This window comes from Capra hircus, chromosome 18 (genome assembly GCF_001704415.2).
Source record: "Capra hircus breed San Clemente chromosome 18, ASM170441v1, whole genome shotgun sequence".
In the NCBI taxonomy this organism is placed as follows: Eukaryota; Metazoa; Chordata; class Mammalia; order Artiodactyla; family Bovidae; genus Capra; species Capra hircus.
This window is the reverse complement of record NC_030825.1, coordinates 792,040-1,080,397: the sequence shown is the minus strand read 5'-3', so window position 1 is coordinate 1,080,397 and position 288,358 is coordinate 792,040.

Sequence of the window (288,358 nt, the reverse complement as noted above, 5' to 3'; positions counted from 1 at the left end):
TACTAGCAGACATACTCTTCAAGGGCACACCTGGGAATGCTGATCATTTTTTTGAACACATGCTGTAACTTCTCCTTTTCTCTCCCACTCATAACGGATGTGAATAAGAACTATGCTAGGGAGATAACCCTAAATTATCTCTAATTAAATAATTTCCTAATAAGCTTCAACACATTAGTAACAAATACTTTTGAAAATTCATACCAGCATTCCAGGCTCTCTGAGTAGATTGGAGCACAACTAAGGCAGATTTAAATATTTTAAAGGATAGGCAACTTTATTGGGCATGGCTGTAGACTATACCCTACACCCTGCCCAACTCTCTTACCTATTTCAATTTCTAGCAATGAGATAATTTTGAATTAATTCATCACTAATCTCGTAAGTCAAAGCTTATGCCTTGTTTCTGACTGAAGTACAGTATGGATAATGTTGATTTACTTTACAGACATTGTACTAGTTATCTATTATTGTGTAATAAATTACATGAAGACATAAACATTTAAATCAATTTTTTTTCAATTGTCTTGCTAAGTTTCTGTGTATCAGGAGGAATACATCCAGAAACAGTTCAGGGTTTTAGCTAAGATGAGTTTTAGTTCAGCTGTCACCTGGGGCTGTGGTCACCTAAAGGGTTGACAGGTGCTGAAAGTGTGCTTCCAAGTGGCTCACTCACTCCCAGGACTGATGAGTTGGTGCTTGTCAGTAGTAAGAGGTCTCAGTTCCTCACATTCTGGATCTCCCCTATCAGATGGCTGGAGTTCCTAAGGTGAGTGGTCCATGACAGAAAGGCAGAAGCCTCAATGTTTTTTTTTACATTTAGCCTGAGGTCACATCTCATCGCTTCTGCAATATCTTATTAGTTACCCAGACTGGCCTCACTTGGTGTGGAAAAGGATTCCACAAAGCATCAATACCAGGACCTGAAAATTGTTGGAGTTCCTCTTGACCATGAGGAAAATTCAGAGTTTTATAGCATTGATATAAGAGAGAATATATAAATAGAGGTATCCCTTTCAGTATTTTTAGACTAAGTGTTCATTTATCTACTTTTCTTACTGGGATTTCCCTCTTAATAAAGATGTCTTGCTTTTTAAACTGTTTCACTTTCATAATACTTACCTTAGTGCATTTCAATTCAGTTCAGTCACTCAGTCATGTCTGATTCTTTGTGACTCCATGAACCACAGCACATCAGGCCTCCCTGTCCATCACCAACTCCCCGAGTCCACCCAAACTCATGTCCATTGACGTTAGTGCATTTACTATAATTAAACTCAGTAAAGACTTACTGATAATAAGAAAACTATATGTACTGGAGTGGGTAGCCTATCCCTTTTCCAGGGGATCTTCTCAACCCAGGAATTGAACTGGGGTCTCCTGCACTGAAGGCAGATTCTTTACCAGCTGAGCTACCAGGAGGCCACATATATGTATCTATATCTATCTACTGTATATGTATGTATATATATATATATACATATATATATATATATATATATATATATATATATATATATATAGAGAGAGAGAGAGAGAGAGAGAGAGATACACTTATTTTTTTAGGTTTAATTTTAAGTATTTCAGAGAGTGCTCAACATCCAGATTGGTTTTCGTTTCAGCCAAGTCAGTAGGCTGTATTTATTCAAATGCCCATGCATGACTTCAAGGGCATAATGGATATTGCAGAGACTTTTAGTCCTCCTCCAAAACCCCTGCTGGGATGAGGAGAGCAGATGTGTAGTTCTGACATGAGGGACCGTGTGGTATTTCTGGATTAGATGTTCATTAAGGGAAAGTGGTGTAGATGAGCTGTATCCTCAGGAGTTACCACTAATGTTTTCCAGACCCACAGGAATCTCCTCCACTTGTTTTTTTCCACTAACCTTAAGAAACTTCAAAACAGTCCTGGGAAGTCTGAGATAGTTCTGAATCTCACTGATGGAGAGATTTTGGTCATCTAATTTTCTAAGTGACTTGAAGCAGGAGAATGGCCTCACAAAACCTTGTTCAAACAGCAAAACCTTGTTCGAGCAGCAAAACCTTGTCCTCACACCTTGCTATGTGTGTTCATGTGCCCTGAAAACAGACAAGTAATCCAGAAGAATGGCTGCAAGCACACCGGAGCTGAGGTCAGCATTACCCCAAGGACTTGGAGTCAAGGGGAAAGTGATTTAATGCATCCATGTCTCTGTTGCCTCTTTACCTTATAAAAGTAGAAAGATGATGGCTCACGTGTCTTGCAGAACTCTGGGGACAAATGGCTAATAAAAATCCAAGCATAAGCACTCTAAATACAAAACAGTTCTGTATGAAACATGCTGTGACATAATGATACAGTCTAAGGAACTTAAATGTTTTCAAGACAATTAGTAGATTTTGGCAATGACCTTGATAGCATTAAGACCTGAGTAACCATGTCTTCAAGAAATATATTACATAGTTGACTCAGGTGCAAGACTCTTCCAACATATCAGGATCCACCTTATCACTTTTTCTATGGCAGGAAAAATGTTGTTTGATTGAGTTGGGTTGCATGGCACCAATGCCAAGGAAACATGGTGAGTCAGGTGAAAAAAACAAAACAAACAAACAAAAAACAGACCAGTGTAAGACTTCAGTTCAATATCAGTGTACTCTGTCCACTTGATTTCTTCTAAATTCTGTTTTGTGAAATTGGATTTACCTAGTAGAGAAGACTACTGGCTCTCCACTAGAATGTTTTCTAAAGTCTTCTGTACACAAGGTGACTGTTGGGTGACTTACTCATGCACCTTTATCTTCCAGGGAGATTTATTGAGTGAAGCTATCAAAACAATTTCTATTGAGGAAGTAGGATAGGAGTGGGAGTCTATAATCATATTTGATTTTGTTACCTTGTATCCCTTTCCTATAAATACAGTTTTTGACAAAACATTTTTACCAAATTGAAATTTATTTCATTCTGAAAGGTTGGAAGAAGATTAGGAAAATGGGAAAGAATTGTGTTAAATCTTCTACAATAGAAGGAAATTGTTTGAGAAGTAGCCCAGTAACATAGAAGGACATCAGAACTGGAATCCCTATTTTATTAACTATTAACTGTATAAAATGGACAAGTGGCTTATCATTTTATTTCTATCAATAAGAAAAATGAGACATGAATATTAACACCTACCTGGGTAACAGGATCAAGTGAGATAACTCTGAGTCTCTGTTTTGAGTATTTTGAGGTCAGCAGTGGATTAGAGCTATTTTAAAAATACATGGCCCTATCTAAATGTGGTATTGAAATTTCTCAGAGTTATATTGTGTGGTATTTATAGCTAGATAAGAATAGATAAGAATGTATTTTAAATTGATCCTTGATCATATTTTCATTCTTTTAGACTTGTTCTACCTCATTGTCTCTGTGATAATAACTATAATTATATTCATTCCTCATTATAAAGCTGCTCCTTTTTCTTTCCTGACATTCTGGCCTCATTGACTAATAACAGTGAAACTATCCTCGAGGTTATTTATAAAATTCAGGAGAGTGCAAAGGAATGTCATATGCAGTCTGCATTACATGCATTATTCTAGTTTTCTTATCTAGAAAATAAATTTGCAAAATTTAAGAGTTGTAACACAAGCTAAGTCCCTGTTTCTACGTGTTCACTTCTAAGGCTCAAGTCAAAACTCTTCTCATTTTAACCAATGCCTCATCATCCTCTGTCTTTAAAACATCCAGGGAAATTTTACCATTCCTCTTCTCTCTTCCCTCCCCTTAATATTTTCAGCTCTTACTGGAATAGAGTTTTAATCCCTTCCTCGTCATTTTCTTCTCATGCCTGGAGTCCTTAGTAGAGGTTTTAGATGGAAAACATTCCATTCACAGTCTAACTTTGCATAGTTAAAATTACATTTTTCTTTAAAGGGAGAAGTGTTGAATATTATTCAGACTTTTAGGGCTTTGGGGAGTGAACTTCTAGAAAAAGCGATTTTTCATATTTGCTTATAGATAAATAACCATGTGTCAATAGTGATCCTCTATATGTCATTTATCTTTTTCTAACGCATTGTCTGTGAAAGATGATTTTATGTTTCTTGACACATTTTCAAGTGAATGATTTTATAAGAATCCTCCTGTATTCCTCCATTATTTTACCAAATTGCACTTCAGTTTGGCATTTTCTCTCTTATAATCCTAACCTTTCCTTTATTTGAAGTAATTTTCCAGCTCAGGTAAAACTATTAACTTTGGTTATTTTAATTACTTCAAAAGGAAAGAAATTCTAATGCACCATAGTTTTTTTCTATATCTCTTACAGACTTTGCTTAGCTAACACCACCTCCCCACTCCTACTCCATGGTCCCTAGCTTGTCGAATGTACTTATAGCATTCCTTCTTAGTCAGTATTGCAATTTTCAGTCTGTATTGTATTCTTTTTCTAATCTGTTTTCCATAGCAACCATGAATTCTTCGAGGAACTGAACTGTTATCTTATTCAACTCTATTTCTACATGCAACACTGTGAGTGGCTCTATTTAGTGCAATAGTTCCCCATATTTGGCTAAAACCAGTCCCATGGGGCAGCCAGACCTTACCCTATGAACTCATCCATTCAAGTCAAATCACACATAAACACATTATATTCCTGTGTACACAGCAGTTTGAGTTCTCTCCAAGGAGCCAACACAAATACCATCCAGTCTCTTCATCCAATTCAAAGAGAGGGGCTTCTATGTAGCATAGGGAACTCTACTTAATGCACTGTGGTGACCTTGAATGGGAAGAAAGCCCCAAATGGAGGGGACATATGTATATGTCTGGCTGATTCATTTTCCTATAAAGCAGGGCTTCCCAGATGGCTCAGTGATAAAGAAACTGCCTGACAATGCAGGAGATGCAGGTTCAATCCCTGGGCTGGGAAGTTCCCCTGGAGAAGGAAATGGCAACCCACTCCAGTAATCTTGCTTGGGAAATTCCATGGACAGAGGAACCTGGAATGCTACAAAGAGTCAAACTGCAAAGAGTTGAACATGACTTAGCAACACACAGCAGCAAGAGCATGCAAAAACCATTACAACACTGTAAAACACCTATACTCAAAAATTAATTTAAAAAAAGAGCAGGGTCACTAATTGTGCCCAGTAAGGAGAAAAGGGCCAGAAATTGGAATTCACTGGTAGTCTTTACTATAGACTGCTTTGATCAAGTATGCTACATTGAAAGCCTTTCATGATCAAAACACTATACTAGCTGCTGAATCAAAATGTATGTATGGCAATTCAATTATCTATAGTGACTAGGAACAAGTAAACAAACACAACTAATCATGGCATTGCTTTGTAAATCAGTTCTCAAAAGAAATGCCAGGATTATTGGTCTTTATCCTCAGAAGAACTAGATATAGTCAATCAAGTTTCAATTATCTATTGAGTTAGGATGATTGGCTTGCTCAATTGTTTTATTTTTAATTTTTTTTCAATAAAAAATAAGTGTGAATTTTTATGAAGTAAAAAAATGGGTAAGGTCATTTCACTAACCATGAAATGATCACTGCATCACCCATTGAACTGCTGCTGTCTAAATATAGGAATTAAAGAAACATCATTAAAATTAATACCTTTCTATGAAGACTTTGGAATAACACAATTATACGAAGTAGCCTAAAGATAATTTGCTATGTGGGTGGTTTTTGCTTCCCTTATCTTTCCACTGGCTCCTCATAATATCTGTATAAAAACCAAAGTTTGCAAAATGTAGCAAAATATGGTCCTCAGCAGTGAATATTTTAAGGTTTATCTTCTCTGAGCTCTTTGAGGCTAAGTAAACATGGTTAGCAATGGAACAGTTCTAAACTTACATTTGACTCAAACCTAGGCTTAAACCAAATAGCAAAATCAGCTAAACAATAGCAGGGTCAGAAAAAATGATTATAGAGTCATTTGACACCTCTCTAGGAAAGCAATGTCTATTAGCCCAAATCCATCACTTAAGACTTTTCTAAGGATAACATGAAACTCCAAACAGCTCAATCTGAATTTTCAGTCTGTTTCTCATTTAAGACAAAGTGTAAAAAGGACTCCAGTACTGACTCAAAGCTATGGTTTTTCCAGTAGTCATATACAGATGTGAGAGTTGGACCATAAAAAAGGCTGAGTGCCGAAGAACTGATGTTTTTGAACTGTGGTACTGGAGAATACTCTTGACAGTCCCTTGGACAGCAAGGAAATCAACCAGTTAATCCTGAAAGAAATCAACTCTGAATATTCATTGTAAGGACTGATGCTGAAACTGAAGCTCCAATACTTTGGCCACCTGATGTGAAGAACTGATTCGAAGAGACCCTGGTGCTGGGAAAGACTGAGGGCAACAGAAGGGGGTAGTAAAGGATAAGATGGTTAGATAGGATCACTGACTCAGTGGACATGAATTTGAGCAAATCCCGGGAGATAGTGAAGGACAGAGGAGCCTGGCATGCTGCAGTTCCTGGAGTCACAAAGAGTCAAACACAGTTTAGTGACTGAACAACAACAATTGACTCGAGAAGCTGCTTAGTTAATTTGGATGATGCTATTGGCCTTTTATCCAAACCAAAAAAAAAAAAAAAATTGTCACTGCCTTTTTTTACTTCAGTTCAGTCGCTCAGTCATGTCCGACTCTTTGTGACCCCCTTGTGTCAGGGCAGAAATTAGACACTGAAGAGACTTGCAAACAGAGGAAGCCAAAATAAACAAAGAGAGAACTGCTTTGGAAGTGAGAGGTGCAACAGATTAAAACCTTGTAGTTAGCATTGACTAAGCATTGGAAAAGGCCTATAAACCTTGAAAAGAAGTATAATCTGGAACAAGGAACTATCTGAAACTGAACTGAACCCACACTGCCCTCAACAGCTCCAGAGAAATTCTTAGATATATTTTACTATTATCATTTTTTACTTTAAAATTTTTTAAAGTTCTTTATTACTCCTTTAATTTTCATTTTTATAACATACTATTACCTTGCCAAAAAAAAAAAACACTCTATTTTAAAGCAAATTTCATATATATATTTTTAAATAATTTTTGTGATTTTGTTTTGTATTTTTAATACTGTATTTTTGAGAGTCTAACCTCTACTCTAGATTATTAATCTTTGCTTTTTGGTATTTGCTATGAATTTTGTACCTTTAAGAATCTAATCTTCAGTACCCATTTCCAGTTAGGGGTGTGATTACTGGCTGGATTGTTCGCTCCCCTTTTGACTCTCCTTTTTCTCCCCTAGGTCACCTCTATCTCCTCCCTCCCCCTTATCTTCTCTACTTAATTCTGTGAATCTCTTTGGGTGTTCCAGGCTGTGGAGAACACTTAGGGAACTGATTACTGGATAGATTGGTTTTTCTCCTTTTGACTCCCCCTCCTCTCCTAGTCACCTCTATCTCCTTCCTCCCTCTTCTCTTCTCTATGTAACTTCATGAAACTTTCTGCATGTTCCAGACTGTGGAGAGCACATAGGGAATAGATTACTGGCTAGATTGCTTTCTCCCCTTTCGACTCCCCCTCTTCTCCTTCTGGTCACCTCTATCTACCTCCTCCCTTTTCTCTTCTCCATTAACTCTGTGAACCTCTCTGGGTGTACCTCAATGTGGAGAAACTTTTCACCATTAACCTAGATGTTTTATCATTAGTGCTGTATGGATGGAGAAGTCTTGAGGCTATTGTATAAGACTGAAAGCCAGAGGCAGGAAGCTTAAATCCAAAACTTGAGAACACCAGAAAACTCCTGACTCCAGGGAATATTAATTGACAAGAGCTCATCCAAAAACCTCCATACCTACAAAAAAACTAAGCTCCACCCAACAGCCAACAAGTTTCAGAGCAAAACATACCATGCTAATTCTCCAGCAATGCAGGAACATAACCCTGAGAGTCAAACCAAACCCATAGACACCTCAAAACTCACGACTGGACACTTCATTGCACTCCAGAAAGAAGAGATCCAGCTCCACCCAACAGAACACCGATGCAAGCTTCCCTACCTGGGAAACCCTGACAAGCCACTAGTCAAACCCCACCCAAGGGAGAAACCTCCACAATAAAGAGGAGCTACACACTTTCAGCATACAGAAAGGCCACCTCAAACACAGCAATCTAAACAAAATGAAAAGACAGAGAAATATTTAGCAGGTAAAGGAACATGATAAATGCCCACCAAACCAAACAAAAGAGGAGGAGATAGGGAGTTGACCTGAAAAAGAATTCAGAATAATGGTAGTAAATATGATCCAAAGTCTTGAAAACAAAATGGAGTTATAGATAACAGAGACAAGGATTGAGAATATGCAAGAAATGTTTAACAAGGACCTAGAAGAAGTAAAAAAGAGTCAGTCAATAATGAATAATGCAATAACTGAGGTCAAAAGCACTCTGGAGGAAACCAACAGTAGAATAACTGAGGCAGAAGATAAGATAAGTGAAGTGGAAGATAGAATGGTGGAAATAAATGAAGCAGAGAGGAAAAAAGAGTTAAAAGAAATGAGGACAACCTCAGAGACCTCTAGTGAAAGTGAAGTTGCTCAGTCGTGTCCGACTCTTTGCGACCCCATGGACTCTAGCCTATCAGGCTCCTCACTCCATGGGATTCTCCAGGCAAGAGTACTGGAGTGGGTTGCCATTTCCTTCTCCAGGGGATCTTCGTGACCTAGGGATCAAACCCAGGTTTCCTGCATTCCAGGCAGATGCTTTAACCTCTGACAACATTAAATGCCCCAACTTTCAAATCATGAGTCCCAGAAGAAGAAGACAAAAAGAAAGGCCATGAAAAAATACTTTAGGAGATAATAGTTGAAAACTTCCATAAAATGGGGAAGGAAATAGCCACCCAAGTCCAAGAAACCCAGAGAGTCCCAAACAGGATAAACCCAAGGAGAAACACACCAAGACACATATTAATCAAATTAATGAAGATCAAACACAAAGAGCAAATATTAAAAGCAGCAAAGGAAAAGCAACAAATAACATACAAAGGGATTCCCATAAGGATAACAGCTGATCTTTCAATAGAAACTCTTTAGGCCAGAAGGGAATAGCATTACATACTGAAAGAGATGAAAGAGAAAAACCTACAACCCAGATTACCATACCCAGCAAGGATCTCATTCAAATAGGAAGGAGAAATCAAAAGCTTTATAGATAAGCAAAAGCTGAGAGAACTCAGCACCACCAAACCAGTTCTTCAACAAATGCTAAAGGATCCAATTCTAGACAGGAAACAGAGAAAAGGTTTATAAACTCAACCCAAAACAACAAAGTAAATGGCAACGGGATCATACTTATCAATAATTACCTTAAATGTAAATGGGTTGAATGTCCCAAACAAAAGACAAAGACTGGCTAAATGGATAAAAAAAACAAGACCCTTATATATGTCATCTAGAAGAGACCCACCTGAATGCAAGGAGCACATACAGACTGAAAGTGAAGGGCTGGAAAAAGATATTTCATGCAAATGAAGACCAAAAGACAGCAGGAGTAGCAACACTCATATCAGATAAAAAGACTTTGAAACAAAGGCTGTGAAAAGAGACAAATGACACTACATAATGATCAAAGGATCAATCCAAGAAGAAGATTTAACAATTATAAATAAATATGCACCCAACATAGGAGCATTTCAATATGTAAGGCAAATTCTAACCAGTATTAAGGGGAAATTAACAGTAACACAATAATAGTGGGAGATTTTAATACCCCACTCACACTTATGAATAGATCAATTAAACAGAAAATTAGCAAGGAAGCACAAGCTCTAATCATACAATGGGCCAGTTAGACCTAATTGATATCTGCAAGACATTTCACCCCAAAACAATGAATTTCACTTTTTTCTCAAGTGCACATAGAATCTTCTCCAGGATATACACATTCTTGGCCATAAATCTAGCCTTGGTAAATTCAAAAAAATTGAAATCATTTCAAGCATCTATTCTGATTATGATATGGTAAGATTAGATGTCAATTACAGGGAAAAAAAACTATTAAAAATTCAAACATATGGAGGCCAAACAACATGCTTCTGAAAAACCAAAAAATCACAGAAGAAATCAAAAGAGCATGTAATGAATGAAAATGAAAATACAAAAACCCAAAACCTATGGGATTCAATAAAAGCAGTGCTAAGGTGCAGCCATGAAATTAAAAGATGCTTACTCCTTGCAAGGAAAGTTATGACCAACCTAGATAGTATAGTCAAAAGCAGAGATATTACTTTGCCAACAAAGGTCCATCTAGTCAAGGCTATGGTTTTTCCTGTGGTCATGTATGGATGTGAGAGTTGGACTGTGAAGAAAGCTGAGCAGAAGAATTGATGCTTTTGAGCTGTGGTGTTGGAGAAGACTCTTGAGAGTCCCTTGGACTGCAAGGAGATCCAACCAGTCCATTCTGAAGGAGATCAGCCCTGGGATTTCTTTGGAAGGAATGATGCTAAAGCTGAAACTCCAATACTTTGGCCATCTCGTATGAAGAGTTGACTCATTGGAAAAGACTCTGATGCTGGGAGGGATTGGGGGCAGGAGGAGAAGGGGAAGACCGAGGATGAGATGGCTGGATGGCATCACCGACTCGATGGACATAAGTCTGAGTGAACTCTGGGAGATGGTATTGGACAGGGAGGCCTGGCGTGCTGCAATTCATGGGGTTGCAAAGAGTCAGACACGACTGAACTGAACTGAAGGTAAAGGTTCATAGCAGTACAAGCATACCTAAAGAAACAAGAGAAAATCAAATAAATAACCTGACTTTACACCTAAAGCAACTAGAAAAAGAAGAAGTGAAAAACCCCAGGGTTAGTAGAAGGAAAGAAATCATAAAAATCAGGGCAGAAATAAATAAAAAAGAAACAAAGGGGACTATAGTAAAAATAAACTAAACCAAAAGCTAGTTCTTTGAGAAGATAAATAAAATAAACAAACCATTAGCCAGACTTATCAAGAAAAAAAGGGAGAAGAATCAAATCTACAAAATTAGAAATGAAAATGGAGAAATCATGACAACACAGAAATACAAAATATCATAAGAGACTACTATCAACAACTATTGACAATAAAATGGAGAACTTGGAAGAAACTGAGGAATTCTTAGAAAAGTATAATCTTCCAAAACTGAACCAGGAAGAAATAGAAAATCTTAACAGACCCATCACAAGGGCAGAAATAATACTGTAATAAAAAATCTTCCAACAAACAAAAGCCCAGGACCAGATGGCTTCACAGCTGAATTCTACCAAAAATTCAAAGAACAGCTAACACCTATCCTACTCAAACTTTTCCAGAAAATGTCAGAGGAAGGTAAACTTCCAAACTCATTCTATGAGGCCACCATCACCCTAATACCAAAACCAGACAAAGATGCCACAACAAAAGAAAACTACAGGCCAATATCACTGATGAACATAGATGCAAAAATCCTTAACAAAATTCTAGGAAACAGAATTCAACAACATATTAAGAAGATTATACATCATGACCAAGTGGGCTTTATCCCAGGGATGTAAGGATTCTTCAATATTCACAAATCAATCACTGTGATACACTATATTAACAAATTGAAAGATAAAATCTATATGATTATCTCATTAGATGCAGAGAAAGCCTTTGACAAAATTCAACATCCATTTATGACAAAAACCCTCCAGCAAGCATAGAAGGAACATACCTCAACATGATAAAAGCCATATTTGATAAATCCACAGTAAACATTATCTTCAATGGTGAAAAATTGAAAGCATTTCCCCTAAAGTCAGAAACAAGACAAGGGTGCCCACTCTCACTACTACTATTCAACATAGTTTTGGAATTTTTAGCCACAGAAATCAGAGAAGAAAAAGAAACAAAAGAAATCCAGACTGGAAAAGAAGAAGTAAAACTCTCACTGTTTGCAGATGACGTGATTCTATACATAGAAAACCCTAAAGACACCATCAGAAAATTACTAGAGCTAATCAATGAATATAAAAAAGTTGCAGGATATAAAATTAACACAGAGAAATCCCTTGTATTCCTATCCACCAACAATGAGAAAACAGAAAGAGAAATTAAGGAAACAATTCCATTCACCATTGCAAAGAAAAGAATAAAATACTTAGGAATAAATCTGTGAAATAGATGGGGAAACAGTGAAAACAGTGTCAGACTTTGTTTTTTGGAGCTCCAAAATCACTGTAGATGGTGATTGCAGCCATGAAATTAAAAGACACTTACTCCTTGGAAGGAAAGTTATGACCAACCTAGACAGCACATTAAAAAGCAGAGACATTACTTTGCCAATAAAGGTCCATTTAGTCAAGGCTATGGTTTTTCCAGTGGTCATGTATGGATGTGATAGTTGGACTGTGAAGAAAGCTGAGCACTGAAGAATTGATGCTTTTGAATTGTGGTGTTGGAGAGTCCCTTGGACTGCAAGGAGATCCAACCAATCCATCCTAAAGATCAGTCCTGGGTGTTTGTTGGAAGGACTGATGCTGAAGCTGAAACTTCAATACCCTGGCCACCTCATGTGAAGAGTTGACTCATTGGAAAAGACCCTGATGTTGGGAGGGATTGGGGGCAGGAGGAGAAGGGGATGATAGAGGATGAGATGGCATCACAAACTCGATGGACATGAGTTTGCGTAAACTCTGGGAGTTGGTGATGGACAGGGAGTTCTGGTGTGCTGCAATTCATGGACGACTGACTGAGCGACTGGACTGAACTGAACTGAAAGAAATAAAAGACCTATATACAGACAACTATAAAACACTGATGAAAGAAATCAAAGATGACACAAATAGATGGAGAATCATACCATGTTCCTGGATCAGAAGAATCACTATAGCAAAAATGAGTATACTACCCAAAGCAATCTATAGATTCAATGCAATCTTTATCAAGCTACCAATGGTATTTTTCAGAGAACTAGAACAAATAATTTCACAATTTGTATGGAGATACAAAAAACTTCGAATAGCCAAAGCAATCTTGAGAAAGAAGAATGGAACAGGAGGAATAAACCTGCCTGACTTCAGACTATACTACAAAGCTACAGTCATCAAGAGAGTATGGTACTGGCACAAAGAAAGAAATATAGATCAATGGAACAAAATAGAAAGCCCAGAGATAAATCCATGCATCTATGGACACTATTTTTGACAAAGGAGGCAAGAATATACAATGGAGAAAAGAAAAACTCTTTAACAAGTGGTGCTGGGAAAACTGGTCAACCACTTGTAAAAGAATGAAACTAGAACACTTTCTAACAGCATACACAAAAATAAACTCGAAATGGATTAAAGATCTAAATGTAAGACCAGAAACTATAAAACTCCTAGAGGAGAACATAGGCAAAACACTCTCTGACATACATCACAACAGGATCCTCTATAACCCACCTCCCAGAGTAATGGAAATAAAAGCTAAAATAAACAAATGGGACCTAATTAAACATAAAAGCTTTTTCACAATGAAGGAAACTCTAAGCAAGATGAAAGGACAGCCTTCAGAATGGGAGAAAATAATAGTAAATGAAGCAACTGACAAATAACCAGTCTCAAAAATATACAAGCAACTCCTGCAGCTCAATTCCAGAAAAATAAATGACCCAATTAAAAATTGGACCAAAGAACTAAACAGACATTTCTCCAAAGAAGACATACAGATGGCTAACAAACACATGAAAAGATGCTCAACATCACTCATTATTAGAGAAATGCAAATTAAAAACAACAATGAGGTACCATCTCACTCCAGTCAGATGGCTGCTATCAAAAAGTCTACAAACAATAAATGTTGGAGAGGGTGCAGAAAAAAGGGATCCTTCTTATACTGCTGGTGGGAATGCAAACTAGTACAGCCACTATGGAGAACAGTGTGGAGATTCCTTAAAAAACTGGAAATAGAACTAACATACAATCCAGCATTCCCACTGCAGGGCATACACACCGTGGAAACCAGAATTGAAAGAGACACATGTACCCCAATGTTCATCGCAGCACTGTTTACAATAACGTGGACATGGAAGCAACCTAGATGTTCATCAGCAGACAAATGGATAAGAAAAAAGTGGTACATATACACAATGGAATATTACTCAGCTATTAAAAAGAATACATTTGCATCTGTTCTAATGAGGTGTATGAAACTGGAGCCTATTATACAGAGTGAAGTAAGTCAGAAAGAAAAACACCAATACAGTATATTAATGCATATATATGGAATTTAGAAAGATTGTAATGATGACCCTATATGTGAGACAACAAAAGAGACACACATGTAAATAACAGACTTTTAGACTCTGTGGGAGAAGGCAAGTGTGGGATGATTAGAGAGAATAGCATTGAAACATGTGTATTATCATATGTGAAATAAATCACCAATCCAGGCTCGATGCATGAGACAGGGTGCTCAGGGCTGGTGCACTGGGATGACCCTGAGGGATGGGGAACACATGTATACCCATGGCTGATTCATGTCAATGTATGGCAAAAACCACTACAATATTGTAAAGTAATTAGCTTCCAATTAAAATAAATTAATTAATTTTAAAAAATTCTAAAAAAAAATGGAGATAAAAGTAAAATATGATATACCCAGGAATTCTGTTCATGAAACATCACAGCATCAAAATTGGGTCTGCACTTTGCAGCAGCCAGTGAAAAGAAAAAAAAAAATGTATTCAGTTGGTGCACGTAATTGAATTATTTTATTCAAAATGAAAGAAAGAAAAAAAATCAGTTTTTTCAGTCCTAAAGTATGTGGATTCTTTACCACAAGGGAAGCCCAGGAATACTGGAGTGGGTAGCCTATCTTCCCAACCCAGAAATCGAACGGAGTCTCCTGCATTGCAGTTGGATTCTTTACCAACTGAGCTATCAGGGAAGCCCACTCTGGAACTGACAACTGGAAGAAATTACTCCCGTGGATGCATATGTAGGAGGGTTGGAGTTGGTCTTTTGAAACTTCTTTTGAACATGCCATCTTAAGTTTTCCATGACCTTTCCTTTTAATGTTTCATGGTTATGTTTATAATGTCTATAATGTCCTGTGCAGTGCTGTGCTTAGTCACTCAGTCATGTCCAAGTTTTTGTGACCCCATGGACTGTAGCCCATGAGGCTCTTCTGTCCATGGGGATTCTCCAGGTAAAAAACTGGAATGAGTAGCCTATCCTTCTTCCAGAGGATCTTCCCAACCCATGTCTTGCACATTGCAGGTAGATTCTTTACCATCTGAGTCACCAGGAAAGCCCTTACAGTGCCCTATAATCTATTTATTTAACAACCAGTAGTTACATATATAATAAATGCTCAGTGTCAAGGGAGAAAGAGTGAATGACACACTGTCCCTGCCCTCATGGTGCTCATAGACTAGTGAAGACGTGGAAATACAGGCAGTTAAGTCTGATGAGGAGAGAAGTCAATCAAAGAGGGCAAAGCAAGAAAGTGAGTGATAGGAAGCATCTTCTAAGCCACTAATCAAAACCTACAAAGGGCCTGAGAGGACAAAGTCGTGGCCATTCCAGGAACTGCAAGTTTGCAGAGGTGGGCATGGAGAATAGATAGTGAGAAGACTACAGACGTGAGCAGGTAATATGATTATGAAAGACCTTGTAAACTATGTTTAGGAATCTGGCTTTAGTCATGAGGACAGTAGGCCAAAGTGAAATTCAGTGAAAGTGAATGTGATTTATGAAAACATTAAAACAAAAAACCAATCAAGCAAAACTGAAACATCACCACAACAACACTGAACTCCAAGCATGCCATTATGACTTTTAATAAAAACAAAAATGCTTCTAAAGTGCTGAGGGACAGGGGAATGTAAAGTCTATTCCATGCAATAAGATATCCTATCATCAACCTTAACTGAGCCATTGGTTCCTACTCCAGAAGAGACTGAATTGCAAGGGACACTGCCAGTTCCCTTGTAGTCTTGAGTGCCTCACAACAGATACAAACTCTAACAACCTAGCAAAGGTCACACGTCTGGCATGGCTGCTTATATCAGCAACAGCGGTAAAAATACCCCATGAGCCAAGAGCATCTGTTTGTCTTCAGGACTTGTGTTGAAGTCACATGCTTCATGTTCTCTGCCTGCTATCAACACTAAAACAACAGCTTTACAAACACTCTGCAAGTTCCTTGTCACAGCTATGCTCTCAACGAACTGAAGAGAGAGCTTTGCTTACCTCAAAAGATGTGAACTGAGAAACCACTCTGTGTGTCAGTAGAAATTGAAATGCATGTCTTCTAAATGTAAACCCTCACCTTTTCCAACCAGGCATCCAGGTCTCCTTGACATGGCAGTCCCACCCCAGCCCAGATACATCCACCCATGAGAGAAAATTCTTTCTTGGAGAGCTGGAATTTAATTTCTTTACCCTTTGAAAAATTAAAATAAGGAATAACCCTCAATAACATTGTCAGAAATGGCAATTAAGCTTTGCCTTGAGTGGCTGATGAGGCCACTTCCAATATCAGGCATGAACTAGTAATATCCTTGCCTGTATCTAAGTGCATTGTTATAATTATTAACCATAAAGCAAATGGGGTTTTTAAGGGAAAAACAGTTTTAATTATTTAATATGGTAGAACAACACAGCCTTGCTGATGCCATTTCTGCAAATACACATCTAGCATCAAATAGGCTGTACATACATAACTTGCTACCTCTCTGCACGGATTGTAATTTTAAAGTCTGGAAAACCATATAATTATCATTTCAAGTGAAGAGGGCTTCAGAGTGTAACTGCTACCAAGGACGTGTTCAAATGAAAGTAAACACATACTTAGGGACCACAGATAGGACTGTGAAGTGTCAGGCAATGGAACTACATCAGGGATTTCAACACTTGAATCATGCACTGATGATCTATTTTGGTATCTTTCTTTTCTTTTATAGACACTGTTTCAGAAGAGTCTTAATTTCTCTTTTGGCTGATAGAGTTTGGGGAAAGAGTCATCTTTAATAAGATGGCTTTATGTACTAAAGAGAACAGTGCATAGAACAGAAACACTGAACTTTGAAACCAGAAGGCATGATTCAAATCCAACCACAGTCTTCTTGATTACCACATACGTCACCAAGCTTGAGAATCTCTCTCCAGGTCAGTGGACTTACAAAATACAGTCTGTCCCACAGACACGTGACATTAAACCATTTGGCTCATGTAAAAGAACTGCAAATAACGAAGCTATGCATATTCATCTTAGAAAAGGCAAACCTAGAGGATGTCATTGTCCTCCATCGTCTGCCAGGTATGTCAAAAAGAAATTAGGATTTGATTTATTGGTCTTCATTACTCCAGTGGGCAAACCATCTCCAAGATGTAAAAGATGCTGAGAAGCAAAATTTGCCTCAAAATAAGATTGTTTTTATGTTTTAATTTGAGTCTGGGATAACCATTTGTCATAAATGTTTTCTAGAGAACTTTTCTGTGGGAAGTTGCACAGAATACCTGGAAGACCCCTTCCGAAAATGGTTAGAACGGAGAGCGGACAAAGAGAAGGGCTTAGTGTTCAAAGTCTATTAGTAGGTTGCAGTTTGTTTCATTGCAAAGGGTCTTTGAAGGATAATAGCCTGACTTTCACCCTTTGTACCTCTGCTCCATCCTCCCACTACACACCCTGCTAATGGTTTCCAGTGGCAGAAATCCAAGATACAGTAATCCTGTTTGTTTGATGACTAAACATCCTTTTATGCCTGGAGGATCAACTCTAAGAGTCAAACAAACTAAATTAGTGCCTAATGCTGAAACCAGAGCACTCTCTGGACTTTAAAGAGTGGTCCAGATCACCATTATTCCCAGCTTGATTGGTATCTTCCTGGAGGAAAAAAATAACTTTGTTTCATTTTAGTTCATTATGACAAACTTTGGGGGCTGTAACTGACCAAAAGGGCACTGAATTTAAAATGCATGTTGAGGTTCTTGGGTAGCATGAATCCACAATGAGTGTCCATAGAGGCCATGAACTGACATATGTTTCTGGCTTCCTGAAAGCAAATATTTTGATTTGACTTGCTTTACATTTGGAGTAAGTGAAGTTGAAACAAAGATGAAAGTGTAAGCTGTTTGGAAAGAAGGAACTAAGTCAGATCTAATTTTGCCTAATGTAAATTAGCTCTCTAGGGGGAACAGTTCAGTGTTATTTATTTATCCTGCTCATGGCCTAGAGAGAACTTGTGCTAGCCAAGACAACATTATTGCATGAGCTCTCCTTTATACTATATGAAAATCTTTGATTGATTCAGATTGCTGTCCCTCCAGACCTAGATGAGAGAACCTTCTCTCTAGAAAAGTATCTTTGCAGGGAAAGACTGACCTTAAAAGATATTCCATTGCTGCTATTTATTAAGGAAATAATACCAGACTCATTGGTTGTCTGTGGGTCTAGTAGATGAAAAACAAAATGTACGCTAGAATCAAAGAAGAGAGGATGAAAAGAAGCCAAAGACAGATAATTTCTGCTTCAGTTTTTGTATGTCAGGTATCAGACTTTAATTGTTATTCTTGTTAATATGGAATCACCAGTATTTAGAAAGGTATCCTAGATCATTTCTTGCTACATTCTCAGAACTTCATCACTATTAAACATGGGGACTCCAACTGAACCAACGGCTCTAAATTGATTGAAATTTGTATTGAAATGGTGCTTAATAATCAACTTCTGAATCTCTTCCCAAGAATAAAGCATGACCAGGAAGTCCCTTTTTTTTATCACAGATAGCCCCAAATATCACATCCTGCCAACATTATGTCATATATTATGCATGGAATATATTTTCTTTCAATAACCTGAACTCTCACTCTGCTATGAACCATCTTTACCACTCTAGGAATTCACATAGCATCCAAAACAAAGAAGGTCTGTTCTGTTTGTCTCTTTTTATGCTGGTCTGAATAACTCATTCATTTTATAAAAGAGAGGAGAGGTAAAAATTGAATCAGAATAACTTATCTAGCATCATATTCACCCACAATATATGGCTTCTCAATTTACAACCCAATATTTGTCTGTTATTGAGAAGAAAGAATACATATGTCATATTACCAGATCCAGTTACTCATTCTGTTGTTTTCTATATCCCCATCCATTTTAGAAAAAAAATGCTATTCTCTACTTATTCTAATATTAGATTAATTGGATAAATGTGAAAAACTTACTAAAAAGTCTGCTCTGACTTGGGAGATTGAGACAGGGATGTTATAGAAGGATGGATTGCAAAAGAGAAGAACTGAAATTCTGAAGAATGTTTTTCTCTGTAAACTGTAGCAAATATTTATTCTAAGTATGTAAGATCATTAAATAATTATGAATGTCATTTGACTATCTCCACTTGCAATAGAAGCCAAACTCTGAATTACATCAGTCTCTTTCTCTGTTTAGGTATCTTCTCTACTATCTTACAGGCAGCTTGGGCAAATATGGGTATGTCTGGTTGAAAAAGACCACATATCCATTCAAATTCAGAAGTTAGTGGAATCATAAACTACTATTTTCCTTTATTTTAAAAACACTTTTTAAAATAACTTATTTTTAAAAAGTAATGTTTCTCCTAGTGTAGCCTTCTTGATTCTCCTTCTTAAGAAATAATATAAAAATTTGAACCTGTTAAGTACATGTTAGTTAATTTTAACCAGCAGTTGGGATTCAGATATCAAGTTTCCAATAAGTGATTCCTTATGTTCATATGAAACCTGCAATGCTGTTTCAATTTTTGTTATTGCACAACCCTGTTATTGTGTATTTGGATAGCTGAAAATTCCAAAAATCTTTTAAATGATCAACCAAATTAGGAGAGGGTTTTTAAACTATGACCTGACATTTCAAACTATAATGTAGGAGCACAATAATCAGAACTAGTCAAATTATCATCAATAATGAATACTGAATATAAACAGAGAATTTTAGAAATTCAAGAACATGTATCACAGAGACATGATGCCTAAAAAACAATCTATTCATTTTTAGAGACAAAAGAATAAAATCATATTTCTTCCTTACCTAAGATGGCTAAATGCAGTTGAAGTAAAAAGATATTCAGAGTTGTTCATCATATTAAAAACAAAGCAAAACAAAAAACCCTCACTCTGAAATGTGACCAGTCTCCCATGCTTTATTTGGAGAAGGTTTCTGACAAAGTAAGTCACTCAGGCCAATAAGTCAAACTGTTGCCCGGCCTCTAAAGAAATATTGATATGCCGTAGTAAAGAGATGATGGCCTGATTTATTTCTTTTCCTTAATCAGCTTGATTAATCTGAAGACAGATGGTGTTGCCAATAGGGAATTGCTTAAAACAGGTGCTCAAAAAAAGATCTTTTTTTTTTTTTTGTCGTGGCTTGTGGCATGTGGGATCTTAGTTCACCAACCAGGGACTGAACTGCACCTGCTCATGGAAGTGAGGAGTCTTAGCCACTGGACCACCAGAGAATTCCCTGTTTTGTTTTTTAAAAGAAGGACACCCAGCAAGGGCAGATATTTTTGCTGGATTCCTATTCATGTGCTATGCTATTGAGCCCCATTACCCTTCCTGTCTCCTTTCCAGGCCAGACATTTCCTGACCCTATGAGAGGAGGAAAGAGGAGAGGAGTAGAGGTGGAAAGAAAGAGTCATTTGCATAGACAGACAATGCTTTTGAGAAAAGGCAGAAGAAAAGTGCATGAATTTCACTTTCCAGGGCAGGTCCTGAGAGATGGCATGTACTTCTAGCTGGTAAATAAATGACTGATGGTAAAAAACCACATGGCAGTTGTCATTTGTAAGGGAAACAGAAGAAAAGGGGAAAGAAACTTTCAATATTCTCATGGTCTGAACATTCAAGAATTTCAAAAACTTCTTTATTTTGAAATTATCTTTTAAACTGTTGAGCTGTGTTTCTTGAATGTGGTACAGAGATTAAAATAACTGAATATCATTTATTAGCATTACAATTGTAAAAGAAGACCCTGATAATGTCTATATTTTAGTAAATTCAAAGTTCATTTGTTACATGACACAGCACTTATTTTTAGAAGAATGCTCTGTATTGTGCATTATATAATTGCTTGATTTTCTTTCAAAATTTTGTGTTTTGTTTTTTAATACCTTGAACAACACCTTGTACATTATGTTCAATAATTATATATAATGCTACATATTTTAACATTTTTTATAAGAAAGGTAAAAAATAGTATAGACCTTAGCAAGTCTTCTTTATTTATACGAAAAACTACCAAAAATAAGTTAAATCAGCTTCATCCATTTATATAAAATAAAAAATAAAGACATTTCTTATTTTGTTATTTTTTTGTTCCTCATCCAAGGATTCGTATTTTGTCAGGACAATTTTAAGAAAAACACACACATGCACAATAATGTATCTTTCATCATTTTACAAAATATATATCAGTTCAAATTAAATTTAATAAGCAGGCATATATTGTATATATCAAATACATATGCAACAATGTTCTGGATATTGTTATGGTTATAGGAAATATGCACTTTCAGCAAATCTTATATTTTTTAAAAAGAAGACAACTTAAAAGGAGAAGTTATATGATATCTTATATATTTTATATAAGCTCTATTATTTGTGGTTTGTTAAAAGTGTCAAGACTATAAACTGAATGAGTATGAATACATATATATAAACAGACACATTCACTTATGTATATTTATTACATATGTGCAAGATACATAGTCTTGTGTATATATATATCTTATGTATAAAACATTTTTATATAAGATAAATATATGATTTTAACATAATATTTAAAAATAATACTTTCAAAAAGACTTTAAATAAAATATTTGTAAAAATCTGCACTGCAAAACTGTTATTAGTTTACCAGGTGCTCATCTACATAAATTAGGATAAAACAAATGTCTTGATCTGACATGTTTATTTCATTCAAGCAGGTCTAATAATTGAGCTGTGAAAACTTAAAAGCTTAAAACCATTTGGTTTATTTTCTGTTCTTTAAAATTTGACACTGTCCTTCATCTGAATGAAAGTCTTTAAAAAGGTCCTGGCATCTTAGAAGGGTGTTTCACAAGAAAGTTTTTGATTGCTGTACTTTTCTAGTATTGGCAACTATATAAACAGTACTCTCTGTGATTGAAATGAATTAAGTCATAACTGTCCTTCAGTTTTCATGTTTTGGTAAAATCACAGGAAAAAATACCTTGGAGATTTCTTTAGACATGCGTTTGTGTTTCTCACCATTTTAAGTATCTGAAGTTAAAAGAACAAAACACAAAGGAAATCAAGGGTGACTGCAGAAGTAGACTAAAAAAGCAATAAAAAGTAAGTTTAAAGGATACTTGATTTTGCTGAGAAATAGTGAAAATATCAATCATCTATATTTTTGTGTGATGCTGCATATTGGTAAGTCTTTTTCAAAGTAGAGTGACAGTCATTATTAGAGAAATGCAGATCAAAACCACAATGAGGTACCATTTCATGCCAGTCAGAATGGCTGTGATCCAAAAATCTACAAGCAATAAATGGGGAGAGGGTGTGGAGAAAAGGAAACCCTCTTACACTGTTGGTGGGAATGCAAACTAGTGCAGCCACTATGGAGAACAGTGTGGAGATTCCTTAAAAAAAATGGAAACAGAACTGCCATATGACCCAGCAATCCCACTGCTGGGCATACACACCGAGGAAACCAGAAATGAAAGAGATACCTGTACCCCAATGTTCATCGCAGCACTGTTTACAATAGCCAGGGCATGGAAGCAACCTAGATGTCCATCAGCAGATGAATGGATAAGAAAGCTGTGGTATATACACACAATGGAGTATTATTCAGCCATTAAAAAGAATACATTTGAATCAGTTCTCATGAGGTGTATGAAACTGGAGCCTATTATACAGAGTGAAGTAAGCCAGAAAGAAAAACACGAATACAGTATACTAACGCATATATATGGAATTTAGAAAGATGGTAACAATAACCCTGTATGTGAGACAGCAAAGAGACATAGATGTATAGAACAGTCTTTTGGACTCTGTGGGAGAGGGTGAGGGTGGGATGATTTGGGAGAATGGTATTGAAACATGTATAATATCATGTGTGAAACAAATTGCCAGTCCAGGTTCGATGCATGATACAGGATGCCCGGGGCTGGTGCACTGGGATGACCCAGAGTGACGGTATAAGGAGGGAGGTGGGAGGGGGGTTCAGTATGGGGAACACGTGTACACCCATGGTGGATTCATGTTGACATATGGCAAAATCAGTACAATATTGTAAAGTAATTAACCTCCAATTAAAATAAATTTATATTAAAAAAAAACAAAGTAGAGTGACAATTAAATTATTAAGCATTAATTAAGTGATCACTGGATCTTCTTAAATATGGGGATATTTGATTTTATATGAACATGTGCTTTCCACCTGAATAGGTCAGAGTTTAGCAATTATTCATCTTATTGTTACACTTTCTACTTATTTCACTGCATTAAATGCAAAGTGCTTTAGTGCTATTTCTCTAAGAGGGCCTCAGTTAAAAACTAGACTTATAAATTAATTTGAGAGGACTTGAAAAGTCATTTTTCAAACTGCATGTCTAAACATCTTACCTCTTGGTCCCTCTCATTACTACACCCTGCCACCTTGGTTAAACTTGCAGATTTATAATACTCAGAAACATAAGACTCTGAAAAGAAGTCATTACTCCAGTTTTTTTTTTCCTTTCTTTTTTAGTATTCTATGAACATATCAACTAATATAAAGGAATTATGATTTCAATATACCATTTAATTATGACCTCTGTTGTTCAATGCTAAATAATAATTTTGAACAAATTTTGTATACTTTACTCCATTGTTTTTGTATCTGGTAAATAATTTTAAGAGGGATGAAAATTTATTTATGCAGCATGAAGATTACTTTATAAACTAAATAATGATAAGAGAATACTTGGAATAGATAGCATATTGACTGAATTAGTAAAGATTAAACACTATTTTTAATAATAGCACAAATGTCAAGGATGTATGTTCATAATGTCCATTCATATAGCTCTAGATGTTGAAAGGAGGATGTGTGTGAGACAGGAGGTGAATGGAAAGAGGGTCAAACCATTTGTATATCACAAAATGGGAAAAGTTTAAAACTAAAGTTTTCCTTTATTCACCAGGGTTTTGATACATATTATTATAATAAGTATGCATTTCTATTTTCTATATGTTTACCTTTCATCAGGGCAGGTCCAAAAGGTGAATCTGAAATTCATCTGAAATTGTGGCTTCCTAGCAAAATGTCTCTGTGATCCCTTCCGGGCCATATAGAATGCTCTTTAAGGAACATTGTGTCTGTTATGGGTTGAACTGCATGCCCGGCCCCAAATTCATACGTTGAAGTTTGAACCCCCAGTATCTCAGTAAGTGACTCAATTTGGAGATAGGTATTTGCAGTGGTAATTAAATTAAATGAGTTCTCCAGGGTGAGACCCAGGACTGCCTTGGTGGCTCAGTGGTAAAGAATCTGCCTGCAATGCAGGAGATGCGGCTTTGACTCCTGGTACAGGAAGATCCCTTGGAGAAGGAAATGGCAACCCACTTCAGTATTCTTGCCTAGGAAATCCCGTGGACAGAGGAGCCTAGCCAGCTACAGTCAATGGGGTTGCAAAGAGTCGGATATGACTGAGCAACTAAACAACAAGGACACTAAAAGGGTGGGACCCAATTTAATATGACTCGTGCCTTTATAAGAAGAGGATTTTAGGAGACAGATACACAGAGGGGAGACCTTGTAAAGACACAGGAAGGGGAAAATGGCTGCCTGTAAGTCTAGGAGAAAGGGCTCTGGAGAAACCAACCCTGGTTACACTTTGCTTTTTGGACTTCTAATCTCCAAAACCATAAGAAAGCAAGTTTCTGTTGTTTAAACCACTCAATCTGGTACCTAGAAGGTAACACAGTACCAATTCTGAATCTGAACCAAAGCAGGCAGATTAACGCAGAAAAAGAAGAATAGAATCTTACTAAAAATCATCCCTAAGACCTACGTTTTTCTGAGAGTTATGAATAATTATCTTTCTTCTTGGTTTTTGCTATGTCTTCTTTATGCTCTTATACTGAAATCATAAGCCTCACCAAGGCTCTCTGATTATTGCTTCTAATTTATTCTTCTACTTGAATATTTAGGTTTTAGTATTTTTTGTAGAGTTAGAAATGACCTGGTATTGATTACTTTGCATCACTATAGCTTCAAAGCCTAGAATGATGTTTAATATAATGATTTTTTTCCTGACTCTACTGTAATGCAAAAGAAATAGGAATACCTGCCATGAAATCAAAGGAAGACATTGATTTATGCTCTGGGAAGAATGAATTGAAAATTGAATAAAGACAAGAGAAAATAAAATTTCCTAGACCAAGAACAAATGGAAATTGATTTAATTTACTGAAAAGAAATCACCTCTTTGAGTAGTCAAGCAAAGCATTAGGATCTTGCTGACTACCAGGAAAGGACAAATTAGAATTAGAAGAACCTATGAGTATGTAGCCTCCAAATTACCATAGTACTTTTCTGGTAAATTTCCTTGTTTTACACAAAACATTATGCAACATTTCAGGGAACTGTGATTTGTCCATCAGTAAACTATAATGATATTAAAATATTTTCTTTGCCTTGCGTTTTGAAGAGAGATTAAATTATATTCTATCTTGCAGGAATGTATTCCAAGCATTTTTTATAGTGGTGTTTGAAACATACAGACATTTCAACTGTCTATGGTTTTCCTCATATCTTTTGACTTCCCTTAAATAAACTTCATTCCTACAGCCATGGAGTGAAATCTTTAGACAGTAAGAACAGGAAATAGTCACTGGTAGGGGATAGATTTCTTACTAGTAGAGGACTGACACCATGCAACTTTTAGACTGACAAGAAAGGGTCAGAACAACCTGGCAATCTGCCAACTGTAAGAAAGTGACAGCACTGGAGGCCAAAGAAGAAATTTACATTTAAGTACTCTCTGTTCAGAAGAATTAGGTGGCAGAATTGGGAGGAACAACGTGTTGTAGGTAAAATCCTGATGACTTGAACTTTTTAAATCTCATCTTGCAGAAAAACTGCAAAATGAAATTCTTTGGGACTTAGCATTGCATGAAATGTACTGAAGGGTTAGCAGCAGATGTGTGGTGTAATTTCAAACAGAATAGGGCAGACATTTGAAAATATCCATATGTTTCTATTTGAAAGCCACCTCCCAACTCCTTGTTTTGGGGTAATTCCCCTCGAGGGGACTAGCTGTCTCACATTTATCATTTTAGGTAAGACAGGAGGGAAGGAGGTTTGAATTGGTGGCTAGGAGGATTGCCTCCTCACCTAGCTAGACCCAGAAGACACATGCCAACAGTTGAAGTCACTCTCTATATTTTACTTTTGTTATTCTCCAGCCATCTTTAAAGTGGTCTTATAAATAGCTTCAGTTCAGTTCAGTTCAGTCGCTCAGTTGTGTCCGACTCTTTGTGACCCCATGAATAGCTTAGTGGAAGCTATTTGGGGAATTAAGGGACTAGTTATGTTCATACCTGGGGTAAAGCAATTTCTGTCAGAGCAAGTGAAAGAAATATAGAAAAGTTAATGTGCAAGGTTTAAAATTAAATGCTTTTGCATGTTAGAAGACTAAAGTGACAAGTGACCATCATCATAGACTTTGAGACTTTGACCATCATAGTAGTCACTTCTCAAGAGGTGTCATTAGAAGAATGGGCTTCAAAATCTGTGGGACAGAAGCTTGTTTCATTACCCTTTGGATATTGCAGGGACAACCTCTTAAAGACCTCAGAGAGACCAAAGCATAAACTTTTTGTCCATACCTAAAGATCATCCAGTTCCCCAAGAACTTAGAAAACAGAAAACAATTTACCCTCCATTAAAATGTAAAAGCAAAGCACAATCATTTTGAGCCAAATGTCTTGGAACAATGAGACATCATAATAGCTTTAGTAGGCTATTGTCTGTAAATGAAGAAACTGTTAATCAAAACAGGGATTGTTAGCCTGATGTAAGCATGGAAAAGATGCTGGAAATGAATAGATGATAGTGCCCATCTGAGGACTATCTCAGTTACAGAAAATCTAAGTCAAGATTAATCTTATTCTGGTGTCACTGACAAGATTATTTCTATTGTGAAATGGACATGTGAATATATGGTTATGTTAGCCTGATCTACTCAGGCTGCATATTAGATATTTAATACACTCAGATTTCTTAGTTTCAAATCTCTGCCCACCAAGCAATGTTTTTATTATATTTTGGCTTCTTATACACACCCACTTCAGCAGCAGCTTCAAAATTTCTTTATATGGTGAGATATCAGTGCTAGTGAAGCAGTTGAAAGTATGGAATTGAGAGAAGAATCAGGCTGAGCTTAAATAATGGGCACATCTGTAAGGAATTTATCCTATTTCTAATTGGGGACGTATGCAGAAGGACTAATAGAAACTCTGTTGGCTAAAGCTGTCCTCCCAGCTTTTTTTGGCACTGAAATTATTTACAAGAACAGAATAGTTGGTCCTATCCCCTGACACTGCATATCCCAGTTCTTTTTACTTTTCCTCCTCAGTTCTTATACTCTCCAGCATTCAATTCACTTTACTTAATTATCTGGCATTGTTGGTCTCTTGTATTAAAACATTGGCTCTATTAAGTCAAGACTTTCGTCTATGTTTTCACTATTTTCCCAAGTACCCAGAAAAATGTCATGGACATAGTAAGTATTTATAAATATCATTTTCAGTTAATTGTGTAATCATATACCTATTACCAATAGAGGTCATCTTTGATAGGGCTTTCCAGGTAACCTGCTAATGTAGGAGACACAGGAGACAAGGGTTCAATCCCTGAGTCAGGAAGATCCCCTGGAGAAGAGAATGGCAACCCATTCCAGTACTCTTGCCTAGGAAATGCCAAGGACAGAGGAGCCTGGCGGGCTATAGTCCAGGGTGTGGCAAAGAGTTGGACAAGACCGAGTGATTGAGCACACATGCACATCATCTTTGATAGGGGAACCTGTCGTCCAGAATTAGCTTAAAGCCTTTACTATCCAATGACCTTAACACCCTGAGCTATTACAACCCATATTCTGGTTATCATAGACATGTGTTTAATTTTATAACTCCAAATACCACATTTTTTTATTGATATGTCTTAATTTCTCTGAGCCAAAGATCTTTCCTACTTTCTCTCTTTGTTTTGTTCTTCTTACTCTTATTTCCTTTAGATTGAAGGTATTATGATTCCATGTTATATTTGGAAGAATATCTCTAGTCAATCAAATCTCATTTTTTCTAATAATTTTGAGGGGATAATGTTTCTGTTATAATTTCTCAGACATTCTTATTCTTTTTGCCTTATGATTATTTGTTTGTTCTTCTAAATACCTGAGCATTTACTTTGTTTAATCTCATTGGAGGTTCTCAGAATCTGTATATCTCAATCTTAATCTATAATGGCTAATTGAGTATTTAAAGAATAAGAAATTCTGATGGAAATATATATGAATATAAACATAATTCCTAAGTCTTCTCTAGTTCACATAAAGTGGATGTTTCTTCAAAGAATTCAGATATTAAAAATAGCATCCCCTTTCTCACCTCCCCACAGGAGCTTAAAAATACATGTTAGAACAGACTTGAAAACCAAAAATCTCCTTGAACATTTCAGGTGATTGGAAAAACATCATCTCCTAAATCATTCATTTCATTGTCAGTTCTGAAAAATAGGAAGTTCTCAATATCGAACCCAACTTTGTCTCTTCATTTTTCAAGCAACTCTGGTCTGGCTCTTGTCCTCACCATTCCTCCAAACTGGCCAACTATGACTTTTACAACAGTAAACCCAGTGGCTCTATGCCAGGATTATCTTATTCTCTCAGCATCATTTGACCCACTTGGCATTCTTGACTTTTGGAAGGCTCTCTCTATTTTTCACTCTTATTATGCCACTTTCTCCTGAATGTTTGCCTATGTCTCTGAGCATTGCTTCTCGGTCTTCTTTGCTAATGTAGCCACCTTAATTCTCCCAAAAGCAACTTTCAGAAATGCTTTATACTGCCCCAAATATGTACCTAAATGTTAGAGCTTTCTTTTGGATTGGATGCAATTTACTTAATGAAGCACCTAGTATAGAGCCTAGGACATACAAAGCAATCAATGAATTGAAATGATTCACTTTCCCACTTTAAGGGTAACATTAGTTAGGATGCATATTCTTTTTTAATAAAAATGATATGTAAGCAAAAAAAAAATCAACTGATGATTTTGCTTTCTATGTTTGCTTTTGGACTTGATTGAATTATATTTAATATCTGCAAAATTCTGAAGTATCTTTCTGGCTAACTGATGCTTAAAGAAGGATATCATTGATGGTTAATGATTGAAACAGATTCAAGATACACATACTTAATATCTTTCTCAATTTTCAATTATACACATACTTTAATCTAAAGTATAATAATTAAGAAGAAAACAAATCCTTTTGTAATGAAGAAAAACTATGCAAGCTTTGTAATCCACAATTGTAACCAGATTTGCTTTAATGGGTACTATGTTTGGTGGTTTAATCACTAGCTCATGTCCACCTATTGCAACTCCACAGACTGTCGCCCACCAGGCTCCTCTGTCCATGGGATTCTCCAGGCAAGACTACTGGAGTGGGTTGCCTTTTCTTTCTCCAGGGGGATCTTCCGAATCCAGGGATTGAACCCGGCTCTCCTGCATTGCAGGCAGATTCTTTATTGACTGAGCTACAAGAGAAGCCTTTCAACCTAAGTATAACAACTAAAAAGAAAACAAATCCTTTTGTAATAAAGAAAAACTATGCAAGCTTTGTAACCCACAATTGTAACCAAATTTGCTTTAATGAGTAATACATCTTGAGAAGATGCCTTAATGCAAAGTATGTGAAAGATTTAAAGGTGAAGCAAATTCCCTTTTCCTTTTCTTTCATAAACACCATCACAACTGACCTTTAACACTGATAAAGCCATAAGGAAAGACAAGAGTAGATGCAATATTCTGCCAGACCTGTTTGAATATACTTAGCAGACAGACACGGCAATGACTCTTTATCCAAAGAAATTTCAAGTTGATTTCAATTTCTATGTCAGTATTTTGTATATCAAAATTTTTTATAAAATAAATTGAAACAGGGAATGAACTGGAAAATAAAAGAACCATTTCTTTTGCTGGTATCAGAGAGAGTTTGAGGTGAAGAGGACGGGCACTTCCTGGAACATAAAGAGGTGAAATATACAAGTTAGCATCCATTTTGCTGGTTCTATGTCATGCCTGAGAAATGATCTCAACACCACTCACAAAGCGTGGGAATTAGGGTTGCCTTTTATTTGACCTCAACGTTTTTGATTTGTTATATTGTCATTTAGTCTGTGAAACGTTCAAGCTAATCTTTCCAGATCCTTATAATCAACTAGAGTGGTATTGATCTTCCTATCATTCCCCTTCCTTTGGAAATCGCAGGTACGAATACGCACTCTCTTATCGATGATCTAATGCTATTCAATACGTTCTTAATTATAAATAGCTCTTTCTAAATTTACTACAGCTATAAACATCATATACTGATATATACATATATATTTTCTCTCTTATCCACCCATGCACATTTATATTCATAGTTTTATAGTCACATATGCCACAAATTTCACTCCCAGATGTCTCACTGCTATATCCATTCAGTGCTTACCCTCTAAACAATCTGAAGCCATTAATAGACACCTGGCTATGAATGAATTGCACATACAGCTCCCTGAGAAACCCTGAAAGGACATAAGTGTCCCTAAGCTGGCTTTAGCTCATCTGTTTTCAAATCTTTCAGCTATGTGGAGGAAATATCACCCAGTATCTACTAAATGCAAAGTTGAAATACAGCACAATGAACATTCATCTGCCCTTTACTATTTTCACTACTGCAGTTGTTGCTTTCTTTCTATCTACATGCTTTAATACCTTGCTGTTAATCGCGGTAGGCAACCATTTGGAAGTAATTTGCAGTCATGATGATAATTCACCTCTAAATACTTTATCATGCATTTCTTGAGAATAAGAACATTTTCCTACAAGCCCATAATACAAAGAAAACACCATTAAAATTAATTTAATTATACACATGCTATTCTACTGTTTTGAGACATGAGATTAATTTTTTTGAATATTTCAGGGCAATTTTCACGCAGATTTTCCCTTACTCTGGCTCCCTTTGTTTTCTCATGACTGACTACATTTATACCAACATTTCCTTTGGACAAAAACATCACATAGGGGATATTGCTTGGTTTCGTTTTTTGTATTGCCTACAGCAAATTGCACTTTTCAAGTTTTATTTCCCTATTGGTGAAGATAAATTTGATCACTTGGTTAAGGTAGCACTACAAGGTCCGTCCTTTATAAAGGTATCCATTCAATTTATAATAAACCTCCTATTAATTGGTTTTATTTGATGTGCCTAAGTCTAAAGTTTCTCAATAAAGAAAAAGATCTCCATAAAAAACTGTGTTATATTTTTAAGCCCAGTGAATACACAGTAGTCTAACATCATTTAGTCAATAGTTTTAGCATCAATTGATTGTCTTCATCAAAAGAGAGTCCCCCAAAAGCTTAGGCAGTAAAGAATTCGCCTGCAATGCAGAAGACCCAGGTTCAATCCCTGGGTTGAAAAGATCTCCTGGAGAAGGGAATGACAACCCACTTCAGTATTCTTGTCTGGAGAACTCCATGGACATAGCAGCCTGGAAAGCTACAGTCCATGGGGTTGCAAAGAGGCAGACATGACTAAACAACTAACACTCTCACAAATTAATTCATTTGCTACAGTTTAGCAACAACTGTATAAATGTATATATATATATATATATATATACACACACATATATGTATATACAGATATAGATAGATAGGTCTATATATATATATCAATAATATATCTATATATATATAGAGAGAGAGAGAGGCTTTCCAGGTGGTACTAATGGTGAAGAATCCATCTGCCAATGCAGGAGATGCAAGAGACTCAGGTTCAATCCCTGGATTGGAAAGATTCCTTGGAGTAGGAAATGGCATCCCACACAAGTACTCACTCTTATCTGAAAAATTCCATAAACAGAGGAGCCTGGCAGGCTATGGTCCATGGGACTGCAAAGAGCTGTATATGACTAAGCACGCATCTGTGTGTGTGTGTGTGTGTGTTTGTGTGTGTGTGTGTGTATGTATATATAGAGAGATAGATAGATAGATATCAAGTAAAATTATCCACTCCAGGATAAGTTAAATATTGAGGCCAAGGAACACATTTAGGTATTTTGATCATAGAGACTACAGTGAGTTGGGTAAAGCTTTCAAGACCAGAGCTACGTTATTTATGGACCAGTGCTAATTAGAAATTGAGCATCTGCAATAAAAATCTTATCAAAGGGAAGTTACTGTTAACATTTTGAAACTGCTCAAAAATTACCTCAGCTTAATAAAAAAGTAACACCAGGGAGCAATATAAAAAACATTATAGTTCTATATTTTAGACCATGTAATTTTTTATTTTTGAGATCCATATTATTTATACTTTCAAAACTCCACAATAAAGAAAAACCTCAATTGTCCTTTTGTGTGTTGATTTCCAAATTATTAAATTTTTTTCTAATTATAAAAAGAATACACATTCATTTTGAGAGTAATAATAAAGAGAATCAATGCATTATCTCAACAACTAAGAGATAACTACTATGATTTTTTTCCATTTTATTTTTTTAATTATTTACTTTTATATTTGGTTCACACTGTATTTGTAGTTGTATACCTTATCTTATACATTGATTTTTTTTTTAATTTATGAAGTTGGACTCTGTAAGAGGAACATCTGTCTGTATCATATATCTGGGCTCAACAGTAAAATAAAACAATGAAACAAAAACTTTGCTAGGCCAGTAAAACAGGTATCCTGGCAAGGTGATCTTTCAAAATCCTGCAAGTGCTTCTCTATTAGGCATCATAGATAAAAGATCATCTGTGTGTAAAATATTTTTTGACTCTTTCTAAACCTCCTGAATGATCTTTTTTAATTAATGCAAATCTGGAAGCTGTCCTTTGCCCTCACAAAAATTTTCTGTAGCTTAGCCAATGTTATGATCCCTAACTCTCCTCAGTGGGCATAACTCTTGGCAAGTACATGGTAATTTATTTTTGGATTCAGGGGACCTTCTGAGAAGGAAGTTTCAAAGCTGACTCTGAGGTTTGGTGACTGGGTTGGGGTGGCCATGACTGAAATAAGGGGGCAGGAAAGAACAGTGAAGCTCCCAGGGAAGAATTCACTGTGAGGCAAGCAGAGCCATCTAGGATTTCCAGGCTCTGGAGTTTCATGGAGAAGCCTTGAAAAAAGGGTGTGTCTGAAGCTGGTTCCAACTCAGGAGTCAGTTGGTACTAACTGCAGTACCGTGTTTGGGAGATACCAGCCAAGACTGAGTGTGACCCAAAAGACCTAGTTCTCCCACACTCAATTCTGCAGCACCCCTGGGGCCTGTGTAGAGATCTGGGTCACCATGGGCATCGTAATACATGCTGCCTCACACAGAGCACCAGGATGGAGCTGTGTGGGCAAGACCATCATCACTGATTATAATTTCATTTTTTCCTTCTCATTTTTGAAAATAGGCCTTTAAACTGAATATGATTCCATGAGTCTTTGGACATTTCAGATGAGTGACATGAGAGGGGCATATGGGACAGTCTGTTATCAATGTAAATTATTAACGGTAGAAAAATAAAAGCCAACACTTCAAACAATTTCACTGGAATAGCCAACGATGCAGACATGAAGAAGGGTCAAGAAGGCCAACAGCCCTAAAGAGATGCCTTTGTTGCAATTACTGTTGTTCCCAACATGGAGGAAGCTAACAGGATAGAACCACCTGACCTCATGAAAGATGAATCCATTCTGCAGCTGATATTTACCAGATTTAAATTTTGATTTTTTTAACAATAGCTAAATGCACAGAAAATAAAGCTGCCCTTTAATCTTGTTTTGTTAACATAGTTAACTATGAGGAGGAAGGTTTATATTTTCATTTTTAAGGACATAAGCAATTATTGCTACTGTGCTCTTTTCAACACTCTTATGCTCTTCAGATCTGCTTTCTGCTTGAATGAGAATACATATTTGCCAAAATCTGTACACTGTTAGTTTTGAATCTTCGTTTACCTTATTCACACGCTTCTTGGTCACAACTTGACCACTGATCTGTTTATTTTTATTTATTGGTAATATTCCAACCCACTAAATAGCTCATTTTAAGCTTTGTTTACTGAATGATTTCCTTGGTAAGCACAACCCTCACTTTTCAGACAATTAAGCAAAGATTTTCAGAAATAGAGAACTTCCTCAGTCAATAAGGCTTTAAACGTTAACTACAATTTAACTGTGACAAGTAAAAGACTAATATCTTCCCAGACCCACCTCCCTGCTAGTCTATATGAATAATTATCTTTTAAGGAAAAAGAAAAGAAACTCCCTATGCACTTAATCAGGCTGGACTAGCCTATTTGGAAGCTGTCACTTGAAACAGATGTGGTGTCAGCTCTCTCAAATGGATGAAAATGTACCCCCTAAATAAATGATAAAAAGGAACCAGCAGCCACAGACTGTAAAGAAGAGGGTGACGGGGTGGGATAGGCATAAGATAAAGAAATTAATTAATAAATTTCAAAGGGGTTTTCTTAATACCAAGTGCAATGATAAATCTCTCTGAACTATTGTTGTGTTTATTTGGAAGACAGGAGACACCCTCTGGGTGTTCCTTGAACCATGTTATCTTTACCTCGACCAAGTTTGGCAATTGCCTTTTTACTTCAGGGACAGGAAAAAGGATGGAAAAAAGTTGAAACTAAAGAGGACAAGATAAAAAAGAGACAGTGCTCACAATCTTGAGTTACTGCTACCACCATAACAACATCCTTTTCAGCTAATCTTTTCACCAGGCTAGGGTCCAAGAACTGAGAATCTTGTGGGAATTTGAATCCATTGCTTCTTCAACTTATAAAGTCAGGCTGAGTTACTACCTAGATAGAAAGGGAAGTGAAATATTTAGAATTGCGGAAAATGGTAAAGCTAATAAATTACATTATATGCTTGTCAGCTCTTACTAGAAACTCTAGGATTGAAGTAGATGTGTTTAAAGGCGAAGTGAACAAAAAAGACTTTAAATGGATGAAAATATTTATTGGAAATGTGGTAGAATCACACATGGGGAGAGATCTCTTTACATTTGTGAAAACATCCAAAAGACATGTTCATTTTTTCCAAAATAAGGATTAGTTTAGAGCACTAATACCATTTTTCCTGTCTTTGTTGAACATTATAACTCAGTACCAAAACAGAAAACAGCAGATGGAAAGTATATTCAAGTGGGAACTCAGCACTAATGCTGTCAGTGAGAAAGCTATGGTCCCAGTAACCATTATATAATGTCTGAACTTCCATTTTCCTGTCTCCCATGTAATCAGGAAGCATTTCAAGACATGATCACAATCAGGACTTTTGTGAGTTCTTGGTTACTTTTCTGAGATGTGAGTTGGAAAAGACAGGGCAGACTCTTTTTAAGGGCCTTCCAACTCTGGGACTCCACTTGGTTCCCAAACCAACTGGCCATATTTTTTGGTTTTGCAAAGTCAGGCCTACTGGTATTTGCATATGCCACAATCTCTTCCATTTCTTATGCTTATGGATTGTGAGGTTCAGGAGGTCAGACAAGATGCATCAGAGATAACTTCCTCTTCCTCTGTGTACTGGGGCCTCAGTGGAAGATCCAGGGCTGGAATTAAAATCATCAGAGGACTTGGGAATTCCCTGGCAATGTCCAGAGGTTAGGACTCATGGCTTTCACTGTGGTGGCCCAGGTTCAGTCTCTGGTTGTGGAACTTAAGATCCTGCAAACCGCGCAATGCCGCAAAAAATTAAAAGAAAAAAAAATCATCAGAAGCTTCATTCACTCCATGTCTGGCTGTGAGTGCTGACTGAGGGCCAGGAGCCTGGCTTCTTCTCCCTGTGGGCTTGTCCATTTTAATATCTCTAAGTGAACTAGTCTGGGCTTCCTACTGAGTTCAGAGAGAAAAGTAGGTGCTACTTCAAGTATTTGGTGGTTTAATTGCTAAGTCATGTCTGACTCTTATGACTCCATGGACTGTAACCTGCCAGGCTCCTCTGTCCATGGGATTCTCCAGGCAAGAATACTGGACTGGGTTGCCATTTTCTTCCTCCAGGGGCATCTTCCCAACCTAAGGATTGAACCCCGGTCTCCTCCATTACAGGCAGATTCTTTACCAACTGAGATATGAGGGAAGCCCAAAGAATGTTTGGAGGGATGCAACATACCTGATTCTGAAGAGAGGAAGGGCTATGAGTCAGGGAATGTGAGGAGCCTCTAGAAGCTGGAACAGCAAAGAAAAGGATTCTTTCCTGGAGCCTGCAGAATGGAACAGGTAACATACAAGTTCCAGAAATTAGGATGTGGATATCTTCCAAGGAATTCATTATTCTCCCTACCATAAGTCACTAGTTTTCTTATTATTGGCCTGTAGGAGGTTTTTTGTTTTGTTTTTTTTTTTCTGGATACAAACACACACAATTTTTCCTCATCTGTAGTCTCTTTTGGTAACTAGACAATTTTGATTCCGATGAAGTCTAATTTACCAACTTTCCTTCTATGTCCTTTTCATATTTTTACTAGTTTCATCTTTAAAAAAATATTTACTTACTGCAATATTGTAAGGATATTCTCTTAAGTTTCCATCTAGGAGTTTTATTATTCCAGCTTTTAGGTTTATGATCCTCCTTGAATTAGTGTTTGAAGTGGTATAGTGGTCATAGTTCTTGTCTTTAATAAAAATATCTAGTTGTTCCAGTACTGTTTGTTAAAAGATATCCCTCTAAATTGAACTGGTGCTGTGGCCATAATTTAGTTTTGTAGGTCTATTTGTGGTCTGTAGGCCTATTACAGCTGTCTCTTTGTCTAGGCTATTCCAGCACCACACTGTCAGATTATTGTAGCATCACAGTAAGCTTTGAAATCAGGTATGAAAAGCCCTCAGTATTGCTCTTCTCTTAAAAATTATTCTAGTTATTCTAAGTTGTTTACATTTTGTTGTAAGTTTTAGAATTAGCCTGTCCATTTCTACCAAAATCACACTGAAATTTTGATTAGGCTTGCATGGTTCTCTAAGGAAATGTGGAGAGAAAGAATATATTGAAAATACTGACTCTACAAATCCATCAGTTCAATTCAGTTCAGTCGCTCAGTCATGTCCAACTCTTTGTGACCCCATGGACAGCAGCACACCGGGCTTCCCTGTCCATCACCAGCTCCCGGAGCTTGCTTAAACTCATGTGTCTCAAGTCAGTGATGCCATCCAACCATCTCATCCTCTGTCGTCCCCTTTTTCTCCTGCCTTTAATCTTTCCCAGCTTCAGGGTCTTTTCCAATTAGTTAGTGTTCACATCAGGTGGCCAAAGTATTGGAGTTTCAGCTTCAGCATCAGTCCTTTCAATGAATACTCAGGACTGATCTCCTTGCAGTCCAGGGGACTCTCAAGAGTCTTCTCCAACACCGCAGTTCAAAAGCATCAATTCTTCAGTGCTCAGCTTTCTCTAGAGTCCAACTCTCATATCCATACATAACTACTGGAAAAACCATAGCTCTGATTAGACAGACCTTTGTCGGCAAAGTAATATCTCTGCTTTTTAATATGCTCTCTAGATTGGTCATAGCTTTTCTTCCAAGGAGCAAGCATCTTTTAATTTCATGGCTGCAGTCACCATCTGCAGTGTTTTGGATCCCAAAAAATTAAAGTCTGTCACTGTTTCCACTGTTTCCCCATCTATTTGCCATGAAGTGATGGGACCGGATCCCATGATCTTCATTTTTTGAACATTGAATTTTAAGCCGACTTTTTCACTCTCCTCTTTCACTTTCATCAAGAGGCTCTTTTGTTCCTCCTCACTTTATGACATAAGGATGGTGTCATCTGCATATCTGAGGTTATTGATATTTCTCCCGGTAATCTTAATTCTAGCTTGTGGTTCATCAAGCCTGGCATTTCACATGATGTACTCTACATATAAGTTAAATAATCAGGGTGACAATATATAGCCTTGACATACCTCTTTCCCAATTTGGAACCAGTCTGTTGTTCCATGTCCAGTCTAACTATTGCTTCTTAACCTGCATACAGATTTCCCAAGAGGCAGGTAAAGTTGTCTGGTATTCCCATCTCTTGAAATTTTCCATAGTTTGCTGTGATCGACACAGTCAAAGGCTTTGTTGCAATCAATAAAGCAGAAGCAGATGTTTTCTGAAAGATTTAGTATTTCTCCCCATGATATAAGTCTAAGAGCAAACATCAATTCTTTTTACCAAATTTGGGAAAGCACTTTTAATATTTCACTATAATAAAGTTAGCTGTAGGTTTTTCATAGATGTCCTTCCTATAAAGTTTTCCTAATTTTTTAATCTGCTGAGAGGTTGGGCTTTTTGAAGCACTGATTGAGATAATAATAGGTTTTTCTGTCTTCTGTGTCTGCACAGGGTGAATATATCTATTTTTCTAATGTTAAACAAACTATGCATTTCTAGGGTAGACTCCCTTGGTAATGATACAGTGTCCTTTTCTTCTGCATTGGCAGATTTGATTTGCTATTATTTCCTACAGTATTTTGAATCTATCTCTTGAGAGTTTCTGATCTGAATGTCTGAACTTCTTTTCTTTGCCTGAATTGTCATTATCAGGCTTTATTTTACAGTCACACAAACATCATAAATATGAGTTGGGAAGTTCTTCTATCTCCTAAAAGTGGTATCATTTTTCATTTCTTAAAGTAGAAACTGAGATAGTTGCTTTTATATTTTTCTTCTTTTTTAGTAGATATACTTCTAGCTATAAATTTCCTTCAAAGAACTGCTTTAATATCATCCTAAAAATTTTGATATGTTGTTTTCTAGTATTCATTTCATTTGAAATAGTTATTTAATATCTCTTGTGATTTTTTTCTTGACCATAAATTATTTAAACTAATTATGCTTAAATCCTAAATATTTGGAAATTATCTGAATCAGTATTTATACAGTGGAAATATATTGTGCTCCATAGTTATAACTTCAAATTTTCAAATATTCATATAGAAAATTTTAAACAAAACAAATATTAATATAATTAAACTTCAGTTCAGTTCAGTCCAGTCACTCAGTTGTGTCCGACTCTTTGCAGCCCCATGGACTGCAGCACACTAGGCCTCCCTGTGCATCACCAACTCCCGGCATCCAATCATCTCAACTTCTGTCATCTCCTTTTCTTCCTGCCTTCACTCTTTCCCAGCATCAGGGTCTTTCCCAATGAGTCAGTTCTTTGCATCAGGTGGCCAAAGTATTGGAGTTTCAGCTTCAGCATCAGTCCTTCCAATGAATATTCAGGACTGATTTACTTTAGGATGAACAGGTTGGATCTCCTTGCAGTCCAGAGGAATTTCAAGAGTCTTCTTGAGATTCCAACACCACAGTTCAAAAGCATCAATTCTTCAGTGCTCAGCTTTCTTTAGAGTCCAACTCTCATATCCATACATGACTACTGGAAAAACTGTAGCTCTGATTAGACAGACCTTTGTCGGCAAAGTAATGTCTCTGCTTTTGGATATGCTATCCATGTTGGTCATAAATTTTCTTCCAAGAAGCAAGCATCTTTTAATTTCATGGCTGCAGTTACCATCTGCAGTGATTTTGGAGCCCCTCAAAATAAAGTCTGACACTGTTTCCCCATTTATTTGCCATGAAGTGATGGGACCAGATGCCATTATCTTAGTTTTCTCAATGTTGAGTACTAAGCCAACTTTTTCACTTTCCTCTTTCACTTTCATCAAGAGGTTCTTTAGTTCTTCACTTTCTGTCATAAGGGTGTCATCTGCATATCTGAGGCTATTGGTATTTCTCCTGGCAATCTTGATTTCAGCTTGTGCTTCATCCAGCCTGGCATTTAGCATAATGTATTCTGCATTAAGATAAATAAGCAGGGTGACAATATACAGCCTTGACATACTCTTTTCCCTTTTTGGAAACAGTCTATTGTTCCATGTCCGGTTCTAACTGTTGCTTCTTGACCTGCATACAGATTTCTCAGGAGGCAGGTCAGGTGGTCTGGTAGTCCCGTCTCTTGCAAAATTTTCCACAGCTTGTTGTGATCCACACAGTCAAAGGCTTTGGCATAGTCCATAAAGCAGAAATAGATGTTTTTCTGGAACTCTCTTGCTTTTTTGATGGTCCAGCAGATGTTGGCAATTTGATCTCTGGTTCCTCTGCCTTTTCTAAATCCAGCTTGAACATCTGGAAGTTCGTGGTTCACGAACTATTGAAGGCTGGCTTGGAGAATTTTGAGCATTACTTTACTAGCGAGTGAGATGAGTGCCATTGTGTGGTAGTTTGAGTATTCTTTGGCATTGCCTTTCTTTGAAATGGCAACCCACTCTAGTATTCCTGCCTGGGAAATCCCATGGATGGTGAAACCTGGTAGGCTACAGTCCATGTGGTCGCAAAGAGAAGGACACAACTAAGCAACTTCACTTTCACCTTTCACTTTCTTTGGTATTGAAATGAAAACAGTTAAATTTAATGATATGTGTTAAGTCAATAGGTATAACAAATCATTTCAATGTTTAATGAATGTTAAATTATTAAAAATATATTTTACATGATTTTTGTACAAAGTCTTTGATATTTAATATTCATTTTACTCTTATAACAGATCTGAATTGAGTTTAGCCACATTTTAAGTGCTTAAGAGGCACATGTGGCCACAGGCTATCATATCAGGAAGTACCACTCTAGTAAGGTAGAATTCTGTTTTTTCCTAAGAGTCCCTGTCTTAGGTCTCTATCTCTGTTAACATAGTTGACTTAGAAATATTAGAAGAGAAACTTAGGTCTGCATAGATCCAATTTCCCATTACAATATCTGCACAGAACACAGTTTAATAGTCTTAGTCTAGAGTTCTAGTTGTGACTGTGACTAATTGAGCAGTAAGTTCAAGTGGTCATGCGACTTTTTATGTTCTGTTCTTTTTAGCCACCTTATTATGTTTCAAGGCATTATTGGACAGATTAAATAGAACAGCAGATGTGAAATCAAATTCTAAATGTATATCTTATATTCCACAACATGCATTATTAATCTATTTTCAAGTTCTTAGAAGATGAATGTTTGATGTACAAAAACATCACTCTCCCATGCAAATGCTCTTTGGATAAAGTCTGCATCAGTGTATGGGTAGTAGAGTGAGAAAGCACTGACATAACATGTATACCACATTTCAGGGATAAAGGACATTTTGTGGTTTTGTTTTCTTTTTGCAACTGAGCTCAATATTCAGTATGCATTTCTATTTGATCTTCTTGCCTCTATCTATCTATATGTATGTATATATAATACATGTTCTCAAGAAATACCCACAATTTGAAACAACTGACTCTTGGTTTATAATTTCTTTGAGGAGATTCCTAAATGAATATTTGAAATGAGCTACTTTCTGGCTGTATGAGGGGAAAAGAAATGGGGAGCTTCGTATACATTGTTTGCACACAATTAAAACAAATTATTCTTTTCTTAGGCTTCATGACTTTCAACCCATCACTCTTCTCTCCCCTGAATTCCATTTTTATGTGTCTTTATATTAGAAAAAGAAAGAGTTAGTGATTCCAGTAGTTTAATATCACTTTCTGCCTTTTTCATCTTGGTAGAGGGCAAAAGCATTTGCAGGACTTGTCTACTGAGTTATCCTACATAAGATATTAGAGGCTCACGCAAGTCATATTTGCAAGTAACATGTATATAGTTTGGGGGCAGCATTCATTGTTTCAACCCCCTCAATCTTCCACTCTCAGTCCTCACCACATGCATACAGCCCTTGGCATCTATTGAGTTTAATGAATGTTCCTAAATGTTATGGGAAAGAGAGCAGAGTCAGGAAAAAATAGGTGCCATAAAAAATGTGCAAGCGAAGAGTGTTGTCACGGGTACTGCTGGAGTGCAGATCACAGCGCGATGGCCTCAGTGTAAGCCGTTCTCGCGCCCAGTAAAAAAATGAAACAACATTGTAATAAATTAGCTGGAACTGCACTTCCCTAGGGTTCAGTGACAGCGTGATAAATAACCCTACGCACACACGATCTGGCTCTCCCTCTGCCAAGGCTTTCTACCACAATATTTTCAGGCCTTAAGTCATGGTCATCAACACTTGATTAATACAAGGAGAAAATGTTAAGATAACACTAGGATGTATTTCCTTGAACAATACAAGATATTAACAGTATAATATTATATCTGGCTTAAGTTTTTATTGATGATTATAAGGATAATTATTTTTATATATAATTAGTAGTTGAAAGGTTCCACTCCTTTTCATAAAGCAAATACTTTGAATAATCCCATAGGCACCTCTTAGGTTTATCTTTGACTTTTGAGGTAGATTTCCTGATCCTTATTTTGCAGTGTTGTGAAGAAGGTGCTTAAACCTTGCAGCATGATTTGTGTGCAAAATTTATTCCTCAGCTCATTTTCCGTTATATATATATATGGAATATATATATGTGTATAAATACATAAATTATGTATATAATACAATTGTGTTTTATAAATATGTATATCACATTCACTTAACCTGAATCTATCAAACAAATTCAGTTATATTTATATAACTTTCACAGTAAAGGAATAACTTAACATATAACTTTACTAGCTAAACTACTGTTGTCAGAAATAAATCTGTATTTACTCTTTCTAGTCCAGTCATCTTTTTTCTCTGATAAATAAAAGGTAAGCCATAAACATTTCTTTGCCATTAATTATTGCACTAGAGAAAATGAATGCTCAAGTAAATAACAATCAAACCAATGTTTACTGAATGCAAAGCTGGATAAAGGAAGAATACAAATTTTGTTTTCATTTTTTGAGAGATGGCTTGAATAATTAACTCCAAGATACTGAACACAGAATTACAAATTTAATTACTATATGTATGTATAATTTTTGTCATATTTTGTCTCCTCTTTTAGGCCATAAAGAATATAATGAAATCAGAGTCTCATGATTGTTTATGCACAACTGTGCTGTGTGTTTCTGTTTAAAGAGAGTAACAAAGGCATCTATTATGTTTTCAATACCCAATATATAGAATATATAGCAGGTACTGTTTTAAGATTTATGTTTTTCTTTTTAAATCTTATTTAATTTTCAAAATGATTATGTGGGTAGATACTATTACATCCTCTTTTTTAAAATGAGGAAATAGAAGTGAGTAATAGATTACCTCAAGCCATTCAGCTAGCTGGAGAAAATGCTAAGACCAGAATTCAAAACCTATAAGTCTATCTCAGGAGCTTCAGCTCCAACCCAGTGTGTTATCCTTCAAAAAAGAAAGCAAAGGAAGAGAAAACAGCATAATTGCATCAAATGGCTTTTCTCTCCAAATACATTTTCTTTATTTCTCAAAGCTAAGTATAACTGGATTTCATGGAACTCTTATATATCATCCTTAAGGAGAAATCCCTATGATTAAATTCACCACATTTCCGTCACTCCTTTACAATGCCCATTCCACTGTATTTAAATGAAAATATCAAAATAAAGTTGGACAGATCTGAATGATCATAAAAATTGCTGCAGTACACCCAAGCTTTATTAACAAGGAAACACACTGCATACTGAAAGCTTATTCAGTATATGAAATGATAAGTACAAGGAAGTTTCTTTTGTCTCATCCAAAGCAAGGTCTGTATTTATTCATCAAGAAAAAAAAAAAAATACTTCACTGGATAGGAACTGCATCTTATTCATCTTTATAGCTCCAGGACCCAGTTCTAAGTATGACTTTTAACAGGCAGTCATTAGATATTTGTTACACACCTAATTGGCTCCAACATATTTGTAAAAATATTTTATTTCATAATTTGGATAATAAGCTGTATCACATGGAATAAGTAGTCTTTGAAAGACTTTGGACTGCAAATAAAGAAAAAAAAATTCTTGCTCCATCTCAAATAGGAATTTATTAGAAAGGACACATAGAACTCAAGCTCAAAATATTCTGGGCCTTACCAGGCACCAGAGAGGCCAGAGGAGCCAGGCAGGTTACAGTACATGGGGTTGCAAAAGAGTCAGACATGACTTAGCAACTAAACAACAATATTCTTCATATGGCATTCTTATTTCATTTATTAATAGGAATATTTTTACTTTATTATTTTTAACAGTAGCTTTTTAGGAAAATTAAAAAAAAAAAAAAACCATAGTAGGAAGAAAGGGACTTGGTTCATAGATGAGAATATTTAGGAGCAAATAGTTGACATATTGGCTTCCCTGATAGCTCATTTGGTAAAGAAGCTGCCTGCAATGCAGGAGACTCCCATCCAATTCCTGGGTTGGGAAGATCTGCTGGAGAAGGGATAGGCTACCCACTCCAGTATTCTTGGGCTTCCCTTGTGGCTCCGTTGGTAAAGAATTCACCTGCAATGTGGGAGGCCTGAGTTTAATCCCTGGGTTGGGAAGATCCCCTGGAGCTAGGAAAGGTGCTACCCACTCCAGTACCCTGGCCTGGAGAATTCCACGGGGATGAAATCTACAGTCCATGGGGTTGCAAAGATTCAGATGTGACTGAGTGACTTTCACTTTCACTTTTCACTTTTCAGTTGACATATCTCTAACTATTTTTTTTAAAAAAAGGAAAAAAGAAAACTACATAGTGAAATACCATTCATTTGTTATAATAAAAGTAACCAAAAAATCATGGAAGCACTATACTCTCCATCAGGATCATGATTTGGCATCTGGATGGTGACTTGCTTAATTTGAATTCCATGGAATATCAATTACAAAGAACACATTTACAAAATGGCTTCAAAATGAAGCATACTCAGATTTGTATCAGCCAGTGCCACTAAATACATGTGACACTCAGATGCAGGAAGTGTAAATACCTCAGTCTAAGAGACTGAACTGACAGAACTACAACTTTCTATTTTAAAAAAATTTAAATGCAGGCAGCCCCCACTTTGCACATGAGTGCAGAATTGTATAAATGGCTGCAATGCTGGAAACATGTGGTATACAATGGGGAAAAATACAGTTGTCCTGTTCGCTCTAAAAACTGTCAAAACGCTAAAAACTCAATGTCCATTATAAATAGAGGCATAAAAAACAGTAAAAACTCACATTTACTTACTACATCATAATTTCACTGCAAACACTGAAAATTAGTGTTTTGGTTCTTTGTAAAAAGTTTAACAAGATTACAGTAAGGAATAAGGAGGGAGCAATTTTTTTTATGCTTTAGCAGATTATCATACTCATTTCTATGTTTTCATCAACTTTCAACATTCTATCTTTTGCTCTTACAGTAACATGAAATAGCTCTGAGTTCCTTTTATGTGAAGTTTTATGTTGGTGTCATTTGCTCTAGGGCATTCCCTTTTCATCATAGTCACTTTTCTTATTTTATCAGTGAGTTTGCCTTCATGGAGTTTTTCTGGTTGCATATCTAGAGTCTAGGCAGCTTATCCACAGTGTAGAGTCTTAAGGCAGCAAGGTCAACCTTCCTTGCATCTTCTGTGTCTTCAAGTACTTCATGTGTATTCAATTAAATTTTCACTCCCAATGCTATCATGTTTTGTTTCTTTACCAAATTTTCATTTTTGCTGACTAATTTCCAACTTCAAGGATCGATTTCTGTGCAATGTATCTTCGTTTTAGCACTGAGTGATAAGAAAGAAACACAACTACAGGCTTTGCTGTCTGTGTTCGAACCGAACAGCTGTGCAGGGACCAATTGTCAACCAACTTTGAGAGAAGTAATGTAATCAGTCATTACTAATGATGCTCATCTCTTGTTTATGTAAATGATCTGTGGGCTGAAGAGCTATCAGCAAAGCTGGTACTTCATGCGATTGCTTACAGTTAATATACAGTGGCAGTTGATATTTGAATATGTCATTCGAGTACTGGTGTTATTTTACTAAACCTAGATGGCTGAAATCCATGCATATCACAACCAGGCAAAACAAAGAGTTTTTGTATTGGGATGTGAGGACACAAAGAAGCTGAACAATGAAAACTGTCGGTTTTAAAAAGATGTTAGGAAGAGAGATTTAACAAAAAAAAGAAAAGAAGTTAAAAAGATATTTCGAAAAGTAAACTAATTATTGAACTCACATAGACAATTTCATTTAATATGAGATTAAGAAGTACTAGAAAAAAGGAGGTAATGTAAAAGAAACATTTCTTTCTTGACAAAAGTAAAAAAAAGGAGATCCTCAAAGAGATTAATACAGCAGGATGCAAAGAAAGGGATTGGGGGAAAATCCAGCCAACAGAGGCACAAAGAACATAAAGATAGTCTTATAAAGACAAAACATGCTAGAATTTTTTTTTTCATAAAGCCCTAGAATTAAGATAAATGTGAGTGCAATGTATGTATATTTGGAAAACCAACTGTGCCTTCTGCTTTAGTTGCCTTTTTTGCACCAATAATTTCTTAAACAACATTCTATTTCTATAGCATAGCTCTGTCACTGTAGTGTAGCCGAGCTTTTCTTTGACAAATCAAGTAGTAAATAATTCATTGGTGCTCTGAGGGAAAAAATATCCCCAGCACACTGCTGCTGAAAGTTGTCCCTCCTCATAAGCAGAAGAGCTTAAGACACATATGGAGAAGCACGTCCTCTCCCTGTTCAAGCACCTTCAGAATGAACCAGGACAGGGTGTTACAGCAGGGAGGAGCTGGGCCTACCAGGCAGCAGTCTGCCCATCTTATTAAAATATTTGGCAGCTGTTGTTCTTTAACTGAGGTTAATGGTATATCATTGGCTTAATCGGCCAAAGTAAAAAGTAACGGTTTTAAGAACCAATAGTAATTCATAGGGCTTATTTGATATATTTCCAACCCTTTTATTTCAGATGTGTGCTGATAAGTTGCTTCAGTCCTGTCTGACTCCTTGTGACTCTGTGTACTGTAGCCCACCAGGCTCTTCTGTCCATGGGATTCTCCAGGCAAGAACACTGGAGAGTGTTGCCATGCACTCCTCTGGGGCATCTTCTTGACCCAGGGATCTAATCTACATCTCTGGCATCTCCTGCATTGGTAGGCAGATTCTTTTCCACTACCTCCACCTGTTTTCTTATATATATATATATATATTTTTTTTTTTCCCTAATTCAAGTATGGTTAATTTATGTTGTGTTAGTTTCAGGTGTACAGCACATTATTCAGTTTAACATATATATATACATATACATGCATTTTTTTCAGATTCTTTTCCCTTACAGGTTATTAGTAAATATTGAGTATAGTTCCTTGTGCGATGTAGTAGGTCTTTGTTGGTTATCTATTTTATTTATAGCAGTGTGTACATGTTAATCCCAATCTCCTTTTTTTTTTTTTTTTTTTTGCCATGTTGAGTGACATGCAGGATCTTAGTTTCCAGACCAGGGACTAAACTCCAATTATCTGTAGTAGAAATGCAGAGTCCTAACCACTGCACCACCAGAGAAGTCCCCCAAACTCCCAGTTTATCTCTCCCTTCTCTTTCCCCTTTGGTAACCACAAGTTTGCTTTCTATGTCTGTGAGTCTATCTCTGTTTTATATATAAGTTCATTTGTATCATTATTATATGTTCTTAAAAGAGAAGGAAGACTACAGGATGGCAGGGAGACTACATGTGCTTGAATCAAAGAATAAGGTTGAGACAGAATGGTTGTGATGGCTCCTTCTAAGGATGAAATACATTAGCTACAGGAATAGATAGTAAAAACACAGATATCTTACAAAGCACTGATGAGGACATGAAAAAAGTAAAAGCCTCTTTTTAAAAAAATATATATATAATCTTTTCTCAAAATCTGAAGAGTGGAGTCAATAAAATCTGATTTTATTTTAAAGGAAATATCAATGTGTGCTAGACAAATGCATCTATCTTCCTCTTCCATACCAGGTACAAAACAAGTGGAAGGAATAATAGAAACAATAAGATATTTATGTTGCATATCTCTAGGGACCCTGGCATGCTTGCCAAAATTCTTACCATTAATTTCTCCTCTATCCCTATGAGATAGGAAGCAGGCAGATATTATTAGACAGTAACGCAGCTAACATGCATATGTAGAAGCTGGAAAGGTGGTGAGTCTTGAGAGGAGCCTGGACTGGCTGGTTTTCTGCCTTTAGGGGGAAGAGAATGGCTGTAGGGGAGCTGCTCTTTCTGGAACCCAGGAGCCCCTTCCACTGCACTGGGACTTCTTTTGCCTCCAGTTCTTCAAGAACTAAATTTATCTGACTAACTCCCTAATGAATACAAAGTCTTCAAGTAAATAAACTTTCTGGTTCTTTTCTGCTCACTTTCTTCCACTTCCTAATATCAGTTTGCCCTGCAGTTTTGAATCCCTTTATTTGTAACCAATTTCCAAGCTTTGTTGTTCTTCACCTGCTAAGTAGTATCCAACTCTTTGTGACCCCCATGGACTGCAGCACTGCAGCATGCCAGGCTTCCCTGTCCTCCACTACCTCCGAGTTTGCTCAAACTCACGCCCATTGAGTTAGTGATGCTATCTATCCATCTCATCCTCTGCCACCCTCTTTTCCTTTTGCCTTCAATCTTTCCCAGCATCAGGGTCATTTCCAATGAATCGGCTCCTTGTATCAGGTGGCCAAAGTATTCAGCTTCAGCATCAGTCCTTCCAATGAACATTCAGGGTTGATTTCCTTTAGGATTGACTGGTTTGATCTCCTTGCTCTCCAAGGGACTCCCAAGAGTCTTCTCCAGTACCACAGTTTGAAAGCATCGATTCTGTAGTTCTCAGCCTTCTTTATGGCTCAACTCTCACATCTGTACATTAAACTGTTACTAAATTGCACATCTCAAACTCTGTCTCCACAGGCTCAGAAGGAAATCCAGACCCTTTTAATTTTATTGATGTCTACATATTTGTGCAAACCCACAGCAGTTGTCCCTCTCTTATTGATTCCTTGAAAATTCCAGTCTTTTTGATATGTTATTGAAGAACTTTTTAAAGTCTCTATACATGCATATTGTTACTCCCTTACCAATGGACCGCGGAAATTTGGCCATAACGAAGGAAGGAACATCTATGTATACAACATGATGTTATATTCAGAATCATCTCTGCCTTGACTTTGGCCTTGAAAGAATGGTGGCATTAATTATCTTAACAGCTGAATCTCTCTGGTAATAATATGTAATCTAGAGCTCACATTACATTTACCACATGTTTTGCAATGTACTAAACATTTACATTCACTGCCATATGAAATACTTATGAGGTCGGTATTTTTATTGCATGCATTTCCAGCTTAAGGAGAGTTCGAGTTCAGATTGCAAATTGTCCACAGTCCCACAAAAGCAGGTGCGGAATAGAACTCAAACCCATCATTCTTTCACTGTGAGTCATGTGTTCTGAACCACTAAATTTTAATGCTACTAAAATTGTGGGCTAAGTAATACTAAGCTATATAGTTTTATTACTAATAAACAATCTCAAGGGGACAAGAGAAAGAGATTCAAAAAGTTAAGGTGTTGGGATTAGCTGAGTTATATGCCAAATTTCTCATATTTTTCTTCGTTCATATTCATGGAAATATTATATTTTCACATATTTTCACACTTTAGCAGAATGAACTTAAGTTTCACAGTTTATGTAGCTGCTTGCATATATTTTTGATAGCCCTATCATATTTCCAACATTTGCTCCCTACCCCATCTTCAACTTGAAACCTTGAAATATGAGAAATAGGTTTCACATCATTGCAATGTGTATGAGATGATGGAAGGACAGAGGGCACTTAAAAATTAAGTATAAAATGTAGAAATATGACCTCAGGCTCCTGTCATCTTGAAGAGGACACCATAAGTTCCTAATACTCTCCTATCAAGAAATCCCAGGGCAGTAGAAAATCCTATGGCAGTAGGTGTTGGTTTGCTCTTTCCTTCAATATTGAAGTTGAAACTTTAGGTAAAATATGAGAATACTATTATCATTATGTCAAGAAAAAGACTGTAGTTTATATCAAGGCTTCTCTCACCACTCAAATAATGAAGAAAATATAAGTCAAGTGAATTTTGACGGTGCACCATAATATACTTAAATATACTTTCACTCTTCAGGAAGTTTTAGGGGTTTATTTGCAGAATTACTGTTTTGTAACATACAGGAAAGGTTGGGGTATTAGGAGCTCTTTGTTCAGAGCTTTACACCAGTTTAATTTTATATAACAAAAAGATGAAGGCTCAAAGACCTGCTGGGTCCCAGCTTTCAGGTGTCCATTACAATAAATCAAACCAAGGATGAGTAGAGTAGAGCTGCAGGATGTTTGTCAAAATACCCATGGCCATTTCTCAAACACTATGAGTCTAACCAAACAGAAAGTTGTTGGCCAATTTCCCTTTTGCTCTAACTTTTATGTTCTTTTGAACTTTATTGAAAAATGAGTCTGTGTGTCTCTGGTTCTTTTTTACTTTATTCATCTTAATTCTATTGATTTATTTATAATTTTTAAGAATTCAGTTTTGTCTGGAGTAATAGCAAGTTATCGTGTATCTCAAAGCACAGTTTTACGTATTCGAATCCATAATTTTCATGGTGTTTCCTTTAACAAGATTTTCAGGTTGCAGGATCCTCTTTTTTTAAGGCTAAATAGGATCTCATTATATATATAGACCCCATTTTATGTTCATTCATCTATTGATGGACATTTAGGTTGTCCTCACAATTTGGCTTTGTGAATAGTGCTGGAATCAACATGGAAATGTTAGTACGTATTTGAGATCTTGTTTCAGAAAAAAAGTAAATCTTGCAATATGCCACAACATGGGTGAATTAGAAGGACATTATGTTAAATGAAATAAGCCTATAACCAAAGGACAAATACTGCATGATTCTACTAATGTGAGGAATCTAAAATAATCAAACTCATGGAATAAAAGAACATTGTATATCCAGGAGCTGAGAGGAGGGGGACATAGGGAACTGCAAACTGATGGGTATAAAATTTCAGTTCTAAAATGAATAAGTTTTAGCAGTCTTCTGTACAATATCATACCTATATATAATAATACTGAGAGGTAGGCTTCATGTTAACTGTTCTTAATCAAATTAAATGTTTTTAGAAGTTTTATAACACGATAAAGATGAACAGGTCAAGGAAGTCAAACTAACCTATTAATTATTAATTAATATTAATTACTAATGAGGAATCATACATGAAAATAATAATTAGACACAATTGATACTATAATATAAATTATTTTAAATTTATTCAAATAACATTTATTTTTCATTTGCTATGTGTCCTTTGTAAGAGTAGAAATATGAAGATGAAAAATTACAGTCATTGGTTTTAAGAAGTTTAAGGTGATACACAAATCACAGAAGATCCTCAAGGAATGAAACCATTTATTATGCTTGGCTTGGAGTCAGGGAAAGATAACAGGGAAAGAGTTGTTGACAGTTGAGTCTTAAAAACCAAAGATTAGCTTATCAGATGAAAGAGGGGTTGGCAAGTAAAGAGATTTCTAAGCTAACTAAAAATACTTTTAGAGGAATAAAGATAAGAGATAAGTAGGGGTACCAAATGTATGATTAGAACTGGTGCAACTGAGACAGCAGGAAGTGAGGTTGAGGGAATGAAAAGCCCTGATTTCTAAGAGAATGTGCTAAATCTTAATTTTCAAGGCAAGACAAGTAATTTAATATTTATTCTGTGTGATAAAAAGGCACTAAAAGATTATAACAGGAGCATATTATATCTTTTTGTATCAGTAATAAAATTATAGCAGCAATATGAAGGGTAGATTGATGTCAAAAAGACAGATCTAGGGGTACCCCTCAACCTTTGTAATAGTATAGGCCAGGGATCATATAGGCTTGCATGAAAGTAGCAGGAGTCCAAACAGAGAGAAAAAGTAAGAAATCAAAATTATTTTTTAGTATAATTTAAGAGGAATTAATAACCATTTATATATAGATTATGAAAAAGAGAGAAAGACTGATAATGGCTGAATTAACTGCTTTAGGACACAGTATTGCTAGTAAGAATCATTGAAAAGGGACATGACATTTTAGAATGTAAACAGATTCCAGGGAAAACAACAAATTAAGCTTTGGAAAATTTATAATATGTGATTCATAATTTAGAAGTAAAGCAAGTCATCAGAGTTGGATTTATAAGTCATTAGCATTTCTGTGACAACCAACTTACTGAAATAAATAAGACTGTCAAGTGGTCATATAGAGAAAGCAATAAAGAACCAAGGACAAACACTAGAAAGCACTATCATCTTAAAAAACATATAAAAGAGGATGAATAATGATCAGAAAGACAAAGGTAGAGCCAGAGAGACAAGAATCATGAAAGAAAATGTGTTTAAAAATCCAGGAAAAAGTAAATAAAATTCTGAGAATTAAAAAAACTAAATAAGATTAGAATTGGAAAGTGTTCACTGGCTTTAGCAATTAAGAGATCATCAATTTGACAGCATTGGTGAGGACAGAAACCAGATAAAATAAAGGGAGATTTACATGAGATTTAAACCTGTGGACAGTGTAAGGATAAAGGTAGGAGAATCTTACTGTGGAGAAGGAAAGTGAAGCTGATACCAGAAGGAGAAATATAATTTAAACTTTATCATGTCCAGCTCTTGAGAAAAAAGCCAGAAGAAAGATAATAGATTAAGATAACGAGATAGAATGCATTATGAGAAAAAGTCCAGGAGAAGCTGGATAAGAATGAAATAGAGTGTAGTTGGAAGTATCAGCCTTGAACAGGATGAGGGAGAGAATAAAGGTCAGGTTGCAGTGCTCTTTTGATGTGTGGAGGCAAGAAGGTGAAAGAGCGCCTGCCTAAAGGCTCTGTCCTCTGTGAAGGTACTTTCCAGGTTATCAACTGGAAGGAGGTAGAGGAGGAAGATGATTTCCTTCTCCAGGAGATCTTCCCAACCCAGGGATTGAACCCATGTCTTCTACATCACAGTCAGATTCTTTACTGATCAGAATGGTTGGGTTTAGAGCAACCACTGAGAGAGAAAGCACGGAAAATTAAAGAAGGAAGCATTGGAGGCCTGACAGAGATTTGGTTTAATGAAAGTTTAGTAATATTTGTTTATTCATGTATATATTAACTCAATATGCGAGCAAATCTGCACTCAATATGCCAGCAAATCAGGAAAACTCAGCAGTGGCCACAGGACTGGAAAAGGTCAGTTTTCATTCCAATCCCAAAGAAAGGCAATGCCAAAGAATGCTCAAACTACCACGCAATTGCACTCATCTGACAAGCTAGCAAAGTAATGCTCAAAATTCTCCAAGCCAGGCTTCAATAGTACATGAACCATGAACTTCCAGATGTTCAAGCTGGATTTAGAAAAGGCAGAGGAACCAGATATCAAATTGCCAACATCTGCTGGATCATTGCAAAACTGAGAGAGTTCCAAAAAAACATCTACTTTTGCTTTATTGACTAGGCCAAAGCCTTTGACTGTGTGGATCACAACAAACTGGAAAATTCTTAAAGAGATGGGAATACCAGACCATCTGACCTGCCTCCTGAGAAATCTGTATACAGGTCAAGAAGCAACAGTTAGAACCAGACATGAAACAACAGACTGTTTCTAAATAGGAAAAGGAGTACGTCAAGGCTGTATATTGTCATCTTGATTATTTAACTTATATGCAGAGTACATCATGCTAAATGCCAGGCTGGATAAAGCACAAGCTGGAATCAAGATTGCCAGGAGAAATATCAATAGCCCCAGATATGCAGATGACACCACCCTTATGGCAGAAAGTGAAGAACTAAAGCGCCTCTTGATGAAAGGGAAAGAGGAGAGTGAAAATTTGGCTTAAAACTCAACATTCGGGAAACTAAGATCATCATCTGGTCCCATCACTTCATGGCAAATAAATGGGGAAACATTGCAAACAGTGAGAGACTTTGTTTTTTTTTTTGGACACTAAAATCACTGCAGATGGTGACTGTAGCCATGAAATTAAAAGACGCTTGCTTCTTGGAAGAAAAGCCATGACCAACCTAGAAAGCATGTTAAAAAGCAGAGACATTTGCCAACAAAGGTCTGTCTAAAAGCTATGGTTTTTCCAGTAGTCCTATATGGATGTGAGAGCTGGACTCTAAAGAAAGCTGAGCACTGAAAAATTGATGCTTTTGAACTGTGAGGTTGGAGAAGACTCTTGAGAGTCCCTTGGACTGAAAGGAGATCAAACCAGTCAATCCTAAAGGAAATCAGTCCTGAATAGTCATTGAAAGAACTGATGATGAAGCTGAAGCTGCAATACTTTGGCCACCCAATGCGAAGAACTGACTTGGAAAAGACCATGATGCTGGGAAAGATTGAAGGCAGGAGGAGAAGGGAATGACAGAGGATGAGATGGTTGGATGGTATCACCGATGCGATGGACTTGAGTTTGAGTAGGCTCTGGAAGTTGGTGATGGAAAGCAAAGCCTGGCGTGCTACAGTCCATGGGGTCACAAAGAGTCAGACAGGACTGAGCAACTGAACGGAATTGGACTGATATTAACATATTCAATAAAAATTGATTGAGCATCTACTATGCCCAAGGATTATGTGGCTGTTAAAAAATTAGCAATGTATAAAAACAGAAATTTTCTATATCATGGAATTGGAAAGGTAAATGAGAAAGACAATATAGAAGTAAACTATATACTATATTTTGGGTTTTACTTAATGAGGATCACAGTTTTTGTCTTTACAGGTTGATGTCAGCTCTAAGTGAATGCAGTAAGTGAATGCTAATGTATTGTGAATGCTCATTTTAAATGATAAAGGGTTCCATAAATGATGACCCCATGACCCAGATCTTGAAAACAAGTTCTCTGGTTGATGAGTGGGACATATGGAAGAAAAACAACAGAAGAGAAAAAAGAATGCATTTTCATCACAGGATAAAAATATATGAAATTATGAAAGTGAAAGTGTTAGTTGCTCAGTCATGTCCGACTCTTTGCCACCCCATGGACTGGCACACGAGGCTCCTCTGTCCATAGAATTCTCCAGGCAAGAATACTGGAGTGGGTTACCATTTCCTTCTCCAGGGGATCTTCCCAACCCAGGGATTGAACCCATGTCTTCTGCATCACAGTCAAATTCTTTACCATTTGAGCTACCTGGGAAACCCATTAAATTAGGAATATGTATTAATATCAATGGGCTTCCCTGGTTACTCAGCTTTAAAGAATCAGACTGCCAATGTGGGAGAAGTGGGTTCTATCCCTGGGTCAGGAAGATCCCCTGGAAAAGAATATGACCACCCACTCCAGTATTCTTGCCTAGGAATTCCCATGAATCGAGGAGCCTGGACGGCTACAGTCCATATGGTCGCAAGAGTCAGATACAACTTAGAGACTAAACAACAACAATTAATGTCAACACAGTGCTTTTTTGTATGTACTAAGCTTTGTATGTGTCTGAAAGAGATATGACTCTGGTTCAGCTATCATCAAATAGGCAGACCAAGGTCTAGTCATGGATACAAGCACTTGAACAGATAATTCGAACACAGTGTGGTGTTATGGGCCACAAAGAGGTGACCTGTTCTCCCTGCTATAGCCAGTGAAGGCCTTCTATCCAATAATACAAAGACTGAAGCACGAATAATGAAAGGAGTTTCACAGAGAAGTAAGCAAAGAGATACAGGAATAACAATTCATATTTCCACGATAATATTATGCAAAGATACGACATTAAGCCCTTGGTGATAAAACTGACATTTCTTGTATCAGTCTTGGCCCCAAAGAAAATGCAATTCAGTGGTGAATGTCAGTTTCATCAACATGCCTCGGGCCCTGTGGGTGTTAGTCTCCTAGTCAACTACATAAAAGGGAGGGGGCCGAATAAAACAGTACGAACATCCATCCATCAAAAACACAGTTCTGTTAGGAGACAAATTTTGATTGAATTTCCTCAGTAGAGTATTCAGGTCTCCATGTTCATCAAAGGATTTCATTTAAGTTACCATTAAAGTAAAATTAAGTTGGCATTAACCTTGTCTATTCAAAGGATGCCACTGGAAGGTAAACACACCATTCTGATGTGAATGAAAATGAAATGATAAATTGATTCACCTACAGCTTAGAATGGATGCAGTCCTTCTAATGAGTGATTACCTGTGGTATAACTATATTGATTGTGTTTGTACATGTCAAATGAGGCTGGCAAGGATGAACTTGAGGAAATCAATCTTGGAACCTGCTAGGATAGCAGCCTCCAACTTTCACAGGTACTAAATCATGAACTTTAAAAAAAACAAGGTAAAAAAAGTGCAAAAGTTTGTAAGGTACCAATCTCTTCCCAAAGCTATTTGAATTGTTGAGGGATTCCTTATGAACATAAAAGACAAACACCCACTCAAATAATGACTTACAGAGGGCAAATACTAACGAGTTCATTTGGAGACTGTTCCAATTCCTGTCTGCTTGATACTATGAGGAGGAATTATTTATTTCTATTTCTGTTTATTTTCTTAAAACCACAGAAATACATTTGGAGACCCACCTTCATCAGTCCTCTCTTCTCCCAGTATAATGACAAATTATTTCCATGCTTCTTTCTATATGTTTATAGAAAAGAAATGTGTGAAAGCCAAGGCAGCAAAGTGTATGTTTTTCTATTTTATTGGAAACCACTCTGGGGTAGGTGAGGCTGGTGTGCATGTGTACACCTGAGTCTCCACACATACACACACAAACCAGATCCACACACACACATTCACATGTGATAAAGTGTGTCACTCAGTAATAGTCCCCTGGTGGAATAAAGTGTCACTCCCCTCCAGCACCCGTGTACAAAGGTGGGATTCACATTAAGAGGGTCTGTGGATCTCTGGAATTCCCATCCGTGTGAAGTACTGTTGGTATCTATTCTGAAGGAGCACTTCCTAAGGGCGATGCGGAGGAAGGATTTGCCATCATAGCAGATACAAGAACACAAGGCCCCACTTCTGAACACACTCCACCGCTACTGAAATGCGCCACCCTCCTGGTTTCTGAAGAAAGGTGTATGAAACTGGGGCTACAGTGCCCAGACAGGAACTTATTGACCCAAATCTCTCCCCTATGCTAAGGAAAGAGGTTTTTTTGTTTCCTTAAAAAGGAAAGACACGCATAATGTCTAGATCATCCTGACACAGCACCGGACAGAGCAATTCATTTTCAAGCTTGCCTGGTGATTTGTCTTCCCCACGGTAGAAAAACAATGGGCCAGTTCAGGGACTAGAAGGACTTCACAGTAGCAACAGAATTTCACCTATTGGCATGTCACTTTCATTGCTTTTAATTCACATTTTTAGATACCTCAAAAAATTAAAATAAAATAAAAAGAACCTCATCTTGTGAATCTCTGGTTAAAAAAAGACTTTACACCTTTTATCCTCCTTTACCAATTATTAGTATAACTGCAGCAATAGTTATAAAAAAATGTAGAGAAGAATAGGATGTTTTATATAACGAATTTGCCAGTGATTCCTGTTTGTCAACGTCCTGTCATCTTATGCAACGTTAGCTTAAAAAGTGAAATCATAGAATAGTCACTCCTCTGCGAACCATCCAGTGAGAAAGTTAACACACAAAGATTTTGTTGGTGGCTACTTGGACCACCTGCCCTAAGTGCGCAACAGATGTTAGGGGCTGTACTATGAATATAGGAGATTGGTAGGTTCATCTCCTTAGCTATATATCTTAATTCCTACCAGGATTTTATAATCATCTCTTTCTCAACCTTAGGAGTTTTAAACGTTAAAATGTCTACTCATGGTGGGAGTAGACATTTTTCTTAGCAGTAGCACAGTCTGAGATATGTGTATTCTGATTCTTAACACAGAGCTTTTAGCCAAGGACATCCTAAAGGAAAATTACATGAGGTGAATCTCCTCATTAATCACTGAAATACTGTATGTATGAAATTCAGCTGAAATGAAATTTGAGAGCTTCCCTAAACAGGAAAATTTAACAAAAAGACAGTGCTTCATGTGTGAGGACAGAGGGAAGATGAAGCTTTCACCTTGATAATGTCTTGCAACATTCTCTCTTAACTTAGAAAAAAAAGAAAGAAACAGATGTATATTACTTGATTTTACCAACTTGCAGGCCTATTTGTTGTTGTTGTTTAGTCACTAAGTTGTGTCCGACTCTTTGCAACCCTATGGACTGTAGCCTGCAAGGCTCCTCTGGCCATCGGATTTCCCAGGCAAGAATACTGGAGTGTGTTGCCATTTCCTTCTCCCGGGGGATCTTCCTGATCCAGGGATTGAACCTGTGTCTCTTGCATTGGCAGGCAGTTTCTTTACCACTGAGCCATGGGGGAATTTCACAAGCCTACTAATTAATCCTAAAACAATTGTTTGAACTCTTGGATGCTTTAAAAACTTTTCTCTCTCTTCTTTTCCTGTTCATCTTCATGAATATTATAAGTACTTTAAAAGATGACAGATTTCTAAATGAGGCAATGTTCATACAGGCTAGATATCAGGCATGTTTTTATCATTTTAAAATTCAGCTGAATCATAATTTTCCATTTTCAATTTCTGAATCAATTAGGATGTGACACTTATTTTTATTTTTTAGGAAGAAATATATGTAAGGAAATTATTGTAACTATGGATTTTTAATTTGGTCCAGTTGGTATACTTAAAATGGGGTTGGTTTATTTTTAAAAGTACAGTAGAATGGTAGTTTTAAGAGAATAGTAGGTGTGTCTGAATTTGTAAACATTTTGTAAGTGAAGTTAGTACTGAAGCCTAACCTTCTTGAAGGCTATTAGAGAGTACTGATCAGTCTTGGAGGCATTGATGATTCATCTCTAGGACAAAGTCTTGGGCTGAGCAATAACAAAATAAAATAAAAATTGAGAACCTACATGGAGCAAAGGGTCAAAGAGCCCTAAGAAGTAGTCACTGTGGCATGAAATGCAGGTTTCGCTTTCATTTCCACTTGGGTAAGAAAAACAACACCAGCACTATATTCTCATTAAATAATGACATAAACACAATTTCCAAATTGTGGAAAATTTGCAAAATGCGTAGAAGCATTAAGAAAAAAAATGAAAATCACCGCTAATCCACTGTTTACTAGATGAGCAATGTGAATACTATGCATTCTACGTCTGTTTCCAGTGTTTCTCTATGCTTAATTTCCACAGAATTGTAAAAACTATGGAGGGTCATACTCTGCTCTTTCACTAAAATTATTATGGAAACATTTCTCATGCCGTTGAAAATTATATAATTGAACTTTTAATCTCAAAAATAAAGATAGAGATAATTAAGGGTACAGCTTTATTAAGTAATTAATTTTGTGTATGTGTGTGTGTCTGTATGATGTTTAGGAAAGTGTCATATTTAAGGCAGTCGTGTGAATTGTCTATTTCATTTTAGTAGAATCTCAGAATTAACTTGCTGACTTTCAGCCGGCGGAAAAACTTCAGCCTACCACCATGAAATTAGGGTTAGGGTTAGGGTTAGGGTTAGAGTTAGAGGTCAGTATTTTGGGGAATAAGATATTTTTTTTATAAACAGAGATCCTATAATAATACATTTCACTATTATACTGCATGTAAATTAGAAATAGTATACCAAACACTCTTTGTTTGGTATACTATTGTTACATCTATTAAATTGTTACATTTATTAAATTCTTTCTGCACATGAGTACGTCTTTTTCCCCACTTGGCCATCCCCACCTCCTTGTTCTGTATTCCCTCATGTCACATTTTAACATATAGAAAATAAATTCTGGATTTTCCTTATACACTGATGTTCAAATTGTTTATCCTCAAACTCAAAATTGACCATTAATATTAATTTCATAGCCATATCTTTCCCAATAATCACATATATTTTTATGACTAACTGAAAAACTAATTTTACTTTTGAAGGCTTGAATTCCACAACTCAGTGTCACTATAGTTGAATCTGCCAGAGGTTCAATGACTTCCATAGAAAACCTGCTGCTTCGACCCTCTTAATTTTCCTCTGGATCACTTCCTCATGTTTTTTCTGCCATCATTATTCCTTCTACCTTTTCATTCCTGCTGATTTTCTTTTTAATTTTTTTTTTTTGCTTATTCCTATTCTTCACATTTTTTGCACTATTTTTTTGCCTAATCCTTTCTCTTTCCATTTTTTGCACTATTTTTCTTGCTTAATCCTTTTCTCTTTCCATTTTTCACACTATTTTTCTTGCTTATTCTTTTTCTCTTTCCTTTTTTTTTTTTTTTTTTTTTGGAACCATTAGTCCACTAACTTATTTGCACTTCTGAATTTATTGAGATGGGTTGAATGCTGACTCTACCTGCACAGCTGTGTCTGCCTCTGCCACCTGGAGGCAGACACTTATTTCACCAGAGTTATAGACATGACTGCCATACCAGGAATAAGTAGATCAGTGTACCAGTTTCTATTACAAACTCAACTGCTCTTATCCGGACAGAACAGCAAATGAACTGAAAACTCCACCAACCTTGGAGAGCCCTCAAGGTGCTAATGTTTGATAGCAATAAAAGCTTTAAATGGTTTGGGGACCATTGGTCCCTGCTTTGTAAAGTATTCATGAAGTGGAATTACAATGACCTTCTACCTTGATATAATTTCCAGTCGCCTCAAGCTCTCTGCATTTGGTTTGACCTCCTTTGCTACCATTGCCATTGATCTGTTCTTGAGATTGTAGCTATAGGCTTTATGTTTGAACCTGAGATTAAAGGTAAAGAGAAAACTCACCATAATGTTGCTGCCTATAAGTTTAGGGCCAGTATTGCAGTCCTTGGTAATGATCAGGGAAGCCACTGAAGAGTCCATATGGAAAACAGAATTTTCAGGGACTAGAGTTGCGGTGAAATTACTGTAGATGGTTGCAGGGAGAGAAGGCAGAAAAAGAATAGTTGTGACACTAAGACTGCTGCTGAATTTTAGAAGGAAATCGGAGGGAGATGCTAAAGAGTGGCCGCAAGCACTTTGTATTTAATATTGGCTTATCTAATACGTTCAGCTCGAAATGATCAGATTCATTTTTTTCCCCTTCTCTTTTTGGGATTTGCTAAGATATTTCTGAGTGTCATTTCCACAGCTCTGTCCAGTCTACCTCTTTTGTTTTCTGTTTCCCTCTTTGCCCCATGCACACTATAGTCTGGAGTACTTTTCTCTCTCTGTGCTTCATCATAATTTACTACAATCTCTTGTGCCATCTGTATGTGTTTTTTTTTTTACTATGATTAGCAGTTTGCAAAAGGTAATAAGTTTTTCTTTTTCTTCTCTTGCTTTCTCCATCTTTCACCTTTTCCTCCTCTTCCTCTTTTTCTGAGACTACCCTTCAGTTTCTCAGAATAAAGGGAAAACAGCATAATTTAAACATAATACAAATAGGAAAACACAATTGTACCTTCCAGATACTGAAACGAGGAGCAGGAGGAGAGAAGAAGGCAGAACAGTGAGTCTGATAGATAACATGTGAGCCCTGCGCTGTGCTAAGTCGCCGAAGTAGCTCCTTTCTCTAGCTAATTTCTACTTAGAAACAAAAGGTTTTTCAGAGAATGGAGAGAAAGAGGCAACTGAATGATGCTCCAATTTGCATTTCTGTTCGCACAGTATTCTTGTTCAATTGACTAGAGAAAGGTTCTTTTTTTCTTTTTACAAATGGAAGTACCTGTTTAAAAATAGTTGAATCAAATTTTATTCACAATTACTATTTTTTTTTCTCCCTTTCCAAATCTGCACTAAATAGCTTGAGGTACTGTAGCATGGTAAGAAAGACCATACTTTCCAATGTCAGAAGATGGAGGATATAATCTAAATTCTGTCATGAACTGTGTGATTTTAAGTAAATTGCTTAAACGTCTAAGTCTCCTTTTCTTTTCTTACAAAATTCAGAGTTTGTATTAGATAATCTGTAATATCACTTTCAGTTTAAAAAAATGTTGGTCTTTTTCACATTAACAATTCAAAAACCTTATCTCAGAAAGTGACTGGACTCTACCTGTCATAGGAAAGCCATCCCCACCCCCTCTGCAACTACAGTGCCTACAGAAGCTTCATCACAAGGATTTTTTTTGTTATGTTCTTGCTGATCTGAACAAATTGAAACAGAGACACTCTGATTTTGCCACAGAAATTGTAAGGGATTTCTATAACTTATCCATAGCCCTTGTAAGCACCATTATCTAAGAACTACATTTTCAAAGACATATTTCTCACAGTCTTTGGCTTGCCATCTGTAGTGGCTGAGGCAAGCCACATCACTGCTGCTAAGTCACTTCAGTTGTGTCCGACTCTGTGTGACCCCACAGACGGCAGCCCACCAGGGTCCCCCCATCCCTGGGATTCTCCAGGCAAGAACACTGGAGTGGGTTGCCACTTCCTTCTCCAATGGATGAAAGTGAAAAGTGAAAATTGAAAGTGAAGTCACTCAGTCCTGTCCGACCCTCAGCAACCCCATGGACTGCAGCCTACCAGGTTCCTCTGTCCATGGGATTTTCCAGGCAAGAGTACTGGAGCGAGGTGCCATTGCCTTCTCCGAGAACATCACTGATGCTTTGAAAATATTCTGGATCTTTACTGGTGAATTCTGTTTGCATCATCCTGTAAGGTGTCGCCAGTAAGGCAAGGGACTGGAAAGAAGGATTATGCTAGGAATTATTTAAAAACAGGAAGTATTTTGTTTTGTTTCAGTTCAGTTCAGTTCAGTTCAGTTCAGTCGCTCAGTCATGTCCGACTCTTTGTGACCCCATGAATTGCAGCACGCCAGGCCTCCCTGTCCATCACCAACTCCTGGAATTCACTCAGATTCACATCCATCGAGTTATCCATTTAAAGTAGTGATTCCTCATGAAACTAGACAACAGGCTCCTTGAAGGCATGAAAATAATTTTGCTATCTGTACCTCCTGATGGGTAAATTCAGTATCTGCCTGAATTTCAGAGTCAGAAGTCATCATATTGATGACTCAAAAATGCTCACCATTGCTGATACTTTAAAAAGTAATTTCAAAGTAATGGTGTCCTGAAAGTGGTATTCTTTTGTCTTGAAATATTCAATAGATCATTCCTTCTATGGAAAGGACATATAGTCTACTAGTAAAAGTGAAAGTCGCTCAGTTGTGTTCGACTCTTTGCCACCCCATGGCCTATACAGTCTACTGAATTCTTCAGGCCAGAATACTGGAGTAGGTAGCCTTTCCCTTCTCCAGGGATCTTCCCAACCCAGGGATCAAACCCAGGTCTCCCACATTGCAGGCTGTTTCTTTACCAGCTGAGCCGCAAGTAAAGCCTATTAAGTCCACTAAGCATTTGTTTATTACTTTGAACTTCTTTTCTTCTTTCCTTTCTATTTCCCTTTACCCTTTCTACTTGTTCCATCTTTCTCCTTCATGATGAAAGGATTCAGGACAGACCTAAGTGAAATGGTCTGTGCTGAAATTTCCTCTCTTTGAGGCTTCTACTTACTGCCCACTGCTTGCTCTTCGTTCGTCCTCTTACCCCTCCTCCCCATTCCAGTTTTTTCTATTACTCAGTTCTGGTTTTGCCTCTTCCTGGAAGCCTTCTTTGACAGCCCCAGCCTCCTAAGATGCCTTTCTGTGTGTAAACACAGCATCCCAAGCTTACCTTTTCCAGTAGCACTAGTCAGACTCACAAATAATATAATGACATCATTTGTAAAAATTAGAGAACTGTATGCCCATATAAAAATGGCTTCTGCAATCTGCTTAATGACAATATTGAAAGCATTCCAGTAGAGAGTGTTCTAGAGAAGGCAATGGCAACCGTCTCCAGTACTCTTGCCTGGAAAATCCCATGGACAGAGGAGCCTGGTAGGCTGCAGTCCACGGGGTCACTAGGAGTCAGACACAGCTGAGCGGCTTCACCTTCACTTTTCACTTTTGTGCATTGGAGAAGGAAATGGCAACCCACTCCAGTGTTCTTGCCTGGAGAATCCCAGGCACCGGGGAGCCTGGTGGGCTCCCATCTATGGGGTTGCACAGAGTAAGAAACAACTGGAGCCACTTAGCAGTAGCAGCAGAGAGTCTTCATCATTTTCCCCAATTTTCACTTCTATTGAGAACACCGTTTTCCATTCTCCACAGTGTGTTTGTAAATGCTTAATCTTGCTAGTATTCAAAAATTATTATAGCAGAACAGAACTTTCACATTTCCACCCCCACCCCAACTCTTGTATTCAATTCGCCTTTGCCATCTGACTAATAGAAGATAGTAATATGCTGCAGAGCTGTCTGCCCTTTTAACCTTTATGCAAGAAACTGTTGTGGCCGCTAATTGTCCTGAAGATGAAATACAAATTCCTACACATGGAGTTTTGAGGGTGCATTATTTAAGGCCATCCTACTGACTTATCCTGCTATAAATGACTGCTCTTTCTTTCTGAGGTATACAAGCATTCAAGATTTTCTCTCCCATGTCAAGATGATTACATTTTGTTTCTTATCATCCTTTACAGTTCAAGTCCTAGGTCATTCTTTTTAGTGGAGAGTAATATTCCATTGTGTATATGTACCACATCGCTATCCATTCATCTGTGGCTGGCCATTTAGGTTCTTTCATGTTCTGACTAGTGTAAATAGTGCTGCAGTGCAACTGGCTACATATGTGCTTTTGAATTAGGATTCTCTCAAGGTATATGCCCCGTAGTGGGATTGCTGGGTCAGAAACTAACACAATATTGTAAAGCAATTATATTCCAATAAGAAAATGAAACCAAAAAAAAAAAAAAAAAAAAAAACTTAAGTCCAGAGAAACTCTCAGCAGTCTATTCAAGAAAGTAATTGTATAGAAACACACACTCACACCAAAGACTCTCTGATGGCTTTGGCTTCTGATATACTGGAAAACAGCATTGAAGACTTACTGAAGCCTGTTCAGAAGAAAATAAAATAACAATACCCAAAAGGAAATTATCTGGTCGGGATGGTGTAGGCATATACCTATCCAAAGGACGAGATAGAACAAGTTTTTAAAAATTTTTCTTTTACATTTACTTTTGTACTCTAATGTGGCTCATATATTCCTTTTGAATTCACTGATAATTGTGAAATATATTCTCACCTCGAAGCCTGCCATGGTAAAAAACACAGCTGGGAGAAAACATTTAAACAAGCTACTAGAAGGAGCCTGCTAATTCAAGTCATGTGGGATTGCCTAATGAATTCATTTATAAGTATTCTAATATTGCATAATAAAATGCACCTGTGATATAAATGAAAAGATTTTATAATAAGATATACATCGCAAAAAGCCCTTGACATTTCAAGTAAACAAAAGATACATATTTGTCACATTTTTAACAAATGGATGTTCAAACTGTATATTTTCACACCTATGCTAATTATTGTATTCTGAATAGCCAATAATTGATTAAAAGGTACTTTGCAGATGTTAAATCTGTGCAAATACATGATCATTCGAAGAATTTAAAAAACTCAATAGCCAAAGGCAGAGAGAGGAAAAAAATCACACTCTTAATTACTTTAATAAATAAAGATACATATTTTCTATGAAACACTAAAACAAATGTGTTTTTTATTACATCTCACGAGCCTATGACTGATATTATTGCATCTAATGTAGGCAAACTGCCTTTAATTTACAAATACGTGGGTCCTTCTATTTACTGAAATGCTGTCCAAAAAGATAAGTAGGTGAACGTATGTGGTACCAAAAGTGAGATAGTCTTAAAATTGACAAAGTAGCTATAAAATATGAAGCAGTGTTAAAAACGAGCATCTGTATCATCCATGGAAAAATGTTACTGAGTCCTTTTTTCTTTTATAGGTTGAAGTATTTTATGTTAACTCAGTTGTAGGATTAGGTGAAGGAGAGAAGAAACACTTCTTTATGGAGCACTCACAATGCCAAATGTTATCACAAAGAAGATCTATTTATCTATCAGCCACCTATTTATCATCTACCTAGTAATCTAACTCACTCATCCATACATTTATCTACTATCTGCCCATTCGCTCCTACTATAAGATTGGTGTTATTTCCCCCGTATTACAGATGAAGACAAGCAGAGAAAGTCCATCATACCTGCCCCAATGCCACCATAGCAGATGGGAACTTGAACCTACATCATCTGGTCCTATGGCTAATACATCCTACATCATCATCCTATGGCTAATACCATCTAAGAGAACTTCTTCAGTGATAATGGCTTTATTTGCAGCGATGAGCCACATAGCATTACAACGGGACTCCTGGGTACTGCCGTCACCAACGGTCTCTAGGCTCTTCATTGCAGGGATTGTAACATTTTTATTAAATTTATATTCACTAGAAATATGCCTGGCACATAGAAAGTGAAAGTGAATTCGCTCAGTCGTGTCCGACTCTTTGCAACCCAGTGGACTGTAGCCCACCATGCTCCTCTGTCCATGGGATTTTCCAGGCAAGAGTATTAGAGTGGGTTGCCAGTTCCTTCTCCAGAGGATCTTCCTGACCCAGGGATAGAACCCAGGTCTCCCGCATTGTAAGCAAAGCACTTTACCGTCTGAGCCAGCAGGGAAGTCCTATATGTGTTGAGCGTTGAAAACATGCCACCTGGGCTGATTTAAGCACATTATAATACCAGATATTCCAACAGTCTCCATCTTGTGTAAAACAGTCAAATGGAAAACTGACCTAACACTATTTGGCCAGTTCTTTTCCAATGTCCTTATCATTGAACTAAACATCACCTGATGTTAACTCAATTCACATGAGAACAAAGGGAACTTTTACCTCGTGACTTTCATCCTTGGCAAATGCAATTTCCATATCCCTTTTTTCCACCCCAACATTTATTTCCCAAACACTCAGGAAAATTTCGCTTCTCCTAATTTCAAAACAATGGCAGTCACTGGTTTGGCTTGTAACAATTTTATATCTTCATTGTGTGCTAGTGTGCCTGAAATTCAACACAAAGTAAATAAATTCTATTAGCACGAGGTTGTTATTTTTATCATCCTAGTCATACATGTAGGGAAATGTTACAATTCACAGTGAATGTTGCTGGCATGAATACAGACACCATGAGTAAAGAGATAGATATTTAAAGTGACAGGTGCTTTATGCCATAAGCTTTATCAGGATATACTGGGGAAAGTCCCCTTTTAATTGAGTTCATTGTCCTGACTTGCACAATAATTATTTTCCCTACAGCTACCCCTGCAGGCCATTAAAGTAAAATTTTATTTCAAGTGAAAAAGATCACCAAGGGCTGCCGTGTGTGCGTGCTAAGTTGGTTCAGTCGTGTCCAACTCTTTATGACCCTATGGACCATAGTATACCAGGCTCCTCTGTCTATGGGATTCTCCAGGCAAGAATGCTGGAGTGGGTTGCCATACCCTTCTCCAGGGGATCTTTCTGATCCAGGAATTGAACCTGTGTCTCTTACATCTCCTGCTTTGGCAGGCAGGTTCTTTACCACTAGTGCCACTAGTGGTAAAGTAAAGTTCCTGGGGACCTTCAAATACTACAGTGCTTGGGTCCCATGAGTCGCTGGCCTACAGCTGGACAGCGCAGCAGTCAGAAATAGAGAATAAATACCTTTCTCCTCTTCCTCTTAACTAACAAACCCCTCTCTTTTAATACAGGTGATGATATTAGATGGTTTTCACACTTGCTGATTAAAAAAATCATTCACTATGTTGCAACTGAAGTCTAGAAAATGACTTCATCTCCAAAGTGAGTGAATAGCCAAGAAAAGGCATCAGCAAACTATGGTTTGGGGCCAAATCCATTCCTCCATCTCCTTAGGTATGGCTCACAGACTAGGATTTTTTTCTTTTTATTATTAAAGGCATTAGTAAAGAACAAACAAAAAAATACAACTTTAAATTTTCAGTTGTTTACACTTAATTTGGCTCTAATCTATGGCTTGGACCCTTGACTAGGCATGATTACATTTTACTTTTTTATATAAAAGGCTAGCTGTTGTATATTTTAGGTTTTATAGGCCATGTACCTTTATGTATTTTTTTTTTTTTTTACCCACAACCCCTTAAAATGTAAAACTAACAGAAAGTTTTACTAGGAGACCACACTAAAGTAGAAACTACATTTGTGGACCAGATTTGGCCACCAGGCAGGCCGTGGCCCTCGTAGATGTTTGACCCAAAAAACAGGATGGAAACTGAATGACTACATGGAGAAAAGTACTCCTTCAACCAAGAATTCTTACCACCAGGATCATCTGCCTTGGACAATTGAAAGAAATAAATATCTACTATCATTGAGTAAGGATACATGCTTAGGTCTATGTATGACAGTAGCTATCTTACCCTAACTGATTCAGAAAGGACAGCTGAGGCAACACTTCCTAAAAGGTGGCAGTTAACATAGATCTGAAGGAGAAAGCACAATGGAGATATTTTGGAGAAGACTTGCAGGACACTTTCACCTCTCCAAAATGTCCATAAGACATGTGATTCATGCCAAAAAGTTCTTGATAGTTGCTCCTGTGAAAAACCATTTTGCATGGACCAGACATGCCCATGAACATTTTGGATCATACCAAATGACCTTTTGTGTGATCCAAGTGTCTTATAGACATTTTGGACAGGCCCAAATGTCTGCTAATCAGAAGTGCACCCAAAGCAGAGGCCTTGAGTTGAGAACACAACTTATAGTTTGAGAAGCAGAAAGGGGGTGAGTAAGTTTGCATTCAAATGACCAGAAGGGAAAATATTGATATGAGGTCACAGAAAAAAGGGGCAACTAGATTTCATAGGTCCTCATATATCAGTTTGGCTTTAACTCAGAGAAAAATGGGAACCCACTGGAGAGTGTCAAGTTGAACAGTGACATTAAAAGTCCCTCATTTTAACAGCTTCACTCTGGCTGCTGTACTAAAAACACATAAAGGGGATCAATGGTGGAAATGAGAGACTAGTTAGGAGACTGCTGCAATCATTCACGTGAAAGATGATGAAGAGTTGGAATAAAATTGTAGCAGCGGATAAAGTAGAACTCATAGGACTTGCTGAAGGATTGATGGGGTACATGAGAGAAAGAGAGAAGTTTAAGATGACTTCATATATTTTGTACTGGGTGAAGTTGATACTTACTGAACTGAAGAAGACAGGAGGAGTAGGTTTGAAAAATATTAGGGGCTGAGTTTTCTGCATGTTGAGTGAGATGTCTGTTGGACATCCAATGGAGATGTCACATTAGCAGCTGTATATAAAACTCTGGAGCTCAGAGGAGACATTAATGGGATCCCTCTCTAATCTAGGGACTTCCCTGGTGGCTCATCGGTAAAGAAATCTGCCTGCAATGCAGGAGCCACAGGAGACGTGGGTTCAATTCCTGGGTCTGGAAGATCCCCTGGAGGAGGGCATGCAACCCACTCCAGTATTATTGCCTGGAGAACCCCACAGACAGAGGAGCCTCGTGGTCTACACCCCTTTGAGTCACAAATAGTCAGACATGACTGCAGCGACTTAGCACGTACAAACGTGCTAATCTATAACTTGTCCTCCAGTATTCCTATGACAGTTTTTATTGCAGAGGAATATGGCATTTTGTTTGCATTATTTTTCTCTCCTTCTAGTTTGTTTACTCTTTGATGAAAAGTCTGATTTACTTTTAAATAAAGTGCAGGTATGGCTATATCTCAGCTTGTCTTGCCTGGGCAGCAAGTGGAGAGTTTGCTCCAGGTAACTCTTCACTTTCTGAACAGGCTTTTCTGAACTCTGGATATGATACAACTCTATTTTCTATAAGCATCAAGGTGATAGATGTGGACCCAAAATTCACTTATATTAAAGCACACGGTATATTTAAATGTATGAATGAAGGCTTTAGCTAATAATCATTTTTCTTCATTCATATTACAAATTGATCCAGAGATTTAGAAAATTGTCTTTTAATCCATTCTCTTCTAGAATACAAGGGCTAGGAAAAAGGAGACACAAATTGGTTACATGATCAAGACTGAACCACAATTATTTTGGTCCTGATTCTTAGCTTTTTAAAAAAAATACTGTCATTCAATCTGAAAGTAATTTTAAAAGCCATGTCTAGAACAATTGAAAATTGCCAAGGTAAATCAGTGGCCGGAAAACTAGAAATTGTTTTCAGCTCAGTTCATCAAAGTGTATAAAAGTATTTATCAAACAGTAATCAACAAAAAGTGACTTTGATTCACAAAAGACATGAAAAGTGTAAAATATAATCAACACAGACCATGAATAACATAGGGCTTTCTCCTTTCTTTTCATAATTAATTATACAATGATTTAATTTTATAGCAATCTACGTCATAGCACTTGGCTCAATCTGACTATTTCACAATGCAGATAATTCACATGCCCTAAAGCACTCTGCAACATTTTCCATGTCCTTGGTCAACCCATGGATCTAAGAAAGACAATATCATCCCAAAGGATGTGATCCTGATGGAAATGCTTCTCTGCAGCTGAAGCAGTCAGCATACATTGCCAGCCAATGCAGCAGAACCTCGTGTCCTTCCTTGAAGGGAATCTGCATGTCATAGCTCCATGCCTTTCACTAGCAATTTATTATTTCATCACCGGCTCAATGGACATGAGTTTGAGCAAACTCTGGGAGATGGTTAAGGACAGGGAAGCCTGGCATGCTGCAGTCCATGGTGTCATAAAGAGTCGGACACAACTTAGCAATGGAACAACAACCATTATTTCATTATTCAAAAAAAATATTGAATGCCAATAATGAGCTAGATACTCTAATATGTGTTCTAAATGCATTATCTCATTTAAAAACTCTTATAAAAATTCTATGCTCTACAAAAGCTTTTTATGCTCCACTTTACAGATAAGGAAACTGGAACACAACGTTAGATTTCTAAAGGACACATGAATGGAATTTGGGCCTAGGGGCCCTGGCTGCAGTTGGGGGACTTTTTAACCCTCCCATACAACTGCTTTCCAAAAAGAATGTAAAACAGCATGTAAGGCAATATATCATCTCAAATGTCCCAAATTTATTTTGGTTCAGTGTACTTCTTTCCATTTAGAACTTATTAAGGTGAGCTGCATTTGTATGAAAAAGAAAAATTTCCCTAATTGTGCTATTTAACACAAGAGGGTGACCCTTGTAGTGATTAATGTTTGATGTCAAAGATAGGACAAATAAAAATAAATACATAGAAACTCATGTGAAAAAAAGAAGGCAATATCTCCATCCAAAAGTGCTATACATGTAATGAGAAATTAAGAAGGCAGAATGATGGAGGGTTTCTGAAGTAATCTTTCATATTTTACCTCACCAGGTGATAGGAGATATGATACTCTGATTTTAAAAAAGCAAAACAAAAAAACACAAATATATACTAATAAAATTGAGCTTTAAGGATCTAATTCTCAATGAGACATCATCTTAATGTAATAATTTAAAGCATATTGCCATGGATTTTGCAGGCACTCAGAAATAGCTTACAAATTCCAAAATATACTGTACATCCATTCCCATAGAGAATATTTTGTACAAACTTCAGCCAATGTTTTTTTGTTATAAATATTAAGGGCTAATTTTTAATGTTATTAGAAAACAAATTATCTAGACACTGAGAGCAAACACTCTGAGGACCCCTTTCCCACAAAATATGATAAACACTAAAGCTATTGAAATGAAGAATGGACAAAGCATATGTATTGGGTATGGAGAAAGCAGACAGGTTACCCTAATGGTTCATTTCTATTTCTGAATTTCTAGAATGCATGGTTAAAAATTATATTAACTAGACAAAACATGAAATAGATACAGCTTATTAAATCACTGCCACCCATCAAATACTAAAATGCAGTTATTTAATTATAAATGGTTTTACAAATTTCCCTAAAGAATTGAATATAACAGGCAGTCTTTAAAAATAAAGTAAATGCATTTAAAAATAAAGTGAATGCATTTGAAAAGACTTGATATGTTATAACTACCATATGCCCAAAGAAATTATTTCCAAGATTTTTACATACAGCTCTGTTCACACTATTCTTATATATTATTACATCTTCATTACTCAATTCATATACAACAATAAAATAAGTAACACAACTACTCCAAAGAAAATTAAAAATAGAAGTTGACAGAGGCATAGACTTAAATGAACGCTAAATGAACTCCTAGACTTTAGATTGCATATTTGTGTGTGTATCACGTGCACTTCCTTGGATGCCCAGAAATAGTGCTCTTCTGGAAAGATTTGTGATGTTGTAATGTTCTAATGCTAAGTGTATTGAGAAATCAAAAGCATCCAAGAGGTAACAATGGATGTACTTTTCAAAACGTACTTTTCCTCCCAAGTGCTTTTAATGAAAGCATGAAAGTTTTACTTGTAACCTTTGCATTAGGACTTGTTCCTAAACATTATAGCATGCATGCAACTATGACCACCTTGTACTTCACCTTAGAACATTTATTGAACATATAATATGAAGATTATTTTAAGAGAGAGAGTGAAGAAGACTAGATATTTTTGTTTTTTTATGTGCACATCCATTCTCTTCCCGTTACTCATTTTCCAGTCCTTGAAATACATCTTCCAAGCTTATTTTCTTTTTTACCATCATCCTGCCATGCCTCATTCTCCTCTGTGCATTAAATTCCTATCCTCGTACATCTAGGTATCACTTGAATTACTTCAAAATCAAATCTTATCAAAGGGATATTTGGCAATTTCTCAGGAACCTTTCAGTCTAAACACATTATTGCATCTTGCTGTTTTCTCGAGTATCTACCTAACAAGTGACATCCTATCCTCTGCACTTCTTTCTGCATCAGTGTCCTTCATAATAAGTTATCAAAGGAGAGAGGCTTTTTTATTTAATTCATTTTGCATTACATTTAATCCAATGGTGCTAATTTTTACTGTGAATAATAGAAAGTCTACTGAAATTCTGTTTCCTAAGGGATCTGAATTTGGGTCTGTCTCCCCAGTTACATTTTCAAAAATAATAATTGAATAGTGAGCCAAAGAATTCTTTTGAGATCAGAAACATCCTATTTGTCAATTTAGAGTGAAATACCTAAGCTCCTTTCTCCCCATGAGCTCATATTTTCTGCTGCATGGTAAGCCTCCAGTTTGCAGCCTGGCCTATGAAAATGCCACATTCATATTTCTAAACACACCCAAAGATTAGAATAGAAGAGATTTGTGGATGACAAAACACTGCTGTCTGGATTAAGCTCTGTGGGCATGACTCCATGGAAGCCTGCACAGCTGATAAGGGTGGAAATTTAATTTCTGCCTAAATGGAGCCTTCATGGGAGAGTATCTCTCTGAAAACTTCAGAAGTAAAAAGCTGGTGATTATAATTTTACCAAGATGGCCTTTTTATTTTGTATTTCAACTAATGTAGAGTAAAATGTCTTTAAATGGGTTATTTTAATTGCAGGTATTCTACCCAGAAAGTATCGCGCTTCTCCAATAGTGATCAGCATTGTTGAACAAAACTCCGAACTTTCTCAGGAATACTCTGTTTGTAATTTGGCAACAGGATAACACAGTAGAGTAGGTTGTAAACAGAGGATGAAAGTCAGTTAAATTTTCCTTCTCAGAGTATGATCTATCCCATCACCACCAGGACTATTTCATTCCTTTAATACTGGGTGGCCTTTTTCTTATTCTTTATATCAAGAATAAGACATAGAAATATATAAGAATATGAAACAGGTAAAGATAGAGTGAGGATGCTATATTTTCTTTTCTCCCTTTTTAATAAGAATTCTCCTCTAGCTTAAATGTAAGCAATTTCACGCAATAAAAACAATTTTATCTCTAACATGCACTGGTTCATGTACCAAAAAGGTGGTCGTATAAGCGGTTCCAACATCACAGTAAATGAAGCTAAAAGAATAGGTAAATGGGCAGGTTTGAAAGACTTATAAAGTCTGCCCTGAGCTTAGGTACTTATTTATATGAGCACAGTGTGAAATTAATGAAGATACATTTGATGGCCAAGATTCCTATTACTTTGAAATACTGTAATGTAGGTAAGTACACAAGAGTGTTTTAAAACACTATTACTGGAATCCATATCTTGTCTTTTCAGGAAATAAATTCAGATTTATTTGCTTCATTAATGAGAAACCTAATTCCATTTAAGATTGTGCAAAGCATACTCCAATGATAAGGCGAATACAGCAGTTTTGCTCCAAGCAGTTTAATTCCACTCCTTAAATGGAACAATACTTAAAATGCAATTGTTCCAGAATTTCTTGGCAAATGGTCTTCCTAAGCATTGGCCCAATTTCTTCATCACTGCATTTAAATAAGTTCCCAACTTTATTAAGACTTCAGGCTCTTTGTTGCCAAGAGGAAAACCCACTGAAATGGCAAACAATGAGTGTTGGTTTTAAAATAAATTTCGGTTTGCTTAGGCAATTTAAAATTTTGTTTGGAAAAAATCAAACATTATTCAAGCATTAAGAATTTGTCAGAGGATCCCTTTTTATGAGCTTTTCAATTGAATTATTGCCTTTGGATTGGAAAATTTTATTTTCATAATCATTGCATTAACTATTCCTTTTATTTTGACAAGTATTTAAGAAGAAAAAAAAGTGAAATTTAGCCCAATTACTTCTAAAAAAAAAAAAAACTTTTTAGAGACACTAAATGTAGAGTAAGTTGTTATCCCGGAAGAAGTAATTTTTATTGCCAGTCTGGTTTCATATGCCAGAAGACCGTACATCATCTACCAGTGAACTGTGAAATACTTCCTAAGGAAAACAAACAGTGCATTCCTTTGTGATAGTTTGGTGTGCCTCACTGTGAGTGAATACAAAGTACCAAGCGCTTAAAATTTCACTCTGTAGAGATAATTAGTGCTATATAAAAATTTAAGATGAGAGGAAAAAGCGCAGGATTTTCTGTTCAAAATTGTCGCTAAACCTATTGCTCATTTCAGTTCAGTTCAGTCACTCAGTCGTGTCCAACTCTTTGGGACCCCATGAATCGCAGCATTCCAGGCCTCCCTGTCCATCACCAACTCCCAGAGTTCACTCAGACTCATGTCCATCGAGTCCGTGATGCCATCCAGCCATCTCATCCTCGGGCGTCCCCTTCACCTCCTGCTCCCAATCCCTCCCAGCATCAGAGTCTTTTCCAATGAGTCAACTCTTCGCATGAGGTAGCTAAAGTACTGGAGTTTCATCTTTAGCATCATTCCTTCCAAAGAAATCCCAGGGCTGATCTTCAGAATGGACTGGTTGGATCTTCTTGCAGTCCAAGGGACACTCAAGAGTCTTCTCCAACACCACAGTTCAAAAGCATCAATTCTTCAGTGCTCAGCTTTGTAAAACTGAGCAAATGCTGATAAAGTCCAAGGGTCATATACCTGTAAGATGTTTTGAGAAGTCATCCAGTGTTATAGCCTTTAAAAATAACTCACTTTCATTCTCTGCCTTTGCATGCTAGCTATATGAATCTCTTCTCTATTTTGAAATATTAAATAAACCAAAAAGAAGTAATAGTATCATACTGTGACTATCCATACTGTCTTTAAGTCTTTAAAACCTCCTCCTTTACTCTATGTTTAACCCATATCTCAGGCGGTGTATTTTGTCCATTTCTTATCATGCTGGAGAATAGTCACACCATCATCGGTTAGCTAGCATTGTGTGTTATTTAAAGCTATTATGAAATCACTTGCTAAATAAACTTGTTTCCAAACTAAACAATCCCAATTCTTTCAACCTATCCTCAAAGGTCCCATTTTCAGTCTTTAATCATCTCTGTGGCTCTTCTCTGAATTCCCTGCTAGTTCCCAATGTCCCTAAGAGGCTTTGGAACTCAAAACTCAGTAATAATTTGTCTCTCTTTCATCTGTTGTCATGTGGTGGGAGCTGTGGATTTGGTTTCTCCTATGACCTAGATTATAGGCAACTTAAGGGTAAACATTGCGTTTCTTTGTTTAAGAAGCATTTTTGCTGATAGTATTTCCTACAGAATTAGGTATATCACAAATGGTAGCACATTTGTTTTTTGCTTTGTCTTATTTTGTTTACTGTAGTAGCCTCATTATCATTAATAAGAGAAGAATTATGGCTGTTATATAAACTTATTCAGGTACTCTGAGCTCTTTTCTTATTTTGATCTGCCCTATAAAAGTCAAAGTCTCTCCTGTCTGTTTATAAGCCTCTAGAAACAAGTTCTTTATAACAAATGTCAGTTTTGACCTTAAGTTTTATATTTATCTTTGAATGTATTAAAAAGAAAATAGGTATTTGAGTAAATATTTGGTAACTTCTTTTTAAGAATTGAAATGCATGCTCTTGTCAATCCAGGCTACACAAAAGAGATATGAATGGGAAAAAAATCCAAAACATTGATTTCTCCTTGAATTATGTATGCTTGTCTTAAAACTGGCTACTTGGAACACATGGCCAAAGCCAGCACACACAAGTAGCATTTAATAAATTGAAAAAAGACTTAAGAAAGAAATAGATGGCCTATTGAACATGGAATCTAGGCTCAAGTGTAATAATGATAAGTTGTAGAAGATATAATGATGACCAGTGCCTCATGGAGTTTCATACAGAATTCACTCTAGAAAGAACTTTGGAGGGATGGACAGATAATATTGGCTTGTGTTGAAAGGAATAAAAGGAATAATCATAGCAATACTTTATGCAGCCTTGGAGAAGACTCTTGAGAGTCCCTTGGACTGCAAGGAGATCCAATCAGTCCATTCTGAAGAAGATCAGCCCTGGGATTTCTTTGGAAGGAATGATGCTAAAGCTGAAGCTCCAGTACTTTGGCCACCTCATGCAAAGAGCTGACTCATTGGAAAAGACTCTGATGCTTGGAGGGATTGGGGGCAGGAGGAGAAGGGGACGCCCGAGGATGAGATGGCTGGATGGCATCACGGACTCGATGGATGTGAGTCTGAGTGAGCTCCGGGAGATGGTGATGGACAGGGAGGCCTGGCATGCTGCAATTCATGGGGTCACAAAGAGTCGGACACGACTGAGTGACTGAACTGAACTGAAATGAACTGAACTGAACTGACCTGAATGCAGCTTAAATTATTTATTAAAAATACTTTCAAAAGTTATATTCACAGAAATCAGAGCTTCATTGCTTATTGAGTATATTTATAGATTCTGAGTTATACATCAAGGCTATACAGTTTATTCATTAAACATTTATATATTGAGTACTCATAATATGGTGGTGGCTGTATTAGATTTTGGAGACATAGCAATAAACAAAACAGACAAAATCTCTGCCATTGTTCAATCTAAGTTCTATTTATAGAATAATTTAATAAAGTAGAAAATACAGAATTCATTAGTAGATTGTATGTAGCAAAAAGAAAGGAAAAGATAAAGCACGTAGAAGCCAGGAATGCCAGGGATGGGCAGGTTCACTTTTTTATATAAGGTGGTTAGGAAAGTTCTGTCTTCTAAGATACCGTATCAGCAGAAACCTAGAGAGTTGGACTGTGAAGAAAGCTGAACACCGATGAGTTGATGCTTTTGAACTATGGTGTTGGAAAAGATTCTTGAGAGTCCCTTGGACTGCAAGGAGATCCAATCAGTCAATTCTGAAGAAGATCAGCCCTGGGATTTCTTTGGAAGGAATGATGCTAAAGCTGAAACTCCAATACTTGGGCCACCTCATGCGAAGAGTTGACTCATTGGAAAAGACTCTGATGTTGGGAGGGATTGGGGGCAGGAGGAGAAGGGGATGACCGAGGATGAGATGACTGGATGGCATCACTGACTCAATGGACATGAGTCTGAGTGAACTCTGGGAGTTGGTGATGGACAGGGAGGCCTGGCGTGCTGTGATTCATGGGCTCGCAAAGAGTCGGACACGACTGAGTGACTGAACTGAACTGAATTGAAAGGAAGTCAGGGAATAATTATTTTTTTGAACTCTAGGAAAAGACAGTTTTTAGCACCAGAAACAGCAAGTGCAAAAACTGTGAGGCTAGAATATAGTTGGTGTGTTCAAAAAACATCAAAAAACACAGTGGGACTGGAGAAGAGTCAATGAAAGAGAAAGAAAGGGAGGATTTGACAGCAGAGAATGGAGGCCAGATCAGATCATGCAGGATCTTTTAACCTCATGGTAATAATTTTGGCTTACAGTCTTACTGAGATGATAAGTAAAACTTTGAAAACTTTGAGTCAAGGATTTATACAATGTCTTAATTGTCAAAATAACTCCTTTGGCAACTTTATAGATTATAGACTATAGAGCAAGAAAGAATGCCTTAATTAGGGTGTGAGGTTGGGAAGTCTGGGGTATCTCAAGGTCACTCCTTAAGAGTTAATTTGAAGCATAAGAGAATGAATTAGGGTGTGAGAAAGTGGAGGTAGGGTCACTCGATACCCAGCATTTTAGGACACCCAGCATTTTCTGAAAGAAGAACTTGATGGGTGGGGGCAGTCTAGTCCCTTATTTCATTGTTTTATTAGTAGCTGTGTCATACAGATGGTAATATGTTTATTCAAGATGGACATCTTTTGGAATGGGTGCCTTGATAATCAAAAACTTAATATCGAGCTCTTATACTATGATCAGTTTAAGGGACAAAGATTCAATGCACTGTCATAGGGATGACTGAGTAAAGATCAGTCCTTCCTTGTTGAAAATCAACTGAGGCTATTTGCATTAATCTGTTCTGCTCCATTGATCTATGTGTCTAACTTTCTGCTAGTTTCGGTTAGTATAGCCATACAATGTCTTAACATTGTGTTTTGTGATTTTGGCAACATTATTTTCCTTTTCCAACATTGTTTTGGCTTCTCTATTTCCTTTGCCTTTCCATATTTGTCTTAGAATCAGTTTATACACGTCTTCAAAAAGATTCTGTTGGCATTTCTGTTAACAATTGTATTAAACCTACAGACCCATTTGAGAAGTATTATCATCTATATCATATTGAGTCTTCCAATCCCTGACTATATTACATTTCTCAATTTAAGTTTTTTATTTTCTTTCATCATTGTTCTGTAGTTTTTACTAAACAGATCCTACAAATATTTTATTAGATTTATACCTACATGTTTCACTTTCTTAAAAACTACTCTGAATAATATTTTAATATCAGTTTACAACTGTGAATTGCTAGAATATGTAAATAAAATTGTCATTTTCAAATAGTGACAGAAAACATTTCATTTCTGAGCCATATGCATTTCATTTTATTTTAGCTTATTGCCATGTTGTATTGGCTATGATTCCAGTAATATGATCAATATGAATGAGGAAAATAGACATCCTTAGGTTGTTACCTATCTAAGGGAGAAAGCATTCAGTCTTCCACCATTAAGTATGGTGTTACCTGTATGGTTTTTGTAGATGCTTTTTACTGGGTTGAAGATGCTCTCTTTGAGCCCAAATTTACTAAAAGATTATATAATGATGAGTGTTAAGTTCTGTAAAATGTTATTTCTGCCTTAACTGACATGATCATGCATTTTTGCTTCTTTTGAGTCTTAATTTGTAGATTATTCTGTATAATTTAAAAAATACTGATATATCTTTGCATTCTCAGAATAAGTTCCACTTTATATTAGTGCATTATTCTTGTTATATATTACTAAATTTAATTTGCTAATATTTTGTTGATAATATTTATGTCTGTGCTGATGAGGGATATTGTTCTGTAGTTTTCCTATGTTTACTGTCTTTGTCTGATTTTGATATCAGAATAATGTGGATCTTATAACATGAATTTGGCACAGACCCCTTCCCTCTTCTGTCTTCTGGAAGAGATTGTATAGAATTAGTGTTATTCTTTCTTTAAACATCTGGCTAAAAATCACTTCAATAACCTTGTCCTTGATTCACTTTGCCTGTACACCTCCTCAATTCACTCTGACAGAATGATTTTATATGTTCAACATTAGTAGAAAAAAAATCTTGTTTGACTATGTTTTTAAAAACCATTTTGGCAGAATGAATTGAGGTATACAAGCACAGCGGAATTAGAGACAAGGATATTGAAGTTATTTTCCTAAGAGATAAAACTCTCTTGAACAAGTCGCTAATAATAGGGTTGGACATAGTTAACTGTGTGTATATACAATGCTTAGGACATATTCTGGTACGTAATAATCAATGTTAGTTTCTTCTACATGTCCCCTTAGTTTAATGTTACTGGAAGAAATATAAAAGAATCAGACTAGCCCTCTATATTGCATATTAGCAAACTATAGCCTGTGCACTGCTTGTCTGCTTTTATAAATAAAGTTTTATTAGGACACAGCCACTCTCGTTTTATAAGCATTGTCTATGGCTGCCGTTTGTTTTACTACAATAGCAGAGTTGAGTTGCAACAGATGCCATATGGCCCATGAAGCCAAAATATTTATTATCTAGCTCTTTATGAAAAGAAGTATCATTTCTGCTGCAGGTCTAAGTCTAAGGATATGAATAATATAATATTGGTAACATTGCAGCAGCTTTTAGCAGAACATTTCCTTGAAAATAAAAGTCAACATCCTTGCAATTTCCTACAATGACATATCCCAGCCACCATGTCATTCCCACCCATGCTATAATAGCTCTTTGACCTCTTTACAGCTCTTTGACCTCTTCACTTATTGCTCAAGCATCATTTCTCTATGTCAGCTTCCTCGTCCATCTTCAAACATCTAGACATAGTCCTTTCGGGGGACTTTTCATTGGGGATATCCTCTGGCTGGAATTTTCTTCCCTCAAATGTTCCCATGACTCATTCCTCATTTCCCTCAATTCTCTGCTCAAATTTCCATCATCATTTCTTCTTGAGGTTCATCCAGACCACCCTATTTTCATTAGATTGAGGAAACTCTAGCCTAATTCCTAACACTTTGAAAATCCTCAGATCTCCAGAACACTTAAGTTTTCATAAACCCATTAACAAATTACAATAAAAAGCTATGTATGTGGCTTCCCAGATTTTATTATATTCCAGAAAAATCTAGCCACTTCAAATTGTTTAAATTTTCCCCCTTTGCTGCACGAAACACAAATTCTGCAAGAAGTATGATACTGTTCAAATACAAATTGATACTAAAGAGAGAACAAATAAGAAGTGGTCTTGAATTTTCCATAGCTGTACTTTCTAACTCTTCTATTGGTTGTTCTAAAATACGAATTGGACTTTTAGTGAAGGAAAAATCTAGGATAAAAAGGCTATAGGTATCTGTGATATATTTTCTATACCAAGAACTATTCTTTCACGTGACATCTGACACATAGGTGGCTCATTATAACAATTAGCTTTCTTCCTCAAAAATCACCACATTAGGAAAAAACATCATTCTCACCCCTACGTCATCCCTGACTTCTAAGCATGTACTGTCTTCTTCAGTTAAATGTCAGTCTCATTCTGTAAATGGTAGCAATGACCATGATGTTCCTATCTGAGAATGTCAGCTGAGGAATAACAAAAGAGAATGGAAGATTTGAAAAAAAAAAATCATGATTTCATTGTCTCAGTTTGGATTTAAAATTCAGGAGTGCATTGTTAATATTTCTTGATTTCACCAAACCACCTATTTCAATCTCAGCCTCAAAAAAATGATACAGTGAAATTCTTTTTCTTTTAGGAGGACATTGCTTTACCTACAACTTAGTCTATTTTGTTCAAATGGTGACTTAAAACAGGGTAACCTTGTCTTGATTGGAAAAGAGACAGTCATAGAGTTTGATATCATTGAAGCAAGTTAGTCTCTAACTGGATTTTCTCTTTCCTTTGCTTGAAAACAAGAGGAAGACAACATGGAAGAAGGGCTGGAAGGATATTATTTAAGGTGGATTGTATAGCAGACGATAATGCGTACCAGGAAGTCAAGTATGCTTTTTGAATAATTGCACAGATGGGTAAAACAATAAAATAAGATCTCACAAAAAAAACCACATTGCAGTTTTCAAACATTTCATTATTTCTCTTATTCATATAGCTTCCCAAGTTATTAAATTTACAAACATCTTCCAGTGTGTCTTCTCTAATATCCCTTCTACCTGGTGGTCTCTTTCAAAGCAATGCCATGTCTCCTTTTCTGATATTTTTCCTTCTTCCTTTCCTTTCCTACTTCTATTTACCATACTCCAGAACTTCATCAAGTCAAATTTGGATTTTAGTGACAGATTGTTTCCTGGCTTCCTTGATCCCAGTCTCCTTTCCATCCTGACTATAAACTCTCTTTTCCATTTCCATTAGATTTAAATTAATTCAAGTAAAATACATGAAGTGTTAAGCACAGTGCTTGAACTTAATAAATGCTAGTAATTTTTATCATTCACTTTAGCAAACAAATAGCTATAATAGGATCAGTCACTTGCTTTGACTCTATGGATATGTGTATATATATGTATTGTATCCATATGTTTATGTTTATATATACACATATACACGTAAATCACATGCCAACAAAGGTCCACATAGTCAAAGCTATGGTTTTTCCAGTAGTCATGCACAGATGTGAGAGTTGGACCATAAAGAAGGCTGAGCATCAAAGAATTGATACTTTTGAACTATGGTGCTAAAGAAGACTCTTGAGAGTCGCTTGTACAGCAAGGAGATAAATCAATCCTAAAGGAAATCAACCTGAATATTCATTGGAAGGACTGATGCTGAAGCTGAAGTTTCAATACTTTGGCCACCTGATGCGAAGCGCCAACTCCTTGGAAAAGACCCTGATGCTGGGAAAGACTGAGGGCAGGAGGAGAAGGGGACAACAGAGGTTGAGATGGTTGGATGGCATCACTAACTCAATGGACATGAATTTGAGCAAACTCCAGGAGATAGGATGCCTGGTGTGCTGTAGTCCATAGGGCTGTAAAGAGTCAGAGTTAGTGACTTAACAACTCATAAATACACACACACACACACATACACACACATGCACACAGCAGGGGTGGGGGCTCTTAATCAAAAATCCACTGATTAGCTTCAAGGGCTTTGTGTCCTCTGAAATGTACACATCCATCCACATACATATTTCCACTTTGATGCATGAGTGGCCCTCAAACTTAATCCCAGCCACAGCTGCAGTTGCAAACCCCAACTAAAACTTTTAACTCCAGTTCTAGTCTCAGCTCCCACCTTGCATCTCAGCTCCAACTGTGAATCTCAAATCCCAAACTGTTTCCTGCTTTAAGTCCATAGAGTTCTGTCCAGCATTAAAGGGTCTGTGTGATATGCCTTGCCTCTCTATCCACCTTGATTTACTCATGACATGTCTCCCCACACCAAGAATGTTTGTTCCCTCCTCATTAGGTACATAAGCTCTCCCTCCCTCCATTCTTTTGTGCATATTCTTCCTCCAACCATGAGTAGGACCATCTTTCTACTCCCCTCTCTTCAAACCCAAACTATTATGTGAGACTGACCTCTGGGTGCTCCCCTCTCATAGAAACTTCTCTTACTTTAGTCCATGCTGATCTTTTTTTCTGGCGAAAATTCACCACCTATGTTAGGAGTATAATACTAACATGGGGAGGACTTCCCTCATGGCTCAGTGGTAAAGAATCCGCTTGCAATGAAGGAGACACAGGTTCAATCCCTGGGTCAGGAAGATCCCCTGGAGAAGGAAATGGCAACTCACTCCCGTATTCTTGCCTAAGAAATCCCATGGACAGAGGAGCCTGGTGGGCTACAGTCTATGGAATCACAAAGAGTAGGGCATGGCTTAGTGACAAAACAACAAACATGAGCTACCTTCTAAATAACCAGAGATGGACTGAATAATTGGGACTGATGTATGGGAAAGTAAGTAAATATAGAAAGATAAGACGAGGAGCTAGAGTGTTCATTTGCTTAAAGCCTTATGAACCCATTAATGACTTTATTGGTAGCTAGTCTAGGCCAAGGGCTTCCTTGGTGGCTCAGTGGGTAAAGATTCTGCCTGAAATCCAGGAGACACAGGAGATATGGGTTTGATCTCTGGATTGGGAGGATGTCCTAGAGGTGGAAAATGACGACCCACTCCTGGCAGGCTACAGTCCAAAGGGTCGCAAAGAATCAGACACTATTGAGTGACTAAGCATAGCAGTCTAGAAACATTATTCTATTACCCACTATGCATGCAAAACTCTATATGGAATCAAATAGCTGAGATGAGCAGAAAGTTTTCTCTGTGCCAGGAATGAAGGTAAGCATTTGATTTATATCATACCATTTAAACTTAATGACAGAGTAATGAAAGTGCAAGTCTCTCAGTCATGTCTTACTCTTTGCAACCCCCATGGACTAAACAGTCCATGGAATTCTCCAGGCCAGAATACTAGAATACAGAATACTGGAGTGAGTAGCCGTTCCCTTCTTCAGGGGATCTTCTCAACCCAGGGATCGAACCCAGGTCTCCCACATTACAGGTGCATTCTTTAGCAGATGAGCCGCCAGGGAAGCAACCCCATAGGATATTATCATTATACTATTTCATATCAATTTATCAGATGAGAAAATCAAGTCTTAAGGAGAAACATAAGCAATGTCATACATTTAGTAAGTGGCAGGGCCACGACTAAAGCTAGATTTTCTGACTTCAAAATCGATGCTTCTAATTGTGGATCCCCTCCATACACTTTTCCAAAATGTAGAAATGATTGCAACACTGCTTTCCTTTCATACATTAGTCTCACTATAAATTCAATCATTGATCTTTTTAATTGGCCTGGCTCTCAGTGTAGAGGTGTTTAATCAGAACAGAAATGTCCTGAGATGCTTGCTTAGAATCATCCTGATTCACTTGGGCTTTGGTGATAAGTTCTTGCCAGTTGCCCTTGCACAAGAGGCTCTTTGCCACCGCCTTCTATTATCCTGAGTTATATTTCCTGTTAAACAGGGACACTTTCTCCTGAATGTTTCGATTGTATAGCATTTTGTTAATATAGAGGATTTCTGTTATTTTGACTGATTTTTGATCTACTGCTCCTGCATATAGGGAAAGAGAATGAAGTGAAGGTTTCAAGGAAAGCTCAGATCAATCGAAAAATGTTCAGTATTCATGGCAAGCAAGCATTGCCACAAAATCCTCATTTTCACAAGAATAATTAACATGTAAAATGTTCAAGTCAAAATTGAAAGAAATAGAGGAGACTAGAACAGGGAAACATTATTAGAAAGAAGAATAGAGAATATTTTTGCTTTGGTTTTGTTTTACATTTATGCTTTAGTAGAAAATACAGCCCCTTTGAGCTTACATGATGGAATCAAGACATTTTTCTTTTTCAGCATCCTTCAAGAGGAGATGGGGAGAAGGAAGGATCTGCTTGACATGAAGGACTATTGTATTCCTGACATTGTTTAGAACTGCTGGTGCATGATGATAGTAAAAACAGACCTGTTTTTAGTAAGGTTTCCTATTGTATTTAAATTCTCTACAGACAATGTTACCCCCTTATTGCAGGAGTGGCTCACTCCCCGTAATCTTTCCACCATATGCCACTGCCTGTTTAATGCTAGAAGAGGTCAGGACCTCAATATCATGTCCTAAGATTACTTGAACAAGCAGTTCTACATCTTCTGTACAATACAGGAGAACCCAAGGGAGACACATAACAAAAATGTCCAGTATAGGCAAGCACTTAATGGTATGGAATTCTCCAATATTTATTATATATCCTCCAATATTATATATATATATAATATACTTATTTATTTCTAATATCTGTAAATGCTTTTCAAGATTATATATAATACATTTAATATATATAAATTATATTTATTATATAATATGTTATATATATTATATTATATATAAATGCATATGTATATATATTAAATGTATAATATAAAAATATAATATGATTTAGAGATATTCAGAAATAATTTTCCATTGGAAATCTTAAAGTAAATGCCCCAGGATTCCAGTATTTTCTTATAAGTCACTTTATCATTGAGTCTGCTTTACTCCAGATGCTAGAATAAATGGAAACATCTTTGGCAAAGTGTAGAAGGCAAGGTTAATTGCATATTTCTTTTAATAGAAAGATTCGGAGAATTTAGGGAGAGAGAATGTGAACATAGCAACACCCCCCATCCCAACCCCACACACTGTTTCTGATCAAAATTAATGAGTTGTGATCAAGTTGGATAAATGAGTAGCTAGCTAATTAAAAAAAAAAAAAGTTTTCACTGTTCCTTTCAAGTTGGAAAATACGTTCTACTTAAAGTTCACTAACTCTATCCAAGAAACTGTCAGCCAGGATTATCAGAATGGCCTCTCAAGACTTGACCCATTGCCCGGGAGTCCAAAGCATGACCTTGATCTCTGTGGTAAAACAACATCTATAAATAATGCATTAAGCATTTTCACATGCAGCCTGAGTAAGATTCTTCATATTTGCTCATGGATTCATGCTGCTTTTTATGGTGTTGTGTAGCTTTCTGTGTAGTAATCTTTAAGAGTGATTGCATGATTTTTTAAAAATGAGAGCATAGCATATATGCATTCCACAGCCTGGGGCTGTACCCTGTGAGAAGGAAGAAATAACATTTAACATTCCTGAACATCAAATTAAATGTGACAAGTTTGTTTTGATAAAAGCATTTTACCTTTTCACGACTTTATGTGCAAAATGAATTAGTGAAATCAGAATTAATGGAATCTCACATACTTTTCCTCAGATGGCTCCTACTCAGTAGGGCAGTCTGGGGCTCTGGATTAGCTGACCAAGAATATTTTACAAAAATTGAATGTGTCTCCCTCCAGAGCCTCAGCACATCTCCAGATTTATACAAGTACAACGAAAAGAGGTCCTTACTGTATTAGGAGCTTTTGCTTTGGTGTCTTTTCTCTTCCAATCATTCTACTCATTGTTAATGGGCAATACACAGAGGACTCTGAGCTGCATCTGATGGTCTCTGTCTAGAAAATCCAGGTTAATGTTGCATAAAAGCATAGCCAATCTGCTGGAAGAACCATAGGGTTTGAGAAAATATAAGCAACTGGCATGGCTGAATTCTTTTCTTTTCTCAAAAATACACTTTTACCTTTTCACATAAGCTTAGATTTTTGGCCCAATAAATTCCTTTTTGTAATTAAACTAGATCTGAAAACAGTAACAAAGAAACAAATCAGAGGATCCCCACCCCCCACCCCCCACCCCCACAGCACGTGGGTTTTCAATACCGTTTAACATGTTTTTTTTTTTTTTCCCTTACCAGTTCTAATTGTATACCAGCTTTTCTGAATGAACCTTGTACAAAATGAACGGATTTTACTTGCATGTTTTATTCCATATTATTTTGGACAAGAGAAGGTTGTGCGTGGGGGGAGGGGAGATGTAGAATGGACTCCCAAACTGAGGTATGACTGCCATCTAGTGTGGTGTGCTGTAACCCAGAAGGCAGGAGAAAGGGTGTCTGAGACAATTCCGTGTGAAATTGCAGAGGCTGGAGGAGGGACAAGACCACTACTTGAAAGAAATATCCCCCACACCAGTACATTCATCATATAATGAATTCCTTTGCTACAAAAGCTTTACTATGTGGTCAAACAATACAAAATAGTCTATTTTCTCCTAGCAAAATGGAAAAAACTCTGGTCAAATTTTAAAATCAAGACCTTTATGAGAAGGCACGTCCCAACTGTAAAGGTTGTTAAGCAGCAGGAATGATTTATTCAAGGGAGAAACAGCCCTATGCTTTGAAAACAGTCCAGCCACTCATATGTCCACAGCTTTCTGAAAGGATGGTCACGTTTGCATACAGCGAGGCAGATGGTTTTGAAGGCACCTGAGTTTCCCTCCAAGCCCTCTGATTATATGGAAACAAAATAATGTTTGTCACTCATGCCCAGAAGGAATTCATAACATATCTGTTGCTGACAGATGTATGACACTGCTGAAGGCTCGCTGTACAGGATTCCAAAAGTTACACCTAACCACAAAACACAGGACATGATACATGAAAATCTGGCTCAATATTTTTATTTATTTTTGCTTCACATGGCTCAAGAATATATATAAAAAGAGAGATGAGAGAACAAACATTATTCCCCTATAACCTGTTTATAATTCTCCTCTCTTTTCAAAAATCTGTCCTGTTCTGATAGATTCAATCAGGTATTAGCTGGTGCTTTTGTAGCTGATACTCAGCACCATTTCTTCTCACGACAGGACAATTCTTCAAGTCTTTGTTTCATGAACTGTAACTCTCCCAATACCACTACCATACACACACACACACACACACAAACACACACACACACACACACACACACACACACACACCCTATCCCACCCTATCCTACGGCAGTTTGTGACCTTATAAACTAAAGACTTGGGTGTCCTGGCTATATCAGAAACTCATGACTCTTAAAGCTCAAAAGGCAGAAACCTGCAGGGACACAAGAGCTAATTTGGAGAAGAATAAGTATAAAATCTAAGCTCAGAGGATCTTTAAGTCATTACCTATGTCGAAGTAACCAGAATTGCAGGGTATTTTTTCTGGTTAAAAAAGTGACCTGTAGTTCTGTGTATCTTGAGCTAAAAATACTGCTATCCTATACTGGGCCCAGAAAGGCTGAAGGAAGAAATAATATTGCCATCCATGTTCTTGGCAAATTAAATGTATCCAGGAGGACATGCTGACATCATAGCCTAAGACTGGCAGAATCTCCAATTTCTCAGGCCGTTTTTTAGAGAGAAAAATGTAGAGGGAATTGTGCTTACGACGTTCTCAAGTTTTTGTAGCTACCTGTGTGTGAGAGGGGAATTAAGGTTAATTTCCTATTGGTGTTCTCCTGCCTATGAAACAGGAAACCAGTAGAGGGATGGGGAAAAATCTAAGGAAAGGGGACATGGTTCCTGGGGAGTGAGTTTAATACATATCTGATAACATGCATAAACATCAGGGAGCAGATTTAACTGGTCTGAATATTATTTATAGAAGTAGTATAAAGGTTAAGCTCATTTTTATTGGGCAAGTAGAGAGAAGCACAAATAGAGCCGTGTGACTTGGGTCCCTATAACCTAATGACCTGTCCCTTCCTTAGATTCAACATAGTATTTGTTAGTTTATCATTAATCATAGATCAGAAAAAAATTAACATTGTAATCCTACCTACCACAGGGTTAAAATCTGCCTGTTTCCTCAGAGACCCTCAAGTTGAAAGTTGAACTCCCCTGCAAAAAAATCTACCCCTTGCTTTCTAGCACCAAAGCTCAGGCTCCCTGTTTCCTTGCCTCATTTTTTCCTGCCACTCTATTTGTCTATTTGCATCTGACATGAATAATGCTACAACCTGGAGAATACACAGCCCCCTGGTAAGGCACTCACCCAGCTTTTCTAGAATTAATCACAGGCTAAAGCCCTAAATAACATTCTGATATATTAACTCCATTAAAATCTAATTCAGTGGCAATAACTTTTAGAAAACCAACAATGAGCTTATGAAGAACAAAGTGAGAAAAGACTAAGAAAAGGTAAATCAATGCTCTAACTGGAAGTAAATCAGAATTAGAGACAAGAGTATGAATTAAAAGAAATCAGGCTAGTCTCAACCCTTGCTACAAACTCATATATTCTCACAAGGTTTACCTTTGAATTTATCTATCTATAGCAAGAAACGCTGATGAGTTCTTAGACGATGACAGGCTTTCAAATGTTCGTGCTCACGCTCAGTTGCTCAGTTGCGTTCGAACTCTTTTGTGACACCATGGACTATACCCCACCAAGCTCTTCTGTCCATGAAATTTTCCAGGCAAGAATACTGGAGTGGTTTGCCATTTCCTACTCCAAGGGATTTTCCCCACCCAGGGATTGAACTTGAGTCTCCTGTGTCTCCTGCATTGGCAGGCGGATTCTTTATCACTGAGCCACCTGGGAAAGACAAATGTTAGCATGTCCAGTTCAATATTGAGGAGCTGCCAAAACACCAAAGAGTTTCCATTTGAACTTCCAATTCATTCTAGATATTCACTAGTCCATTCTTTTGAACCCTTCTCCATAGAGGGCACTCTTCTAGATTGGGACAGGAAAACAATGAAGAAAATATGGGGAGGGAGGTGGGAGGGGGGTTCATGTTTGGGAACGCATGTAAGAATTAAAGATTTTAAAATTTAAAAAAAAAAATAAATAAAAAATAAAACATTAAAAAAAAAAAAGAAAATAGACTATCTCCCAGCTTTCATAAAAGTTGCAGGGATAAAGAATCCATGGAATAGCACTGGAAAAACAAACTGGGGTAGCAGAGACGAAGGCATTTCTTTGAGAAGGTACAAAGGGAAGATGATGTGAAAACACAGGGAGAAGACAGCCATCTCCTAGGCAAGAAGAGAGGCCTGGAGAAGATTCTTCCCTTGCAGCTCTCAGAAGGGATCAACACTGCTGCTATCCTGATCTCGAACCCCTAGCCTCCAGACCTGTGAGACAATAAATTTATGTCTGAGTCACTCATTTTGTAGAACTCCATGACAGCAACCCTAGATCGGATCTGGCATCTAATACATAAAATACAGACCAACACTCTACCACTAACCCAGGGAAAGACATTCCAGAAGGCTGAGATAAGATGAGCCAGGGCACTGGAAAGGACTTGTGAGGGCTGACTTGAGAAGGCCAGAAATGCTGCTCCCATCATCCCCATGTCCCCAGGATTCCCATTCCTCTGGCTTCAGTCTTGATTTTACACATGATAGAAAATCTTCAATCCTAAACTCTTTCCTACTGGAAACCGACTCCCCCACACACACGTGTGCGCTGTGCTTAGTCACTCATACATGTCCAACTCTTTGCAACCCCATGGACTGCAGCCCACCAGGCTCCTCTGTCCTTGGGATTCTCCAGGCAAGAAAACAGGAGTGGGTTGCCATGCCTTCCTCCAGGGCATCTTCCCAACCCAGGGATTGAATCCAGGTCTCCCACATTGCAGGCAGATTTTCTACCAATTGAACCACTAGGGAAGCCCACATTTGGTATTTAAAAGAGTTTTTGACATGGGCAAAAATGAACATGAAAAAAATGGAGTGAGATATATATTTTTGAAAAGCGTTTTTTTCCCCCCACTTTATATGACATTTAGTGGGATATAGCTAATGCCAATGGGGGCTTCCTTGATAGTTCAAAAGAACCCACCTGCCAATGCAGGGGATGCAGGAGATGTGGGTTTGATTCCTGGGTCAGGAAGATCCTCTGGAATAGGAAATGGCAACCCACTCAGTATTTTTGCCTGGGAAATCCCATGCACAGAGGAGCCTGGTGGGCTACAGTCCATGGGGTCATAATGAATCAGACACAACTTAGCGACTAAACAACAACAGTTAATGCCAATGGTCTAGATTTAAAAATGAGAAATGTAAAATAGGTAGCATTTGCTTTAATTTAGCTGTTGCCTCTGTCTTGGCATTTCATCAGGAAACAAAAATTAACCTAAGTAGTTAATGTAGTAAAATTGAAAAACTGGAAGAAGAATATTGCACTTTCCTGGTCCTGCTAATTGTCTATGTGTGTGCACACATCTCTGTATGTGTGTACATAAAACTGCACTTTTCCTGGTCTGATTTAGTTTGTGATACTACCAATCACAAGTGTACAAATTTGCTGCACAGACATTGAAATAGCATTTGTGTAAGGCTCACACATGTTCAAGTTCCTACTGCACCATCCACTGATATTGTGACTTTGGGCCACCACTCTCTCTGAGCCTCAGTTACTTCATCTGTACAAGTATGAATTTAAAATACCCATCCTGCTTATCTCAAAAGTTGATTATGAGATCCAGATGGTATTCTGTAATTGAAAGTGTTTGGTAATAGCAATAATGTGATATTGATAGCAAGTCACTGGGTCACTATCCTTTTGAAGCATATTAAAAAGTGCTGTCAGTTTCAATTTTCAAGGAGCAGTGCATTTCAATATCCTTCACATTGATGGTATCAGAACCATTGTTTATGCTGAGCTCTGCATTCTTCAAGAAATGTTATGATGTAAAATTAAAAAAAAAAAAAAAAACCTATCACCATGCATAGTGTTCCATGCTTTTCCAGAGTGGATCAGTAGCTTTTGGTAAGTATCAGAAAGCTCTATAGTCATCAAGAAAACAAAACAAAACCAACCCACAAGTGTTTTGTACATTAAGAGCACCATTACTTGACATTGCATCTCCCCCAGGAGAGATATGAGTGAAGAGCAGAGAGGTGATAGTACCAGCCTGCCTGGAAGTCCCTCCACAAGGAAACAGGAAAGTTGAGGTGTTTCCCCTCCTCCCAGATAGAAATTATAATATGTATTTGAAATGGATACAATGTAAAGAAAATGACCAAAAACAAATTGTTCATTAACACTCAAACCTGCTCCTCTTCTAGCTCTCCCCATCTCAGTCATTGTCAGCTCTACGTAGTCAACTACTCAAGCCAGAGCTCTGGAAGTGGTTCTCAGCACGCTTTCCTCCTTGACCTGATGGGCTCAATCTATCTCCCCAAACTGTTGACTTAATCTCAAAATCATATCTGATCTGTCTTCCTTTGTTCATCTCCACGCCACTGTTACAGTTCACTGTGATGGGGCTCCCATCATGTTTGAACTACTGAAGGAGCCCTAACTGCCCTTGTAAGTAAGGTTCCTACTCTTACTTCTCTACAATCGATCCATCACACAACAGCAAAGATGAGTTTTAAAAATATAAATTGGATTATGTTATCTCCTGATTAAAATCCTCCAAAGGCATCATCCAAATCCTAACCATAGCTCACCAAGCCCTCAGTCACTCATGACAAAGCCTTACATATCTGTATTTTTGTCTCCTACCTGTTATTCATAGTGACACAGCTACACTGGTCTCCTTCTCTTCTTGGAGCCAAGCTTCTCCTGGCCTTCTGGGTCTGCCACTTCCTGCTTCCTTTAAGTGCTTTTCACTCATGCATCTTTATGAGATGAAATCTTTTTGGTAATTTCTAGTTTCAGTTCAAATTCCATTTTCCCAAAAAGACGTCCTCATGATCTCAAGCAGTCCCCTCCCCACCTGTCATTCACTCTTCTATCACCTGATTTTATTGTCTTTAAAGGACTTACAATGTGAAAGTTTCTTGTTTATGAACAGGCTAATTATTGGTCATTCTCCCCTGGAATCCCTCCCCTCCCCTTGCAGCATACTGGAAATTAAATTGCACCAGAGCAAAGGTCTTTGCTGTCTTGTGCCGTGTCTGGTGCCTGAACATAAATTAAAAGAATAATGTAAGATGGAACAATCCTTACCCAGGTAGAGCTACCTGGGTAAAGGTATGGCCCTGGGGCCGGAGGGGAGGCATCCTGTGCAGAAGAGCATAGTAGAGGTGCATTGCTGGTTGGGGCTTCATACATTTAAGGAGGTAAAGGACTGAATAGGAGTCAAGATTTATCCTAAGAAGACAAGATCCAGCTCTTCCTTTCAGCAGAGACATGGCCTTAGAAATCCACTTTCCGTAAGAAGAAGTGATCAAATTTTGCTACGTTTGAAAATAACTGTAACCAAAAGGAAGTTTTTTATTGATTGGGATGTTTGATGTCCCTGGGATCAGGATGTCCCTGATGTTGGCCCATGTGGTTAAGAATGAATCACAGCAGAGAAGATAACTTTACCTTTTTTGATGACATCTTTAAACAGGATCCATGCACAGAGAACAGCTGGATCAGGGGTGAGCTCACTAGCATGGTCCAGCTGTTAAGACCAGGGATGTGCATTCATTAAGAGAATTACAGGATTTTTCTTTTAAAGAAGGAACTTTAACAATCATACAGGCCAACCACTACCCATATTACAAATAAATCAACCAACCCATAATTCAAAATGAGCAACAAAAGTCCAAGAAGTTTGATTAAAAATCTCTTTCTGCTTCCTAATTTAAGACTGTTCCCATACTTCATTCCATGAAGAAAAAGCCAAAAACCTTGCTCATCTTCCTTCTCCACCTAAGATGGTCCCAAAGTGTGACATAAGCTGGCATATGACATGGTGGAAGTCATTTCTGTGGAGGTCTGCCAAATGACTTGAGTGTTTCACACTAAATTCAGCCAAACCCAGGGAAATTCTTAGTCAAGTTTTTCAGGCCCCAGCCCCTATTTTGCTGCACTGAGTCATACCCTTTCCGAGGCTGCTCAGAATTCATCCCCCAGTGAAGGCACACAAGACCGGCAGGATGGCAAAGCCAATCTTTCCATACATAAAGTGCAGTAATAACTCTCTCTGTTTCATTTTTTGTGCTTAATCCAGCTTTGAGGCTTTTCAGATACAACAATTTCTCTTTGTTCTCCGCAGTAGAGGTTGTGCATATGATAGATCCAACATTAAAAAATATCACTCAGACATTTCCTGTGTCACCTGCACAGACTCTTTGGGAGATCAAGGCTTCTGCCTGAGCCCTGGGGAGTATCTCTTCTCTCCAAGAAAACACATCAAAGAGAAAAGCCCCCTCCTCCACAAATAATCAAAGCAATCCAAACATAAGCAGAAAGTGAAATGGGAAAGTGAGATGCTGCTAAATGCATCAGTCACATGTGTGCTTTCAGAGCATCCCATCTCCTGCTTTGTCTTCTCTCCCTGGCTGCTGCCCACAAGGTTACTAATACCAAATAGTGACACTGGCGTATGACGTACTGGGCTGTCCTATTTGTCAGCTTTCAACTGCCTGGTGGAAAAACTGAGTCGTTCATCCCTTCCACCATCCTCCTCCCTCTTTCACTTTCCAGTCTTCTCAGAATACAAGAATTTCTTATTATCTTAAGGGTCCTTGCTGCCTCTTTCTCATGGTGTTTTGTCCACTAGAATCTGCTTGAAAAGTACTCTGTTCCTCCCTTCATTGGAACCCCCAGAAAACTGGCAGTCTCAACACTTTCCTGACATGTCTAAACAAGTCAGGCTCTTCCTGCCAACTCCCAGTTGCTCTCTGAACCTTTTTAATCCTGTAGAATGCAAACTAATCTACAGACAGAAAGGTGCCAGGCCTGGTCTGGCAGCTGGAGCTAGGGATGTCAGAGCGGGGAATATGATAAATACACCTGCCACAGAGAAAGGGAGAGATGTAGCCAGACTCAGCACCACAATGAGGTTATTTAATGTACAGAGATAGGCAGGACAGTCTCCAGTACCTTCAACTGCAAACTGCATGGAGGTGATTTGTTCAGAAAGAAAAATGACAGCTATTAATAATGTGCAGTCTGGAGGTGGCTGTGTTTGGGAAGATGGGGAGATAAGGAGCAGAAATCCTGTGTCCCCTGAGATCACTCTTAGCTTTTCTCTGTTTGATCCAAGACTACAGAAACTATGAGTGCCTCATGAGCTATACCTCCACACTGTGGAAGAAGAGGCATGGTTGCCTCCTACACAGAAGCAACTGGATTCAGTTAATATCGGGCTGGTCCAGAAGCAAAAAATTAACATTGGGGAAGAAGGTGTCTTTTTGTGTTCTCAGCTTCACTCTGGGTCTGTAGTGGTATGCTGGGCAAAGCCTTGAGTTTAGTTAGATTTGAATAGAAAAATTGTGGAATTGTTTCTACCATCTTTTTTCTTAAGGCAATCAAGCTGTCAGGTCTATGGACTAATAAAATATTTCCCTTTAATTAAGATATGAATCCAACACTTTATGTACATGTGTGTGTGTGCGTGCACGCGCATGCACTAACTTTCTGCTGTTTCAATTAAAGGCAAATCTGGAGATAGAGACTTAGAAAAGTTCTTAAAAAATCACAATTGAACGTCTGAAATTTGCCTTAACCTTTTCTAAGATTATAATCTCCTAGAGGGCAAACACTATATCATTTTACTTAATATCAACCCCCCAAATATGGAACCATATACAGTTAAGTAGTTGGAAACTTATTTGGATGACCGTGACACTAGTGAAAAGATAGCTTACACTGTTAAATTCAAAGGAAATTATGACATAGGCAACTTAATCAGTTTCTTAGAGCAAAGTGAGATTGGTTGACATATAAATAGATAATGACAAACGGAATATTGGGAGACTCTTAGGCACCACAGAAATATTGAACTTGAACAAAAAAATCAGTGTTTCCTTTCCATCAATACAGACAAACCAACTAGCAGCATCTTCCTAAGGAATCAGATCCTAGATCTTTTTCCTTCATTTCTTATAAAGGACTATAGCCTCAACGCTATTTACCTAGGTTGACAAAAATGTAGCCTGATGAATAATATGCATCCATTTTATTTCAAAATGTTGGCCTTGTAAGAAGCTACTTTAAAAAGTCACCTGATTTGCTATAATATTTCTGTTCATGGAAAAGTCACAAGTATTTCCTAAGGTACAAAAAGCATAATTGCAAGTTATTCTGAAGCTTACACTATACTCTTAAAGTAGTAGATTTTATAGAACATATTGTAACAATGTAAATAGTTGGACACTGATAAAATTTTCATTTAATATTATTTTTTTTGACACTGAGGTCAATATTTGTCATTATTACAGCCGCAAACCTCAAAGGAATTATGTGTTATATTTTATATTTCTCAGCTAAGCAGTCAGTGGAACAGGCAACTGGCCACTGAGTTCAACAGTCTAACTCAATTTAGAGTTTATTAAACACCCAAATTAAGTACCCAGAACACCTACTTTAAGCCTTGAAAATAAAATTACACCAAAATGCTTTAAATCCTCTTGATACCTCAGATAAATGTCTGGTGAGTCAGTATTTAAATATCCAAGCAATATATACTAACCTTCCAAAATCTATATCAATAATATTATTTGGAAATTAACTAGAAAAAATGCACTTTAGGGTATCTAAATAGCTCAGTGGCCTTCTGTCTACTGAGACAAAATTTTTAAAGTCATTAATGAAACTTTTTATCCAAGTGAGAGATACATGACTTTTACTGCGGAAATGATGGTGGTCTAGGAACTCAGACAATTAGCAGAATCAAATACTTAGTTTTGATTTATGAGTTCAGTTCAGTCGCTCAGTCATGTCCGACTCTTTGTAACCCTATGAACTGCAGCACTCCAGGCCTCCCTGTCCATCACCAACTCCCGGAGTCCACCCAAACCCATGTCCATCAAGTCCGTGGTGCCATCCAACAATCTCATCCTCTGTCGTCCCCTTCTCCTCCTGCCCTCAATCTTTCCCAGCATCAGGGTCTTTTCCAATGAGTCAGCTCTTCGTTTCAGGTGGCCAAAATATTGGAGTTTCAGCTTCAACATCAGTCCTTCCAATGAATATTCAGGACTGATTTCCTTTAGGATGGACTGGCTGGATCTCCTTGCAGTCCAAGGGACTCTCAAGAGTCTTCTCCAACACCACAGTTCAAAAGCATCAATTCTTCGGTGCTCAGCTTTCTTCACAGTCCAACTCTCACATCCATATATGACCACTAGAAAAACCATAGCCTTGACTAGACAGACCTTTGTTGGCAAAGTAATGTCTCTACTTTTTAGTATGCTGTCTAGGTTAGGCATAACTTTCCTTCCAAGGAGTAAGTGTCTTTTAATTTCATGGCTGCAATCACCATCTGCAGTGATTTTGGAGCCCCCAAAAATAAAGTCTGACACTGTTTCCACTGTTTTCCCATCTATTTGCCATGAATACCATCTCTACCTGTTTCTTTAGTTTTATATCTCCTTCAGACTCCATAAATTTCCATTGTACTTTTATTGAAGTGATTCTGATTAGTGAAATCTTATGAAAAAAGCAGATCAAATAATCATAAGACAAAGTAGTACTTTAATTGAGTCAATGCTTCTTTCTAACCACACATGAATTTGAGTATAAATTTATTCATATTAAAAATATATCATCCCTTGTGTAAGAAACAAAAGTTTAAGTAGAGGCAATAACAATCCATGTAAACTGTTTGAAACTTAGCAGTAAGTATTACATGGTTTTATTTGAAATTCAGTTACATTCATAAAATACAGTTCTATGAAACCTGAGATTATACTGAAATAGCCTCTTCAATTCACCCTAACACAGTCATTAAGAAAACATATTATCCTTAGTAACAAAGGAAGCAACAATAACCATCTGTATGAAATTCATAATTTTATAAGACCAGGAACATAATTATAATCATTTTCTATTAAAGGCACAGGTCAATAATTCAAAGACATTTTCCATATCTAGATAATAGTACAATAGCAGCAACTATTTACCTTGCCCCAAACATCAGAACCAAATGGTAAAAATGAAAATATCTAAATATGTTCCTGAAACCAAAGGGCAAGGTGATAAAGAAAGATCAACATCTCTATAGAATCATCAGACCTTGAGAGAGACAGTCCACTTTGTCATAGAAACAACTGCAGAATAAATAAGCAATCAGAGCAGCATTATGGAGAGTCAGTTCTGCATTTTAAAATCATGGTGTGATAATGCTAATTCAATATGAAAATCTTCCCAATTAGCCATTTCAGTAAAATAGCAAATTAACCAATCTCTTATTATAGAAAGTGCCATTTTCACAATTTAATAAAATACAAATCTATTATGGCAAATAAGGTTAATGTGGGAAAATGCCATAGACATTTTAAAAATGAGACTTTGTAATGTGCTAATGAGCCCTTCTTAAAAAGTAGGTCATTTTGGCTCTGTTGTGCCATTGTTCTGAAACTAGTCTAGGAAGTAATATAGAGTAATAGCATTGAAAACATAGAAATAAACTCTAATTTATGAATTCAGTTAGACTCACAAACCTCTCTGCATATTCTTATAAAATATTTCTTTCAAGAACAAAAAATGTTGCTCCAGCCTGGGACTTGGAGAGAGAATGGAAAGAGTGTCTTGTCACCTCTGTATTGAGGACTTCTTATCAACCTATATGAGAATTATCTCTCTGTCTTAAAATCCACCCATATTCTATGCCCTAACAAAGTCTAGTCTCCAAAGTGAAGGGATCCACCAGAAGTCAAAGTCAAAGCCCAGGCCAGACAAGGGAATACTGGGACTTCCGTGGTAGTCCAGCCATTGAGAATTTGTCTTGCAATGCAGGAGACATGGGTTTGATCTCTGGTGGGAGAATTCAGAGATCTCACATGCCACAGATCAACTAAGCCCATGCACCACAATGAAAGATCCCACACGATAATTAAGACCTGACACAGTCAAATAAATAAATAAATAAAAATATTTTAAAAAAGAAAAGAGAATCCTGCCCCAATTCCATCTGTCTCACTTAGGGGAAAATATGTCAACAAGGTACCGTGTGTCAAGTAAGATTAGCTACATTGCAATCAGAGAAAGGAGTAGGAGAATGGGATGGGACTACATTCCTGGAAGAGAATTGGAAACAATTGTGAAGGCTTCACCTCTGAGACACAGGCTCACAAAAAGGCTGAAACTTGGTAAGATTATAGAATGCCCCGTCCCCTCCACATTTTACAATATCAAAAGTTTCCAATAGAATAACAGTGGATTATGGCTAGAAAACACATAGTTATAGTTGGAGCTTTCGACATCCCTCTGTCAGTAATTGAAAGATCAAGCAGGCAGAAAATCAGTAAGATTATTGATAATCTGAAAAACACTATCAATCAACTTGATCTAATTGACATTTATGAAATATGCTAAGCAACAACAGAATACACATTCTTCTCAAGTTCATATGGCATATTCATCAAGATAGACCACATTCTGGTCCATAAAATGCAACTTCATATAGAACATGTTTCAGACCAAAACAGAGATGAAGCAGAAAGGCTTCAAGGACCTACAGTAGTTTCTTCTAGTTCTTTTGTTCTTTTGAAAGACAATAAAATTGAAGGATTCACATTGCCCAATTTCAAAGCTACCAGAAACAAGATAGCATGGTCCTGGCAAAATAAAAGGAATATTGGTAATTGGGACAGAATGTAGAGCCCAGAGATAGACCCAAACAAATATAGTGAACAGATTTTCAACAGAGATGCAAAGTCAATGCAAAGAAGAAAGGAGAGTCTTTTCAACAAATCTCCCATACAGAAAAATTTCAAACAATTTTGGTTAAGTGCTGACCCCTCTAAGTGTTGGCACATAACAAACTCTCCATCCCTTAGTTTGGTCTGCAATATGGCACCTTCCTTCCAAAGAGTACATTATGGAAGGGGGTCAAGAGGGACTTTATTTATTTATATATATTTATTTTAATTGGAGGCTAATTACTTTACAATATTGTGGTGGGTTTTGCCATACATTCACATGAATCAGCCATGGGTGTACAAGTGTTCCCCATCCTGAACTCCCCTCCCACATCCCTCCCCATTCCATCCCTCAGGGTCATCCCAGTACACCAGCCCTGAGCACCCTGTCTCATGCATCAAACCTGGACTGGTGATTCACCTAAGATGCGGAGGAATAGGACAGGGAGACCACTTTCTCCCTCACAAATTCATCAAGAGAACATTTCAACACTGAGCAAACTCCACAAAACAACTTCTGTAGGCTGGCAGAGGACATCAGGCACCCAGAAAAGCAGATCATTGTCTTCAAAAACAGGTAGGAAAAAATATAAAAGATGGAAAAAGAGACAAAGGAGGTGGGGAGGGAGCTCTGTCCTGGGAAGAGAATCCCATCCCGGGAAGGGAATCTTAAGAAGAGAGGTTTCCAAACACCAGGAAACACTCTCCCTGCTGAGTCTGTAGTGAGCCTTGGAAGCACAGAGGGCAACATAACAGGAAGGAAAAACAAATTAATAATTAAAATCAACAGATTACAACCCCAACAGTAACACCCCCAGTGAAAAAGCAGCGCAGGCGCCTGCACCTGCCACTAGCAAGTGGGGGCAGGGCAGGGAGGCGTGGGAGGCGTGGGCTGCACTACTTTTTAAGAATCGGGCAAGAACACCCAATGCGTAACCAGAATGAACTAACTTGGGCTAGCAAACCAGACTGTGGGATAGCTACCACGTGAAAAGCTCGAACATACGACACCGACAGGACCACACACAGAACAAAGAATGGAACGGAAATAGCCGGCTGCAGACCATCCCCACCAGGGACAGGCAGCCAGAGCCGTAAGGGCTGGAAGGGGACAATCGCAGCCCCAGAGAGACTTTACCTACCAAACTGCAAGCAGGCTTCTTTGTTAAGACTTCTGGGGGTTCTGGACAGTCACCGTCTGCCTCACAAGGGGCGCCAGCGGTCCACCCAGAAAACTGAGCAGCAGAGACGGGAAAGGCAATAAGTCGCAGTGACCGCGCTCGCCAAACACCTGAGCTACATGGACCTGGGAAGGGCACAAAACGCAGTCCCAACCGAATCTGTGCCTCTGAGGGCTACCTGAGCACCAAACCTGAGCGGCTTAGACCGGGGAGATGCATGCAGCCTAGGGCCGGCCTCAGACGGTTCCCAGCAGAGCAACATAGAACCTGAGCGGTTTGTGCACCGCGAGCAGGGCAGGCCCCGTGGGGCTGAGACACTGCATGCACACGACAGTGTTATTTGTTTGCAGCATCCCTCCCTCCCCACAGAGCGACTGAACAAGTGAGCCTAAAACAAACAAAAAAAAAAGTGTCCACCACCACTCCCCCTGTGTTAGGACAGAAATCAGACACTGAAGAGACCAGCAAACAGAAGAAGTTAAACAGAGGGAACCGCCTTGGAAGTGACCTCACACTGCCCTCAATGCCAGAGAAAGGGCCAGATATATCTTTACTATTTCTATGATCATTCTTTTTTTTTCCTTTCTTTTTCTTTCTTTCTTTTTTTTTGTTTTTTGTTTTTTGTTGATGTTGCTGTGTGGTTGTTTTTTCTTCTTCTTTTTTTTTCTAACTTTTTAAAATTGTTAAGTCCTCTATTTCTCCTTTAATTTTTATTTCTATAACATACTATTACTTTTCAAAAAAAAAAAAAGACCCTATTTTTTAAAGCAAATGCCATATATAGTCTATGTGTGGTTGCTGTTGTTGTTTTTATAATAATTCTTGTGGCTTTGTTTTTTTTTTTCTTTTCTTTTTTCTTTTTTTTTCTTCTTCTTCTTCTTTTCTTTAATATTGTATATTTGAAAATCCAACCTCTCCTCTAGATTTTTAATCTTTGCTTTTTGGTTTTTGTTGTCAATTTTGTACATTTAAAAACCCAAACTTCACTACCCAATTTTACCTGAGAGCGAGATTAGTACCTTGACCACTCTCTCCTCCTTTGGACTCTCCTTTTTCTCCACCAGGTGGCCTCTGTCTCTTCCCTCCCCCTTCTCTTCTCTACCCAACTCTGGGAATCTCTGTGTGTTCCAGACTGTGGAGAACACCTAAGGAACTGGTTACTGGCTGGATCTGTCTCTCCTTTTCATTTCCCTCTTTTATCCTCCTGGCCACCTCTGTCTACTTCCTCCCTCTCCTCTTCCCTGTATAACTCCGTGAATACCTCTGAGTGGTCCAGACTGTGGAGCGCACATAAGGAAGTGATTAGTGGCTAGCTTGCTCTTTCCTCTTTTGATCCCATGTCATCTCATTCCAGTCACCTCTAACTACCCCCTCCCTCTTCTCTTCTCCATGTAACTCAGTGAACCTCTCTGGGTGTCCCTCAATGTGGAGAAACCTTTCATCTTTAACCTAGATGTTTTATCATCAGTGCTGTATAGATGGAGAAGCCTTGAGGCTACTGTAAAAATAAAACTGAAAACCAGAAGCAGGAAGCTTAAGTCCAAATCCTGAGAACATCAGAGAACTCCTGAATCCAGGGAACATTAATCAATAGGAGCTCATCAAACGCCTCCATACCTACACTGAAGCCAAGCACCACCCAAGGGCCAACAAGTTCCAGAGCAAGACATACCACGCAAATTTTCCAGCAACACAGGAACACACCCCTGAGCTTCAATATACAGGCAGCTCAAAGTTACTCCAAACCATTGATGTCTCATAACCCATTACTGGTCACTCCATTGCACTCCAGAGAGAAGAAATCCAGCTCCACGCACCAGGACTCCAACAAAAGCCTCCCTAACCAAGAAACCTTGACAAGCCACTGATACACCCATCCACAGTGAGGAAGCTCCATAATAAAGAGAACTCCACAAATTCCCAGAATATAGAAAGGCCACCCCAAACGCAGCAATATAACCAAGATGAAGAGACAGAGGAATACTCAGCAGGTAAAGGAACAGGAGAAATGCCCACCAAACCAAACAAAAGAGGAAGAGATAGGGAATCCACCTGAGAAAGAATTCTGAATAATGATAGTGAAAATGATCCAAAATCTTGAACTCAAAATGGAATCACAGATAAATAGCCTGGAGACAAGGATTGAGAAGATGCAAGAAAGGTTTAACAAGGACCTAGAAGAAATAAAAAAGAGTCAATGTATAATGAATAATGCAATAAATGAGATCAGAAACACTCTGGAGGCAGCAAATAGTAGAATAACGGAGGCAGAAGATAGGATTAGTGAAATAGAAGATAGAATGGTAGAAATAAATGAATCAGAGAGGAAAAAAGAAAAACGAATTAAAAGAAATGAGGACAACCTCAGAGACCTCCAGGACAATATGAAACGCTCCAACATTTGAATTATAGGAGTTCCAGAAGAAGAAGACAAAAGAAAGACCATGAGAAAATCCTTGAGGAGATAATAGTTGAAAACTTCCATAAAATGGGGAAGGAAATAATCACCCAAGTCCAAGAACCCCAGAGAGTTCCAAACAGGATAAACCCAAGGCGAAATACCCCAAGACACATATTAATCAAATTAACAAAGATCAAACACAAAGAACAAATATTAAAAGCAGCAAGAGAAAAACAACAAATAACACACAAGGGGATTCCCATAAGGATAACAGCTGATCTTTCAATAGAAACTCTTCAGGCCAGGAGGGAATGGCAAGACATACTTAAAGTGATGAAAGAAAATAACCTACAGCCCAGATTACTGTACCCAGCAAGGATCTCATTCAAATATGAAGGAAAAATCAAAAGCTTTACAGACAAGCAAAAGCTGAGAGAACTCAGCACCACCAAACCAGCTCTCCAACAAATGCTAAAGTATATTCTCTAGACAGGAAAAACAAAAATGGTATATAAACCCGAACCCAAAACAATAAAGTAAATGGCAACGGGGTCATACATCAATTATTACCTTAAATGTAATGATTTGAATGCCCCAACCAAAAGACAAAGACTGGCCGAATGGATACAAAAATAAGACCCCTCTATATGCTGCCTACAAGAGACCCACCCCAAAACAAGGGACACATATAGACTGAAAGTGAAGGGCTGGAAAAGATATATCACGCAAATAGAGACCAAAAGAAAGCAGGAGTGACAATACTCATATCCGATAGAATAGACTTTAAAACAAAGGCGGTGAAAAGAGACAAAGAAGACCACTACATAATGATCAAAGGATCAATCCAAGAAGAAGATATAACAATTATAAATATATATGCACCCAATATAGGAGCACCGCAATATGTAAGACAAATGCTAACAAGTATGAAAGGGGAAATTAACAATAACACAGTAATAGTGGGAGACTTTAAGACCCCACTCACACCTATGGACAGATCAACTAAACAGAAAATTAACAAAGAAATGCAAACTTTAAATGATGCAATAGACCAGTTAGACCTAATTGATATCTATAGGACGTTTCACCCCAAAACAATGAACTTCACCTTTTTCTCAAGTGCTCGCAGAACCTTCTCCAGGATAAATCACATCCTGGGCCATAAATCTAACCTTGGTATATTCAAAAAAATTGAAATCATTCCAAGCATCTTTTCTGACCATAATGCATTAAGATTAGGTCTCAATTACGGGAGAAAAACTATCAAAAATTCCAACATATGGAGGCTGAACAACACACTTCTGAATAACCAAAAAATCACAGAAGGAATCAAAAAAGAAATCAAAATATGCATAGAAACAAATGAAAATGAAAACACAACAACCCAAAACCTGTAGGACACTGTAAACGCAGTGCTAAGAGGAAAGTTCGTAGCAATATAGGCATACCTCAAGAAACAAGAAAAAAGTCAAATAAATAACCTAATTCTACACCTAAAGCAACTAGAAAAGGAAGAAATGGAGAACACCAGAGCTAGTAGAAGGAAAGAAATCTTAAACATTAGGGCAGAAATAAATGCAAAAGAAACAAAAGAGACCATAACAGAAATCAACAAAGCCAAAAGCTGGTTCTTCAAAAGGATAAATAAAATTGACAAACCATTAGCCAGACTCATCAAGAAGCAAAGAGAGAAAAATCAAATCAATAAAATTAGAAATGAAAATGGAGAGATCACAACAGACAACACAGAAATACAAAGGATCATAAGAGACTACTATCAGCAGTTATATGCCAATAAAATGGACAACGTGGAAGAAATGGACAAATTCTTAGAAAAGTACAACTTTCAAAAACTGAACCAGGAAGAAATAGAAAATCTTAACAGACCCATCACAAGCATGGAAATTGAAACTGTAATCAGAAATCTTCCAGCAAACAAAAGCCCAGGTCCAGACGGCTTCACAGCTGAATTCTACCAAAAATTTCGAGAAAAGCTAAGACCTATCCCACTCAAACTCTTCCAGAAAATTGCAGAGGAAGGTAAACTTCCAAACTCATTCTATGAGGCCACCATCACCCTAATACCAAAACCTGACAAAGATACTACAAAAAAAGAAAACTACAGGCCAATATCACTGATGAACATAGATGCAAAAATCCTCAGCAAAATTCTAGCAATCAGAATCCAACAACACATTAAAAAGATCATACACCATGACCAAGTGGGCTTTATCCAGGGATGGAAGGATTCTTCAATATCCACAAATCAATCAATGTAATTCACCACATTAACAAGTTGAAAAATAAAAACCATATGATTATCTCAATAGATGCAGAGAAGGCCTTTGACAAAATTCAACATCCATTTATGATAAAAACTCTCCAGAAAGCAGGAATAGAAGGAACATACCTCAACATAATAAAAGCTATATATGACACACCCACAGCAAACATTATCCTCAATGGTGAAAAATTGAAAGCATTTCCCCTAAAGTCAGGAACAAGACAAGGGTGCCCACTTTCACCACTACTATTCAACATAGTTCTGGAAGTTTTGGCCACAGCAATCAGAGCAGAAAAAGAAATAAAAGGAATCCAAATTGGAAAAGAAGAAGTAAAACTCTCACTGTTTGCAGATGACATGATCCTCTACATAGAAAACCCTAAAGACTCCACCAGAAAATTACTAGAGCTAATCAATGAATATAGTAAAGTTGCAGGATATAAAATCAACACACAGAAATCCCTTGCATTCCTATACACTAATAATGAGAAAGTAGAAAAAGACATTAAGGAAACAATTCCATTCACCATTGCAATGAAAAGAATAAAATACTTAGGAATATATCTACCTAAAGAAACTAAAGACCTATATATAGAAAACTATAAAACACTGATGAAAGAAATCAAAGAGGACACTAATATATGGAGAAATATACCATGTTCATGGATCAGAAGAAGCAATATAGTGAAAATGAGTATAATACCCAAAGCAATCTACAGATTCAATGCAATCCCTATCAAGCTACCAGCGGTATTTTTCACAGAACTAGAACAAATAATTTCAAGATTTGTATGGAAATACAAAAAACCTCGAATAGCCAAAGCAATCTTGAGAAAGAAGAATGGAACAGGAGGAATCAACTTGCCTGACTTCAGGCTCTACTACAAAGCCACAGTCATTAAGACAGTATGGTACTGGCACAAAGACAGAAATATAGATTAACAGAACAAAATAGAAAGCCCAGAGATAAATCCACACACATATGGACACCTTATCTTTGACAAAGGAGGCAAGAATATACAATGGAGTAAAGACAATCTCTTTAACAAGTGGTGTTGGGAAAACTGGTCAACCACTTGTAAAAGAATGAAACTAGATCACTTTCTAAAACCACACACAAAAAATAAACTCAAAATGGATTAAAGATCTAAATGTAAGACCAGAAGCTATAAAACTCCTAGAGGAGAACATAGGCAAAACACTCTCTGACATAAATCACAGCAGGATCCTCTATGATCCACCTCCCAGAATTCTGGAAATAAAAGCAAAAATAAACAAATGGGATCTAATTAAAATTAAAAGCTTCTGCACAACAAAGGAAACTATAAGCAAGGTGAAAAGACAGCCTTCTGAATGGGAGAAAATAATAGCAAATGAAGCAACTGACAAAAAACTAATCTCAAAAATATACAAGCAACTCCTACAGCTCAATTCCAGAAAAATAAACAACCCAATCAAAAAATGGGCCAAAGAATTAAATAGACATTTCTCCAAAGAAGACATACAGATGGCTAACAAACACATGAAAAGATGCTCAACATCACTCATTATTAGAGAAATGCAAATCAAAACCACAATGAGGTACCACTTCACACCAGTCAGAATGGCTGCGATCCAAAGTCTACAAGCAATAAATGGGGAGAGGGTGTGGAGAAAAGGGAACCCTCTTGCACTGTTGGTGGGAATGCAAACTAGTATAGCCACTATGGAGAACAGTGTGGAGATTCCTTAAAAAATTACAAATAGAACTGCCTTATGACCCAGCAATCCCACTGCTGGGCATACACACCGAGGAAACCAAAATAGAAAGAGACACATGTACCCCAATGTTCATTGCAGCACAGTTTATAATAGCCAGGACATGGAAACAACCTAGATGTCCATCAGCAGATGAATGGATAAGAAAGCTGTGGTACATATACATAATGGAATATTACTCAGCCATTAAAAAGAATACATTTGAATCAGTTCTAATGAGATGGATGAAACTGGAGCCAATTATACAGAGTGAAGTAAGCCAGAAAGAAAAACACCAATACAGTATACTAACACATATATATGGAATTTAGAAAGATGGTAATGATGACCCTGTATGCGAGACAGCAAAAGAGACACAGATGTGTAGAGCGGACTTTTGGACTCTGACGGAGAAGGTGGGATGATTTGGGAGAATCGCACTAAAACATGTATACTATCATGTAATAAACGAATCGCCAGTCTAGGTTCGATGCAGGATACAGGATGCTTGGGGCTGGTGCACAGGGATGATCCAGAGAGATTATATGGGGTGGGAGGTGGGAGGCGGGTTCATGTTTGGGAACTCATGTACACCTGTGGTGGATTCATGTCAATGTATGGCAAAACCAATACAGTATTGCAAAGTAAAATAAAGTAAAAATAAAAATTAAAAAAAAAAATTCAACATTCAAAGAACGAAAAAAAAAAAAAAACAAACCTGGACTAGCGATCTATTTCACACATGATAATATACATGTTTCAATGCTATTCTCTCAAATCATCTCACCCTCACCTTCTCCCACAGAGTTCAAAATTCTGTTCTTTACATATGTGTTTCTTTTGCTGTGTCACATACAGGGTTATTGTTGCCATCTTTCTAAATTCCATATATATGTGTTAGTATACTGTATGGTGTTTTTCTTTCTGACTTACTTCACTCTGTATAATAGGTTCCAGTTTCATCCACCTCATTAAAACTGATTCAAATGCATTCTTTTTAATATCTGAGTAATATTCCATTATGTATATACACCACAGCTTTCTTATCCATTTGTCTGCTAATGGACATCTAGGTTGATTCCATGTACTGGATATTGTAAACAGTGCTGCAATGAATATTGGGGTACATGTGGCTCTTTCTATTCTGGTTTCCTCGGTGTGTATGCCCAGCAGTGAGATTGCTGGGTAATATGGCAGTTCTATTTCCAGTTTTTTAAGGAATCTCCACACTGTTCTCCATAGTGGCTGTACTAGTTTGCATTCCCACCAACAGCATAAGAGGGTTTCTTTTTCTCCGCACCCCAAGAGGGACTTTATACTGGCAGAATGGGACAATCACTACCTTCAGTTCAATTCAGTTCAGTCACTCAGTTGTGTCCGACTCTTTGAGACCCCATTAATCACAGCACGCCAGGACTCCCTGTCCATCACCAACTCCTGGAGTTCACTCAGACTCGCATCCATTGAGTCAGTGATGCCATACAGCCATCTCATCCTCTGGCGTCCCCTTCTCCTCCTGCCCCCAATCCCTCCCAGCATCAGAGTCTTTTCCAATGAGTCAACTCTTTGCATGAGGTGGCCAAAGTACTGGAGTTTCAGCTTTAGCATCATTCCTTCCAAAGAACACCCAGGGCTGATGTCCTTTAGGATGGACTGGTTGGATTTCCTTGCAGTCCAAGGGACTCTCAAGAGTCTTCTCCAACACCACAGTTCAAAAGCATCAATTCTTCAGCACTCAGCTTTCTTCACAGTCCAACTCTCACATCCATACATGACCACTGGAAAAACCATAGCCTTAACTAGATGGACCTTAGTCAGCAAAGTAATGTCTCTGCTTTTCAATATGCTATCTAGGTTGGTCATAAATTTTCTTCCAAGGAGGAAGCATCTTTTAATTTCATGGCTGCAGTCACTATCTGCAGTGATTTTGGAGCCCCCCCCCAAAAAAAAATCTGTCACTATTTCCACTGTTTCCCCTTCTATTTCCCTTGACGTGATGGGACCAGATGCCATGATCTTCATTTTCTGAATGTTGAGCTTTAAGCCAACCTTTTCACTCTCCTCTTTCACTTTCATCAAGAGGTTTTTTAGTTCCTCTTCACTTTCTGCCATAAGGGTGGTGTTATCTGCCTATCTGAGGTTACTACTTAACAACAATTAACTCCTGAAGACTTTCCATTTTGCCAACATGGAAAAAATAGAAAACAAAAAGAAAAATGACCTTCACTATCTTTCATCTACAATAAAATGTGGGCATACTGCCCTTTGGATTGGGCAAGAGTAAGAAAGAAGTTATAAATCTCTTTGTATCACTAATGATATCAGAACAGCTTGCTTCTATTTTAACCTCAGCAATCTCACTATGATCTTTTTCCTCCACAGCTTACTTCCTTTTATCCCCATTTTCTTTATGAGAAGAGGATATATGCTGAATGGACCCAAGCATGAAAGGTAGTTCTCAGAATGGATTAGAAAATTCCCAGTTCATATTATACACTGTATTTTTATTTCCTAGTTATATACTTAAGATGCTTATATTTAAACATTTTATAGCTTCCTATTTGAAAGCCCTCTCTTTTCAGCGGTTAAATACCTTGAAGCCAAGATCTTACATTAAAGGAGAATCTAATTAGACCTTTCAATTCAGACAAGCTGCTGAACTCTTTTAGCTCCACTATTGAAATGTACAGTAAAACTTTTTTTTTTGGTCTCCGTGGTGAAAATAGCAGTTATCTTCAAGGAAAAGACATGAATTATCCCACCTCAATTTAAGCAAAAGGCACAAGCAGGTGACCCTGTCTCTTTGTCCTTCTACATAAGAAGGAAGGTGGTTTTCAAATTTTGAGACTGCTACTGGGAGTCAGGATGCGGAGAAAGTGTGTTGTTGCTGCTTTTAAACCCTTAAATACATCACGTCTAAAATGCCTTCACGTTGAAAGCATGAAAATTGCAGTAACTACTTCAATAAGCAAGTAGTTTAAATATAATTTCTGGCACCATGTATATGTTCACAGAGAAAATGAGTTAAGAAAGACAGAATGCGGTTTTACAAAAATGAAAGCATAAAATTCTAAATATGCTTGCACATGTGTATCCATGAAAGTTATGTCATTAAAAAAAAAAAAAGAATTAGCTATTGACAAGAAAGCATATTTCTTCCTAACTGACATTTGGCATTAAACTAGCTTTGAGAAAGAGGATAGAAAAACTTTATAACAAAAATTGCTATCATCAATATCAAATGAAGCATGTCAAGCTTACAACCAGGAACTAAAAAGGATTTGGGATGCAAAGAGAATGGGGGTGGGGAAGAAGACAACCATTATAAGGTTAAATCAGAATAACTCACATCACTTCTGAATGAAATACACTTGAAGTTGATGCTCAGAAAGCTGATCCAGTGGATAAAGAAGAGTAGAAAGGATGCCCCACTCATGCATTAACAGACCACCAGAGCTACCATACAAATTTTGCACCTTAGCCTGTGACCATTTGCACTGTTTGGGGAAAAAATAAATACAAATGCTGGATTCTGCCTTTACTTGGGGTGACTAATGTCGAATGTTAATAGACTAAGGTCTTGTACAACAACTCTGTAGTCATCACCTCCATTACTGTGTTGGGCAGTAAATTCCTTGCAGAGTGTTGACAAGTTATGTTTCTCTTCATCGTATACTTAAATGCTGGAAAATCATGCTTCTAAAAGTTATTCATCATTTTTTCAGACCAGTAACATACTTTTAAAGGGCAGAACCACCCTTCATTATCTAGGCCAGATACTTAGAAAATTCTCAGAATCAAATCGCTTTCAGTGCTGGATGATCACCCTTTGAAAAATAGTTATATGCCTTTGGGTTAAAAGTCCTCACTTTGGCAAATTATTTATGTATTTTCTCACCTGCTTAAAAATTAGAGGATGAACTAAAGAGATAAGAAGGAATCTAGTATAAGAATGTAGATCTATCATGGGTAACAGGAAGAGCCCAATCAGGAAGATACCAGGAATTTTTGAATGATCACTCAACCCTTCCCTTAATCCTCTCATGATTTGCAAACTTTCATTTATCCAGAGACCTTATTAAAAATAAATCTTACTGGAAGTTTGCCATATAGAACAGATAAATAAGAAAATCATTTGATTAAGGTGAAATGGAATGTTTAGAGAGTGGGGTGCTGTGCCGAGGTGAAGAGATGCTTCTTAAGATCTGGAGATGAGTATAGGAGCATATAGCAATATGAAATGAAATATGAAATATAAGCAATATGAAAACTACATCCAGTTCCACCCTAGCAACACACTCCCACCTTTCCATTTCCTGTGCAATTAGCAGCTACGCTGGTGCCACAGGTTCCTTGCTTTAGAATGGTCTATGGAAAAAGGCTCAGTGATAAGCTCCAAATATTGATACATCCCAAACTATTTCGTTCTGGTCCCAAATATTTTGTTTGCATGTTAAAAGACACTGAAGTCCTAAAATAAAATTATTCAAGCAGCAGTGTACCAATGTAGACAATCAGATATGTCCATTGTCTGTATCTAGGTTCTCTCCTGGAGCTCTGACATTTGTGATTAACACATGACTGGAATTCAGTACTGAATATTTAGATGAGGAAATTCAGACAAAACTGAAGAGGAGAAGATAATAATTATTTCCAGTGGGGGCTAAAAAGGTGCCCAATTTTTAAGCTGTCTTGATGCAATAGAAAGAGCACAGGATTTAGTCAAAACACCTTGGCGACCTGATGCAAACAGCCAAATCATTGGAAAAGACCTGGATGCTGGAAAAGATTGAAGGCAGGAGGAGAAGGGGACGACAGAGGATGAGATGGTTGGATGGCATCAGCAACTCAATGGACATTAGTTTGAGCAAACTCTGGGAGATCGTGAAAGACAAGGAAGCCTGGCGTGCTGCAGTCCATGGGGTCGCAAAGAGTTGGACACGATTGAGCAACTGAACAATGAAAACAACCTTGGTTCACGTCCTGATGTCAACATACATTGGCTGAATGATTATTTACAAGTCATTTATTTAAAATTCAAAGTTCTTACAAGATGAAAACAAGAGTAGCACCAACCTTTTAGCATTGTTTCAAGGATTGGTGAAATAGAGTAACCAAGGCCTAGGATTCTATCCAAAGTATACATTCCTAAGGACCTTGTATCCTTTATTCCTCACATAATATAAGGCTAATACTGACAAAGATGATCTCTATCTTGAGTTGTCTCCTAGTGTGCTGAGCTAATGTGGCAATAGTACAAAATAGTTGAAAATTCACTTGATCCAATATTTGAAACTTCTTGATACTTAACTGGATTTTCAACATGGAAAGATTTACACAGTTTCAAAATTTTTTGTATGACTTAATTAGGAGTAATCAAATATTAATGTTATAACAATATGTCAATTTTTCACAAGATTTTATCACACTGAACCTAAGCATGCTTTTTAATTGTGGCTACCATTATCACTATTATTACAGGTATGAATTCAGGTGAGTGAATGCTATTTTCACTTGCTCTCTTTCCTCTAGACGGAACATGCTGTGGTTTCTTACATTGCGGGAAAAGAGGATTAGGCTACATCGTGGTGGTTTCCTGATAAACATTAATGACTGTGGATATAGTATGTCTTATATTAGTTCAATCCATGTAAAATATTCTTTCCAAAGGCAGAATTTCCCTGTGCAAAGCCCAAAGTGGGCAAACTAGCACTCCTGGAGATGTAAGCAGGGTAAGACAAACAGCGTGTAAGCCTGAGTGTTCCCCTCGATGTACTACAGAAGTGTCTTGTGTCTTGTCTTGTGTCTTGTGTCTGCTTCAGCTGTTAGTTTGGCAGACCACCTGTGGAAGGCCTTGCCTTAAGCATGGAATCTTTAAAAAACCAGAAGGTTGCTTGTTTTTCCATGTGTTTGTCTTTGTTGTCATGGTTATTTCTCCTTCGTGGCATTATAAAACACTTCCAGAATGGAAGTGGGTATATAGACGAATAAACTACAAAGGACATGCAGTTCTCAGAAGCAAGAAGTTGAACAACTTTGTCACATGTCAGCTATTAAAGCACCACAAAGCCTATACTGTTTGGCAACTTATTTGGCAATGATTAGAGACTCTGGAAAAAGTCTAGACCTTATAAAAGAGAAAGTACTAGAAAGACAATGCTCAAGTGTACCAGGAAATTATTTTTAAATGTGTCGTCTAATTTTATGAGGTCGGTGACAAAAATCTTTACATTCTTTCAGAAAGCACAATTTATTGCTTCAAAAATGTTCATGTGATTCCTGAAAAGAAATTATTAATGCATTTATCCAAGTACCAGCTGTGAATTTCATCCCATGGGGAGAAAATATATGTATATTTCAGCAGAATCTGAGCAAATTTGATTTTTTTTTTAGTAAGGAAGAAATTATTTACCCTAGTAAGCTAAATCATAATACCACATGAAGGTTATAATTCAGTCAGAAGGGATAGTAAAAATGAGAGGAGATAGCCTGAGTGGAAAGACTATAAATATATTGTGGCTAATATCACTAGAGATATTTGGCATTTTAATTTTTTTTTCCAATTTTACAACATATATCCATTTTCCTCCCATTTTAGATTTGGATTACAAGGTCAGCTCTAAAGAAAATGATTATATATCTTTCAAGGGTTTATCCTAAGAATGATTATAGTGAACCAGTTAGAATATTAATAATGGAAAAAACACATGCTCTATTCTCTAAGAGGACCCTTCCCATTCTCTCTCTGACTTTTCCACTCTTCTGGTTCCTCCAGCCTTATTGGCCTCTTTGCTCTACTCAAATACTCATGTTATGTGTCATTTTAGAACTTTTGCATTGGTTCTTCCATTTTCCTGCAAATATCTTTCCCCAGGAAAGTTCAGGCTTAACTCTCTAATTCTTGTGCTTCTCTGACGTCATCTTTCAGTGATGTCTAAACTGAGCACCTTGTTGAAAATTGAGTCCCCATCCAAAGGACAATGCTCTCAGTCAATTCTGACCATCATCAATATTGCTTTATTTTCTATAGGTTTTCTAACCTTTTGACATACTACATAATTTATTATGTGTTGTGTTTGCTGTATCTGGTTCTCTCACCTAGAATGAAAGTTCTGTGAAAAGGGTAAAGGACACTGTAATTTACCATAGTAATAAACTAAACAAGAGAAAACAGACAGTCACTTAAATAGATGCAAAAAATCACTTGACAAAATCCAACATCAATTCTGATTTTTAAAAAAAGTCTCAGAAAACTTGAAATAGAAAGGAATATCCTCAATCTGAAAAAGGACAACTATGGAAAACCTGTAATTAATATCATATTGAATGACAAAAGATCTAATTTTCCCATCATCAGGAAAAAGACAAGAATATCCTCTTCTATTTAACATTATACTGAAGGTTCCAGCCAGTTCAATAATGCAAGAAAAAGAAACAATTGGCATCAATATTGGAAAGGAAGTTGGAAAAAAATTTTTTAAAGAATAAAACATTAGGGCCTATAGAAGAATAGCAAAACATTTAATAGCTGAGTGAATGGAATCCTAAGAAGAAAGAAGAGAAAGGGGCAGTAAAATATTTAAAGCAACAGTGGCCAAATTTGGGGAGAGACATAGATTTATAGACTTAAGATATCACCCAAATTACAAAAAAATTAAATTAAATAAAACCACACTTAAATATATAGTCCCCAAACTGCCTACACACAAAATAACAGGAAGATATTAAAGTTGCCTGGAACACGTAATAACTGGTGACCAGTGATGTAAGCATTCAGTCTTCTTAACTGAAACACTGAAGAACAGACATCTTGGAAGAGCAGAAAGGAAAAAAAAGAAAAAGAAAAATCTCTGATAATCCAGAACTCTATACTCCCCAAATATTCAAACGTTAAAGACATTTTCAGATACTGAAACTAAGATCATGTATTGCCAATAGATCTGCAAAAACAAGATGTGATAAAGGGAGTTCTTCAGGCTGATAACAGATCTCCTGAAAAGACTGGAGAGCCCTGGAAATGATAAATGTATGGCTAAATATAAGGTACTATTGTTTTCCTCTTAATTTAAAATACGTTTTTGCCATAGTTTACTCATATTTTTACTATGAATAAACTTTCATTTTACAAGCTGGTCTTTCTGCTTATCTGAACAGTCCATACAGCCAAGAATAGCCATCTGCACTGTAAAAATCTTTTCATATTTTTTTATAAAAAGCCCATTCCTAGACTAGTTGAGGAATGATTGAGAATTCCCATAAGACAAACAAACAAAGAAGCAAACAAATAGCATCCCTATTCAAAGCTATGCATGTTTGTTTGTTTAAATCTCTTTAGCAATATAGTTTTCCCAGAAATTCTTAAAGGCTTTTCTTTATGGACTTCAAAAGAAAGAATAGATTAAAAAATTACAGAGGTACCGGTCTCTAGTATCTAATGGTTTGTAATGCTGGCTGCTGTAATAAATAAGGCCTTAAATCTCCACGCCTTAACATGACACAACTTTATCACTCAGTCACTTAAAGTCCAGCTGCTTGGGACAGGGAAGATCTACCCAATTATTAAGGAAAGCAGGCTGACAAGGGCTTTTTCATCTTCAGCTGGAAGCTTCTAAGGTCAGTTTTGCCTTCACATTCAGCTGGAAAATAATATGACGAAATGCAGGTTGCTCTTCCTCTAAAGTCTCCACAAAGTCATGATTTTTTTTTTCCTAAGAAACTAAAGAAAAGTAAATACAAAATAAAATGAAAGGCACATAAAATGTTTGTTATTAATGATAGAAGATGTCAAGGTTTATAAATTGCTCTAGGCCAAAATTTCCCTAATAACCCATCTCATTCATATTCTTTTTTAATACCAATAATGCTTTCCCAATCCAATTAGTCTACATAATTGAAAGTGCTCACATATATGAGGTAAGCAAATAGTTGATGGGCAGTGACGAAGCCAGAATGATTAAAATGAAGGGCATAACATGAACTAAGCAATAAGTAAAGGACAAATTAGATCAGGTCTTGGATATGAAGACAAATAATAAAGTGATAAAGAAGAAAATAAAGCATGAATATATTAAATAAAGGTGAGATTTTAGAGAAAGGAGACTTCCATTAGGGTAAAGATCAGCTAAGGCTTTGAAACTTAGGATTCAATAGATTTTTTTTTTTTAATGTAAAATAGTTGACCTGTATTAACTCTGTTCAGTCTTAAAACTCTAATTTTTTTAAAAAAATCTCTCTTTCCCTTTTGACAGTCTTTTTAGTAGGCTCTAAGTCCTTAGGGAAAATGTGAGCTTTCAAGGTCTCTGTTTAAAAACCACTGACTGACATATAACCTGAGGTCATCTCTGTAAATAATGCCCTTATCAGAATGCCTATGTCCACCACTAATCATTTCATTTTTCATAAAATCCCACTCATAAGGACCCACTCTAAATATACTCCCTCTCTGATGCATCTCCAAAACCCAGGGAGAATTCAACCACTCTCCCTCTGTCATCCTATCGCACCAGGTGTGACTCACCAGTATGACAACATTGCTTTGTGTATCTGTCGGTTGCCTAACAGACTTTTAGCTCCTTAATCAACTTTATTTCCTTCATCACAAGCACAGCATGCAGTCTCTATAGCTCTGTAAGTGGGAACTGAAATGTCTGAAACTTACCTGAATTGATTTGAATCAACTTGAGTTGCATTGAGTAGAACTGAGTTGACTAACTGGAACGGAATATAAAGAAGAACTAGAAAAAGAAAAGTGATTTGCCTGAGAAAGGGCATAAGCTCAGCAGGAGAAGCAGGACAGAACTGCAGTAACACAGGTTTCTGAATTTCCTTGGTAGTCCAGTAATGAAGCATTTAGATGACAAGAGAAAATGGAGAGAATTTTTTTAATTAATTTTTAAATTGAAGAATAATTGCTTTACAGGATTTTGTTGTTTTCTGTCAAACCTCAACATGAATCAGCCATATATCCCCTTCCTTTTGAACAGAATTTTAACTGGTATAAATCCCAACCTGTGCCCAACTTGTTTTAGTATTAACTGTTTGAGCTGATGAATGGATATTTGCATGTAATTTTTATGCTATAAAAACATCACAATGAGAACTGAAGTTCATTCTGTGCGTTGAACATTACAGATCTCAGAATAGGGTAAGATTGGTGCCTTAATATTTGGCAGAGCAGGAGGGTGATGAGAAATTTGTGTCAAAAGTGGGGAAAGACCACATTTCCAACACAGATACATTAGAGGAAGAGAAGGAATACTCCAAATAATGTATTATAGTACCAAAAAAAATGCAGGGAAGGAAAAAGAAAATGATAAATTATAGAACACTTCTGAACACCCTCTATGCAAGGCATTCTTGCTACATATTTTGAATACAAGATTTGATTATTTGTCCCAACAACATGGACATTTTAGAAAAGAAGAAAATGAAACTTGGAACAGTTAGGCTTGTTCAGGATTCCACATCTGGCAGTCTGAACAGAGAAATGTTCAACTTCAAATCGAATGCCCTAGCTAGAAAATTAAACATCAATCTGCATATCTCTCCATTGTTCTGTTATAAGGAAATGGTACCTGTGCTGCCCAGTTTCAGACACCAGGATCCTAGCTATATTTTTCAGTTAGCTTTAGCTGTTTCAGGTAACAATTGTGGATAGTTTTTTGAAAATATTTAATAATTTGTTTGCATATCACTTGGGGACGTATTCTATTATAAAGGATTATCATGTAATCCAGATAGTTTCAAGCCATAGTTGATGCATAATAACTTCCTCAAATCTCCTTCCCAACAATAAGAAATAATTTCACGTATATGAAAATTTAAAACAAAACTGCACTCAAAATTATTTGAATGTAGAAACAGAAAGGAGAAGGCAATGGCACCCCACTCCAGTATGCTTGCCTGGAAAATCCCATGGATGGAGGAGCCCAGTGGGCTGCAGTCCATGGGGTTGCGAAGAGTCAGACATGACTGAAGCGACTTAGCAGCAGCAGTAGCAGAAACAGAAAAATAATCACACAGAAGAAGAGAAAAATAAAGAAAGACAAGTTCCATTTCTCTGCCCTCTTTATGGCCAGCAGTACAGATTGAGGGGGAAAAAAAAAAAAAACAAGATCAGAGGAGAAACACCAGTTATGGGGCCTGGGTATGAGCTGCTATGATCACCAGAAATAAATAAATGCACTTTAAATCTTGGGGATAAAAGTAACTGGGAAGATCAGAGCAAAATCTGCACAGAAGGGATTTCAAAAACCAGAATATTAAAGCGGATGATACCAAAAAAATTGAATAAAACAGTTACTATCTGTATGAAGCAAATATTTCTGGAAGTTTAGAGACATTAGAAAACCTAGCTAGACTAGGGTGAAACATGTGAGAATGCAGTAGAGTTCAATAAACGTCTATAAGGTCTACACTAACATAATCAAAACGAGTTTAAAAAACCCATGATGACTAAATATAAAATGTTAAAGATAAGACCTGACTGTTTCACTTATACAACCTTGCCTCACTCACATCATCATAATCCTGGCTGAGATTCTAATAAAACTTTATTCATAAAAACACAAGGCTGTCCCATAGGTTTTAGTTTGCTGATTTGATCTTTTAAAATACTGCTTTAGATATTATTAATATTTATCTTGATCACATAGGGCTTCTCTGTGCTCAGATGGTGAAGAATCCTTCTTCAATAAAGGAGATCCATGCTCCATCTCTGGGGCAGAAGATTCCCTGGAGAAGGGAATAGCAACCTATTCTAGTATTCTTGCCTGGGGAATTCCATGGACAGAGGGGCCTGACTAGCTACATTCCATGGTGTTGGAAAGAGTCAGACATGACTGAGCGACTACCACTTTCATCTTGATTACTAAGGTTTTGGTGTTTCATGAAACTTTGTGTCTAAGGTACTTCAGTCACCTCCCCTTTGTCTGTCTGCTAATAGAAGATTGTAATACACCCTTTTCAATATAAGACACATAAAATTCACAGAAAATAAGTAAAAAGACCAAAAGAAAAAAGGGGGGATTATCCAAGTAAAAAAAAATTTTTGAAAGAAGAATAAATCTGATACCTAAACTATGTAAAAACAGTAAAAAGACAGAAAACTGCAGATGGATATTACTCCTTAACATTAATTCAAACACCCTCAAGAAAACGTTAGCAAATAGAATCAAATATTAATTCAGTAGTTCTAAAGAAAATATTAGCAAACACTCTCAATACCACATTAATAATAAGAATAATAATACACACGATCATGTCATTTATGCCAAGAATACAAAATAGGTTCAATATTTCAGACTTCTGGCTTTCAGAACTATGAGAGAATAAACCTGTTATTTTAAGCCACTAGATTTAGGGTAATTTGTTGCAGCAACCCTCAGAACCTACTACAGTTAGTATGCAGGTATGTATTTCCCAGCTGGGCTTGCTATGAGGGCCTAAAATGCTGACACTGTAGTAGCACTGAGTTCTAGGTTTCCAAGTACCATTCTCCCAATAAAGGAATTAGTATTCTTTAGAGAAATGACTGACTCCAAGGCTAAGGCATATAGAGATAAGGCTAAGATATACAAGATGAGTCTGGGACATGTGACAGTATCAAGCAGTAAGGATATACTCAAACAAGATGAGGACTTCTTTAAGGAAAAGGAGCAATCTGCAGGAACTCTCAATAGACAAACCTGGAATAATTTGAGAAACAAAATAAATTATAGTAGTGTTAGAACCTAATCCACAGACTAAATTTAAGTAAAAAATTATTTATCATTATAAAAAATAAGCAGAGCAGAAGGGATAGTTATTACTTATAGTAGAACTCCAATTAACAAACACAGAAGCAAAGAGGAAACATAAACCATTAGGCAAATACCATGATAGTAGATGTTGCAGAGAAGGTCTGGAAATGAATGGGTAAAAGTTTGAGGAGAAACAAAATTTGTATAGTTTCAAAGGATCTTCCCCAAGTTACCTATTAACTACAAAGTGTAGAAGAGTAGCTTTACAATGGAAAAATCAGCAGAAAATATCTTAAACAAGTAATCAAAACACTGTCACCAGTAATAAGACATCTGAACATCATGAACCTCATGACAGGGTGCACTGAGAAGGACATAACATCATTTCCTGTGATATTCTTGCCAAGGAGGCGTAACCTCAGCCCAGTGATTTGAAAACAAATAAGGAAAAAGGGGAAAGGATGTATATTAGCTATAAATTAGGCAATATGTTCGGAGAAGGCAGTGGCACCCCACTCCAGTACTCTTGCCTGAAAAATCCCACAGACGGAGGAGCCTGGTGGGCTGCAGTCCATGGGGTCGCTAGGAGTTGGGCACGACTGAGCGACTTCACTTTTACTTTTCACTTTCATGCATTGGAGAAGGAAATGGCAACCCACTCCAGTGTTCTTGTCTGAAGAATCCCAGGGACAGGGGAGCCTGGTGGGCTGCTGTCTCTGGGGTCGCACATAGTCAGACACAACTGAGGAGACTCAGCAGCAGCAGCAGCAGCAGCAGCAGCAGGCAATATGTTTCAGTTAGTCTAAATTATCTTAACTCCAAATTAAAGAACATTTGAAGTAATCAACACTGTTTAAAGGTTTCAAGGTCATGAAAGACAAGGGGAAACTGAGGAAATCTACAGGTGACAGGAAACTAAGGCAAAATCACTAATCATGAGATAAAATCCTGGATAGGACCTTGAAACAGAAAACAGAATATTTAAAGAAAGACTAGTGAAGTGAAGTCGCTCAGTCATGTCCGATTTTTTGTGACACCATGGACTGTAGCCTACAAAGCCCCTCTGTCGATGGGATTTTCCAGGCAATAGTATTGGAGTGGATTGCCATTCCCTTCTCCAGGGGCTCTTCCCGACCCAGGGATCAAACCCCGGTCTCCTGCATTGTAGACAGACGCTTTACCGTCTGAGCCACCAGGGAAGTCCTAAAGAAAGACTGGTAAGATTCAAATACAATAATTAGTAGTTATTCAGCTTCCTGAGCACACTTTAAAACACACTTACCAAATCAAATCAGTAATACTAGATGGTGAAGGTTAAATCCCTTCTACACTCCTTTCTTTCCATTCCTCCTTTCTCCCTGCCTATCTTCCTTGCTTCCATAGTTCCTTCTCTCTCTTTCTCTTTTCTTTGATACTTGATGAAGAAATACATCCCACAGCAAGACATTTATAACCTTGTTGTGGTTTCAGAACCTTTTTAATGGCCTCATTACAAGGGTTCTAGAAAGAACTGTCTGATTAAAATCAAGCCTGGAAATAATTTGTTTGCATAGGGTGAACAATTTTTTTTTTTTTCCCCCTCTGAACTTGGTTTAGCTCCATAGCTCAGAGTGTTTGGGGGCAATTGTAATCAATAGCTATCTACTTCCACTATGCAGAGGGAACTAGGAAGGGGACATAAAATAGAATGTTGAAATGGGGACAGGTTTTCAAGAAAAATAAAGAGAAAGAGAGAAAGCCAGTAAAATTTATTTTCAGAAGCATTTCTGTTCTGGTATTGGCACTTTACAAAATGGGTAATTTGCAATAATTAGCGTAGTTTGTCTTTCTTATTGCAAAGGGTCTTAAAAATGTACTATCACTGAAATGAATATGACTACCACATTTTGTCTTACTTAACTTACGAGATTTTATAAAATATTTATTTGTTTCTTTTGGCTGTGCTTGGTCTTCTTTGCCATGCGGGCTTTCCTCCAGTCGAGGCAAGTGGCAACTACCTGCTAGTTCTGGTGCACAGGCTTCTCCTTGCAGTGCCCTTTCTTGTTGTGGAGCACAAGCTCCAGGGCACACAGGCTTTGGTAGCTGTGGCGTGCGGGGCTAGCAGTTGCAGCTCCCGGGCTCTGGAACACAGGCTCAATAGTTGTGGCCTACAGGCTTCTTCACTCCTCCACAGCACGTGGAATCTTCCCAGGCCAGGGATCGAATCCATGTGTCCTGAACTGGCAGGCAGATTCTTTACCACTGAGCCTCCAGGAAGCCCTGCCAGTGTTGGAGGGTCTCCTGCAGGGGCATGGGGTGGCAGGGACAGGGGTACTGGCAGCAGCAGGTCTGGGAAGTGCCCACTGATTAACTTGCAAGATTTAGAACAGCATCCATTATTCCTTTTTCATCTGTGGGTGTATCTGTGTTTTGTGGGAAATACTGAGGACAATTATCAGTGTATTCCTACCCTTCTAAAACTGCTCAACCACCTCACCATCACCACTATCACACAAAAAATTCTATATGTCATTAACCCATCACCCACACCACTCTAACCACAATCACATAACGAGGACAATGCCATGGTCATTAAAAAATTAAAAAAAAAAAAAAAAAGGAGACTGTTCTTTGTCTTGAAGAAAAGAAGAATCTATGTCAAATGGAATATTAAAAACTAATCCATCATATCATATAATTATAGTATAATGTCAGGCATTTTTCATGAAGGGGAGAAAACTAGATAAAAGAATTAATGGAAAATGATTTGAAGGCCATGTGCCATGTAGTGAAGGGAAGCATTGTACGAATAACCAGAACAAGGTAGTGAGTGGGTCCTTAGACAAGTTAACTTTTTCAAATTTCATTTTCCCCCTCTAAAATTAGGAAGTATAATTGTATTGCTAAAATTTGTCCAGACCTGTGCATTTATGTAATTTCAATTTCTATTGAATTTGATTTTAATGTTTGTGATCATTTACTCATTCACTCAATTCTTCCCTACCTCAAAGCTTTTTTATGTCTATGATTCAATGCACATACATGTACTTTTTTTTCTAATCATCATACGGTAGTTGAGAAATTCTGTTTCTAAACATAAAGAAAGCATGTATTATATATAATTCACTTACCTAGAGTTCTCAAGAGTACAAATTATATGGCCAAAGTTCTTCAAAATCAGAAATCGCAGCTTTTGATGAGTTATCAGGGAAAGAAATGATGGGCAGGGAAAACTGATATCCATAATTAATCTCTCAGCTGGATTTGAATTCTGCCATATCTATGAAACATTCGTTAATGTCATTAGCAATAACTTCATTGTGCAAATCTGTGGATATCTTTACAGTTCATGTTTTAACAGATGTGGTTCATTATCTTTATATGAAAATGATGGTACTAATAAGGCCTAGCTCTCCTGATCCTTCTCTTGTTAACTCTATTCCCTGATGTTCTGATGACACTGTTTCCCAGGCTTCTATTTTGCCCCTTGCTTGCTTCTCACCTTCTCATGGACTGCTTGTTTCAAGATTTATACCTGGGATTTGTTTTAATCAGTTAGATGACAAACATGAAGACAATTTTCTCTGAAGTAAAAATGTATTATTTACATTATCCAGTAGAAAGGGGCCTGTCACCCTGTACAGGGTCACACAGTGAAGCCCCAGGTTTTGCAAGGATGGAGAGATAAGAGTGTGGAGGTTAGAGTTTTATTTGGGTTATTTATGAGCTAAATGACTTAAGGTTGGCTAGTTTCAGGAATTCTGGTGGACTCTTTGGGCACGGGGAGTTGTCTCCTGCCATCTGTATATGGCCCTGAGTTTATTCAGGGCAAGGGAAATACTGCCTTGGCATGTGAGTTAGATAAGGAAGAGGTTCAGAGTATAGGCTACAAAATACAGGAGATGTAAACATCTTTAGCTACTAGCTTGTACTTGTAGGTAATTAAGGGATACAAAATAGAAAAACATAGCATCTAAGAAAGCACAGTTAGAACACTATTATCCTATCTACTTCAATTCTTTAAAACAATTTTAACACTTAGATTTATCTCTTAAATCTAAACCTTATTAGATCCTGAATGCCCCTTCTCTTTGTCCCCCTATATATATGTACGTGTGTGTGTGTGTGTGTATGCCAATTAGATGTCTGCTTCTGCATATAAATGAACAGTTAAAGAATTAAAAACTGGAGTTGCTCTCCATGCCCTCCAAACCTGAGCTTTCCCTCTATTCCTTACTTTGTCCTCTATTCCTTACTTTGGTTGTTGCCATCATTATGCATCCAATCACCCAAATCATAAATATGGAAGACAGCGTTGCCTTTTCAGTCTTCCTTATATGTGTGAGCGATCATCAATCCCTTCTCTCTTTATCTGTTACATATTTTTGGATTCTGCACATTACTCCCAATTCATGATCCTCTAATTTATCAGCCTATTACTGTGTAACCTTGGCAAAGGTCTCTGTCTTGGTTCAAGAGACTGCGGACTCTGTCATGTCCCTATTTACCATTTTTAGTGGATCCTCATTACCTCCAGGGCAAGTCCAAGCTGCCTAGCATAACACCCATAGCCTTTTGTGGTAACACATGTAATTATTTTTCCATCTTATTTTTGACGAACTTTCTTTTCATACCTTATGCTCAATAGTTAAATTCTTCCTTTAAAAACAAAACAGAAAAACACTATACCGCTCTAATGCTAGTCATTCTGTCTCTCCTTGTTTTTAACATCTCCCACCCCATCCCATCAGTTTGGCAGGTTCTTTTATTTAAATGTCCTTCAAACCCAGCTCAGGTGTTAATTTCTGTTGAGAAGCATCCCTAACTCGCTGCTTTCCTCTGTACTACTTCATCTGGCAGTTCTCCTAATGTATGGTTAACCTGCTCACTGCTTTGTACTCCCAACCCACTTACCTGAATCTTCTTTTAAAAAATATTTTATTTTAATTGGAGGTTAATTACTTTACAATATTGTATTGGTTTTGCCATACATCAACATGAATCCGCCACAGGTATACACGTGTTCCCCATCCTGAACCCCCGTCCCTCCTCCCTCCCCGTACAGCAAAAGAGACACAGATGTATAGAACAGTCTTTTGGACTCTGAATCTTCTTAAGAGCAAGACTGTTAACCGTCTATATCTTACTGACACTTGTCCATGGGTAGTTTCCTGAACCAAACTGAAAGGAATTTGAAAAATTCCAGAGCTGCTTTTTTGAAGGGGCTTTCAAAAACAGAAGTTATGGAGCTGTTTTGGCCTCATAGAGAAGCAGTATTCCCTGATAAGTACATAGATAGCTGCTGCTGCTGCTAAGTCGCTTCAGTCGTGCCCGACTCCGTGCGACCCCATGGACTGAAGCCTATCAGGCTCCCCCGTCCCTGGGAGTTTCCAGGCAAGAGTACTGGATTGGGTTGCCATTGCCTTCTCTGACATAGATAGCAGTCAAGTTCAAATATTTTTCTACTTTTTATGTGTTTTTTCTTTCTTTTCTTGTTCTACTCTTAGACAACGGTGGGACCATGAACAATTTTTGCAGAGTAAAGCTATGCTTATTAATATGCAGTACATTTTATGCTAAACCGATAATACCCAAATATCTCCCTGTTAGTGATTGTATACAGAATGAGAAAAAATGCTGAGAAAACAGTTTATGTGAATAACACAAACAAGGATTGAAGAATAGAGTACTATAGTGGAGTCTAAAATCCCCTCAAAGCATAATTTATGCTTTAAGAATCCATTTTAGGAAAAAAATTAGGGAAAATTCTACATATAAAAAGTAATCAGGTTTGAAAAAAAAATCCCACAATAGTGTGGAGTTTATTTGTTTATTTATATATTAAATGCATTTAACAATGTATTTTAAACTACAATTATCAGTTATATGTACTCACTTCTTTGGAGTAACTAAATTTGCTTTATATCCTAAGCTATATTGGGCGTCCCTGGTGGCTCAGCTGGTAAAGAATCTGCCCGCAATGCAGGAGATGTGGGTTTGATCTCTGGGTTGGGAAGATCCCCTGGAGAAGGGAATGGCTATGCACTCCAGTATTCTTGCTTGGAGGATTCCTTAAGCTATATTATAATATTAACATTAGGTAAACAAGTTAAGTATTTTTGCCAACAATAAATTCCTTGACCCAGTATTCCAAAATTTGCCTTTCTTATTTATTCTCCTGTTAAGCAATTTGTCATCCCCTTAAGATGGATATTTCTTAAAAAGATTCACTGTAGGGAGCAAAGTGTTTTTAAAATATATATAAGAATTAAAGATTTTTAAATTTAAAAAATAAATAAATAAATAAAATATATATAAGACAAAATCAAGACAGATAAATTGACATCTGATAGTAAAAAATAAAGTTGGATAGTCTTAATATCAAGATTTTTTAATATTACACAGAAAACATAGAAGTAAATAATATTTTCTAGATTTCAATTCTGCTAGTTATTAAAAATGAGAATCACTGCTCAGTATTTATACTATAAAAACAAATGGAGACATAATATTTCTAATTTTTATTTAAAGATATTTTCCCTCATATATCATAATACTGATTCTGGAAAGAGGCAGTCTAATTATGCTAACTAAAATGTTATTTTAAAATACATTCATTTCACTAAAAAACAAGTGACCAGTTAAAATTGTTTTAAAATTTAACAGACTTCTTAAGAATAAGAAAATGAAGTAATTATTAATACAGCTATTCACAGCCTTAACATTCTGTAAAATTAGGAAAAAAATAGATCACTCGATTTTGGTAATAACAAGCCAGTTCAGAATGTCTAATATCTTAATGGTAACAGTTCCTTAAGCGAGAACAAAAGGGGAAAAAAAATGAAATGGAAAAATCATTTAAGAACTTTTCTCACAGGTAGTATATCACTGAAATTTTAGAATTCCAGGAATAATGGGAATAGATTTCATAAGGTTTTAAAACAAAGTCATGATCTAATTTTCAAAAATCAGAATGACCAGATTTTACTGACACCAGTGAAAGCAAGAAAACTATCAAAATGAGACCATGAACCAAGACTCTATATATAATGGAACAATGATAGCAAAAAGAGAGATGCAACCAGGAAAAATAGGAGGAGAATGAAGGAAAGTTACACAGCTCAAAATAGCCTGGAGTTAAAACTCCACTCTGGGTCCTCCCCACCATTCTATGCAAAACAAAGAACTCTCTCACCCAAAGGAAAAAATGGACATTAAGGTTGATTTTGCCCAGCTCTCAGCCGGTCCAGCCTCTGGCCGATCTCCAGGATTCCTTGCCCCAGCCATTTAAAAGATAACTACTCCAAACAACCTTGGAGAAGAACAGGTCCCCTTAAGACAGTAGATTTCCACATATATGCCTATACATACTTACTTTTTTTCTTGGGTTAGTATAGCAGCAGCTCACTAATCTGACTGCTGCCCTTTCTCACCTCATAAAAGGTGATCTGTTCCTGTAAAGTGCCTGTCTCGTTCTTTTTCTGAACCTCGCCTTCTCTAATCCCATATGCTACAGAGAATATCTAGTACAGGAAAGATAGGAGAGCCTGCGGTGGGTCCTGAACACGAGGTGTGGAGGACATCCAGTTGAAATTGGAGCAGTATAACCCCGAAGTTAGGCATCATGATGTCCTCTGCTTGTCCTAGTCTTTTTAACCTGATAATGCTACTGCAGAATGAGCTTGGCCAATATATGAAACTAGACCAGTAAAGAGGATGGTATGAAAGTCCTTTATTAAAGACACCAACAGAGCAGGGTGAAGGATGGAAGCAAAAGAAGTCTTCAGACATTGCTATGCAGTAGCCCTGAAGAGCAACCAGCCCAAATATGAAAAAGGTAATTCATGTTTCCAGGAAAGACATTTTCAGTAAAAATATAAAACAGCCTAGCCAGTATAATTAATATTGTGGTAAATTATAGTGAGAGGTAAACTGTGGCAAAATATACAACACAATATCAAAAGACAATGGTTTAGTCTAAAAAGCAATGATCCAGGAATTCTCATCACTTTAAGTGTAGAAAGCGAAGTGAAGTGAAAGTGAAAGTCACTCAGTCGTGTCCAACTCTTTGTGACCCCATGGACTATACAGTCCATGGAATTCTCCAAGCTAGAATACTGGCGTGGGTAGCCTATCTCTTCTCCAGCGGACTTCCCCACCCAGGAATCAAACCAGAGTCTTCTGCATTGCAGGCGGATTCTTTACCAACTGAGATATGAAGGAAGCCAAATGCAGAAAGGCGATAGGCACACTTTCTCAAGTAAGAAAATCTCTCAGGGAATAGAGCATATGGAAGCACTTTGCAAAAAATTGCAAATAGGGAGTTGATGAAATTCATCCAAGTAATGTGTGTGTGAAAGTTGCTCCCTCGTTTCCAACTCTTTGCGACCCTACGGACTATATAGTCCATGGAATTCTCCAGGCCAGAATTACTGAAGTGGGTAACCATTCCCTGCCCTAGGGGATCTTCCCAAGCCAGGGATCAAACCCAGATCTCCCACATTGCAGGCAGATTCTTTACTAGCTGAGCCACCAGGGAAGCCTACATAAAAATATAAAGACCATATAGGAATTGAGAAGCTGGAGGGGAACATTAAATATTTTAGCTGTGCAATTGTGTTAGGTAAGTGTAAATTATAATCACAGAATAGAATGTTACAGATAAAAGTAGAAAAGCAATTTAAAAATACTAATGTCAGAGTGCTGATGTCCCAGACCCTACTTTCATTTCATTTCTACTAATTAAAACTAAATAATGTGTAAAAAATAACACGATTTCAATGTATTGATATTTTCATAGATCTTTGCTTTTATAGAACTAATATCTCTTGCAGCACAAAGAAAAGGAAAAAAAAATGTTAATCGGTATTTGGAGATCCTAGCCCTTTTATGTGGGGCTTCCCTGTGGGCTCAGTGGTAAAGAGTTTGCCTGCCAAGCAGAAGTGGGTTCAATCCTTGGGTTGGGAAGATACCCTGGAGAAGGAAAATGTCACCCACTCCAATATTCTTACTTGGGAAATCGCACAGACATAGGAGCCTGGTGAGCCCCAGTCTATGGAGTTGCAAAACAGTTGAACACAACTCAGAGACTACAGACAACAGTCCTTTTATTATATCTTTATTTTTCTTCTGTTAAATGCAAGCAAACTGATATACACCACATTATATTTTTGTATAGTATGTGTATTATCACTTGTTTCCATGAAGCTATTTCTATCTATCTCTTCATCCATCTGTTTAGCAAAACTCTCTTCATGGAAGTATGTGTTAACAGTGATTAATTCTAGAAACTTGGGGAAATACATTGCTTTCTTTGTGTCTTTCCATATTGCTTAATATAGGGATCATGGGTCATTGTTATAAAAAGTTAAGCCACTAGTTAAAAGTTTTATTTTACAAGTCTTAGCTTGTAGAATGTAGTGTAAAAAGTGAACTCTTAAAACAGAAAGAAAGCAGAAAACTCATATACTCCTTTTTTTTTTTTTTTTTTGAAGAGTGATAAAAGCTGTGTGATATATGACAAGGAGCAGGCAATACAAATTTCAATGAAATCAGTCACTTTGGAAAGGAAGTCTCTGTAATTAGGTAGGACTTGAAAATAATATGTATACAGCACTGGTTAGGATATTAGTTTTTCTCCACGCGTGCTTCTCTGGAGTATATGTGGGGCTCCCACCTTGAGCTACGTTTTGAAATATTCAGAGTTTGATGGAAACTAATTTAATAGTTCCCCACTGCCATCAGGAGCTGTCAACACGAAACCTATCCACTAGTGAGGGAGAATATTTTTGACCTTCTCTATAGAGAATGAAATGTTTCTGGAATGGCAAAAGGGCACCTATTCTTAGAGAAGCCCTGTCAATTAGAGTCCTCCTCTGACAGTGCTGAGAATATGTGAATTCAACAAAGTTCCCCAAGACTTTATTCTGAGTAAGTGTGTCCATATGGTGAGGTCATATCAGTCACAAAGATAAGAGACACAGCTCCTTATTTCCATATGTTCTAACTGGGAGAGAGAAAAAGTTGACCAATAACCACTGAAATCTCTACATGTCATTAATTTGAAACAAATTCCTCTTGTGTTGACAAGGACTGAAAGAAATTTAACAGAATCACACATACCTAAGCAGAAATGTGTTATCAGTGTGTCCCATAGGGCCCTGTTTCCAGTTATCAATGTATCTTTTATACAGCTGAGATACTATGCTGTAGTTTATTTGCCTTGCCCAGAGCCTGTTTGGTAAACTAAGCTACTGCATTCTCTTTCCTACCTGGATATATTCTCTTTTCTACCTCGATAGCATCATTCCATTTCCCCCCAACATGGAATATACTCTTCCTCTCTGCTGCCTAATTAAATCCTGTCCACTTAAGGCTCTGCTTAAGTCTCAGGCAATTATTCTATTTTCCAATTCCAGCTTAGACTGATACCTTCCGCTTTCTGATTCCACATTATAACAGCTGTCAAGAGACAGTATGGATTCTGTATTTGGGCTCTGCAGTTTGATGCCCTGGATTTAAATGCCAGCATCTTTTTTACCACTGTGGTGACTTCATCAAGTTATTTCATGTGTTGGTGGCTGTTTCCTCATCTGTAAAATGTAGCCCAGAACTGTAACGATTAAATGAGATTATATCTGTAAAGCACTGCTGTAGTTACTACCATTTTTAAATTGTCATACAATTGACGTAAACATTGTCTAAGTTTAATGTGCACAGCATGTTGATTTGATCTATTGCAGTATGATTAGGTAACACGTCTATCACGTCACATAATTATCATTTCATTATGGGGGGAAGAAAAATGAAATGAGCATCCAATATTTGGCTTTCTCTATCTGACTTATGTCTCTAAGTATAATGACCACAAAACCTATCCATATTGCAAATGCAGGATTATCTTATTTCTCATGGTTAAATAATATTCATATATATATATATATATGAATTCACACACACACACATATATATATATATATCACATCTTACTTATTCATTCATCTACTGATGGACACTTAGGACCCTTCCATATCTTGGCTATTGTGAAAAATACTGCAGTAATCATGGGAGTCAGGGATACCATCACTGGCATCACAGGATGGCGTCACTGACTCAACGGACATGAGTTTGAGCAAACTCTGGGAGATGGTGAAAGACAGGGGAGCCTGGCATGCTGCAGTCCATGGGGTTGCCAAGAGTCGGACACAACTTAGCAGCTAAACAGCAAAACATGGGAGTGCAGACATCTTTTTGATATCCTGTTTTTATTTCCTTTGGATATATACTCCAAAATGGGATTGCTAGATCATATGGCAGTTTTATTTTTAATTTATGAAGAATATTCACACTGTTTTTCATAGTAGTTGTACCCAATGTACATGTCTAACAACGGTGTCCACGTGTTCCTTTTTCCCCATATCCTTGCCAAAACTTATCTCTTGCCTTTTCTTTTTTTTTTTTTGGCCGCATTGCGCAACTTGTGGGATCTTGGCTCCCTGACCAAGGATCAAACCTGTGCCCCCTACAGTGGAAGCATGGAATCCTAACTACTGGACCTTCCGGGATCCCCTCTCCTGTCTTTTTGATAATAGCCATTCTAAAAGGTGTGAGGTGATGTCTTGTGGTTTTGATTTGCGTTTCTCTGATGATCAGCTATGTCGAGCATAATCTGATGTGTGCCAGCTTACTTTTCCATAAAGGATTGCAAAGTTCCTGGTGCCAAAGCCATTTCTCATGTCTAGCACGATGATAGGCACTAAGTAGGTATTAAATACATACTGATTCATTTAGTTAAGCATGTTGTTTCAAAAGAGTACAAAAGAAAAGAGAAAAACAAGGCTTATTTTTCACCTAGGTTGTCATCAAAATTAATGATTTTGAAAGAGTATCTGCCTTTCTGGACTCAATGCCCTTGTTGACAAAAATAAAGGAAGTCTAAATTTTATTAGATTTTATACATAGCAAGTCCTCCTCTATGGATTATATTTTATATGCAGAAGAAGGCTACCAGAGAGAAGTCTTTTTGGTATCTCTTTTGTCTAAATGTAAAACTGTACCTTCTTTTTTACAGTTAAAAAAAAAAAGTAAACAGTTTAGGTACTAAATAACAAAGGAATCCCTACCAGCCAAAGACAACTCTTCCATATCAAGTAGAGCTGAGTGCAAAAAAAAATTTAACATATGTCAAAACATGTCTTTGGAGACTGTCCAGAGCAGCCTGTAAAATTCTGTGAGCTCTCAGACTCTAGGCAGCAGCTTCTACCATGGTATGTTCTGGCTATGTGCATCTCATACATTTTTTAAAGCTCTGCTTTAAATGCAGGTTTATCAATAAAAATGCCACCAGAAAACAGCTTTGAAATTTTAATCTCTTCCTGAAATAAAAGGTTTCCTCAAGGCAGGCCTGGAATTGATTGTGTCTGAACACCATCCACTTTCATCATACAAGAGATTGTCTTACAGCTGCTAAATCCTAATTTTGCAAAAGTTTAAAAAAAAATGCAGCTCTGCATCTCTCATCATCAAAAGCAGCATAATTTAAGCCTTTATTGTGTCAGTCATGAATTGTCTCTCCTGTAAGCTCACAATGTCAAAATATTCTTTCACATTAATGAGGATCCCTACAATTACAGAGTAGAAACCGTCATGGTGCACGGTTGAGCCTGTCTAATGGCAGAAATTACCCTGAATGTTAATGCATTAGTCAAGAACTTCAAGAGGAATTACTGCTGCCACCAAAATGGGCCCACAGCTGGAGAATGGACAGCTCCACCACTTCTCTTCAGTTTTTCCGGCTAGAAGGCGCATCCTGCCAGGGTATCTTTTTATTTCTTTTTTTATACATTGTATTGTAATACCTTAGCCTGCCTAGGGAATTAGCACAAATATTTTTTAAGAGACTTTAGTCTTCTACAGAATGCAATGTTTTTACTAACTAGTTTGCACACACAGAATTGAAACCTGTACCCAATTCTCTTGCATAAACTCAGCACAGTTTCCTCATCTCTCATATTCAGATACTTGTAGTGTCTGGCACATGCCATATAGATTCTCAGCAGGAAACTAGAACAAGAAACTGCTCTGGGCTTTCCCTGCTTCAACTCATCCTCTGTTCTATTTTCAAGTCAAGCTGCTGCTGCTGCTGCTGCTGCTGCTGCTGCTAAGTTGCTTCAGTCGTGTCTGACTCTGTGCGACCCCATAGATGGGAGCCCACCAGGCTCCCCCGTCCCTGGGATTCTCCAGGCAAGAACACTGGAATGGGTTGCCATTTCCTTCTCTGATGCATGAAAGGGAAAAGTGAAAGTGAAGTTGCTCAGTCCGACTCTTAGCAACCCCATGGACTGCAGCCTATCCGGCTCCTCCGTCCATGGGATTTTCTAGGCAAGAAAGAGTACTGGAGTGTGGTGTCATTGCCTTCTCCACCAAGTCAAGCTAGCTTTTAAAAATAAGGATGATTTCACTTATATGTGGGATCTAAAATGGTCATACTCATTAAAGCAGAAAATAGAATAGTGGTTGCCAGCGGCTGGGAGCAGGGGAAATGGGGAGATATTGGTCAAGGGCACAAAGTTTCAATTATATAGGAAGAATGAATTATGGAGGGACTTCCTTGGAGGTCCACTCGTTAAGAATCTGTGCTTCCGATGCAGGGGATGCAGTTCAATCCCTGGTCAGGGAACTAAGATCGCACATGCCACAGGGCACAACCAAAAGAGTAAATAAAGAAAACAGATTGTGGAGATCTATTTTACAGTATGGTGACTGTAACTAATAATACTGTATTATATATATGAATTTCACTAAGAGAGTACATGTTAAGCTCTCACCACACACAAAAAAAGTGGTAACTATGTGAAGTGATGGATGTGTTAATAATTAATAGTTTGACGGTGGTAATCACTTCACAATGGATACTATTATTAGATCATCATGTGGTACACCTTTAACATACACCGCTTTTATGTATTAATTATACCTCAATAAAGCTGGGAAGAAATAATATTAATTTTTTACTTTCCTGTTTTACACCATGGGCCAAATTCAAATCCTCCAGCGCAATAACTGAGCTGTCTATAAGTCACCTGGCAACCTCCCTTCTTCTGGGATGGTGTGCGCTAGATGCTGTATGACATTTCCTTCTCTCCTGTGCCTTCATGCGTGCTGTTTTCAAAGTTGAAAGCCCCTCTTCAACCTGTCAAAGCCCCACTCCTGTGTCAGTGTTTTTGTGACTCTGTATGTCTGTGCTTGCTCAGTCGCTCAGTCGTGTCCAACTCTTTTGTGACCCCCTGGACTATAGCCTGCCAGGCTCCCTCTGTCCATGGGATTTCCCAGGCAAGAATACTGGAGTGTGTTGCTACGTCCTTCTCCAGGAGATTTACGCAACCTAGGGATCGAACCGTATCTCCTGTGTGTCCTGTGTTTCCAACTATGTCTGACTATTTTCCCCAAAATTCTCATAACACTCACCACACTGAATTAATGTGATTGGTGTCTGTCAATTTTTCCTGTAGAACTGTTCTGCCCAATACAATAACTTCCAGACACATGTAACTATTTTAATTTAAATTAAGATAAAAAATTAAAAATTGAGCTGCACTAACCATATTTCAAGTACTTAATAGGGACACATGTCTAATGATTACCAAATTGGATGGTCTAGACAGGAAAGATTTTCATCGTCATAGAAAGTTCTACTGGAAAAAGACATTTTAGAATGAGAGAGTGGGGGCCATTCTGTGTTTCTTACTGTGCAAACAGAAAAACAGGAGAAATCCTGTAGATAGATGATAGTGAGCCTAACATGATATATCCAAGTGTTAACTCCTGGTTTCCGTAGATGTGACCTTATTTGAATTTCGGGTCTTTGCAAATGTAGTCAATTAAGGCTGTCAAGAGGAGCTCATCCTGGATTTATGACAGACCTTTAATCCAGTGACTATTGTCCTTAAAGAAAAGAGAAGATGAGTAAAGACAGAGGAACAGTGCTCGCTTCGGCAGCACATATACTAAAATTGGAACGATACAGAGAAGATTAGCATGGCCCCTGAGCAAGGATGACATGCAAATTCGTGAAGCGTTCCATATTTTTATGTTTGGGAACGCATGTACACCCGTGGTGGATTCATGTCAATGTATGGCAAAACCAATACAGTATTGTAAAGTAAAATAAAGTAAAAATAAAATTTTTTTTTAAAAAAGGGAAAAAAAAAAAGACAGAGAAACATGGAGGAGAAGGCCTTGTGAAGAAGGAGGCAGAGACTGGAAAGATGCATTTATGAGTTAAAGAATGCCAAGGATTGTGGGCAGTCACTAGAAGCTAGGAGGGAAGCATGGAACTGGGCCTCATGCACGCAGAGCCTCCAGAAGAAATCAGTCCCGCTGACACCTTGGTTTCAGACTTGCCATGTCTTAAAGTGTCAGAGAATAAACATCTATTGTTTAAAACCATGCAGTTTGTGGTGGTTTGTTCCAGCTGCCCTAGAAAACCAAGGCATCTACCTTTCTTAAAACAAAGGAATGCTTTAAGGGCACTGAAGTTGTTGCAGAGGGAATAAAATGTAGGAAATTGGAAACCGTTTACACAGATGGTATGAGTGGCTGAGTCAACAGAGAGCAGTGAGGAACTGTAGGTCAGCAGTAGCAGGAAGCCACCGCCACACCAGACTGGAGAGATAAAGAGGAGAGAAAATGACTAAGAAGTGTCTGGAGCCCAGGAGCTGAGTTCCTGCCTCAAGCAGGCAGAGAGCAATCCTGAAACCATGAAGGAGACGTGTTGGCCTTACCAAAATATGACCAACTCTAGGGAAACATGTAGCTACCCATCATTTCAATAGACCTGATACAGAATAGATTTCCATAATAACAGGTTTCAAATACAGTTGTTCCTTTCTTTGTCCCTCCTTCTTAATATCCCTATAATTAAAAATGAAATATATTTTTCTTTTATCCTAATTTCTCCAGGTGCTCTCCAAAGTTCAGATCAAAGGACATTCCCCACCACCTAAGAACGTTCAGAGCATTCAGAGTGTGGCATAGTTCTGGTATTTTTTTTAATTCTTCTAAAAACAAGCAAACTTTCCCGTCCTGTACACTCAATCCCGAGCCAGTTCTTGTGTGGCCTGACTTCATGGCTTTGGAATTTGATGCCCATTGACCATCACTGCCTTTCCGATCCCCACACAGACCCTTCAGCCTGTATCAAATCACTTTACTTTTCCACCACTCTGGTCCACTTAATAGCACCATGTTCACACATTGAAAATGTTTCTTATGGTTTTCTGTCAGGGATCTTGGCCTTTGCTCTGAGATACTCTTCTAATTATGGACCTTGCTTGGCAACTTTAAATGCCCCAAAGCTCTTAGTTCCATTTAAAATCATTTATATGACCATGGACCAGGGCTTACTTAGGTAAGTGGGGGTATAGGGGAGAGAATGATTTTTTTCCAATCTACTATCACCCAATCTATTTTGATAGTCATTTGAAGATCATTTGCAATGTGGAAGTATAAGAATTTTAAAGTCACGAGATGAGAGATCCTCGAGCTATTCTTGAGTAGTAACACAGAAGTAACACCATTATGAAGGATACGAGGTCTGTGGAGCGATTATCCTGGATTCCATTTCAGCTCTGCCATTTACTACCCATAGACTTATAGACAACTCTTTAAGCTCTCTCTGTCCTAGTTTTCCATCTCTAAACATGGATAATTAAAGTACTTGTCTCATAGATTGCTTAAATGAAACCAGAGTACTGGAGTGGGGTGCCATTGCCTTCTCTGGAATAATAGATAGAACATAGTAAATGTTTAACTAATGTCATCTATGGTACTATTCTTGCAATTTTCATTATCATTACTATTATTATTAAGAATTGAGACAAGAATCACTAGTGGTAAAGCAAAGACATAAGTTGTAGAAACATGATAAGGGCTACAATTTGAAAGATGGAAAACTCACAAAGGTGTGATGGAAAATACCCCACAATATCTTGGTTCTGAGATATAGACCTTAAAGAAGTTGAGGAGATCTAACTTAATCATGTATAAGGCCCTACACTAGGATTTTTTATTTAAAAAAATATGTTATCACATGCGATCTTCACTATAAGCCCATAAGGTATAGCTTCACACTCTCATTTTACACGTGAATACACTGAGGTTCATAAAAAGTAAATATCACACAACAGAAAACATGGGGCTTTCTATGCAGGCAAACAAATTTTTATCCTAGATCTGCTATTCACCAGTCATGTGGTGTTGAGGAGCTCGAGATAACTTTCAGAGTCATACATTTTTCATGTGTATGTTGTCAATAATATTAATACTCCCTATACCCAGTTCTGTAAGAATTCAAGGTGCTTATATGGGTCTTTGAACAGTGCTTCTTCACACATTATGGCCTCTCAATAAATGAGAATGATTTTCATAGTTATATTATTACAATCATTAACATATAAGCTAGCGTACCTGGTGTCCTGGCTAAGAGGAATCAATTACATACTGCCACAGAATTCTGAACTTCTCTTGCATAGGATTATATTTAGAATCACATATTTTCCTTGCTAGAAGAAAAGCTCCAAGTAGGCAAGAATCATATTTATCCTACTCACTATGCCCATCGTTTACATTCATGGGTTGAAAAATTAGCGCATATCTGGCTGGCTGGCTTTCAGTGCCATGACCTGATCGGAGAAGAATATCAGCTGCCTTATGGCCATAAAATAAGGCACAGAAGTGAGCAGTGCTCACCATGAGTCTCAGTATCATTGGGAATTGCTGTACATCTTCCACCGTGAGCAAAATGCAGAGATTTCAGAGGAAGAAACTGAGCACAAAAATGTCAAGGAAATTGAAGTGAAGAGATCCATCTGGAAGTGTCAGTGTATATTTTAAGACTTTTTTTTAGAATTGTTTACAGTTCTTGATTTCTCGCATCTTTCTTCTCTGTGTGTCTGTCTAACTCAATAGTTTATCACTCTTACCACATCATGTTTCTACTCTCAGGGAGGTCTTCTGTTCCCTTAGGTATAATTAGCAATCTCACAAAGGAAATATCTGCTCCATAACAAATGCCATATCGTATGTTTGTCTCTGTAGGGAGTTGACCACGAGAGAACTAAAATTTAGAGCAGACCTTACCCAAGCAAGCTCCACTTTCACAACCTAAATAAAGGCTTTGCAACTTCAACCTATGATTCATTAAGTTTGGCATTTACAAGGAAAATACATACACTCCTTAGAAGCAGGTGAGCATATCTCCTGGTTTAACTGGGATAATCCATGTTTTCTGAAATACTTTCAGTTAAACCTACTGTTCGAGAGTAGTTATTAATGGTGCCACATTTTGCTCTTAAAAGTATCCCAGTTAGGATGATAAAATTTGTGGTCCCCTATTTATAAGGAAATTCATAACCAAGTTTTCTGAAATCTGTTCTAATTTATCTCCTCCACATTGTGATATAAAACCCTGCGATCATTCCTTTTCTGATCTCCATCCCAGTTTGTGTCATTCCTAGGTCTGCGCCTGATTTGCGCACACTGGAATATCACTTTAATTCCTTCATGGCTGTGCATCTTTTGTTCATCTTCATTGTCCTTCTTTTCCCCTCATCTTTTCCTACATCTTCCCTATTTCTGCTCTACTGACTCTCCTTGACAATGTGTTATAGTAATTTTTGTCGGTGCCATGCAATTTGCTTTTGATTACACATGGTTTTTCACTGTTCTCTACTTTAGTTTCTCCAATCAGTTTGCAAATTTCTCAGCAACTAAGAATGATCCATATATTTTGACTGCATTTCTTTTTTTTTTTTTTTCCGCTTATAGAGTAAAGGAAAATTCTGATTTCTGAAATAGCAGAGGTTAAGAATCAGAAATATGAGAAGGGCATTCAAGATTATTTGATTTAGCTCCTCAAGCTGAAGAATGAGGAAATGAATTCAGAGACACTGAAAGATTAGCTCACAGTCAAGAGTTTACCACAGAAAGAGTTTAGCTTAGAACATTATTCTCCCAATTTTCATTCCAATATTTTTTCCACTTTACAGTCTTCTATTTACTATTGTTAACCAATTAAATTATCTCATACATGTTTTTAAATATAGTAGTATTTTTGTCTTTTAGTTTTTCAGAAAGAGACTCAAAGCTTCATCTCCAGGGCAAATAGGACAATCAGGCCAGTCTCACAAGTAAATTAAAAAAGTACACGGTGTGAGGTCAACAGTTTCAGCTCCCTCCTCATAGTCCAAGCGCATTCTCAATGGCTGCCCAGCACTCAGAGATATGCTAGCCAAAAAAATCACCCATGAGAAAGACAGCAAATTAAACCTTACTCTGCATTCGTATGTGGCAGCTCTGATTACTGTATTTAATTCTTTACTGAAATTTGGAAAGATCAATGAAAGAAGAGATCAAAATAACATTAGGGCTCCTTGAAAGTAGGATCCCTTTCTGAGGAATCAAAGGGCATCAAAAGGGGAAATCTGGGCACATGGATAACAACTTAATACATTTATTACAGGGTCCAGCTCTGAAGATAATGATCCATGTTATCTAAAGAGCAACTGTCCTTTGTCTGCATTGATTTCTAGGTTAAGCATACTTCTCTTTTGTTAAAACAGATTTTCTTATTAGTATAATTCTCTTCCTAAAAAAGGAAGAATGCATTAAATTTGAAGTATCTTTTAGACCAATTTAGAATTAGCAAAGCATGAGCCAGTAACAAAATGCCTGAAGTTAAGCAAATAAACAAACATTTTGCACTTCCAGATTTAGTAAGCCCTACAAACCAAATGACTTGGGAAAGATTAATAACTTTGGGAACAGCAGATTTCTGAGATGCTTAATAAACATGGAAGACTATACAAAGCCACAAAATCAGGATGTGGGAAAAAGTGAAGGGAGAAAGGCCTTAAGTAATAGGCAACATTTCATGGTAGCCTTCTCCTTTTATGGAGTGCACTGGTGCATTTTTCCCCCTCTTTTCTCCATCTATTCAGTAGCTACTGATCTTCCTTTAGAGATGTGACAGACACTGCTGTTTGCCTACTCAAAAGCTTTTCTTTACCAAGAGAATTCACATTTGTTCCATCATTAGAAGGTTGGGGAGGCCCTGTGTTCAATAAAGGTAGGCTCAGGAGATGAGCATATTTAATCGAAGCCAGTCATGTGAGTCCTGTTTCCTTTTTCCAGCTATGGGTTTGCAGTGAGCACATGGCTGGTTTTGAGTGATGTGACTGCGGGCTATATGCTATGAAGATGCTCTGGGAAAGATTTTCTTTCCCAATCAAAAGAGAAGTCAGTCTCTCTCCCCTTCTGTCTCTTCCCCCTATCCTCCCCCCTCCTCTGCTGACTGCATGAGCAGAACCCTGATCTCCACTTGCCTCCACAGCTCAGGGCTGCGAATTAAGCCACTGGCCTCCTGGGGCTCTAGTTTGTACGAAAGAGACTGTGGGACTTCTTAGCCTCCATAGTCCCACGAGCCAGTTCCCTGTAATAAATCTCTTTCTAGGTATGTGTGTGCATGTGTGTTTGTATATGTACACATACATATAAATATATAGATAAAGATGGGGATGGAGACAAAGAGAGATGTCCCAAGAGTTCTGTTTCTTGGAGAATCCTTACACAGATGTTGGTACCAGGATTGGTTCCAGAGAAACAGAATTTTAAGGATGAGTTTTCTGAACTGGTTCTGCAGTTTCTAGAACCAATTCTCTTATCTCATGAGATTTAAAGGTGCTAATGACTTTATTTCTAGTAGTAGAGAGAGCACTGAAAAAAAAGAGAGAGAGAGAGAAAAGAAGTCGCTCTTTCCTTCAGCATTTGGACTTTGAAATGTGGCGATGTGATGCTTGGTGCTCTGGTGACCATCTTATAATTGTGAAGAGAAAGTCAAGAAAATGGCCTCTTCTAAAAAATAAAATCTGACTTGGGATAAAGTAATTCTAGTTCAGCATGACTAGTCTTTAGTTGACAAACTGTGAACCCTGGAACTGCTGGATACATTAGGTAGATGTCACTCTTCTGCCTAAAATATGCTTTCCTAACTCGTCTGATAAAAAACAAAGCTTCACCATGACCTGAAAGACCTTACATGACCTGGTCACAGAAAAGAGTCAGACACAGCTTTGTGACTAAACAACAACAATCCATTTAATCTCGGCTCTCATTTGCCTTCCCCTTGCTTACACTGGTTCAGTCACACAGAATTCCTTGCATTTCCAGAAAGGAAGGCTCAATGCTTCTGTGTTTACTGCTACAGATACCAACATGGCTTATTTCTTCACTTACTGATGTAGAGACCTTTCCCTAATGATCGTAAATAAATCATCTTGTTTTACTATTCTCTTATCCTGATGCATATAGTTTTCTTCTTAAAACTCATAATCAATTGACATCATATATGTAGATATATTTATTTCTGTACTGTTTTGCTTCTCACACTGTTATAAAATTCATACAGTTGGGACCTTAGTACATAGCTACATTTTTGCCAGGCTTCCCAGATGGTGCAGCAGTGAAGAATCCACCTGCCAATGCAGGAGATGCAAGAGATGTGGGTTCGATCCCTGGGTCAGGAAGATCCCTGGAGGAGGAAATGGCAACCCATTCCAGTATTCTTGCCTGGGAAATTCCACAGACAGAGAAACCTGGTGGGTTACAGTCCAGGAGATGCAAAGAGTTGGACACAACTGGGCACTGGGCACAATTTTGCCAGTGCCTAGAAGAACGCACACATGAGTGTCTACTGATGTATTTGTTGAATGAATGAATACATGATTGAATCGATGAGAACTTCTCTGCCACTCACTTGATGACTTGAGGCCAGAGTTGCCAAAGTCCATTCTCCAGCCACTGAGACTCCTTTAGCCAGCTGTAGGCAGATCAATAAAAACTGTCTCCCATTCCTCCCTTCCTTCTTTTCTGTTTGTCAGATAAAATGAGGAGGAGGGAGAGAAAGGAACAATAAAGCCACTTAATCAGCCTCAAGTCTCTGCATAATTTTACTTTTGATTCTATTTGCAACTAGCCTCTGGGTCAAAGCATTAACTACAAAGAAAATCCAAAGGAATTTAATTGGTATTTTGAAACTTTTGCTCCTGGAGCCATCCACTTACTATTTCTCTGGAGCATGCGGAAACCACTTTGAATCACCCCTTAGGCTCCTGTGTCCATCCATGATCTAATACATGGACCCCAAACCCCAAGTGAGGATAAAAGCTATCAGCCATCCTTGGTATAAGCCCTCATGTTTGTTTTCAGTTTTATAGAGAAAATTCAATGAAATAATTACTGAAGATTTTACTTACACTATAGTGCTTTCCTTTGATGCTTGGTACCTTCTGAATGTTTGTATCCCTTCAGAATTCATGTGTTGAAAATCTAATACCCAAAGTGATGGTATCAGGAGGTGAGGACTCTCTGAGGTGGGTAGGTCATGAATGAAGAGCCTTCATGAATGGGATTAGTGCCTTATAAAAGAGGCTCCAGAGAGATCCAAGAGCTCCTTAGCCCCTTCTGCAGGGTGAGGATACAAGAAGTCTGCAACCAAAAGAGGGTCCCCACCTGACCATGCTGGTACCTCGACCTCTGACTTGAGCCTTCAAACTGTGGGAAATAGATTTCTGTTGTTTATAAGCTAATTAGTCTAGAGTATCTATAATACCAGCCTGAATGGACTAAGACAGCAGTCCTTTAAACTCAGGCAAGATTTCTTACAGGCTGGGTTGGAAGAAATGAATGAAAGATTCTGGGCTCAATAACATCAAAATCACCATTAGCTTCTGATTCTGACCCTTTTATAACTGAACCATGCCTGATCAATCTTAGGCCATACATTAGATATCTCTCTGTCTAGCTAATCAAGCTTGTTTCCAAGTCGTATCTACATAGTTTTGAATCTTGAAATGAGAACAGCAGTGACTTTCAAGCAATCCTTTCTAAATAGTTACGGCAAAGTCTTTTGAATCTGCAACCATTTGCTAGGAAAACAATAGAAACATTTAGAAGTCATTTTGGCTAGTCAACAGGGTTTGACTAAAGGGGAAATCCACCTTGGAAAACTTAATTAGCATATTCAAGAAATGTTTGGTTTGGGTTAGAAGTTCTGCATAACCAAGGAATTCAAGCTCTGAGAATTTCTAAAGATAAAATAAATCTCTATCTTGTTTCAACCCATGTCTCCCAAACATACTTGATCACAAATCCCTGTTTTCCTGTCACACATGGGAAATACTGAGTTTGTCCACTTTATTGCTTCTGGAAGGACACTAAAAATAATTTAATCTTTCTTTCATAACTAAGGAAAATATGTCTAAAGAGTCATCACTTGTGAATATTGATAATTATACTATTTAAGAACTATATATTTTCAAGTTTTGGAGAATGAGTCAAATTCATATACAGGGCATGTTATGAAAGTTGCTTCTTAAAAAAATTGATTTGCATTTTAAGATCTTGATCATTTATTTAAATTAAGTAACAAATAATCGTTAGGTTAATGCTTGTGTGCTAGGTCACTTCAGTTGTGTCCTGACTGTTTGTGACCCTACAGACTGCAGCCCACCAGAGTCCTCTGTCCATGGCATTCTCCAGGCAAGTATACTGGAGTGGGATATCATGGCCTCCACCAGGGGATCTTCCCGACCCAAGAATCCAACCCCACTCTCTTTATGACTCTTGCACTGGAAGGCACGTGCTTTACCACTAGCACTACCTAGGTTAATAATTAGATTTCAATTAAATTAAGATTGTTATTAAAATGATATCCTACCCTACTGTCACTTTATACATAAGGAAAAGAGGTATGTTAATACATGTGCAAAATAAAAATTTTAGTATGAAGGAATGCCTGCAGAAGTAAAGACCATTTATAGATCTCCAAGGAAAGATTGCCATAATGGAAGAAAAAAATATGAGACAAGCACTCAAGAAGGAAGCAATGACATATCCCTATAGACATTGTATCAAAACTTGTTTCCAAAATAGCAGATAAGACTAGTAACGATTGTACATTGCAGATTTGTCTCTAGCATATTCTGGCAGAAAGTTAAGTAGTCTTCTAACACTGCCTATCTTCACACAGTTAAGTCCCTATCCATAATGTTCAGAAATGCTATTTCAGAAATTTTGAGGTATAGCCTTGGAGCTACTTTCCCTGAAAGTGTACAGTTGAATACTACTGACTAATTTAATCTTGTGAAGTACAGCAGATAGATAAAAGTTCAGAGGGACATAATAGATGTTTCTCATCACCCATAGGTGGGCCTGGGCAAAAACCATTGATTTAGAAATACCAAGAATCTTTTTCCTGGTACCGCGAGGAAGTCTTCCAAACCCAATAGAAAACTTAGAGTTGGAAACATAGGTAAAAGAGTCTACACATTTCTGTGAGGAGGATTGAAGCCAACTTATAAAGATACACTTTTAATACTTCTATAGGATTTCCTGATATTCATTTTCAAGATTAAGTTTATTATTTCATTATTATCTTTTTGCCTTTACAACATCCTTACCTCTGCTGTTCTATCATATTATATCAAGATTGTTATCCAGTATTTCCCATTATTTTTTATATAATTAGAGAAATCAGTTCAGTTCAGTTCAGTCGCTCAGTCGTGTCCAACTCTTTGCAACCCCATGAATCGCAGCAAGTCAGGCCTCCCTGTCCATCACTAACTCTGGGAGTTCACTCAGACTCATGTCCATCGAGTCAGTGATGCCATCCAGCCATCTCATCCTCTGTCGTCCCCTTCTCCTCCTGCCCCCAATATCTCCCAGCATCAGAGTCTTTTCCAATGAGTCAACTCTTCGCATGAGGTGGCCAAAGTACTGGACTTTCAGCTTTAGCATCATTCCTTCCAAAGAACACCCAGGGTTGATCTCCTTCAGAATGGACAGGTTGGATCTCCCTGCAGTCCAAGGGACTCTCAGAGGTCTTCTCCAACACCACAGTTCAAAAGCATCAATTCTTCGGCGCTTAGCCTTCTTCACAATCCAATTCTCACATCGATAGGTGACTACTAGAAAAACCATACCCTTGACTAGATGGACCCTTAGTTTGCAAAGTAATGTGTCTGCTTTTCAGTATACTATCTAGGTTGGTCATAACTTTTCTTCCAAGGAGGAAGCATCTTTTAATTTCATGGCTGCAGTCACCATCTGCAGTGATTTTGGAGCCCAAAAAATAAAGTCTGACACTCTTTCCACTGTTTCCCCATCTATTTCCCATGAAGTGATGGGACCAGATGCCATGATCTTCGTTTTTCTGAATGTTGAGCTTTAAGCCAACATTTTCACTCTCCTCTTTCACTTTCATCAAGAGGCTTTTTAGCTCCTCTTCACTTTCTGCCATAACGGTGGTGTCATCTGCATATCTGAGATTATGGATATTTCTCTGGCAGTCTTGACTGCAGCTTGTGCTTCTTCCAGCCCAGCGTTTCTCATGATGTACTCTACATATAAGTTAAATAAGCAGGGTGACACTATACAGCCTTGAGGTACTCCTTTTCCTATTTGGAACCAGTCTGTTGTTCAATGTCCAGTTCTAACTGTTGCTTCCTGGCCTGCATACAGATTTCTCAAGAGGCAGGTTAGATGGTCTGGTATTCCCATCTCTTTCAGAATTTTCCACAGTTTATTGTGATCCACACAGTCAAAGGCTTTGGCATAGTCAATAAAGCAGAAATAGATGTTCTTCTGGAACTCACTTGCTTTTTCCATGATCCAGAGGATGTTGGCAATTTGATCTCTGGTTCCTCTGCCTTTTCTAAAACCAGCTTGAACATCAGGGAGTTCACCGTTATGTATTGCTGAAGCCTGGCTTGGAGGATTTTAAGCATTACTTTACTAGCATGTGGGATGAGTGTAATTGTGCAGTAGTTTGAGGATTCTTTGGCATTGCCTTTCTTTGGGATTGGAATGAAAACTGACCTTTTCCAGTCTTGTGGCCACTGCTGAGTTTTCCACATTTGCTGGCATATTGAGTGCAGCACTTTCATAGCATCATCTTTCAGGATTTGAAATAGCTCTACTGGAATTCCATCACCTCCACTGGCTTTGTTCGTAGTGATGCTTTTTAAGGCCCACTTGACTTCACATTCCAGGATGTCTGGCTCTAGGTGAGTGATCACACCATCGTGATTATCCAGGTCATGAAGATCCTTTTTGTACAGTTCTTCTGTGTATTCTTGCCATCTCTTCTTAATATCTTCTGCTTCTGTTAGGTCCAGACCATTTCTGTCCTTTATCAAGCCCATCTTTGCATGAAATGTTTCCTTGGTATCTCTAATTTTCTTGAAGAGATCTCTAGTTTTTCCCATTCTGTTCTTTTCCTCTATTTCTTTGCATTGATCACTGAAGAAGGCTTTCTTATCTCTTCTTGCTATTCTTTGGAACTCTGCATTCAGATACTTATATCTTTGCTTTTCTCCTTTGCTTTTCTCTTCTCTTCTTTTCACAGCTATTTGTAAGGCTTCCCAAGACAGCCAATTCGCTCTTTTGCATTTCTTTTCCATGGGGATGGTCTTGATCCCTGTCTCCTGTACAATGTCACAAACCTCATTCCATAGTTCATCAGACACTCTATCTATCAGATGTAGGCCCTTAAATCTATTTCTCACTTCCACTGTATAATCATAAGGGATTTGATTGGGGTCATACCTGAATGGTTTAGCCGTTTTCCCTACTTTCTTCAATTTAAGTCTGAATTTGGTAATAAGGAGCTCATGATCTGAGCCAAAGTTAGCTCCTGGTCTTGTTTTTGCTGACTGTATAGAGCTTCTCCATCTTTGGCTACAAAGAATATAATCAATCTGATCTCGGTGTTGACCATCTGGTGATGTCCATGTATAGTCTTCTCTTGTGTTTTTGGAAGAGGGTGTTTGCTATGACCAGCGCACTTTCTTGGCAAAACTCTATTAGTCTTTGCCCTGCTTCATTCTGTATTCCAAGGCCAAATTTCCCTGTTACTCCAGGTGTTTCTTGAATTCCTACTTTTGCATTCCAATCCCCTTTAATGAAAAGGACATCTTTTTTGGGTGTTAGTTCTAAAAGGTCTTGTAGATCTTCATAGAACCATTCAACTTCAGCTTCTTCAGCGTTACTGGTTGGGGAAGACTTGGATTACTGTGATATTGAATGGTTTGCCTTGGAAACGAACAGAGATCATTCTGTCGCTTTTGAGATTGCATCCAAGTACTGCATTTTGGACTCTCCTGTTGACCATGATGGCTACTCCATTTCTTCTGAGGGATTCCTACCCGCAGTAGTAGATATAATGGTCATCTGAGTTAAATTCACCCATTCCAGTCCATTTTAGTTCTCTGATTCCTAGAATGTCGATGTTCACCCTTGCCATCTCCTGTTTGACCACTTCCAATTTGCCTTGATTCATGAACCTGACATTCCAGGTTCCTATGCAATATTGCTCTTTACGGCATCGGACTTGCTTCTATCACCAGTCACATCCACAGCTGGGTATTGTTGTTGCTTTGGCTCCATCCCTTCATTCTTTCTGGAGTTATTTTTCCACTGATCTCCAGTAGCATATTGTGCACCTACTGACCTGGGGAGTACCTCTTTCAGTATCCTATCATTTTGCCTTTTCATACTGTTCGTGGGGTTCTCAAAGCAAGAATACTGAAGTGGTTTGCCATTCCCTTCTCCAGTGGACCACATTCTGTCAGACCTCTCCACCATGACCCACCCGTCAAGTACTCTTATTCACATAAGACTTCATTCTATTTGGTTGTTTTTTTTTTTCAAACAACAGATTTTTTTCTAACTAGCAAGTATTTTAATACAATTATTTATTTACATGCTTATGATATATTCAAAAGTTATACTTAGTAGTAAAAATGTAAAAAGAATCATCCTTGTTATAAATGACATATGCTCTTTTAAAGGGATAAAACATTTCTATACATATTCAGCTCAATAGATATTTTTAAAGATTACTGTAGCAGGGAATAGGGAGAAATAAACCTTCCCTGAGCTTTTCCTTATTGCCAAATTCAGACTTAAACTGAAGAAAGTAGGGACCACCACTAGACCATTCAGGTATGACCTAAATCAAATCCCTTATGATTATACAGTGGAAGTGAGAAATAGATTTAAGGGCCTAAATCTGATAGATAGAGTGCCTGATGAACTATGGACTCAGGTTTGTGACACTGTACAGGAGACAGGGATCAAGACCATCCTCGTGGAAAAAAAATGCAAAAACACAAAATGGCTGTTTGGGGAGGCCTTATAAATAGCTGTGAAAAGAAGAGAAGCGAAAAGCAAAGGAGAGAAGGCAAGATACAAGTATCTGAATGCAGAGTTCCAAAGAATAGCAAGAAGAGACAAGAAAGCCTTCCTTAGTGATCAATGCAAAGAAATAGAGGAAAACAACAGAATGGGAAAGACTCTTCAAGAAAATTAGAGATAGCAAGGGAACATTTCATGCAAAGATGGGGTTGATAAAAGACAGAAATGGTAGGACCTAACACAAGCAGAAGATATTGAGAAGAAGTGGCAAGAATACACAGAAGAACGCTACAAAAAAGATCTTCATGACCCGGATAATCACGATGGTGTTATCACTCACCTAGAGCCAGACATCCTGGAATGTGAAGTCAAGTGGGTCTTAGAAAGCATCACTACGAACAAAGCTAGAGGAGGTGATGGAATTCCAGTAGAGCTATTTCAAATCCTGAAAGATGATGCTATGAAAATGCTGCACTCAATATGCCAGCAAATGTGGCAGTTTTCATTCCAATCCCAAAGAAAGGCAATGCCAAAGAATCCTCAAACTACCGCACAATTGCACTCATCTCACATGCTAGTAAAGTAATGCTCAAAATTCCCCAAGCCAGGCTTCAGCAATACATGAACCATGAACTTCCTGACGTTCAAGCTGGTTTTAGAAAAAGGAGAGGAACCAGAGATCAAATTGCCAACATCCGCTGGATCATGGAAAAAGCAAGAGAGTTCCAGAAAAGCATCTATTTCTGCTTTATTGACTATGCCAAAGCCTTTGACTGTGTGGATCACAATAAACTGTGGAAAATTCTGAAAGAGATGGGAATATCAGACCACCTGATTTGCCTCTTAACAAACCTGTATGCTGGTCAGGAAGCAACAGTTAGAACTGGACATGGAACAACAGACTGGTTCGAAATAGGAAAAGGAGTACGTCAAGACTGTATAGTGTCACCCTGCTTATTTAACTTATATGCAGAGTACATCATGAGAAATGCTGGGCTGGAAGAAGCACAAGCTGGAATCAAGATTGCCAGGAGAAATATCAATAACCTCAGATATGCAGATGATACCACTCCTATAGCAGAAAATGAAGAGGAACTAAAAAGCCACTTGATGAAAGTGAAAGAGGAGAGTGAAAACATTGGCTTAAAGCTCAACATTCAGAAAACGTAGATCATGGCATCTGGTCCCATCACTTCATGGGAAATAGATGGGGAAACAGTGGAAACAGTGTCAGACTTTATTTTGGGGGGGCTCCAAAATCACTGCAGATGGTGACTGCAGCCATGAAATTAAAAGATGCTTCCTCCTTGGGAGAAAATTTATGACCAACCTAGATAGCATATTGAAAAGCAGAGACATTACTTTGCCAACAAAGGTCCATCTAGTCAAGGCTATGGTTTTTCCAGTGGTCATGTATGGATGTGAGAGTTGGACTGTGAAGAAAGCTGAGCGCCGAAGAATTGATGCTTTTGAACTGTGGTGTTGGAGAAGACTCTTGAGAGTCCCTTGGACTGCAAGGAGATCCAACCTGTCCATTCTGAAGGAGATCAACCCTGGGTGTTCTTTGGAAGGAATGATTCTAAAGCTGAAACTTCAGTACTTTGCCCACCTCATGCGAACCGTTGACTCATTGGAAAAGACTCTGATGCTGGGAGATATTGGGGGCAGGAGGAGAAGGGGACGACAGAGGATGAGATGGCTGGATGGCATCACTGACTTGATGGACATGAGTCTGAGTGAACTCCCAGAGTTAGTGATGGACAGGAGGCCTGACTTGCTGCAATTCATGGGTTCACAAAAAGCTGGACACGAGTGAGCCACTGAACTGAACTGAACTGAGCTTGGAATGTATACCAGGTACTTGACATGTTTATTTCATTTAGAATTCAGAGTAACCCTTGGAGATATAATATGGTTTCCATTTAGCAAATTAGGAAACAGAATCAGAGAAGTTCAATAACTCTCCAAAATCACTTAGCTCATTTCCTAGTTAAAAAAATAACTTGGTTGGGCACTAGGTGTGTGAACTACACAGCTCAAGCTCTTTCCCTTACATTTGCTGATAATGACACAGGGTGTTCTTTCATTAGGTATGACATGATTTTGCATAACAAAACAATGGTTTTTCATTGAAAACAACCAGTGTGGAGAGCCTTTATGGGTAGAGGTAGTATTTGAACTTTTGAATTTAATGGATGGATGGGATTTGAGTAAGCAGAAGAAAGCCAAAGACCTCAAGGTAATTGTATCATCATAGGCAGACACAGAGATATGGGAATGACCAGAGCATGTTCAGTGGTAAGTGAGGGGTCCATCTTTATGAAAGGAGACAATATAATGGGGACCTATGATTCTAGGATCATTTCAATGCTATGTTAATGTACCATCAGTTGTGAATGACAGAGATTAATAAAAGCAATAATAGCAATAATAGCTACAATATGTTCTTTGCAAATTAGTACACTGAGCAGATGCACCATTTCATACAATCTCCACAACAATGGTGAAAGACAGTCCCATTACATGTGTTTAATAGTTGAGGAGACTAAGGGTCACACATCTTAACTAGGATCAAGCAGAGAGCAAGTTGCTATGTTTACCCTGCCTCATGATGAGAGCTGACTTGACAGAGCAAAGAGATGGAGTCAACAATTGTTAAAACACACCAGACTTTACAGATTTATAAAATAAAACTGATTAAGAGAATCTTAAAATATCTTTGGTAATTACATAATAAAATATTAGCTTCTTTTATAAATGAGATCAGTTTAGTCACTCAGCTGTGTCCAACTCTTTGTGACCCCATGGACTGCAGTACGTCAGGCTTCCCTGTCCATCAGCAACTCCCAGAGCTATAAATAAGAAGTCAGGTCAGTTCAGTCGCTCAGTCGTGTCCGACTCTTTGCGACCCCATGAATCGCAACACGCCAGGCCTCCCTGTCCATCACCAACTCCCAGAGTTCACTCAGACTCACATCCATCGAGTCGGTGATGCCATCCAGCCATCTCATCCTCTGTCGTCCCCTTCTCCTCCTGCCCCCAATCCCTCCCAGCATCAGAGTCTTTTCCAATAAGTCAACTCTGCACATGAGTTGGCCAAACTACTGGAGTTTCAGCTTTAGCATCATTCCTTCCAAAGAAATCCCAGGGCTGATCTCCTTCAGAATGGACTGGTTGGATCTCCTTGCAATCCAACGGACTCTCAAGAGTCTTCTCCAACACCACAGTTCAAAAGCATCAATTCTTTGGCAACTGAGGTCCAAAAACGTTAATTGCCCATATCATAGGGCAAGCCAAGATTATAATACTAACCTTTGGGCTTCCAACCTAATATTCTTTTGATTTTTATATGCTGAGTCAAAATAATATTTTAGAAATATTTTTTCTCTCTCCTATTTATTATTATTTTTATTGCTGTTTTTCCAGTCAAAAATTGCAGAGTACAACAATGTTGTTAAGTTCCCTTTTATCAAAATCACACTAATATTCCAACAAAGACTAGTTGTCACTCTCCATACAATTAATACTTGCGATCATCTGTATTAATTAAGTAAATCACACTAAGATCTGATGCCTTTTCCCAAAACAGATAAATTACACAGATTGTAAAATTAAGTACTATTTTGCTAGTTTAGTGTTTAATAATTTGAATTAAAAATAGTGAGAACTGCCTTGTGAATTTGCCTTAAGTGAGAAAACTAAATTATGACTGGATGATGTGATTAATAACATCTGGACCAGGGAAGGAACTTGTAAGAGTCACATCACCTCTTCCTTTGGAAACAAAAGAAAATCAGTCTGTTTCCCCAAAAGTAGGGATCTAGACAGCTATGTGGGAGGAAATAGAATACAAACTAATAAGAAAAGATAACTCAGGAGTAGATGGATTGATATTTGAATTTTTAAATATTGTTTAGGAGAAGGCAATGGCACCCTACTCCAGTACTCTTGCCTGGAAAATCCCATGGACGGAGGAGCCTGGTGGGCTGTAGTCCACGGGATCATGAAGAGTCAGACACGACTGAGCGACTTCACTTTCCCTTTTCACTTTCATGCATTGGAGAAGGAAATGGCAACCCACTCCAGTGTTCTTGCCTGGAGAATCCCAGGGACAGGGGAGCCTGGTGGGCTGCCGTCTATGGGGTCGCACAGAGTCGGATACGACTGAAGCGACTTAGCAGCAGCAGCAGCAGGGAAAAGCAAAACAAAGCAAGAAGCAGAAACAGTAAGGGAAATAAAACAATAGAAACTGTTCACTAAATTAAATGCCATTTTACTCCCTGAACTCTTAACATGTTATTTCTTTTTAGGAGAACTATATTTTCTTTGTCCCAGAAAAGTACCTTTTATATATATTATCTTGAAGTAGTTATGAATAACATCCCACTTAACTCAGTGTATTTGTTTGGTCAATGAATTATATTGTTACCCTTCTTATTCTGAGAGAACTCCACTTAAGTATATAATACATAAAGCAACCACCTTCACTTTCCCTATGCCCCAGGGAGTACAAGAAAAGAAGGATAAAGATGTTAAGTCTCTAAGCCTCACTCTCAGTTCATTTCAGATCATATTAACCCTGAGGAAGAGTCCACCTATTTCTACAATCATATCATCAATACTTTATTGTTATTCTTATCTGAGATGAAGAGCTTTGTTTTGGGTCCACAAGGTAGGCAGTAAGTAGTTCTCATGCCTCTATTTTAAGAACAAGAAAAATGTCATCAAGCTCTGGTCATTGTAATAGATTAGGGGAAATTTTTCATTAAAGTGGCAACTGAGTCCTCTTCACACTTTCTGAGGGGAAGGAAAGTAACTGAGGAAAGTGGACACGGATTTAGGAAGTGATTAAATTCTGGAAGAGAGACAGAGTTAAGATGTGAGAACAGAGTAAGCAGATGAAGACTTAGATGAAGGAATTGAATAAATGATTTAAGGTCCGAACCAAAGGGATGAATATTTTTAATATTTAATAAACCAAAGTGACCTGAAGCCATACGATACTGTGAATGGATGGTCTAAAATGAGACCTCTACTGTGTGCGACAACAGTTGGGCTCTTGATCAAGCAGAATATAAGCGGAGAATATGGAGGAAGATTGCTGATAAAGAAGGAAAAAGCCATGAGGAGTCGTTTTTGCATTCACCGACCCCTCTCCCTTTTGTTTCCCTTAAATCTAGGGAGGAGAGACAGTGGCTGTGAAAAATGGCCCTAAATAAGCCAACAAGCTGAGAACCAGCTGGGGCAGCATCATTTCAGGGTAGCCCTAGAGGTGCCATTTAATTACAGCTCATTACACAAATAAATGCTAACTGGAGGGAGCTTAACATTTCAGTGTTTTGTTGTTGTTGTTGTTGTTGTTTTTCTCATGCTAACCAAACCAAATGCTGGGCACAGCTGGAAGATGACTGCCATCTAGGAGGGATCCTCTTCCTTAGTCTTTAAATACTACCACATAAGGTTACTCAAGCAACAGTCACTAGCAACTACTCCAGAAAATTCCTAGACTGAAGTATAGTGCCTGATTCTTCCTCCTCCTGAGATATATATATTAGTGGCCTAATTAAATACGTTAGAAATCAATTAGTAGGATGGCTAAGAGTGTGAGCTTTAGCAACAGGCCTAAATTTTCATTTCAGCCCTGCCAGTTTCTGGCAATCTTATATCAGTTAAAATAGCATAAGTTCTCAGATTCACTTTTTCCACACTTAGGAAGTGCACTTTAAGGGTGTTGTAGATATGAATTAAATACAGATAGAATCCTTAGCCCAAAGTCTGATCATGCACTCTAGAAATGATAGCTATAACTATAAAAATTAATTTCAATTATTATACTTCATTACATGAGTCACTTTAGTGATTTGCTATTATACATGGGAAAAATCAATGTATGTCCAAATCCCTAATAACTCCCTGCATGCCTGGTACCCCACATATCTCCCTCAATGAGCCACATTGTTCTTTCTGTTTCTTTAGTGTAACAACTCCTTTTCTCTTGTGAGGGTCTTTGCATAGTTCTGTTTTTATTTCCAGATCAGATCCTGACATATTTTTCTGGAGAGCTGATCCTTCACCTTTAATTCCCATTTAAATGTCCCTTCTCCACAGAGGTCTTGATTATCAGAGTCACAGTCTCACATCATCCATCACACCATTTATCACTGTATAAAAATACATGTAATATCTGTAGTCTTTAAAAAATATATACACCTATCATGTCAGCCTGTTCAGTTCAGTTCAGTCGCTCAGTCGTGTCCGATTCTTTGCGACCCTATGAATCACAGCACACCAGGCCTCCCTGTCCATCACCAACTCCTGGAGTTCACTCAGACTCACGTCCATCAAGTCGGTGATGCCATCCAGCCATCTCATCCTCTGTCGTCCCCTTCTCCTCCTGCCCCCAATCTCTCCCAGCATCAGAGTCTTTTCCAATGAGTCAACTCTTCGCATGAGGTGGCCAAAGTACTGGAGTTTCAGCTTTAGCATGATTTCTTCCAAAGATATCGCAGGGCTGATCTCCTTCAGAATGGACTGGTTGGATTTCCTTGCAGTCCAAAGGACCCTCAAGAGTCTTCTCCAAAACCACAGTTCAAAAGCATCAATTCTTTGGCTCTCAGCTTTCTTTACAGTCCAACTCTCACATCTATACCTGACCACTGGAAAAACCATAGCCTTGATTAGATGGACCTTAGTCGGCAAAGTAATGTCTCTGCTTTTGAATATACTATCTAGGTTGGTCATAAATTTTCTTCCAAGGAGGAAGTGTCTTTTAATTTCATGGCTGCAGTCACCATCTGCAGTGATTTTGGAGCCCCCAAAAATAAAGTCTGACACTCTTTCCACTGTTTCCCCATCTATTTCCCATGAAGTGATGGGACCTGATGCCATGATCTTCGTTTTCTGAATGTTGAGCTTTAAGCCAACTTTTTCACTCTCCTCTTTCACTTCCATCAAGAGGCTTTTTAGTTCCTCTTCACTTTCTGCCATAAGAGTGGTGTCATCTGCATATCTGAGATTATTGATATTTCTCCCGGCAATCTTGATTCCAGCTTGTGCTTCTTCCAGCCCAGCGTTTCTCATGATGTACTCTGCATATAAGTTAAATAAGCAGGGTGACACTATACAGCCTTGAGGTACTCCTTTTCCTATTTGGAACCAGTCTGTTGTTCCATGTCCAGTTCTAACTGTTGCTTCCTGACCAGCATATAGGTTTCTCAAGAGGCAGGTCAGGTGGTCTGGTATTCCATCTCTTTCAGAATTTTCCACAGTTTCTTGTGATCCACACAGTCAAAGGCTTTGGCATAGTCAATAAAGCAGAAATAGATGTTTTTCTGGAACTCTCTTGCTTTTTCCATGATCCAGTGGATGTTGGCAATTTGATCTCTGGTTCCTCTGCCTTTTCTAAAACCAGCTTGAACATCTGGAAGTTCACAGTTCACGTATTGCTAAAGCCTGGCTTGGAGAATTTTGAGCATTACTTTACTAGCATGTCGGATGAGTGCAGTTGTGCGGTAGTTTGAGGATTCTTTGGCATTGCCTTTCTTTGGGATTGGAATGAAAACTGACATTTCCAGTCCTGTGGCCACTGCTGAGTTTTCCACATTTGCTGGCATATTGAGTGCAGCACTTTCATGTCAGCCTGTAAGTTCTGAGAAATCCAGAACTTTCTTCCCTGGGCACCAGTGCAGTTCAGTTAGTTCAGTTCAGTCATTCAGTTGTGTCCGACTCTTTGCAACCCCATGGACTGCAGCACACCAGGCTTCCCTGTCCATCACCAACTCCCAGAGCTTACTCAAATTCATGTCCTGATGCCCTCCAACCATCTCATCCTTTGTCATCCCCTTCTCCTCTGGCTTTCAATCTTTCCCAGCATCAGGGTCTTTTCCAATGGGTCAGCTCTTCGTATCAGGCGGCCAGAGTATTGGAGTTTCAGCTTCAGCATCAATCTTTCTAATGAATATTCAGGACTGATATCCTTTAGGATTGACAGGTTGGATCTCCTTGCAGTCCAAGGGACTCTCAAGAGTCTTCTCCAACACCACAGTTCAAAAGCATCAATTTTGGGGCACTCAGCTTTCTTTATAGTCCAACTCTCACATCCATACATTCCTACTGGAAAAATTATAGCTTTGATTAAGACAACTTTGTCAGCAAAGTAATGTCTCTGCTTTTTAATATTCTGTCTAGGTTGGTCATAGCTTTTCTTCCAGGGAGCAAGCATCTTTTCATTTCATGGCTGCAATCACCATCTGCAGTGATTTCAGAGCCCAAGAAAATAGCCTGCCACTGTTTCTGTGGTTTCCCCATCCATTTGCCATGAAGTGATGAGATTGGATGCCATTATCTTTGTTTTTTGAATGTTGAGTTTGAAGCCAGCTTTTTCACTCTCTTCTTTCACTTTCCTCAAGAGGCTCTTTAGTTCTTCTTCACTTTCTGCCATAAAGGTGGTGTCGTCTGCATACCTAATGTTATTGATATTTCTCCCGGCAATCTTAATTCCAACTTGTGCTTCATCCAGGTTGGCATTTTGCATTATGTACTCTGCATATAAGTTAAATAAGCAGGGTGACAACATACAGCCTTGACATACTCCTTTTCCAATTTGGAACCCGTCTGTTGTTCCATATCTGGTTCTAACTGTTGCTTCTTGACTTGCATACAGATTTCTCAGAGGCAGGTAAGGTGGTCTGATATTCCTCTCTTGGAGAAGAAATACAGCATCTGTCATCCAGCAGTCACTCCACAAATGTGTGCTTAGTCAACAAGCTCACTGACTCAGGTCACTGGAGTATAATTCAGGGAAACACTTAGCTGTAACTTTTATGGCCTGAAGGCTTACTGCAGTGTTTGAGTCCTGACTATAGTGTATTATAGGTGAATTCAGGGAAAAAATGCATTTTATTATGCTTTGGACAAGGCCTATCCCAAGCATCCACTGATTAAAATTTTGCTCACTGTTGGTTTTTGTGTATTTAATATTATCTTACCCTTCAAAATCTACTAAAATATTTTATATACTTTACTCAGTAGTTTCTTGACAAATATGTATATTATCGTTTTTACATATATGTGGGCAGTGGGGAGAAAGGAAAAAAAAGGGAAAGAATGTGTGTATATCTAAAACTCTCAAAAGCCACAAAAAATAAACAAGAAAGTTAGTGGTTCCCATCACATTTATTTTTATTTTAAAGGGTATGGAATATCCACTTTCTCTCTATTCTACTCAAAACATACTGTGGCTCTCTGTAAACACTCTTTATTTTGTCAGCATTAGAATCTTTTGACACATACCACACATAATGCATTTTCATACAGCTTCATTTTCTTGACTTTATATGAATGACCCGTGTGGGAGGGGGTTTGTTATTTTCCATTACTAAATGCCACATGCACTGTAATAAAGAAGACAGTGTTGAACACATCTCCAGAGAAATCCTCTCATCTCCTATTTTTCCCCCCTTACTTAGTCAAACAAAATTGCACATCCAGTTGGAAAGTGTCAGTGATTCTCATTCTCATCCATTAACAACAATATATCAAAAAAAAAAAAAAAAAGATGCTATTCCTTTAACACAGAGCAGAGCCATTTCCTAAAACAAGAAAAGGAGGGCAGACAAGGGAGTAATAATGCTAATCCAAAGGCATATTTGACAGGAAGCAGAAATCATACATAGATGGTGAATAATAATAGGAACAAAGCAGCAGTTAGTTCAGAGAAGGGAGTCAAAGGATTACACCAGTTCAACATACTGTCACAGAATTAATCACTGAAGATTGTCAAAGATGCTGGCCAAGAACCCAAAAGGGCTTCTCAGGTGGCATAATGGTAAAGAACTTGCCTGCCAATGCAGGAGACATATGTGGGTTTGATCCCTGGGTCAGTAAGGTCCCCTGGAGTAGGAAATGGCAACCCACTCCAGCATTTTTGGCTGGAAAATTCCATGGACAGAGGAAACTAGCAGGCTATAGTCCATGGGGTTGCAAAAGAATGGGACATGAGTGAGCGACTGAGCACACAGCACAGAAGCACCAAAAGCCCCCAGTCCACTGGGTTACTTAAAATCCGTGTCAAAACTGAGAAGCAAGAGAAGACGCTGCTTGGTGAGTTAGCAGCTTAAATGTTACTAAATATTGCTACTTCTATCAGTACTATATTACCAGGCTTCTACTACTGTTACTACTACTACAGCACTACAGCCATCATTTAGTGCCATGTACACAAAGGATGCTCGGTTCATGAAGGTGATACACAAACACACAGGTATATTTTTGTGTATATAGCTAACAATATTTCCCATGTCCACTTTCTAAAAAGGCATTTATAAGATAAGCATGATAACTTAGGTTAGCATAACGATTTACAGAGCATAATGATGACCTTCTATAAAGCAGGAAATGATGATTTTATTCATCTTTTATAATGAAGAAAACAGAAGGGTCATCCAAAAATAAGACCAGGATATTCTGGCTCCAAGTTCTGTTTTTCTGTTGTAACTGATTCCCTCCTTTTGAAGACACTTCCTTTATGAAGAAGGGAAGAATTGAGGCTGAAACATATTATTTTCCCTCTTCCAAATACTTATGAAAATATAAACACAAATACTTTCAAATTTGATTTTTATCCTCTACTCTAAAATTGCAAAAATAAATGTCAGCCTGAGAATTGTGTTTCCTGACATACTTTTAACTCCAGTCAGATAACAAGATAGGTAGATGCAATAAATAAGGAATTAAGTGCAGAGAGAGAAAAGAGCAAGTGACACAAAACATGAAACAAAGAAACATACCCGTATGTGATGTGAGAACTTGAAATATAGTGGAGGTGAAATTTGAAAGTAATAGGAAAAAGATATATGTTGCTAAGACAATTGGTCCTATAGATGGAACAATTAAAAATTAATTCCTACCTCAACCATATAAAAGTTGTAATTTAGGTGGCACTAAAACTAAATGTGAAAAACAAAGTCACTCAGCTTTTATCAGAAAATTGAAAAAAAAATTGTATCTATGTGGCTAGGAAATGATATGTATGTATCTTTCAGAAGCATGTATATATACACAGGGAGACATGTATTAGAAAATCTACAGCAGCATAGCCTGTAATAGGAAAAATAATGAAAGCACTCTTTGTAACCCTGTGGACTGTAGTCCACCAGGCTCCTCTCTCCATGGGATTCTCCAGGCAAGAATACTGGAGTGGGCCGCCATTTCCTTCTCCAGGGGATCTTCCCAACCCAGGGATCAAATTTGGGTCACCTGCATTACAGGTAGATTCATTACCATCTTAGCCACCAGGGAAGCCCAATTTAAAGTAATCAATCATAATTTAAAAATCTCTGATACAAATAGATATCTTAAAAAACAAAATTGTGGCTCAGTTACGTTACATGGCTTACTGAAGGAATGACAGAGTTTTGATTCCTGTGCAGATCTGATAATATTCAGTTATCCAGAGATTCTTTTATGCTAGACCACTCATCTTAGAGGATAACAAGCTGTTCTATCAATCTCTTTAGGCTTTTAGGAGACTCACAGGCCAAACCTATACAATAATATATCGATGAGAACCACAGAAATCATGTATTTTAACCATCTAGTATTTTACCATTTTTTATATTTTTATTTGCAGCTTGCAAATACTACACAAAGTTTAAATACAAGTGCTACATAAATATAATTTGAAAACAAAAGCCTCTCAAAATTTCCCTGATCAGAAATAACCACTCTAAGTAATTGGATGCACATAATTACAATTCTTCTCATGAGTATTAGCATATTTATCATACTATTAGTTAAGAATCAAAAATATTAGTTTGCAACTTGAAATTTTTCAGGTAATTTAACTTGGGCATATTTCACTTGTCCATACATTATCTAACTTTCTTTTATTTACAAGGACTGTATAGGTTTTCATTATTTAACCAGTTTCAAATTGATGTGTTTTTAGCTTGCTCTCATTGCTTCCTTTACAAAGGAAACTATAACAGACTTTCTTGTAGGTGTCTTATCAAACACTTAGGGGGATATTTGTATAGAATAAAATCCAAAAAGTAAAAATGCTAAGTATGAAGGTATAGACATTTTAAATTTTCATAAATATTACTAAATCACCCTAAGAAGAGACTGCTGCTGCTTCGCTTCAGTCGTGTCCAACTCTGTGCGACCCCATAGACGGCAGCCCACCAGGCTCCCCCGTCCCTGGGATCCTCCAGGCAAGAGTACTGGAGTGGATTGCCATTTCTTTCTCCAATGCATGAAAGTGAAAAGTGAAAATGAAGTCGCTCAGTCGTGTCCGACTCTTAGTGACCCCATGGACTGCAGCCTACCAGGCTCCTCCATCCATGGGATTTTCCAGGCAAGAGTACTGGAGTGGGGTGCCATTGCCTTCTCCAAAGAAAAGACTAGTCAGTCCCATTAATATTATACTACTATGTAAGCTTTAACACACTTCATCTTATGAACCTGATCACCAAAAACTTTTGCAGCTCACAATCATCAATTAAAAAAAGACAATAAAAGTGTTTTGCAAATTGATGTCACAACATTATTATAAAGACCAGATAGAATACTATGCAGAAAAGCATTTGATACAAGTCTTTATTTCAAAACTCAATCTTTTAATTAAAATAGAGTTACTGCCTATGGTAAAAAATACCTGCATATGTGTAAACAATACAAATGAGTTTTATAATCAAAAGTAAATATTCCTTCCACACCAGATGCCCCATCCGTTTCTGTGAAGGCATAGAAATGTTCTGTTTAAACACAACATAATCATGTATATGTTTATGTATATATGTATCTCTCTGTGTATATGTGCATATAGAGAGGGGACAAATTAGATGATGTTTTTGATGAGAGTGGCAGATTGTTCAACATTCATTTTAAACTCATGATGTGCAGATGTGCAGAAGCTAGAAAGTGAAAGCTTATATCCCCTAGAACTCCTTACAACTAGCCTTCCAGATCTGGTTTATTCCCTATAAGAATGATGGAATGGGGTGAGATTTCTAAGGATAAAACAGGTCAGAGGTGAAGCTTTTATGCTTTTGTGTTTGCTGCTGCGGAGCAGAGTCAGAGAGGCCTTTGGTTTTTCTTGGCAGCATTAGTAGAGATGTCAGTACTAAGTCACTGTTTCATAATCGCCAAGAGTCAGGGCATGGGTCAGCTGTCTTCTTGATGTGGCCTGGTTCTGGAACTGGTAATAAAAGTGGAATACCATTCCCATTGCCTTATCCTGATCTCAGTGGGGTTAGAGTCATATGGGTGCACCACTGATTTACATGGTAACAGGCCAATGGAACTTTTCAAGTCCTTATCATTTTTGCTTCATGTGCATTACATATAACCTCCCTCAATGTTTAATACTACTCACAGTTCTATGTGACATTTTTTTCACAATTTTAATAGCCTAATCTGCTTTAATTTAATCTGCACTGATATAACTCTCTCCATCTTTTCATTTTCATAGTTACTGAGTCATTTGATTGTTAAGGATGCATTTCTATAAATACACTATAGTTCCTGATGGTTTGTTTCAATTATATCTAGTATTAATTTTCTGTTACCTCTGTTACTCTTTATTCAGTCCGTGTACTGATTTTACAAATCAACAATTACCATTTTTATTTTAAGATCTCTAAGAACTGCTTGTTCTTTTTATAGTCAGTTTAAACTCAATATTATTCATTTAGTTTTATATTACATTGTATTTTCAATTTTCTCCTTCTATCCTTAAGATTGTTGTTTGTCTTGTTTTTTATTAAAATATAATTTATTTGAGTCAGTTCTAATGAGGTGGATGAACCTAGAGCCTATTATATGGGATGCAGTTAGGGGAAGAATAGAGTGGGATGAATTGAGAGAGTTGCATGGAAACATACATTATCATATGTAACATAGATAGCCAGTGGGAATGTGCTGTTTGACTCAGGGAGCACAAACTGGTGCTCTGTGACACCTAGAGGGGTGGGATGAGGTGGAAGGTTGAAGAGAGAGGGGACATACGTATACCTATGGCTGAGTCATGCTGATGTATGGCAGAAACCGACACAATATTGTAGAGCAATTACCCTCCAATTAAACATAAATACATTAAAATAAAATACAATTTACATTTAGTAAAGTTGTTCACTTTTATAATGAAATTCTATGTTTTGACAAAAACTTAGTCATATAAGATGTCCATCACCTCAATTAAGATACTCATTACCTTAAAAAATTCCTTCTTCTGTTTTTGAAACTAATTCTTATCCTCATTCCTGTTCCCTACTAGTTTTGCCTTTGCAAAAACATATACGTGAAATCAGACAATTTTGAGTATGGTTTCAGTCAGCATAATGCATTTGAGATCCATTTACATTTTTTAATGCCTCAGAGATTTGTTGCTATTTATTATATCAGAGATTTAATGTATCAGAGATGTGTTGCTATTTATTGCTGAGTAGCAGTTCATTGTATACCACATAGTTCATTGTATATCACAGCACAGTTTGTCTCCTCAGTCTCCAGCTAAGGTTAATCATGCAAGAAAATGTGATTGCTTTCCATAAGATTATGATGTTTGTACATATTAAAATAATTAAACAGGAAAAAAATTTAACACTTAGATATTTTATTTCTACAGAAGAACAGACATCTAGCTAAAATATCGAAATACTTGATTTTTGCAGCTTTTATTGAAAAGACTGGAGAGAAAACTTGTCTGGATTAGCATTTAATAGTTCTGTGTAGCAAAAGGAATTTTCTCTACATTAGAGCACCTAAAAGAAGTTTTGAGATCTCAGAACAGGCCTGAATAAGTTTGCCAACATAAGCAAACCCATGCATTATATCCTAAGGAGAGATACACTTCACATTTGCTGGGATGGTTAAGAAATCCTGCAGAACATATACACCAAGTTTCAAAATTTTTACTTTTTCAGGAAAATTCCAATCACTTGAATTAAGAAACCAAAGTGAAAAGTGTTAGTCCCTCAGTCGTGTCTGACTCTTTGCAACCCCGTGAACTGAAGCCCATCACGTTCCTCTGTCCATGGAATTCTCCAGGAAGGAACACTGGAGTGGGTTGTCATTCCCTTCTCCAAGGGTTCTTCCCCACCCAGGGATCGAACCTGGGTATCCCACATTGCCGGTAGATGCTTTATTTTCTGAGCCACCAGGTAAGCCCATAAGAAACCAAAACAAAGAGCAATTAAGATTTTTTCCTGAAAGAGCTCAAACATTCACAAATGCAAATAAAACGGGAGTCAGAGAAATTATGACAGCAATACGCTGAGACGATAATCTCCCTTTTTTGGCCTGAGGGTCTGTCCCATAAAGCCACGTGTCAACGACCTCATATTCTGAGTGAGAGATGAGATAATTCCTCCAACACACCTCAAAGAATAGACCTGAATTAACTTCCCCCAGCAAAGAATACAAGTGTGAGATTTGGAAAAATATATTCCTAGTCCTGAACTGCAAGAACTTAGAAATGCTCTTACTGGTGATGGAAATATCCCAGACCACCTAACTTGATTAATTCCATGTCAGCCCTATGCATAAATGTTTTTTACTTACTTAAAAAAAAAAAATCTGCTCTTTGATGTCAAAGCAAATTTTAGTTCAGAAAAAATGCTGAAGGGACTAGTTCTGATGTTTGCCAATTACTTGAGATAGCTCCATTTTTAGTAGAAATGGCATTTAAAATTATGAATTAAGCACTTCAAAAATGTGTCACCCTGAATCTCAACCCCTCCCTCCCTTTTAATTTCTTTTTCCATGCTTTCTACAAACAGCAGTAGTTACAAGTGCTCTTTGTATTTAGTTTCAGATGGTGACTACTACTATTGCTTAATACCAATAACTAACCTCTCAGCAACTACCTCATCCTTCAGCAAAGTCCCCTTGCTTACATCTACATTTAGGTTTACATTTTATAAAATTAATAACTTCAAAAAAATTTTTGACCCTATATTATTTTTATTCTTTCACAACAGCCTGATTATTCATTCAAGTTCATCAGAAGATGAATACTAAAGATATACTTGTTTCATAGTTAGAAAAAAACCTGTTTTCTCTGCATTTCTATGAAATGAGAATTTAAAAAAAATTCTTCCAATAAAAGCAAAAAAAAAAAATGGCTTTGAATTAACCGAAAGATGGAACTTTGTTTTGTAAGATTTAACATCCAATTACTGTTATGGTCATGCATTGGTAAATAGACAAAGAAGTAAGATTCACAGTGACAGATTGGGAAAAGAGGAATAATCCTACAAATTCAGAAGACATCTGGGCTTATTCAGACAACAGCAGTCAACATTTAGAAAATGTACATGAAATTCTTACAGATTTGTCCAGCTCCATCAGAGTGCTTGTTTTTACTGAAGACATTTTAAACTTTAAACTGTACAGTAAGCTTCTTAAGAGTCAAATTCTATGTAATTGACAAAATCTATTCACCTAGATTGCATTTTTAAAAGTAAATAAACAATTATGGTACAAAGATCAACTGATATTTGAACAGCAATCAAGTTCCTCAAAATATCATTAAATGTGTATGAATGAAAATCGAGTACTAATTCTTTTTAAAGTTAAATTTGAAGTCAATATTTCCTTTTTGTTATCATTTGGAACCTGAGCACTTGAAAATTACGGATAAATGATGACTAGTTTGACAAAATCTAAAAGAACATTTCTTCTGATATTTCATGCAGTATTTACTGAAAAACTCATCACTGGTCATACACTATCATACCCATACTCTCCAAGCCAGAGTGAAGGAAGGAAGGGCTCTGAGAGGAAAGGGGGCAGTTCTAACATTCTATTTAGGTCCTAGGCTTGATCAAAGTATTTCATTCCATGCCAGGCATTCACAAAGCTTGCCAGTCTCTTTACTCTCTTCCGTTTTCTTTTTTACTTACTTTTTTTTTTTTTTTAGGTCCAGTTTATTCTTAACATCTCCTACTTAGGTTAATTTGGCTGTCCTGAGTGATTAATTATTGTAGTCAGAAGTAAGTATCCTGTGCCACATCAAATTTCCTTCTATGTACTGTGTGTGGTCCCCCAGCATTTGTCTGCGGATATATATGTATGGTGATTGAGCAAAAACATACTCTCTCCCACCCCCTCACTTTTTTTAAATCACAAAAACAATTGCAAGTGAGGATGTATTCCTGGAACAGTATAGCTGCAAAGAGGAGAGATTTAATGTGTTACAAAAGCATCACAATTAATGGCATGTTATACTCCCCAAAAGTGTTTTTATCTGAAAATGTTCCTTTTGTGTGTTGTCAAAATACCTTAATTAGAAGTTGAAAATAAGAGAATAATCTGGCAGTCTTTCTTCTCCTTTCACATTTTTAGCCAGCCTTTTGAACATTCAGTAACTGCTGAAAAAGTATTTTAAACTAATGGACAGAGTTAGACCATTGCTAATTATCGCCACCAACACAAATATTGTTAATTATATTGATGTCCATACAGCTCAGGGAACTATAACAGATTGAGAAGGACAGGATTGTTTTAATAATTCTGCATTGACTCAATGGGAAAGGAAATCCAAGCTGGTGTCTTGACTGCAAATTATTATTCATCACAGAATAGAATAAATTAAAGGCATACAGAAGCAATCCCCCTTATATCTAGTTACAGGTGTGAGTCTTATCTGTTTACAGTGAAATGCACCTGTTTTTGTTTTTGTTTTTCACAAAAAATCTTCTTCTTGCACCACAAGTAATGTGACAGTAGCAAGAAACCTAACTACTGTTGGACAAAGAAGCATCATTTTGGAAAACCAGCAAGTCCAAATTCTCTCCCAAGTCCATCAAAGAAATCTAATCTTCAGTTAAAAATACGGAAAAGGTTTGCAGCTAGGAAAATGACATTGGCCTACATTTCTTTACCAAGTCTACCAAAATGTGTGTGTGTGTGTGTGTGTGTGTGTGTGTGTGTGTAGTCTTCAGTTAAAAAAGATTTGCCATTGGGAAGTGTGAGTCTATATTTGAAATGAATGATTAGTAAAATATTAATTTAAACATTTCACAGACTGTATCCTCCTATCAAAATGGAGAGATGGAGAATTTGTCCTGGGCCTGGAGAATTTTAAGGGTGCAAAATATCTCTATTAGCTGTTCATGAAGATTGCATGCAGCGTTTAAAAACTTGAGGCTCTACTTTGTTGGTCTGTAGAGATGATTTTTCTGTCAACATCCTAGAGACTGCTCAGTTGCTCAGTTGTGTTCGACTCTTTGAAACCCCGTGGACTGTAGCCCACAAGGCTCCTCTGTCTGCGGAATTTTCCAGGCAAGAACACTGGGGCGGGTTGCCATTTCCTACTCCAGGGGATCTTCCTGACCCAGGGATCAAACTCCTGTCTTCTGCATCTCCTGCATCACAGGCAGATTCTTTATCACTGTGCCATCTGGGAAGTCCCCAGAGACTACATACAGCAAAAGAACTGTAGTAGTAAATCATGCCATCAGATATAAGTTCCATGGGAAGGGGGAGATTTTTTTGCAATAACTTTGAGTAAAGGAAGTTATGATAGTATAAATCATATCAAATGAGTATCTTATAATATTGACAGATTGATATAAATCGGACTCTACCTTAGACTGTTAATCATCAGTTAACTTGAAAAAGCTGAAAAAAATACAAAGAACCAACAAAAACAGACCTTTTATGAGAATGGGAATAGGCAGTAGCAATAGCAGGGCTATCAGTTTAAGACATACGCTTTAGTATATTTGTTTGTTTTTGTTTTCATTTGTTTTCCTCCTTGATGATATACATTAGCCCAAGTAATCCCATTCTTGTAGGATTAACTAGTCACAAAAACTAAACCACAGTTATTACTTCCTTGTTGATATATGAATAGCAATCTGTCTCACAGAACGGGGTGAGCAGCAAGAATAAGAATAAGATACAGGACCACGGTTTTGAAGTGGTGCATTGGAAGCATCCAACAAAATCTCAGTTGAGTTGAGAGAAGTTGGCATCTAAGCAAAAAACAAAGGAGGGGAAAAGGCAGATTTAAAACTATGTTTCAAAAAGAACTCTGTGTATACTTACTGGCCCATAAAACTGACTGGATGCAAATAGGTCAGAAACCTACTAAGTTTCCAGGGGGGAATTAACTATTTTGCCAAAGAAATCACAAGCCAAAATATACATTTATCATACATATACATAGGCATACAATCCCTCTGACACTTTGAGAACGGAAACAATCCATAAGCTCTTAATATTTCATGTGGGAGAAGAAGGCTGAGAAATTTTGTAATTTGCAAAGTGGTCATATTCCCCAACATCTATTTCACATTTTGCCAAAGAAGATAATGGAAAAATAAAAACAGCTGAGAAGATACAGCCTGGGTTCCTGGAAAGAAAGGGACCAGGGAGGGAGCTCTTCCAAGAGAGAGGAGTAGGACATAATCAAGAACTCTCTTATGCTCACAGGGAAGGAAGGGGACTTTAGAGTTTCTGCCTGAAGTGATTTCATAACCTCCAAGGGGCACTGACAGCTCCATCTCCTTTCTCCTTCCTCCTGATGGGATTTGTGTCTTTTGTTGCCTCTATCTCATCCCCGTTTAAAAAATGTATACCTTTTATAGTGTAACAAGAAGAAGCACAGACATTTTGCTCTATTTTATTCACAGCTCCCAGGAGCCAAAGTAGTAACATCTGGACATGATGAAGATGATATGAGACCACCCAGAGATCTGGGCCTTGAGGCAATCACAGTTACTGAACAAGACTGGGTTATCTCCTTTCAGGGTGGGGAGCATATGGACTCCGTGTGTGGGGAGAGAAAGTGAATGAGTACTGAATGACCAAAGCACAGACTGCCAGAGAGGCTTAAGGCTGACCAAGTGTCTCTGTGCTTCCCTATATTCCCAGCCCTTCTGGAAGTTAGGTTGGAAATATGAAGTAAGTCATTTCTGATCTCAGAGAGTTAAGGTATAGTTTGTCCCTTCTTCCCCATTCTTCCTGAGACAGTTAATGGCATTGGAGGCCATCTGTTCTGCCGATATGGCCCAAGTCCCCTCTTGGATGAGAACTACCCGAGGAAGGGGCTATACCAGAATCAGATTCTGACATGACTGAGAATTAAACTTCTTTGGTGGTAAACTGCTGAGATTTGAGTGCATGCCTGTTGCATTAATTGGCCGAATATAATAAGGGGGCACAAACTCAAGCTTTTAGTTTGAAATCCCCTAATTTTTCAGTCTTAGCAAAGCATCACAATTCATGATTGAGATTAGATTCCTATTTGACATCTATTATCCTTCAAAGACCATGATTCTGAGAAAGACTGAAAGCAAAAGGAGAAGGGGGTGACAAAGGATGAGATGGTTGGATATCATCACCGACTCAGTGGACATGAGTCTGAGCAAACGGGGAGATAGTGAAGGACAGAGGAGCCTGGTGTGCTGCAGTTTATGGCATCACAAAGAATCAGACACAACTTCAGGGCTGAACAGCAACAAAATCCATTTTTCTATGTATTCACATTTCAATCATATCTTATTCAAAGACAAAATTTCTACTCAGTCCATGCACTTGAGCCAAAGTGCACTTGAGTCTCAGTTAGGGTTAGCAAGAGTGGCTTCATACATAATTATATTCCCGACACCCTTCTTCTCTCAGGAGCAATGACCTCTCTTGTGTTGCTCATTGACCATTTAACTCAAGTAAGAAAAACCAAAGAGAAGGGGACAATAAAGGACGAGATGGTTGGATGGCATCACTGACTCAATGGACATGAGTTTGAACAAGCTCCGGGAGATGGTGAAGAATACGGAAGCCTGGTGTGCTGCAGTCAATGGGTTTGCAAAGAGTTGGACACAACTGAAAACAGCAACAAGAGAAACCAACTGTAGCTAGTTTATTCAGGAAAATAATATGTTAAAGTGTACTGGGCTTCTACTGGATCCCTTGGGGAGACAGAACAGTTACAGAAGCTGAGCAGCAAAGACCAATGCCCAAATCACATGGTGGAACTAGTTCCACAGAGATACTGCTGCAGCTCCCTTGAGCACAGATCTTCCATCTTCTATCACCAACATTGAGAATGGTGAGCAGCAAAGGTCCTCGACAACCCTCTGCTGCTCTGGAGCTTAGAGCTGCCACCACGCACACAATGCTTGATTCTTTGCTTCACTGGCTTTTCAGCAAAATCTAGCCTGTATCATCCCTGAAACGTGAGGCTGGAAAAGTGAGTAGACGCCTTCCCTAGAGAGCAGCAGGGAGCAGACATGGGTTTGGGAAATTCCCCAAACCCATGAAGGTTGTTCAGGGGCTGACGGCAAAAGAAACGACCAATTTCTTCTAAAGCCACATACACACCACTACTGTGGACTCTAACACAATATACCAGGCACTTAATAAATATCTGTAAATGGATGAAGTAACAGAGAGTGACCAGGATTGAAGCATTCGGTTATTCCTATTCACACAGCATCATTTTAAAGGACACGAGAGTGATTGGATGGTATAGCATGACCGCACAGCTCCCCTGAGTTCAACAGAATTATTCTTTCAGTCCCATCCAGTTCAATAGCAATCAAAGCCAGAGCTCCAGAGAACGAGCTCCAGCTGACACATTCAGCCCCGTCCTATAGACTGAGAAGAGGAGCGCAGAGTTTAATAGGATGCTGAAGAAAACTGACTAGGCCTCCACTAGTGAAGTGGGGAATTAGAGCAATTTTGCTGACACTCCAGGCAAAAGTGGGCAGTTTGCCTGGATTATCTAGGTCACTGCCTCAAACTCTCAGATTCATTTTGCCCGTGGAGAACTGTTCTATTAGCTCCAGTTACCACAGAGTAACTGAGAAGCGTGCTCAGGGTAAAAACAGCCTGGTTCCTAACAATCTCCTTTAAACTATGCTTAAATGTCCACCATTTTTGATCCTATTGATCCAGGCTGGATTTAAAAGAGCAACTCTTTGGAGATAGATTGCAAATGCCACACGCTCTTAACTTGCTATTATATATAAGGCAGAATGTGCCAAATCAAACGATAAAAAATGAGGAGCTGATTCTCTTTCAGGCTTCCTTGTAGCTTTCCCCCATGAGTATGATAGGAATGAATCATCCGAAATGATATTTAGGTTAGTAATGCCATTATAATAAAGTGTGTAATTTAGGTTAGTCTCCATTATGTCAAGAGAATTGCCACATATTCACCTCCTTCTCTGACTTCTCAGCTTTGCCCCTGTGGCTTACTCAGGGCACTGCTAATTGACACAATTAAGAGGGAAGACTGATTTAAAGGACCCAGAGGAGCCGCTGGGAGAGCGAGGTTTATGTACTCAAAAGAAGGTTTTATATACTTTGTAATGACTTCCTTCCGGATACCCCAATTCTTCTCTCAATCAGTGAAGAAACCAGGGTGGGGTGTAGGGGGCGGTAACCACCAATACCAGTGTTATAACTTGGTTTCACTCATTTTATTTAAATCAAAACCATTTTGGGTCTGGCTCCCTTTAGAGGTAGGAATATGGCTCTAGTCTTGCTTAGTTCTCATCCACTTTTCCATTAGTTTTTTTTTTCTCATTATTTTTTGATACCGTAATAAATTATAATAAAGTGTCACCCCAAACCAAAGTATTCTCAGAAAGAGTTTTCCCTTGCTGAGCAAGGAAAAAGATAGCATGAACTAAATACAGTTTCTTCGTTAGGTAAGGAAAATTCATGTCCATTCCCATTAAGAAAATTTAGCTCGCTGTTGAAATCTTTATTTACCACGCAACCACTTGATCTATCTAGCTTAACATCTTAACTAGAGGAACGAAAAGAGCCTGGAATTAAGTGCTTGTTTTTCACATGCAGAGTCAGAGAACAAAAACAGGGACCCACATCTGTACTTATTTTAGTTCTGTGAGTCTTGCATCTCTTCTTAGGAGATCAGCACTAGCAAATTGCTGTTAACTGGGATAATTATACAGTTCTCTGAGCAGCGAGCATAATAACACTGTGAGTGTCCAAGAGTTTGAACAATTTGGACTGATTTTGTATGGTGTATAATTTACAGTAAAGATTCAGAATGTCTCTTTTTTAAAGAACAGCTTTCATCCTTTTGCTCTGGATCATTATACATGGAGACACATATTCACAGTCAAATTTGATACAGATAAATCTAAACATCTGCAAAACTAGGATAAATTTATTGGCATTTACACAGTGCTGTCTTGGGCCATTTCTGGTGGTGATTGGCAGAGCCCTAGAAGTTAGCTGAAGCTCACCCATGTCTAAAACAACATTTAAAATAGGTAAACTGACATCAAGGCCTCAATATAATTGTTAAGAAATAAGTTCAGTTAGGAAATGTGAATGAGAAAGACCAACTGAAAATGTTATAAAGAAATGCTCAAGTGTATAAAGTAATTAAATGTATACTATACATAAGATGTGATTATAGGGTGTAGTGGTGCCCGTTATAGTCCCAGCTACTCTAGAGGCTGAGGCAGAAGGAAACTGGAGCCCAGGAGTTCTGGGCTGTAGTGCTCTCTGCCAGTCAGTTGCCCCTGCTAAGTTCAGCATCAATCTGTGACCTCCCTGGAGAGTGGGACCACTATGTTGCCTAGGGATGGGTGAACTGGCCCAGGTCGAGCAGGTCAAGATGTGATTGCAGTTATGACAAGGCCAACAATTTTTTTAAAAGCATGCTTCAATAAGCTTTTTTCACTTGTTTATTTGTTGACTCATTCAACAACAACAACAACAACAAAATTTACTTTGAGGAAAGCTGAAAGTGAAAGTGAAGTTGCTCAGTTGTGTCTGACTCTTAGCGACCCCATGGACTGCAGCCTACCATGCTCCTCCGTCCATGGGATTTTCCAGGCAAGAGTACTGGAGTGGGGTGCCATTGCCTTCTCCAACATCAGCTATGAAAACTAAATTAAATGTCATTTACAGACATTTTCTATAATACCTAGAACTACGTACAGACTACAGCAACTCCTTCCAGCCTGACATTTCAAGCTTAATAACACGTGCTTCACAATACCCCTAGTTCTGGCATTAAAACAAAGAAATCAGAAGTAATAACACTATTTTTCAGATTTTGCTTTCAGAAACTTTAACACTGCTTCTGCTCCTGCCTTCTGGATATCGACTAATATGCAGCGTCACTAACGCCAAGCTGCATGGAGTGATGTCAATCTGAAAGCAGTGGTCGGTGCTATGGCCTTAACATGTCCTCAGAACGTGCCATCTGAGGTGAATTTAGAGATACAGATGCAGAGTGAGTTTCATAATTTTGAACTGACTCTACTGGAACACAGACATTCAAGAATATGAGCAATCATGAAATGAATAACTCACCAGGTACAAGACCCATAAAAACCATTTTCAGAGGAATGTTCTCACCTAAATAGTTTTTCAGGCAAAGAGCAGCTCTTAATTCTCCCCCTAAATTTCCTTTAAAAGTGAAATATATCACAAAGGTACATGCATACAAGTCTCTTCAGTCGTGTCGGGCTCTCTGCGACTCTATGGACAATAGCCCCCCAGGCTCCTCTGTCCATGGGATTTCCCAGGCAAGAATATTGGAGTGGGGGTTGCCATTTCCTCCTCCAGGGGGCCTTCCCAACCCAGGGATTGAACCCACATCTCTTGCATCTCCTGCATTGGCAGGCAGGTTCTGTACCACTAGTGCCACTAAAGAGTGCTGGATACTACATGGCTGAATTACACAATCAGTCTTCAGGAAGCTCACAAATTATCTTCTTGGTAAATATACATAAAAGGCAAACATAATATACATAAATATACATAAATAAATACGTACATATACATAATATACAAATATACATAAATATACACAAAAGGCAAACATAATAGCAATCAATATTTCTAGGATAAAGTAGAATTTCACCCCTTTCATAGCCAATCAGTTAATATTATTTTTCTATTAGGTAGATGCTCAAAGAAATCCAAGTCACATAGAAAATGTGGTATATAGATAAAGCAAATGACAAGAATATTGTATTGCCTGTAATTCTATTAATTACACTATACCTTTGTGTTAATCATAGCAACTGTTTCAGTGGTCTAGCCCACTTACTGAAAAAGAACTAGATGTTAATTTCCAATTCAATTTCTTTAACAGATACAGCCTTATTCAGATCATCTATTTCTTCTTGTGTGAATGTTTGCAGGTTGTGTCTTTCAAAGAATTGGTCCTTTTCATTTTGACTATCAAATATGTGGGCATATTTGCATAGACTTGATCACATATTCCTTTGTGTGTCCAACTCTTCGCCGCCCTATGGACTGTAGCTCCCCAGACGTGCTCTTTACCACTGAGCCACGTGGGAAGCCCAGATATTCCTTTACAACCCTTTTAAAGTTGATGAGATCTCTGGTGATATTCCTCTCTCAATTCTGATATTAGAATCTGTGTCTTCTTTTTTCCTTATTTGGCCTGGCTAGGCACTTATTGATTTTACTGATTTTTTCAAAGAGGCAGCTTTTGGTTTTATTTATTTTCTCTATTGATTTCCTGTTTTCAGTTTCATGGATTTCTATTCTAATTTTTATTATTTCTTTTCTTCTGCTTATTTTGGATTTAGTTTGTTCTTCTTTTTCTAGATTCCTAAAGTGAAAACTTAGATTAATGATCATAGATCTTTCTTCTTCAGTACATGCATTCAATGCTGCTGTGTCCCACAAACTTTGATAAGAATTATTTTCATGTTGTCCAAAGTGTTTTTAATCCTCTTAAGATTTCTTCACTGAACCTGTTAGAAGTGCTTTTTAATGTCCATGTATATTAGGATTTCCCATCTATTTCCTTGTTATTAATTTCTAGTATAAATCAATTATGTCCTGAGAGCAGGCACTGTATGATTTCTGTTCCTTGTTTCTTTTTTATTGTTTTGGGGGTTGGGGGGTGATTTCTGTTTCTCTAAGTGTGTTAGGGTGTTTTTCCTGGTTAAAAATGTGGTCTATTTTGGTGAAGGTTCTATGTGAACTTGAGAAGAAATGTGAACTCTGTAGCTGTTGGAGGAAGTAGTCTATAGATGTCAATTATGTTCAGTTCATTGACAGTGCTACGCGGTTCAGCTGTGTCCTTACAGATTTTCTGCCTCCAGATATGTCCATTTCTGATAAATAAGTGTTGAAGTATTCCACTGTAATAGCAGATTCATCTACTTTTCCTTGCAGTTCTATTGTTTTTTTGTTTTTGTTTTCTTTTTGCCTCACACTTGCTGACTCTCATGTAGGTGCATAAATATTAAGGATTGTTGTGTCTTCTTGGAGTAGCGACTACTTTACCATCATGCTATACACATCTTAGGCTTCCCTCATAGCTCAGTTGGTAAAAAATCCACCTGCAATACAGGAGATCCCAGTTTGATTCCTAGGTCCGGAAGATCCCCTAAAGAAGGGATAGGCTACACACTCCAGTATTCTTGGGCTTCCTTTGTGGCTCAGCTGGTAAAGAATCCACCTGTAATGCGGGAGACCTGAGTTTGATCCCTGGGTTGGGAAGATTCCCTGGAAAAGGGAAAGGCTACCCACTCCAGTATCCTGGCCTGGAGAATTCCAACGACTGTATAGCCCACGTGGTCACAAAGAGTCAGACGTGACTGAGTGACTTTCATTTTCATGTTCATACACCTCTTATCCCTGGTAACATTCCTTGCTCTGAAGTCTGCTCTATCTTTTGTTGCATTTCTTTACTCTTAATCTAGTCATGTCTTTAGATTTACATGGGTTTCTTGCAGACAACATATAGTTGGGTCTTGTTTTTGGATCCATTCTGACAATCTTTCTTTTTTGGTATATTTAGACCATTGATATTTAAAGCAATCATTGATATACCTGGAGTAACATTTACTTTATTCATTACTATTTTCTATTTGTTGTCCTTGTTCCTATGTTTGTCTTAACATATTTTTCCTGTCTTTTATGGTTTTAATTGAGATTTTTATATGGTTTCATTTTCCTTTCTTAATATAATTAAATTATATATATTATACATATTATTATATCAGTTATAATGCTTTTTAAAACTTTTTTAGTAGTTGCTCTAGAGTTTGCAATATGCATTTATAGATGGTCTCTGATTTATGATGGTATGGCTTACAAGTTTTCAACTTTATAATGGTGCAAAAGTGATATGCATTCAGTAGAAACTGTACTTCAGATTTTGAATTGTGATATTTTCCTAGGCTAGTGATATGTGGGTGCAATACTTTCTCATAATGCTGGGCAGTGGCAGCAAGCCACAGGTCTCAGTCAGCCATGAGATCATGAAGGTAGAAAACCAATACACTTAACAACCATTCTGCACCCATACAATCATTCTGTTTTTCACTTTCAGCCATTACAGTATTTATAATATTCAGGTAATTTCTAACTTTTGATATTATAGTACTGCAATGATCGTTTCTGCCCAACTATCTTTATACAGAAAAATGAGCATTTTTCTATGAACAGCTCTTTAGATTTTGGTAAAGGTACCCTTAGGGTTATACACAATGTCTCCACGAGGCATGTGAGCATAATTACTTTGAATTAAAGTAATTCATTTCAACTTCCACATTATCTTTTTCTTAAAATGACCTGCCTGAGAAGGTGTTTACAGTTGAGGCATTGAACCGCTTCTCCCTTCCCATCTCCGCTTTCAAAATCACCCTTTTCTCACTTTACGCAAGCCAATTAGAACAAGTAAGATAAACAACACAAACAATGCCAAGTGCTAGTAAGACTGGAACAATGGGAACTCTCATAAATTGCTCCTAAATGTGAAATGATACTGTCACTCTCAAAAATGGTTTGGCAGTTTGTTAAAACATCAAACATATCCTTCACATGAGACCCAGCAATCCCATTCCTATGTATTACCTGATTTAAAAAAATGTATATATGTTCACACAAAAACCTACACACAAGAGTTTATAGCAGGTTTACTCATTATTGCACCAAAGTGAAAACAACCCAATGCTCTTCAGTGGATGAATGGATAAACAACAGTGGTACATCACACAATTGAATACTACTCAGCAACAAAAAAGAATGAACTTATATAAATCTCAAAAGCATTAGGCTAAGTGACAAAATATCTCAAAAGTTTACGTATTATATAGAATCCATTTATATAACATTCTGCCTGGCAAATAACTAGTGATGGGGACCAGATCACTGTTTGCCAAAGGTGAGGTCAGGCATCGGAAAGAGTGTACGATTGCAAGGCATCAAGGTGACACAGAGATGTTTTTGAGGGGGGATGGGGCTGATGCAACTATTCTGTTTCCTCACTGTCAGAGCCTCCAGGAAAGCCCACATAAATTCATACCTGTGTTAAAATTTACAGAGCTGTACCCACAGATAAGCAAATGCATCTGCATATTAATTTAAGGCAAAAATAAAGTAAATACCTGTGTATTTATTCAGAATCTCCTGTGGAACATTGCTCCAAAATATAAAACTCCCTTGAGTATCAAAAGGATAGTTTTAACCACTGCAGTTCTTCAGAATAAGTCAATAATTCTAAAGACTATTACATAACTTTAGGCAGGTTATGTGGTTCATGATACTTTCAAGAAAACTTTAGTGGAATCTAATCCTTTTGCTGAAACTCCAAACTTTGGCCACCTCATGCAAAGAGTTGACTCACTGGAAAAGACTCTGATGCTGGGAGGGATTAGGGGCAGGAGGAGAAAGGGATGACAGAGGATGAGATGGCTGGATGGCATCACTGACTTGATGGACGTGAGTTTGAGTGAACTCCAGGAGTTGGTGATAGACAGGGAGGCCTGGAGTGCTGCGATTCATGGGGTTGCAAAGAGTTGGACACGACTGAGTAACTGAACTGAAGTGAATTGAATCCTTTTGTTAGCTAGTTTATGTCTAAGAAAATTCAGTGGTAGATCTCTATGTGGTTTTTTTATATGTAATAGAGGGAGTTTCAGTAATTAAGATCTACAAGGAAATTTTTTTCCATTCTCATCTACTTATTTATGTGAGGAAAGTTTCTTAGCTCTTAGATCTATCAAAATGAAAATAAATAAAACAACTCATATAAGAATAGAATTGATGCTAAAGCCTGGCTTAATTGAACACCTGCTCTTGTTTGCTGATGTCTTTTCATATCTGTCTGCGATCTGTTCCTTGATCTCCTTCATCCTCTATGTTCATGGAGCATTAAGAAGAAGACCAAAAATTTTGTGTATGTTCATGGATCGTGGAGATTTTATTAGCGTAATGAGTTGTATCATGTATACTCCAGTTTAAGCACGTTGTCGCCTTAACTCCCAGTCCTTCACAATATGACCTCATTAGAAGATAGGATCTTTATAGAGATAATCAAGTTAAAATGAGGTCATTAGGGTGGGGCTGACCCAGTATGACTGATTTCCCTATAAAACAGGAAAATATGGACCCAGAAACATACATAGAAGCTGTACAGACACAGGGCTATCCACAAGTCACAGAGAAAAGCTTGAACCAGATCCTCTTCTCATAGACCTCAGAAGAAACCAATCTTGCCAGCACCTTGAGTGCAGACTCCTAGACTCCAGAAATGTGAGACAATAAATGGTTTTTGTTTAAACCACCCAGTCCACAGCACTCTGTGGTCCTCCTGCATACTGCCAAAGTGGGAGAAGAAGTCTGGGGCTTCTAACTGCTCCTCATGCAGATTTCAATACTACATATATATTTATTCCCTGATTTATCCCAATTACTATGTACCTGGTACCGTTAAGCCCCGAGACTTTTGCAGGCCGGACGCTTGTGGTGTAAATAAAGTGATTTCTTGGCTTCCCTCACTGCCAGCTTCAAGCTCAGCTTTTTTAGGGCTGCTAATTCCATTATCACAAGTGTAATGCTTCCTGGCTTTCAGAATGTTAATGCTGCTTTTCCCTCTCCCATTTTCCTCATCCTAGGACGCTCGTGTCTTCTTTTAAAAGACATTTTTAATTAGAAGTATTGAATTCCATGATTTCATATGACCTCAGCTACACATAGGATAAGATATTTGATATATTTTGGTGTATGTTTTGAATCAGGAGGTATTTTTAGGATGACTATTCAGGCATATGGCTGGAAAAGGCATATCGTAACCATAATACTTGCTTATGTTGATTAGAAGATATTAAATCATCTCTGTTCTAGAATCTGTTCTTTTTTAAGGGGCTAGGGTTGATCTAATGATAATTACATTAACCAGGGTTTGCAATCAGCTGTGCTTATTTTGCTCCAATACAGGTTGAATTACTAGATAGTAACATATCTAAACATCCACATGGAGATACACAGATTTTGTAGAATAGTTTATACTTATGTCTTTACCCATAGATGGAAAAAGAGGGTCAATATATGACTTTTATTGCAGGTTCTGCCATTTACTAGCTGTGTGCTGTTATTACATTCAATTTATCTAAAGTCTGCTTCTTCTTCCATAAGCTATGTATATGTTACCAAAAATTCTATAATTCTGTACTTTTAACTGAAATAAGTCATCCTTCTTCATGCTTAATTATCTAGCATCTAAAATATAAATACATGTATGTACATCAATTAAAGAGCAACTTCCTATATAATTTGGGCTAAATAGTTCTCTTATTTTATATTGTGTTAGAAAAAATAGAACACTCTACCTGAAGATCCCTCCACTTACAAAGAGTGCAGACTCTTCTTAAGTTTCTTTCTCTTTTGCACAGAACTGTTTAATTGTGGTAACAGACAGATTTTAAAATGGTGATTTTTAACAACTTCAAAGTATTATGATTCAGTGATTTGAGGCACATTCACCATGTTGTACAACAATCATAGAATGGGCCCATAGGCTGGGAACCTCTGTCAGACAGAATTGTCAGTCAGTTCTCTTGGACCACAAGGTTACCAGCTTGGCTCTGAAGAGCCAAGTGCTGTTGTTGAGCATGGCAGATTCTTCCAGTGAACCCCACCAATTTTGAACACAGTGGGTCCTCCAAGAAGCATCCTTCAATGATGAGAAAGCATGTGTCCACCCTGGATCCTCTTTCCCACCAGAGAACCCACAGGTCTAGAGAGTGGGGTTCTCAGTGCCAGGCTGAGCCAGCCTGGTGGAGGGGTAATACAGGCAAAGTCCATCTTGGTCTCTGTGGTCCAGGGAACTGCTTCAGGCTCACCCCCAGAGTTCTGGGATTTTCTCAGTAGGGTCATGTCTATGGAGAGTTGTTCACTGGTCCTCTTGTGAGGGAAACTGAGGTCAGGAACAAGCTATGTCACTGTCTTTATGACATCACCTCCACGTTAGTCAATTTCTACCACCCTTGCACAGCTATATACTTGTTCTGACACACTGACTCCCCTTGTTCCACTGTGTCTATCCTGTCACATTGCTCCATTTACATTATATTAAGGAAAAATCATGTCACTTCCATGTTAAAACTCTTGAATGGCCCCACATATTACCCTGAGAATAAAACCATGACCCTTGATTCAGCTTGTAAGGCCATATGTGATCTGACCCATTCAACTTCGCTGACCTCACTTTCTTCACTTGGTTCCTTGGTCACTATGCTCCAGGCACACCTGCTGTTTTGATTTTTCCTAAACACTCCAGCTTAGCTCCTGTCTCTGTAGTGTTTGACCTCCAGATATCCACATGGCTTATTGCTACACTTCCTTCATATCAGTTTAGTTCAGTCGCTCAGTCGTGTTCAAATCTTTGCAACCCCATGGACTGCAGCATGAAAGGCTTCCTGTCCATCACCAACTCCCGGAGCCTACTCAAACTCATGTCCATTGCATCAGTGATGTCATCCAACCATCTCATTCTCTGTCATCCCCTTCTCCTCCTATCTTCAGTCTTTCCTGGCATCAGGGTCTTTTCCAATGAGTCAGTTCTTCACATCAGATGGGCAAAATATTGGATTTTCAGCTTTAGCATCAGTCCTTCCAATGAATATTCATGACTGATTTCCTTTAGGATTAACAGGTTGGATCTCCCTGCAGTCCAAGGGGCTCTCAAGAGTTCTCCAACACCACAGTTCAAAAGCATCAATTCTTTGGCACTCAGCTTTCTTTTCCTTCACATATCATATATATCTTTATATCATGTATATCTTTTCCTTCATATATCAACCTAGATATCACCACGTAGAGGACTTAGCACTCTCTTCATTTTCTGCTCCTTGCTTAATCTTTTGCATAGAACTTATCATCTTATGTAATATTTCTTTGTTATCCATTTACCTCCATGAATTCGACTAATTCATGAGAGTAATTCTCAAAATATATTTTGGAAATAATTAATATATATATAGAAAAATTGAAAAGGAATGATAGGCTTAGTTTTAATTATACTGAACTGGACATGAGCTTTTTTTTCTGAACTCAGGAAAACACTAGCTGGATACAGATTTAGAAGACATTAAGGTAGGTGACAGTGAAGCCATAAATGTGGGTGTTAAGTACATAGTTTGTCATTAATAAAACCATTAGCTCAAAGTTAAACAATTGTAGACCTTGGCACTGACCCTAAGCAGTAAGATTCCTTTTATGGACATGCCTGATTAACTTGGCAATTAAGAGCATTGATGCAATAGGATCGGTAGTCAAGAGCTCTTGGGTTTATTGAGATTGAAGTGCATTTAGATTGATACCCATCTCAAAATGCATATCCTGTTAATGTCTGCTAGCAGTGACAAAACACACAGAAATTTAGAATTTCCAAGAATGCTAAACAAGTTGTCTTTTATTTTATTCTATCTTACAAACAAGAAAAAAAGAGATTTAAAACAAAAGAATTGGATCTTGTATCTAAGAGATTTTGATGTGTACACTTATAACAGAATGCTGAGCTCTGTTTCTTGCTGCCTCAAAATTAGTGAAGGGGGTCCAAAGAGGAATACAAAGAGATGATGCTTACTTCTACATTCTAAAAGCAGTCAACATTAAAAAGGCTCAGATAGTTTCCTAGGACTTAAATACAGGCAGTCAAAATCATTGTTTTGCAGTTATCTACCCATTAATGACTGCATTTGCAGTCATTTACCCATTAATCTCTTCCAGCAAAAGCTCTAAGTAGGAGGAAACTCAAGGATATATATATAGAGTGGTGAGACACTGACTTAGAGGGACAGTCCTGCAGCTTTTCTCTCTTTCCCTGCTTGGTACTAAGATGGAGACATATTTTTATCCCCTCCTTACAGCCAACTATGAAGGCTTAAAAAAGACTAGCAGCTCATTCCTGATTGTTCATCCACTTAGGAGGAGACTTCTGATCTGTCTTGTCCTTTTGAATGGAAGAAGAGATAAGGGGTGAGGATGAATGACTGAGCAGAGAAAAGAGGCCACAGTCAAATAACCTGCAGCTTGACAAGTTTCAAGTAGTCAGGATGAGAGATATTTTTTGTGGTTTAAATAGACATAGAAGAAAGAAGACAGTCTTGAGCAGCCTAGTGAAGTCTAGAGATGTGCAGTCCTATATTTTATAAAACCTGGGCAAAGAGGTTTTCCCAGAAATACGCAGTTTTTAGAATATCCAGCTGGAAAAGGTCGCTGAGGAGGTATAGATGAATGTCAAAAATGAAGAGTTTCCTTGAAAACCCATCACAGACCCAGTCCATGAGATGCACTGTGAGATGGGTCAAAGGCCCCAGGGAATGACCAGGCTCTGAATTCCTGACCAGAGTCTGCCTGCCTGTGTCAGAAGCGACCAAAAAAGATAATCACAACACTTGCTAATCAAAAGATCTTGTATGCTTTTAAAAAATTTTTCCCTTTCTTTTGAAACATAAGAGAAAGGGAAAGAGGAAAGAAAAAGAAGAGGAATGATAGAACAGGCCACTCCTAGTTGTCAGCTAAAATGTCATTGGTAGAAGTGGAAGGGGAAGACTGAGTGTTAATTAGACATGAGATCAAGAAGTCAAGTATGTTGAAAAAAAAAAATTTTTTTTTTAACTGCAAGGGAGTGGCTGAGAAGTCTTAGGGTCAATAGGGTAGACTGTTTTTCAAGCATAGTTGAAGACAGTGATGTAGAAAAAAATTAAAACATTTAATTTTTGAATTTGGTTGTACAGATTTTTCAAATATTGCATTATTGCGGATTGTAAAAAACATTTGGGGGGCTCTTTATTCCTTCCTGAGAATCGAAGCTTCCATCTGGCATCCTTTTGCTTAAATCTGAAAAACTTTCTTTAGAATTTCATGTAGTGCAAATCTTTTGGCAACAAATTCTTGTAGTTTTCTTTTATATGCAAGTGTCTTTATTCTTCAGAGGTGTTCTCACCCGAGATGGCATTTCCACTAGTTTCAGGACTCCATTTTCTTGAAGATAAATCCGCGATCATTTGACTCATTGCTTCCTTTCATGTGATGTTTTTCCCTCTGGAATCTATTAAGACTTTAGTGTTTAGCACTTGACTGAGATTGCCTAGGTACTGTTTTCTTTGTATTTATCCTACTTGGGCTTTGCTGAATTCCTTGAATGTTTAAATTTATGTCTTTCAACATACCAATATCAATAATACCAATACACTTTCCTATCAAGTATTGCCCAGTATTGAGTTTTAAATATTTATTCTTTGGACTACTATTAAAAATATCTGGGAGAGGGAAAGATGGCGGAGGAATAGGATGGGAAGATCACTTTCTCCCTCACAAATTCCTCAAAAGAACATTTCAACGCCGAGCAAACTCCACAAAACAACTTCTGTAAGCTGGCAGAGGACATCAGGCAACCAGAAAAGCAGACCATTGTCTTCAAAAACAGGTAGGGAAAAATATAAAAGACGAAAAAGGAGACAAAGGAGGTGGGGAGGGAGCTCCGTCCCGGGAAGGGAAGCCCGTCCCGGGAAGGGAATTTTAAGAAGAGAGATTTCCAAACACCAGGAAACACTCTCCCTGCTGAGTCTGTGGTGAGCCTTGGAAACACAGAGGGCAACATGAAGGAAAAATAGATAAATAATTAAAACCAACAGATTACAAGCCCAACAGTAACTCCCCCAGCGGAAAAGCAGCACAGATGCCTGCATCCGCCATTGGGAAGTGGGGGCAGGGCAGGGACGCGCGGGAGGCGCGGGCTGCAGAGCTTTGTAAGAATCGGGCAGGAACGCCCCACGTGCAACCAGAACGATCTAACTTGGGCTAGCAAACCAGACTGTGGGATAGCTACCACGCGAAAAGCTTGAACATAAGACACCGCCAGGACCGAGCACAGAACAAAGGACAGAACGGAAAAAGCCGGCTGCAGACCATCCCCTGCCGGGGACAGGCAGCCAGAGCCGTAAGGACTGGAAAGGGGCAATTGCAGACCCGGAGAGACTTTACGTACCTAACTGCAAGCAGGCTCCTTTGCTAAGACTTCTGGGGGTGCTGGACAGTCACAGTCTGCCTCACGGGGGGCGCCAGCGGTCCACCCAGAAAGCTGAGCGGCAGCGGCGGAAAAGGTGACAAGCCTCGGCGATCGTGCTCGCCAAACTCCTGAGCTACTTGGACCTGGGAAGGGCACAAAGCGCAGTCCCAGCCGAATCTGTGCTTCTGAGGGCTGCCTGAGCGCCGAACCTGAGCGGCTTGGACCGGGGAAGTGCACGCAGCCTAGGGCCGGCCCCAGACGGTTCCTGGCTGAGCATCGTAGAGCCGGAGCGGTTTGTGCGCCGTGAGAAAGGACAGGTCAAGTGGGGCTGAGATGCGGTGTGCACACGACAGTGCTGTTTGTTTGCAGCATCCCCCCTCCCCACAGCGTGACTGAAATAGTGAGCCTAAAAAACCAGCAAACAGAAGAAGTTAAACAGAGGGAACCACCTTGGAAGTGAGCCCACACGGCCCATAACATCAGAGAAGGGCTAGAAATATTTTTAATATTTTTAAAATCATTCCTTTTTTTTTTTTTTGCTTTTTGCTTTTTTTTTTTTTTTCTAGCTTTTTTTTAATTGTTAAATCTTCTATTTCTCCTCTAATTTTTATTTCTATAACTTATTATTACTATTACTTTTCTTTTTTAAGGCAAACACCATATATACTCTTTGGATGGTTGTTGGTGTGTTTTTTTTTCTTTTGTTTGTTTGTTTTTTAATAATTTTTTTTCTTTCTTCCTTTTTCCTTCTGCTTTTCTTTAATATTGTATCTTTGAAAATCCAATCTCTACTCTAGATTTTTAATCTTTGCTCTTAGGTTTTTGTTGTCAATTTTGTACATTTAAAAACCCAAACTTCACTACCCAAGTTTACCTGAGAGCGAGATTACTGGCTTGACCACTCTCTCCTCCTCTGGACTCTCCTTTTTTCTCCACCAGGTGGCCTCTGTCTCTTTTCTCCCCCATCTCTTCTCTATCCAACTCTGTGAATCTCTGTGTGTTCCAGACGGTAGAGAACACCTAAGGAACTGGTTACTGGCAGGATTTGTCTCTCTCCTACTCATTCCTCTCTCTTATCCTCCTGGTCACCTCTGTCTACTTCCTCCCTCTCCTCTTCCCCGTATAACTCTGTAAATACCTCTGAGTGGTCCAGACTATAGAGCGCACATAAGGAAGTGACTACTGACTAGCTTGCTCTCTCCTCTCTTGATCTCACCACATCTCATTCCAGTTACCTCTAACTACCCCCTCCATCTTCTCTTCTCCTTGTAACTCAGTGAACCTCTCTGAGTGTCCCTCAATGTGGAGAAACTTTTCATCTTTAACCTAGATGTTTTATCATCGGTGCTGTATAGATGGAGAAGTATAGAGGCTACTGTAAAAATAAAACTGAAAACCAGAAGCAGGAAGCTTAAATCCAAAGCCTGAAAACATTAGAGAACTCTTGAATTCAGGGAACATTAAGCAATAGGAGCTCATCAAATGCCTTCATACCTACACCGAAACCAAGCTCCACCCAAGGGCCAACAAGTTCCAAAACAAGACATACCACACAAATTCTCCAGCAACACAGGAACACTCCCCTGAGCGTCAATATACAGGCAGCTCAAAATTATCCCAAAACCTTTGATGTCTCATAACCCATTACGGGTCACTCCACTGCACTCCAGAGAGAAGAAACCCAGCTCCACCCACCAAAACTCCAACACAAGCCTCCCTAACCAGGAAACCTTGACAAGCCACTGATAGAACCCCACCCAAAGTGAGGAAGCTCCATAATAAAGAGAACTCCACAAATTACCAGAATATAAAAAGGCCACCCCAAACGCAGCAATATAACCAAGATGAAGAGACAGAGGAATACTCAGCAGGCAAAGGAACAGGAGAGTTGCCCACCAAACCAAACAAAAGAGGAAGAAGTAGGGAATCTACCGGAGAAGGAATTCCGAATATTGATAGTGAAAATGATCCAAAATCTTGAAATCAAAATGGAAACACAGATAAATAGCCTAGAGACAAGGACTGAGAAGATGCAAGAAAGTTTTAACAAGGACCTAGAAGAAATAAAAAAGAGTCAAAATATAATGAATAACGCAATAAATGAGATCAGAAACACTCTGGAGGCAACAAATAGTAGAATAACGAAGGCAGAAGATAGGATTAGTGAAATAGAAGATAGAATGGTAGAAATAAATGAATCAGAGAGGAAACAAGAAAAACGAATTAAAAGAAATGAGGACAATCTCAGAGACCTCCAGGACAATATGAAACGCTCCAACATTCGAATTATAGGAGTCCCAGAAGAAGAAGACAGAAAGAAAGATCATGAGAAAATCCTTGAGGAGATAATAGTTGAAAACTTCCATAAAAGGGGGAAGGAAATAATCACCCAAGTCCAAGAAACCCAGAGAGTTCCAAATAGGATAAACCCAAGGAAAAACACCCCAAGACACATATTAATCAAATTAACAAAGATCAAACACAAAGAACAAATATTAAAAGCAGCAAGGGAAAAACAACAAATAACACACAAGGGGATTCCCATAAGGATAACAGCTGATCTTTCAATAGAAACTCTTCAGGCCAGGAGGGAATGGCAAGACATACTTAAAGTGATGAAAGACAATAACCTACAGCCCAGATTACTGTATCCAGCAAGGATCTCATTCAAATACGAAGGAGAAATCAAAAGCTTTACAGACAAGCAAAAGCTGAGAGAATTCAGCACCACCAAACCAGCTCTCCAACAAATTCTAAAGGATATCCTCTAGACAGGAAACACGAAAAGGGTGTATAAACCCGAACCCAAAACAATAAAGTAAATGGTAATGGGATCATACTTATCAATAATCACCTTAAACGTAAATGGGTTGAACACCCCAACCAAAAGACAAAGACTGGCTGAATGGATACAAAAACAAGACCCCTCTATATGCTGCTTACAAGAGACCCACCTCAAAACAAGGGACACATACAGACTGAAAGTGAAGGGCTGGAAAAAGATATACCACGCAAACAGAGACCAAAAGAAAGCAGGAGTGGCAATACTCATATCTGATAAAATAGACTTTAAAACAAAGGCTGTGAAAAGAGACAAAGAAGGCCACTACATAATGATCAAAGGAACAATCCAAGAAGAAGATATAACAATTATAAATATATATGCCCCCAATATAGGAGCACCACAATATGTAAGAGAAATGCTAACAAGTATGAAAGGGGAAATCAACAATAACACAATAATAGTGGGAGACTTTAATACCCCACTCACACCTATGGACAGATCAACTAAACAGAAAATTAACAAAGAAACGCAAACTTTAAATGATACATTGGATCAGTTAGACCTAATTGATATCTATAGGACATTTCACCCCAAAACAATGAATTTCACCTTTTTTTCAAGTGCTCATGGAACCTTCTCCAGGATAGATCACATCCTGGGCCATAAATCTAAACTTGATAAATTCAAAAAAATCGAAATCATTCCAAGCATCTTTTCTGACCATAATGCATTAAGATTAGATCTCAATTACAGGAGAAAAACTATTAAAAATTCCAACATATGGAGGTTGAACAACACACTTCTGAATAACCAACAAATCACAGAAGAAATCAAAAAAGAAATCAAAATATGCATAGAAACTAATGAAAATGAAAACACAACAACCCAAAACCTGTGGGACACTATAAAAGCAGTGCTAAGAGGAAAGTTCATAGCAATACAGGCATACCTCAAGAAACAAGAAAAAAGTCAAATAAATAACCTAACTCTACAACTAAAGCAACTAGAAAAGAAAGAGTTGGAGAACCCCAGAGTTAGTAGAAGGAAAGAAATCTTAAAAATTAGGGCAGAAATAAATGCAAAAGAAACAAAAGAGACCATAGCAAAAATCAACAAAGCCAAAAGCTGGTTCTTTGAAAGGATAAATAAAATTGACAAACCATTAGCCAGACTCATCAAGAAGCAAAGAGAGAAAAATCAAATCAATAAAATTAGAAATGAAAATGGAGAGATCACAACAGACAACACAGAAATACAAAGGATCATAAGAGACTACTATCAGCAATTGTATGCCAATAAAATGGACAATGTGGAAGAAATGGACAAATTCTTAGAAAAGTACAATTTTCCAAAACTGAACCAGGAAGAAATAGAAAATCTTAACAGACCCATCACAAGCACGGAAATTGAAATGGTAATCAGAAATCTTCCAGCAAACAAAAGCCCAGGTCCAGACGGCTTCACAGCTGAATTCTATCAAAAATTTCGAGAAGAGCTAACACCTATCCTCCTCAAACTCTTCCAGAAAATTGCAGAGGAAGGTAAACTTCCAAACTCATTCTATGAGGCCACCATCACCCTAATACCAAAACCTGACAAAGATGTCACAAAAAAAGAAAACTACAGGCCAATATCACTGATGAACATAGATGCAAAAATCCTCAGCAAAATTCTAGCAATCAGAATTCAACAACACATTAAAAAGATCATACACCATGACCAAGTGGGCTTTATCCCAGGGATGCAAGGATTCTTCAATATCCACAAATCAATCAATGTAATTCACCACATTAACAAATTGAAAAATAAAAACCATATGATTATCTCAATAGATACAGAGAAGGCCTTTGACAAAATTCAACATCCGTTTATGATAAAAACTCTCCAGAAAGCAGGAATAGAAGGAACATACCTCAACATAATAAAAGCTATCTATGACAAACCCACAGCAAACATTATCTTCAATGGTGAAAAATTGAAAGGATTTCTGCTAAAGTCAGGAACAAGACAAGGGTGTCCACTTTCACCGCTACTATTCAACATAGTTCTGGAAGTTTTGGCCACAGCAATTAGAGCAGAAAAAGAAATAAAAGGAATCCAAATTGGAAAAGAAGAAGTAAAACTCTCACTGTTTGCAGATGACATGATCCTCTACATGGAAAACCCTAAAGACTCCACCAGAAAATTACTAGAGCTCATCAATGAATATAGTAAAGTTGCAGGATATAAAATCAACACACAGAAATCCCTTGCATTCCTATACACGAATAATGAGAAAGTAGAAAAAGAAATTAAGGAAACAATTCCATTCACCATTGCAACGAAAAGAATAAAATACTTAGGAATATATCTACCTAAAGAAACTAAAGACCTATATATAGAAAACTACAAAACACTGATGAAAGAAATCAAAGAGGACACTAATAGATGGAGAAATATACCATGTTCATGGATCAGAAGAAGCAATATAGTGAAAATGAGTATACTACCCAAAGCAATTTACAAATTCAATGCAATCCCTATCAAGCTACCAGCAACATTTTTCACAGAACTAGAACAAATAATTTCACAATTTGTATGGAAATACAAAAAACCTTGAATAGCCAAAGCAATCTTGAGAAAGAAGAATGGAACTGGAGGAATCAACCTGCCTGACTTCAGGCTCTACTACAAAGCCACAGTCATCAAGACAGTATGGTACTGGCACAAAGACAGACATATAGATCAATGGAACAAAATAGAAAGCCCAGAGATAAATCCACACACATATGGACACCTTATCTTTGACAAAGGAGGCAAGAATATACAATGGAGTAAAGACAATCTCTTTAACAAGTGGTGCTGGGAAAACTGGTCAACCACTTGTAAAAGAATGAAACTAGATCACTTTCTAACACCCACACAAAAATAAACTCAAAATGGATTAAAGATCTAAATGTAAGACCAGAAACTATAAAACTCCTAGAGGAGAACATAGGCAAAACACTCTCCGACATAAATCACAGCAGGATCCTCTATGATCCACCTCCCAGAATTCTGGAAATAAAAGCAAAAATAAACAAATGGGATCTAATTAAAATTAAAAGCTTCTGCACAACAAAGGAAACTATAAGCAAGGTGAAAAGACAGCCTTCGGAATGGGAGAAAATAATAGCAAATGAAGCAACTGACAAACAACTAATCTCAAAAATATACAAGCAACTTATGCAGCTCAATTCCAGAAAAATAAACGACCCAATCAAAAAATGGGCCAAAGAACTAAATAGACATTTCTCCAAAGAAGACATACGGATGGCTAACAAACACATGAAAAGATGCTCAACATCACTCATTATTAGAGAAATGCAAATCAAAACCACAATGAGGTACCACTTCACACCAGTCAGAATGGCTGTGATCCAAAAATCTGCAAGCAATAAATGCTGGAGAGGGTGTGGAGAAAAGGGAACCCTCCTACACTGTTGGTGGGAATGCAAACTAGTACAGCCACTATGGAGAACAGTGTGGAGATTCCTTAAAAATTGCAAATAGAACTACCTTATGACCCAGCAATCCCACTACTGGGCATACACACCGAGGAAACCAGAATTGAAAGAGACACATGTACCCCAATGTTCATCGCAGCACTGTTTATAATAGCCAGGACATGGAAACAACCTAGATGTCCATCAGCAGATGAATGGATAAGAAAGCTGTGGTACATATACACAATGGAGTATTACTCAGCCGTAAAAAAGAATTCATTTGAATCAGTTCTGATGAGATGGATGAAACTGGAGCCGATTATACAGAGTGAAGTAAGCCAGAAAGAAAAATACCAATACAGTATACTAACACATATATATGGAATTTAGGAAGATGGCAATGACGACCCTGTATGCAAGACAGGGAAAGAGACACAGATGTGTATAATGGACTTTTGGACTCAGAGGGAGGGAGAGGGTGGGATGATTTGGGAGAATGACATTCTAACTTGTATACTATCATGTAAGAATTGAATCGCCAGTCTATGTCTGATGCAGGATACAGCATGCTTGGAGCTGGTGCATGGGGATGACCCAGAGAGATGTTATGGGGAGGGAGGAGGGAGGGGGGTTCATGTTTGGGAACGCATGTAAGAATTAAAGATTTTAAAATTTAAAAAATAAAAAAATAAATAAAATTAAAAATAAATAAAAAAAATAAAAATATCTGCGAGAGAACTGGACTAATAAAAGTTATCTGGCCACTTCCAAAAGGATACTTTATTGATTTTTACATCCTGTTAATATTGTAATATAATGCCAAAGAACAAATATTTAACATTCAATACTTGACAATGCTGTATAAGGAAGTATACTGGTAATACCTAATAAAGATTATTTCAAAGCTTTCCTTTCAAAATAATGATAATTATAGAAATAATCAGTTATTCAGTTCAGTTGCTCAGTCGTGTCTGACTCTTTGTGACCCCATGGAGCATGCCAGGCTTCCCTGCCCATCACCAACTCCCCGAGCTTACTCAAACTCATGTCCATCACATCAGTGATGCCATCCAACCATCTCACCCTCTGTCATCCCCTTCTCCTCCCGCCTTCAATCTTTCCCAGCATCAGGGCCTTGTCAAATAAATCAGTTCTTCACATGAGGTGGCCAAAGTACTGGAGCTTCTGCCTCAGCATCAGTCCCTCAGTGAACATTCAGGACTGATTCCTTTAGGATTGACAGGTTGGATCTCCTTGCAGTCCAAGGGACTCTCAAGAGTCTAATTATTGTAGAAATAATAATAATCATAAAAATAATAATAGCAGTTAATTTCCACTGTATACTTTGTCAGGTACTTTGGCCACCTCATGCGAAGAGTTGACTTACTGGACAAGACTTTGATGCTGGGAGGGATTGGGGGCAGGAGAAGAAGGGAACGACAGAGGATGAGATGGCTGGATAGCATCACTGACTTGATGGACGCGAGTCTGAACTCCGGGAGTTGGCGATGGACAGGGAGGCCTCGCGTGCTGTGATTCACGGAGTCGCAAAGAGTCGGACATGACTGAGTGACTGAATTGAACTGAACTGATGTTAAATACTTTGTATGTATCAATTTACTGAATACATAAAAATATCACAAACAAGCATATACTATTATTGACTCAGTTTAAGAGATGAGTCCAGACCCAAGATCATCAGGTATTTAAGGAGAAATTCACACTCAGGTGGTTTATATTAACAAGATGTCTATTTAACCAATAGTTTTCATTGCCCTGATATTTTCCCAGCAAATAATTAAACATTTAATCTCAGTCAAAAGAATTTTAACTCATATTGTTTTCAGCATAATTTGACAGTTTTAAAGATTTCCCCCCTCAACTTCACTGAGGTGGGGAAACAGAGGCTGTCTGCCTGTGTATATTTTCTGATTGGTGGGATAAATGGCTGGTCAAGAGTTAAATGAATATTAGAACGTTCTTACTTTAAAGATCACCTTCATCATCAGATCTTACTTTATATGAACACTAATTCACTACTATATTCCCTTAAGCCAAAAGAATTGTTTAAACCTCCACAGATATTGTTGTAAAAGAGCTGTTACAGACAGTGTGCTCCTAGGGTGGGGAGACAGTGACTGTGATTTTGAATGGTGATGTTGTTTTGGCAACTAATTTTGAAACATGTTTGGTGGTGGTAAGGAAACAAGCTAGCAGAACTCTACAGAAACAGAAACACCATCTTGTGAGCTATGTTTCACAAATAAGAAATTCAGTTTAGAGGACAACATAAGTATAAGGACTCTGATCTTCCTCATATTCAATCTTTTTTCAACCTGAGACTTATGGCAAAATAGTTTTTTGAGAAAATGCCTTTATCATGAAGAATATAGAAAATACAAGTTATGTATAAACCCTCATTTCTCGAGGATTAATAGCCACTGGTGAAAGGTGAATATATACTTTCAATAACAACAAAAATGTAGCCCATTTTGCTCTACTCCAAAATACTTTGAGATTTATATTTGTAGCAACTTGGGAAAGGGCTTATTTTAGTATCCTAAAACAAGAAAGAAACTTGACCATCATGATATTTAATTTTAGAGATGAGTAAATCTTGGTCAAAGTCTTATTAAGCATTAATTAATCTACTCAACAAACATTGGCTAAGCTTCAACTATGTGTTGAACACATATAATCATACATGTCAGACTGTGAAATTCATGAACAAAGCAAACAATTGACTCATAGAATAACACAGAGATAGGCTAAGAATTCAGATCTGCAACTTCTGCATCACGGACAGATTCTTTTTTAATGCTGAGCCACTGGGGATGTCCTGTAGGTGTCTAGTCCAGCACTTTATCCAGAATAAAAGTGGCTAAGGACTTTCCAGGTGGCTCTAGTGGTAAAGAACCTTCCTCCCAATGCAGGAGACATAAAAGACTCAGATTTGGTCTCTGGGCCAGGAAGTTCCCCTGGAAGAGGGCATGGCAACCCACTCCAGTATTCTTGCCTGGAGAATCCTACAGACAGAGGAGCCTGGTGGGCTATGGTCCATAGGGTCACAAAGAGTCAGACATGACTGAAGCAACTTGGCCTGCTTGCAAGTTGAACAAATGGGTATCAAGAACTTTCCACAGAAAGATAGGTAGGACTTGATTTTCTTTTACTACCTGAATTAAGCATTGGTATTACCTTTTCAAAGTAGCAGAGAAAAAGACAACCATTTGGCTTTTAGTAAATATTTCTAGGGTTTCAAATATCCTTGGTTCAGTAAAAGCAGTTACTTCTTACCGTAAAATCATGTCTTATCATTTCCATTAATTCTGAAGGCTTGCATTATTAGGCTCCAGAAAACAGTTTAAGATGCTAGTCATTGTTTTTTAAATGTTAGATAAATGGCATATGCTCTATATATTCTACAGAATAAGAAATAACATTTTTCCACAGAGCAAAGTGAAAGGTATTATTTAAATTAAATGATCAAACCACAAAGGACAATAGAATTAACTTTGCACAGTGTATTTCCAATATCATTTGAAAGCTAATGCAAGTTCAAAGGAACAACTTGAACTTGAAAATGTTCCCAAATACTCCATTTCCCAAATATATACACAAAGTTATTGAAATCAAAATAATTATGAATGCTGAAACTTTTTAACTGTAAGGATATTGATTCTTTAATAATAAGCAATTAATAATAGGATATGTCTTAGTAATATTTGCTCAATAGAACCAAAGATTATTTCATTATTCTGCTACAGTTTATGGCTATGAGCAAGTAAGAAAATCATCATTTTTCTCAAAGTTGATGGACTGATGAGACTCACATGGAGTTTTACCACGGAAAGAAGCTTCAGAAAGTCACACTGTACTCGCCATTCTCTAAAGTCATGAATATGAAATTTATTTCATTGAATCAGTAACAACCCATATTTATTTATCTCTATCTGAAAAATATAGTGTAACATGCTGTGGAGGGTAAATTGATGACTCAAATATAAATATTTCCTTCAAGATACTTAGAGATTAATAGTAAAGATAGAAAATATATGTAACAAAATACCAGTATACTGGGTGCCCCATTACTATGTAAATAGCAACAAATCACTGGGAACAACTATGTTAGAATTCTGCCAGGAGCTATCAGTTACTGAGTACAGAACTGACTTCCTAATTGCTGCTAAGGGAAGAGAAAGTTTTTAGGGAAGAGGAAATGGTTACCTCTTTTTTTTTTTTTAAGAAATTTTCGTAGGGGAATAAAATTGAGAGTGAATGTAATAAAACTTACTTGACAGCAGTACATGAGGGTAAGAAAGAGGGTGTCTCTTGAGAATAACTATGGGTCAACTTTGATGTAAGTGGTCTGAGGTAAGCCACCAATGGTGTTTATTAAAACCCAGCATGTGGTAATGGAAGAGGACTCTCTTCAGTGAGGGTTTCATGCTATGCTCAAGAACTATTCTGAGCTCTTGGTTAGGAATTGTCAAGAAGGATTTCTTCTCTAGTTACCAAGTATTCTTGATTTGATTGAGTGTTCTGTCTTCGTAATGATTCTTCTCTATTTGGTGAAGGTATGCATGTTATTGAGGCAAGAACAGGGCACAAATTCTTGATTAAGCAAGAATCCCAGAATACCTCAAAGCAAGCCTGATATGGGTTGCTCTCCATTAGCAGATTACTTGAGTTTGAGAAAGACCATCATCTTCACTGCCCTAAAGAAAAAACAAAAACACACATATCTCGTGGCATTCTGGGAACTGACCAAATTAATGATGCAATATAAACTATTGATACTATGTATAAAATAGATTGTAAGGACTGATGCTGATGCTAAAGCTCCAATACTTGAGAAGAAGTATGAAGAGCCAACTCAATGAGAAGACCTTGATGCTGAGAAAGACGGAAGGCGAAAAGGAGAGTGGCAGCAGAGGATAAGATGGGTGGATGGCATCACTGACTCAAAGGACATGAATTTGAGTAAACTCTGTGAGATAGTGAAAGACAAGGAAGCCTGGCATGCTGCAGTCTATGGGGTCACAAAGAGTCAGACATGACTTAGTGATTGAACAATAAACAAAATAGATAACTAATGAGAATCTACTGTACAGTGCATGGATCTCTACTCAGTGCCCTGTGGTGACCTAAATGGGAAGGAAATCCAAAAAAAAGAGGGGATGTATGTGTATATATAGCTGTGGACTTTTCTGTACAGTGGAAACTAACACAACATTGTAAAGCAACTATACTCTTTTTTTTTTTTTTTTTTTAAGAAAAGAAACCAGAAATTTCAATTGACTGTTCTATCTGCTATTACTGCTCTAGACACTCACCTCAGGATCAAAGTCTCTTGACAGCCCTTTGGATTAAATCAAAAACAGAATCAGGATTTCATTCATTACTGTTATTTTATTCTATAAGCACTTGAGTGAGTAAGTGAGTGAGTGAAAGTCACTCAGTCATGTCCAACTCTTTGCTACCCCATGGACTATAGCCCACTAGGCTCCTCTATCCATGGAACTCTCCAGGCCAGAATACTGGAGTGGGTAGCCATTCCCTTCTCCAGGAGATCTTCCCAACACAGGGATTAAACCCAGGTCTCCTGCATTGCAGCTGGATTCTTTACCGTCTGAGCCACCATTTACTTTGGAGAAATTCCCAGAGAAAGTGGCCCTTCAACTGACTTTTGAAGAATGTGCAAAAGGCAGCTGGATTTTGTGGTGAAGAATTTCATATGGAGTATGGTCATGGGAAATGCATGATAAATTTAGGAGACCACAGGTAATCTGATAGGTTTTGAACCATAGCCTTGTTGTATGTACGTGTATTGGTTACAGTTACACCATGCAATGATGGGCCTTACTGCTATGTTAGAGCTTGGGTTTTCTCTTGAAAATTAGAGACTCAATGTCAGAGATTAACAAGTGAGAGGCAGGAACAACCTTCCATTTTAGAAAGAATTTCTCTAGAAAAGCCTGAACAATAATTGGTGTGTGTGTGTGCATGCTCAGTCATGTCCACTCTTTGCCACCCTATGAACGATGGCCCACCAGGCTCCTCAGTCCATGGAATTTTCCATGCAAGAAATACTAGAGCGGGTTGCCATTTCCTCCTCCAGGGGATCTTCCTGACACAGGGGTCAAACCCATGATTCCTGCACTGGCAGGCAGATTCTTTACCACTTGCACCACCTGGGAATTCCATTAACTGTTGCCCAATAAATATTAGTTGAATGAATTAATAAATGATGAGGGTCATAATTAATTGAATGACAAAGAGATTTAAAAGACAATTACACAGATAATAAAACAATACATTTTTTAAAATTTTATAAAAGACTGAATTGTGGTTTGAAAAAAAAGAAGGAAATCAGTTATGCCTATATGAAAACAAACAAACCCTGGACTTAGAGTTTAGGACTTTTCAACCATACTCACCCTTATGGACAAGGCTGTATTTTTGGATACACAAAACTAAGATCATGGGATCTGGTCCCATCACTTCATGGGAAATAGGTGGGGAAACAGTGGAAACAGTGTCAGACTTTATTCTGGGGGGGCTCCAAAATCACTGCAGATGGTGATTGCAGTCATGAAATTAAAAGACGCTTACTCCTTGGAAGGAAAGTTACGACCAACCTAGACAGCATATTCAAAAGCAGAGACATTACTTTGCCAACAAAGGTCCGTCTAGTCAAGGCTATGGTTTTTCCAGTGGTCAGGTATAGATGTGAGAGTTGGACTGTAAAGAAAGCTGAGAGTCAAAGAATTGATGCTTTTAAACTGTGGTATTGGAGAAGACTCTTGAGAGTCCCTTGGACTGCAAGGAAATCCAACCAGTCCATCCTAAAGGAGGTCAGTTCTGGGTGTTCACTGGAAGGACTGATGCTAAAGCTGAAACTCCAATACTTCAGCCATCTCATGCAAAGAGTTGACTCATTGGAAAAGACACTGATGCTGGGAGGGATCGGGGGCAGGAGGAGAAGGGGACGACAGAGGATGAGATAGCTGGATGGCATCACCAACTCAATGGACATGAGTTTGGGTAAACTCCGGTAGTTGGTGATGAACAGGGAGGCCTGGCGTGCTGCAATTCATGGGGTTGCAGAGAGTCGGACACGACTGAGTGACTGAACTGAACTGAACTGAATGCCATCTATCCATAAATAGCATTTATTGAAGCTACAGGGGGATCCCAGGTACAATAGGACCTATTTAATTTGGCCTAGATAGCCCTTATACAATATCTTAGATGGATTTGATATTTAAATCATGTCCTCAAAATTTCTAGCAAAATTGGCATATTGCCTCAGCATAAACAGCTGCTTTGATTCAAGCAGTTCATATAAAAAGCAACAACACAAACTTAGTTATAGCACTGAAAAAAAAAAAAAACCCACAAACAACCCACAAGTGGTAAGCAAGACTCTTTGTCTATTTTTAACATTTGCTTTAATATCAATGGCAACACATTTTTAAACAAATAATATTCTTTTTTCCCTAAGTTATTTTCAAATGCAAATCTCTAAAAACACTCTGAGGCAAGCCTTTGGAATCTTTCAACTTAATAAACTCCAGCTGCCTTAAAAAAGGCGATTTAATCTTACACTATTTGCCCGAACCTTTTCTGATTTTAAGATGTAATTGAATTGGTCCAGAGTCATATTACAAAAGAAAAACTCTATGAGGATTCAGGGAAAGGCAGATGAAATGTTTAAAATTATTTTTTTAGTTTATTTAGAGGACAGCCATATAGACTTGAAACTGTCATAGCATTAAACTCTGAAGAAGTAATCTCAGAATATATTTGCGAACTTGAAAAAAAATCCTACTTTAATCCATTTTTAATTTTGGAGGAGATGGGAATGGACTATGTTTAGTTATTTATCAAACTGTTTTTTTAAGCATTTTACCAAGAGTTATCAAATGCTGTATTCTTATATTTTGTAAGGTCAGGTTTTATCTGGTGTAAGGGAGAATGTTAAACATGTGTACAGAGAAACTTCAACCAAAATTTGGCTAGACAGAAATTTATTACTCATCAATAGATTATCAGGCCCTACAATCACCTTCCTTGTACAGGTTGCTAATATTTTGCACTGATTAAAACTTTTTATTTTGAAATAATTTTAGATTTATAGGAAAACTGCATAGTACAAGATCTTGTATATCCTTCTATATGTTTCATCTTATGTTAAAATCTTATATAACCATACCACAATTAATAAGAAAAGAAAATTAATGCTAAAACAATGTTATTAATTAAATTACAAACCTTATTTACTAATTTTCCACTAATGTTATTTTACTGTATCCCATACTGTGTTTAGTTGAAACCATCATCAATAATATCAGTAGACAGCATGATCCCTTGATATGATGTACAACAAAAGACACATATCATTTTAGTGGATTTTTTTTTTTTTTTAAGAAAAATACATAAGCTCAATCCAGGCAGAAGAAAACATCATTCTTACCCAAGCTGAGGGACATTTGAAGAAAATAACTCTTCAGTGCTTTTCAAAAGCATCAAGGTCATGAAATACAGACTTTCATGCCAGTTACATTCTTTCTCTTTCTCTTAACCTTCTCTCTCCTAACTTCCCTGAAAGTCTGAGAGTTATAGCGATCTCTGTGTTGCAGTTTGAAAACCTGAGGTCCAAAGATGTTCATTTCATTCCTGAACTGCAAAGCTAATAAATGGTAAGGCCACAATTAGCATCCTGGTCTATAAGATTCCTAAACCATTAACCATTTCTAAAATATAATTTTTTTTTTGACTGTGCTGGGTCTTCATTGCTAAGTGCGCTTTTCTCCAGTTGCGGTGAGCAGGGCAACTCACTAGTTGCAGTGTGCAGGCTGCTCACTGCAGTGGCTTCTGTTGCTGCGGAGCACAGGCTCTAGGGTGCAAGGGCCGCAGTAGTTGAAGCTCCCTGGCCCTATAGCACAGGCTCAGTAGTTGTGGCACACAGTCTCAGCTGCTCCACAACATGTGGGATCTTCCTGGATTAGGGATAGAACCTGTGTCTCCTGAATTGGCAGGCAGACTCTTCACCATTGAGCCACCAGGAAAGCCCCTAAACCATTAACTTTATATATATTTTTTTTAATTTAAATTTATTTATTTTAATTGGAGGTTAATTACTTTACAATATTGTATTGGTTTTGCCATACATCAACATGAATCCACCACGGGTGTACACATGTTCCCAATCCTGAACCCCCCTCCCACCTGCCTCCCCATACCATCCCTCTGGGTCATCCCAGTGCACCAGCCCCAAGCACTTATATCTTGCATCGAAGCTAGACTGGTGATTCATTTCTTATATGATATTATACATGTTTCAATGCCATTCTCCCAAGTCATCCCACCCTCTCCCTCTCCCACAGAGTCCAAAACACTGTTCTATACATCTGTGTCTCTTTGGCTATCTCGCATACAGGGTTATTGTTACCGTCTTTCTAAATTCCATATATATGTGTTAGTATACTGTATTGGTGTTTTTCTTTCTGGCTTACTTCACTCTGTATAATCGGCTCCAGTTTCGTCCACCTCATTAGAACTGATTCAAATGTATTCTTTTTAATGGCTGAGTAATACTCCATTATGTATATGTACCACAGCTTTCTTATCCATTCATCTGCTGATGGACATCTAGGTTGTTTCCATGTCCTGGCTATTATAAACAGTGCTGCGATGAATATTAGGGTACACATGTCTCTTTCGATTCTGGTTTCCTCAGTGTGTATGCCTAGCAGTGAGATTGCTGGGTCAAAAGGCAGTTCTATTTCCAGTTTTTTAAAGAATCTCCACACTGTTCTCCATAGTGGCTGTACTAGTTTGCATTCCCACCAACAGTGTAAGAGGGTTCCCTTTTCTCCACACTCTCTCCAGCATTTATTGCTTGTAGACTTTTGGATCGCAGCCATTCTGACTGGCATGAAATGGTACCTCATTGTGGTTTTGATTTGCATTTCTCTGATAATGAGTGATGTTGAGCATCTTTTCATGTGTTTGGTAGCCATCTGTATGTCTTCTTTGGAGAAATGTCTATTTAGTTCTTTGGCCCATTTTTTGATTGGGTTGTTTATTTTTCTGGAATTGAGCTGTAGGAGTTGCTTGTATATTTTTGAGATTAGTTGTTTGTCAGTTGCTTCATTTGCTATTATTTTCTCCCATTCCGAAGGCTGTCTTTTCACCTTGCTTATAGTTTCCTTTGTTGTGCAGAAGCTTTTAACTTTTAAATTATACCATACCATTCATAGAGAAAATATTTTATTGAGATTCTGTTTTAATAAAAAGAAAACAAATGCATCCTACTTTATACTATAGAAGTCTTACTTTTCAATGATTTTAGATTTGGGGAAATTTTCTAATTGCCTCATAGCTGTGAATGAAACAAATGTATTTCAACAGCCAGCCTTGAAGGAAACTGATCAGTTTACATGGTTATAAATTTTCCAGCTTCCTCATCCAAAACAATGATACAATCCTTTATTCAAATTTCTCTGTTGTACAAATTCTACTGATGTAGTTTCTTGAGATCAGCTACTAATCTGCTTGGGGACAGGTTGATCAATTATCAGTAGCACTGAAGCCCTGGGCATTATTTTCTCTAAGAAGTGCTGTGTTCCTGAATTCAAATACACTCTTCTCCTGCATCATTCTGAAATTTTATTTTCAGAATGAATGAAGTTTTATTTTCAGTGAATTCTCTTTAAAATTTATAGTCTATATGTAAATTTTGAAAGAAAATATTTAGATGGTAGATGCACAGAAAAAGATTTGGAAATAAGAGTATTTACAACCAATTCTTATCCCTAAATCAAGTAATTACTCATTTGCCTTAATCTAGGGTTAGATTCATACTCATGCTTTTTTTAATTAATAAACTTAATTTTTAGAGTAGTTTTAAGTTCACAGCAAAATTGAATGGAATGTATAGAGATTTCCCCACACATGCAAACCTTCCCAGCTATAGACATCCTGCACCTCAGTGGTACATTTCTTGTAATCAATGAACCTACATCAATACATCATTATTACCTATAAGCCCACATTTTCTTTACCTTAGGGTTCATTTTTAGTGTTGAAATCGTATGAGTTTGAAACAGTACTTAATGGAATGTATCCGTCACTGTAGTATAGGACAGAATAGTTGCACTGCCCTAAAAATTCTATGTTATACTCATTCACTCCTCCCCTAATCATTAACTGATCACAAATCTTTTTACTATTTTTACTCTTTTACCCTTTGGAATGCAATATAGTTGGAATTATATACTAGGTAGCCTTTTCAACTTGCCTTCTTTCTCCTAGTAATAATGTTCTTAGGGTTTCTTTAGATGAAAAGAAAAAGCCATCTTTTCATGGCTTGATAGCTCATTTCTTCTTAGCACTGAAAAATATTCTATTGTCTGGATTTATCCACTCTCCTACTGTAGGATACCTTGTTTACTTCTAACTTTTGACAATTATGAATAAAGCTGCTATAAATGTCTGTACGCAGGCTTTTGTGTGGACATAAGTTTTCAATTCATTTTGGTTAAATACTGGGGAGCACTATTACCTGAATCGTATGATAAGAGCATGTTTGGTTTTGTAGTAAATTGCTAAAATGTCTTCCAGAGTGTCTGTACCAGTCATGATCATATTTTAAAATAACAAGTGTTCTCTGTGATAATTATTTTTTCATTTTTAAGATAATCCAAAAACTCACAATAAATGTATGGATTGCTTTCATTTAAAATATATAAACACTCAGCCTCACTCAAAATCCATTGGATCAGAAGGGTGACATCCAGGCGCTGATACATGTCTCAGAGGTTCCTTGATTCTGTTAGGCGGCCAGGATTGAGACTCCTCAGTGTTAATTATCTGGGCAGCTACCTAACTATCCCACAGCACTAAATGAAGACAGTGCTGTCACTGCATTTGTATTTATACTTATATTTGTGACTAATGCTCTATTAACATGACGATATTTAACTTTGCATGCCTTGCTAAGTGTAACTGGCCATCATTAAGCTGCTCTGTTCTATTGCAAAACTGACAATTGCATAAAGGCAGCCATTTATCCGTGTTGAAATACTTTCCCAGTTGTAAAAATAAAACTTCTTTTGTGCTAGTCATTCACAGCTAAAAAATATTTTCATGTCAACCACACTGCAGTTTAACAAATGACTTGTAAAAAAAAATTAGGCTTGTAATCACAAGAACAACACAAAGTAAATATATTGCTCTTTAATTGTTCCTGGCAATGGAGAAAGATTTAATATGAAAATGAAGAAATGTTGGCAAGTGAAGTCCAAATGACCTTTTGAACATGCTGTACCAACAATATTTCACAATATATGAAAGTGGAGGAGAACTGAACCATTGAACATCTCTTGGTTTATACAGACGTCTCTATCCCAAAAAAGATCCTGTTTGTTAGTAGCTAGTATTATCGAACTGAATGCAACCTATCTATGCATCGATGTATAATAATCTGTTACTAGTGAGTGCAAGAGTAGACCACAAAGATACTAGTAGGAATACCAAGAGGAACACCAGGGCAGGTTCCTTTCTGAGACATCAGGAACTCTCTAGCGACCTTGTTTAGCTCACAGATTTCCTTTAGCTTTGGAAACACTTCCTTGCGCTCCCAGCAGTGTAGAATATTCAACCAGCCTTCCTCCCATCCTTCCATCACAAAAGGTCAAACTGCTATCACACTTCCTGGCTCTCTTCCCATTCTTTCTCACAGGTGTTTCTTCTCCTAATAAAATTCTTTCATGTCCATCTTGTCTTCTGCTCCTCAGAGGACCCAGACTAACACATGGGCAAAAAAAATTATATAGCTGGAAAATGTGATCTTTTTTCCTTCAGCTGACATCATTTATAATACTAATTGGATGACGATTTTAACATCAAACTGTTGATTTTCTTTACTTATAAGTAAAAATGTTTTTAAACTATTTTGTGTTGCTACTAAAAATAAGGTAGGATTTTCTATTTCTTTGAAAACTGGTGTGTATGTCATTTGAATTTACAAAGCTGTTCTAATGAAACATTAAATCATCACAATTCTCTGTAGCTGACGGGTCTAAGGGGAACAAACTTCCATGAGTTAATCAAACTGACTTCAAGCAAACTGTTTTCCAGTAGAGCTACGTTACCTCCAGAGGCAAAGCCACGGAGCGTGCAGAATTCTCTCCCTGAGCGTTATTCTGAGCTGTGCACGCATACCCCTGCTGCTGCTAAGTCGCTTCAGTCCTGTCCGACTTTGTGCGACCCCATAGACGGCAGCCCACCAGGCTCCCCCGTCCCTACGATTCTCCAGGCAAGAACACTGGAGTGGGTTGCCATTTCCTTCTCCAATGCATGAAAGTGAAGAGTGAAAGTGAAGTCGCTCAGTTGTGTCTGACTCTTCGTGACCCCATGGACTGCAGCCTACCAGGCTCCTCCATCCATGGGATTTTCCAGGCAAGAGTACTGGAGTGGGCTGCCATTGCCTTCTCCGATGCACACCCCTACTAGGAAACAAAACCACCATTACTGCTAATGTGTGTTTTTACTAAATGCATCAACTCCACCCAGTCTTGCTCATTCACCACAACCCAGTTTTTAAACACTGCTCAGATTCCTGCTTCAACCACTTGTGTCCCTTTTTGGCTGCCTTCTCCAACAATTTAGGAAAGCCTAGAGGCCAATAAACAAGTAAACTTGGACAGCCACAAACCGCAGTGCCCCAGCTCTAAACTACTGAGTTTGCTTACTTAGCATACCTCAAGCTGGGGCAAATCCATTTGCCAGCCTTAGCAGGAGGCCTTCCAGACAACCTCCTGAGAATGCTGGGGCAGGGAACACATGAACATATGTAAAAAATCATAGCTTCCCTTATTTAAGGATACTGCAGTGAATATTAGGGAGAGCTTCTTTTATTGCTCCAGAACTCTATTATCATTGCTACCATCCTTAAAATGTCTTCTAGACCTCTGGGATCTAACCCACTTCATTTTCTAGGACAACTGCAGGTGGGGAAATGGATAAAAGGAAACATAAGATTCTTGGCATTTCTCTCCCTGTTACTTACTTTTAAAGTAAGGCTTTCAACAAACAAGTGAATAGAAGCAGAAATGCAGACACGGTTTCAGTCTTCTCCATCACTGAATAACTCTGAATAGTGTTCAATGTGCCATTAGGGGACTGGGCTCTTGAAATCTTTACATGCTATAGAATCACTTGAGAGGAATGCACCATTAGGGAACCAGGCTGTTTCAACACTTATAGGCTATAGAATCACCTAGGGAGCAGAGGGTGGCAATTTGCAAAACCAGAGGGCAGTATCACAACCAGGAGACTGGCATTAGTTCAACCCACTATCCAGATCAATTAAAAGAGAATCTCTGGCAGCAGTTTATGAGTATCTGTCACATGAAAAGTAAAAGTGAAGTCGTTCAGCCGTGTCTGACTCTTTGTGACCCCATGGACCGTAGCCTACCAGGCTCCTCCCTCCATGGGATTCATCAGGCAAGAGTACTGGAGTGGGTTGCCATTTCCTTCTCCAGGGGATCTTCCCGACCTAGGGATCGAACCCAGGTCTCCCGCATTCCAGGCAGACTCTTTAACCTCTGAGCCACCAGGGAAGCCCAGAAGTCACCTTCTGTCACACGAAGGTGACTCCAATTTTCAACCACATTTAAGGTCCATTACTCTAGGGCTAAGACGTTTGTTCTCAAACTTTATCAAGCATCAGCTTCTTCTGGACACTCAGTGATTGCTGAGACCTATATCATATTTCTGATTAACTGTATCCTAGATAATGAATCCTGAAGGAAATAACTCTAAATAGTCATAGGAAGAACTGTTCTTGAAGCTCTAATACTTTGGCCACCTGGTAGGAAGAGGTGACTCATTGGAAAAGACCCTGAAGCTGGGAAAGATTGAAGGCAGGAGGAGAAGGGGCTGACAGAGAAATGAGATGGTTGGATGGCATCACTGACTCAATGGACATGAGTTTGAGCAAACTCTAGGAGATAGTGGAAGACAGAGAAGCCTGGTGTGCTGCAGTCCATGGGATTGCAAAGAGATGGACATGACTTAGTGATCGAAAAACAACAAAAACAAAGAAATTTGCATTTCTAACATGTTCTCAGGGTATATTAACACTGATGGTCCAGGGATTTTGAAACCCAATACTCTAGGAAATTCTGCTCCACAGAAAGCCCACGTAGCACACTTCTGCTACATTTTATTGACAATGACCGTCACTTGGACCATCACTTGCAGCAACTAGAATAGTAAATATCTAAGTTGAGCACAGTACTTCTCCAAACAATATCAGAATTATTAATATCTTAAGAAAGAAGAGGAGAAGAGACATCTGGGAGGTCAGTACTTTCTAAAAAATTAGTGTCATATGAACACAAAAGTGATTTTGTTTTGTGTATTTGAGAATAATCACATAGAATAATTTAACATTTATGGAACCTAGACAGCAGCCGGCATCTTCTGGTACAGGCTCTGCAGCCATCCAGGCTCTGTTTATCCACCAGGGGATCAGAGTTCTGTCCATACAACTAATGAAACTCTGGATTGACCACTGGAAATGTCTGCTACAAAAATGTACCAAGGTGAACCACTATACCCAAATTTGTATAACCAACTAGTCTTCAAAGGGAAAAAAGTTTCAGAGTCAGCAACTTTAGCAAGTCAATTTACATGGGAGCAGGTATGATAAAGAATTAACTTCTAATGGCTAAGATGTCTCTTTCCTCAGCAGATTATATTCAAAGAATCATTAGTGAATTTACAAACATATAGGATATGTTAGCACTTTAATCTGCTCTGGCTTCAATCATTCTTTCTTATATACAATTCCCTTCAGATTTTTTTTTTTTTTTCCGTAAAGAGATCTGACACAATTCCTGTCTCAAATCATGTGGCTTTAGCATTTCAGCATCATTACAGCATCTTAGCTGAGTGACTGACCAACAAAGGACACACCAGTATAAAGAGTTCTAATACCTCTAATTCTCCTCTTACCGTCTGCACACTGTGCCCATCTGGCATGATTGCAATGCTTCCCATTTTTGTAATGGTTGAATCTGAAAGAGAAGTGGGCCCTGGGATGCCTTAGTGCAAAGCCATTTTCAAAGATTTGAAAGCTTTTCCCTTAAAGTCACAAAATGTTCTGAAAGCTTCTGACCACTTGACTCTCTTCTATCCGACATAGATCTGACCAAGTTGCCATCACATCAGCCCCATAGACATTGAAAAATATCTGTCTTTAATCATTAAGATGTTCCCTATTGCTTCAAATGACTCTACTGCTCCTCTAAAAGCTAAAATTATTTTCACTTGAGAAAGTCCAAGCCAGTGAGTTCCTTTGCCAAAAAGATAGGGTCCATCAGTAAAAATTACATAAAAGCGATAGTTTGCATTCAAAATATGTCTTAGTGTATATAAATAAAATGTAAGGAACTCCTATGTACATTGGTCTCCTTTGCTGGGAAAAAAAGGAGCTTTAGTAGTTGCCACAATATTGATGACATTACAAGCTGTTACACTCTGGGTGAAAGTAGAAAGCTCAGCTCATTGCTGGGATGACAGAGTCACAAACCCACACCCTTTGGCTGTGGCTACCACTGTAATTTCCAAAACCTATCATAGGGTAAAGTGCTTTTTTGTTTCTCAGATTGCTTAAATCTTTGCTCAAAATTGGCTACACTGGGTACAATTACCATCTACTAAGAGGGTTCCTCCAACTGCTCTGGGCTTTTATAGGGTAGCAGGGGCTACACGACTGAGCGACTTCACTTTCGCTTTTCACTTTCATGCATTGGAGAAGGAAATGGCAACCCACTCCAGTGTTCTTGCCTGGAGAATCCCCGGGATGCGGGAGCCTGGTGGCCTGCCATCTCTGGGGTCACACAGAGTTGGACACGACTGAAGTGACTTAGCAGCAGCAGCAGGGGCTTTTTGGTAAATGTATTCACAATCAAGGATTAGCAGATTCTGTAGGATTGTAGATCTCCATGGCCACACAAAGTTTAAAGCAGTTTTCTAACTGTGATGGGGAAAAGTAAGCAACAGAAAATAATCTTTCCCTCACATACTGAGTGTCCTCTTCTTTCGCATCATCTTTACTTTCTGATCTTTGGTCCTCAACTCAACAGCAAGAAGTTAGTCAACTCATTCCCTTATTTCTGACTACCCCCTCAGTAGATGGTGAGATCCTTTCTTGAGCACAGAGGAATGATTTTCATGCATAGTCCCTTCTTATCCCTGATATTCGTCCCCTCTCATCCAGCAAATACAGGAGTCCCATCACTGTGAGAGCTCAAGACACACTGGACAAATGGACAGATGGATGGATGGGTCTCTGAAACTCCAGTACTTTGGCCACCTCATGCGGAGAGTTGACTCATTGGAAAATACTCTGATGCTGGGAGGGATTGGGGGCAGGAGGAGAAGGGGACGACCGAGGATAAGATGGCTGGATGGCATCACTGACTCGATGGACGTGAGTCTGAGTGAACTCCAGGAGTTGGTGATGGACAGGGAGCCCTTGACGTGCTGCGATTCATGGAGTCGCAAAGAGTCGGACACGACTGAGTGACTGAATTGTACTGAGCTGAACTGGATGCCCAGGTCTTCCCCTGAGAGTGTCTATTGGACTGGTACTTTACTGAAGTGACTACCACAGCTTATTTAATCCACACAGCTCCCTCATAAGTCCAAACTTATTTCTTCAGAGTTCAAAGGATTCTGTCAAAGCAGATCCTATGCCATGTTACAGAGAGAAAAGTTGAAAAAAAAAGTCAAGTCACTCAGTCGTATCCGACTCTTTAGGACCCCATGTTCTGTAGCCTACCAGGCTCCTCTGTCCATGGGATTCTCCAGGCAAGAATACTGGAGAGTGTTGCCAATTCCTTCTCCAGGGGATCTTCCCAACCCCAGGATCGAACCGAGGTCTCCCATCTTACAGGCAGACACTTTGCCCTCTGAGCCACCAGGGAAGGCAGATCATATTTTGCCACGAAGAAACAACTCTTTACAGAATCTGGAAGGTATCACAGAGAACATGATTTTCCCATTTCCCATGATTTATAGATGAGAAAAGGAACCATGAACGGTGAAATGGTCCACTTGAGCTTATGTTGCTGGTTAGACACAAAGCAATGCCTAGAACCCAGGCTTCTTTACTTCCAGCCTGGGGATCTTCCCAGTGCACAACATGGACCACACTTGTGAACAAGACAAAGCAAGGCAGCATCATGAATGTCTTCAACAACTCACTATAGACTAGAATGGACAGATGGTTGACCATGACTCCTGGATGCCAGCCAAAGGTCTGGGTGGGAGGACAGGGCACCTTGAATTTATATTCGCTTAAAAGGCTACAGGATGTTTACACAGAATGTGTAGGAGATGCTGCATCTTTCTATCAGCTGGTTACGATGCTGAGACTGAAATTCTGTGCAGCCACGTCCTATGTAGCACTTCAGCTGTGTTTAGTGCCCACTCAAAGAAAATATTTAAAAACAAAACAAAATAATAACCTTAAGAAAAACTTGAGGTTTGGGAAAATCAAGATATTACTGAAACCATGCTAGACATTCCTTAATTATAACATAAGCACAATTTTTAACACAATGGGATGTTTGAAATAAGGCAAGCAATGGTACAGAACAGCATTAAGAAGAATTACTGCCTATGTTAATGAAAGGCATTCCCTTTATTATCTAAATTAATAGTGAGATTGTATTGGTTTATGTTGTTGTTCACTCAACATTATCACCCACAGATGGAGTAGTTTGTATAATCTGAGAGGCAAATAGGAAACTCTGCCAGCCTGCAAGCTAACTTATTGCAGCATAAGAAGTCACTCCCTTGCGTTTAAAAGGCTGACCTTAAAAGCACAAATAATTTGGACATTATGTCATACAATTACATAATTATACCATCAGAGTTTATAAATTAGTGAACACACCTTTAATGAGATGGAAAAAAAAAAAAAAAAAACCTGCCAATTCTCTCATTGGTAGAGTGGGCTTCTTGCTGCTCTGGCCCTGCCTGATGTCTCCAGCTCAGTGAATTCCACACTGGGTAATATAGAACAACACACTCTTTCTTTTCCCAGATAACTCTAAGATGCTTCCAGTTATAAGTAAAATGATGATAGCTAACTCAAACAGCTTTTTGCCTCTGTGTTCATCTCAGATTTGGGTCTTTGTAACCAAAAAGTGAAAAGGGTACGCAAGCATCTTGTTCCTTGTTCTATCCCTGAGTAAAGTCAAGAGTTGACTCTTACTAGGTCAAATTCCAAAACATGACCTTTCCTAAACCAATTACTGTGGCCCCGGAAGATGGACTGTTCTGATTAGCTAGAACTAACTGGGGCCACACCTAGAACCAAGGTGATATTACTACAGAGAGGCAGAGATAGATGCTTGCTGCCATGACCACCACAGAGTGCGTGTTATTCCACGTTGTTAAGAGACAGGAGTTTTCCTGGTAGATGCAGGAAGAGGAGAAAAGACAGTTTAGAACCTGGGGTAGTGCCTGAAGAAGAAGGCTATCCTTGGACTCTAAAATGGGAGTTCTATAGTGCTGGGTTAGTGCATCTCTCAGTGGCAGAAGAAGGGTAGGTAGTTGAGAAGGATTCAGAAAAATATTTGACAAGGGCATGCATTTTCTTAAAGCACAAATGAAATAATTTATAGAAATGTTCAGTAAATCTCTTGCTCGAAGTTATTAGGCGTGGATGACAAGTAACAAAACATTTACATTTCTCATCTCTTTTCTCTTTCCATATGAACACAGATCAAATTCAATAACAATAGGATTCTATAAGCTATTCACAGCCTTCTGGGTGGGAAAAAAAGCATATAGAAAGAGAATTAAGTTCCTTTCAACCTACTGACACCACTCTGATGCTTATTTTATTCTTCAGATATAACTGTTTAAGATCACAGTCATAATTTTCCTTAAAATTAGAGGTTCATTTGTTTGTTTTGTGTCAAAAATCTTTACAGTGTAAATGCTGAGTCTTAAAATTATTCTTCCTTTCTTTCCTTTTGTCCTAAAAGGTCATCATGTATTCCTTCTCAAGTCTTTCTACAGTGAATCTCTTAATATACCATAGCGTGATAGTGTTTCTATGAGGTTAATTCAGTAAAATAAATGCTGCTGACAGAAATTAGCAGCACAGAATACTAACAAGTGTACTGCATTTGGAAAACGGAAAATCTACAATTCAGCTATTAACTGTGAACTTTGGTCAAGTCATTCATTTCTTGGGGCTTCGGTAGTGATTTCTGTCCAAGATGAGGTAAGAATTAAGACCTCACCTGTCTAAAAGCAGAGAGGTGAACAAGATGATCTCTTGATTCCCTCTCAGAATGAAAATATCTATTATTCTTGGGGAAAAGTCAACAAATGACACTTGCGAATGACATGGTAATAATCCTATGATATTTTGAAATGTTAGTATTAACATAAGTGGGCTATTGCTGTATTCATTGACGGTAAACAAAAACGACCTCAATGTAAGTTAGTAAAAGGGCAGCTTTCATTTTGAGATTTTGTGTCCTGTGTCTCAATCAATCATTCTTCAACTTAGAGATCAGTTTTAGTTGTAAGTTTTTTTTGATGTGTCAGTCTATGAGATAAAAAAAGGCAGTTGTTACCAGGACCAAAACTTACACCAAACTGATGATTTCTCCACTATTCTATAAATGCACTGAATATTTAAAATTAATATGTTAGAGGACATTGCTATCAGCTTGATTACTCTTTCTAGACACCTGCTTTTGGATTTAATTGTTTCCTTCATAGTCCTAAAACAAGAATTAGGACCTACTGTAGCAGCCAGTTTTAAGCAGATTATTTTTTTTTTTATTAATAACAAATTTGAATAGAAAGTCTCTTATTGGAGAGGGCTGAGGGCAATGGACCTAAACAAGTATGTTTCAGAAAGTTGTAGGGATTCACTAGTGAGACTTGTGGATTGCTTTAAAAGGCCACCAAAAATGCCTGCACTAAAAGCTAATTTATAACACGTGTGGTGGTGGTGATGCACAGTTGCTCAGTCGTGTCTGGCTCTTAACCCTACAGAGGCTCCTCTGTCCCTGGAATTTCCCAGACAAGAATACTGGAGTGGTTTGGAATTTCCTCCTGCAGAAGATCTTGCAGACCCAGGGATTGAACCTGCATCTCTTGCGTCTCCTAATTGGTAGGCAGATTCCTTATCACTTTGCCACCTTGGGGGACCCATAACTCATGTCAGTTCAGTTCAGTTCAGTCGCTCAGTCATGTCCGACTCTTTGCAATCCCATGAATCACAGCACGCCAGGCCTCCCTGTCCATCACCAACTCCCAGAGTCTACTCAAACTCATGTCCATCTAGTTGGTGATGCCATCCAGCTATCTCATCCTCTGTCGTCCCCTTCTCCTCCTGTCCCCAGTCCCTCCCAGCATCGTGTACATGTAGATAACATTCATTCATATTTGCATGCATTATTCATATACACTGAATACTCATTATGTGCCAGGCGCCATGTTAGGAACTGCTTACAGAAGAATGAATGAATGAATGGAGGCTTCCCCTGGCTTCATGGGGCTATGAGCAAATGTCAGTGACAGCACAAAGGAGGACATGAGTATTCTACCCAGAGGAGCCTGAAAGGACTTCACAGACTTGGGTGGATATCTACCATATATCTATGATGGCTCAGTGGGTGACATTTCCCAGGAAACAGTGCAAAGCTGGAAGATAAGAAAACAGAGTACATAATATAGGGGCTAACCTAATTTTAAGGAGCTAGTGGAAGAAGAGAGCTAAGGAAAAATGGTGAACAGTATGGAAATGACAGACTATCGCATGGCAAATACATAACATTTTATTTACAGAATAAATCCCTGGCCTATAGAAAGCATGGCACAAATGATATCAAAGGAGATTAAAAAGCTAAGGGACACTATAGTATCTATAACTTTATAATCAGGCAATTAAGATAATCTATCCATGGCATTCTCCAGGTAAGAATACTGGAGTGAGCAGCCATTCCCTTCTCCAGGGGATCTTTCCGACCCACGGATCAAATCCAGGTCTCCTGCATTACAGGCAGATTCTTTACCATCTGAGCCACCAGGGAAGCCCAAAAACTATGGGAGATATATATAGGCCAAACAGCCTCTATCTTGGAAGGAAGGGAACACAATTTCTTTCTTTTACCTCCACACTGTAATATCAATCTTTGAGTCTCCTACCTTTCATTAGCCTCAGGTCACACAGCACACAGGTAAATCATCTTATGCTCATTTGGCCCATGAGAAAGGAAATCTGCATATTTTCTCATTTATAGCTCTATGCTCCCCCCTGCAGAAGAAGAACCCATGTAATTTTATTCCAAATAGGGGAAGAAATAAATCCACTTCTGCTGAAACTTCACTTTGAATGATAATAATTATATAATATCTCAGAAAGGTGTATTCTTTTTGTTACATTCATGTAAAGTTGATATTCATAATCTGAGTACTAAGCATCCTTTGTAAATATCCTTGCTTCTAGCTGCATCCTCATAAAGCCATTTTAATGCATTTCCCCAGGGCTATAGGCAAACAATACAACTCATGCTTTTGATAGGGCTATGAAAACGGGAACAAATTATGCTGTATAAAACCAGAGGGCAAAGTGAAAAGCAGGAGAATGAAAATAAATACTCAGTTGTATAACCATCAAGGTGTTTGTGTTTTGTTGTGTTATCTTTTAATCTTTGACTTATCTATTTAGAGACAAAGGCTGCCTATAAGATTGATTTATTCTTTCATTATTTTATTAAAGCACAAAGTATTTTCCATTTTTATCCTTCTGCTACAGGGAATGTTGAAGGTAACCTTGAAATGTGTTCTGTCCTTTAAGGAGAGATAGGGAACTTCCTGTGAAGGTTTTGTGAGCAAAAATAACCAATCTTGTTCTGGTAGCTTGAGCAGTCTTAAAAAATCCACATGTACGCGATGCTAGGCCTTACTATACCTAACTCACATAAGCCCCTCACACATCTCATTCTCGGTCCACCCCTTCCTTCCCTCTGCTTGCTGCTTGGGCTTCTGTAGCATCAGGTCTCTTTCAAGCTGTAAGTCACTCCTTGAAGCTTCCTGACCATGTCGTTTTCTTTCTCCCTCCTGAACCTAGTTCAGCTCCAGAGTGAGTTCTTTGGTCTCCCCAGATACCCTAAACTCAGCATCTGCAGAACAGACCATATCCTTCCATCCACCACTTCCACCAAGCAACCAATTCTTGGGTCTCATTGGCTACCATATTTCAAACCTAAGATACCCAACTTTCTCTTTGAAAAAATTCTGAAGCCTGCCTGATAATGGATGGCATCCTAAAAATACTGTTGCAGGGCAGAAGTCTTTAAAAGATGATTTTTGAATCAAAGAATTTAGTCCTAAGTGGCCATATGGCTGAAGAGGCTTACCTTGCGTATTATCTCTGTATATAAAGTAGATCTATTCCTCAAAAATAGACTCTAAACTACAGGATAAAATACTCCTATTTTCCTGTTAACTTACTTGAAAAAATAAAGTCACATCCAATGGTACATCAAAGTCATTCTATTTCTAATGCAAGACCAATTTTAAAACTAAATGTTAACATCCCAGGAAAAGTCAGAAGATAAAAATACTTAAACTAAATATACGATGATCAGCAGATGAGGAAGGGGAAGTAACACATCCTAAGCTTTCATGATTTGACTTCAGTTTTTCACCTGCTTACAAACCACATTTCCACTTCCAATTTTAGTAATTACTTTGTGCTCTGATTTTGCACTGTCTGCTATCATTGCCATTTGGCTTTCCTCAGACTATTTTGACCTCAGTTAATCAATCAACCTATCAATCATTCAATATCTTTAAAAAATCTCAACAGCTAATCAGGGTATTATACAAGAGGCCCAAATCAATCCAAGAAACTCTTAACTACTCCCACGCTCAAGATGTATTTTAGATTCTTTAAGAGATAAGTTATAAACACATTCACATCTAGCATCCCAGCCCACACATGCAGATGCTCAATAAATGTCTATTGCATAATAGACATTTTATTGACAGATAATGATAGCAATACACTAATACTAACAAAATACATCATGTGACAATGTCACATGAGCAGTGCAGATCTCAAGAACTGTTGGCTTTCATAAGAGGGAGACATGTCTATAGGCTGACCTTATCTGTGGGTACCTGTGCTCAAAGGTGAAGTCTATGATAGCCCATACATACAGTTTGTTTTTGCTCATTTGGGAAAGCATCCATTCCTATAGGTAGATACACCCCTAGACTGTGCTTCTTCCCAAACAAAGCATACGCTGCATTTTAGCCCCTTTCGCACACACTCGTCCAGATGGCCTTGTTCAGTAAGCATCCTGAACAACTAACTATTCACAGCAGCACTGAGAAGAGGGCAATATGTACCTGAGAAACAATACTTCTCCTTGATTAAATTTGCTTTTCCAAATTCCTCTTTCCTTTTCTCAATGGACATAATCCTTATGTACCTTAAATTGTTAGTGTTAGTCTCCTCATGCCTGGGTCTGTCTCACTCATGATGTAGCAACATGCTTTGAAAGTTATTTCCACTTTGAAGTCATGTTTTGCCCCCCAATTTCTTCCTGATCGACTTTAAAAATCATCGCTATCTCTCTAAGGAGAATATAAAATCATAGGAAAATATGGATTAAAACTGGCACTTCATATCCAATAATTCACCATCTGCCTAAGTATTCATTATTATCTCCTTTAATCTTTTCAGCCAACTAAGAGGTAAATATAAACAGGAGTCCCATTTTACAAAAGAAAAAACTGAGACCTGAGAATTTCTGTGACTATTCAGGTTCTTGCAGGAGCTAATGGGGACTGGACATGAACCTTAGGATTCTGAACCTGAATTCCTGAAGGTACAGTCCGTGAGAATAAACCCTATGTACGTCTCCTCTACTTTCAAAGTACTACATCCTGAAATATTTATCAAATTCATATGTATTAAAAAGGCAATACATTCAATGCTTATTTTTTAGCCCCTACTATTTGGCAGTTATTATTTTAGACACTAAAGATATAGCTGTAAGCAAAATCAATAAAAAAAAACCCTTAACCCTCCAGAAGGGAAGATAATAAAATAAATTAGCAAGTAAATTATCTGGCATGCTGGATGTTGACAGATGTTATGGAGATAAATCAGAAAAGAAGGAAAGAGAACATGGGATGGGAGGAGGGAGGTGGAGGTGGTAGGAGGCTTGCTATTTAAATAAGATGGTCAGGAGATGTTGTAACAGTTGCCTGATGCTGGAACAAAGACCTGAAGGAGGAGAGAAGTGAAATACATCAGGTCAGAGCTTGTCCTGCAGAGGGAACAACCAAATCTAAAACCCTGATGAAAACAACTCATTGAGGATTTCACTTTGCATGTCTGAGTAACAGCAAAGGAATTAATTTTGCTAGAAAGAAATGAAGAGCAAGAAAGAGAGATAGGAAGCTAAAAGGAAAGGGTGAGACACACATAAGACCACTGTTAGGACTCTGCCTTCCACCTCCAGCGCGATGTGAAGCCACTTGAGATTTCAGCAGAACAGTGACAGAATCTCCTTTCCATTGAAACAGGGTCAATCGAGACACATGCTTACAATTGACTCTTGAGCAAGGATGAAAGTAGAGAGATTAGTGTGGAAGGGTAATAATGGCAGCAGCTTTGACACACTTGGAGACAGAGTTGAGAGAGTTTGTGGATAAATTGGATGTGGAGTGGGGGCAGAGGGAGAGAGAGAAGAGTCAAGGAGGAGAATGGAACAAATGTTCAGCCTTGCTCTTTACTCTATTTTACCTGCTCTTAATAATGACAACACTTCTATAGTGTTGTAGTTTACAAAATAATTTTCTATACATTATTTTACTCAACTGTAGCTGGGTTCTCAATAAGTGTCACCTTCTCCCAATTGAGGTTTATAAGTTTCAGGGTTTTTTTGTAATTAATTAAGTTGGTTTCCTTAATTAATAATTTTAAATGAATAAAAAGAATAAAAATTAAAATAGAGAAATCCCAGGAGACTGATCTACATTGAAACATATGATTCAGATATTTCCAAAGTTGAATAAAAGATTCAAAAATTTATAGATATGAAACTACCTAATGTTTTGTTAATAACCTATCATATTTTTCTGAAAGTTTTTCATATCATAAAGAGCTCACATATTTTAATTTCTTTCCACAGAAAGACTGAATGGTGTTTTTGAGGATTGTAATCAAGAGTATTCTTATGTTTTTGAGAAGTTGGATACTTGGATTTCAATTACGGTTTTATATTTACTTTTATTGTCTAAATGATTTACTTAGCTTATCTATTTCAATCAATGCTTACAAGGAAAAGTTAATGTATTGTTTTAGACTATTACCTAATTTATGTCCATAAGATTTTGAAAATATTCCTGAAATCACTGACCTAGAAAGAACTTTAGTGCATACTTGATTCAGCATTTCTCAATTATTCCTCAATTACTTTTAATCCACAATATTTTTAACATTATGATACTTTTTTGTATTACATGACTACCTGAGTCATGATAACGTGTCCTTGAATGTGCAGATTTTTCAGGAATAGGCCTAATAGGAATATATTTTTTAAAGTCTGGAGAACTAGGAGAGGGTTACCAGGAAAATTAAATGAGTTCATACACATTTATCATCTTAAACATCAATTGGCCTTACCCAGAATTGAGTCTTTCTATAATTTGGGGAGTGATCAACTAATCCCTGTTTCTGAGAATTTTCCCCAAATCCTGGGAACCCCCTCAGTTTCAGACAGACTAGGACACTTGATCATCCTCTTCCAGAGACTTCTCCTCCCATCCCCATGATCACTGTTCTAACCAGACTTCTTTGTTTCTCAAAATCACAGAGTTTGCCCTAGATCCTGGGTCTTCTTACTCAAAAAGAAACCCACAGACAATGAGAGTTTAATGATAGGGAATGTTCAGTGAATAAACACTTTGTGTCACCTCTCCTACTTTCAAACTGTATATGTATGGGTGGTTTGTATGTTTGTAAGCATGTAAATTGCATTTCAATCAAATATATTCCCTTAAAAACAATAAAGTCAAAATGGAATTATATCATAGGTCAGCAATACCATTCTGTCTTCACTACTGTAGCTTCACAATATTAAAATTGGATGGTATGATTCCACCAACTATGATCTCCTTTTTCAAAATTGTTTACCCTTTCTTATGAATTTTAGAATCAGCTTACCTATATTTATGAAAAATCTTTCCACATTTAATTCACTATTCTTTCCCCAGTTCCCTAAATCAGAAGTTTAGAAGGTGGACTTAAGACAGCTTTTTTCTCTTTTAAAAGTGTTTAATATCTTAAATTTCCCTTTCAGTACTACTTTAGCTGCATCCTACAAAATTTTAGTATTTTCATCTTAATTTAGTTTGTGACATTTTATAATTTCTCTTGAGATTTCTTTCACCCTTGGATTATTCTGAAATGTATTACTTAAATTTTGTGCATTTGGAGATATCCTTATTACCTTTCTATTATTGTTTTGATTCCATTAGAATCTGAGAACATAGTTGTTCAGTTCAGTTTAGTTCAGTCACTCAGTCGTGTCCGACTCTTTGCAACCCCATGAATCGCAGCATGCCAGGCCTCCCTGTCCATCACCATCTCCCAGAGTTCACTCAGACTCACATCCATCGAGTCCGTGATGCCATCCAGCCATCTCATTTTCGGTCGCCCCCTTCTCCTCCTGCCCCCAATCTCTCCCAGCATCAGAGTCTTTTCCAATGAGTCAACTCTTCTCATGAGGTGCCCAAAGTACTGGAGTTTCAGCTTCAGCATCATTCCCTCCAAAGAAATCCCAGGGTTGATCTCCTTCAGAATGGACTGGTTGGATCTCCTTGCAGTCCAAGGGACTCTTAAGAGTCTTCTCCAACAACACAGTTCAAAAGCATCAACTCTTTGGTGCTCAGCCTTCTTCACAGTCCAACTCTCACATTCATACATGACCACAGGAAAAACCATAGCCTTGACTAGATGGACCTTAGTTAGCAAAGTAATGTCTCTCCTTTTGAATATGCTATCTAGGTTGGTCATAACTTTTCTTCCAAGGAGTAAGCATCTTTTAATTTCATGGCTGCAGTCACCATCTGCAGTGATTTTGGAGCCCAAAAAAAAAAAGTCTGACACTGTTTCCACTGTTTCCCCATCTATTTCCCATGAAGTGACAGGACCAGATGACATGATCTTTGTTTTCTGAATGTTGAGCTTTAAGCCAACATTTTCACTCTCCTCTTTCACTTCCATCAAGAAGTTTTTTAGCTCCTCTTCAATTTCTGACATAAGGGTGGTGTCATCTGCATATGTGAGGTTATTGCTATTTCTCCCGGCAATCTTGATTCCAGCTTGTGTTTCTTCCAGTCCAGCATTTCTCATGATGTACTCTGCATAGAAGTTAAATAAGCAGGGTGTCAATATACAGCCTTGACGCACTTCTTTTCCTATTTGGAACCAGTCTGTTGTTCCATGTCCAGTTCTAACTGTTGCTTCCTGACCTGCATTCAGATTTCTCAAGAGGCAGGTCAGGTGGTCTGGTATTCCCATCTCATTCAGAATTTTCCACGGTTTATTGTGATCCACACAGTCAAAGGCTTTGGCATAGTCAATAAAGCAGAAATAGATGTTTTTCTCGAACTCACTTGCTTTTTCCATGATCCAGCAGATGTTGGCAATTTGATCTCTGGTTCCTCTGCCTTTTCTAAAACCAGCTTGAACATCAGGGAGTTCACCGTTCACGTATTGCTGAAGCCTGGCTTGGAGAATTTTGAGCATTACTTTACTAGCATGTGAGATGAGTGCAACTGTGTGGTAGTTTGAGCATTCTTTGGCATTGTGTTTCTTTGGAATTGGAATGAAAACTGACCTTTTCCAGTCCTGTGGCCACTGCTGAGCTTTCCAAATTTGCTGGCATATTGAGTGCAGCACTTTCACAGCATCATCTTTCAGGATTTGAAACAGCTCAACTGGAATTCCATCACCTCCCTGGCTTTGTTCGTAGTGATGCTTTCCAAGGCCCACCTGACTTCACTTTCCAAGATGTCTGGCTCCAGATTAGTGATCACACCATCATGATTATCTGGGTCGTGAAGATCTTTTTTGTACAGTTCTTCTGTGTATTCTTGCCACCTCTTCTTAATATCTTCTGCTTCTGTTAGGTCTATTCCATTTCTGTCCTTTATCAAGCCCATCTTTGCATGAAATGTTTCCTTGGTATCTCTAATTTTCTTGAAGAGATCTCTAGTCTTTCCCATTCTGTTGTTTTCCTCTATTTCTTTGCATTGATCGCTAAAGAAGGCTTTCTTATCTGTTCTTGCTATTCTTTGGAACTCTGCATTCAGATGCTTATATCTTTCCTTTTCTCCTTTGCTTTTCACCTCTCTTCTTTTCACAGCTATTTGTAGGGCCTCCCCAGACAGCCATTTTGCTTTTTTGCATTTTTTTTCCCTTGGGATGGTCTTGATCCCTGTCTCCTGTACTATGTCATGAACCTCACTCCATAGTTCATCAGGCACTCTATCTATCAGATCCAGGCCCTTAAATCTATTTCTCACTTACACTGTATAATCATAAAGGCTTTGATTTAGGTCATACCTGGATGGTCTAGTGGTTTTCCCTAATTTCTTCAATTTAAGTCTGAATTCATGATCTGAGCCACAGTCAGCTCCTGGTCTTGTTTTTGTTGACTGTATAGAGCTTCTCCATCTTTGGCTACAAAGAATATAATCAATCTGATTTCAGTGTTGACCATCTGGTGATGTCCATGTGTAGTCTTCTCTTGTGTTGTTGGATGAGGGTGTTTGCTATGACCAATGCATTTTCTTGGCAAAACTCTATTAGACTTTGCCCTGCTTCATTCTGCATTCCAAGGCCAAATTTGCCTGTTACTCCAGGTGTTTCTTGACTTCCTACTTTTGCATTCCAGTCCCCTATAATGAAAAGGACATCTTTCTTGGGTGTTAGTTCTAAAAGGTCTTGTAGGTCTTCGTTGAACCGTTCAACTTCAGCTTCTTCAGTGTTGCTGGTTGGGGCATAGACTTGGATAGTTGGTATGACTTAAATTTCTTTTATATTTCTTAAGTTTTATTTTATGATCCAAATTATGGTCTATATTGGTGGATGCTCCACATATGCACTCAAAATATGCACTCTGATATTTTTGAGTAGTGTCTGTAAATGTCGATTATATAAAATAAGTTGATGGTGTTATTCAGTTCTTCTACATTCTTGCTGATTTTTTTTTTTTAATATACTGATTCTATTACTGAGAAAGGAGTGTTGAAACCTCCAACCATACTTGTGGGTTTGTTTATTCCTCCTTTCAGTTTTGTCAGTTTTCCTCTCTTTCATTTTGACTATCTCCTAGGGGCAGACAAGTTTGGAATTGTCTGACTAGATAATTGGTTATCTATTATGCATCATCTCCCTTTGTCTGAAGGACAGGATGAGATACAATTGTAACCAGTGAAGACCTCACTGGTGTTTTTAAAGTCACAGTTCTCTCTACCTATCAAAAAAGAAAGTTCATTCTCCATGGAGTTTTAGCTCCTAGCATTTCCTGTAACTAGCACTGTCATTTCTGACACACATAATGGAGAAAAAGGAGAGAGAGAGCGAGATGGATTTCTTCAATATGAAAGGAATTTTCTTTTCCATTTCTTAAGCCACAGCAGGGGGGGGCTTTCCTAGCCCTCTCTGTCTGTGCCATTGTTAACTTCTGATTTCCCAGTTGCTTTATCTTTAGGACAGAAATTAAGAGAGTGAGAAAAACTAGTTAATTCACCAATTTGGTGGTCCTTCAAATTCTGATGTTCTTCCCAATCTGCCTGTTGCTATTTCCTTTTCACAGTACTCAAAAAGCTCTTCCCTGCATTTGTCCCATGTTTTATAGTTGTGTTCAGGACAACTAAGTTAGGTATGATAGAAAAAAGTGTGCTTAGTCCATCTTACCTGGAACCGGAGCCCTATAGGTTTCCTTTACAATTATATAATGTACTCCTGGAAGGCAAGGCCAACATGTTAGTCCCCTCTTAATCATTCTGGTATCTAGACTACCACCTGAGATGTAATAGTGTTCTCTGTAATATGTGCTGAATTTTTAAAAAATAACATTTCATTAATGGTAAATGATGTAGAGTCTAGAATATCAGGCAAATGCCAATTCAAATTAAATTTTCTTGGTAAAATTATTATTAAAAAAAAAACTGACTAACACAGTGGCCAATAAATGTAGCTACAATAAATGTGGCCAATACATTTATTTATTCAAAATGTAAAGTAACTCTTCTTACCTAATGAAAAGAAGAACAGACAGACTTCCCACAATCTTGGAAGATTGCATAGGGGTCTAAATATGGAAGACGGGGTCTAAATATGGAAGACTGACTCTAAGAACTCACTAACATGATTTCGAATGCATAGAGCAATGGTTTTTTCAGAAAGGGGAAAAATATTATATCAGAAAATAAATATATTAACGGCTGATATCACTGGTTAGAGGGCTTCCCCAGAGGCTCAGTGGTAAAGAATCCACCTGCAATGCAGGAGCCACAGGAGATGCAGGTTTGATCTCTGGGTCAGGAAGATCCCATGCAGGAGGGAATGGCAATCCACTCCAGTATTCTTGACTGGAGAATCCCATGGACAGAAGAGTCTGGCAAGCTACAGTCCAAAGGGTCGCAAAGAGTTGGGCATGACTGAAGCAGCTTAACACATGCACGCCACACATCACTGGTTAGAAGAGTCATGTTAAATCAGCTTACCATAAAGCTGAAAATACACTCTTAGTAAGTATTATAGAAGAGCACATCATCTTAAATGTGGGTTAACTATTGCCTAGCCAAGTCGATCAGGTTGGAACCTTTCTGATTATATAAGAGGCTACATCATGAAAAGCTGACCAATTCTGCATGATTCCTTCTATTATGGTGTCATTCAGACTAGAAGTAAACTAAAGTTTACTAAACATGACAATCATATGGGACATTTTAAAGTGTCTAAAACTAAAGTACTGACATAGCTTCATAAATTCCTAGTAACCTAGTACACATTATTATTTATGTCTCTGATGACATTGTTATTCATCTGAATATATATATACTGAGCTTACAGAATAATTCAGAAGTGGTTTCTTTTAAACTGAATAATCAATAATTATTCATTTTATGCTCACTCGAAGTTCCAGATCACACTATGAAGAAACACTAATATATAAAATGAATTAAACATACTGCTCCTGAAACTGTCTATTCATGTACTCATACATTCAATAATTTTAAGTACCAACACATGTAACAAGAAAAGTTTGAGATAAATATATAGTTCCTTTTAAAACCAAACTATGTTCTTGAACCCATCTTTAGGAGTATATGTCACCTTCCCACAAGTGAGGTATGCAAAATGCAAATACTCACCCTTCTCCTCAAGGATGACCATCTTGTAAAGAAGGCCCACATATCAGTCATACCAGCTCATCCAACAAGGTTTTGCAATTCACTCTCCCTCAGATTAAATAGGAAAGTAAGATTACACATGCATGTGTGTGCACGTGTATGGGCATGGGTGTCCAAGCATGCACATCACCCAAACCTTCCACTGAATAACAGACGCCACATCAAAGATTCAGCTTTGTTATATAGCTCTGATTACTGGGCACTTTCATATATATATATATATATTTTGGTCAGACCAAATGCAAGGAAGATTACATAGTGGGGAAATAAAATTAGGGGCGAGGTTTGGTGGTTTGGAGGTCAGAATCATTATTGTTTTTATACTTGTTGCATGAGAGATTTAACTACAATTTCAAGTTTAAAGTACAGTGGTATAAATTACATAACAGAAGTTTGATATTAAATGAAACACATAGAGAAAGACACTGTTATAGCTCAAACTCCTTATCTTATAAGTGACAAAAAGAAAACCCTCACCTTATCTAGAGATTAATTAAAATAACCTTAAAATAACCTAACAAAATTAGAAAAGAAAAAAAAGGTGTGCTGAATCTAAGTGGATTTGTTGAGTAATGGAGGAATAGCATTAGAAGCAGGTTGGGTTTAAATTCCTACTGTGTTACCTCACCAGCATCTCTTCTTCTTCACAGGGAAATTAAGGATGATTATACCTCCATCAACTGTCCTAAGGTCTTTGCAAGGTTTAAATGTGAAAGGCAAATAAAGCTATTTTCAATATATATGTCACATAAAAACACTCAGTAATGCTAATTGCTAAGACAGTGTCTAAGAAAAGGAAAAAAAAGGAAGATGTCGGGAAAAAAAAAAAACAACTCAGAATTAAAATATCCCCATTTACAAGAGGATGGAGTGTTAGCACCCTTGTCTCTGACATGTAAGGTGGCTTAGTCCCTTCTGTTTAGAAATAAATTTGAGTTCAAACTCTATGCAATACACTGGGAAGCTCAAAAAGAAGTTCCAACCACAAAAATTTAAAAAACAATTTTTTTTCCCTTAAAGTTAGGGGAATAAGTGGGCTGGCCCTGGTAAACACGTATTTTCAGAGTCAGCTTTAAGGTTTAGCTGTGGGATTAGCATTCCTATTTGGTGGCAGATGCAAATAAGAAAATGATAGCACAAATCTCTAGAGTTAGGATAGGTGACAGTTCTAGTTCTATTTTTTTCATCTCTAAACAAAAGTATGAAAAGCATCTATTCCACTTTAAATTACTAATTTCAGAGTTCAAGTCATTAAACTAAGATCTGAACTAAATCCACACACCCCTCCAGAAAGAGATTTCCATTTCAGAAGGGACCATTTCAGAAGGCACTGCCCTAGGAAGTCTCCCTTCCCTGAAACGTCTAGTATTCATCTTTCACAACCACAAAGTATTAGAGAAGTTGCTAGCTTATTCTCTGCAAGACTCTTGGAAGAGTTTGCTGGCACATCGTGTCCTATCTTGAGGTTGCAAAAGGGAAAGGACACTTTGACAAAGCCATGTCAGGGAAATGTCATTTTTACCAGCAAGCCAAAGGTCAGATTGTAACTTAAGCAGCAGTTGGCTTGTCAAGGGTTAGAATACGCCCTGGTTTCATCTCACAGACAGGGAGAAAAGCAATCCATTAGCAGTCTTCAAATGGAAAGTTTAAGTAAGGACAAAAAAGAAGTCAACTTGTTTTGCTTTTTATTTTTTTTTCTGATTAGTCAGCAGACAGCTTTGTAATTGTTCTGTTGATGACACAGGGTTTTTTCATATTCACTTTTTTTTTCTTTTTTTTAAATGTTAGAAACATTAGATATCTGATTTTGTCTGATGTCCTTTTCCTTCTTTCTCCGGTCTCAAAATACATGGAAACCTAGGCCACTGAAAGTTCACTGGACACCAGGAAACTAGCAATCACTACCCAGATGTTGATTTTAATGAGTCCAAAGTTCAAATACAACCCAAATGATTTGCATACAAAAAAGCCCATGACTGCTTACATAAAGACAACATTACAGCTGACTTGATTTGATTAAGAAGCCATGATTTGTGATGCAGGTTCTTTGGAAAACACAGCCATAATTTCAGTGTAACACTTTGGGAGGATTTGAGGGAAGAGTTTAGAACTCTGAGACCCACCTCTGGTTCCTAGAATTTGAGTTGACTCCACTTTCAACTTTCACCCCGCTGAAGAGAGCTGCACCTCTGCCTGTTGGTTTATTGTTAGAATTATCTTTTGGCTTACATGTTTTTGCTGTTGTTGTTGTCCCTGCTGTTATTTCATATATTATTAACCTGATTTCACTTGTCAGCTTCGTATTTAGCAATGTTAAAATATTGCTTACGTTTGTTGACCTAAATTGTAAAAATACTACATTTCCATTGCAAAGCAAAGAATCTAACCATCCAAAAAAAGCCTACTCCCAAAACAGCAAATCTTAGTTATGTTGAATTCAATCTCATTTTAACACCTCGTCCTTGTGGAGTGCCACGTCTCTCCCATGGACTGCAGCAACAGTGTCGTACCTACCTCCCTGGGGCCTCTCAGACCCTGGGTTTTTCACTTTCCACACAGCAGCCAGAGGGATCTGTTTAAATCTAAGTCAGATTGTGCTACTGTCTGTGCTCAAACATTCCCATAGCTTCCCACTGCGTTGGGATGCAATCTAAACAATCCTGAGATGAACAGCTTCTTCCAGCTCTCTCTTTGCGCTCTTTCCTCCAGTCACACTCACCTTCTTGCATTTCCCTGGTCTCACCCACACTTCCCTGGCCCAGGGTCATTACCGTTGCTACACTCCTCGCTGGGAACACCTTCCTCAGGTGTCTGCTCAAAGAGGCCCACTTATCCAAGATAGCAATCCCTGACACCCTCTCTTTCTTACCTTGCTTAATGTTTTCCTAACAACATTCATTATGGAGACTGTATTCCATATTTGTTTCTTCTGAGCCTCCTTTCTGAATATGAATTCTACAAGAGCCAGGACTTGTTTATTCCCTGCACTGGGTTATCCAGCTGAGAAGGAGGCATTAATTATTGACTGAAACTCATTCCACTAAAGTAACCACTGTTAACACTTTCGTGTAGATCCTTCTAGATATTTTCTACCTACTCACAAGCAGGTTTTCAGAAACAACTGTTTTCAATGACATTGCTTTGAAAATGTCTATGTATATGTATGTGCATTTTCAAACACTCTCTTTATCTAGATTTCCCAGAGCAGAGGTCACCAAGTCCCTCTCTGGTCATTTCATATTAAGTCATCTATCCTTGCCATGATCCACCCTTTCATCTGCCATCTTCCTTAGGACTTGCTCCATCTCCTTTTGATGTTAACTTTCTCAATATTCATTGTCTCTTTTCTATTTCCTGTTGATATGCTTAGATCTTGGCTTTCTTTTAAGAAAAAACAATGTGTTTTTCCTCAAATCATTTCTCTCTGCTATTGTATCACTTTTTCCCTGTAACTACAAGCATATCTTACATTTTCGGTCTCCTCTTTCCCACAACTCAAATGCTCCATAAGTCCCACTACGCTCTGCTTTCTGCTCATAGGATTCTTTTCTTTTTTTTTTTTTTTTTTTAGTTTTTTATTTTTTTAATTTTAAAATCTTTAATTCTTACATGAGTTCCCAAACATGAACCCCCCTCCCTCCTCCCTCCCCATAACATCTCTGTGGGTCATCTCCATGCACCAGCCCCAAGCATGCTGTATCCTGCGTCAGACATAGACTGGCGATTCAATTCTTACATGATAGTATACATGTTAGAATGCAATTCTCCCAAATCATCCCACCCTCTCCCTCTCCCTCTGAGTCCAAAAGTCTGTTATACACATCTGTGTCTTTTTTCCTGTCTTGCATACAGGGTCGTCATTGCCATCTTTCTAAATTCCATATATATGTGTTAGTATACTGTATTGGTGTTTTTCTTTCTGGCTTACTTCACTCTGTATAATTGGCTCCAGTTTCATCCATCTCATCAGAACTGATTCAAATGAATTCTTTTTAACGGCTGAGTAATACTCCATTGTGTATATGTACCACAGCTTTCTTATCCATTCATCTGCTGATGGACATCTAGGTTGTTTCCATGTCCTGGCTATTATAAACAGTGCTGCAATGAACATTGGGGTACATGTGTCTCTTTCAATTCTGGTTTCCTCGGTGTGTATGCCCAGCAGTGGGATTGCTGGGTCATAAGGTAGTTCTATTTGCAATTTTTTAAGGAATCTCCACACTGTTCTCCATAGGGGCTGTACTAGTTTGCATTCCCACCAACAGTGTAGGAGGGTTCCCTTTTCTCCACAACCTCTCCAGCATTTATTTACAGCAAACATTATCCTCAATGGTGAAAAATTGAAAGCATTTCCCCTAAAGTCAGGAACAAGACAAGGGTGTCCACTTTCACCGCTACTATTCAACATAGTTCTGGAAGTTTTGGCCACAGCAATCAGAGCAGAAAAAGAAATAAAAGGAATCCAAATTGGAAAATAAGAAGTAAAACTCTCACTGTTTGCAGATGACATGATCCTCTACATGGAAAACCCTAAAGACTCCACCAGAAAATTACTAGAGCTCATCAATGAATATAGTAAAGTTGCAGGATATAAAATCAACACACAAAAATCCCTTGCATTCCTATATACTAATAATGAGAAAGTAGAAAAAGAAATTAAGGAAACAATTCCATTCACCATTGCAACAAAAAGAATAAAATACTTAGGAATATATCTACCTAAAGAAACTAAAGACCTATATATAGAAAACTATAAAACACTGATGAAAGAAATCAAAGAGGACACTAATAGATGGAGAAATATACCATGTTCATGGATCGGAAGAATCAATATAGTGAAAATGAGTATACTACCCAAAGCAATTTACAAATTCAATGCAATCCCTATCAAGCTACCAGCCATATTTTTCACAGAACTAGAACAAATAATTTCAAGATTTGTATGGAAATACAAAAAACCTTGAATTGCCAAAGCAATCTTGAGAAAGAAGAATGGAACTGGAGGAATCAACTTGCCTGACTTCAGGCTCTACTACAAAGCCACAGTCATCAAAACAGTATGGTACTGGCACAAAGACAGACATATAGATCAATGGAACAAAATAGAAAGCCCAGAGATAAATCCACACACATATGGACACCTTATCTTTGACAAAGGAGGCAAGAATATACAATGGAGTAAAGACAATCTCTTTAACAAGTGGTGTTGGGAAAATTGGTCAACCACTTGTAAAAGAATGAAACTAGATCACTTTCTAACACCACACACAAAAATAAACTCAAAATGGATTAAAGATCTAAATGTAAGACCAGAAACTATAAAACTCCTAGAGGAGAACATAGGCAAAACACTCTCCGACATAAATCACAGCAGGATCCTCTATGATCCACCTCCCAGAATTCTGGAAATAAAAGCAAAAATAAACAAATGGGATCTAATTAAAATTAAAAGCTTCTGCACAACAAAGGAAAATATAAGCAAGGTGAAAAGACAGCCTTCGGAATAGGAGAAAATAATAGCAAATGAAGCAACTGACAAACAACTAATCTCAAAAATATACAAGCAACTTATGCAGCTCAATTCCAGAAAAATAAATAACCCAATCAAAAAATGGGCCAAAGAACTAAATAGACATTTCTCCAAAGAAGACATACGGATGGCTAACAAACACATGAAAAGATGCTCAGCATCACTCATTATTAGAGAAATGCTCATAGGATTCTAACAAAACTGTTTTCCAAGCGCACCAATTACTTTCTATTTGCTAAACCCCAAAGCTTTTCTTAGTATAATTTTCTAGATATCTGATGAGCACCTAAAAATAATTACTATAACAACTCTTTTCTGGCCTCACAGCAGGCATTGCACTCTTAAGATGACCATGATTGAGGGAGATTTACCACACCTCACTTCTTCAAAACGAATATTCAGTTGGCTACAGGTCAGTTCAGTCTTTTCCTGGAAAAGTAGTAGAATCTAGCTAATCATATATCGAACCATTTGACCCACAATTCCCTAGAACTTGGAAATAGTTCTAGTGTGTCTTATACCCAATAGGACCAGTAACAAGTTATTGAACTAAACTATATAAACAGCAACTTTCCCACTTCTAATTAAATAGCCTTGTGATAAAGACTGATCTAATTGATCCCTCTAGTTCAGTGTTCTTGCCTGGAGAATCCCAGGGACAGGGGAGCCTGGTGGACTGCCGTCTATGGGGTCGCACAGAGTCAGACACGACTGAAGTGACTTAGCAGCAGCAGCAGTTCAAGTCTTTAGGGGTTTTGGAGTTTCTCTGTCTCCATCCATAAACACTGATGTCCAATAGTAAGCCCTAACGTATATCCTAGCTACTTGGGCCCAGCTTCCTATTTTGTTTCTATTGTCCCTAGTCTGCTGTAGAACTGGGTTTTGATCCCTTTCTGGCTTTTTCATTTAAGTGGATTCCACTATTACATGAAGTATGCAACTGTCTGGGATGCCCTGGTGGCTCAGTGTAAAGAACTCACCTGGCAATGCAGGAGACAGGTTCAAACCCTGGGTTAGGAAGGTCCCCTGGAGAAGGAAATGGCAACCCACTCTAGTTTCTTGTCTGGGAATTCCCATGGACAGAGAAGCCTGGTGGGCTACAGTCCATGGGGTCACAAAAGAGTGGGACTCGACTTAGTTACTAAACAGCAACAATAACATTCTCAGCTTCACTAATCTTCTGCTGGCCTCTGGCTTATTCTCCTTCCTTTGTTTCATTTCTACTTTTGTTGCCCATGTTCAGCATGGACAGCTTCATCCTGTGAGGTCCTCTAACTCCCCTTCAATGCTGATTCTCTGTCAAAAAGACTGAAAACAATTAGAAAGAGTCACATCTATTGTTGCCAGGGATGGTTTCTTGCATTTTGATGGAAATATGCAGTGTTACTGCTTTGGGAAACAATCAAAGAGCACCAATTAAAATTTAAAAACATACTCTTAAACCAGTGGTTCCAATGTGGGAATCTCTGCCATAGAAATAAAAGTAGCAATATATAAGATGTCTACATAAAGGGGTATTTACTGAAGCACTGCTTATAATGGCTTAGAAAACTAGAAATAAATGCCCATATCCTAGGACAAATGACTTAATACAGGATCATATATGCACATCACAGGATGAGCATGAATTAGTGCTACTGCAGATTACTTTAAGGGACTGTTGCATGAGAGAAGCAAGCGGTAGAAAAGGTTTTACTTAGGACAATATCACTTCTATAGAAGGAAACTATTACCAACTCTTCCCTATATATACATATATATATATGCATATATATACACACATGCATATATATGCATATTTTTATGGAATTATGTAAGTACAGAGAAAATATGTTTAAATACTTATTAAATGAGCACACTGAAGCATGGGCTATCTGGGGTATGAATGGGCTTGGGAACAGTGGCCTTGATGTGAGCAGAGGAGAAAAGTGAGAGGAAGAAGAGAACAGAGTCCTTTCCACAAAGTAAGACTGCTTTTTATAAAGCACAAATGTTCACATTCATCCATTTCTATAAAACTAATAGCAAATATTTTGATAGCTCCTACTCTATTCCAGGCATTGCTTTAGTGCCAAATATATTAAATGTACTTAATCTTCCATCAACTCCATGAGGAAGATACTATTATAAACCTCAGTTTTGCAGACGATGAAACTGAAATACAGGAAAATTAAGAGACAAGCTAAAGTCACACAGTGAGAAAGAGGAGGTTTGAATCTAAATCCAGACAGTTTGGCTCCAGAGATCACATTCTTAACCATATGTGATGATGCCTCTCAGGGTATATGCCATGTATAAAGAAAAGAAAATTAAAGGTAATTCTTAAAGATGCACACACAAAGAGGTAATTAAAGGAATAATGTTGCTTTTAAATTGTGCATTTTACTAAACTAGATGAATCTTTTCCTTTATTTGGAACTGACTGCATTTTTGTAAATTTTATATTTAACTATATTTAATATGAACTAATATTACTTTGCAGCTCGTGACTTCTGCTCTGAAACGATTACCTTCTCTTGGATGGTATCAATTACACCTAAAATGATCTTGGTCCCAGTAGTCATCAGAAATCTAAGTATCAAGGATCTCATTTCAAGAGCTATTGATAGAAGTGATTAACTGCTTGTTACAAGTGCTTTTTTAGATATGATTCTCTTCCGCAGTGAAATATGGATTAGCTAAAAGGTGTTTTGGGTCAGAATGAAAGAAACTTCTTGCGGTTAATGCAAGAGTCTACAATGTGTTACCCTCTATTTGGTGGGGAAGGACCAATGTGAAGGAAACATTATTCCCTGAAATTGAAATTAGTAAAAATCAATTCCCATCACAAGAAAAGACTTTCTTAGTGCAAGAAAAGAACTTGGGACTGGAGGTACAGGTTCAAACTTGACTCTGGTTTACCAGGCAGAGCCTGCTAAGTAATACTCTTTAAGTTCTCACTCAGCCAAGCAAGCTTCAGAGCTCTGGTTTTATTTTTGTTTGTTTTGTTCTTATGTTTTTCCTACTGAACTCATTTAAGCAGCAGTTTCTTCCTGACCGGAGGAAATTAACTGATTCGGCTTATCTTGTGCAAACTATCTTCCACTTCAAATTTATACTCTGACATCCTGGTTTCCAAATCAGTGTTTGTGTGTGTGCACTTGTTTGGTCTGAATTTGTGCTCCAAAGTTTAGTCACCTTTGAAGAAGCTGATTAATAGAGACTCTGGACTTGGAGCAAGGAGAAAACTTCATTCCCATGTCACCTCCCAGGCCTTGTCCTGTATCCAGGCTTCTTCCTACAATTTGACATCTGTGAGCTGCAAAGCCTCACAGCAAAAGGCCTCTGACCATGAAACCGTCTATCTTTAAAGATACATCTTGATCTTGACATGCATCAAAATGCATATTCAGGCTTTAGAAGAGTGATGCCTAAGGTGATTCTAAATGATGGAATGGAAGAGGGACAAAATGAAAGATTCTTTCATTCTTAAATAGATTGAGTATGCATCTGAATGCCTGGAGGCAAACTCTGATTGACAGAGAAGATATATATTGGGACAGAGGTTAAAGGTGGACAGAGAGGTTTCAGAATTGTCAATGTAGTCATTGTCACTAAAGCATTCAGCCAAAAGAGGCCACTAAGATATGTGGAGAAAGGGAAGGAAGCTAGTGGGTCAAGGACAGACTTTTCTGAAAGAAGAAGAAAGATGTAGCAAAAGAAAGAAAGATGAATAGCAAGAAATAGCATTTATAATGAATGCTATTGCTAAATAGGAAAGACTGGGATTTGTAGGATAGTTGGAAGAATGGGAGGGTTGACGTTAGGTGAAAATCAATGGTTCTTAATTAACACCACCCCAAAAAGCAAGGATGATGGAGGCAGAGAAATAGATGATTTATACAAAGTAAGGTCAATCTCAGTTAGAATAAATTACAGAATTTGTAGATGGTCACAAACACTGCATTTTTCTAAAAAAAATTCTAAGTATTGAGTTTATGAGTAGAGAAGCATACGAGTACAGAACAGAAGCTATTCACATCCAATCAATAGCCTGCTCTTACAAATAAAGCAAGCTGCCATTACTAAAACATGGAACAATGAATAGGTGACCTTATGTCCCTGATCCAGGGGTCAACTCACTGAAAGGCTCTTTACTTTACAGATACTCATTGTAGCCTGACCCTGTTTCATCTGTCATGACTTCACTCTGTATACTGGGTTTTCTCCTACAAGTAGAAACAACAAACCTGAAAATCTGAATCTATAAATCCATGTATAGAAACATATCAAAAATATAAAAAGAGAAAGGTTTAGCCTGTTTAAGAAGAGAATTATCATAGATGTTAAAAAAAAAAACTTCACATATATAATGGAAAGAATATGAATCAGCTTTTTATGAAGGGACAGAGTAGTGAGGGATATAAGAAATAAAAAAGAAAAGGAGTTTTCACCACTATGTTAAGCTGGCACTCAGGCACTCAGACAGCAGTATGGAGACAGGATGATGAGGTCATCGGAGGGATTACAACCAGATAGAACAAAGAGGGAAGGAAAAAATGTAAGACTGTCTGCAGAATACATGGTTTTCCTTTTCTGATCATTAGGAAAGGAAGAAGAGATGCTGAATATTGAACGTCCTAGGAAAGACAGTATAAAGTAGAAAAGACCCAATCTCAATGTATTTAATAAACTTTGAGTGTGCTGTCAAATTCAAGGCAAAATCTTGAAGACATTTGAAAAGGTTAAAGTTTGAAATCACAGAGCTACTAAACTGACTTACATGAATTTTCCTAGCCATTAAAGCTTAGAGACATTTAGATATGAAAATCATAATTAGATTAACTCACACGGTATTGGTAACAAGGGAAACGGTATTTATTTTGTACCTTGTTAGTATATTATTTTATATCTCACTCTTTGTTAGCAGTGAGCTACCCAGCATTTCTCCAGTGCAATAAACAACTCAAATAAGTGTTTTGATATTTCTATTTGCATCGTTTGCATTATTTGCATATTGTTTTAAAAAGGGCCTTTGGTGTGTAGAAGGAGGTTGATATTATTTTCCATGATTTTCCTGGTTTGGGTTTTGTTGCTTTTTTTTTGTTTTTAATCTCTCTGACCTCATTTATTTACTTCTGGATTAACTTCCTACTCTGCTCAAGCACCCTGCAATCGTTCTACCCTTAACACCAGTATGCCTGGTGATAGTTTCCAAATTTTAGGCACAGATTTTCAGCAAGAAGGAACCAAGTAACAAGAACCAGACCTAAGAATTCATTCTTTAAGGGTTATGCACTAATACACAATGAAAAAAATAGAAATTAATATTAGAACTATTTCCTGGAAAAAGGCCTTGAAAACATAACAGTGCCTTTACCCATCCAGAGTAAACTCCTGATGCAGGAAAATCACAGTATAAGATTAAAAAGGCAATTCGAAAAAATAAAACATCAGTGACCAACATTTATTTTAAGTTGATTTCCGGAAGAAATAATAGACTTGGAAATGGCATAATAGGCCTGTTGGGGTGTGCAGTCAGGAATAACCACCACAAGGGAGTGAGAAGAGAAGAACAAGGCCCCTTCCCATCCCAACTCTCAGCTGCTGCCCCTGCCCAGTCAGAGCCCTCACTTAGCAGAGCAGACCTCTTGGGATTAACTTTATCTAGGACACTGTTACCCTTATAATCGTGTCCTGGATCTGATCTTCAGATTTTCCTGCCTCTTTCTCCAGAATATGAGACTCTTTTTGCATACCACTAATGGGCTACAGTCTATGGGGTCGCTAAGAGTCGGACACGACTGAGCGACTTCACTTTCACTTTCATGCATTGGAGAAGGAAATGGCAACCCATTCCAACGTTCTTGCCTGGAGAATCCCAGGGACAGGGGAGCCTGGTGGGCTGCCATCTATGGGGTCGTACAGAGTCGGACATGACTGAGGCAACTTAGCAGCAGCAATGAGCTCCTCTAGCTATCACTCTTTGCTTTAAGTTGATTCATCTTCTTCATCCTTATTTCTTCAATGCATTCAACCCCCCAAAAACAGCCATCTAACCTTATAAGCACTGGCTCTCTGGAATTTCTCAAGTGCCTGGGATATTTTTTACACACCCATGCATCACTTTCTCTGGTCTCCCAGCTGAGTTCATCAGTTCAGCACTAGTGACAGTTTGTATAAAATATCAGTACTTTCTAGGAGTGATCAATATTCTATTTACCTGGAGTAAGAGAGTCCCAGTTGTCAGCAGGCTGGCAGACAACCCAGCTCCAAAATATCTTTTAAAAGAGTCTGTTTCCTATGACCATTCCTGGCACTCTGTGTCTCTAGTTGGTTTCTGGAGAAACAAATACTGAGATGGCAGATTTGCATTCAGAGGGTTTATTGGGCTGTTCTTTCAGAAACATGTGTAACAGGAGGAGGGAAGCAAGACTGCCCAGAGGATGTAATGGCCATGGAAGACTCAGGGGCTGTCATAAGAGGCTCTGAAGCTGCACGGTCCTACTGAGATGTTTCTAATCAAGGCAATGGGTCCCAGAATTATAGTCCTATATTGACCACTGAATGTGGCCTGCTTTAGAAGGAGGCTGCAGTATTGGGCAAAACCACTTCCTTTGACTGAGGGCAACTCCCAGGGTAGGAGTTCGCTGTGAACTGTCGGCTGCACCATTCTTTAGCCGCTGGGAAATGAGTGTTTCATACCTCAAGAGTGGCCCTCGGAAGAACAGCGGATTATCCACTATGGCATCAAAGCCACAGGTGACATCCTGCAGTGAAGGAAACCAGGTAATCTGTGCACAACATGTCCCAGACTGATGCTGTAGCCTGAAAGAATTTTCCCATTCAAATCCTGTATGACATCCCTCTTAGTCAATCAATCAGGCTGAGGTGCCTTGACCAACACCTTTGCATAGAAGAGAGTTGTCAATAATTTGCCTGATCAGGGTATATTTTCTTCCATGGTAAGGTTCTTCCACAGTCATTAGACTCAGCATGGCATAAATTACCTCCAAACCATGGTTCTAAACACATCTTGATATATTATGAGTAACTACCCAGTCTATCGCAGGACTAGTTAATATCCTTGCTTCCTCTGATCCGGGAGACATAATGAATTCCAGGGGGTTCTGGTAGAGTTGAAAGCCTTTAGCAAGCCAAATGCTCCACATAACTAAATGTAGATTGGGGAGAGTTCTGCTTGAAAATCAGAGTGAAACAGCATAACATATGGCTCGGGTGTCAAATTTAAAAGGATATTTGGAGAAAGAAGTGTGCCTATCTGGAGGCAAATGGCCATAAAGCCCAGGAAAAGAAAATCCTGGAATCATTTCAAGTGCGGCAAAGGTGATCCACACTATTAATGTTGAAATTTCTCTCTTCCTTTTCGATCACCTTTAATGATTCCTCTGTGAATCCACATAAGCCTCATATGTCGATTCCATGAGTTTAAATCTTGAAATTTGGAAATGAGTACCCTCATAAGGAAAGGGAAAGAAAAGCCAAGTTTTTAGCTCAAGGTTGAGTATGTACTTATTTGCAATGCAAAGTAACTGATAACAGAAGATGGAGATGTGAAAAAAAAATCTCACTCAGATTTAATGCATATATTTTTACTCCTGTGAACGTGTGCTTATCACACGTCTCATTAATAAATACAAAAACAAACAAACCAAAAAAAAACATTCAAAATTTTAGTAAAAACTCTCAAAGACACATGGATTTTTCTCATTCATTGCAAGCAGGGTTAACCCTCTTGTACAACGTAAAATGGAAGGTCACTGTCTATCCACTCCTGAAGCTTCTGAATTCAGAGCTTCCTTAGCACTCTCAGAAGATGACATCAAGCTTATACAGCAACTTTTAAGGGAAAAAGAAAAATAGAAGCTACTGACTGGAATTTCCTCAACTTCTGGTTGCTAAACCTCTTTTCCATCTGTTACAACAAAGGAGAGTTCCTCCAGGTACATACCACCAATCTTTCAGTCTGTGGGCCTATTCCATCCCCCACAAAATTCTCAGAAAGTTTCTGCTTGTGATTATGCTTTTTCTTTCCTGTGCTCTTGTTTTTTTTGTTTTTTGTTTTGTTTTGTTTTGTTTTTTTTTCCCCCTCTGGAACATTTCAATAAGCCAGGTAACATGTGTAACTTGCACTGTGCTGTTGCTGCTGCTAAGTCACTTCAGTCGTGTCTGACTCTGTGCGACCCCATAGACGGCAGCCCACCAGGCTCCCCTGTCCCTGGGATTCTCCAGGCAAGAACACTGGAGTGGGTCTCCATTTCCTTCTCCAATGCATGAAAGTGAAAAGGGAAAGTGAAGTCGCTCAGTCGTGTCCGACTCTTAGCGACCCCATGGACTGCAGCCCACCAGGCTCCTCCATCCATGGGATTTTCCAGGCAAGAGTACTGGAGTGGGGTGCCATTGCCTTCTCTTTTCACTATGCTGCTGCTGCTGCTACTGCTGCTGAGTCGCTTCAGTAGTGTCCGACTCTGTGCGACCCCATGGACGGCAGCCCACCAGGCTCCCCCGTCCCTGGGATTCTCCTGGCAAGAACACTGGAGTGGGTTGCCATTGCCTTCTCCTTGAACTATGGTAGCTGCTTCTACATCTTCCTCTTAAGTAAGAGTTTCCAGCTTACACTCACATAGTTTCCATTCTCACCACTGAAAAGGCTCTTGCTGATATTACCAATAATTTCAATGTGGCTAAATCATCTTTTCTGAATTTGCAGTAGAATTTTTTCCTGGTTGAATAATCCCTGTGTGTGTTCAGACTACCCACGATGGCTGTTCTCTCGCTCTCTGTACATCCCAACTTGACCAGTACCTGCTTCATCTACATCCTACTCACATAAGTGACTTTCTCACTTAATCACAGAGCCCTGCCCAGACTAGTGACTGTTCTCAGTTCAGTTCAGCTCAGTTACTCAGTCGTGTCCAACTCTTTGCAACCCCATGGACTGCAGAATGCCAGGCTTCCCTGTCCATCACCAAATTCATGCCCATTGAGTCAGTGATGCCATCCAACCATCTCATCTTCTGTCGTCCCCTCCTCCTCCTGCCTTCAATCTTTCCCAGCAAGGGTCTTTTCCAATGAGTCAGTTCTTCGCATCAGATGACCAAAGCATTGGAGCTTCAGCTGCAGCATCAGTCCTCCCAGTGAATATTCAGTTCCTTTAGGATGAACTGGTTGGATCTCCTTTAAGTCCAAGAGACTCTCAAGAGTCTTCTCCAACACCACAGTTCAAAAGCATCGACTCTTCAGCACTCAGCTTTCTTTATGGTCCAATTCTCAAATCCATACATGACTACTGGAAAAACCATAGCTTTGACTAGATGGACCTTTCTCAGCAAAGTCATGTGTCTGCTTTTTAACATGCTGTCTAGGTTGGTCATAGCTTTTCTTCCAAGGAGCAAGCGTCTTTTAATTTCATGGCTGCAGTCACCATATGCAGCGATTTTGGAGCCCAGGAAAATAAAGTCTGTCACTGTTTCCATTATTTCTCCATCTATTTGCCATGAAGTGATGGGACCAGATGCCATGATCTTTGTTTTTTGAATGCTGAGTTTTAAGCCAGCTTTTTCCCTCTCCTCTTTCACTTTCTGTAAGAATTATCTCTTTATCAAAGGGACAGGCCCCTCTGCTGGTTTTTCTGGCAACCAATGAGCCAACCTGACCAGTTCCTCACCCTCTTTGTAGCAAAGAATGCCTCCATGTCCTGTTTGCCCTCTGCCACATACGGTGGGGCATCACTCCAAGACCTTGCTTCAGATGTGTAAGTAAATTCTTTTCATGGTGGGAGGCAGGGGAGGAGATAGATGTTTTATGAATAGTGATTTAATCTCTTATATTAATCATATATTTAGGACAATGATTCTCAAAGCTATATATTTGAGAATATATATAATTCTAAATATATTATATATTATAATAAGTCCTATTATTAATATATAAGTCCTAAATATTTTATATATATATATATATATATATCCAGTTCAGAATTTCCTCTTAACATTTGATCTATATATGAAGTGTTGTCTACTTGACATCTTCAACTGGTTAGTCACAGATATTTCAACATTAACATATTCAAAATTCATTATCTCTCTTGTCAGATTTTATCTTCCTTTATGATTCCCTAATTCAATACATAGTATCATCATTCCCCAAGTTGTATGATCCAGGTATCTTTAATACCTTCTTCTTAACTACTCCCAAGAAAATAGAATTAATCAATAATGGACATTTACTTAAAATCCAAGATGGCTCTTAAAAAATATCCAGACCACAAACAACCTAACAACCTAAAGATACTATTATTTCTTGCCTAGACTATAGCAATAGCTTTCTGACTATTCAACCCTACATCCACTTTGTCCCACTAAACTCAAATCCATTCTTGACAACGTACTCTGATATTTTTTCAAACAGGACTTATTTTCAGTGATCCTGCCCACGGACTATACACACAGGTACATAGACATCCCTTCAATAATCTCAACAGCCTTCTCTTGTGCCCCTTCCTTTGTTTTACGCTGTGTTCCAGCCATACTAATCTTTCTTCTATCTCTCAAAAAATTAATGTTCCTTCTCATTCAGGGCCTTCAACCATACTATTTCATCTTTCGGAATGACTGTTTGTCCCATCTATTTGTTCATGTTTCCCAAGTCACCTCATAAGTCATTCTATTTACTGTATAATCTCAGAGCATTCTGTATTTTAAGACTCTTAGAAAACTTATGACTAAATTACCAATTGTGGTGTTTATTCCACCCCTACCCATCTGCATTCTTCTCCCAGAAATAGAATGTAAGCCTCATGTGAGCAAAGACCATGTATTACTTAGTCATTTCTGTAATTTAGCACCCAGTTCCTGGTACTTAATATATAATTAATAAATATTTGTTGACTTTCTGAATAAGCAAATAAGTTATTTACTAGATTATCATTGAACATTAGCATTAAAATAATCCTTAAGAGGACCTTAAAATAATCTTCTTTAATCCTCAGTCTTACAATTGAATTCTCTGTGAATTCATCCCCCACATAATTCCAACAAGATTAAAGAATAAAGTTTCCAATATCACTGAAGAAGTGTTTGCACATTTAGAGGTTAGAACCACTGCTCTTTTTTAATGTTTCTGTCTATACAACCCACAAAAAAATTAAAACTCATATGCCCTTAGAATATAAAAATTAAAATCAATATTACAAGCATAAATCCTATGTCCATGATATACTTAGAGCAGTAGTGCTGCATATATTAAATGAAAAAAATAATATCACTATGAGAATCAGAAGACAGCCACAGACTGGAAGAAAAATAACTGATAAAAGACTGGTATTCACTATATACAAAGAACACTTAAAACTTGATAATAAAGGAATTCCCTGATGGTCCAGTGATAAGGACTTGGTGTTTGCTGCTTTCACTGCCATGAGTCAGGTTCAGTCCCTGGTCAGGGAACTAAGATCCTGCAAGCCATGCTGTGCAGCAGAAAATCTCAGTAACAATAAAATGAAAATGAAAAAAAAAAAAAACAATTAAAAAATGGGTAGAAGACATGAACAAACACCTCACCAAAGAAGATAAACAAATGGAAAATTAGCATAAAAAAGAGGCTCAACAGCATATGTCATCAGTGAATTTCTAAATAAAACAAAAATGATACCACTACATACCTATTATAACAGTCAAAATTCAAAACACTGACAGTAGCAAATGTAGGCAAATATGTGGAGACAAAGGACTCCCATTTACTGTTGGTGGGAATGTAAAATGACACAGCCACTGTGGAAGATAATGGCAATTTTTTAATGAAACAAAACATTATATTAACCATACAATTCAATAATCATGTTACTATTTATCCAAATGATTTGAAAACATGTCCACACAAAAACCTGCACACAAATGTTTATAGCAGGCTTACTCATAATTGCCAAAACATGGAAGCTTTCAATCAGCAAATGATGAAACAAACTGGGGTACTAATACATCCATAAAATGAAATATTATTCAGTGATAAAAATATATATGCTATCAAGCCACAGAAAGAAATGGATAAAACTTAAGTGCATATTGCTAAGTGAAAGAAGTTCATCTTAAAAGGTTGTATCTTGTGTGATTCCAACTATACGACATCTAGGAAAGGCAAATCTATGGAAACAGTCAAAAGAACAGTGGTTGCCAGTTGTTGTTGTTGTTGTTGTTGTTTCAGAAAGGGGAAAGGAATGATTAGGTGAAGCATAGAGGATTTCCAAGGTGGTGAATTTTTTATTTCTAATACTGTAATGGTGGATATATACCATCATATATTTGTGGAAACCATAGAATGTACAACACTGAGTAACTGTTATGTTTATCATAAGCATTAATTAATAATAATGCATCAATGTTGGCTCATCAGTTGTACTAAGTGTACCACATTTGATGTTAATAATACAGAAAGCTGTGTCAGTGTGATAATTGAGAATGCATATGGGAATTCTCTGCTGTCAGCTCAATTTTTCTGTAAACCTAAAGTGGTTCTAAAAAATTACCTATTAATTCTTAAAGGAAAAAGGATACAGGAAACATTCATATTGTAAATAGTCTGTGGTTAACATAGACAAAAAGAAAAATTCTTTAGCATCTAGCACCATGATTGTCATGTACCAACTGGGCTTGATAAGTTAGTAGTATACTGACTTATGAACAGTGGATGTGAGAAAACAGTGCAATACAAAGCTGGTTAAAAATAAAAGCAATAACCTTCATTCTCTACTGTTGATAAATAAAGATAGGATACTGAGAATCTGGTCATGAATTTACTTTTCAGATGATTGCTTAGTTTCCTAGTAGCAGTCTTCAACCAGTTTTTTCTTGCTCCTATTAAATTCTTTCATAAGACAGTGGACAGATGCTTAGCAGCTGTTGCTGCATGTCAGGAAGCAGCTTTATAACTCTGTCTCCCAGTGAAATAAATACAAAGTGTAGGTTATAGAAGTTCCAGTTTTCACATCAGTGGTATGCACTGGGAACGCTATAATGGCTACCACCTGATACATGCAGAAGGAAAGCAAGTACAAAAAATGTTCCATGCACCTCATGCCTTCCTGAAAAATGATAGCTTTCCCCCCAAGACATATGGAAACAACTGCTTTCCTGAATGTGTAATGTCTCAGGGTACAGACGAAGCCAGTCGACTTGACAGATAACAGCAAGGAGAGAAATATATGAACATTTCTCTTTGGGCCAAGAAGCAATAATGTGTCTTACTAGAGTTACTGCCTCTATTAAAACGAGATACAAGATATTAATTGTACCACTACAGGAGATAGAAACAAAGGCTGGAGCAAAACTCCAAAACAGAGTGGAAACTGTCACTTCCCCAGTTCCTCCTTCTCTAATTAAGTCCCACTGGGGTCTCCTTGTTCATTTTGGTAATGGGCACTTCTCAGGATAAATGATATTTAAACACACAGAAAAATTCCTGCATCCAAATTGGTCACCAATTCAAATTCTTTAGCGGGCAGTGACTGCAAATTGGTACACACTCCTCCAATGTCTGTTTGTTTACCAGCAAGCAATTGTGAGTTAATGAGCAATTGGAGTTAATGCCTCTTCAGAGCAGACCATGGCTATAGCTATGTCTCAAGTCATCAAAAGACAAGAGAGACCCAAACACCAACAATATGGGGCAATATTTAAATTCAGTTTGGCAGGAACCAGAACCAGAATGGCAGCTGTTTGCAAATTTGTAGTTTTCAATTTAGCTGATTTGAGGGAGGGTTTTCTCTTTCTCTAGAAAACCTCCAGCCACGTCTAATACGTTTTCTGCGAGCACTCATAGGAGAGCCATAGGGAATACGCATGCGCACACTGTACTGGCTCCGGTGTGGCTGTGCCTCTTTGCTCATTCACCTTTGTTTCCTATGCTTGCATTTCTCGACCCGCTTTGGGGCTGACTCTAGTCTTTCTCCACACCAGTGCTCAGGCACCTTTGAGTGCTCATTTTGCTTTGCCTGGACTTCCTCTGATCTTATTGAAATTTTCAAAGACAGGAAACAAAACTATGTCTCAAATTGAAAAATCACAAAAACTGGCAAAACCTATCATAATGGATATTTATTTGTCCCTTTTTTTCAAGTCTTGAATTCCTGAAGGTAGAAATTATTTTTTTCCAAATGAAAAGTCCATGAACATATAGATACAGAGTTAAAAGTAGCTAATTAGATGATTAAGCAAGTTGCCAGTTCCAGCAGCAAACAGGCTCTGAGGACCGATTCAATAACTGCAATGTACCCTCGGGGCCCTATCTGCCTAGAGCCAGAGGTGAGTCGCTGATCTAGAAGGAAAACTAACACATCCCATTCACCTGGTCATTTTCATTCCCTAGAGCCGTGCATACGTTGCTGCTGCACTATTAATAAAACCAGTGAGTCCCAGGAGGACATCTATTTCACTACGCTATTATTCCGTAGGGTGTGTCCTAGGTTAATACAGCCTCATTAACAACTGCCAGCAGAGCCCCTCAAGCTTTTCAAGAATTCATTTTTACAATAATGAAAAGAACATCACAATTTCCCCCCATATCCAATTTCAAATGCCCTACAGCAAAGAATAAAGTTACAAAACACAAAAAGGTGTACACTATCTTTTGCAATGTCAAAAACAATCACTCTAGGGGTCACTGTTAGTTACTGAACAACCAGTGTGGGATTAAAAGTGCAGCCATTTTAAAATGGCATAAAGTGCTGCATATTATATTTTTCTTGGTCCTGTACGGCAGCACTATGTCACACAGCACATGGGAAGAATCCACAGCTTTTGTCTCAGATTTTATAAATTTCCACAAAGGTAACAAGACTGTTTTTTTTTCCCTTGAAGCCTCCTAATATAAGCAAAATGGGGTTGTTGTGCTATATTATATTGTTGTCATTTTTTTTAATGTCGTTACCATGTTTGTTAGGGTGAATAAAATATACATGTTTGAAACTTCCATCAAGAGACTTATGATTATTAACACATGTTGTCTCAGTAATTAAGAGGTAACTGGGTCATTAAGAACTCATTAATTTCAGTTTTTTTTTATCCTACAGGATTATGTGAGAGGGTGAAACAGGAGAAAAAAAATGTGTTTTGCCTTTCCATTGGAAATGAAAGGCCATTATGATGAAAAGCCTGAATTGTGGATCTCTGTTTCATTCACTTTATATTTCAACTACAGAAACTACATTATTTTAGAGTATGTATTTTGATTTTCTTTTAAAAGACATATCTTCCAAAAGATATATCTTTTAGTGGTCCAGATATAAATGTTTTGTTATATATGTGTCAGATTCAGCAAAAATAGTTATAATTTTTCTTGGTTTCATCTGTACTGGAGTAATAAAAACACTGTCTTCCTTGTCAGCTCCTGGTCATTCTTCAGAGACTCTTCACCCTTGCATGCTTTTGCCTCCTTCCCCTTTTTATGGAATCCCTTTCCTTCCGATTCCGATCACTCACTCTCTTTTTTAATTCCTGACTACCTCCAACTTCTCCAAGATGTAAGGCCATTGTATTGCTTTAAAGTATAAAACCGTATTTACTGGAGCACTGCACGACTAAGTCAAAAATTTCCTAGCATCAAGAACAAAGACCCTCATTTTGTACAACAGTCCTGAATGATCCTCTTTCTTAACGGAGAGTTTCAGCATTTTGCTGAAGGCTCAAAGCCATTTAAGCCAGGCAGTGCGATAGAAAGAAAAACTCACAGTATTTTCCCCTAGAATGTCTTTTATTGAAAAAATGATCTTGGAAGATGGGAGCCCGACAGCTCAAGAGACAGAGAGATTCTGATTAGCCAAAGGGTGAGCATCACATGGGTCAGCGGCAGGACACCAGGCTTGAGGCACATCGGACCGAGTCAAAGTGCAGACTGTCTCTTCACCCGACTGCGGAGCCCGGGCCATGATTAGCACCAGCTGTGAGGGTGAGCTTTCTGATGGAGAGAGGGCTCAACTGAAAGCTGCATCAGCTCCCCAGCCTGCTGCCACAAAGTACCATTCCCCTGTAAAATCGCTGCGTGCCTACCGTCCTAATCAAGCCCCAATCAAAGATACACCCAGCAGCACATTACTTTTTTCTTTGGCATCTCTTTTGCCCAACATCAATAATGAACTTGTGAATCAACTCTGCCCAGTTTGCTGTTTTGATCAAGCCAAAAAAATAAAATCCCTTGTGCTCTTATATTTCATAGTTCAAATCTGATTTCTGAGTGTTCTCTAATAAACATATATGACTTTACAAAGATTATTGAGAAATCAGAGCCCAGTGATTCCTTAGTTCATACATTAAACAATAGTCTATGGAAATTAATTTTTACCGAAAGTGTATTAAAAGCCCCTGTTATCTCCCACCTTCATCTGAACTTCCAAGGAAAGCCAATGAAAAGACACATAAGGACAAATACAAGGTCTCTGTTTAACTGCAATGTGTCTCATACCACCTACAAACTATATACAGTAGTAGTAGCCACCTTTCCAAAATAAGATTAAATTTGGCATCACCATTGTTTTCTTAGGGTGAGAAGTATACTGGCATTAGCATTAAATAACCAATGAGTATATCTTACTAGGAAGAAAACCTGAGGCTGTGTCAGACGGCAAGCAGTAACTTCAGTGTACATGAAAATGATTGTAAAACATAAATACAGCCCAAAAGACCACCACATCGGTATTCCTAAATGAATTCCCTCTTAGCTAGCTCTTCCCAAGATGTATACTGCCACCCCAACACTAGCCAACATGATGGGAAATGTGGTGGAAGGGAATTCAGAACAGAATATCAACTTCTACGTGAATATATGACCATGTTAAATTTCCAGCACCCTTCTCAAGGCTATAGAAAGGTGTGATGTAACAGAAGGCCTTGAAGCTTAAACTTCTTAATTTTATTGCAGATTTGCTTCCAGTTTTACGATATGTGGGAAGTTCTATATGAGGTCATTCCAGAAATTCAATCCAAATGTGAAAAATCTGTTGACTTTTCAGTTGCGCCAAAAATGCTCATTATGCCAGGTTCTGGTCTAGTTACAAAAACCCTAACACTTACAGTTTATAATCTAGTGAAAAGGCATGCAAATATGAATAAGCAAAATCATTCATTTCAGACAGTGGTAAGTGCCATGAAGAAAACAACAGCAAAAATATAGTATGTATTCTCAGTGGGTGGGGGGTGGGGGTTACTTTCTCTAGGGTGATGGTGAGGAAAGATGTCTATAAGGAGAAAAGTGTGGAAAAGGAGGTATGGCATCACATTGACCTTGAAGTCCAGTTGTCTCTGATTTGGATTTTGTCCTGTTGCGAACCAGGCTCAGGCTGACACTGTAGAGGAATTCCTGGGTGGCCAGAGAACCAGTAGATGAAGGACTTTGAAAGGTACTGCACTGACTGGCATCTGTTCCCCATCAAGAATTCTGGCAAACCCAAATTTGTTTAGAGGGAGAAAGGAGAGATTTCTGTTTGGACTTCCAGAGAAATGTGACATATCCAGAGATCCTTACCTAATGCCAGAGGAGGGGGTCAGTGGCTTCCACATATAAATTGTCTATTCAAAAGCCAAAGTGTAAGAAAGTCCACAGAAGAATCCAACTACAATACATATCAATTCATATTCTTTATTTCAAAATATGTCTCAGAATCTTGCAATAGCACATTGTTCGTTGCTCTTAAGTTGCTAAGTCATGTCCAGTTTTTTACGATCCCATGGACTGCAGCACACCAGGTTTCCCTGTCCTTCACTGTTTCCTGGAGTTTGCTCAAACTCACGTCCATTGAGTTGGTGATGCTATCTATTTAATCTTCTGCGGCTCCTTCTCCTCCTGCCTTCAATCTTTCCCAGCATCAGAGTCTTTTCCAGTGAATCAGCTCTTTGCATCAGATAGCCAAAATATTGGAGCTTCAGCTTCAGCATCAGTCCTTCAAGGTTGATTTTCTTTAGCATTGATTGTTGGATCTCCTTTCTGTTCAAGAGAATCTCAAGAGTCTTCTCCAGCACCACAATTAGAAAGCGTTAATTCTTTGGCACTCAGCCTTCTTTATGGTCCAACTCTCACATTTGTACATGACTACTGGAAAAACCATAGCTTTTGACTATATAGACTTTTGTTGGCAAAGTGATGTCTCTGCTTTGTACTACACTGTCTACATTTCTCATAGCTTTCCTTCCAAGGAGCAAGCATCTTTTAATTTCATGGCTAGAGTATCACTGTCCACAGTGATTTTGGAGCCCATGAATATAAAACCTGTTGTGAACCAGGCCCAGTTCACAACTTTTTCTCCTTCTATTTACCATGAAGTAATGGGACTGGATGGCATGATCTTAGTTGTTTGAATGTTGAGTTTTAAACCAGCTTTTTCATTCTCCTCTTTCACCCTCATCAAGAAGCTCTTTAGTTCCTCTTCGCTTGCTGCCATTAGAGTGGCATCATCTGCATATCTGAGGTTGTTGATACTCTTCCCGGCAATCTTGATTCCAGCTTGTGTCATCCAGCATGACATTTCATATGATGTACTTTGCATATAAGTTAAATAAGCAAGATGACAATATACGGCTTTGTTATACTCTATGTAACACATAGTTTTCATTATAAACTTTAGTGTCAGCTAAAAGAAGGCTGGGTTCATGGAAGTGCATAGCTATGGAATTCACATGCATGTATGTTTAGTTGTTCAGTTGTGTCCGACTCTTTGCAAGCCTTTGACTGTAGCCCACCAGGTTCCTCTGTCCATGAGATTTTTCAGAAAAGAATACTGGAGTGGGTGGCAATTTCCTTCTCCAGTGGAGTTCGCATGACAACCAATCAAACAATTCTTAGATATTTGTACATATAAACTGTACTTTTTCAAAACAACTCCTCTGGGATTCACAGAAAATCAAAAGTTCTGCTGATGACTGCAAGGGAAAGAAAATGAAATGTTTTTATCCACAAATTTCATATGGAAATAAAATAGATTGTGAAACCTTAAAAAAAAAAACCTAGATTTGGTGGTTCTGGTTGTGGAGCATGATTTAGTCTTAACAAATTACACACTTAATAATACAACTGGAAAGATCACATTGAATATATATCAATAAGATGTAAACTTTGTTCAGAGATAGAATATTCAGCTCCAACCAACAAACACCAAAAGCCAAATTAGAGCTGAAGGGCAAAAAGGCAAAATGCAGGCTCCCTAAAGCCAGAGTGGAGAATTGGGTTGAACAGTATGTATAAAGAATTGATGTTTTATACTCTCTGTACAGCAAGTTAATCCTATCAGGAATAAGTATTGATTTACATTTCACATCTAACTTTCCTAGCTTCTGTCAAATTTAATGAATGTTGATGCAGATATTGATTTCTCTAGCAAAAGGAAATTAACAGGACAATGTCCAATTTTGACCTTTACTTAATGAGCCATGTATACATCAAAAGCCTTTTAGAACATGTTGTTGATCAGCCACAGACCTGCAAAAGCAGTATTCTGTACCAAAAAAAAAAAAAGAAAGAAAAATATTTCAGACTTTTAATGATCCCTCAAACTCATAATTACTGTTGAGACAGGGCTCAACAGAAATACAAAAGAGGGCAGTTCCCTTGCCACAATCTAGGCAATGAGAAATCTTTAGTGGCTTGCAGAAAGTGGAAAATGGGATATGTCTACTTATAATTCAAATACCATCTTTTACAAGGCCCTGAGGGAAGTTTATTTAATAGCAATCCTGAATAAAACCTCTGGCTGTGTACCTTGATGTCTAAAAATAAGTCCCAGTGCATGTTTGTTTAAATCAGTGCAACTGGAAAAGCTTGACTTTAGTTTTGATGTTCTTTTGGACAAAAATTCAATTCCAGATCACTGAAAAGAAAATCATGTGTGTGAGGGGGAGGGGAGGGGTATATTCTGTTGATCTGATGCTTCTAATTATTTCATTTTTTTTCTCCAATATGTGCTTTGTCTAAAGGATTTGGGTGCATGGAAATAATCAAATCAATGTCTAGATCCTCTGAATAAATGTTCTTAAGTAGGTATAGAAAGCAGAGTTTTGATCAAATGTTCCAAGTAAGGTCATATCTTATTAATGTAGACTCTAAGAAACTTCTATATTTTATAGTATATTGAAACACTGTAGTATTTTGTCAAATTGCACAAAAGCAATAGCTGCTACTTAGTCTTGAATATAAATAGTTCATTAGGTAAATATGTGTGATAATGGTGTTTCTTGTAACAAGATTCCAATAGCGCCAAGTTATTGATATAAGACTGTAAGGAGGTCTATACTTGTTGTTGAGTCAATAAATTTTGAAGGTCCCTGCAACTGTCTGCTTGACAGCCTTCTTTGTTTAAATTAAGGATTTCTCAAATTCAACAGGTTCAAGGAAGGGCAAATGGAGCTCAGAGGCATTATGAAACTGGCCAAAGAGAAGAGAAAAAGGAAGTAAAACGAAGACCGGATCCAAGTGAACTGGTCATATATAATGCAGGAACACACCAAGCATCTTATAAAGGAATGGAGGGACATCATTATCTGCTTTGTGGAAGTGTTCAAATGAATTCCTTGACTACTGAACAACTGTAGTTTATTTAAAAGTCATGAAGAAAAATACTCATATTGTATATGGTTTATAGATATATATCCTGAAATTATAATACTGTAAATTAAATTGTGCATAAACATGCTCTGTATTTAAATCAATCCATTTGATGAGCGATTATATATTATTCTAAATTTCAAGCTACAATGGAAAGTGGCCTAGTGAGCCTTTGTATGAATATTCCTGATTACACTGTAAGCCTGATTATATTAAAGAAATTATTCCATAAATATCTGCTTTATTAGGTTCTTGCAAGTATTTTTCCCTAATATTTTAGCTCAAGTCCAATCGCAACTCTTTTAAGTCTGATTTTTAGACTATAATCCATAAAATACATGAAGATAACAATGAAAAACAGAATGGAGGAGAAGGACATCTTTTGCAACTTCACATAGCAAATAGGTTTTTTAAATCTTATAAGAAAATTCCCTTAAATAAAAGATTTATAGTCAACACATTGACCTGATTTCAGGGTCAAATCCCATCTCTGCCCACTCTGTATCCACTACTTACTGCAGCTGTTTAAAGTAGTTGAGGTCAGTAATTCTTGGGGCTTCCCAGGTGGCACTAGTGGTAAAGAGCCTGCCTGCCAGTGTAGGAGATGTAAGAGGAGGGCATGACAACCCACTCCAGCTTTCTTGCCTGGAGAATCCCCTGGACAGAGAAGCCTGGCCGGCTACAGTCCTCAATGTTGAAAGAATTGGACAAAACTGAAGTGATTTAGCACACACCCGCACAATGATTATTGACTAAGAAATTCCAGTCTCCATCTTGAATCATGTTCTTTTCTATTAGATTCTATTACATTTTCTAAAACAGAGATTAAAAAAATATTTTTGTGTAGGTGAGAGATATGAAAGCAGTAGAAACAAATTATCAAATGAAGTTGTGGAATGTTTCTCTTTAGTCACATGAAAAAAAAATATATAGGGAAGTCATAGGGATGACGGGACTGTGGTCTCTCCTGAATCAGAGAGTGGGCCACATGACTTCTTAAGATTCTTTCCAGCTCACCGAGTCTATAATTCTATTTCTTAAATGCACTAACAATGTGTAAAGACCCTTTAGAGCTATGGGATTGGGAATGATTTTATTTTTATACTAATGATAAATTGTAGTCACATAATGTTCTTTCCTCTAAGGATCTGGGAGAACTTTTTTGACATTTTCTAATTACCTTTTTTTGCATTTTTCAGAAGCATGCATAAGGCATATGTTATTATCCACTTTGAAGGCACAGCAAAGATGAATGCCTAGGATTTTAAAAATTACAGTGAATCTATACTCGTAAAGTTCTGAATACTCAAATTAAAAAAAGATTCACTGTACTTCTACTAAGGTAGAATTTACAGAGAAGGTGCAGATGCTCATAATCTTGTATTTTTTAAGAGAAAAATATAAAACACATCTTTGAAGAGAGATACCTAGATTGTATGCAAGACATTGACTCACTGTATTAGAACAAGGATCTGAGATTGGTTCTGATGGCAGTTTTCAGGAGAAAAACCAAACTCAAAATTGATAGATGGTCCAAGTTTTACATAGTATGGATTCCATTTATCTTAACTAGCCATTTTGATGTATATATAAAGCTATATTTTTTAAAGTCCTATCAAAATGTATTAAGGAGAAATGAAAGCTAGAAAAAGGTAAAGAAGCATCCTTCCCAAGAACCTTCAGAGAGAGCAAGACCCTACTAACACCTAGATTTTGAACTTCTGGCTTCCAAAATAAGTTTCTTTTTTAACATGCCATGTATAAAGTAATTTGTGTGGCAATATTAGGAAACTGGTTTCCCAGGCGGTGCTAGAGGTAAAAATCCACCTACCAATGAAGAAGACATAAGAGACATGTGTTCAGTCCTTGGGTTGGGAGGATCCCCTGGAGGAGGGCATGGCAACCCACTCCATTATTCTTGCCTGGAGAATTCTATGGACAGAGGAGCCTGGCAGGGCGTGGTCCACAGAGTCACAAAGAGTCAGACACTACTGAAGTGACTTAGCATGCATGCGGTAGGAAACTAATGGGGGAATGATCTTGTCTATGTTTCTTCTTTTCCATCTTTCATTCTGAGAGTACTCGCCAGGACTAGATATTGGATAGCTCTAATTCCAGTAGAAAAACCTCAACATTACTGGATTGATGGATCAGAATAGAGTCTGAATCAACCATATCCCTCAGAAGTGAAGGCATCAAATGCTTGAAAGGAAAGAGTCAGAGAAAGGGAGCCTCAAATTCTATATATACACTCTAAGTTTCTAGCTGACCCTTGTGTGATTCAAATACATGCACTGTGCAAGCAACATGCAGCCCTGGCAAGACTAAATAAACAACTGCAAGGAAAAAAAAAAAAAGCTTCAGTTTGAGTTAAGCCAAGTTAACAGTCTGTAAAGAAAAACATGGAACTCTTTGGCAGAATATATAATAGGCACAGAGTCTCAATGACATGTCATTCATAATGTAAGGATACAATCCAAAATGGCCCAACATAAGAAAAAACAGGAAAACCTAAGTCATTCTGTACAGAAAAGACAATGAATAGAAATCAGCTCTGTTAGTAGATGTTGGAATAGCACAAGAGCAGCTCTTATTAGTATGTTCAAGACTGTAAAAGAAAATCTGCTCCTATTGACAGAGGATCTCAGCAGAAATATAGAAACTATAAAAAAGAATCTAAAGCAAATTATAGAACTGAAGAATATAATATTTAAATCTAAAAGTTCACCAGATGTGATTAATAGAAAAAAATCTTCATTATCAAAATGAAGATTTTATAGGAAAGATTTCATGAATTTGAAGTCAGTTCAATAGAAATAAAGAACAAAAAGGGGGAGGGGGAGAGACCAAAAATGAGCAGCACTTAAGGGACTTGTGAGATGATTCAAAAGAAAAGAAGAGAGAAATAATGGAGACCTCTCTCTCTCTCTCTCTCTCTATATATATATATATATATATATATGTGTGTGTGTGTGTGTGTGTGTGTGTGAAGGTGATGGCACCCCACTCCAGTTCTCTTGCCTGGAAAATCCCATGGACGGAGGAGCCTGGTAGGCTGCAGCCCATGGAGTCGTGAAGAGTTGGACTCGACTGAGCGACTTCACTTTCACTTTTCACTTTCATGCATTGGAGAAGGAAATGACAACCCACTCCAGTGTTCTTGCCTGGAGAATCCCACGGACGGGGGAGCCTGGTGGGCTGCCGTCTATGGGGTCACACAGAGTCAGACACGACTGAAGTGACTTAGCAGTAGCAGCATATATATGTCAGAAGAAATAATGGCTGAAAACTTACCAAGTTCAATGAAACACATAAAGTTACAGATTGAAAGAGCTTATCAAACACAAAGCAAAATCATCAAAAGGAAAACCTCATTTAGACACATCCTAGTCAAACTGCTGTATTTATTTTCAATAAAAATGTTAAATAAATATTTCAATTTCTATTTAAAAATATACCTGGATTTTGACTGTGGTCACTTTTAGTTTTTAGAGATAATTGAGGAGCTAAATTATAACTATTTTGAGACTTACATGAACAAAGCACACAATTTCACTTACTTGAATTTTATTTAATTTGTCTCAGCAATATTTTGGAATATTCAGTTTAAAGGTTTTTTATGTGCTTTGTTAAATTTAGTCTTAATTATTTTCTGTATTGATATATTTCAAAGTTCTTATTTTCACTTCAATTTCCAGGATATTGGACAGTGTTAACATATTGAAATGTAATTGATATTTATATGCTGAACTGGTATCCTGTCACCTTGCTAAAATCACATATTATCTCCAGGAAGTTTCTTGTAGATATTTGATGATTTTTCTAATCAGAGAATAATATTGTGCAAATAAAATTGCTTCTTGGAAGAAAAGCTATGACCACCCTAGACAGCACATTAAAAAGCAGAGATGTTACTTTACCAACAAAGGTCCGTCTAGTCAAAGCTATGGTTTTTCCAGTAGTCATGTATGGATGTGAGAGTTGGACTGTGAAGAAAGCTGAGCGCCAAAGAATTGATGCTTTTGAACTGTGGTGTTGGAGAAGACTCTTGAGAGTATCCCTTGGACTGCAAGAAGATCCAACCAGTCCATCCTAAAGGAGATCAGTCTTGAATATTGATTAGGACTGAAGCTGAAACTGAAACTCCAATACTTTGGCCACCTGATGTGAAGAGCAGGCTCACTGGAAAAGACCCTGATGCTGGGAAAGATTGAAGGCAGGAGGAGAAGGGGACGACAGAGGATGAGCTGGTTGGATGGTACAACTGACTCAATGGATATGAGTTTGAGTAAGCTCTGGGAGTTGGCGATGGACAGGGAAACCTGGTGTGCTGCAGTCCATGGGGTTGCAGAGAGTTGGACATGACACTGATTGCTGCAAATAAAATGTTTTCTTTTTTTTTAATTTTATTTTTACTCTATTTTACTCTACAATACTGTATTGGTTTTGCCATACATTGACATGAATCCATCATGGGTGTATACAAGCTCCCAATCCTGAAAATGTTTTCTAAATTGGGTGCGTTTTTTTTTTTTTTTCTTGTTTTATAGAACTAGGTAGGACCTCCAACACAATATTGAATATTAGTGGTGAGATATCCTTGGATTGTTCCTGAAATAAGGATGGAAGCATTCTGTCTTTCCCTATTATATATAATGTTAGCTCAGTTTCCATACATACACTATCAGGTTAAAAAATTTCCCTTTATTTCTTGTCTGCTAGGAGGGTTTTTTTTTTTTTAATCACAAAAGTATATTGAATTTTGTTAAATACTGTTGCTGTCTCTACTAATAAAAGTATTTATTCTTTCTGAATGTGATGAATTAAATTGATGAATTTTCACGTTTAAATTTGCATTTCTGAGATAAATCCTAGTTGAACATAAAGAGTTATCATGTTTATATATAGCTGATTATGATTTGACAATTTTTAGAGAATTCTGATTTAAAATCATCCTGCTTGTGGGATAGTGGTCTGTAGTTTTCTTTGGTAATAATATCTTGGTCTCATTTTGTTTTCTGTGTAATTCTAGACTCATAAAATGAGTTGCAAAATTTGCCATTATCTTTTACATTTTGGAGAAATTTGTATAAAATTATATTTTTTATTTTAAAATATGAGGTAGTATTTAACAGTGAACTTACATAAGCCTGAAATTTTCTTTTGAGAAAGTTTTAAATTATTTGTTCAGTCTACTTGGTATAGAGATATTAGTACTATTTGCTTTCTTTTAATTTTGTATAAATTTATGAGCTATGTATTTCTTCTTGAGTAAACTCTTTTGGGGTATATCTTTTAATTATGTATGTGTATGGTGATGTGTTAGTCTCTCAGTCACATCTGACTTGTTGTAACCCCATGAACTGCAGCCCACCAGCCTCCACTGTCCATGGAATTCTCCAGGCAAGAATACTGGAGTGGGTAGCTCTTCTCATGTTCTGATGGGCCTGGCCATGCTCAGTAAATTCTTAATCCAATTTTCTGCTCATAGATGGGGCTGTTGTTTGGCCTGAGGCCGAACTATGATAGGGGTAATGAAGGTAATGGTGACCTTCTTAAAAAGGATTTTTAAGGAGGTTGCATGCAATGTTGTATTTAGTGCCTCTGACCCTGCTGCAGGCCACTGTTGACCCACACCTCTGCTGGAGACCCCTGGACACTCACAAGACCCAGTAATCCCCCCACAGTCAGCCTCTCCTATCAGGAAGCTTCCAAAAGTCTCTTACCCTTATCCATCAGAAGACAGACAGAATGAAAACCACAATCACAGAAAACAAGCTGATCACATGGACCACAGCCTTGTCTAACTCAATGAAACTATGAGCCATGCCACGTAGGGCCACCAAAGACATACGGGTCATGGTGGAGTTTTCTGACAGAGTGTGGTCCCTAGAGAAGGAATGGCAAACCATTTCAATATTCCTGCCATGAGAACCCCATGAACAGTATGAAAAGGCAAAAAGATGGGACACTGAAAGATGAACTCCCCAGGTCAGTAGGTACCTGATAAGCTACTGGAGAAGGGCGGAGAACTAACTCCAGAAAGAATGAAGAGATGGAGCCTAAGCGAAAACAACGCCCAGTTGTGGATGTGACTGGGGATGGAAGTAAAGTCCGATGCTGTAAAGAACAATATTGCATAGGAACCTGGAATGTTAGGTCCGTGAATCAAAGTAAATTGGAAGTGGTCAAACAGGAGATGGCATGAGCAAACTTTGACCTTTTAGGAATCAGTGAACTAAGATGAACTGGAATGGGTGAATTTAATTCAGATGAACATTATATCTACTATTGTGGGTAAGAATCTCTTAGAAGAAATGGAATAGCTCTCATAGTCAACAAAAGAATCCAAAATGAAGTACTTGGGTGCGGCCTCAAAAATGACAGAATGATCTCTGTTTCAAAGCAAACCATTCAATATCATAGTAACCCAAGTCTATGCATCAACCACTAATGTCAAAGAAGCTGAAGTTGAATGATTCTATGAAGACCTACAAGACCTTTGAGAACTAACACCAAAAAAACGACATCCTTTTCATCATAGGAGACTGCAATGCAAAAGTAAGAAGTCAGGAGATAACCTGGAGTAACAGACAAGTTTGGCCCTGGAGTACAAAATGAAGCAGGACAAAAGCTAACAGAGTTCTGCCAAGAGGATGAACTGGTCATAGCAAACAACCTCTTTCAACAATACAAAAAAATGACTCTACATTTGGACATCAGCAAATGGTCAACACCAAAATTGATTGATTATATTCTTTGCAGCCAAAGATAAAGTTCTATACTGTTAGAAAAACAAGGCCGGGAGGGACTGTGGCTTAGATCATGAACTTCTTATAGCAAAATTCAGACTTAAATTGAAGAATGTAGGGGAAACCAGTAGACCATTCAGGTATGACCTAAATCAAATCCCTTAAGATTATATGGTGGAAGTGACAAATAGATTCAAGGGATTAGATCTGATGGAGTGCCTGAAGAACTATGGACAGAGGTTCATGACATTGTACAGGAGGCAGGGATCAAGACCATCCCCAAGGGGGAGAAAAGGCAAAATGGTTGTCTGACAAGGCCTTAAAAATAGCTGAGAAAATAAGAGAAGATAAAGGCTAAGGAGAAAAGGAAAGATATACCCATTTGAATGCAGAGTTACAAAGAATAGCAAGGAGAAATAAGACAGCCTTCCTCAACAATCAGTACAAAGAAATAGAGGAAAAAAATAGGATGGGTAAGACTAAAGATCTCTTCAAGAAAATTAGAGATACCAAGGGAATATTTCATGTAAGGATGAGCACCATCAAGGACAGATATGGTATGGACCAAACAGAAGCAGAAAATATTAAGAAGAGGTGGCAAGAATACACAGAAAACTACACAAAAAAAAGTCTTAATGACCCAGATAACCATGACAGTGTGGTCACTCACCTAGAGCCAGACATCCAGGAATGCGAAGTCAAGTGGGCCTTAGGCAGCATCACTATGAACAAAGCTAGTGGAGGTGATGGAATTCCAGTTGAGCTCTTTCAAATCCTAAAAGATGATGCTGTCAAACTGCTTCACTCAATATGCCAACAAATTTGGAAATTCAGCAGTGGCTACAGGACCGGAAAAGATCAGTTTTCATTCCAATCCCAAAGAACGGCAATGCCAAAGAATGTTCAACCTACCACACAATTACACTCATCTCACAAGCTAGCAAAGTAATGCTCAAAATTCTCCAAGTGAGGCTTCAACTGTATATGAACTGAGAACCTCCAGATATTCAAGTTTGATTTAGAAAAGCCAGAGGAACCAGAGATCAAATTGCCAACATCCTTTGGATCATCAAAAAAGCAAGAGAGTTCCACAATAATATGTATTTCTGCTTTAATGTCTATGCCAAAGCTCCTTTGACTTTATGGATCACAACAAACTGTGGAAAATTCTTAAAGAGATGGGAATACCAGACCACCTGACCTGCCTCCTAAGAAATCTCTATGCAGGTCAACAAGCAACAGTTAGAACCTTACATGGAACAACAGATTGGTTCCAAATTGGGAAAGGAGTCCACCAAGGCTGTATGTTGTCACCCTGTTTATTTAACTTATACGCAGAGTACATCAAACAAAATGCTGGGCTGGATGAATCACAAGGTGGAATCATGACTGCCAGAAGAAATATCAATAACCTCATATATGCAGATGATGCCACCCTAATGGAAGAAGGCAAAGAGGAACTAAAGAGCCTCTTGATGAAAATAAAAGAGGAGAAAAAAAGCTGGCTCAAAACTCAACGTTCAAAAAAAGGATGATCATGGCATCCAGTCCCATCACTTCATGGCAAATTGATGGGGGAAAAATAGAAACAGTGACAGACTTTTATTTTCTTGGGCTCCAAAATTACTGTAAATGGTGACTGCAGCTGTGAAATTAAAAGACGCATGCTCCTTGGAATAAAAGCTATGACCAACCTGGATAGTATATTAAAAAGCAAAGATATTACTTTGCTGACAAAGATTAGTCTGGTCAAAGCTATGGTTTTTCCAGTAGTCACATATGGATGTGAGAGTTGGACCATAAAGAAGGCTGAGTACCAAAGAATTGATACTTTTGAACTGTGGTGTTGGAGAAGACTCTTCAGAGTCCCTTGGACTACAACAAGATCCAGTCAATCCTACAGGAAATCAGTCCTGAATATTCATTGGAAGGACTGATGCTGAAGCTGAAGCTCCAATACTTTTGCACTTGATATGAAAAACCAACTAACTGGAAAAAAACCCTGATGCTGGGAAAGATTGAAGGCGGGAGAAGGGGACAACAGAGGATGAGATGGTAGGATGGTGTCACTGATGCAATGGACATGAGTTTGAGTAGGCTCTGGGAGTTGGTGATGGACAGGTAAACCTGGTGTGCTGCAGTCCATGGGGTCCCAAAGAGTCGGACACGACTGAGCAACTGAACTGACTGAGCCAGTCCCTTCTCAAGGGGAATCTACCTGACCCAGGGATCAAACCTGGGTCTCCTGCATTGCAAGGAGATTCTTTATCATCTGAGCCACCAGGGAAGCCCTGTCTCTCAATTAATTTATCCTTCTCATCTTAATTATGCAATTTATTTGAAAAAGATTGCTTATAATTCTCCAATATCAGCCTTTTAATATTTATATTTTCTACAATTATTCCTCTCATTCCTCATATTGGTTATTTATGTTTCTCTCTTTTTTCCCTCTTCATTAATTCAGGCAAAAGTTTTCCAATTGTATTGATATCTTCTCATCCAACATGGCTTGCTGTAATTTTTCTCTTTTATTCATTATGTTTTGTTTGTTTGCTCTTACCTCTATTATCTTTCTTCTGCTTGATTTGGGCTTAAGCAATTTGCAAATTTCTAAAGGTATTACCTTAAGTAATGTTGTGAAATACTTTTTGTTTTCTTATACATTTAAACTTATAAATTTTCCTGTAATCACTGCTTTCCCCTAATCACAATTCACATTTGAATATTTTAATTTTTATTTAGTTCAAAGCATATTTTCTTTTGTGTGTTGTATGTATGTGCAGCTCATGTATCATTTTAACACTTTTATGGTTTTTCCTTTTAGTTTTATTTCTCTCGAGTCAGAAAACAAATGTTGCTTGATTTCAATGTGTTTCAGTTTATTGACTTTTATTTTATAGTGCAGCTTGGACTCTGTTGCATTTAAAATGAATATATATTCATCTACTGTTGGGTAAAGTGTTTTATAAGTGTTAAAAAGGTCAAGTTCATTGATAGTGTTTTTAAAGTTTATATTTTTGCTGATTTTTTACATACTGACCCTATCAATTACTGAAGTGTATTTCTTGAAATCTCTATACTTGTGGATTTCTCTATCTCGTTTCATTTTTGTTAAATTTTGTTCTGTGTATTTTAAGGCAGTTTTTATTAGAGTCATACACATTTTGGATTATGATTACTCTTGATATAAACTTTCTATATAATAATTGTATAATGTCCCTAATTAACCTTAGCAATTTTCCTTCTTATCTAATTTTCTTTTTAAATATTCATATAGCCACTTAAGTTTTCTTTTGATTAGGAATTGCATGGTGCCCTAAACTAAACCCCCAGAGATATTATAAACTAGTCTCTGGACCAGCAAATGTCACTTTACATGGCAAAGACTTTGTAGATGTAATTAAGAGAAAGAGAGAGAGATTATCCTGGATTATCTGGGTGAGTCCTAATGTAATCACAATTGTCCTTATGAGAGAATCCGAGGAAGCTTATACAGAGACAGAAGAGATGAATGCAATATGACATGGAGGTAGTGATTACAGTCATGCAGCCACAAATCAATAAATCACCAGAATCTGAAAAAGGCAAAAACCAAAATCATTATTTTACTTGGAAAGGAAAAAAAAAAAAAAACAGAAAAAACTTAGTAAAAGTCACTTCAGGGTCAGAAAGGTTACTCAACTGTTGTCCCACTTCTAGTGAGGAAACTTTACTTTGTGAAAAGATAAAAAAGGGTCCTAAGAAAGGATCAGAAATTTAGGTTAGAAGTAAGAAAAATCTGTCAGCAATGGCTTTTAATCCTGGCAGTGAGTTTACAAAGAAACTTTTGAATTCCATTCCTGGAGTTTTTAATACTAAGATATTATCTGTTTGAATTCTTTAAGTATTATCTGGAAGGGATTCTAGCCTTATAAGACAAGACCCTTTTTTATTCAAATATTTTATTTTCTTATAGAATAAATAATAATGTACAGCTTGCTTATTAATAATGCTTTAAGAGATTTTTAAAATTTATTACAGACTTTAGACAATAGGTCTTCTCTTTTTTTGCAAATAAGGAAAACATAAATAAAGTTTCTTCTTCCCTTTTACAAATAAGGAAACACAAACACAGAGTTTATACAGCCAGTAAGGACATAAATGGGATCAGAATATGTTCTCTTTCAAAACAACAACCCTGACTCAGTCCTTCATTGTAGCACATGTACAATCTGCTGCTAAACTGGGAAACTAAAGAGAATGATATCTATACAAAAAAATTCTAGTAGCAGTAGTATGTTTTTTGACCAAAAGAAATACTGGATCTGTACAGTGCTATCCCAAATACCTTTCCCACGTCATAGGCTCCACCGAGAAATGTATCTCTGATTTTGTATTCAAGTGTCTTCCTTTCCAGCCTCAAAGATTTCCATCCCACACATTTGAACAAGGACCAAGAGGGTAAGCTTGGAAGAAATATTTACACCACAATTGCTAATATTTTTCTCGGGACTTAATCAGACAGTTTAGTGGATCAGGCAGGCTCTGAAAGCTCACCACCTCTTAAATATCTCAGTACATTATTTTAAACCCATATTGTTATTCATATATTTGCAACCTCCTAAACCATGAACTTCCAGATGTTCAAGCTGGTTTTAGAAAAGGCAGAGGAACCAGAGATCAAATTGCCAACATCTGCTGGATCATGGAAAAAGCAAGAGAGTTCCAGAAAAAACATCTATTTCTGCTTTATTGACTATGCCAAAGCCTTTGACTGTGTGGATCACAATAAACTGTGGAAACTTCTTCAAGAGATGGAAATATCAGACCACCTGACCTGCCTCTTGAGAAACCTATATGCAGGTCAGAAGCAACAGTTAGAACTGGACATGGAACAACAGACTCGTTCCAAATAGGAAAAGGAGGATGTCAAGGCTGTATGGCACCCCACTCCAGTACTCTTGCCTGGAAAATCCCATGGGTGGAGGAGCCTGATGGGATGCAGTCCATGGGGTCGCAAAGAGTCTGACACAGCTGAGCGACTTCACTTTCACTTTTCACATTCATGCATTGGAGAAGGAAATGGCAACCCAGTCCAGTGTTCTTGCCTGGAGAATCCCAGGGACAGCAGGGCCTGGTGGGCTGCCATCTCTGGGGTCACACAGAGTCGGACACGACTGAAGCGACTTAGCAGCAGCAGCAGCAGTGGCAAAGCTGTATATTGTCACCTTGCTTATTTAACTTATATGCAGAGTACATCATGAGAAACACTGGGCTGGAAGAAGCACAAGCTGGAATCAAGATTGCCCAGAGAAATATCAAAACCTCAAATATGCAGATGACACCACACTTAGGGCAAAAAGTGAAGAGGAACTCAAAAGCCTCTTGGTGAAAGTGGAGAGTGGAAAAGTTGGCTTAAAGCTCAACATTCAGAAAACGAAGATCATGGCATCCGGTCCCATCACTTCATGGGAAATAGATGGGGAAACAGTGTCAGACTTTATTTTTTGGGCTCCAAAATCACTGCAGATGGTGACTGCAGCCATGAAATTAAAAGACGCTTACTCCTTGGAAAAAAGTTATGACCAACCTAGACAGCATATTGAAAAGCAGAGACATTATTTTTCCAACAAAGTTCCATCTAGTCAAGGCTATGGTTTTTCCAGTAGTTATGTATGGATATGAGAGTTGGACTGTGAAGAAAGCTGAGCAACAAAGAATTGTTGCTTTTGAACTGTGGTGTTGGAGAAGACTCTTGAGAGTCCCTTGGATGCAAGGAGATCCAACCAGTCCATTCTGAAGGAGATCAGTCCTGGGTTTTCTTTGGAGGGAATGATGCTAAAGCTGCAACTCCATTACTTTGGCCACCTCATGAGAAGAGTTGACTCATTGGAAAAGACTCTGATGCTGGGAGGGATTGGGGGCAGGAGGAGAAGGGGACGACTGAGGATGAGATGGCTGGATGGCATCACGGACTCGATGGACATGAGTTTGAGTGAACTCAGGGAGTTGGTGATAGACAGGGAGGCCTGATGTGCTGCGATTCACTGGGTCGCAAAGAGTTGGACACGACTGAGTAACTGAACTGAAACCTAGATATCATTGAATTAAACCACAGGAGAGCAAGATACTCAGTATGGTAAGTTAAGATTATTTTCCCTTTTTCCACAGTGTTTACAACCTTAAAATAACATCTCCCCTCGTTTTTTTTTCTTTGCTTTACCTAAAAGCAAGAAACTTACACCAAAAAAAAAAAAAAAAAATCTGAATATAAGACTTTGTATCCTAGCAGTGATTGAGTGTGGCTGGACTGGAAATACTGCCTTTGCTCTTATGGTGTTTGTGTATTGAGTTCCTGGCAGGATAATCCTGGCATTACAAAAAAAGAATTCCATCTATTGAGTTTTTTTTTTTTTTTTCAGGAATTATCAGTGCCAGCTATGGTTTTAAGTTACATTTTAACAGTGAAGTGGGGAGAGATTGCCCCAGATGGTGGATGTAAAATGTGCCATAAATTTTAATGAAGCAAATAAGTCACTAATAACCCTACTGCTAACACTGCTATGTTTGAGGCCGACCTTAATAAAGGAAAATTAAAAAGGCACATGCAGCCCTTAAACAAGTGCCTAAGAAGCCTAATATGATTTACTGATTCAGCTATTCACACTCTGATCGCACAGCCCCTGGTCATCTGCTCAAGTACAGCTGCTTCATGCAAAATAAATATATAAATAAGTTTATTGACCACCAGATGTCCCAGCCTGTAATGTGTGCTAGTAGATTTCAGGTCACTCAAAGTTCAAGCAGATTTCCTAAATATACATATGTTTTTGGTGGCGACACTACCTTGGAAACCATACATGTATAATTTTGTTTTTAGCCAGAGCCTGGAGATAACTTCATGCTTCCTTTAAGTCATGAGATCTCAACCAACAGATTTCTTTTTGTGAAGCAAAGTGTAACAGATAGGTTACTGGTTAAGGATTCTGGGAAAGGGCATATGGGACTTTTTCACTTTTCATTAAAACCCTGGCAGAAGATTCCTGAAGCTAAGCATCATTAAGTCTTTACCAACCCAAACAATTAACTTGGACATGGTAACTGGGCATCATTTTCTAGTTGAGGTAAGTGATGCCCAGGGAGGTTTATATGATTCAGCCAACAACACATGGAGCATGGAGGAGAACTAACAATCAAATGCAAGTCTCTTAGACCAGATAATGCTATAATGTACATTTGTAGGATGCAGATTTAATAACATACTAACTCATCTAGGCATTATTATCTGCATGCAAAAATAGGGAAAATAAAGCATGAGATAAAATGAAATAATATTTTTAAGTAGCTTGCTAAGTGTTATAGTTTCACTATTCTTAGCTAAAATCTTGAGACAAAATATAGTTAAGACAAGTTTCATCATTAACTATGGTGGATAAATATATTCTAAATAATCTTCTTTGTAATATTAATTCTAAGGTAGCAATTTCTTGTCAGATATAATTATATCATCTTTTCCTCCTTCTGAAGTGGTTGATGAAGGAGTCATAGGAAATGGACAATTGTCAGCTCTACCATCTCATTCAGTTCAGTTCAGTCGCTCAGTCATGTCCGACTCTTTGCGACCCCATGAATCTCAGCACACCAGGCCTCCCTGTCCATCACCATCTCCCGCAGTTCACTCAGATTCATGTCCATTGAATCAGTGATGCCATCCAGCCATCTCATCCTCTGTCGTCCACTTCTCCTTCCCCCAATCCCTCCCAGCATCAGAGTCTTTTCCAATGAGTCAACTCTTTGCATGAGGTGGCCAAAGTACTGGAGTTTCAGCTTTAGCATCATTCCTTCCAAAGAAATCCCAGGACTGATCTCCTTCAGAATGGACTGGTTGGATCTCCTTGCAGTCCAAGGGACTCTCAAGAGTCTTCTCCAATACCACAGTTCAAAAGCATCAATTATTCGGCACTCATCTTTCTTCACAGTCCAACTCTCATATCCATACATGACTACTGGAAAAACCATAGCCTTGACTAGATGGACCTTAGTCGGCAAAGTAATGTCTCTGCTTTTGAATATGCTATCTAGGTTGGTCATTAGTTGCTGCAATTACATGATCTATATTATTTTTGACCCATACTTACTCCTCAGGACTTTTTTTAAAGCCACTTGCCCATTTCATGAGGAATTAGGTCAGTTAAAAGAGGATAATATCATTTAAAATCCCACTTAACTAAAGGCATGCAAGTTGCAACATGTCACACAATTTTGAAAGCCAGCACCTGCACAAAGAAATAACTGTTGGTCCCTCTCTAGGGGTGCACACTTCCTCCTAAAACCACACCTACTCTAAAACACACAAGGCACTAGCAGATGGATGTAATGGGGACCCAGAGTAAATAAGTTCATATATTGTATACCTTTATTACACTGTATTCCTTTCTTATTTTTAAATAAAAAAATATACACTGAAGCTCTATTTTTTCTGACATTCAACATTAAATATTATCACTTCAGATCATTAACTATATCAAGGCATCATTACAGTTATCAAAACATTCACAGTCCTTAATGAAATGCCTGGTATCTAATGTTTTGCCTCTTCTAACAAAATATTCTTGTTTGCCAACATGCTGCAGTTATTCTCCTAAAATACTCCAAAATGTCATGTGATGTTTAATGACATATTCCTGAACTATTTAACAGAGACGAGAAACAACATACACCCAGAAAAACATGAGCATTATTACGGCAGATTTATAGAGAGTTTGGTCATTTATATAATTTATGTAGATTTATGTAGACCAAAATTTTAGACAAATATAATGAAAAGGAAAGTTCAAATGCATAAATGTGTATATTTATATGCCTGAACTTCAGTTTCTATACTAGGAAACCCCAATAGAGTATTTATTAAGGACAATTATTTTACCCATATGACTTTGTATCTTGACTGTAAACTTATTTATTAAGATTTATTAAGATTGATTTTCCTTCACCTTTGGACCTGAACAGGAGAAAAAGTCATTTTACCCACACAACAGAATGATCCAAACTGAGGCCCTACTCTACCCACATCTATCCTCAGACTATGAGACTAAAGAAAGACTGTTTCTCAATAAAATTTTCAACAAAATTCAGAACCATGTTCTACAGAACTTATGAGTGTCATGCTTCAGACTTCTGTCAGGGTTTCTGTGGACCGCATTAACCCTCAGTGTGGAAAAGGAAAGGCAGTTTCCACCATTTGATAATTATTTTGTATATTAAAATAGTACTTTCAATTATTTGCAGTCTTTTCAAATTCTCCAACCAGTCTCTACAAAAATGTTTCCCTAAAATATTCCAGTTAGATTTCACCACAGCACAAAAGTCCCAAGAGCCATCATAACTGTTTAAATACAGATAAAAATATTATTTTTTCTGTAGCATGCCAATGAATATTCAGAACAAACTATGCAGTTTTCTAAAATGTTTCACTTCAAACACAGATATTTCAAGGATGGTAGATGAAGATTTATACTATAGTTTCAATGTAAAAGTAATTTGTAATGCAAAAGTTATTTTTAAATAATTTTAATAAAATTAATTTTAAATCTGGGTGATGGGGGACATGAAAAACATGTTAGAAAACTCTCCTAGTTTGAATATGAAATTTTCAGGTAAAATGTTTCAATAACAGATTATCTGGTCTGTCACTTGCTTTATGTGCAGTCAAGAAAGTGAGGAATACAATGCATATCAAATAAAACTGTACTGAAAATCCAAACATCGCCGGTCTAAATGGAACTGCTATCAGAAGCTGCAGGGATGCAAAGCTTCAAACATCGTTTAGAAATTTTTCTGAATTTGGAGCCGGGTGAAGATGACCCCACAGAACCGGAGGAGAGTATGCACTCAGGCTTATTCACGGGGGTTTCTCACACCTTCCCCTTAGACATGTTTAATTAGCCAGGGCCTGTTGTGTTTATTTGGTAGATTTGGATACAAATGGAAAAAAGGTCTTTTCATCTCTTTTTATCAGTAGTCCCCCAAAGCCAAGGCAGGTGTCTGTGGGATTAAACATAATTACAAAGGAGAGGGTGAGAGAAGAAGGGAGCTAGATAATAATTCCCAACAGAGCTGGAATTTGAGAATGGGAGCAGGTGCTGCAAGAGGCCCCATGTATCCAACTAATTTAAGCGACGATGTTGTGTGGAGGCCCACATATTCATCCTTTCAACAGGGAGGGCGCTGGCAGGGTGTGAGTACAAAGGCAACCCAGTCGGAGCGATGCCAAGATGGCCGGCTTCAGCACCACGGCTACCAGGGTAACCAGAGCCGGCTTCTCACTGCCTCCTTTGTTGGGTGGCAGCCACGGGAAACAAAGTGCCACTTCTTACCATTGTACAGGCACATGCATAATCATCCTCCTTTTGGCTTATCATCATGAATTAGCAATTACTCTATTATTAAGTGGAAGAGCAGCAGCAGGTGACAAAGCACCACAACTTTTAGTTTATATTTCTGAGCTCCTTCATTTAGGGTTTTTGGTTTTTTGTTTTTTTGTGTTTTTTTTTTTTTTTTCCAGTTTTGGATTGACCTCTTCAGCTAGTGTATTCCTATTGTGCAGAAAATTCTATGATCCCATAGAAAAGCCGTTTTCTTTCTCAACTTGGAGAGTCTGACCCATGATTCTACTAGAGGGGGAAAGAAAGCCCTGAAAGAATTATGGACAAAAAGGTCCTTCTTCAACTAAGAGAACACCTGGACCGTATAAAGCAGACACAAACCTTAGAGCTCCCACCCCCCCACCGTGCCAGGGCAGCTTCCCATCGCAGGCTGACTCATCCAATCCCCTGAGCCTCTGTCTGGACTCTTCATTTAAGATCCATTATTCACTGAAACTTTTGAGATAATGGCACTTTTTATCGGGTTGTACCCACAGTTCTCAAACACTTATAGAATGAGAGGGGAACTGGGAGATTTTAGTTCTTATGATTCTAAGCTTTCCAAACCCAATGACTGGAGAAGAATTTTAATAGTAACTGATAAATTATTTCAATGAGTCTTAAGAGAAGGGCATTTTTGTTTTTTTTTGTAGACTTCAAAAAGAAGAAGAAAGACTTATTTTTAAAGCTGGTTACAATTTTTTTCAGGCCTTGGAGGAATTCTTGAATGCCAGTATTCCAAATTGTAATAATAAAGCAGAGAGAATAAAGTTATTTTTCCAATATGTCACTGGGTACCATTTATTTTAGTGTTATATATAGCAGGTATTCATTCCTATGTAATAGGAATATTTTACTTACACAAGCAAAATAACTGTTTTGGTATTTTCTTTCCTGTCAGCTAGGAAAAATGAAGTCAAAAGATTGATATTTTCAATGTATAAAATTAGAAAATGACTTTATTGTCTAATTGAACATTTCATATAGACACCCAAGTACAGTCTTTTTTCTTTTTGCATGTCATCTAGTACATTGTAAATTACCTGAAAACACAGTTCTTGGCTGCTCTAAGCCCAATGGTATTGTCAGAACATTAGTATGCTTGATGAACATATATATTTAGAATACCAGGCGGAAGTCTTAATATGGGCCTATTATTAGCACTTTGGCATCTCATATATGTCAGGGACTGCTAGGAAAAATGAGGATAAATCTCTAAAGAGTTAAAGAGCATGTCTGAGGGTACTGAGTAAAGGTAGACTTTTGGAAAGCAGGTGCTGAGAATAGAGAGTAAATTAAGGGTATCTTTGCACTTCTAACAAACTGAATGGAGAAAATATTCATTCTGAGAAAACTGTTAAGACGTACTGATTCTATTCAGGGATACTAACTGGATATTGGTGGGAAGAGAGGGAGACAGAGAAGAGATCATCAAGAAGGAAACTGTTTTTCAAACTAGCCCCTGGCAGATTTTGTACCAAGATTCTAAGAACTATTCTATGCAATAAAATTAAAATGAGTCAAATGATGGAGTGCATTGGCTACTTGGAGATCTTAAAAGAAATAAAGTGAAAGTCATCTCTGTTTGGGGCCTGATAAAACACTGTAATAATGTTGGGAGAGGGTCCCTCTATTATTTTAATGATGCCATCACTGCAGGCTGGATCAGGCCACCTGTGATAAGGTTAACAGCAGCGATGAAGAGAAGAGTGAAATCTTACCTTAGCGATGGATGGGAGCAGCAGCCAAGACTCTGAAAGGTCAATTAACACAAAGCTTGGAGAAGCCCCATGAGAAACTCAAGTAGCAACAGGATGAAAATATCAGAAACCTGGTACGAAGGGGCTGGCCACAAAGGGTTTCATTTGTTTGCTTGTTTTTTTGTTTGTTTATAGGAAGAGTTAGTTTAAGATTCCAGCAATCAATCTAGAGGGGCTTAAAGACAGGGTGATTTTTGTTATTAATTTTACTCTAATTGTACCTTTGAGGCTTCCCTGGTAGCCAGCAATAAATAATCCGCAGGAGATGTGATTTTGATCGCTGGATCAGAAAAATCCCCTGGAAAAGGGAATGGCAACTCATCTTTGCCTGGGAAATCCATGGACAAGGGTGCCTGACAGGCTACAGTCCATGGGGCTGCAGAGTGAGACAAGACTTAGTGACTAAACAACAATAATTGTACCTACAGCTTGATCAGTTCTGAGAAAAGTCTGGTACCTAAAACTGTAAAACTCATGTTAAATAAATATGCTTAAATAAAGTATAAATTATTTATGAATGCTTTCAAAAAGGAAAGAATTGGACCTTGTCTTATTCTAGAAGAAATAATTTGATAGGTTTAATATTTAAATATTATGATCATTTAATTTTGAGTCTTTGCAAAGCATTTATCTCAAATCTGGGACTAGAGTAGGCAGTCTTCAGAGGGCTTCCTACATAAAGAGATAGCATTGTTAAATTATTTCAGCCTTTATCACTGAGGTAAACTAGGTCTGGGCGTGAGTCTCAGACTTGACCAGCTGGCAGGGAGCTAAAGAGTAGGCTGGACTTTGAAATGAGAGGGATGAGGATTTTCAGAGGTATTTAGCCACCCACAATTTACCCATTTAAATCAGAAACTTGAATTCAGTGACAGTTTCAAGCTTCTTGGCTAAGTGGCTATCAGGCCTGGGTCTGGAAGGCAGAAGCAATGTTGAAAAGAATTACTTGGGGCCAAGACTGTAGGAGTCGGCTCTAGGAACACTAAAATAACTGTTCACTTGAAACATTTCAGAGTCGGGGGATCTGGTACACACGTGTGTGCCCTGAAGTAAGATGGTTCCTGCAGGGAAAGCAGGGGAATGACATATATCTAGTCACAATAGAATCATGAAGGTGAATTCAGGGAGTGGACTATGTAAAGCTTTTGCCCCTGAGTAGCTCCACCTCTGTGGATCAGCAGCCGCCATCTGAGGGTGGGCCTAGGGTGGCTGCTACGCAACAGATCAGGAGAAGATCAAGAGATGAGGCAGAGGAGACTGAAGGCAAGCTAGGATTTGCAGACTACCACCTACCTGCTCAGGGCCTCCCTGGTGGCTCAGAGGATAAAGTGTCTGCCTGCCAGTTTCAATCTCTGGGTTGGGAAGATCCCCTGGAGAAGGAAATAGCAACTCACTCCAGTATTCTTGCCTGGAGAATCCCATGAACAGAGGAGCCTGGCAGGCTACAGTCCACGGGGTCACAAAGAGTCGGACACGACTGAGCAACTTCACTTCACCTACCTGCTTACCACTGTATCTCAATGAAATAACCTTGCTTTAGTGATAACTCTTTCCAGATCTGGAGTAACATCCCTTGACTTTGCTTTTACTTTTTACTTCTAAAGTAGAACCATGCAAAAGATTCTAGAAAATGTAGTTCACAGCTTAACCACACTGATATATACCAAAACTGAGCAGAGTCCATTCCCTGCCAGCATGACAGCTGCTAAGTCTCTTCAGTCATGTCCGACTCTCTGCAACCCCATAGATGGCAGCCCACCTGGCTCCACCATCCCTGGGATTCTCCAGGCAAGAACACTGGAGTGGGTTGTCATTTCCTTCTCCAATGCATGAAAGTGAAAAGTGAAAGTGAAGTCTCTCAGTCGTGTCTGACTCTTCGTGACCCCATGGACTGCAGCCTACCAGGCTCCCCCGTCCATGGGATTTTCCAGGCAAGAGTACTGGAGTGGGGTGCCGTTGCCTTCTCCAGCACACCTCTTTTAATCATAGCATCATCTCTTGTAGCTCAGTCAGTAAAGAATCTGCCTGCAATGCCAAAGACCTCGGTTTGATTTCTGGGTTGGGAAGATCCCCATGGCAACTCACTCCAGTGTTCTTGCCTGGAGAATTCCATGGACAGAGAAGCCTAGCAGGCTACAGTCCATGGAGTTGCAAGAGTCAGATATGACTTAGCAACTAAAATACCAAATAAAGAGAACACAAAATCCAGCTCACATGGTGTCATTTTTATTACAACCAAAACACATTTACCTTCTACCCAAAAGCACAAAGTCAAATTTATCCACATTTGGATAATACTTTCCTAGCTGAGTCACATGCTAGTTTTGCTATCTTGTAAATTAAATACTGAAATATATGTTAATTGCCAACACACCTTGATTCGATTAGTCATCTTTTCTACAACTGACATGTGGTCATATTTGGTATTTATGATGTTCTTCTTCCAAAACCCATTCCTTATTCTCTTCAGCCTCAGGAAACAGGAGCTGGACATGCTCTGTTTGCTGGGTGGGAAGACCTAAATAAACCTTCATTGCTAACGTATCTGGCCATTTACAGTACTGCCTGCCTTGGGTTATAGTTTGCAATGAACTTTTATCACAAAGCATGGTAATCATAAGAGGTGTTTCAAAAACATCCCTTTATTGCAAACATATTCCTCCTTATGCTATGTAGCAGCAACTGAATTCCCCGTTAATAAGATCAATTGTCCCAGCCTCATTCCTCATAGATTAGTGGTGTGGAAAGCCCAAAATAGCCAGGTGGTACACTCAGCTTCCAGTCTAATAGAAACAGTATATATGCCTTCTGGTGAAGGCATTTCTTCCTTGAAAACTAAGAGTTTTAAATCAGTACAGACCCAAATTGTGGGAACGGGAAGCAAAAACTTTGCTAGTGGTTGATTATCAGTAAGAGTAAAAAGGAATCACTCACATTCCAGTTGATTCCCAGACCAAGGGTTCTGGCTATGGGAGAAACAGCACCATAAATAGGTTCCCAATTCAGAACATGCTCTTCAGCCTTGAGGACATTACCCAAAAGAGCTGGCGCTGTAATCTAGTCTTTAAAAAGCTATGTCATAATTCCAACTATTCAGCTGATCCAGGTGATGGAAGACATGGAAAAATCAATGCCTTTCATCAGCCACTGCTGCACTTCAGTCTTGTCGCTGGTCAGAAGCAATCTTTGTGGGATATCATGACAGCAAGTGAGGTATTCTGTAAGTCCACAGACAGTTTCCTTGGAGGCAGGATTTGACATGAACAGCAAAGGCAAATAAATCCATATTGACGGTAAGAATCTATTCTAGTGAGAATAAATGCTGCTCCTTCCATGATAGAAATCATCTGATGTAATCAACCTGCCAACAGATGGCTGGCTCATACTCTGTGTGCCATACTGGGGGCTCAGGGCTTATCTTTGCTGTTGGCTGTTTGGAAACTCACCAGTGCCTGTAGCCAGAATAGCATAGTTGACTAGTTGCTTTATGTTGCTGAGTTTATACAGTCTCCATCCCTGCTTTCTTGGCCACATTTTTCCACAAGCTCATTGGACAAGGATAGGGGGTGAGTGAGGAAAGATGCTGACATTTACAGGATGAGTTGCCTTGTCCAGGATGCCCAAACATCTTCTGTTGATGTTCCTAACTTTATAAGCAAATACAAGGGAACAAATACCTTCAGAGTCCGTGCCCATTTGAGGAGACCTTGTCATATACTTCTTCTTGAAACTATGCTCCTTCCTAATTTTTTAAACTATTCAGCATACGGTTAACTATTGCCTATGAATTAACATGGGTCTGGACAGCTGGATAACTCTCCTTCCAAGTAAAGTGAGAAACCGTGTGAAATGCTAGAACCTTGGACCATTGGAAAAAATTACCTTCTTTACTATCTTTTAAGACTTCCCTCTAAAAGTGTCAGACTTTACTTTTTTGGGCTCCAAAATCACTGCAGATGGTGATTGCAGCCATGAAATTAAAAGACGCTTACTCCTTGGAAGAAAAGTTATGACCAACCTAGACAGCATATTGAAAAGCAGAGATATTACTTTGCCAGCAAAGGCCCGTCTAGTCAAGGCTATGGTTTTTCCTGTGGTCATGTACGGATGTGAGAGTTGGATGGTGAAGAAAGCTGAGTGCCAAAGAATTGATGCTCTTGAATTGTGGTGTTGGAGAAGATTCTTGAGAGTCCCTTGGACTGCAAGGAGATCCAATCAGTCCATTCTGAAGGAGATCAGTCCTGGGATTTCTTTGGAAGGAATGATGCTAAAGCTGAAACTCCATTACTTTGGCCACCTCATGCAAAGAGTTGACACATTGGAAAAGACTCTGATGCTGGGAGGGATTGGGGGCAGGAGGAGAAGGGGACGACAGAGGATGAGATGGCTGGATGGCATCACTGGCTCGATGGACGTGAGTCTGAGAGAACTCTGGGAGTTGATGATGGACAGGGAGGCCTGGCGTGCTGCGATTCATGGGGTCGTAAAGAGTCGGACATGAATGAGCGACTGAACTGAACTGAACTGAACTGAAGACCTTCCTAGTAAATGGCTAACTTACTTCAAATACTGACTTCGTGATAGATTCAGTATATCATGCAAAATCACATGTAAATCAGACTCAACTTTCTCGTCTTCAGTCAACTCATCCCAGGGAGCTATCCATGAAGCCATGGGTGATTGTTGAGAGACACAGGCAAAGTGGCAAGAGTAGGCACCTTGGGAATCTGAAGCACTCCAGAGCCTTCAGGGACTGTTCAAGCCCAGTGTCACTATCCATGTGAGAGCAGGGCACAGCTCTGTCCACACCCAACTCTAACCCTTTGAATTTCAGTGGGATTTATTTCTCTGTCTCAGACACATGCTTCTTTCTTTCCAAAATATCCAAGATAGTGGCTACTTCCTAATTTTGATTCCTATCAACCTGATATTGATGGAGTGTCTGATAGGAAGTCTTGTTCTATGGAGAGGAGATCAATGCTCAAAGGGTGAGATTAAAACGGAGGATTGGAGTATTGTAACTCTAAGGTAAAACGGTGAAAGTGTATTTCTAGCTTTGTAAGTGAAAAAATAATATGCATTTTGTGATCTTTTACTAACATAAAAAAAATCCAGTGATTTAGTAATTGGCTCCCAGATATCAGGAAGTCTATTCCTTTGCTTCAGTAAAGAAGCCATGTATGTCTTAAAAATCTAAAAATAGAGTTACTATATGATTGAACAATCCCACTCCTGGGCGTATATCCAGAGAAAACTCTAATTTGAAAAGATACACATACCCCAATGTTCATAGAAGCACTATTTATAGTAGTCAAGACACAGAGGCTAACTAAAAGCCCATAAACAAATGAAATGAATAAAGATGTGGAATGGAGTATTATGCAGTCATAAAAAAGAATGAAATCATGTCATTGGCAGCAAAATGAATGGAGCTAGAGACTATCACACTAAGTAAAATGAGTCAGACAAAGACACATATCATATGATATCACTTATACGTGGGATCTTAAAAAAATGATACAAATGAACTACTTCACAGAAACAGACTCACAGACATTGAAAAAAAGCTTATAGTTACCAAAGGGGAAAGGACAGAGTGAGTGACAGTTAATTTAGGAGTTTAAGATTAACAGATACAGACTGCTATATATAAAATGGATAAAAAACAAAGGCATAATGTACAGCTCAGGGAACTATATTCAGTATAATAACATATACAGAAAAATAATATGAAAAAGATCTGGTATCCTCTCAATTACCTCCTCCAGCACTTCAATAGGAAAGGAGGACCTGTATTATTACTTTCCAGGTTTACCACCATCTGTTGTGTATGTAAGTTGAATTTTTGTGTGTGTTTTCTTCAAAAAGAACTATGCTATCAAGACTTCAGCACTGTACCTACAGCATAATGTGTTCAATAAATTTTTATGAAATTAACTTAAGACATTTGTGAAGAGGAAGGATGAAGTGTGTCTATACCGGGGCAGATTCAGAGAGCAGATCAAAATGCACTGATGATTGCTTACTTATTAAAATACAGCGAGGCATGGTCAGTTCCAGAGTTAGGGTAGATGCCAAAAGAGCCAAGCAGAGATACAGTAAGTGTGGATTTACAACTTCAAGCCTTATTTCTACCTAAGCTACTCCTACATAGGAGTCACAGAAACACAAGAAACTTCGTAGGATCAAGTAATAAGATAAAACAGTATTTTCAGGACTACATTAAGAACATTTGACTAATTCCTCTTTATACACACAAACGAACACACTGAACAATGTAAAAAGTAATAAAGTATGCAGAGCCTAGTTACATAATTCCTTATGTAGACACTTTTAGAGTGGCTGCCGCTGCTGCTGCTAAGTCACTTCAGTCGTGTCCAACTCTGTGCGACCCCATAGACGGCAGCCCACCAGGCTCCTCTTTCCCTGGGATGGTACACCATTAATAATTATGTTGGGACAGCATGCATAAACACAGGCTGCCCTAGGTCACCAGGACATAAGATCCTGAGGTACCAATCACCTGTGATAACACCTAGCATGCTCAGACTTATCAGGTTATATTTGCAGGGTGGGCCTTGAGGACTCACAGCCAGGAAATAATCCATTCTGTGTGATTCACATATTTATCCACATCCCCCAAGGTGCACTACTTATATAGTGTTTGAGAACTGCATCCCTTTTCCTCCTTACTTTCCCCAACACTTTTATGTGTATCTCTCTTAATTTACTTCTTATTAATTTTCCTTTATTCACCATTGTTTCATTTTGCTCCTGTGCTACCACAAACTCAATTTACTACTCCATCCCTCCAGGTATTCTTTAGAGCTAAGACTGAGACTCTTTGGGAAGAATTCTTATCATCTGAAGTATAAATTTGCATCTTAAAAAGCAGACATAAATTAAGAATCTTTTGTTTCCCAGGTATAAGACTATGAAGAAGTGATGTATATTTTCCAATTACACAAAAGAGAAAACTACTAGATTTTCCGATATCTTGAGTTAGTTGGATTTGTAAATAAAAAAATACTTTTGGAGCTAACATGAAACTTAGACATTACCGTGTGCAGCTTTTTAAATAAAATTTCACCTACTTCTGGGATATTACCTTAGAAATGTCATTCAAAATGGAACCACAGTTTAAAAGAGCAGCTTTTTCAACTGACAAAGCATGTTTGGAGGAATTTCTGAGCATGGACTGTTTGCTTAGGGATTGCCTTGGTGTCTCATTACCAGCAGACTGAAATTCAGATCAGACTTGGGGCACAGAAAATAACAGAATTATACCGTTATGGGGAGGCAACCAATCACTTATGGGAATGTGCAAAGGTAAAATTTACTTCAGGGATTTTCTGCATATCAAGCATATTCACCTGTCATTCTTCTGTTCAGCCTGGGATGACTGCTTAATCTCCAACCTGCAAACTAGTGATGACACAGCAGAGGCAGACCTAAAAGGCAAAATGAACATGCAAAACTTCATGATGCAAAATGCATCATTTCCTCTTCTTTATTACTGAAAGTTTTCACTGCAAGGGATTTTAACAGCCCTATCATATGTGACCCTCAATATTTGAAAGATGCCTTTTTAAATTAAAGTCACTGCCAAAGACAAGCTCCAACTAGTAAATTTTCCTTTTAAAGTAAAAACTATTATAGATTTTTTTTCCTCTTATGATTTGGTGGATGCCTTTTTTTTCAGTTTCTGTTCAATTTGCTTTATATATAGATATTGTTTAAGGAATTCCATGAATAAGCAAATTTTTGCTATATATTAAATACCTCTCTTTTTCTGAATCACTCAAAGTGATTACACTTGAATCATTATCTAGAAATGTAAGATACCAAATTCTGTTTTTCTTGACCCGTTAGATTTTTTCCTACACTTACAGTAATTAAACTGCCAAATTTGTGACAGTATATTGGGTTAGATTTTCTAAGAAATAAATGGATCTTTCTATTATTATATATGTCCACTGAAAACCCTAACAAATATTTTCATTAGTATGCCCCACTGTTTCCTAGCTAAAAAATATAGATAATGCAGCTCAAACCCATTCATGATACCTAACAATCAACTTATAATACATATTCTATTAATACTGGATTATTGGCATTTTAGTCTATAAATAATAGTCTCATTTTTAACAGTTTAGTCTGTTTTTAGACTATATTCTACCAATGTAGTCCTACACTGAAATCATAATCATTTTGATTTAAAATGTCTTTACAAGTTATAAAAACTATACAATAAATTAACTATATTATCAAGTTCCATAATTGCTTAAAGGTACATATATTCTTTCATACCTGAAGAAAATTCTTAAGGCTCTCAACTTAACCAACTACTGTATATAAAGATATCAAAAGGATTTGATTTTTGGAGTAAAGCTAAGCAACTGTTCTCTCTCTTTCTCTCAAAAAGATTTTTCCCCCTCAAAGGGAAACTCTTAATGTGAAAAACTGTATTTAAATAAAATATGAATTGGTTATACTTTTTAATTGATTATAATTATAAAACTAAGGAGAAGGCAATGGCACCCCACTCCAGTACTCTTGCCTGAAAAATCCCATGGACGGAGAGGCCTGATAGGCTGTGGTCCATGGGGTCGCTAAGAGTCAGGCACGACTGAAAGACTTCACTTTCACTTTTCACTTTCATGCATTGGAGAAGGAAATGGCAACCCACTCCAGTATTCTTGCCTGGAGAATCCCAGGGACAAAGGAGCCTCGTGGGCTGCCGTCTATGGGGTCGCACAGAGTCAGAAACGATTGAAGTGACTTAGCAGCAGCATAAAACTAAACCAAATAAACCATTGGAATATTTAATCATTTCTCTGAAATAAGAATTTTTCATTAAAATAACATCATTTTTAAGAATGTTTCGTTACTGAAAATTTAAATATATCCCAAAGTAAATAGAATACCATAAAGAATTTTCTGATAATAAATATTCCATGCATATATTGTACCATTTCTGCCCTAGCCCTGGAATAAGCCTTTTCTTGAAGGAGCACTGGTTCTTTTTATTTCTTTAATTGTAGACTATAACCTAGAAATCAAAATACTAAATTTCATATGGAAATGGGTCCAATTTTAGATTTTCTCTCCTGATCCGATAGTTTCTCTGACTATTCCCACGCTAATACCAAACTGATATAACCATAGAGGCTTTATTGTATGTTTTAATTTCTGGTAGGTCTAGATGGACCCTTCTTTCTGGTACGTCTAGATGGATCTCTTCTTTTTAAAGGTTTTCCCAGATATTCTTGCATGTTTGCTTTCTCAAGTAAAATTTAAAATTAACTTTTCTATCTCTAGAAAATGAATGTCATTTTTATTCAGATTACATGAAACTAGTTCATTAATTTATGCAAACATGCATCTTTATGATGATGTTTTGTCTTCCTATATTCTTCCTAGACTCCACAGATTCTTGTGGACTATATACCATTTTCCTGTACTCTTTCTTATACTGTCATTCATGAGGCAAAGGTTATATGTTGTCCATAGTATCCTGTTTTATGGATATGTCTTCTTAACTAAATTCTTATTCATATTTTATGGATATGTCTTAACTAAATTCTTATTTATGTTACCCACTCCAAGAAACAATCAATGTTTTGCTAAATTTGTAGGCAATTGGTGGCTCAGACAGTAAAGCATCTGTCTACAATGTGGGAGACCTGGGTTCGATCCCTGGGTCAGGAAGTTCCATGGAGAAGGAAAAAGCAACCCACTCCAGTACTCTTACCTAGAGAATCCCATGGATGGAGGAGCCTGGTGTCCATGGTGTCGCAAAGAGTCAGACACGACTGAGCGACTTCACTTCACTAACCTTGTTTAGCCTATCTTCATCTTTCTAAACATGTATTTTCTTTCTAGTGCTAGAAATAAAGTTAGCCTTTCCATATTTAGAAAAATACAAATGAGGCAGGGTATTGATATTTTTTATGCTTGTATTACACCAATAAGCAATCACTGCTTATTTCCTAGAATCTCAACCATTTAAATTGTGCAGTTATTTTCTCCTTGATAAGAAAAATGCATTTTGATAACAACAATAGTAAGTACCATCAAAAGGTAATTAAAACTAAAAATAAAAAATATTTTTATTTATTAAGTTTAATAAAATTTAAGAATGGATCAACTTGCACTTCTACTCTTTACTTCATAGTAAATAGTATCAAAGAACACTTTAAATTGAATATTTCAATGGCATTGTTTTTTCTATTACCATAAACACAAAACTTTTTATTGTTGTTGATTACTTGCCTTGTTTCCATGAAATGATCACAGCCTTCTCTATTCCAGTGTGCCACACACTATTTTGTGCCTGGCAAAATCAATATGGTCACTACATATTTTTAAAACTCATGTTTTGTGCCTATCTCTATATACAGGAGGGAGGAATCAAGGTGACCTACAATATGTTTACTATATGAAATTGCCAATACTTTACCATATGAATTTACTATTAGACCATATTTTACCTAAAAAATGAAAATATAGGCTTTGGACTAATACACACATATCAGTTCAGTTCAGTCACTCCGTCGTGTCTAACTCTTTGGAACCCCATGAACCGCAGCACGCCAGGCCTCCTTGTCCATCACCAACTCCTAGAGTCCACCCAAACCCATAACTATCAAGTTGGTGATGCATAGATGCATTCAAAAATATCTGAAAGGAAAATGTGAGTTTGTATGGAAAATAAGAGAGATGGTTACTCTAAGAACCAGAGCCAAGTTATTAATATTTATCGAAATTGAGTATCCGATTTGACTCTGAGCTTCCATGAAGCTAGAGCATATAAGAAAAAAAAAAAAAAGATAAGCCAGCCAAAAGAACCTCTCACTGTTAGAACTCTCAACTATACATTTTCAGATGCCCTTTGCACACTAATCAGCGCAAATATTTTCCATCAATCAGTGCTCAATAAGATTATTTCTCCCATTTAGTTCAAGGGTGAAAGAGATAAAAATAATATTAGTTATTACTGAAAATATTTCTAAATCATTTTAGTTCTTTGTCCTAAAATTAATTAAATACTTTGAAAAATTTAAATCTTTGACACATTACTGATAATCCTATACAAACACCAGTTCTCCTTGTAGAGTAAGAGGTTTAGGGGAAGACATGTCAAAATGCTTTTTCATCTTTATTTTAAAAAGCATAATTACCTCTTAAAGACCTGTTACATTAAAACTGCACTTTAAGTTGAATTTTTTGAACCACTAAAATGAAACAAAATATAGCCTGTGTCCAAAAGGTATTTATCACTGCATCTCTCTGGCTGCCTAAGAGTTCATAGAAAGCAGGTGAACTTATAGAAACAGCTTCTTGGACAGTCCACACTGCTGGTTTCATTTACATTTTATTCCATATCTCAAAATACCTCTGTAATTGAGTTTTTTTATTAATTCATTCTAGTTATCTGATGTCTCAGAATATATTTCATCAAGCTAGAATAATGAACTGTCTTCTTCTAAGTATGATCCAGCGATTCTTGAAAATTTTGTGGTAATATAGAAATTTCATGTACATTTCACCATATATAATAAACTCATTTTAACTTTAATATATGCCAAATGCATTTAACCTTTATGTATGTATGTATTCTGCACAATGAAAACATGCTGATGAGAAGGCTGCAGTTCCTGCCAAAAAAAGAACTTCTGTTCTACTGGGACAAACAGTAACAGAAACATTAGTCACAATCAAAGTGCTTGGTAGTTTCATTAAAACAACAACAACAGCCTTACCTCTAGGAGTGAAGAAAACTTCCCAGAAAAGGGGACATTTAAGCTGTTTTTTAAGAAGTGGGAAAACATGGAGAAAGATATCTGAATTAGAAGTCATGAAAAATAAAAAGAAATAAGAAAGAATATGAGTTGGAGCAAGCTACAATCAATATGGTGAATTTTCCAATATGGAGTTTAAGGCAAGGTGGAAACTGATTCTCAAAACATCATCACTGCTTGTGTTGGTTTCATACTGTGTCAGCTGAACTAGACTGGAATAGTATTTGCTACAGTTTCGCTCTCTGATAGCTGTGGGTTAAGGTTGCTTGCTAAGGCAAGGTGCATGAGATTTGGAATGCAGAGCCCCGGGGAGAGCGCTAGGTTCTCTGGTTGAGTTGGAATGAGAGCTGCTGCTGCAGGTCAAGTACAGAGAAACTGATCACTTGTCATGGGGCACATCCACCTCTGTAGCTCCTGCAGCTCCCACGTGATCTCCTCCTTTAAGACCTCAAGCCCTAAATCACGCACATGTGTAAAACGCTGTGGCCTCTTTTGACCTTTGCTGTTGGGACTGGATGTGGTAGGAAACACCTGCAGGATTTAGTTTCTCTTTGTGAGTTCCAGTTCATCTTTTATCTACCCCAGTTTTTTCCCTGCACTGCTAGCTCCACTGACCCACAGACTCTTCAGCCCCACCACCACATATGGAGGCAACAGCTTTTCATAAACTATTTATTACATGACATCTAAAATAAAGACTTTATACCATATTACTCATGCTGATGCTTTCCTGGTTGAACCCCACGGGATGCACAGCACTTTCTATTATTAAAATTAACAAGTAAATTAAAAAATAAGTAATCAAAATATCACTTTTCTTTCTGCAAAAGTCCATAAATCAGGGTGATTTTTTGTGTATATTTACCAATCTGTGGTGGAAGTAGTGAAAAAACATCAGAACTCATTATAAATAGGAAAATAAAGTGCCTGGTTTAACTGGAAGAACATCTCCATGGGGTAAAAGAGGAAAAAAAAAAAACCTTCCTCCTTGCAAAGAAAACAAAGGGGAACAGCTTGAAATCAGATTTGTTCACATAGATCAAGAATGGAAATGCTATCTTTATTCTGGGTTAGAATGGAACTGGGGTTTTTTAATTGAGGACTAATCCTCTTTTCATGAGTATTTCCCTTCACATGTATAAAATAATAAGTTATGCTATTAACAATGCTGTTAAAATGTCATTTTTGAATCTCATCTACTGTGAGGTCCCAGAATATTCTGCCAAATTTTTTGTCTCAATCTAAGGCTAACTAGCAAACTGTGCTGTACAAATGTTTGATAAATTTGATAAACTAGTTTATCTAATGTAACAATTGAGTTTTGAGGATTGGATATTTTTGATACTGGATCGAAACATCTGCCTTTCTGGTACACAAACTTCGCAAATAGCCAACATCCAAACCTATCTTTCTGTTTCAGAGGTTTATTTAACCAAAGAGTGAAAGATGAGAAGACTACTTTAAGACATCTGTTTCAGATTTAGAAAAATGTTTACCCACACTTGCTTTATACCTTGAGAAATAAATAGCTATTTGAATTTAAAAAAAAAAAAAAGACAAAAAACCGGCAAAGTGCTCCTGATATGGCCATAGCATGGTGGGGCTGGGTCGGGGGAAGGAGGGTAGTGGATGACAGTCTCTGGAGTTTCAGTTATTTGTCCTTGGCCTTCAAACTGGAAAGAAAGAAACTGCTTATAGTGCCAATAAACATACTGACAACCCAGCTAAAATGATTCCAATCAAATTTGCTGCCCTATTTTGCTAAGAAAATATCAAGAACACAATTAAGAAATCAATGATGATTAGTGTATGACGAAACACAGTGTCTCAGGAAAAAAAAAAATCTGAGAAAAGAAAAACAATTTAGCAATGGTCATAACTCCAGTAAAGCTAAATAACTTAACAAAATACAATTTTAAGGCCTCTCTTATAAATAACCAGACAATTTCACCCATTCCCAGCAGAATAATGTCTCTGTTGTAGAGGTAATAGTGTCTAGCTTCTTTTAAGGTAAACATTTCCAAGCAGAGTATGGGGAATTTCAAAATTAAATGATGTGCCCAAGACTGTCTTCATTAGCAGTCCACACTTTACCCCCAAAGAATGGGATCCACTGAACTAATAATCATGAAACAATGGGGTAGAAATATATGTTGACTGCATGAATATATTCCAGCATAAGCACATGAAAGCACTTTCTTTTTTGTACTCTCTGTGCAAAATAGTTTAAGGATAGGTTGATGAAGTTGCATTAGGACTAATAAGATGTAAGAACAGCTCTGCTCATCCAGTGTAGTCTCTGTGAAGAACATGAGGTTGGATGCTTTTCTAAAGGGATATATATGAAAAAGAAATGGCTTCCCTAGATCACAATAAATATCAAAATATTTTGAAATGTACACTGTCTTTTACTTTAAAAATTCTACTTCAGTTCCTTTGCCATAAAAATTTGCAATGTAGCTGCAAAGATTTCTACTCCAATGTTATTTAAAACATCCAAAAAATTTGACATTCACAAAACTCAATTACAGAGGATTGTTTAAATAAATTATGATATACACATATAAAATTACAGCCATATATTAATTAATATTTGTTACTAATACAATATGTTCAAAACATAATGTTAAAGAAAATATGTCATTGACTCAGTAAACCGTATTATGTGTGTATATGTGTGTGTGAGAACGAGAGGAAATCTTGAATTACGCAAAAATTGTAGGGTTTTTCCTTTTCATTTGTTTTCAGTTTCTAGACGTTTTACAATAAACATGTTGCTTTTGTAATTAGAAGTAAAAAATAATAATTAGAAATAAGTTATGTAGATTTTTTTTTTAATGAGTAACAAGAATAGAGGATGCCCCATGCAGAATTTTAGATTTGTTCCCTGTTTTAAACAGAATGTCTCTCAATTACGCCTTGTGGGTTTATTCCCCCCATTCTCCTCTCTGGGACATTCTTCAGTTTGTTTTTGCCCAAATACTTTGTTTCATATTACAGTATGATTCTTATCTCACGGTACCACGAAGGGGCCCTGGGATCAAGGCTGGCTGAGCCTGCTGACATCTTTTGTAAAGGCAACACGGACTGACCAGGTGGGAAGATGCAGCTCTTTGAGTAAAGGACTGGAGGAGGAAGGTGAAGAGGGAACTTTTGAGGGCTTGGAGGGAAGCTAGTCAAGAATAAAAACACAAATGGAAATAAAACATTTCAAAGAATGAAGGATAAAGGAAACCTGATTTAAAATAATATTGTCCCTGAGTTCAGCCAGTTCTGGGTGGCATTCTCATCCAACCATCAGGGAACTGGGGTTCAAGGAGCAATCAAATTGAAGACAATTGGCATTCAGCCTTGGCGAGGAGCAGGCACAGAAGGCTCTTTGTTGAATCAGGCAGCCAGAGAGTACCTTGTGCTGAGCAAGATCTGGATTAAGGGCATGCATGCTCGCTTGTCACAAATGTTTTATTGTGTGTCTGGGCAAGTCATTCTCACTTGTTAAGGAACAGCCAGGGTTTTGTTCTGCATGGGCTTAAAATAAACCAGAAAAATCAGAGGGGCTTAGGGAAAGGGGGGAAGGAGGAAGAAGAGTTCATGTTTATGGTTTATTTTTGTTTGGTTAGCTCTTTAAGCTCTTGGAATAGGCAACTTCCTGGGGACTTTAAGTCTTAAAGTCTTTACTAACTCTAAATTTAAAGTAACTTTTATGCTGATAATTTAAACAGACTACATTCGAATAAGTACTGTACTTATCTCAGTATAAATGTCATCTTGGTAAAGTGCATTGTATACTATCAACGTATCTTAACCCTGACAAACTGTATGAGCTCAATGAAGACAATGGGGCTAGTGAGAGAGAATATTTTGAGTACATTTTTCCCTAGTTTTTTTTGCTCATATTCTCTTTCAAAAAACATAAAAATCTCACAGACTCCTTTATTTGCAATACCATGAATGCAATGAAAAGCAAATAAAAATACTAGAAAACTGTTTTTTTTTTCAATCCTCCTATTTCCCTTCCTCCATTCTATTATGTCCCCACATCCACCATCTCTTCTCAGAGCTGTGTGATCCCTATTGAAAATCATTCATTGTTTGCTCATAATCAGAAAACCGAGTTTCTAGCCCCAGCCCTGTTTTCACTAAACTGCCATCTGTACTTGAGCTAGTTACTTATTCTCTCTGGGCCCTGCTATCCTTATCTGTCAAGTGTGAATACTCTAACCTGTCTTCCTGTTTAAAAGAGTTATTGAGATTCAAAACTGATAACCAATTTTAAGACACTTTATGAATAAAGAATAAGTAATAGTAGTATTATGAAAAGCCTTCAGCTTTGCTATTGAAGTATAGCTAATATACACAAAAGCACGCATATAAAAAGATGTCAGAAGAAAAAACTGTGAAGATAATTACTTCTGAAGAAGCATTTGCTTTCCTGTGAATCCACCTCCTGCCCCAGGAAAGAACAGGGGGTTTACTATCTCCTTTCCCTCTGGACAGGTAAGAAGAGAATCCTGGGGACAACTCGGAACAGCTTAAATGTGTTCACTGCTTCTGGGAGAATCACAGGATCTGTTGCCTGGCTTAAGCCTAAAAAACCAAAGCATTCTGTGGAAGAGGAAAGAGATGTCTGCATTAAGTTTGGTGGAGCTGTGAGGGCGATTCCAAGGAGCAGACGTAGGCCAGTATTCAAGAAGAGAGAGATAAAGTGGGCTGCTTTTGCTTCCAATAATAAGACCACCTATAGGATGGTATGCAGGAAGTGTATGCTATTTAACTGGAGGTTTGTATAGGTTACATTTCTAAGAGCTGCAGAAAGAAACAAAGGATACACTGGAATAGAGATGTGCTTTCCAAATCAAGGCTCTCCTTGACTTGCAAGGCTCCCAGGAATGACCATCACCAACAACCAATGAAAGTAGGAGGCAAGAGGTCAGTTTCATCATATAGGAGACCCAGAGAAAAGAAAATCATCTAGCCCAGTAACCGTGCCCTGTTTACATCCCAATGCTCTCTTTCCAAATCTGACCCTGGGGGGACCTGCTATGTCGAATAGCCAGAGTCAGTTGGAAAGGGAACACAAGGCTGAAATCTACCCCAGCATCTTCCTGGAAGCCAAGCAACCACCAACCAAATGTTAACAGAGGGAAAATTCCTTTTTAAAAAAATAAGCACTGAAGCACTTAATATTAAAATTTTGACCTGGAGAGATATGTACATGGAGACGCAGTCAAGAAGATGGGAAACATTCTGCTACAAAACAAGAAAGAACCAGAAGCTATGAGAAAGGTCCATAGCTTTCCTAGAATCCAGAGGCAGCTTGGCCTTCCTGTTGTCTTGATTTTGGACTTCCAGCCTCCAGAGCAATAACACAATAAATTTCTGTTTTTTAAGCCACCCGCTGTGTGGTACTTTGACTGCCATCTGTGGGGTCGCACAGAGTCGGACATGGCTGAAGTGACTTGGCAGTAGCAGGGTGTACCAACTAATACACCCTTTCTTAGCATGAGTTCAACACATAGGCTACAAGGGTATACTTTAACACAATAATAGAATCTAATCCTTAAGGAAAAGGCAGGAATATTTAACATGTATCAATACTTCAAATTCATGTCAGTAGAAACTAAAATAAAAAGGATGTCTTCAGCTCTGAAGTGTTATGTGCTTATGACATCACATTCAAACGTCTCACCCACTCATCTGTCTTCCCTGCTAGTCTGAACATGCCTTAATAGGAATTCTGCCTAATTTATCTCTATAATCCTTGCACCTTGCACAGAACCCAAAACAGTTCAGTCTGAATTGAACTAAAGAGAATAATCATTATCAGGAGCCTGACCACTAACAAGGAAGCATTATTTCAGTTAATCTGATCTTAAACCCTGTCTATATACACATTTCCTTGCAGTCATTTAAATTCTAAATATGTGAAATAGGTATGGATTTTAATCTACCATATGCTGGTGCTAAGTCACTTCAGTCATGTCTGACTCTGTGCAACCCCATAGACGGCAGCCCACCAGGCTTCCCTGTCCCTGGGATTCTCCAGGCAAGAATACTGGAGTGGGTTGCCATTTCCTTCTCCAGTGCATGAAAGTGAAAAGTGAAAGTGAAGTCACTCAGTCGTGTCCGACTCTTACTGACCCCATGGACTGTAGCCTACCAGGATCCCCGTCCATGGGATTTTCCAGGCAAGAGTACTAGAGTGTGTTGCCATGCCTTCTCCATTAATCTACCATACTCAGGTGCAAAATAATTTCACACTTCATACTTTATTTTCTAAGTAAACTTACTTCTGACTCTGAAATCCTGCCTCAGTGATGGAGAGAGATTCAATCATATTCAGGTTTGAAGCACAGTACTGAATCACATGCAGTCACATTCAGGCTTAGCAAAGTTGCCACTATTGTCATACCATGAGCAAGAGGCCCTGCAATCTGTCTGCCACGGTTGCCTTTGCCTTGCTCCTTGCCAAGCCCTCAGGTGGCCTCTAAATCTGCTTCTCATTAATCAGTTTCTCATTAATTCACCCTGTTACATACTTTGTATATATAGTGCTTTCACCACTAAGTAAATCAACATTTTCACAATGACACAGTCTGGACTATTATTCTACTAGATGGTGAGACAGATTTACCTTAAGAAGCAGTAGAGACCTCCGTTCCCCCTCCTCAGTCATTCTAGTCTGCAGCTTCCCTGAACCAGGCCCATGTATGTATTTCCTTGTTGTCACATTCTTTGAAGGAATATGGGAGCATGGCCTTGGGGACACACATTGGGAATAACTTTCATGGTCCAGACCAAAAGCTGCCCTCCAGATGTCTGCAGCCCACGAGCACACCCCATATAAACTGCAGCTGCCTTGGGTTCACATGAAGTAGGAAAATCAATTAAAGGAGAGTCAAAGCATAACTTGGAGAAACCCCTCCAGTCTCTATTTACTATTTCTACCCTTTTCCTTCTAATGTAACCAAACTTTGATGAATCTGGCGAGTGTTTCCATACCATTTTACTGTCCCGGCTCATGTGGTCAAGCCGGGGAGAAAGAAAAGTATAAAACCTCTCAGTCGCTTCACTTCTCAAAGGAGTCCAGCATCACAGCAATGCTCATTATACCTTGACAACTGACCTTCCTATACATCTATGACCTATTTAACAGTTTTCAAGAATGACTGCCGGACTCTTTTCAAAATCTGCAAAATCATGTGTGTGTATGTGTGCATACAATACGCATTCATACAAATATGCCCAGGCACACAGGCTCTATTTCAAGAGTGGTGTGCAAAGAATCGGCCCCCATCGACCATTTTATTACTGTTTGCACATTTGGTACAGAGCAGCAATGAAGGCCCCAGCGTCTGCAGCAGCTCCGGTAATTAGCTCCGAATGAAACAGTCATAAATAGTAATTAGCCATTCCCTCAGTCATGTCCCAAAGCCTTTAAAAAAAATCCGCAGAGAAATCAATGCATTCTTTTCTAAAGACCTACTATAGGCACACCACCCACTCACTCTACCATCATATCTCAGAAGCTGAGAGAAAGAGCAGGATTCCTGCCACTCCAAGATGTCCATGGGTCCTATAGGAAAGAAAAGAAAGTAAAATTGGGCAGAGAGACAAGGTGTTACAGAATCAAAGGTCTGTAGAATATTGATCAATGCAGGGAGATATGGGTCTGCCGGAACCTAGAATATTCAACACAGGACACTGAGACAGGACCCTAGTAACACAGAAGTACATCCTATGTGGCTCGATATCTGCCTCAACTGTGCATCTGCAGGAGAGCTTCAAGAATTCTCCCTTCACTCTGCAGTGAAATCTCTCAGCCCGAGGTTGCAGCTGGTGGGGTCACATTTTTCCTTCAGTGGGGATACTAGATCAGAAAACCTAGGACGAGGTCTCATATTGGTGAGCCTCCATCCCCTGTTTTAAAAGTGTGAATTCTTAGACCTGAATCCATGTGTTGTTAGGGAATTTATGATCATGAAAATTAAGGCTTGTCATCCAATAAGCAGACACAGTCTATTCTGTGATGTGCTGAGTAGCCTTGATCAGATCGTTCTAATTCTCATAATTGGACATCTGGAATGTGCCTTGAAAGCTTACCTGGCTTATTACCTTGGCTTCAGTTACATCCCTTCCATTCCAAACAGATCTCTGTATAGCAAAACCGTGATCTTAGCCTTTTAGTACCAGCCATCCAGACCCTGGACTAACCATTCATGGAGTGGAGAATCTTGGTTCAGGCATTACCAGTGGCCTGAACAAACACTTGCATGTTCCCTCCATTTCTGAGATGCTACAGCATTGCCTGGCATGAAGACTGAAGCATCTTTTCCAACCTTATTTCATACCTTACACTGTTGGGTCTAACAGTTAACCACACTGGAGTACCCAGTGCAGGGAGTCCCCCAATAAGGCACATATCCGTTGTTCACAGTACTCTCAGAGCATTTCATAGAACTACTCCACCCATCTAGGGGGCAGCCTGATGGAATTACAGAGGTTCCAGACAGACCCACGTGCTCAAACTCTGACCTTGCTACTTATTAGATGCAGGAACTTAGAACTGTTCTTTGGGTTCCTGGGTTCCTGGGTTCCTGGAATTCCTGGGTTAGAGGAATTGACTTCCTCGATTTCATATTAATGTAACATGGGAGGTTTAAATAACCAAAACCATAATCACAACCACATTGCCATACTCAGACCCTACTGCAGGCTCCTAGAGTCAGAAGGGGTATAGGGGAGAGTCGTGGTGCAGATACTTTTTGAAAGGTATTTTGTGTGATTCTCTTCTTATAGGCACTTAAGGTCCTAACTATAATTTGAAACCTCAATTTTGCTCTACTGTAAATCAGTGATAATATTGACCTATTTCTGAGGGTTATTATTAATTTTTAATTCTGCAACATGGGTAAAACGCCTGGAAAATATTAAATATATGATCAGTGAACTGCGATTATATTACTATTATCCACTTTGCTTCTAAGGCATTTTATCCGGGACCTCTGAAAGCTCTGTTA